Source organism: Moschus berezovskii, chromosome 2, assembly GCF_049115385.1.
Source record: "Moschus berezovskii isolate FMDL1 chromosome 2, NW_MosBer_1.0, whole genome shotgun sequence".
Lineage (NCBI taxonomy): Eukaryota > Metazoa > Chordata > Mammalia > Artiodactyla > Moschidae > Moschus > Moschus berezovskii.
Window position 1 is genome coordinate 1,522,920 of NC_142461.1, and position 243,793 is coordinate 1,766,712.

General features: G+C 52.6%; 1 protein-coding gene and 1 long non-coding RNA gene across 2 annotated transcripts; both read left to right on the top strand.

The window, feature by feature from the left end:
- The first annotated feature begins 10,071 nt into the window (after window positions 1–10,071).
- Window positions 10,072–13,524, top strand: ACTL8 (actin like 8). Its single transcript, XM_055396889.2, has 2 exons — window positions 10,072–10,419; window positions 12,775–13,524. The coding sequence occupies exons 1-2, from the start codon at window positions 10,072–10,074 to the stop codon at window positions 13,522–13,524; spliced, it is 1,098 nt and encodes a 365-aa protein (XP_055252864.1).
- A 36,950-nt stretch (window positions 13,525–50,474) lies between these two features.
- LOC148778440 (uncharacterized) lies at window positions 50,475–242,283 on the top strand. The gene is made up of 4 exons (XR_016038626.1): window positions 50,475–50,626; window positions 232,194–232,307; window positions 241,538–241,627; window positions 242,149–242,283. It is a non-coding gene; the product is annotated as an uncharacterized LOC148778440 (long non-coding RNA).
- The last annotated feature ends 1,510 nt before the right edge of the window (window positions 242,284–243,793 follow it).

Sequence of the window (243,793 nt, forward strand, 5' to 3'; positions counted from 1 at the left end):
CATTTTATAGTTTTTGATGTTTTTGTAAAAAATTTTGATTTCCAGCTGTTCATTGCATTTATAAAATACAGTTGATTTTTAAAATATTGAACTTATGTCCTGGGAGTTGTCCAAGTCCAGTTATTACTACTAGGATATTTTTTTTGTAAGTTCTTTGGGATTTTCTCTATAGACAGTTGTGTCTTCTGCAAACAGGAACAGTTTTATTTATTCTTTTCCAGTTTATATGCTCTTTATTTCATAATTTCCTTGCCTTATAGTACTGGTTAGAACTTCCAGTTAATTGAGTGGTGAGAATTGATCTCCTCGTCTTACTCCTGATCTTGGGAAGAAAACTTAAGTGTATTATTTGTAGGGGGTTTTTTTGAGATGCCTTTTTTTGGGTTAAGAAGATTCTCTTTTATCCCTAGTAGTTGAGAGTTTTTATTATAAGTTTATGTTGAATTTTGTCCAATTTTTTTGCATCTACTGAGATGGTCATGTGGTTTTTCTTCTTTCTTCTGTCAGTAGGTTGAATTATATTAATTAAAAAACCTTAAACCAGATTTACATTTCTGGGAAAAGCCCCATTTAGTTGATGAGTATTGGGAAGATCCTCTGGAGAAGGAAATCACAACCCACTGTAGTGTTCTTGCCTGGGAAATCCCATGGACAGAGGAGCCTGGCAGGCCACAGCCCACGGGGTTGCAGAGGGTTGGACATGGACACAGCTTAGCGACCAAAGAACAAAAATCAACAAATTATTCTTTTTATATATTGCTGAGTTTGCTGATGTTTTATTCAGAATTTTGTTCATCAGAGACTTTGGTTTGTGTTTTTCTTTTTTTGTAGTATCTTTGATTTGGTCATCACGGTCACACTGCCCTCATGAGATATGGTACCTCATCTTCGGCTTTCTGGAAGACGTTGTATACAATTAGAGTCATTTTTTCCCTTACATTTTTGGTAGCATTTACCAGTGCAACTGTTTGGTCTGGAGTTCTCTCCATTGGGAGGTTTTAAACTCGCAGACTCTTGAATGTCACGGTGCCGTGCAGGCCATGCACTCCTTCTTGAGTGAGCTTGACTAGGCTGTGTCTTGGAAGGAGTTTCTGCTTTTCGCCCGTGTTGTCAGACTGATGGTCACAGGATTGGTCACGACCGTTCCTTGTTGCTCTTTGCATGTGTGTCGTGCCAGAGTGACGTCACCTCGTTCCTGCCAGCAGCCCTTTGAGTCTCACTTTTTTCCCCTCAATCTGACTAGAGGTCTATCAGTTTATTAATCATTTCAAAGAACCAGCTTATGTTTTATTGACTTTCCTCTATTGGTTTCCTATTGATTTTGTTCTTTATTTCCATCCACTGCTTGCTTTAAGAATTTAATGCATTCTTTTTCTGGCTTTTGAAGGTGGAAGCTTACTTGAAACATGTTTTTCTTTTTCAAATATAAACATTTAATGCTATAAATGGTGCTGGAGAAGACTCTTGAGAGTCCTGTGGACTGCAGGGAGATCAAAACAGTCAATCCTAAAGGAAACTAATCCTGAATATTCTTTCGAAGGACTGATGTTGAAGCTGAAACTCTTAATACTTTGGCCACCTGATGTGAAGATCCGGTTTATTAGAAAAGACCCTGATGCTGGGAAAGATTAAAGGTGGGAGGAGAAGGGGACGACAGATGGTTGGATGGCATCACCGACTTGATGGACATGAGTTTGAGCAAGCGCCAGGAAATGGTGACGGACAGGGGAACCTGGTGTGCTGTCCATGGGGGTCACAAGGCGTCGGACACGACTGGGTGACTGGACAGCGACAGTGCTGTAAACACCCCGAGTGCTGTTGTAGCTAGCTGCATCTCCCAGTTCTTTAGGTTCTACTTCAATTTTCAGTTTAAACATTTTCTAATTTTTTCTTTGACCCAGGTACCATTTTAACTTAATTTCCACATATTTGGAGATTTTCCAGATGTCATTCTGATTTCAACTTCTTCTACTTCCTTCATGGTCAGAGGACATGTGTTATATGCCTCAAGTCTGAGGGAGAAGAGGACCCAGACGAGCAGCAGCCTCACCCTCGCAGGGCTGCGTCTCTGAGCGTGGCCTTCCTCCTCAACCTGCTGCTGCGCTTTCTTTTGCTTTTCAGAGTCTCCAGGGAGTTGCTCTTGTGTGTAGTCAAGCTTGTTGGTCATCTTTCACGGCAGAGAGGGCCATAGCGCACTGGCCGCATCCTCACTGGGGCCAGAAATGTTCCTGATGCTCCTGACGGGAGTCCGCGCCTCCGTGATCCGGGCTCAGAGAGCGTGCGTTGTGCTGGTGGCATGGCCTTTGGTTCTCAGCGCTCCCTGGGCACTGCTTCCTGTTCTGTAGAGTGCTGCTGTTCCTGCAGAGCAGGCTCAGTTCTGTAGAGTCTCTCCCGCGCCTCAGACTTTTCTCCTCCCCTTTGCAGTGAGACTCTCTTGCCTGATGGCTTCTGTGTGGCTTCATCCAGTCGGTATTTCTCTGTCTTCATCGTGATTTCTCAGCACATGCAGTTCTTCTCTTCTTGAAACATTTTTTCTGCTTGGCCTTCGAGATGGTCCCTCTGGGTTCCCGCTCACCTCCATGCCTCTGCTTCTCATCCTCCTTACTGGTTCCTCTCGAGGCCCGGCCTCCAGACCTTGGAGCCCCTCAGACATCGGTCCTCCTCTTCACCGCGTCCCTGCATGCTCTCATCCGTTCACCAGGGCTCCCCGGGTGGCGCCAGTGGTAAAGCGTCCACCTGCCAACGCAGGAGACGCAAGAGACACGGGTTGGTTCGCTCCCTGGGTGGGGAAGGTCCCCTGGAGGAGGGCGTGGCACCCACTCCAGTATCTCTGCCTGGAGAGTCCATGGACAGAGGAGCCTGGCGGCTGCGGTCCACAGGGTCACACAGCATCAGACATGACTGAGCGACTGAGCATGCGTGCACCCGTCCGCTGATTCTCAGTTACGGCTCCAGCTCAGGTAACTGTGAACCCTGCCGTGAGGCATTCTCACGTGTGGCTAGCAGGCATCTCAGACTTTCGTCATGTCCAAAGTCAAATCCCCAGGTTCCTCCCTGTCGGAAACCTGTTCCTTCTGTAGTCTTCATCTTAGTGAGTACATGCGTCATTCTTCCGGCTTTTGGGGTAAAGATCTTGGCATCGCACTTTATTCCTAACCTTGTCTCACACTCCGTCGCACCCGTCTTTCTTAAACACGTCCAGAATCTGAGTGCGTCTCTCCTTCTCGGTGGCTCCCAGCTTAGTGCAGGCCGCCATCATCTTTCGCATCTTTTCTCGCTCCTGCTTCTCCTCTTGCCCTCACATCAGCCCAGCGGTCCTTTTCATCACTCAAATCAGATAACATTCATTCCCCAATTCAGACCCTTAGGGGCTTCTCTCAGCTCACAGCACAATGCAGCACCACCCGAAAGCCCCATCCGAGACCGTCAGCTCCTTCCCCTTGCCCACCGTGTCCCCCACGCTGGCTTCTGGGCTGCTCTTAGATCACAGCTGGCAGTTTTTGCCTCAGGGCCTTTGCACTTGCTGCTTCTTTAGCGTGGAATGACTTCCCAGGTGATCGCATGCCTTGCTTTCTCACTGAATTCAGCTCTCTGCTCAGCTGTCACTCTGTGAAGAGGCCCTGTTCAGGGTAATGCCCAGCCTCCGTGCCCCTTGTCCTCCGTGTCGCTTTTCCCATGTTTTCTTTTTCTTCATTGTGCTAACCCCACTGGCATGATACATGTGATCAGGTGCTTGCTGGCAGGCTTTCTCAGCAGAGTGTAAGCTCTAGGAGGGTAGGAATGATTCGGATCCATAGTGCTCAGTAGGGGTTTGTTTTATACAATAGGTGACTCAGTAAAGTGCTTTTGAACATGTGCATTTTAATCTCTGTCCTGGGAATGGGCTCCTTGGAGCCATCCAGACTTTCTTCCTGCAGTCATGGTCCAGGGGACGAATGGCCCCTTGCTCCACATCCTCAAGTTCCCAGGCCAGGGCAGCTGGGCCACCCACTTGGAGGCTCCTAAGTGAGCAACTCGATCAACCATCACAGTGGACATTAACCTGCCCACATCTCCTGATTCCAGATGCCAGGGGTGAGGAAGCGGTTACCAGCTGCCCTGCTCTTGAGGTGCAGAGAGGTCAGTGGTACCGCCTGTGTCCTGGCAGTCATCTGGATGCCTGTTTCTCCGTCACTCTGGGTCCCAGCAGGCAAGGGAGGAGACTGGTGCCTTGATTGCGTCTTGCTCCTTCTCTTCTCTCTCCCCGTCTGCTGTCAGAGCTAATTCGAGGAAGCCTAACCACTGCGCCAAGGCTGGTGACAGCGGGCGGCTGCTGGCCAGGGCGGGGCGGTGGCTGCCATGCTCTGTCGCGCCAGGTAGACACAGCTGCTGCTCAGAAACTGAGTCAGGTGCACCGCTGGTGGAGTGGCCGCTCTGGAGTGTGGCCTTGGGCTGAACTGCTCCCGGGCTGTCTCTCAGCGAGACACCCACGTGTGTCCTTGGTACCAAGTCTGCTGAGTGTGTGACGGTTTGCATTCTGCAGGGGATTTCATGTATCTTTCGTTTGTCTCCACATCCACTGCGTTTGCGCCTTAATTCTTACTTAGAGTGACAGCCACTCTTTCTACTGTGTGGATGTGAGAGTTTTGACAGATGCATGCAGTTGTGTACCCACCACCACAGTCAGAATAGAGCGTCAGCCCCCAGTGCCCCCACGTGCCTTGGGGTCAGCCCTTCTCCACCTCTGGCTGCTGAGAGCCACTGATTTGTTTTGTCTGTGGTTTTGCCTTTTCCAAACTGTCGTATGCGTGGGAACTCCTGCAGCACGCGTCCTCTGAGTCTGGCCTCTTTCATTCAGCGCAGTGCATTTGAGGATTCCTGTTACTGTGTGTGTCACTTATTCCTGTTCATTGCTGAGTGTTCCTCCATTGAATGGAGGTTTGTCTGCGCCTCTCCAGTTGGTCTTTAGGTTGTTTCTACACGTGAGTGGTTATGAGTGAAACTTCTCAAAACATGTCCATGCGTTTTTTGTACAAACAGAAGCTTTTGTTTCCCTTGGGTAAATCCCTGGAGTAGAAACACTAGGCTGTATGGTAGATCGGTATTTAACTTTCTGAGAAGCTGCTGAACTGTTTTCTAAGGTGGTAACACAGTCCTCTTGACAAAAACTCTATTAGCCTTTGCCCTGCTTCATTCCGTGCTCCAAGGCCAAATTTGCCTGTTACTCTAGGTGTTTCTTGACTTCCTACTTTTGCATTCCAGTCCCCTATAATGAAAAGGACATCTTTTTTGGGTGTTAGCTCTATAAAGTCTTGTAGGTCTTCATAGAACTGTTCAACTTCGGCTTCTTCAGCGTTACTGGTTGGGGCATAGGCCTGGATTACTGTAATAATGAATGGTTTACCCTGGAAACGAACAGAAATCATTCTGTCGTTTTTAAGATTGCATCCAAGTACTGCATTTCAGACTCTTTTGTTGACCATGATGGCTACTCCATTTCTTCTAAGGGATTCCTGCCCACAGTAGTAGATATAATGGTCATCCGAGTTAAATTCACCCATTCCAGTCCATTTTAGTTCACTGATTCCTAGAATGTCGACGTTCACTCTTGCCATCTCCTGTTTGACCACTTCCAATTTGCCTTGATTCATGGACCTAACATTCCAGGTTCCTATGCAATATTGCTCTTTGCAGCACCAGACCTTGCTTCTATCACTGCTCACATCCACAACTGGGTATTGGTTTTGCTTTTGCTCCATCCCTTCCTTCCTTCTAGAGTTATTTCTCCACTGAGTTCCAGTAGCATCCTGGGCACCTACCGACCTGGGGACTTCCTCATTCAGTATCCTATCATTTTGCCCTTTGATACTGTTCATGGGGTTCTCAAGGCAAGTATACTGAAGTGGTTTGCCATTCCCTTCTCCAGTGGACCACATTCGGCTGTGGTCCATGTGATCAGATTGACTAGCAAACACCCTCTTCCAACAACACAAGAGAAGACTCTACACATGGACATCACCAGATGGTCAACACCGAAATCAGATTGATTATATTCTTTGCAGCCAAAGATGGAGAAACTGTATACAGTTAGCGAAAACAAGACCAGGAGCTGACTGTGGCTCAGATCATGAACTCCTTATTGCGAAATTCAGACTTAAATTGAAGAAAGTAGGGAAAACCACTAGACCATTCAGGTATGACCTAAATCACATCCCTTATGATTATACAGTGGAAGTGAGAAATAGATTTAAGGGACTAGATCTGATAGATAGAGTGCCTGATGAACTCTGGACGGAGGTTCGTGACATTGTACAGGAGACAGGGACCAAGACAATCCCCATGGAAAAGAAATGCAAAAAAGCAAAATGGCTGTCTGAGGAGGCCTTACAAATAGCTGTGAAAAGAAGAGAAGCGAAAAGCAAAGGAGAAAAGGAAAGATATAAGCATCTGAATGCAGAGTTCCAAAGAATAGCAAGGAGAGATAAGAAAGCCTTCCTCATCGATCAATGCAAAGAAATAGAGGAAAACAACAGAATAGGAAAAACAAGAGACCTCGTCAAGAAAATTAGAGATTCCAAGGGAACATTTCATGCAAAGATGGGCTCGATAAAGGACAGAAATGGTAGGGACCTAACAGAAGCAGAAGATATTAAGAAGAGGTGGCAAGAATACACAGAAGAACTGTACAAAAAAGATCTTCACGACCAAGATAATCACGATAATGTGATCACTGACCTAGAGCCAGACATCTTGGAATGTGAAGTCAAGTAGGCCTTAGAAAGCATCACTACGAACAAAGCTAGTGGAGGTGATGGAATTCCAGTTGAGCTATTTCAAATCTTGAAAGATGATGCTGTGAAAGTGCTGCACTCAATATGCCAGCAAATTTGGAAAACTCAGCAGTGGCCACAGGACTGGAAAAGGTCAGTCTTCATTCCAATCCCAAAGAAAGGCAATGCCAAAGAATGCTCAAACTAACGCACAGTTGCACTCATCTCACATGCTAGTAAAGTCATGCTCAAAATTCTCCAAGCCAGGCTTCAGCGTTGTGTGAACCGTGAACTCCCAGATGTTCAAGCAGGTTTTAAGGCAGAGGCACCAGAGATCAAATTGCCAACATCCGCTGGATCATGGAGAAAGCAAGAGAGTTCCAGAAAAACATCTATTTCTGCTTCATTGACTATGCCAAAGCCTTTGACTGTGTGGATCACAATAAACTGTGGAAAATTCTGAAAGAGATGGGAATCCCAGACCACCTGACCTGCCTCTTGAGAAACCTGTATGCAGGTCAGGAAGCAACAGTCAGAACTGGACATGGAACAACAGACTGGTTCCAAATAGGAAAAGGAGTACATCAGGGCTGTATATTGTCACCTTCCTTATTTAACTTGTATGCAGAGTACATCATGAGGAACACTGGGCTGGAAGAAGCACAAGCTGGAATCAAGATTGCCGGGAGAAATATCAATAACCTCAGATATGCAGATGACACTACCCTTATGGCAGAAAGTGAAGAGGAACTCAAAAGCCTCTTGATGAAAGTGAAAGAGGAGAGTGAAAAGGTTGGCGTGAAGCTCAGCATTCAGAAAACTAAGATCATGGCATCTGGTCCCATCACTTCATGGGAAATAGATGGAAGAACAGTGGAAACAGTGTCAGACTTTATTTTTGGGGGCTCCAAAATCACTGCAGATGCTGATTGCAGCCAGGAAATTAAAAGACACTTACTCCTTGGAAGGAAAGTTATGACCAACCTTGATAGCATATTAAAAAGCAGAGACATCGCTTTGCCAACAAAGGTCCGTCTAGTCAAGGCTATGGTTTTTCCCGTGGTCATGTATGGATGTGAGAGTTGGACTGTGAAGAAAGCTGATCGCCGAAGAATTCATGCTTTTGAACTGTGGTGCTGGAGAAGACTCTTGAGAGTCCCTTGTACCGCAAGGAGATCCAACCAGTCCATTCTAAGGGAGATCAATCCTGGGTGTTCATTGGAAGGACTGATGCTAAAGCTGAAACTTCAGTACTTTGGCCACCTCATGCGACGAGCTGACTCACTGGAAAAGACTCTGATGCTGGGAAAGGTTGGGGGCGGGAGGAGACAGGGACGACCGAGAATGAGATGGCTGGATGGCATCACCGGCTCTGTGGACATGAGTTTGAGTGAACTCCGGGAGTTGGTGATAGACAGGGAGGCCTGGCGTGCTGTGATTCATGGGGTCGCGGAGAGTCGGACACGACTGAGCGACTGAACTGAACTGAGCACAGTCCTGGATTCCCGCTGGCAGCGTGTGTGAGGGTTCTGGCTCCTCCTGCTCCGTGTCGGCTCTTGTGTAGTCACCCTTGGACTTCAGTGGTTCCTGTAGGTGTACAGTGGTGTCATCCTGGTTTTAGTTTTCGTTTTCCTAATGACATTGAGCATCTTTTCATGTGTATATTTGCCATTCCTGTATTGTCTTTTGTGAAGTGTTTAATTGTTTACCCATTTAGATAATTGGTTTATTTTCATATTGTTGCGTTTTGTGAGTCTTTTTATGTTTCTTGGATAAAAGTTCTTTATCAGGTATGTGGTTTGTAACTATTTTATCCCAGTCTGTATCTTGTATGGGTTATTGTCTTAACAGTTTCTTTTGAAGAGCAAAAGTTCTTAAGTTTGATGAAGCCCAACCTCTTTTGCTCTTTTATGACTCAAGCTATTAATGTCAGATACGACTGAGTGACTGAACTGAACTGATTAATGTTGTATCTTAGAAAACTTTGAGATCACAATGATTTTTCTGCTATGTTTTCTTTCAAAAGTTGTATAGTTTTAGGTTTGATACTTAGGTGGTTTATGATCTGTTTTGAGTTAATTTTGAACAAAGTATGAGGTGTGGATTGAAGATTTTTTTTTGCATGTGGATCTGCAGTTGTTCCCTACCGTTTATCATAAAGACTCTTTTTCCTTTTGTCACTGTTTTTGCACCTTGTCAAAGGTCAGTTGACAAGTTTTGCATGGCTTTATTTCTGGACTCCACCGTGTCCTGTAGATCTATGTGATTATCCTTTTACCAATACCACATAGTCTCGGCTAGTATAGTTTTTATAGTTAAGTCTGAAAATCAGGTGGTGCCCACCTTCTCAGCTGTGTGTGTTTTTAATTGCCCTCGCTTTGCAGATGAGGAGCCTGACCACACTCACGCGTAGCCGTCTCACTCACAGCCTCTTGTGTGTGGTCTGTTCGGTGCTCAGCACACACTCACAAGCTGCGTCTTCTCTCAGCCCAGCCTGCTGCTCGGTGTGTGCTTTGGATTCGGTTTGGGTTTAAGCCTCAGCCCTGGTTTTATTAGTTGTGTGGCCCTGGGAAAGTAGTTTTAATCTCTGTATGCCTCAGCTTCCCTCCCTGTCAGTGAGTGTCACGATGGTCCCTGCCAAATAGACGTGGAGGAAGTGAAATGGGACCGTCTGTTGGGTCACACCCTCAGGAATTGTTGACACTTGCTCATTTTTGATGGACACACATGACCATTTTGCCTCTCAGCCTGAAATTCACGCTCACAGCACTGGATAGGCCAGAGTGTCTGCTGCGGGGGTGGTTGCCATGGCTGCCATCGTCATCATTATCCCTGTTGCTGGTCCTGTTGTCTCACTGTTATTATCAAGGGCGGTGGCCCCGCAGCCGAAGCTTCGTCTTCCACGTGTCCTCAACCAGGCAGCCAAAGTCCACCAAGTCCGTGCTGTGTGACAAGCTTCTTAGGAGTCTGCAGAATGGGAGGGCCTCTGGGAGCAGAAATGCCCACTTGGTGAGGACACGTGCGCCCAGTGCAGGAGGAGAAGCTTGGTGGGAAGTGGGGGCCTGACTGGATGCCCCAGTTGGGGCCTGTTAGGTGGACTTTATAGAATGGGAGCTTGGGACGAACCTTCCAGGTGCAGGTTGCAGCTTGTTCAAAGGCCCAGAAAGGTGAGCAGATGAATTCAGGGGAGCCTGAGGTTTGACTGTGGGGTGGAGAAGCCAGTGGCGGCCTAGAGTGGGTTCATAATCGCTCGGTCCTCTCCCTCCACAGGTGGCCAAACTCGCCTGCGGAGCCCGTGAGCAGACCTCCCCCTGCCTCTGCCATGCCTGCAAGAACCATCATCATCGACCATGGCTCTGCCTTTCTGAAGGCTGGCTTGTCGGGCTGGAACGAGCCGCAGCTGGTCTTGCCCAGTGTCGTGAACTACATCCCCTGCCGGGAGAACCCGGGCCCCAGCTACGCCCGGCGGCGCGTCAGTCTCGGCATCGACATTTGCCGACCCGACACCTTCAGCTACCCTGTGCAGCGGGGCCGCATCATCAACTGGGAGGGTGTGGAGCACATCTGGTCGTTTATCCTGGAGAAGCATCGGCTGGAGCATGGGGACTTCCCTGTGATCGTCACAGAGAGCCCCCTGAAGGAGCCCGCGGACCGTCAGAAGACCCTGGAGGTAAGGTCTTCTCTGGGCTGCCCCTCCAGGGAGCGGGCCTGACACTGTGTTCAGACCCGCGTGGGCACGGGAGCTCCGCCTTCTGAAGCGTTCACGCCGTGATTACCGACTGTGCCCCGAGTGTGTGCCCAGCACTCGTATTAGGCGAGAGGGGCTCACAGAGGCCGTCTTGGGGCAGGAGGCACAGCAGGTCAGCACTCTGTGAACAGGGTGCTATGTGGGGGCTCTGGGTGCTCACGGGCTCCATAAATGTTCACAGAGCATCTTCCGGTCCTCAGAGAGCTTATGTTCTGCGGGAAGACCTGACTGTGAACAGATTAACAAGCATTCCAGGTAGTGATCAGTTCCGCAACCAGAATGCAGTGGGGTGGAGGCTGACTGCGGGAAGAGGGGCGCCGCTTTGAAGACGGGTCAGGGAGGCCGGCTAGCTAGGGAGGGCGCTAACAGGGGGAGGGCCAGGCCTCACAGCTCTGGTGGGCTGTGGGGTATGGTTGGATTTTACTCCAAATCAAGGGTTGGCAAACTGTAGCCTGTTGGTCAAGTGTGGCTCGCCATCTGTCTTTATAAATAAAGATTTATTGAAACATAGCCATGCTGGCTCATTTACATATCCCCTATGGCTGCTTTCACCCTGCAGCAGCAGAACTGAGTAGTTGGAAAGAGACCCTAGCTCAGAGAGCCTAAAGCCTACTCACCTTGTAGGTCTGCTAGATAAAATACATGGTAGATTGGAATTTCCCATCAACATCAAATAATGTTTCAGTGTATCAAATATTGCATAGGATATAAAGTGAAGTGAAAGTGCAGTCGCTCAGTCGTGTCCAACTCTTTGCGACCCCATGAACTGTACCCTACCAGACTCCTCCATCTATGGGATTCTCCAGGCCAGAGTACTGGAGTGGGCTGCCATTTCCCTCTCCAGAGGATCTTCCTGACCCAGGGATGGAATCCAGGTCTCCTGTGTTGTACGCCGACGCTTTACCGTCTGAGCCCCTAGAGAAGCCTTAGGATATAGTGAAACATTATTTGCTCTCCATCTGAAAGTCAGATTTAATTGGGCATCTTGTATTTTTATTTGCTACATCTGACACCCTGAACCATTTATAGGAAATGTTTGCCACCTTTTGCTCTGAGTGAATATGGAGCTTCTGGACGGCTTTAAATTGGGTGAGGGGGTCGCATTTGATTTTTACATGAAAAAGAGGACCTTGGCTTCTGTATGGGGAATGGATGGTAAGGGGACAATAGTATGAGCATTAGTATGAGCATAGGAATGGACGGAGCTCCCTGCCACTGAGGGGAGAAGGTGGGCCTGCGGGCCTGCAAAGGTGGCTAGGTGGCCAGAGGCTCCAGGGGCTCCAAAGCTGGGCCGTTAGAGCCTTTCTGCGTCTGTGGTGTCAGAGCCCTGGGGACGCGGCCTGGACTGGGCAGTTGGGAGGAGGGGGCGGGGTGCTCTGTAAAGACTGGGGGGTGACAGACTGGGGACAAATCAGCCTGGACACTTGCCAAGCTCTAATGATCAGAATTCCAGCTTTGTCGTGGTGTTTGGAACGTGTTTATCTTAAAACACAGGCTTCATGTGTTGGGCGGTGAGCGTGTCTCCCTCCCCTCCTCCCCACCCGTCCTGCTGCCCGCCTTGCAGGAGGCAGTGGTCTGTGTGCAGCACGTGTTTCTTCTCTCACCACTTCTGTCTTATTAAAAAAATGGTTCAGGGGCTTCCCTGCTGGCTCAGAATCCACCTGCCAATGCAGGAGACACGGGTTCGATTTCTGGTCCAGGAAGTTCCCACGTGCCGCGGAGCAGCCAAGCCCATGACCCGCAGCTACTGAGCCTGTGCTCTGGAGCCTGGGAGCCGCAACCACTTGCCCGAGCCCCTGAGCGCCCGTGCTCCACAAGCAGAGAGGCCACCACGGTGGGAGGCCTGAGCTCTGCACCTGGAGGGGCAGCCCCGGTTACCGGCAACTAGAGAAAAGCCCGTGCAGCAGAGACCCAGCCCAGCCAAAATTAAAAAACAAAAATTAAAAAACCTGAAACAGTTCAGGCTGCAGCTTCCGCCCTTGACGTGGTCCCGGCTTTGCTGTGCTGCTCACACAACTAGTCGTCTCAACGCCTGGGCTCACACGCTGAGGCTCTCCCCACCCCTCCACCAGAACGGTCTTCTGAAAGGCCGTTGTCAGGCATGCTCCCGAGGGCCAGCCTGGCTCTTTCTCATCCTCCAGGACCCTTATCGAGTCCCCCCAGGGTGAGCCGCAAGGGGCTGGCCAGTCCCTGGAGGACACGAGTCTGTGCCGCCTTCGCTTTGCCTGGCACGGTCCTGGGGGAGCACACTGAGTGTCTGTCTGCTCCCCACTGCAGGTCATGTTCGAGTTGCTGGATGTGCCGTCTGTCCTCCTCGCCGACCAGCTGGAGATGTCTCTGTACTCATCCGGCCTGCTGACGGGCGTGGTGGTGGACTCGGGCTGTGGCCTGACCCGTGTGCAGCCCTTTCACCTGGGCCGCCCGCTGTGGCCCGGGGCGAAGACGCTGGAGTTCGCGGGCCAGGACCTCTCGGCCTATCTTTTCAAGAGCCTCTTCAAGGAAGATTACAATCGCCACAACCTGTTCCAGCTGGACACCGTGGCCAGCACCCAGATGAGCAAGTGTTACGTGCCGCATAATCTGGGAGAGGAGCTGGACTTTTATCAGAACCTGCCGAACGGTGCCGACGCGAGCAACAGCTACCATCTCCCGGACGGCACCGCGGTGGAGCTGACACCCATGCAGCGGCTGGCCCCCGAGATGTTCTTCAGCCCCCAGGTGTTTGACCTGCAGGGGCCCAGCCTCTCCCAGGCCGTCATGGAGTCCATTGAGGCCTGCGAGGCCAGCCTGCGCCCGCTGCTCACCTCACACGTGGTGCCCTGTGGGGGCAACACCCTCTACCCTGGCTTCACCACGCGTCTCTACCAGCTGCTCGCCAGCCACTTCTTCCCCACTAAGGCTTCTGTGTTTGCGGGCTCCAACAGGCATTTCAGCGTCTGGCTGGGGGCATCCGTGGTTGCTCACCTGTCGACGTACAAGTCCGAGTGGCTGACCAAGGAGGAGTACGAAGAGCGCGTCAGGATGTGACCAGCTGGCCCGCTCCTGTAGCCCAGCTCCCCTCATAGGGGCGTGGGTGGGTCCATCCCAGCCAGAGGCTGGGCCGGGGTGGGCTTAGCTGGCTTTGGAATTCAAAGGTCATGGGAGATACTATAGGTTCTAGGGTTTTACCTTGTTTCAAGAGTGGGATCCACCCGTGGGAGGACAGGGTGTCACCCTGGAAACCCTTTGGGGGGGTATTCTGTCACTGGGAGTGGCCAGCTGTCATCTCCATGCTTAACAGTTGCTTGTTTTTTCCTGGCGTTTCTCTTGGGTGGTCCATTCTTTTGATTGAGTAGGTTTTAATGGGGGGCAAGGGAGAATCATTTTTGAGCAGGGGATAGGGTGGGTGTTTATGGGAGAGTTGAAGTCTGTAGACCTGGGTGGGGGTTGGTGCAGGAAGCCTGGCCTGCCCTTGGGCCCCTGGCCGAGGTCTTGTTTTCCATATGCAAATAAATAACTTGTTTGGAAGTGCTGGCTTCTGTGGTCATGGATGGGGCAGGGTGGGCAGTCCGTTTAGGGGGACCCAGGGAGTGTGAGCGCGTGAGTGTTGGGTGGGGCCCGGGCCGCCCGTGGGGGCTTCAGGGACCTGAGAGCAGTGGTTCCCCCGACCCAGTGGGTGAGGGCCTGGAGCCCCCTTCTCTGACGGCCACGTCCACCCCACTCATTCCGGATGTCCCGGTGCTCTGCAGAAGATGGCGTTCCTGTTAGTTTAATGTTTATTCAGTCAGTACTGGGGAACCTACCACGTGCCTGGTATTCTGCTGGGCACTGCGGACTTCACGGTGGAAAGATGCATGAGGTTTCTGGTTCCAGGAGGCTGTCGTCTTCTGCAGGGGCACACGTGACAGGTACAGGCAGGCCTGGGGGTGCTGAGGGCTTGCTTCCAGCTCCCTCTGAGAAAGCGAATGTCATGATACATCCCTCTGAATGTTTTGGTTTCCCACTGCATATGAAAGGCTTCCCCTGGTGGCTCAAAAGGTAAAGAATCTGCCGGCAATACAGGAGACCTGAGTTCAATCCCTGGGTCGGGAAGGTCCCCTGGAGAAGGTCTTGGCAACCCACTCCAGCATTCTTGCCTGGAGAATCCCATGGCCAGAGGAGCCTGGTGGGCTGCAGTCTATGAGGTTGCAAAGAGTCGGCCATGGCTGAGCATGGGAAAGTTACATTTATGCTGTAGGCTGTTCAGTGTGTCATATCATTCTATCCAAACGTATACCTGACTTAATTTAAAAATGCCTTATTGCTGGGACTTCCCTGGTGGCCCAGGGGTTACGAGTCCACCTTACAGTGCAGGGGCTGTGGGTTCGCTCCCCGGTCAGGAAAGTACGATCCCATGTTCCTCGGGGCTGCTGAGCCCACCCGCCACAACTGGAGAGCCCACGCGGCACGCCTCCTGAACCTGCAGACTGCAGCAGAAGTTCCCGCCCGACACTCAAGGCGCCACGTGCCACAGCTGAGAACTGACACAGCCAACAAACCGCGTCATTGCTGGGAGGTGCTCCTGCCTGAGCCCTCAACACACTGTAGTCGTGACATCAGAGGTCACTGACCACACATCAGCATGACACACATAACGATGATGGTGATGATGAGAAAGTCTGGAAGGCTGTGAGTACCACCAGACGGTGGCCCACAGTGAGGAGACTGTGCTGGGAACATGGCTGCCTACAGACTCGCTCAAGGCAGGGTTGCCGCAAGCCTTCAGTTTGTTTAAAAAAAAATGCAGTTATTTGTGAAGCATTCCGAAGTGAAACACAGGAAAATGAGGTGTGTCTGTCGGGAAATCTATTTCAGGAGCTGATGAGTGAGGCGAGTTAAATATTCTGAGGTCACGTGACTGGCGTGTGGCAGGAGGCCTGTTTTCCGTGGGTGGACTGAGCTGGAGGTTTCCGGGCCTGTGGGGACTGTGCCCCTCCCTCCTCAGCACGCTGTGAGGCCGCAGCACCAGGCACGCTTGCAGTCAGGACCGTGTGACCACACCTCGCTCCTGGCCAGTTCTGTGTGTGCCTGGTCCTTAAAACTGCTCTTTGAGCCCTCGGGATACAGTGGCTCTGATGGGCGAGGGGAAGAGCTGCAGGGGGCAGAGGCTAAACCAGCGGAGGAGAGTCTTCACCCCGAGCCGACCAACCCGCATGGCGCTGGGGCACGAGGAAGAACCCGCCACGTTCAGCCACTGAGGTCTGGGGATGGTTACAGCGGCTTTTTGCTTATTCTAATAGTACAGAGAAAGGAGTCCTAGCTTACTGTTTATTTAAGATTGAAGGCAGGGGGAGAAGGGGACGACAGAGGACGAGATGGTTGGATGGCATCACCGACCCAATGGACATGAGCAAGCTCTGGGAGGCAGTGAAGGACAGGGAGGCCTGGCGCGCTGCAGACCACGGGGTGGCAGAGCTGGACACGACTGAGTGAGCGGAAGTGGTTCCAGTCCGATCTGGGCTCTCGGCCACTCTGCTGCGTGGCTGCTTCTGGAGGGAGCCTTCGTTCCCATCTGCCCCTTAACATTAGGGGACCAAACGCATGGTGGGTGGGGGGCTGACACCCAGGGAAGCCTGGTGTTCCAGGAATCTGGTGCTCAGTCGCTCAGTCACGTTCAACTCTCAGTGGCCCCACGGACTGCAGCACGCCAGGCCTCCCTGTCCTTCACTGTCTCCAGAAGCTTGCTCACACTCGGGTCCATCGAGTCGGTAATGCTGTCCAGCCATCTCATCCTCTGTCGTCCCCTTCTCCTCCTGCCCTCAGTCTTTCCCAGCATCAGGGTCTTTTCCAATGAATTCAGTGCATCAGGCTGCCAAAGCATTGGAGCTTCAGCTTCAACATTAGTCCTTCCAATGGGTATTCAGGGTTGATTTCCTTTAGGATTGACTGGTTTGATCTCTTCGCTGTCCAAGGGACTCTTCAAGAGTTCCAGGAATAGGAGGAGGAATTTGGAGACCAGAGTCAAACTCACCTCATCTTTGACACATGAACTGCTTTCTCTCATCCACATCCTTAGCCCTGAACCTTAGCCGTCAGTGGTTTGCAGAGGCAGAAGTGGGGCCTCAAATGCCCCATGGACTTGGACTCAGACTTGAGTAACAGACTGGCCCTGCTAGTAATGAGGCTACCTTGGGCTTCTGTATCTTCTCCGAGTTAACCAGGTGAACAGTAGGAGTAAAACGGCCTCCTCTGCAAGGTTTGAGGTTGAGGATGAACCGAAACAAAGGCTGAGAAGTCACATTGAAAATGAGCAAGTGCATTGAGATATATTACTTTCAATTTTATAAGTTGATATTTCTCTCCTATTAATCAGGAGTATTAATAGCAACAGCAGCCTCTTGCCTTGTCAGGCATTGTGGTGAGTGCTTTACAAAGGGAATTGCATTTAATCCTTGCATACACACTGTGAAATAAGTGATATTTGACCCCACTGAACTTCAGAGATACTAAGAACCTGCTCAAGTTCACACACATGCTCAAGCTAATAATGAATTGCCAGTTAGGAATGGATTCAGCATTTCTGAAGGAAAATTAGACTAAAAGTGGCTGAAACTTATTGGGATTTTTTTGTTTTTTTTTTGTCTCAGGCAGCAAGTAGGCAGTCCAGTGGAACAGTGGTATATCTATATAGTCAAGGACTCTTCCACTTTCAGTTTGTTGCCTTGTGGTCACAAAATAGCTGCAGCAGCTCCTGGTATCACACCCACAGTTCCTACAGGAAAAGGTAGGTTGAAAAGAGTGTGCCATTTATCTCTATAGGAAAGTGTCATCCAGCCAATTTCACCAACTTCAGCATGTGTCCCTTGGCAGAAGAGGGATTTGAATCTATGTCTATCCACACTAGGGCCCACATTGTTACCCACAGTTTCAGACTACCTTCCCAATTTTCTGGGCTTTATTGGATCCCTTGAACTGAGAGATGAAGATGTGTGATATTTCCAGGCTTGAGTTAAAGCTGCTTTTGCATTGAAATCAAGGTGTTGACATATCAAGCAGTAATCTTTGTGCTCCAGACCGGTTTATTTGCGTACTCTTGGCAGAAGAGGGAAAACGCAGAAATGAGTATGAGAGAAAAGAGGTTGCTGGAGAAGAGCTGGGCAAGGGGTGTTTTTTATTCCTTGTGTAGCTCTGGGCAACTGGCATCAGAACTCTTTTTCTCTTTTTATTGTGAATGTAACATTTAACCTTTCTGTTCAAGCATCAAATCTGGCTGTCTGGTGTATAATTACGAACTTTGCTTTGCTTTCTCTCCCTTCCCCCTACCCCGAAAGCTTTTAAAATTCCCTTGCTGGGTACCATCTCTCTCCTCCGACTCTCCAATTAAATTAAAAATAGCACCTCCACGGGGCTGTTCAGGGCCATTCAACCTAACATGGAACTGCTGGCACGCCAGGCCTGGTAGGGCAGTGAGTGGTGCCCAGGAGATGCCTGCCGGCTCGGGCACGGCCCGGCAGCTGCTCAGAGCTGGGGGAAGCTTATCCTCCATGAGGGGTCTGGGGCTGCCTGCCAGGGCAGCCAGGTGCAGGGGAGTGGGAGGCAGGGTCTTGGCAACTGGGGAAGGGGCTGGGTGGGGCTGGCAGAGGGGACAAAGGGAAGAGCCCCCAGGGGGGCTGTTCACAGCTGTGAGGGTTCAGTTGTGCTAGTTCATATTGCCAGTTTCTGTTGGGGCTTGGCACCCTTGTACTTGGGTTTGGGTGGGATTTGGATGCCCAAGTTTCCTGAGATAACCCCAATAGAAGCTTTAGGTTCTGTTGATACAGAAAACAAAGTCAGTGTTAACACTGAGTACCTCCCTGGTGGCTCAGATGGTGAAGAGTCTGCCTACAATGCAGGAGACCCGAGTTCAATCCTTGGGTGGGGAAGATCCCCTGGAGAAGGGAAATGGCAACCCACTCCAGTGTTCTTGCCTGGAGAACCCCGTGCACAGAGGAGCCTGATGGGTTATAGTCCACGGGGTTGAGAAGAGTCAGACATGACTGAAGTGACTTAGCACGGATGCACGCACACCCTCCTGGCCCTAGAAGAGACGTTCAGTGTCTCCCCCACCTCTCGGCCCCCTTTCCCTAGAGAGGTAGAGGATGAAATGGATAAGGGGCCAGACTCTGAAGCCGGACTGTCTGGATGAACGTCGTTGCTGTGTTGCTTTCCAGCTCTGTTGCCTTGAAGGAAGTTGCTTAACCTCCTGTGCCTCAGTTTTCCCGTCTGAAACATTGACCCTATAAAGACTTCTGCCTCAGCGTGGTTTTGCTGATTACCAGATGGTTTTGATGAGTTAACGTGTAAAACACTTAGAGAGTGCCAGACACAAAAGGTTAGCTACTATTACATCTGCGTTCGCCAGCCCGGACTGAACAAGTCCTCAGGCAAAGAGCCCCTGGCTTTTCTGTTCACTGTTACTTGGTCACATGCAGGTGGGAGATGCCAACATCAAACAGCGCTGCTTTCCTCTCCAGGGAGGCATGAAAGGGTGACTGAGTGCAGGAGCAGACTCGCGTTCTGCACACAAAGGCGGCACGCGGGCAGAGAAGCCGGTTCCGGGGAGTGCCAGGAGCAGTGCTTGAGATGGCTCTCGGCAGAGGAGGAGTGCTTAGCACAGCGCTCCCTTCTGTTTGGAGCCTGTCCCTGCTCCCAATAGCATAGCTGCTTTTGACCTAGGGGAGAACGCTGGCTTAAAACTCAACTTTCAGAAAGTGAAGATCATGGCATCCGGTCCCATCACTTCATGGCAACAGATGGGGAAAATGTGGAAACAGTGTCAGATTTCATTTTCTTGGGCTCTGCAATCAATGTGGATGGTGACTGCAGCCGTGAAATTAAAACATGCTTGCTCCTTGGAAGAAAAGCTATGACAGACCTAGACAGTGTATTAAAAAGCAGAGACATCACTTTGCTGACAAGGTCCGTCTAGTCAAAGCTATGGTTTCTCCAGTGGTCATGTATGGCTGTGAGAGTTGGACCATAAAGAAAGCTGAGCACCAAAGAAGTGATACCTTTGAACTGTGGTGTTGGAGAAGACTCTTGAGAGTCCCTTGGACTGCAAGGGGTTCCAACCAGTCCATCCTATAGAAAATCAATCCTGATTATTCATTGGAAGGACTGACACTGAAGCTGAAACTCCAATTCTTTGGCCACCTGATGCGAAGAGCTGACTCACTGGAAAAAACCCTGATGCTGGGAAAGATGGAAGGCAGGCGGAGAAGGGGACGACAGGATGAGATGGTTGGATGGCATCACTGACTCAATGGACATGAGTTTGAGCAAGCTGTGGGAGATGGTGGAGGACAGGGAGGCCTGGCGTGCTGCAGTTTATGGGGTCACAGAGTCGGACATGACTTGGTGACCGAGCAGTGAACATCAGTGATAAGTGTGGGATTACACAGATGGAGTACTTAGAGTGGCTGGAGAAGGAGAGCAGTAGGGAGCAGGGTGAGATGGAGGTGGTCGGTAGGGCCAGCTCTTGACGGACGTTGAGTGTCACACCAAGGCGTGAAGACTATCCTGCGGGTGATGGGGAGGCCTGTCCGACTTGGAAGCAGAGTCATGACATCTCCTGAAGAGCTGGAGCTCTGGGAACAGCCCGGAGAATGGCCCAGAGAGGGATCTGAGCAGAGCGATGCTACAGATGATGAAAGCATGCATTCCGTCAGACTCTAGGGTGAACTGTGTTTGTCCAGGACGCCTTAGAGTGGGAATTCGGTGTTGACAATACCTGGGCTTGTGGGTTTAGGGGACCAAGAAGCATCTTCCTGACTAGCTGAGGTCTTGTAGTGGTCAGTTATAGAGCAACCTCTCCTGGATGATGACTGGAGAGGCAGCTCCCACTGTGGGGCGTGGGGAGAGTCATCTCCAAGGCGAGTGGAGGAGATGAATTCAGGCTGAGAACAGGACGTGCCCTGTACCACCTGAGCCGCCGGGGCATGGCTCCAGGGACTTTTTCAGCACTGCGAGTGCCGGACAGCTCCCTGGCCTCTCGCTTCCCGCCTCATTCATGGTCTCCTTCTGAGAACCAGTCCCTGCTGAGAAGGAAGGCGCCATGGCTGTCTTTTCCTTAGCGCTGTGGTCAGAGTCAGGCAGACTCGGGCTTGAGTCTCTGTTCCCCACTTGGCTGCTATGTCCCCTGGGACAAAGGACAGCCCCTCTTTGGTTCTGTGGCCCCCACTGTAGGGAGGGGATGATAGTACCCAGCTCACCGGCTGATGTGGACTTTAAGTTACTTATTCATTCAGGGAATATTTATTAGCCATGGACTTTGTGCTGAGCCCTTTTCTAGGCTCTGTTAGATTGAAGAATGTTTCTGAAGTGGCTTAACACAGTGCTTGGCACATGGTAGGTGCTCATTAAGGTTAATTTTCTGCCCAAGTTATTCATCTGTAACAAAAAGCCAGGATAAAAGACTCTTGAGAGCAGGCGTCACCAAGCATACCCCAAAAGCTCTGCTGCAGGCAAAATTTTTTTTCTTCATCCTGTCCTTTTGATGAACTTTTCCAGTAAGGTGTTATGATCTTGATATACAACCACTCTCGGGGATCTTTGGAGTTTTAAAGCGGCCCTAAAATCAGAGTGTGAGAGGTGGGTCCAAACTCTTCTTAAATAAGGTACAATTCATTGGAATCCTTTGCCTAAATTCAGGGCACTTTTTTGGACCTCCAGTTTTGTGGCCAACCTCTCGACTTTCACCTCCCTCCAGGAAGAAAACGATGCTTAACACAAGCGCACTGGTGGGGCTGAAGACACAGATTCATTCAATTCGTTCACTGAACCCCAGTGGGGTGCGTGGTGCTGCCGAGGACACGGAGGACAGACCTGGTCCCCGTTGCCCAGGATTCCATAAGGGGCGGACGGGGAAGCCAGAAGCATCTCCTCTGTGACCCTGACTGTGGCAGTCGCTGCTTGGCCAGCAAACCAGGCTCCTGGAGGGGGAGTGGGGGAGCCCAGCAGCACCCTCCCTGCTGGAGACATTCGGCTGGGGGAAGGAGTTGGCTGTAATCCGTGTTTAATTTCTCTGGGGCCTCCATTATAAATTCCATAACTCCACCAGTCAAAACATGACTAATTCCTGGGCCTGCAGCCCCCACCAGGGAGTAGAAAGCCCTGCGCTGTTTTGCTGCCTTTTATCACCACTAATAAAGGCTTGGCAGTCAGAATTTAGCGGCTGTGGGTGGTTTTCTTATGCATGTGAGTTTCTCCCCCTCCCCTCCCCACAAGATCGCTCTAGAATAAATGCTTGCTTGCTGGGCTGGTTTTCTACCAGCTTTGTAATATTCCCAGCCTGAAAAGCTGTGGGTCTGGGGGAAGTTTGCAAAGAAGGGGCCACAGTGCTCAGGGTTAATTGGGTCTTTGATGATTCTGACAAGGGCGGTTCGCTGTGTGATTTACAGAGAAAGGAATGTGTTTGTTGAAAGGAAACAGGACAGAATTGCAGGTGTGATGTTTTCCCTGCTGGCGCGCTACCTCGCCCAGCCAGCTTAGCCGCCCCTGTGAGAGTGCCCCCTGATTGCGCTGCGCTGGGCAGGCAGCGTTGCCTTCCTGAGCTTCAAGCTCCTGGTCTATAAACTGCTGCAGACAGGCCGTCAGCCCTGTCTGTCCTGTGCGGCTTCTGTGAGTGTGCACACGGTGAAGCGCCTGGCCCATCGGAAGAAAGCCAGCTAAGCAAGGTGGGGGGACAAAACCCCCCACGGCCATGCCATTTTATCTAACACCTCAATCGTTATATATTCATTAAAAATGTTCCCCGAGGGCCTTGCTAAGGTATTAGTTTGTTGTCTTTGCAGTAAGCAACCAACTTGGCTTTCATCTCTAAATATAGAGCCGTTTCCAACCTGCTCGGCCCCCGACCTGGAGTTAAGGTGGTCTCACTGTAGGTAGGAAGTGATTGATGACTGGAGCTTTGCTGGGGGGAGTCGGGGCGCATGGATGGAGGGGGTGTGTGTTGAGAGCTGGCCCTGCCTCAGAGGAGAAGGGTGAGACAGTGGTGGTTGTCCAGTCGCTCAGTCGTGTCCAACTCTCCGCGAGCCCATGAATCACAGCACGCCAGGCCTCCCTGTCCATCACCAACTCCCGGAGTTCATCCAAACTCATGTCCACAGAGTCGGTGATGCCATCCAGCCATCTCATTCTCTGTCGTCCCTGTCTCCTCCGCCTCCAATCCCTCCCAGCATCAGAGTCTTTTCCAGTGAGTCAACTCTTCACATGAGGTGGCCAAAGTATTGGAGTTTCAGCTTCAGCATCAGTCCTTCCAATGAATATTCAGGGTGAATTTTCTTAAGGATGCACTAGTTGGATCTCCTTGCAGTCCAAGGGACTCTCAAGAGTCTTCTCCAGGGGCCAGGGGCTAATGATGATGTGACGACGAGAAGTGGGCCTGGGTGGTGAGCTTTGGGAGGGGCCTTCCGGGGACTGAGAGCCAGTCGGGGAGGAACTGTCAGGGCCAAGAGAGCAGTTAGAGAGAGCTGACTTCCGGCTCCGCTGCTGTCATTTTCTAGCAGTACTGAAATCGCACCCCAGCGTGGATGGAGCTCGAACCCAGCCACAACTCAGATTGGGCCTTGAGCCCCCAGCCCTGCCTCAGGCAGGGAGTCGAATCCACTGTCCTTTGATTGCAACTGCTTACCTGGTGCCAGAACTTACTGAAGCTCAGGCTCGTCTCACTGCAGAAAGAATTCAGCATGGGCCCAAGAGGTAAAGAGTGAGTTTATCACCGTAGGAAGTTTGTGAGAGATGCAAGTGGGCAGGCAAGGGAGCGCAGCCCCGAGAACAGAGCGCTGCGTTTTCATAAAGAAGAAGTGAGAAGACCACCTTCTCCCTCAGCCTAAGGCAGACGTCAGGTCCCTCCTTTGACCCTGCAAGGCCAGCCCGGGACTGCCACGGTGCTGTTTAAGTCGTATGTCTATTAGCAAAGGGGCGGTAACGTTTAATAAAATGCTGTGATTAATCTCAGGCTGCGGCATCAACTCCCCTTCCCCTAGTTCTCTCCCCTCCCCTGTGTTTCCATCTTGGCTACATACAGAAAGGCTCCTTTTCAAGGACCATTAACTCCCTGACTTCTTGTAACAAGATCCAGGCGCCATGTCTGCTGTCTTGTGCTTCAGCTATCAGGCTTTGTGGCTTGAGTGTGCCTGGACCTTGGATGCGACTGGTCTTCCTTCGAGGTGGTGTAGATTGTTGCTAGGTGACTGGCTTCTTTTCTTCAGTAGTTACTGGCTTACAACAGTCTCCCAAACTCCCTTAAAATTCCCTCTCTGTCTTCAGTCCCCTGGTGGGACTCCTAGACTATTTAATTATCCCATTCTATCCCTCTCAGTGTGACCTTAGGCTGATTCTCAGTATCTCTGAGCTTCACCCCCCTTATCTGTGAAATGGGGATTGTAATATTACCTACCTTATGGCAGACAGAGTTGTGTGAGCTACTGCAAGCAAAGCGCTCAGCACAGTGCCTGGCTCATAGTGAGCGTGCAGTGAATGTTGGTTGCTCTTATTGTTGTGATTGTGATGGTGGTAAATTATTACACTTCTTTGCAGCTGGTCTGATGGGGGCAGTCACTGGCAAGAAGAGCCAGTGGTCCTGGGGCTTTTGGCCACGCCAAGGGCAGTGAGTTCACTCTCCAGGTGTGGTTGGACCCCCTGCGAAGGCTCACTCCCCCAAGCTTTGCCCAGCACATCTTAGACCAGCCTCAGCAGAGCTGGTCTTGCATCCGCCCTGAGGTGGTTAATAGTTTTAACGTGAAAAGCCTCTTTTCTTCTAGCTTCTGGGGGATTAGGGTGAAGAAGGAGGATGTCAGTGTCAGCCACGGGCGCCTCTGAGCAAAACTGTTGACCTGGTGGCCAAGACCTTGAAATCCAGATTCACCTTGGATAAGCCAGAGTAGCAATAAATAATCTTCCTGTTGTCTTTGCTTTCAAAACACATCCAGAAACAGTCACGTCTCACCCGCTCTGTAGCTACCGCGGCGGGCCTTCCTCTCTCCCCTGGGTTCCGGCGTGGGACCCCCGCCTGCCTGAGCATTTCCAGCTTTGCGCCCCACGCAGGCAGTTCTCTATGCACGCGGTGGCCAAGGCCTGTTAAACGCAATGCCACATTGCGCTCTGCTTGGAGAGGCCTCCCTGCTGAAAGCTGGCCGTCGGCTTGCTTCTCGCTCAGAGTAAAAGCCTCAGTACCTGCCGTCTCTGTGAGCCCTGCTGGGGGATGCGTGGACCCCTCACTCCTCCCGCCCTGCCCCCTGGTGTAGCCCCCGGTGGTCCTCGACTTTGCCAGGTGTGGTCTGGCCCAGGCCTTTGCACCCTGCTGTTCCCTCTGCCTAGAGCGTCTTCCCCAGACATCTGCTAGCTCGTTCCCTTGCTTCTTCAACTTACTAGAGAGGCTTCCCTGACCCCCACACTTCACCTGAAAAACTAGCAGCCCCCACACCCCTTTCTTTGCTCTCGCTGCTTTGTCTTTAACGTTTAAGTCTGTCTCCCCTCCGGAATGTAAGCTGCTCGAACGCGGGACTCCTGTTGTGCTCCCTGCTGACGCCCCAGCGCCTAGAGCAGCGCCCGCACACCCTCGGAGCTCAGCGTGAATGAGCGAGCACATCGTGCTTCCTCGAGAGCAGTTGTGTGGCCTGCAGGGAATGGGCAGTTCAGTGGGTCCAGCTCAGTCGCTCAGTCGTGTCTGACTCTCTGCGACCCCACGGACCGCAGCACGCCAGGCCTCCCTGTCCGTCACCACCCCCGGAGCCTGCTCAAACTCAAGGCCGTTGAGTCGGGGCTGCCACCCAACCATCTCATCCACTCTTCTCCAGTAGCGCATTGGGCACCTACCCACCTGGGGAGTTCCTCTTTCGGTGTCCTATCTTTTTGCCTTTTCATACTGTTCATGGGGTTCTCAAGGCAAGAACACTGAAGTGGTTTGCCATTCCCGTCTCCAGTGGACCACGTTTTGTCAGACCTCTCCACCGTGACCTGTCCATTTTGGGTGGCCCTACACGGCATGGCTCATAGTTTCATTGAGTTAGACAAGGCTGTGGTCCATGTGATCAGATTGGTTAGTTTTCTGTCGAGAATGGGCAGCCAGTACCTTCTTCTCCCCTGAACCAAGCAAAAGTGTGTGACTCCAAATACCAGCAGGATGTTCAGAGGAGCTGATCACAGAATTTCCTGGCATTGAGTTAAACACTGGCATGGTCTTGTGGGTACATTTATTGAATTGACTTTTGAAGAGGTTTGAAAGCCTCTCACCAGCAGGATTATGTATTTAGGTAGCTGCCTGATAGACCTTTCTGTGGGAGATATGGGTCTGATTATAGAGATAAAGAAGAAATCCAAAGAAGTGACAGGATACCTTCAAGATTATCTACTTATTAGTGAGTAGCACACATGCATGCTAAGTCACTTCAGTCGTGTCTGACTCTTGGCGACTAAGGACTGTATCCTGCCAGAACAAGGTCTAAATCAGGTCATCTCATTTAACCACCCTCATATCCACTTGGGCTTCCCAGATGGCTCTAGTGGTAAAGAACCCACCTGCCAATGCAGGAGGCATAAGAGACTCGGGTTCGATCCCTGGGTAGGGATGATCCCTTGAGGAGGGCATGGAAACCCACTGCAGTGTTCTTGCCTAGAGGATCCCATGGATGGAGGAGCCTGGCGGGCTACAGTCCACGGGGTCACAGAGAGTCGGACACGCCTGAAGCACTTGGCACGCATGCATATCCGTTTACTGAACACCCACTGAGCCTTCAGCTCTGAAGACTCAGATGGACGGCTCCTGTCCACGAAGGGCTCACTGTCTCGACCCTCAGTCTTACCACCTAAACCTCCCATCCCAAATCACGTCATTTAAAGCTCTGTCAATGTTCCTCCCAAACGCTGGACTATTTCAAGCTCACCCTCCATCTAGATGTTTCTACCACCTTCCCCACCTCACTGCCCAGCGACTCCTGCTGGTTTTCCATTTCCCTTCCAATTCAGTCTGGCTCAAAACACCATCCCTGGACTTGCCTGGTGGTCCGCAGTTAAGGATTCTCCTTTCAATGTAGGGTTTGATCTCTGGTCAGGGAACTAACATCCCACATTCTTTGGGGCCACTGAGCCCACCTGCCCACGCGCTCTGGAGCCTGGGTACCACAACTAGAGAGGAGCCCACGGGCCACAAAGAAGGACCTCGCGTGCCTCAGCAAGGATCCTGCATGCTGCAGTTAAGACCCAACCCGGCCAGAAATAAACAAAACACTATTCCTGGCTCAGCTCAGTCTGCGCCCTGCTCTTGCAGGCGATGAGTTGGAGGCAATGCCTCTCTTTCTCGGGTGTTCGTGGGAGGCTGAGTGTTATATCCCTCAACTTGACCGTGGCTACTGGAGCCCAGAAAATGTGTCTCCCAATCGAGGTGCAACAGAACAGTTACGTGGAGAGACCTGAGGCTGTGTCATTACGTGGGAAACCCAGCTTCCAAGTCTGGGCTCGCTGTGAGCCTCAGGGTTCCTGTCTATAAATGAGGATGAGAAAACGCTTCGTCATTACTGGGGAGGTCGGAGAAGGCAATGGCAAGCCACTCCAGTACTCTTGCCTAGAAAATCCCATGGATGGAGGAGCCTGGTAGGCTGCAGTCCATGGGGTCGCTAAGGGTCGGACACGACTGAGCGACTTCACTTTCACTTTTCACTTTCACACATTGGAGAAGGAAATGGCAACCCACTCCAGTGTTCTTGCCTGGAGAATCCCAGGGACGGGGGAGCCTGGTGGGCTTCCGTCTATGGGGTCACACAGAGTCGGACACGACTAAAGTGACTTAGCAGCAGCAGCAGGAGGAGTCAGAGTTTGTGAGGAGTCCATCACGGCTCCTGGCCTGCTGAAAATGGGCAGTGCAAAGCCTGTGGGGTTGTGGTTAAAGGCGTGTTTCCTGGAGCCCCAACCCCTGGGTTCGAATCCGGCCTTTGTGGCTCTCCAGCACTTTGACCTTGGAGAAGTCACTCAGCCTTTCTCTGCCTCATTTGCAGGCTGGAGTGGACGTCTGCCTGAGGGCTGGTGGGAGTCCCTGAGAGTCTGTGAGTGTCTTGTAATAAGCTTAGAGAAAAGACTGGAATCTTCTAGAAGAAAGGAGCAGCTCCCTGATTTACAAATGGGGAAACTGAGGCCCAGGGAGGCACAACAGAGGCCCTGCCCTCTCTCAGTCCTGAGTTGCCGTGTCTGCTGCGCCCCGGGGACCCTGTGACACCTCTGAGGGCGCGTCCCTGGGGTGGGGTTGGAGCTGACACACCGGGAGTCAGCCTCTGGTTCCACGGCTTCGTTCCCCCTAAATGAGAAAAAATGCCTTGGATACGCTTTGTGTCACAACCACCCCTCATCTGCAAACCCTGTAATTCTCTGAGAGAAAGGAGAGAAAAAAAAAAACCTTCCGACGTAGTCTGCCCGACTCCTGGGCCAAGATTTAGTGACGGGAACTGTAGCGAGGTCTCGCATTACTGAGCCTTCATTACTTTTACAAAATATGTTCCGGTGGGTTCACCCGCAGCTCTAAAGCGCTGTCGTAAATAATTAAACTCCGCTTGTCAAGGGGGCTGAGAAGGGGCTGGAGAAACCGCGACTCAGCAGGGAGCAGGGGGCCGGGAGACGGGAAGTCCGGGACCTGTGGGGCTGTCTGCTTCTTGTGACCTTGAACAACGGGTCCCTCCATCCGGCCCCGGCTCCCCAGGTGCTGACGCGGAGGTCGAAGCAGGTGGTCTCCAAAGCCCCTGCCGGCTCTGACAGTCAGCGATGCTATGTCCCACCGAGCATGCATCCTGGGGAGGGCAGTTCTATGTGTCCTTCCATTAATCCAAGTTCCAGGCGCGCTGTCAGACCCTTGGAGAGCAAGTGGGCATGGCACGCACAGTCTCAGCGCATGGTTCAGTGGAGAAAGCCATGCAGGAAACTGAGCACAACACTAGCATAAGCTCAGGGCAGGGGAGAGCCCAGGAAGGCTTCCTGGAGGAGGTGCTGTTGGACTTGCCCTGAGACAATGGGTTGGAGTTAGGCAAAGGAGGGCGTTTGAGGAAGGGATCGTCCCGTGCAGGGGTGCAGAGGAAGACCTAAGAGCTAGAGGCTGGTGGCCAGTTCTGTCAAGGATGAAGCTGGCTCAGGAGCGTTGGTGGGTGATAGGAGCTGATCTGGTGGTCTTGAATGTCAGGCTGAAGAATGTGCTTTATTGCAAAGGCAGTGGAGCTTCCACAGGTCTGTGCCTCCACCTCGGCAGAGCAGAGATAGGGTTAGGTACCTTATCCCCCCCTGTTTACTCCGTCCTTGGGTTTGGTGGCGTATAGTCACTTTTTCTGCAGGAGGGCATGGCAACCCACTCCAGTATTCTTGCCTGGAGAGTCCCGTGGACAGAGGAGCCTGGTGGGGTCACAGAATCAGACACGACTGAGCGCGCACACACACACACATTCGCTTTTTCGGGCTGCTTGACAAAATTTCACAGCCTGGGGGCTTAAACAACAGGAGTCTCTTGGCTCAGGGGTCCTGGAGGCTGGGCGCCCCAGGCCGGGGGCGGGCAGGGCCGGTGTCCACGGCCGCCCGACTTGCAGGCGGCGCCGCCTCCGTGCCTCAGGCGGTCTCTGCCCTGCACGCCCCCGGCGTCTGTCTGTGTCCCGGTCTGCTCTTCTGACAAGGACACCCAGTCACACTGGACCGAGGACCAAATGGCCTCATTTAACGGTCACTCCCGCCTGCAGCTGGTCCTTGGGACCCCCGCCAGCCTCCACCTTCTTTGTAGTCCCCAGCTGCTTTGTGCGGGGATGCCCTTGCTCCTCCGGGGACCTTTCTGACCCGCCTCGGCCCTGCGCCCCCGCGACGCCCACAGCGGCCCCTGAGCGACGCCAGGCTGCAGGTGGCCCTCCGCTCCCCTCCGCGCCGTCTTGATGTTTTCCGAATCTCTCATCACTGTTGTGCTCCTACCGTCCAAGCACCTGGGGTCTCACGTCAAACCCTCTTGTGAAGACCCGCCCCCCGAGGCTTGAGTAAAGGCGGGCACCCCACCTTCTCTCGATAGTGGGGGGCTCTCAGGACTCCCGCAGCGCTTCCCCACCCCCTCACCTCCAGGCCCTCCAGCTGGGGGCGGGAGCGCAGGGTGGCAGGGCCAGTTCTTACCTGCTTTGTAAACCCTGCTTGGGTGGCTCATGCCTTGTCTCAGAATGCAGGTGTGCTTGGCATCTATTATCTATTGTTTTTCGACCTGATCCCAGATGGAGACCCAAATAGTTCCATTTTAACATCCAGTTACCCTCAAACAAATCGTGAGTGTTCCCACCCCAGGACCTTTGCACGTGCTGTGCTGTTTCCTCTTCCTCTGCCTAAACATCCTGTCCCCAGACCCCTGCATGGCTGAGGCCTCATGTAACAGCCTCAAATGTTTCCCCTTGTCATCCACGTCCCCCTCCCCAGCTGGTCACGCTGTCAGATCACCCTGCCCTTTTTCCTCTAGCGAAGGCACATCAAGCCCTGAAGCGATCCATGGGCTTGTTTATTGCCTGTGTTCATGCCACACCCTCTTCCTCCACTGACCTCAGCACACTCGCTCCGTGAGACTTGGTCGATCTTGTTCACTCTGGCCCCAGAGGTGGCAGCGGTGCCTGGCACAAAGCTCACACTCGGGGAGAGTGTGTCTGGGTGGTCTTTCCCCTTCCTCTGATCGGTCAGTGCAGGGGGTCTGCAGTCTGGCCTGCAGGGTCTGATCAAGACTTGGGGACATCTCAGAGGGTCCGGGTAACAGGGACTGTGGAGCGCTGTCCATCCGTCAGGCGCAGATGGCAAAGGTGAGCCACTGCTCAGAGTGGCAGGAGCCAGCCTGCCCAGCTCGCGCTGGGTCCTCGTCCACGCTGGGTGTGTCAGGAGCTGGCCCACAGAGGCTCAGGCTCCAGGCGGGGCTCTCTGGCCCGGGGAGGTGGCTGCGAACATTGAAACAGGAAGAAGCAGGGGAGTGAGGGGTCGGTGCGACCCCGACCCCTGCCCTGCCCAGATGGAGGTCACGCAGGCCCCGCGCCACTGGGAGCGGAGGGGCCCAGCCGGGAGCCGGTTCGCCTCGGGGCGGGGAAAGTGGAGCTTCCCCCAGGGAGAACCAGCCTTCACAGCAGGCGGAGAGGGCTGATCAGACTAGGGACGGGAGGGCAGGAGACGGGTGTAGACAGATCCCCGGGGCAGGTGGCAGTGGGGCAGAGAAACCCAGGCTAGCCAAGGGAGGAGAAGTTGGAGATTCGCTTCCTCAGGGGCTGTGACCCTGGTCTCAGCTTTCCATGGCTCCAACCCATGTGGGGAGAGTGGCCTAGTGGCCTGGGACGCAGTACCCGGCCTAAAGCTCACAGGCATTGCCGTTTGTCCTGACCTTAATGAGATCAGAATTGTAAACAAGGCTGTTTGCTTGGTGGGCAGCGGGGCAGCTGAGCAGCTGTTCATGGAGCATCCGCTGTGCACTCACTGCTGTGCTAGCCACGTAGGGAGGTGAGTAGGCTGTGCCTCCCTAGGGTGCGGGCAGACACCCCCAGGCACACTGCCAGCCCTCACCCGGGAGTCAGTGTTCCAGGAGGGGCGGACGCTGGTGGACCCGCCCAGCTTCCTCGCCCATCCATGCAGGGTGGCAATCCTGAACTGTGCCCCGTGCAGCCTCTCAGAGGGCCCCAGTGGGATGGGGTCCGTTTCTCCAGGCGAAAGTGCTCAGTGTTCACCTTCATGGCCTCCCTTCTGCCTTCCTCTCCCTTCTGACTCCCGTGCTGGGCACGTGGTGTCCTGGGATCACCTCCTTCATAACTGACCTGCACCCAAATCCCTGTCTGCTTTGGAGGGAACCCCAAGAAAGGAAGGTGGTTGGGAGAATAGAAGAAGATGGAGTGTTTCGTTTTTCTTCTGGAGGAATCGCAAGCTCAGAGAGGCTAACAGCTTTCCCTGTGTCACCAGCCAGGGAGGGAGGGGCCTGGCTCAGAACCCAGGCCTGTTTGCTCCACAAGGTCCAGATGGTAACCTGGAGAGCAGAAAGTGCAGCTGGGTCTCTGGAGCCTCGCGAGCCTCTTGCTTATGGGGCAGCAAAAGGTTCCTGGGCTCGGCTTCCAGAAGATTCTGCGAGGGGCAGAGTTTAAGAGCTAGTGACAGTGAAAGTGAAGTGGCTCCGTCGAGTCCGACTCTGCGACCCCCGGACTGCAGCCCGCCAGGCCCCTCTGTCCATGGGCTTCCCAGGCCAGAGCGCTGGAGCGGGTTGCCATTGCCTTCTCTGGGAGATCTTCCCAACCCAGGGGTTGAACTGGGTCTCCTGCACTGCAGGCAGATTCTTTAAACCGTCTGAGCCACCACAGGAGACCCTGCGGACCCCAAATTCAGGGGCTGAGAGGCCAACACTGTGTATGTTAAAATGAGGAGAGTCAAGGGCCCAGGCGTCTAGCCAAGTCCAGGGCCGTGGCCCCGGCAGCTGTGGGGTCAGAGAGGGAGGGCCGCGCAGCAAGAGCCCTGCAGGTGGGGATGTGGAATTAAGAGGCTACGAGGCGGAGGGAGAGCGGAGGAGGCCCAGCCCTCTCCCGCACAGATGGCACAATTAGAAGCTTGGACAGATTCTCCGCTGCAGACGCCGCTGGGGGAAAGGAAACAGTTCTGCGGGGGGTCTTTTCTCTATTTTAAAAGCAGCCGGCAGTGTGTAATTCCTTCAAGTAAATTGTATATTTAAGTGCTCAGGGTGGAGATGCAGCCGCGGTCCTGGCTTCTCTGTGGAAATTAGAAGGATGCCGGGCCCTTGTCTCGGGCGCTCCCACTGGGGCCGGTGATGGCAGATGGCTCCCCTTGTATTGTCTCCGAAGGCAGCGGGGGGTCCCCCCTGTGCCCCCTTCTGAGATGACTGTGCCTGACCCCCGCCCACCTCCCCCAGCAGAGGACACTCTCCCAGGGACGCCTCCGGGCTCAGACCGCCCCGCTGCCCCTGTGCCCGCACAAAACATCAGGATCGCCCAGAGTTTGTGGAAGTCCAGGAGGGTGGGGGCCCCATAGATGGAAGAAGGCCTACCCAGGGGATTTTAAGGAGATTCTCGGAGAGGGCAACCCATTCTGGTACTCTTGCCTGGAAAATCCCATGGACAGAGGAGCCTGGTAGGCTGCAGTCCATGGGGTCACAGAGTCGGACTCGACTGAGCGACTTCACTTCAGTTCTTCGGAGATGGTGCCTTGGAGCAGAGTCAGGCACACAGTAGGTGTTTAGGAGGCGCCAGGCCTGATGTCCCCCGACTCTCTCTGCCCTGCTTCCACCCGGTGACCTCTGGGGCAGGGTGGGGGTGGGCTACACTCGGGACCTGGGGGCCATGGGGCGTCATTCCTTTCCCCCTGAGCCAGCCGCTGCCCGGCATGCCCCCAGCTCCCTCTCCGCGGCACGGACACCACCAGTAGGTGGAGGGGGCAGGCCGCCGGGAGCCCGCCCTTCAAGCCCGTCTCCGCTGAAAGGAGCGGGATCTGGGTTTACTTCAAGGGCAGGGACGCGGTGAAGAGCCCCGGGGACCCCCCACCCTGGTCCCTCTCAAGAGGGCAAATCTGCTGTTCCCCTCCGGAGCCTGGGATGGACGGATGCAGGTAGGATTCCAGGGAGCTTGAGTTCCTGTGTGGGTGTGTGTGCACGCGCGCGCGCGTGTGCGCATGTGTGTGCGTGTGTGCGCGTGCTGCCGCGCCCTTCTCTGCGTCTCTGTCTCTGAGCCTGGCGCCCCGCCTCTGTGTGTGTGTGTGTGTGTGTGTGTGTGCGCATGTGTGTATGTGCGCGCGTGCGCGTGCTGCTGCGCCCTTCTCTGCGTCTCTGTCTCTGAGCCTGGCGCCCCGCCTCTGTGTGTGTGTGTGTGTGTGCGCGCGTGTGTGTGTGTGTGTGCGCGTGTGTGTGTGCGCGCGCGCATGTGTGTGCGTGTGCCCGCGTGCTGCCGCGCCCTTCTCTGCGTCTCTGTCTCTGAGCCTGGCGCCCTGCCTCTGTGTGTGTGCGTGTGTGTGCGCGTGTGTGTATGCGCGTGCGTGCTGCCGCGCCCTTCTCTGCGTCTCTGCGTCTGGCGCCCCGCCTCTCCGGCCGTCTGAGGACACTGTCCCTCCCCGCCTGTGTGCCCCAGCCCCCTCACCTGGATGTGGCAAGTGCACACACAGGGACGACTGACTGTCCGGGAGACGGGCCCCGGACCAGCCCTCAGCTTCTTCTCTCTGCAAGCTCCCGCCAGACCAGACCCCTGGAGGCAGGGCTCTGCTGGCCTCCCCAGAGCATCAGCCCTGAGCTGAGTGCACCCAGGTCACCCTGCTGCCCCTTCACCGAATCCCCTCCTCAGTTCTCTCCTGCTCCCCGGATACCCTGGGCAGGCTCTGTTGGGGCGGTGGAGTAGAGTATTCCGTCTGGGGGTGGGGGACACAGGAGGCCTGAGCACCAGCTTTCCTGGGGGCTCTTTAGGCCACTGTGGGCTCCAATGCCAAGCAGTCTCCCCAAGGGCCTGGAAAATGTGGAGCGACTTCCACCCCAGCCAGGGCCCTGGAAGATGAGACAGACGTCTGTGGATAGATGGTGGGCTGCCTTTGACCACTGAGGCAGCCGTCCTGGCTGGGTGGGCAGGTTTGGGGTGGGGTGCGACTTCGCCTCCTTTTGGAACGTTGGAAACTCACAGACTCCCTTCTACCAGGGACTCCTGGACTCTCAGATGAGATGCTGGCTGCCCCAGACTGAGGAAGTGTGGGGTTAATGACCCCGGGAGACCCAGGTTCAAGTTCTGCTCTTTGCCCCTGTGAGCCTGATAAAGTGCCTGCTGGGGTCTGGCCTCGGTCTCTCAGCCTGTATACTGGGGCCAAATGTCTGCAAAGGGTCTTCAGCGCAGGTAAGAGGGACCATGAGACCCCCTGGGCCATGTTCTATCTCTCAGGCATTACATGGGGGATCTTGATAAAGGGCAGTGGTTTTCTGTGAGCATGGGAGCTCCATGCAGTGGGGTTTATTTTGTGCACTGCTGTAGCACCCACCTCCTGGAACATAATAGGTGTTCCAAGTATTTTTGTGGAATTTAACGTTCTGCGAGGGCAGGGATTTTTGTCTGTTGTATTCACTGCTATATCCATGGGAGAGTTTCAACAGGTGCTCCAGAGTGAATGAAGGCGCTCCCCGAGTATCTCTGGACCTGAGAGGTCTGGCTGGGGCTCCGACACTCACCTCTACTCTTTACTCCAAGGAACTGTGCTGAGCCCCTGGCCCTAGTCTGCAGCTCTCCCTATTCCTGCCGTGCCTCCCCGCCCCGGCCTGGCTAGGTCAGCCTGGTCCTCTGAGGTCAGCTCTGGCCCGGCCGCCCCACCCGCCCAGTCTGCTCCGTGGCAGGCAGGAGGCAGTGGGAGGCAAGGTTGGACCAAGGGTTGGAATGACTGCTCTGGACTCAGCTTCCCAGGTGGACCAAGGCATTCAGGAAGGTCAAGTTGAACGGGCCCCTGGAGATCTGGGCCAATCTCCCCACTGTCAGCAAGGGGACGCCAAGCCCCAGATTGGGGAAGTGTCAAAGATCAGCCCCTCATGAGGCAGCTTCAGGATAGGCACTGATGGGTTTCAGTCCCTCAAGAAGCTTGTCAGCTGAAGCTTCTGAAGACCTGCCAGCTCAGACCCTTTCTCCGTGGCCCCAGCCCTTCTAGCAGTTCCTGTCGCCTCTCCAGCAAGGCCGGGGACGCCTTTCTAGCGGCCTCCTGCCCGCCGCCCTCCAGGCTTCTCTCCACCCAGCCGCCAGAGCCAAGGCTTAAAATGCAAATTAGGCCCTGGCAGTCCCCGCTTAGGGCCCTCGGGGCTCCCCTGCAGTTAGAGTAAAATCCCTTCAACAGGAGTCGACAACCTTTTCTGTAAGAACCAGATAGTAAATATTTTTGGTTCTGTGGACCATATGGTCTCTGTTGCAACCATGCCAAAAAGAAAAAAAAAAAAGCACAAAAGGAGCCACAGTTCACAGGTGAATAGGTAGACGTGGCAGTGTTTCAATAAAACTTTATTTACAAGAAAGGCAGTGGGCTGGATTTGCCCCGGGACTGGAGTTTGCTGACCTGTGACCTACAAGGTCTTGCGCAGTTGCGTCCCCAGCTTCCTCTCCTGCCTCATCACCCACCGTCCTCCTCCCGTCTCTGCCCACGCCACTTCATCCACCCTAATATCTCTCAAAAACTGCAGGCTTACCCCCATCCCAGGGTCTTTGCATTTGCTCTTCCCTCTGCCTAGAATCATTTCCCACAGATCTTTGTAAGACGGACTCTGTGTCAAAATGCAGATCTCAGGACAAAAGTCACCTCCTCAGAAAGCCTTTTGGGCCTGTCTGGCTAATAAGCATTCCTCCCTGCTAATCCTTGCTGTGTCTGCCCGGTTACATTTTCTTCAGAGCGCTCTCTCAGCGCCGTCTGAGGCGCTGCCTCCCGGGCTGCAGTCCTCATTTGGCCTCAAATTAAACCTACGTCGCAGCTCTCAAGTTACGCATCTTCAGAGCGCAGAATGTGCTTAATCCTTTATTTGTTAATCCACCCGTCCGCCCATCCATCCATCCGTCTACTTGTCCATCCATCCACGCATCCCTATATCATCCATCCATCCATAGTCTAACCCTCGCTTCCGGAATGTAAGCATCATTTTGCCTGCTCATGAATGTGTGCTAATTGCCTAACTGAACTGCTCATCCAAGGTCACAGAGACGCTGTGTGACCAGATCAGGACAGGCCTGCCCTGGCTTAGAGGAAGACTCAGGGAACCTCTTCAGGTTTCCCCAGCCCCCACCCCAAGGCAGCAGCTCTCCACCTGCTGCAAAGTTCTTTGCCAGCTTCTGGGCCACCCCGTCCTTCTCCAGGGTAAAATGAATCTAAAGGATGAAGAAGTCACCACCTTTGGGAGCCTCCACGTGAACACAGTTTTGATTGAGTCAGGGAAGCTGTGCTCCGGAGGCTGAAATGATGTTGAAGCCCTTGAAAATGAAGTGTCTCCCATACGAGTGTTTAATTATCCTTTTATAGGACAGCAACTGGGCATTAGGATTTTTTAATAATTATTAATAGGGTATTAAACAATGAATTATCATGAACAATTAAAATTAATTGCATTTCTTGGAGTTAATTAAATTATTTCTTTAATAGAACGAGTGCCTGAGCAGACATAAAAATGAAGAACCAGTCCTATGAAAGTCTGCAGGGGCGCATGTGACGAGGCAGGGTGCTTTCCCCCTCCCACCAGGAGAGGGGATCAGAGAACAGGCTGGGGCCTTGGGGATCCCACAATCTCCCAGGAGGAGGGTGAGCTGGACCCGAGTGGACCCAGGCCGCCTGCCCAGCCTCCTGATTTGAGTCCTCACCCATCAGACCCAGCTCAGAGCCTCGTGCCTCCTTCCCGTCGTTTCCTTTCGTTGTCCCTCTTTCTTAAGCCCTTTCTTCTCTGTCATGGTCCAGGAAACGTCCTAGGCCCTGGACACACAGACAAATCAGTCAAGATTGCATCCCTCCTGGAGTTTACGGTCAAGCAGAGAGAGCCAGCACTGTGTTAGGAACGGTAAAAGACAGCTGGGGTTCAGCTTTGGACTCTACCAGCTGCATGGCCTTGGGCAAGGTATTCTCTGAGCCTGAGTCCCACCATCTGTAATTTAGCACCTACACTGGGGCTGTCGGGACCGGATGAGTTACTGCACGTGAAGCATTCAGTCCACTGCTTAGAAGACAGTGGACTGGGAGTGTTAGCTGCTTAGAAGACAGTGGACTGGAAGTGTTAGCTGCTTAGAAGACGGTGGACTGGGAGTGTTAGCTGCTTAGAAGACAGTGGACTGGGAGTGTTAGCTGCTTAGAAGACAGTGGACTGGGAGTGTTAGCTGCTCAGAAGACAGCGGACTGGGAGTGTTAGCTGCTTAGAAGACAGTGGACTGGGAGTGTTAGCTGCTCAGAAGACAGTGGACTGGGAGTGTTAGCTGCTTAGAAGACAGTGGACTGGAGGTGTTAGCTGCTTAGAAGACGGTGGACTGGGAGTGTTAGCTGCTTAGAAGACGGTGGACTGGGAGTGTTAGCTGCTTAGAAGACAGTGGACTGGGAGTGTTAGCTGCTTAGAAGACAGTGGACTGGGAGTGTTAGCTGCTCAGAAGACAGCGGACTGGGAGTGTTAGCTGCTTAGAAGACAGTGGACTGGGAGTGTTAGCTGCTCAGAAGACAGTGGACTGGGAGTGTTAGCTGCTCAGAAGACAGTGGACTGGGAGTGTTAGCTGCTTAGAAGACAGTGGACTGGGAGTGTTAGCTGCTCAGAAGACAGTGGACTGGGAGTGTTAGCTGCTCAGAAGACAGTGGACTGGGAGTGTTAGCTGCTTAGAAGACAGTGGACTGGGAGTGTTAGCTGCTTAGAAGACAGTGGACTGGAGGTGTTAGCTGCTTAGAAGACAGTGGACTGGGAGTGTTAGCTGCTTAGAAGACAGTGGACTGGGAGTGTTAGCTGCTTAGAAGACAGTGGACTGGAGGTGTTAGCTGCTTAGAAGACAGTGGACTGGGAGTGTTAGCTGCTTAGAAGACAGTGGACTGGGAGTGTTAGCTGCTTAGAAGACGGTGGACTGGGAGTGTTAGCTGCTTAGAAGACGGTGGACTGGAAGTGTTAGCTGCTCAGAAGACGGTGGACTGGGAGTGTTAGCTGCTTAGAAGACGGTGGACTGGGAGTGTTAGCTGCTTAGAAGACAGTGGACTGGGAGTGTTAGCTGCTTAGAAGACAGTGGACTGGGAGTGTTAGCTGCTTAGAAGACAGTGGACTGGGAGTGTTAGCTGCTCAGAAGACAGTGGACTGGGAGTGTTAGCTGCTTAGAAGACAGTGGACTGGAAGTGTTAGCTGCTTAGAAGACAGTGGACTGGGAGTGTTAGCTGCTTAGAAGACAGTGGACTGGGAGTGTTAGCTGCTCAGAAGACAGTGGACTGGGAGTGTTAGCTGCTTAGAAGACAGTGGACTGGGAGTGTTAGCTGCTCAGTTGTGTCCAACTCTGTGCGACCCCATGACTGCAGCCCGCCAGGCTCCTCTGTCCTTGGAATTCTCCAGGCAAGAATACTGGAGTGGGTAGCCATTCCCTTCTCCAGGGGATCTTCCCGACCCAGGGATTGAACCCAGGTCTCCCACATTGCAGGCAGATTCTTTAAGAAGAATCTTTTAAGAGAATTAAGAGAGATTTTCTAGAAAGAAAGTTCTTATTTGAATCTTGAAGCATGAGTAGACCTTGGCTAGGTTGAGATGTGAAGGAAAAGGTTTCCAGGCGGAGGGAACAGCGTGTGTGAAAACGCAGAGACTTTGCAAGGGCAATGCCAGGAAGTGCAGTAGTTCCCGTTCCAGCAGCACTGCCTGAGAGCTGCGGGCCGGGGAAGGCCGTGGCTTGGGAGCCAGCCTGCAAAACGGCACCCTGCCCTGTGCAGTCCTCTCTCACAGCGTCCTGGGGTCGGTGTGTACTCCTGAAGGACAGGGCAGAGTGGTGGCAGGTCACTCCTGGGACTAGGCCCTGAAAGGCACGGTGGCTTCTCCTTCGCTCTGGGGTCGCTTGCCTGGGGGAAGCCTGCTGCCATCTCAGGCAGCCCTTTGGGGAGGACCCTGTGGTGAGCAGCTGAGGCCTCCGGCCAACAGCCCTGTGAGTGAGCCGTCTGAGAAGTGGATCCTTCAGGCCCACGCAAACATGCCAGTGGCCACCGCCCCAGTCGACACCGTGACTGCAGCTTCAAGAGAGACCTAGAGTTGGAAGGACCCAGCTGAGCTGATCTGGATGTCTGAACCCCCGACCCTGAGTGAGATCATCGATGTTTCTCATTGCTTTAAGCCTTACCTTCTGGGATAATTCGTTACCCAGCAGTTGATGCCTAATGCGAGTGCTTAGTGGAATCCCGGTTGTGAAGGGTCTAGTGGGAAGCACTTTCCATGGGAGACGAAGGCAGGTTTGCAGATTAGGAAGATCACTCCAGCTGCGTCAGACAGGATGGAGTGAGGAGAGGCACCGGTTGCCAGTTATTGCTCGTTTATTATGTGTTGGGCACAGTTATGAATTCTTCATCTATATTAACTCAATCCTCTGAACAACCCTATAATGTGGGTACTATTACTATGCTAATTTAATTTTAATTTTTAATTGAAGTATAGTTGACTTACAATGTTGTGTTAGCTTCTGATGTGCAGCAAAATGATTTAAAAGAACTAAAGTGAAAAAGAACTAGAGAGCCTCTTGATGAAGGTGAAAGAGGAGAGTGAAAAATTTGGCTTAAAACTCAACATTCAGAAAACTAAGATCATGGCATCTGGTCCCATCACTTCATAGCAAACAGATAGGGAAACAGTGGAAACAGTGACAGACTTTATTTTGGGGGGCTCCAAAATCACTGCAGATGGTGACTGCAACCATGAAATTAAAAGACACTTGCTCCTTGGAAGAAAAGCTATGACCAACATAGACAGCATATTAAAAAGCAGAGACATTACTTTGCCAACAAAGGTCTGTCTAGTCAAGGCTATGGCTTTTCCAGTTGTCATGTATGGATGTGAGAGTTGGACTTGAAAGGAAGCCAAGCACCAAAAAACTGTTGCTTTTGAACTGTGGTGTTGGAGAAGACTCTTGAGAGTCCCTTGGACTGCAAGGAGATCCAACCAGTCCATCCTAAAGGAGATCAGTCCTGGGTGTTCATTGGAAGGACTGATGCTGAAGCTGAAATTCCAATACTTTGGCCACCTCATGCGAAGAGCTGACTCATTTGAAAAGACCCTGATGCTGGGAGAGATTGAGGGCAGGAGGAGAAGAGAGTGGCAGAGGATGAGATGGCTGGATGGCATCACCGACTCGATGGACATGAGTTCAGGTGAACTCTGGGAGTTGGTGATGGACAGGGAGGCCTGGCGTGCTGCGCTTCATGGGGTCACAAAGAGTCAGTCAAGACTGAGCGCCTGAGCTGAGCTGATCCATATACACTGCAGCGTCCCTGTTCATGCATCTGTGGGTGGGCCTTTCAGTTGTCTTCATGTCCTGGCTGTTGTAAACCGTGCTGTTGTGAGCATAGGGCTGCGTGTCTCCTTATAAATTACAGTTTTGTCCAGATACATGCCTAGGAGTGGGACTGTTGAATCACATGTGCGTGTTTGTGTGAGCTCAGTCGCTCAGTCGTGTCCGACTCTTTGTGGCCCCGTGGGCTGCAGCCCACCAGGCTCCTCTGTCCATGGGATTCTCCAGGCAAGAGCACTGGAGTGGGCTGCCATGCCCTCCTCCGGTGATCATCCCCACCCAGGGATCGAACCCAGGTCTCCCACATTGCAGGCGGATTCTGTACCTACTGAGCCACCAGGAAAGCCCAGATCATGTGACAGCTCTATTTTTAGTTTTTGAGGAACCTCCATATGATTTTCCATAGTGGCTGCACCGGTTTGCATTCCCACCAACAGTGTAGGAGCGTTCCCTTTCTCCACACCCCCTCCAGCGTTTGTTATCTGTATACTATTTAATGCTGGCCATTCTGACCATTGTGTGAAGTAGAACCTCACTGTAGTTTTGATTTGTGTTTCTCTAATAGTTATATACAAATTTTAAAGACAAGTAAATTGAGAAAGGTTGGAAAACTTGTTCTATATCCCACAATGAATAGCTTATGGTGAAGCTAGGTTTTGAACCCAGGCAATTTCTCAACTCTATGTTATGCATCCTTCCTGGAGGCTGGGAAGACTGCCAGTGCCAGACGCGTAAGCCCAGGAACTCAGGTGTGTACTGGGTGTGGGAGAGGCGGGCGGAGTCAGAGTTGAGAGATGTGTGAGAACTGGAGTTGGCAGGACTTGGTACCCAACCAGACAGAAGAGTGCTGGGGAAGGGGGTGCCCACAGGCTCCGCTGCTGCTCTCACCTGGGGTCCAAGGTTGAGGTGGTTCCACCCTGCAATGGTGGAACCGGAGGAGGGGCAGGTTTGAGGGCAGAGTGCGCGCGTCCTCGGGGATGTGATGAGTTAGCGATCCTGAAGGGCATCCAGGTAGCTCAAGGGACATGTCGGTCTGAGGTCAGGTGTTCCCTGTATCCCACGGTTCCCCCTTCTTAGTTCTTATCAGACCTATAAGTGACCCACACGCCTTTCTCCCTGATATTCCCCCGGAGCCCAAGCCTTGGATCTGGGTCATCTTGGGTCCCCCATGCCGATCATGCAGCTGGGCTGCCGGGGGTGCCTGTGGAAGGCGTGGCTGAGCCCGGCGCTCAGCTCTTGTGCCATGTGCTGCTCCTGGCCGGCTGCAGTGGGCAGCGCGGCGGGCAGGCGGGAGCCTGGAGCCACACAGCGGGTCCTAACGGCCAGCTCAGAAGTGTGGCCGCCCCGTGTCTCTGCCCCATCGGCTGGCCTCTCCCCAACTCAGCTCATCCAAATCAGGCTTCCTGTAGCCTGTGGGGTTGCATCACCATCCCTTCTGTCACACTGGGTGGCCTGCCAGGGCCAGGGTCCCCTGCTCACAGCACCAGTGCCTGGTTCCTGACTGATGCTGAGGGACAGCATCTCCTGGGCCTGGGGAGGGGCTGGGAAGGCTCCCTTCAGACACATCAGGAGCCTTTCCTTCCATCAGCCCTCCCCTGCAGGGCCAGAGTGCCGGCCTTGGCATTTATCTCTTGTGCATCCCTGGAATGGCTTCTGCTGTTTTAGGCCCCATGCTGGCTCTGATAGCACATTGTTCCATGTAGGAATTTCCTGGGACAGATGGCCAGGTCCACGTGGGCAGTTTCCCCTCACATAATCACATGGTCTGGCTAAGACCCAGACGTTCCCACCTGTCTGAAGGATTCCATCAAGTGACTGGGTACCAGCTTTTTGAGGGGCTTAGGTGAGCAACCCTGACCTGGAGAACCTTCTAGAAAACCTTCAGGAAACCAGAGGGACTGTTTAGAGCAGGGATGCTCAGCACAGGGGAGGTGGGACAGAGAGGACTTGGTTCCCCGGGGTCATCTGGCGATGTGTGGTTATCATTGGAGGCTGGGCGATGCTATGGGCCTAGGGGGAGAGGCCAGAGGGGCTGATGACCGCCTCCTACGATGCACAGGAAAGCAGAACAGTCAGTCCCAAGTTCAATAGCGCCAAGGCGGGGAAATCCAGCCCTGGGCACCCACAGCATCCGGGGAGGGTGGAGTTGCTGTAGGAGCCCTTGCACGTCCTCCCCAGCAGGACGCTTGCCAAGTCCTGCTCCTGGGACAGTCCCCGGGCCCGCCGTCTGCTCTGATCTGCGGTGACAGTTCAAATGTGTGGAAAGAGGGGCTCCCCAAGAGCAAGGGTGGGCGGCCCACAGCCATCCTCTGCTCCACACCCCATCCCCTGGGCGGGGGGAGAAGTTTTCAAACTACGTTTCCGGAACCTCCCTGTGGGACGCAGGGGAAGTTGAGAGGGTGGGGGTCTGGGGTGCCTCCTCGCCCCGGCACCTCTGTCTATTGTCTTCAAATCTAGGGGCTGTGTGCAGATGAGGAGGAATTTCTAAGCCACCTAGTGTGGTGTGCCAAACACTGTAACTTTATTTTTCTCTCACTGAACAGAATTTCTGTCCCAAGCTCCCTTTCTGCCTGAGGGCAGAAAATGTAATCTCAGACAATTCCAGGTAAATTCAGTCCTTTCGAGTTCACGCTTAGTTTGACTCAGGGCTGCGGTCCCTCTCGGCTCCTCAAGGTGCTAGGCTCCGGAGGCATTGTGGCATCCCCTGCCCGCGGTCAGCATTGGTCCACGCGGGGCCCCTCCGTGGGGTCAGCGTCCAGCGGGCGCTCGGCAGGCTCGCTCCTCCTCAGGGACGCCCACACGCCCTGGGTCTCCAGGAATTCGATCCGCGCGCCTCTCTGCTCCTCTCCTCTTCCTCCCGTCCCCCTCCCCGGCCTGCCTCCTTCCCCTCCCTGCTGAAAGTGAGAGTCGTGTCCAACTCTGCCATCCCACTGACCCTAGCCCGCCCGGCTCCTCTGTCCAGGGGGTTCTCCAGGCCAGAATACTGGAGTGGGTCGCCATTCCTTCTCCAGGGCATCTTCCCAACCCAGGGATCGATCCCAGGTGTCCTGCATTGCAGGCAGATTCTTTACTGTCTGAGCTGCCAGGGAAGGCCTCTCCCTGGTGGAATCCAACAAATCTCTGTGCTCCTCCAGGCAGAAGCCCAGAAGTTACCCCCAGTTCCCCAAGGGCAGCAGCCTGCATGAGCTGTGTTTGCAAAGCACTTTTGGAATCTCTGGCTGGTCTCGGACATCTCAGGAGAGCTTAGCAGGGCAGAGCTACAAGCTTCAGTGTAACAAGCGGTGTTTGCCTAAGAGCCCCGTCCTCCCCCTCACTCAGGTACTAGCCAGGCCCGCTGCAGAGCCTGCCCATCCCTGACGTCACTCCGGGCCTCTCGGGGAGGCTAGGCATGGGGGGGGGGGTGCACGCCCGGGACCCAGTGGGAGATACCTGTCTTTTCCCAGGGGGGTGCCCACTGGGTCTCAGAGCAGGATGGGCATTTGTCTGGGTCATGCTGCTGCAAAATGGTGGAGGCTGGCTCAGACTTTCCAACAGCCGGGGACGGGTGGCAGGGGGATGGAGGCAGAGTCTACTCCACCTCAGTCACAGAGATTGCCCCGTGGGAGCTGGACCACTGGGTGCAGAGGTACGACCTTCCCTTTCTCCCCTCCCACTTCCCACAGAGGGGAAATGGACCTACTCTGTGCTGTGATCTCTTCGATCCACCCAGTGAATCTACAAGGCACACGTTAGCTTATAAAATTATTTCCATTTTGCAGATGAAGAAACTGAGGCTTGTCAGAGTGGTATGCCCAAGTCCCACTGTAAATCAGTGACAGAGAGGGGAGTTTTAAAAATTGCCGTTGCTTTGTTTTTTAAACATATCCTCATTAAGACAGTTTAGACAAACGCTGATGTGTGTGGAATGTGATTAGATTGCCTCGCCTTGCTTCCTCTTTCTGTCCCTCGCATTGGCTTCCCATCTGAGGCTTCAGTGATGCTTGGAGACCCATAAATACATACAAATGCACACATACGCACAGAGAGACGCTGGGAAAGTGTGGGATGCAGCTACGCTATTCCAGAACTTTTTCTTTAATGTGTTTTTTCCTTAATGGTATCCTTTTGCTTGAAAATGTATTCTGAGCACCTCAGGTCAGTGCGATGGATATAGGCTACGACTTTTATGGTTTTTGAGTGGCTGACAGCATGATCTCCAGTGTTCAATCTGTCCTTTGAATGCTCCTCCCCGCTGTTTCAAGGTTTCTGCTCTTACAGTCCTGTGATAGCTGCCCTGCAAGGGACGCCCCTCGTTAATGGTGCTTTGATGTCTGAGGATCGATTCTAGAAGCGGGACTGCAGGTCAAGGGTTATAAACATTTTATGTTTTCACAGATATCAGAGGCAGGATTTGAATTCGAGAGTATCTGACTCCGGTGCGTGAGAAAGACCCAGGATACAAGATGGTGGCCCGACCCCTGGGCGCCATCCTGACAGCCAAGCTTCTCCCTCACCTGCGCAGAGCATCTGCCTGGGGTGCAGGGAGGCTGGCCTCCCAGCCTGGGAGGAGCCGCTGCCCACCGACCACGGCTTGGCCCATCCTCTGAGGCAGCCCATGAGGGGGAGGGTGAATGGGGTGTCATTTCTGCTCTGCAGACGGGGCTCCCACACTGGCGAGCAGTGGGGGCCGGGCCAAGGTGGGGACGGAGGTTTGGGGGCTGAGCGGAGGGGAGGCTCACCAAACACCACACGGCTGGTCAGTTAAGCCTGGGCATGGAACTCCGACGTGGGGGTCTGAAGCAGTGTCAGTGGGGCAACGAGGGCTCCTCTCTGTTCCCTCGGGGTGGAGCCGGGTGCAGGCAAGCCTCCCGACCCTCTGCCTGTGGCCTGCTCCAGGCGTGGGCTCTGGGCCGCTTCGGAGGGAGGACTTGGCTGGGGCGCGGGCTGTGCTGCCCGGAACAAGGGGGTGGATTCCCTTCTGCTCCAGCTGTTGGAGACTGGGGATGGCCATGGATGGTACCTGTCGTGAGATGATGGATGTCCTGCTTATCTTGAAGAGAGAAGCCCCAGGAGGGGGCCCCAGGGAAGAGACAGCACCGCGGCCAGATGCCGCGAGGCGGAGGGAGGGGGAGGTGGGTCCACCCCCTCCGTCGTAAAGCGACTGACAGGTGGGGGGCTGCGGAAGGCAGCCGAGCAGGGCAGGGCCGGGCGGGGAGGGAGAGCTGGAGCTCCAGTTTGGTGAAGGAGGCACAGCTCCCCTCTGCAAGGAGCTGAGCTGATGGGGAGGCATAGCTTCCACCCTCGAGGAGCTCCTGGTCTGGTGAGGCCAGGGATCCTGGCCCATGGAGGCCTCCCAGCCTCATGGAGATGATAGAATAATGGTAGAAAACTTTGACAGTTTTCCGTCACTGAGAAACCGGCTTCAAACACGGAGACACCTCCGTCAAGGAGCGACGTGGCCTGTGGGGAGAGCACAGGCTTCGGAGTCTGCTGGGACTCCCTCCCCCGCCCCCCACAAGCTGTGTGACCTTGAGTACATTACCTTGCCTCTCTGAGCCTGTTTTCTCACCACATACAGGGAGATTACTAAGTGAGTTAATACTCAGGTAGCCCCAAGTACAATGATTGGCTGTGAGTGCCCAAATCATGGTAGCTACTCCAATCTTATTTGGGCAGGTTTAAATCATGGAGGGCTTCCTGTAGGAGGAGAACCCTGAGGCTAGACTTTGATGACTTGGGCTTCTTTCTAAGTTCTTTCTGAGGTCCTGGAGGATCTCAGCCTTTTCGGGCCTCACTGCTTCTCCTCGCACCTCTTCTGGGAGGCTGAGCCAGGCAGTTCAGGAGTGATGGTTTCTTCACAGTAAGAGGACACGTTTAACTGGAAGGGTGTAATGAAGGTAATTAAAGGTGATGGAAGTAGCCCACGGGGGTGTAGCTTATAATGGAGAAGCCACTGGGTTTGGGAGCCCCCTGTGCTCCCCGTCAGGAACACTCCATGCGTTGCCACATCACTCGTCTCTGTTCATCGATGTGGTCACGGTCGATGCAGACAAATTGGAAACTGGAGTCAGGCCAGGCTGCCAGAAGCTGGAGTGTTAGGAAGCAGTCCAGACAGGTGATGAGGCCACAAGCAGGAACTGCAGAGGGCAGGAGGGGCTTGGACGCTCCGAGAGTCTCGGGAGGTGGACTGTGAGCCAAGCAAGCTGCTGGGAGCCCCTTCTTTGTAGCTGGTCAGCCAGTTTAAGGGATGGACAGTGCCTGATGCACCTCCCTCAGTGGCTCTCTGGCCGTGACCTCCAGGCTGCCTGACCCGAAGCACTCATGATTCAGGTCCTTTTTGTCTGTTTAAACTCCAGTTCAGTTGCTCAGTCATGTCCTACCCTCTGTGACCCCCATGGACTGCAGTATAGCAGGCCTCCCTGTCTATCGCCAACTCCCAGAGTTCACTCAGACTCACGTCCATCACGTCGGTGATGCCGTCCAACCATCTCATCCTCTGTCATCCGCTTCTCCCGCCTTCATTCCTCAGGAGGCAGGTCAGGTGGTCTGGTGTTCCCATCTCTTGAAGCATTTTCCAGTCTGTTGTGATCCACACAGTCAAAGGCTTTGGCGTAGTCAATAAAGCAGAAGTAGATGTTTTTCTGGAACTCTCTCGCTTTTTCGATGATCTGACGGAAACTCCAGACCCCACCATATGTGGCTTGGGTCCCAAGGTGGAGCTGATGAGCACTGTTTTGGTGACAGGCTGAGCCAGATGGAAGCCTGTGTGAAGGTAGAGGGCCAGGACCCAGCGTCCGGTGTGGCAGGAGATTAGGCTTTAGGCGAGCAGGGCTGGGACGTGGGAGGGTCACCGCGTGTCCTGTTCCGCATGTTTTCATTCATTGAGCAATTCCTCTACCTTGGATGCTGTGCCAATTATCTGCATTATCACATCGGATCCTCTCACCCACCCTGTGAGTGGGCGCGATTTTTATCCCACTTTGCAGATAAGGAAACAGGTTCAGAGTCAGTCACACAGCTACCTGGTGGTTGGGCCAGGATTCAGGTGTAAGCCTGGGAAATTCCAAAGGCGGTGTTCCAAGCAGGCTGGTCCTAGAGAGCTCCTGGGAGCATTGCTGATGGGTAGGAAACCATGGAAGTGGAATTGGGAAGCTGTGGGCTTCTCCTCGGGTGGGGCTTGTCCGTATCTTCACCCCTTCAGCAGACTTGACATAGGTCTCTATGACGGGGCTCTCCTGGCTTAAAGGTGAGGTTCTTCAGGCCCCAAGGAAGGGCCTCTTTCTCGGCAGAGTCGTTTGGGTCTCCCGACCGTGGCCCCGTGCCTTGGAGCGCTCCGCACGTTCCCCGCCCTGCAGCTCACAAGGGGGAACCGGGATGCTTGTGACACTAACCCTCCTTCCAAGGACCGAGCCGCTCAGGGTCAGTCCCCACCTTGAACTTGCCGCCCGGGCCTCTCGTGGCCCTGCTTTAGGCTCTTCCCTTTGCCTGCACAGCTCTTGGTTTCGGCTGTGGGTGTCGTCTCTCACCTCTCCTTGCTCCCCCCCTTGGAACGTTTCTCCAGCCCAGCATGGTACCCGAACCCACACCTGAGCCCCCGGCTTCTAGTGCCTCCAGAGGTATCCGTCTGCCTGATTTCCTGAGCTCCATGTTGACCAGATCAGAGACGGGAAGCGTTAAGGCAAGCCTGGTGCCTGGGAGGAGAGAGAGAAACAAACACCCCCGAGGCTCTTCCGTTGCAGTCCCTGCTCTCCGGGACAGGGCTGCTCTCAGACAAATGGGCCAGATAGCACAGAGGTGTGTGATGACAGCGTTATTTCAAAGCGATTGTCTGGGATAACAGCAATCGTGTCCAAGAACAGAGGAGGTCAGATGGGCTGGCCCCGCCGCTCGACTCCAGGGAACCTCTTGCCAAGGAAAGGCTGTGTGTGCGGGGGTGCAGGCAGGCGCGGGAAGTGGGAAGAGGGGTGTGGGCAGGGGGCTGAATCCCTCTCGACCAGGGTCTCAGGTGGAGCTGCCCCGGGGCTGAGCCTCCGAGACAGCTCGGCTGTCCGTCTCTCGTGTCAACCCGTCTCCGGCTGGTCCCTGGTCCGCGTCCGGGTGCGACTCTCTCCATAAGGACCTCAACAGGTGCGTCTGCAAACAGGCCTTTCCTGGCGCCCGCGGCTGGCCCAGCCGCCCCTTCTCTTGGCCTTCGTGTCTGCTGTCCCTCCCTTCTCTCGTTGTCGTCTCGATGCTGTCCGCACGCTCTCGTGTCTGCTCACCCGTCCCGTCACTTACCGCCTCTCAACCCAAAGGCCTGGAAGGCCGTCCGTGCTCCTCCCCGCCATCGCCTGCTGGCTCATTCACGCCCCGTCCGGTTGCTTTTCTCTGTCCACCTGCCCACGCGTTCAACGCTCCACTGGCTCAGGTCCACGCTTGGCCCTTCCACGTGCTCTTGTTGACACCTGTCTGGCAGCCGTTCAGCCTGTCCTCCCACCTGCCTGCCCTTCACGAACCACCCTTCCACCTGCCTACCCGCTCTTCCGGACCCATCTCCCACCTCGTGCCTCCCTTCCCTTCTTTCTTCCCGCCCGTTCATTCGTTCCTTCCCATATCCATCCACCGTTCACTGTCCATCCTCCCATCCAGCGTTCCGCCCCCCATCTGCTGCTGAGTCTGCCCTTGCATCCCTCCGCCCCCCACACTTCACGGTCACCTCACGCCTGTCCACCTGCCCACTCGGCCTTTCTCAGCACGCCTCTGTGGCCACGCGCTCCCCCGTCCCCATGAATCCATCCGTCTCCCGTGTGAGCCTCCGGCTGTTCAGTGTTCTCTGCTGCTCCTCGTCATTTCCTGCCTCTCTGAGCTCATGCTCGTCTGCATCATGCCACGGCAGCCTCCTCCTCGTCCCTGATTGCTGAAATCACCCTCACCCTCGAGGTTTATTCTAGGGTGACTATTTCAGGCAAGGGCAGCGTACACGCATCTGCAGCCAGACAGAGTGCTGTAATTTTGGCTTTAGCTTTTCACTGACTGCTTGACCTTGGGAAGGACACTCAGCCTCCCCAAGCCTCCAATGCCACGTAAATTAAGGCATTTGATGATACCTACCGTGTAAAGTGCTTCCCTGGTGGCTCAGATGGTAAAGTATCTGCCTGCACCGTGGAAGACCCAGATTCGATCCCTGGGTTGGGAAGATCCCCTGGAGAAGGGAATGGCACCCCACTCCAGTATTCTTGCTGCACAAACCCCACGGACAGAGGAGCCTGGTGGGCCTCGGTCTATGGCGTCACAAAGAGTCTTAAACTACTGAAGCGACTGAGCATGCATGCATGTATCTGGCACCCTGAGACTCTCCACAAATGTTCAACTCCACCGAGGAAGAAACGCAAGACTAATCCAAGATCCTCCTAGACTCTCAGGGGCACAGATGAGGTGGCTGGCTGGGATAGGCATGCTCCCCAAATCTGACTTCTTTGACTTTTCTTCTCTGCTTTCCATCGTGTCCACTCGAATTATTGATACACCCACCAGAGACCCTGAAAGCAGAGGCAAAGAGTCTGCAGTGTGGACAGGAGGCTATGGCTAAATCAGCTTCGTCTCAGCAGGGGACCCAGGATGAAGCCGTGGGCATCATGCCAAGTGCTCATTAGGACCTGCTCCAACACGGGTGGCAATGACTACAGGGGGCTGGGCGTTGATATTTCCCGAGGGAGCTGGACATCTGTGGGAAAGCTCTTTACCTGGATCCTGTGGTCATGGAGGCCCCCTGGTCAAGATGAGCAAGGCAGCTGGACCCCAAAAGGAAACTGCACTGAACTTTCTACCTCCCACAGGGAGGCTCAAAAATTCCAAAGTTGGTGCTGTTTCCTGCAGTGAAATGTCCTTTCTGAGTGAAGATGGCTCTCTCTTAGTCATCCTGGTGTGTAGTAGAGAATCGTAAAGGCATCCTTTGGTTTGTGACCACATCCAAGGCTGTGATATGCTGATAACTGTGTGGAAACCATCTCTCTGGGACACTAATAAAAGCAGGAACAGGTTTGCAGCAGCTGCCAGTTTCCGTGGTATAAACACTCCCACTATGCCTGGCTGCGAGCGCCCAGCTTCACAGAGACGTGACATCTTTGAAGGTGGAGTTGGAAGAGAGGAGCAGTAAGATGTCACCAGAAAGCAGTTTCATCACACAAATGCAATGGGCTTAGGAACCTTCAGAGCAGAGATAGCAAACTACAGTAAGTAATTATGACGTGGTTAATTTGGAGAATGTGTTATCTTTGCTTTTCATGCAGTTTATTTCATGGTAAGTTTGTAGTGTTTGATTTTAAAATAATGACTACGTTAAAGCACCTGGCTCACAAAATTCCTGAAAATTTGACAATTGGCTCTCATGAGCTCTGCTTATTTTAGTTCAAATGAATTTGTTTTCCCCCTGAAGATGAGAGCATCATGCAGAAATCTGAGCTGGAGAAATGGAGAAAACCACCTTGGTTTTGAACTCCTGCTGTTACTCTCCGGCATGAGTAATCCACAGGGCTGACCCGGTGCCATGTTCATGAAGAACAGATGGGAAAGTGTGATTTTCCTGCATCATTCGGTTAAGAGGCAAGTGGTGGGATGGACTTTGACCTCCGTAAATCCTGGGTTATAGTTCGGGTTTTACCATTTGGTAGCAGTGTGACTTTGGGCAAGTTACTCAACCTCTCTGAACCCCTTGAGTCAATTAGACAATTTATTAATTCAACAAATATTTAGCGAGGGTCTACTATGCGCCAGGTACTAGAAACAGAGCGGCCAGAGCTGTCAGAGCTAAATAGAACATTTCTGTACGTATAGCCCCTACTCCTAGTGAGGGGTCCTGCTGTCTGCCATGTGGTAGATACGTTGCCTGTTATTAATGTATGATTGATACGACTTAGGTCTGTTATATGGTTGTTATATTTATTCTGTTATACGCTTGTTATATTTGTTAATTTGTTGTGTTATCACTTTCTCCACCTGCAGAAGTTGGATGAAGTGACAGTGGATTGGGTTCTGGTCTTTTTAAAAGCAAAGACATAGTGGTAGCAAAAGCACTGTGTGCGCCTTTGTAGGGTTTGGCGTGCGTGGCTTTTCTGTTTTAAAACTGCATCTTATTGGGGCACAGTTGATTTATAATGTTGTGTTAGTTTCTGCTATACAGCAAAGTGATTCGGTTATATATACTGCGTGTGTGTGTGTGTGTGGATAAATTCTTTTTTATATTCTTTTCCATTGTGGTTTAACACAGGATATTGAATACAGTTCCCTGTGCCAAATAAAGAGGAGGCCCTGCTGTTTATCCTTTCCATATGCAGCAATTTCTATCTGCTAACCCCAAACTCCCATCCACCCCTTCCCTGCCACCCTCCCTCTTGGCAGCCACAAGTCTGTTCTCAATGTCTGTGGGTCTGTTTCTGTCTCACTGATAAGTTCATTTGTGTCATATTTTAGATTCTACATATGAGTGACATCATACAGTGTTTGACATCTGTAACTTTTAAAACCAGAAGTCGACTACCTGCTCTGGTGTGTCATATCCCACCCTGATTTCACACCATCAGTTTGTTAATCATCCATCAGTCCATCCATTCATCTATTCATCCATGTGTCAATTCAAGAGGCGTGCACCTCCAATTCCAATACTTCCTCTCATGAAAGTAGCTTAATTAATGTGCATTTTGGGTTGGTGGCTCAGACGGTAAAGAATCTGCCTGCAATGCAGGAGACCTGAGTTCAATTCCTGGGTTGGAAAGATCCCCTGAAGAAGGGAATGGCAACCCACTCCAGCACCCGGGCCTGGAGCATTCCACAGACAGAGGAGCCTGGCGGGCTGCAGTCCATAGTGTCTCAAAGAGTTGGATGTGGCTAAAGTGAATTAGCGCACGTGCGTTGACCTTTCCCCAGTCTGTCCCTGGACAGGTGGAGTTGTTCATCTGATGGGTGAATTTGGCTCAGGTAGTCTCTTCCTTCCCCTCTTTTTCCTGCTTGAGTCTTGGGAGCAGGCATAATTCCTTAATCCTCCGAGACTTTTACTGTCCAATATGACAACAGACTGGTTCCAAATAGGAAAAGGAGTACGTCAAGGCTGTATATTGTCACCCTGCTTATTTAACTTATATGCAGAGTACATCATGAGGAACGCTGGGCTGGAAGAAGCACAAGCTGGAATCAAGATTGCTGGGAGAAATATCAATAACCTCAGATATGCAGATGACACCACCCTTATGGCAGAAAGTGAAGAGGAACTCAAAAGCCTCTTGATGAAAGTGAAAGAGGAGAGTGAAAAGTTTGGCTTGAAGCTCAACATTCAGAAAACGAAGATCATGGCATCTGGTCCCATCACTTCATGGGAAATAGATGGGGAAACAGTGGAAACAGTGTCAGACTTTATTTTTGGGGGCTCCAAAATCACTGCAGATGCTGATTGCAGCCATGAAATTAAAAGACGCTTACTCCTTGGAAGGAAAGTTATGACCAACCTAGACAGCATATTAAAAAGCAGAGACATTACTTTGCCAACCAAGGTCCGTCTAGTCAAGGCTATGGTTTTTCCCGTGGTCATGTATGGATGTGAGAGTTGGACTGTGAAGAAAGCTGATCGCTGAAGATTTGATGCTTTTGAACTGTGATGCTGGAGAAGACTCTTGAGAGTCCCTTGGACTCCAAGGAGATCCAACCAGGCCATCCTAAAGGAGATCAGTCCTGGGTGTTCATTGGAAGGACTGATGCTGAAGCTGAAACTCCAATACTTCAGCCACCTCATGCGAAGAGTTGACTCACTGGAAAAGACTCTGATGCTGGAAGGGATTGGGGGCGGGAGGAGAAGGGGACGACAGAGAATGAGCTGGCTGGATGGCATCACTGAGTCGATGGACATGAGTTTGAGTGAACTCCAGGATTTGGTGATGGACAGGGAGGCCTGGCGTGCTGTAGTTCAGGGGGTCGCAGAGAGTCGGACACGACTGAGGGACTGAACTGAACTGATGGCAGCCTTCGCCACAAGAGGTTGTTAGCGTTTGACACGTCGCTGTCCAAACGGAGATGTGCTGTTAGTGTAAGGCGCACTCTGGAATTTGAATACTTGGTATGAAAACAGACTGTAAAAGATCTCGTGAATATTTTTTATGTTGCTTATGTATTAAAGTGTTCACATTTTGGAGCTATTGGGTTAAACAAAAAGTCTTGAAATGAAATATGCTTCTTTTTGTGTTTTTACCATGGCTACTAAAAATTTAGAGCCATTTGTGGCTTCTGTTATGTGTCTGTTGTACAGCGCTAGTTTAGATGTCGGCTTTGTTCCTGCGACGGGGCTTGGAGGTGGGCGGCTTGTCCTCACTGAGTTGTCTGTGACAAGGTGGGTCGGTCTGCTTAATTCTGGGCTTCATTGAGCGGGCCCATTTGGCTCTCACAGAAAGCTGTGTTCTGCTCTCCAAATAAGCCTTTAGTGGTACCAGACGTGACGTGTTGGCCTCCCTCTGCTGCTCCTTTGTCTTATTTTCCAATGTGTTCAGCACTTGGGTAGAGAAGAGGAAAACTATTTCTGGGTCTCGTTAAGGACCCCCTGCCATTCATCCAAACAGTATGTGCCAACCATTTACTGTGTGCCTGCCCTGTGCTGGGAACCACGCATAAAGCAGTCAAGCTGTCCAGCACCCTGCCTGGACTCCAAACTGGCCTGAGACTTTTGGACAATGATGATCACGTGGGGAAAATTCACACATATACGTAGATCTTAAGTTTTGCTAATGATTTCAGGGAGCTGCTTAGATCTCTGGAAGGCGTCTGTGGGCCTGTTGTGGGCCTAGAAGTCCTGGCTGAAATCTCTTTCTTTAGGGCACGGCTTGGCAGTCTCGGTGCTGCTGGCTTTTGGGGCTGGGTAATTCTTTTTTAATGTTTGCTTTTGTTTGTTTGTTTGTTTGGCTGCACCAGCGCTAAGTTGGGGCACACGGTATCTGCTGTTGGGGTGTATGGGATCCAGTCCCCCGACAAGGGGTCAGACCGACGCCCCCTGCATGGGAGAGTGGAGTTCTAGGCCCTGGACCACCAGGGACGTCCTGACTGCGCGACTCCTCACTGCAGAGCCCTCCAGCGCCTTGTAGGGTGTGTAGAGGCACCCTTAATCTCACTCGGTGCCAGGAGCATGCCCCCGACAAGTTAACGAAAATCAAAAAATGTCACCAGACATTGCCAAATGCCCCCGAGGTGTTTTTAGCCTGGTCTGACTCGTCCTGGCCCCACCCCTACCCCCAGTTCCTGGTCTGGCCTCCCCTGGCCCCGCCCGGTGCTGAGTGCACAGCAGTCTGGTTGAATGGAGACAGAAGGAAGGGATAGAGGCCCTTTAATGTTCCCCTCTCATGATACGCAGCGCTCCCTAGGACCCAGTCCCAAATCTCCTGTCAGGTCCTAGGGACGTGCCATCTCTTAACTGTTTGTAACTCAGACAGGCTGAACCATCTCCCTCACCTCCCATCTAGAAATCACTGCTTCTGAACAAGTGAGATGAGCATGTCCCTGAACAGCCTCCAGCCAGATGTGGCTGGACCTCCCCTGGCCTCTGCCTGCCTCTCCCGCCTCCGGCAGCCGTGAGTCCCACAGACACATGGGCGGTGCACAGACGTCCTGCCTGGGGGCCCGCAGACCCCTCCCCTAGCTCTGTGAGCGGCGCTGCTGCCTGCTGTGCAGACCCGGGTTGGGAATTTTCACGGTCTCCAGAGAGCTGGCCACCCTGGGGTCCAGGGAACCTGGCTGAGTCCAGAGCTGGGTGAGAACTGGCTGTCTGTTGAATGAATGTAACAGAAACCAAGCAACAAAGAGAACAAGGTCACACAGAGCTCACCCGGTTCTCAGATCCCAGTTTTGACTCTCTCATCTCGTGTGTGATCGCCAGGAATTGCCTCCCCGCCGAACCCCTGTTTCTCCTTTGGAAACGGGAATGTGGGTTGCTTATCTCTAGTTACTTTTAGTCCGTGTGGCTGGCACTGGCTCTCGCTTTGCTTTGTCCAGGCGAATTTACTCTCCTTTGTGCGGAGAACAGAGCAAAATGATTCCGCGTCAGCTCCTCTGCTGTGTTTGCAGGGTTTTGCCCCCAGGCCTCTTCTACCTTCTGCGCCCTTTCAGTTTTGATTTCGAGGCTCAGCAGCTGTCCGATCAGAGGCAGTTATCTCACCTCACCCACCCTCAGTGTCCCCATCTGCACAGTGGACACGATAAGTAGTCCCCGTCTAACAAACGATTGTGGTATTAGCTCCTCTTTGTCGGGAAAGAGACTGGTGAGATTTCTTGCCCCAGGTTACAGAACAGCAGGTGGTGGAGCTGGGATTAAACCCGGGGAGGCTGAGGCCCAGAGCCCAGGTTCTGACCCATCTGGGGACATGGGCTTCCACGTCAGAGAATATTCTTTCCAAAACCCCTGGGAGAAACTTACTGTGAGACTGCACAGAAGGCGCATCGTATGCAGGATGCAGGCGGGCCCACAGGTGGGAGTATGCTAGGGGCTCACCTGTTACCCAGAAACCTGGGGGTCTGCGTATGTGAATGGGTATTCACCCCCCAGAAGTGTCTGTGGAGCACTCAGCCTGTGTCTGGCACCCTATGGGAACAAAATCTCTGCCTCGGCGGTGCTGCAGATCTGACGATAGGAGACAGATGATGATGGTGATGATGCACACATCTGAGAAGGAGCCAGCGAGGTGCAGCGGTGGCTGAAGATCAGAGCCAAGAAGGTCTCGAGGGAGGGAGGGGGCGGGCAGTGCTCACGGGGGGTCTGCTGTGACGTCACTCAGACGTCGCCAGCTCTGCCACCCCACGGACTGTGGCCCTCTGACCGTGGGACTCTCCAGGCACGAATACTGGAGGGGCTTGCTGTGCCCTCCTCCAGGGGATCTTCCCACCCCAGGGATCTAACATGAGTCTCTTACATCTCCTGCACGGGTAGGGTTCACCAGCTGAGCCCCGGGGAAGCCTGTCAATAGTTCAGCAAAATTCTGCGGGAGGTGAGGGAGTTGGCCGTGTGTTAGTGCAAAGGCTCTGTGGCGGGCCTCTGCTTGGCATGTCGAGGGAACCTCCCAGAAGATCAGTGGGGCTGGAGTGGAAGGAGCAAGTGTTGCAGCGGTCAGAGAAGGTGAGGGGGGTGGCGGAGTGAGACCGTATAGGGCTGTGAGGGGCAGAACAGGGACGCGGGCCTTGATTCCGAGTGAGATGGGAGCCACGGAGGGTTCTGAGTAGGGGGAACTTGGATGTGTGAGAGTCAGAATGGCTCATCTGGGGGCTCTGCCTCAGATGGAAGGTGCTCTAGGACCCTTCCCGGTGGTTTCCAGCCCAGAGGTCCAACGCAGGAGTAGCCACCTGTCCAGGAAGCCCCGGAAGCATCTGAAATGCTGCACTCAAGGCCAGGGTGCTTGCTTCGGGCTCAACTGCCCGGCTCCTCAGACAAGCCAGCTCCTCGAGACTGAGCTTCCCCTCCCTCAGCCATCCGTAGCCCTGGGCTTTTCATCTCAAGCTTTGTCCCCTTGGGCAATTATTTATTATTTCCTTCTCCACAGTGTCTCTGAGACATGGCTCTTATGAAAGATGCTGCACTGAATAAAGTGGGACGGCATCATAATTCACCCTGGATCCTGCTGAAGTAGCTGAACGACAACACACCACTGTCCGATTCTGCTGCTCTCCGCTTCGAGAGAGAGGCAGGAGAGCCCCGCTCAGGTGTTCTGAGCTCTTTGCAGCTTTAGCAGCTGCGGTGCTGAACGGAGTCACAGGACGGGGGCCTGTGACTGAACAGGCTAAGAGGGCCTTTGGCTCTGCTGCCCTGCCTCCTCCTTCAGACGGGAAGGTCCTGCAGGAAGGGAACTTGACTCTTCTCTTTGCTGATGTCTCCCCGGTGCCTGGTCCAGGACGCTGAATGAGAGGTTGTGTCTGAATGTAGCCCTGGAGTCAGGCTGGCTTGGTTTAAATCCCAGCCTGACCTCTTGGTAACGGGGACACCTTGGACCAGACACTGAGGATTCAGTCTAGGACCCAGATGTTGTTCAGTCACTCAGTCATGGCCGACTCTTTGCGACCCCGTGGACCGCAGCACGCCAGGCCTCCCTGTCCTCCACCAACTCCCGGAGTTCACTCAAACTCATGTCCATTGAGTCGGTGATGCCATCCAACCATCTCATCCTCTGTCGTCCCCTTCTCCTCCTGCCTTCAGTCTTTCCCAGCATCAGGGTATTTTCCAATGAGTCAGCTCTTCACATCAGGTGGCCGAAGTTTTGGAGCTTCAGCTTCAGCATCAGTCCTTCCAATGAACACCCAGGACTGATCTCCTTTAGGATGGACTGGTTGGACCTCCTTGCAGTCCAAGGGACTCTCAAGAGTCTTCTCCAACACCACAGTTCAAAAGCATCGATTCTTCGGCGCTCAGTTTTCTTTATAGTCCAACTCTCACATCCATACATGACCACTGGAAAAACCATAGTGAAGAAGTGAAGTCGCTCAGTCGTGTCTGACTCTTTGCGACCCCGTGGACTGTAGCCCACCAGGCTCCTCCGTCCATGGGATTCTCCAGGCAAGAATACTGGAGTGGGTTGCCAATAGCCTTCACTAAATGGACCTTTGTAGGCAAACTAATGTCTCTGCTTTTTAATATGCTATCTAGGTTGGTCATAGCTTTTCTTCCAAGGAGCAAGTGTCTTTTAATTTCATGGCTACAATCAGCATCCACAGTGATTTTAGAGCCAAAAAAATAAAGTCTGTCCCTGTTTCCATCGTTTCCCCATCTATTTGCCATGAAGTGATGGGACCGGATGCCATGATCTTAGTTTTTTGAATTTGAGTTTTAAGCCAACCTTTTCACTCTCCTCTTTCACTTTCATCAAGAGGCTCTTTAGTTCCTCTTCACTTTCTGCCATAAGGGTGGTGTCATCTGCCTATCTGAGATTATTGGTATTTCTCCCGGCAGTCTTGACTCCAGCCTGTGCTTCCTCCAGCCCAGCGTTCCTCATGATGTGCTCTGCATGGAAGTCAAATAAGCAGGATGACAGGATGCAGATGACTAAGTACCACGAACTAGACTAGCTCACTAACACTCTCACATGGCTCATTATGTGACAATGTGTATTAGTGAGCTCTGGCCGAATAACAAGTGAACCCCAAATTCAGTAGCTTAAAGTTCCAAGCAATTATTCTTCCATACAGTTTCTGAGGGCGGGGTATCTGTTGATAGTTGCAGCTCAGCCGGATAGTTCAGAGCCTCTCATGAGGTTTATTTTGTTTCCAAGATGCCAGCTGGGTCTGTAGTCATCTGAAGGCTTGCCTGTGTCTGAAGGACTTGCTTCCACAGTGGCACCCTCAAGTGCGTTCCATGGGGCCTCCTTTGTCACGACATGGACCTGTCCATAGGCTCATGACGTGGCCGTGGAGCACAGATGATCAAGAGAGCCACCAAGATGGAAGCCTCGTGCCTTTTCCCCGCAGTGGTTATAATACGTTCACGAAACAATCACCACCACAATGCAATTTGAGAACATTGCTAGCTTCCCCTGTGGTTAGACGGTAAAGAGTCTGTCTGCAGTGCAGGGGACCTGCGTTTGATCCCTGGGTCAGGAAGATCCCCTGGAGAAGGGAACGACTACCCGCTCTAGTGCCCTTGCCTGGAGAATCCCACGGATAGAGGAGTCTGGCGGAGTACAGAACACGGGGTCACAAAGAGTCAGACGTGACTGGGTGGGTTTCACTTTTCATCATCTCTACAAGTTACCTTGTGCCCCTTTACAGTTAATCCCTGCCCCACCGCTCTCAGCCCTAGGAAGCCACTATTCTGCCTTCTATCTGCATGCTAGTCATTTCACATAAGTGGAATCATGGAATATAGTGTTTTCTGTCTGGATTCTTTCACCTGGCGAAATGTTTTTATTGTTATATTTACCACCAATTTGTTGGAAAACTATTTCATTGGGGATTTATATAACAGAATGTAAAATTGAGCATCTTCCTTCTCTTCCATTTCACAGAGTGTATGGTCTATCAGATATAAACTTCAGTGTGAAAATAAATGCCATATGATGATTTATTTTAAACCAAAGAGCTCTACGGTTCTTTACTCATTTTTTTTGTTGTTATTGAAGTATAGTTGGTTTACAATGTTGTGTTAGTTTTAGTGTGTAGCAAAGTGATTCCCTTGTGTGTGTGTGTGTGTGTGTGTGTCTGCTTAGTCACTCGGTCATGTCTGACTCTTTGTGCCCCTTGCACTGTAGCCCGCCAGGCTCCTCTGTCCATGGGAATTCTCTGGGCAAGAATTCTGGAGTGGGTTGCCATTTCCTCCTCCAGGAAATGAATAGACTATGTGTGTGTATATATATATATATATATAGTCCAAAAAAATGTTCTGAGATTCATCCTTGTTGCTGCATAATCAAGAGTTCACTCCTTTTCTTGCCACAGAACGTCCCATTGTATGGATGTGCCACATTTTGCTCGTCCATCCATCTGTGGATCGACATTTGCATTGTCTTCGCTTTTTCCCTGCGATGAGTAACTCACGTACAGGTCTCTGTGTGGACATATGTTTTCGTTTCTCCCTGTGGGCGGGAACTGCTGGGTCATGATACATTTACGTTTATCTTTTCACAGAAACTGCCAAGCTCTCTTCCACAGTGGCTATGCCATTTCAGTTCCCACCAGTCACAGGCCAGGGCTCTGGTTTCTCCGTATCACATCCACGCTTGGCATGATCTGTCTTCTTGATGAAAGTCATTCTAGTGGGTGTGTAGCAGTGTCTCGTTGCATTTCATTTGCATTTCCCGGATGATTAATTGTGTTGAGCATCTTCTCATGGGCTTGTTAGCTATTCGTATATCTTCTTTGATGAAATGTCTATTCTTATCTTTTGCCTATTGGGCTTGTTGTCTCATTGTTAAGTTATAAAAATTCTTTACATGTTCTGAATGCAAGTCCATTATCAGATGTATGATTACAAACATTGTCTGCTGGTCTGTGGTTTGTCTTCTTACACTCTTGCTAGTCTCTTCAAAAGTGTGGAAGCTTTTAATTGTGGTGAAGTCCAGCTTAACAAGTTCTTTTCTTTTATTGATCATGCGGTTTGGGGATGATCTGTTATGTGATATTGTACTGTCATATTAAGAACTCTGTCCAACTCAAGGTCATGAAGATTTTCTTCTATATTTTCTTCTGCAAGTTTTATAGTTTTAGTTCTTATATTTAGAGCCACGATACATTTTGAATTAATGTTGGGATATGGTGTAAGGTCAATGTCTAAATTGATTTCGTTGAAAAGGTTATCATTTCTCCATTGGTGTCTTGGGATCTCTGTTGGAAATCAGTTCACTGTAAATGTAAAGATTCATTCCTTGACTTTTAGTTGTGCTCCATTGATTTTTATGTTTATCTTTGTGCCAGTACCACGTGGTCCTATTTGCTGGGTCTGTCTAGTGAGTTTTGAAATCTTGCAGTGTAAATCCTTCAACTTTGTGTTTTTTAGAATGGTTTTGGCTGTTCTAGCTCCTTTGCACGTCCATATAAATTTGAGGATAAGCTCGTCTATTTCTCCGAAAGGCCTGCTAGGATCTAGGCAGCATCTTTATAACCTACTCTTGGAAGCGTCATGTCATCAGTGTGCCATGTTCTTTCAGCCTTGGCGCGGTGTGGGACGGGACCAGCATCCCAGAGGTGAAATCACTGGGGCCTGTTTGAAACCTGACGGCCACCTAATGGATGTGAACGTTCATGTTCACAGCAAAGAGTGAAGACTTGGATTGGGGGAAGGACTTTACCACTGACCCTCCAGGCTACCCACCAACTTCCTCAAGTTCTTCTCCCATCCTTCTGACGATATGAACGTGGAAGTCGAGGTGTAGGGTTCAGGGTGGCAGTATGCCAGAACCGGGAGATGACAGGAAGCTAGGCTGTCATTTAAGTTCAAGTTTGCTTGGTGGATATCTGATCCTTGGGTATTTGAAAGGGGTCTTTGTCCTTTCCCATCAGACCTGGAATCCCTATGAGCAATTACTCAGCAGCTCTAAAGACTGTCAGGCGAAGGCTTGGTTTCAGCAGTGGTAGTAGATTGTCTCAATGAGTTGGGATTACCACAGGTAACTTGCTACTGATAAACAATAAGGTGCCAGGTATTGCCACCTTAGGGCCACAAAGCAGATCATCCCCAAACTCAGGCATATTGCAACTATAAGCATTTATTCCCAAGTTCACAAGGCTGTGCTTCAGCTGATGAGACAGCAGGTCCAATGTCTCTATTTCTGCTTGCAGGTCAGGTGGGCTGAGCTCCAGGCTGCAAGCTGGGTCCAGGTCTGTCCTGTGTGTGCTCCAACTGGAGCTCAGGCTGAAGGACAGCAGTTGTCAGGATATAAGGAAGGAGTAAAACATGTAGTGCCTTTGAGGGTTCATCCTGGAATTGCCACACATAGCTCCTGACCACAGCGCATCAGTTAAGCCAAGTCACATGACCAAGGCCAAATCCACAGGGGAGGAAAGGCACTCCACTCTTCCCAGTGGGTGTTTCTGCAGAAACATATGACTGTGAGTATGGAAGTGCAATCTTAATAGGGGGTGGGCGTGAAGGGCTGTGAATGTACAATCCATCATAGGTACCAAAGTGTGAGAATGGTTTGCCTTCAAAAGAAGAAGCTGGACTGGATGCCGGCCCAGCCACAGGGGGAGTGTGCTCAGCTGTCGCTTGTGCTGATGGGCTTTCTGGGGGTGACAGAGCCGAGTTACAGCTAAGGGACTCGTGGGGATTCATCTGGGACCCCTTGCCATCCTCCATGAGCTGCAGGTCAGGGCTGTGCACCACTCGTGTGGACACTGTGTGCTCTGGGCGCCAGTGTGGGAGAAAGGTGCCGGCCCGCCGGCCCCGCTGTGGATGATGTCATCAGGCCGCCTGCCCTTGACCGAAGCTGTGCTAAGCGACGAGCTCAGTCAGTGCTCACAGACACTGAGAGCCGGGCTAAGCAGCATTCCACTTCACACACCAGAGACCAAGCCTCAGCGGGACGGAGCCCCTTCTCAGCCTGCAGCGGGGCCTGGGACACAGTCTGCGTGGCTGAGAACACGCGGAAGCGCGCCGCGGCGAGGGAGCCGGGCCTCCTCCGGCAGCGGTGTGAGCTCCCGCCTGAAGACAGGCACAGCGACCGTGCAGCTGTCCCTCCGGCGATAAGATGGGCGTCCTCCTCCTGAACAAGGGGAGTGAGCTTCCCCGCTCTGGTGGGTTTGACCCAGAAGCAAGATGGCCACCCTCTGGGATGCCAGAGAGAAACTGAGAGGAGCTGGAGGCTGAACCTGTTCATACAGGAAAGTCCTTCCGGCACTGAGCTTCCATGGTCGTTAGGTCAGTTGAGGCCGTGGCCACAGCTCAAAGCCAGGTCTCCCAACTCCCAGATTTTGTAACTGTGGACCGTCACTTCGCAAAGGTTGCCCTCGGAGGCCAGGCCGCCAAGCTCCCCGTTTTGCAGAGGTGAGGAGTAGCCGCGGACCAGAGAGGGGGCTGCAGGAGGACTTAATGACGAGGCCGGACGTGAGTTCAGGGGCCGAGCGGCTGCAGCCTCTCCTGGCCGGGCCGGGAGGGAGTGAACAGGATAGCTAACTGACAGGCCTGCTCAGCCACAGCTCTTCTTGTTTAGAAATGCAAATACCCTGCAGGGCCACATTTTTACATGGTACAAATCACTCTTTTTCTCCCTTCCCTCTAAGACTTGTCTGGGATTGTTTGTACTGCAAAAACCAGAGGGAATTGAGCCATTTGCTTGAGCAATCTTGCTAAATCTGGCCTCTGGGATGCAGCCTGCCTCAGCAATGAGGACCCTGCCCACCCCTGTCCTCCTGTCTTCCGCTGGATGGCAGCAGGGCAAGGCTGGGCCAACAGGGGTACCCTGCAGGGCTCACTGCCCTTATACAGGTGGGAAGGCAGAGGCAGGAGTCTTCAAGTTCCAACTCTCTTTCATATTAGGAAACCAAGGGCAGATGTCACATCTCCAACAGCTGGCAGCTTCTTACTTACATTCTCTGAGTCCCACGACCTCTATTTCTATGCCATTAGCAAGGCCCTCAGCGACCCCCCCCAGGGATCACAGGCCATCCTGTGTGCTCTGAGGCAGCCCACTTATGGTGTGCAAAGTCGTTTTACTAGCAACGAGGGGCCTTACCTTTATTTCACAGAAAAGGAAACTGAGGTTTAAGGACTTGAAGGACCATGTAGAATGATATGAGGTTGCTATTTATTAAAAGTGAAAGTGAAAGTCGCTCAGTCGTGTCCGACTCTTTGCGACCCCATGGAATTCTCCAGGCCAAACTACTGGAGGGGGTAGCTTTTCCCTTCTCCAGGGGATCTTCCCAACCCAGGGATTGAACCCAGGTCTCCCACATTGCAGGTAGATTCTTCAGCAGCTGAGCCACCGGGGAAGCCCAGGAATACTAGAGTGGGTAGCCTATCCCTTCTCCAGCTGATCTTTGCGACCCAGGAATCGAACTGGGGTCTCCTGCGTTGCAGGCAGATTCTTCACCAGCTGAGCCATCAGGGAGGCCCTATTTATTCAAAAGTGGCTGCGTGTTGGCTATTTCACATGGTTCAACTTAATAGCTTTCCCTGGGTCATATGACGACCCTTTGTCTAGTGACCACAAAACCATCTACCATGTTTTAGCTTGACCCTCTTATTGGTGATTTCTTTTCATCGGAGTCATTGGCTCCTGTTTTGATGAGGAGTGTGACTATATATGGGGCTTCCCTGGTAGCTCAGCTGATAAAGAATCTGCCTACAAAGCAAGAGGCCCCGGTTCAATTCCTGGGTTGGAAAGATCTCCTAGAGAAGGGATAGGCTACCCGCTCCAGTATTCTTGGGCTTCTCTGGTGGCTCAGGCAGGCCTGTATTCCCATAAGTCTTATACTTCATTGCAGTTACCTAGGCCCAGCCAACATATGTCCTTGGGCTCTTCCATAGCCTCAAGGCATAAACCTTACTTCAGCTGTTCCCTCGTGCAGCTGGGCTAGTTACCTGTTGCTGTGTAACAAATGACCCCAGACTTAGTGACATAAACTACAGATGCTCATTATCTCACAGTTTCTATGGAGCAGGAAGTCAGGAACAGCTTGGCTGGGTGTTTCTGGCTCGAGGTCTCTCGTGAAGTTGCCCTCAAGATGTTGGACAGGGCTGTAGTCATCTGGTACTTGACCTGGTTTGGGGGATCTGCTTCTAAGAAGGTTCACTCGCATGGCTGTTGTCAGGAAGCCCCAGGTTCTCACCAATGGCTCTTTTCATAGTCCTGCTCATGTTTGCTTCCAGCGTGGCACACGGCTTCCCCCAGAGCAAGTGGTCCAAGCGAGAGGAAGGTGGAAACCACAGGGCCTGTGATAGCCTCCCCTTGGAAGGCATTTCCTCCATATTCTGTATGTTAGAAGCAAGTCATTAAGTGCAGCCTGCCCACCAGGGAAGAATGTTAGATTCTGTAAAGGCGGGAATGTCGCAGAACTTGTGGCACTTTCAGAAAGCATATGCAGCCCTGATCTAGATGCTGACAGTACGCAAGGGTGGGAGAAATTTCCTGATGCTTGTTTCAGAGCTTTGTCCTTAAGCCGACCACCGCAGACCTTTCTCTTTGAGCAACTGTTCCTTCACTAAAGAAGTGAGTCTGCAGACTCTTCTCCTGTGCAGCCTCACAGATGAGAGCATGATATGGGCAGTCTCTGGTCCCGGCTTTCTAGGCGGGCCAACCCAGTTCTCTCCTGGGAGGACTGCATTACTAACTGACTCGGCAGGGGATGGGCTGGGCCGCGGAGCTTGGCTGATGGGAAGCTGTAGGGTATTGTGGGACGGTTACTGGACTGGGGAAAGGAGCGACTGGGTTTCCTTCTGATCTGCGCAAATGGACTTCAGGACTCTGTTCCACGTCAAGACTCGCTTGGCACTCACAGCAGAAAACCTGGCCCAAACTGGCTTAAGTAGAAATAGGAAATGTAATAGCTTATATAAACAAAGAAGATCAGGCTTCAGGAGCCACTTGAGGGAAGCACTTGATGATATGGAGGTGGAGGTGGCTAGCTGGTCACCTAAGGTCCAGACTGCTTCTTTCTTAGAGCAGACTGGTTGCCACGAAGCAGATATTGGCCAGGAACTACATTTCCCAGGTCCCTTTGCATTCAGGTGTGGTCATGTGACTGGTCCTCACCAATGGAATAGAGTGGAACTGGTAGGAATCACTTCCAGACTGAGGAGCTTAAGAAGAAAATATGCATCCTCTACTGCAATGTCCCCCACGGGCTGAATGCAGAGGATTCCAAGGCTTTAGGGGAAGGTGTGGCATAGACAGCAGGATTATGGGCCCCTGGACACCAGAAAGACCTGCGTCGGACTGTTAAGTGAACAAGGAATACGTTTTTATTGGGCTAAGCCACTGAGGTTTTGAAATGTGTTTTCTTGGTGGCTCAGTTGGTAAAGAATCCACCTGCAATGCAGGAGACCTGAGTTCCATCCCTGGTCAGGGAAGATCTCCCCTGGAGAAGGAAATGGGAACCCACTCCAGTATTCTTACCTGGGAAATCCCACGGACAGAGGAGACTGGTGGGTTACACTCCAAGGGATTGCAAGAGTCGGACACAGTGACTAAACCACCACCAAGCCACTGAGATTTGGAGTTTCATTTGTTATGAAAGCTCAAGTCACTAAGTCAAGTCAGACTCTTTGCGACCCCACAGACTATACGGTCCATGGAATTCTCCAGGCCAGAATACTGGAGTGCCGTAGCCTTTCCCTTCTCCAGAGGATCTTCCCAACCCAGGGATCGAACCCAGGTCTCCTGTATTGCAGGCAGCTTCTTCACCAGCTGAGCCTCAAGAGAAGCCCAAGAATACTGGAGTGGGTAGCCTATCCCTTCTCCAGTGGACCTTCCTGACCCAGGAATAGAACCAGGGTCTCCAGCATTGCAGGTGGATTCTTTACCAACTGAGCCATCACGGAAGCCCATAGCAGTTAGCATTACCCTAACTAATACAGACATCATCAGAATCTCCTCTTTCTCCAGCTGTTCATTTTTAGGCTCTGTAGGATGGCAGTATGGCTATCAGCAACTCTAAACATCTGTTTCCCAAGTTCAAGGCCAGCAAGAAAGATTGTATCCTGCACTCTTCATAGTATGAACGGTGTCTCAGATCTTGTATCTTGTTGCTTAAGCTTGTGAGTTCATCCCAGAATGCATGACTGTGTCCAGGGGTCTGCAGGGCTTGGGTTGCTCAGTCCAGCTGCATGTCTGTTCCTGGAGTCAGTGCATATGGGCTGAGGTTGGAGGCAGGGGCTGGATGCCTGGCATTTGTCCGTCACACTGTGCTTGGGGAGCGCTCATAAACTCGCTGGGCCCCCGTGCTCATTTTCATGCGTGCTCACCCCTCAGTCGTGTCTGACTCTTTGTGACCCTGTGGACTGTAGCCCGCCAGGCTCCTCTGTCCATGGGATTTTCCCAGCAAGAATACTGAGTTGCCATTTCCTCTTCCGGGGACCTTCCCAACCCAGGGGTTGAACCTGTGTCTCCTGCATCTCCTACATTGAAGGCAGATTCTTTGCTGCTGAGCCATGAGGGAAGCCCCTGGGCCCCAGCGGCCATTCCTAACTGATGAGCGGGCTGGACGCAAGGGTGCTCCCGAGGGATTTTCAGGATGGAATGACTTTGGAGCATTGCTCAGCCTTGACGTTCACCGGGGAGGGGGGATGCTCAAGTCTCCTTCTAGCTGGGACGCCGTGGCGTTGGCTCGTCCAGCTCTGGGTTGTCTCTCCCAGCTGAGCATTTTCTGTATCTTCCATCCTTTTGTTCTTCTTCACAGCCACGCGGGGCACTTTCTGGAAGGACATCAGTGTCTGGGCCCAAAGCGGTTTTGAACATCACTCGCTCGGCCTCGCCTGCTGCCAGCACTCTGGTTGGTTCCGCTGCCATTCCCAGCCCTTTGATCGGAGGGGATTGATCAGAGCCTGCTTTTCCCCCTCACAGGCAGCAGCTTTCAAACCTCGAGGCAGCATTTTCTGTTCTCACCCACATTGCCGGTCCAACTTCGCCTAATGGGAACACCGTCTGTGAGGCTCTTTCACATGGCAGATAATGAGGTGGATGGTTCTTTTCAGCACCTCCTCCCGGAGGCCCTCCAGACTGCCCCTGTCCAGTCTGAGCTCTCTGAAAACCTAGATGCCTTCTGCTTCGACACCTAATTGTAGCTTGTCCTTTAAGCGGACAGTTTCCTGCTTTTTTGCCCTGTGTAAAGTTCCTTCAGGACAAGAATACATTTTTCTCCTTCTCTTGTGTTCCCCATGGGTCCTTGGGCAGAACTGAGCACGGCCAAGGAAATGAAATAAAATCAAGATGACATTTGTTTAACATGGACGAACTGTCAGATACCCTGCTGGGCGTGTTTGCATTTGGTTCTCACCAGCAGCCCTGCGAATTGGATATTCAGATCCATACTTTTACACAAAGAAATGGACACTCCATACAGTCTGCGTCACAGGCCCAAGGTCACATAAAGAGCAAGAGAAGGGATGATGGTTCAGATGGTAGACTCAGCGTTTATGTCTCCTAAGGGCCACGCTCCGGGCCAGACTCTGGGGAGAAACAGTGAGTGGGAGGGGGTCTCTAAGACGTGGTGGTTAAGGATGGGGTCAGATTGCTGTCATGTTGCCTTGACAACTCCTGAGCTGTACCACCCTGGACGAGTCATTTCCTCTTTCCGGTCCCAGCTGTCTGTATGCAGGGGTGCTGGAAGATGGCCAGGGCCTCTGTTTACCCCACTGCTTCATTTACCAGTCCCCTAGACAGCCCTTAGTTGGCACTTACTGTATGCCTGAAAAGATTTTAGGTGCTTAAGAAGTACTAATACATTTCGTGTGCATATAGCCCTATGGGGTAGGTGCCATTACAATCCCTATTTTACAGATGGGAAAACTGAGTCCCAAGAGAGGCCAAGTGACTGGTCTAAGCACTAGAGCTGGGCTTCAAGCCCAGTTCATCTGGCTCTGGAGTCCCTTAGCCTCTATGCTCAGCTGTCTGTTTATTTAATAAATAGTGGCTTGAACTGGATTGAATTAAATCACCTGAATGATTTTTGCCAGGCCTGCTAGGGGGTGAGTTTTCATGAGTCTCTGCGGGGCTGAGCTGACTACATCCATCTTTTCCTTGGACTCTGACTCGGGGAATGAAGTCAGGCTCCCAGGAGGGAGGCCCTGCCAAGACTCCAAGCAGACTGGGTAGCATGGATGAGGGATGCTCCCAGCCTGCCCTGGTCCAGAGGCTCCAAAGCACAGCACTCTCCTCAGATTTGGGTTAGTGGTGCCAGGTGCTACCAGGCCCTTTCTGCATTTGGAACCCTCCAGCACCCCAGCACCCATATTCCCTCCATCCTCCCATAATCTTCAAGCAAAATGCTCCCACTTCAAGGCAGCCTTCAGGCTGTCACACTGGTGCCTGCACTCTAAGGCTTTCCCCACACAGAGTCGTTTTCCAAGGAGTCTTGTTTGATCTTGTGGGTCTCTTTTCCCCTCTACTTGACTGCTGGAGATCAGACGCTGCCTCTGACAAATCTCGGGATTACTGCACAGTCTCTGGCATGGCTGCTGCTTGCAGCCGAGGCAGGAGGAACCAAAATTGGCCAGCTGGCGACGACTTGGCTTGGGGACGGATCCAAACACGGCTTGTTCCTGGGGGCTTTTTCTTTCCGTTGTGGCTCTGGCTATTTGCAATTCAAGATGCCCTTTGAGGATGATTCTGCTCCCAAAAGAAATGGTGGTGTTTGAGGAGAACACGAATCCAGTGTAGCACCTCCCTGCCTGCCATCCTCCCCCGCTATGCCCCTTTGCTTTTTTGAATTTAGTTGAAATATTTCTGCATGCAGAAAGGTCTAAAGGATACTATTTACCAAGCCCTGTTTGCCTCCCATTTCAAAAGTGCGATTATGACTTTGTAAAGTGTTTCTAGATCCGTTGTTTGAAAGAGGCAGGTTGGCCCAAGTACCTCCATCTTGCAGGAGTTCAGGTTCGGAGAGGCGGGCTGTGACCTGCCACTGGCCACACAGCCCAGAAGCGATGGCGCCAGGCCTTGTCTGTGCAGCCCCTCCCCCTTCCCTCCCTCCAGAAGCCGAAGCCGCTAGGACAGGGGGCGACTTCGCTGTCACTGAGTGTGAGTCCTCGGCCGAGGGCTGTGTCTTCTCTGTGTCCCCCGTGCCTGGCACCTGCTGTGGTGGGTTAGTTGCTCAGTCGTGTCTGACTCTTGCAACCCCATGGACTGTAGCCTGCCGTGGGATTTCCTGAGCAAGATTGCTGCAGGGGGTCACCATTTCCTTCCCCAGGGGATCTTCCTGATCCAGTCATTGAACCCGGGTCTCTTGCAGATGGTGTTCAGCATTGCAGGTGTATTCTTTACCTACTGAACCACCAGGACACCTGCTGACTCTCGGTAGAAGCTTGTGTGACCCTGATTATGGTCAGGATTACGGGGGTTAGTTTGGGAGAGGCATCAGAATAGCCACTCTCAGAGTCTGTACTGTATAGGTTCCCGTGCCTGCTGTAACAAAGGACCGCAAACAGGTGGCTTAAAGCAGCAGAAATTTATACCCTCCCAGGTCTGGAGTCTAAAATCGAGGGGTTTGTGGGGCTGAGCTTCCTCTGGAGGTTCTAGAGGACGATCCTTCCCTGTCTAGAAGATGGTTGTCTTCTCTGTCTGGGATTCTTTGGCTTCTAGCTGCTTTGCACTGACCTGTTCCCACATCATCACCTGGGCACACACCTTCCCTCCCCCACCCAGTAACTCCTCTGTGTCTCTGCAAGTCTCTGTAGCCTCATAAGAATTGGATTTAGGGCCCACCACAACCCAGTATGATGTTACATTAATTAATCTGCAAAGACCCTGTTTATCAGCAAGGTCATCTTCTAAAGTTCTAGAGGGACCTGAAATTGAGAGAGACGCTAATGAATCCTGTACAGATTCTAATCCAGCTCTTACCAGCTGTGTGTCCTTTTTTCATGAGCAGAAATGAGGCTGATGGAGTCTACTTGGGGTGGGATTGTGAAATTAAGCGTAATAATTAATGGTGCCTTTGCACCTGGCATACTGCAGACGCCAAACAGCGATTTTTTCTTATTACTATTATTTCTATTATTAAACAAAATGTGATGTGGAAGAATGGTAATATTTATGCTTAGAAGGGGGTATATTTAGATGGTGATGAGTTCCAATGGGGTGAACACTATTGATTTATTTACGTATTTATAATTACTGGGGTTTAAGGGAGGACAGCAAAGAACCCCTCACTGTGCTCCAGTCTTGGAACTGATTGACAAGCAGATGCCTGAGGCAGACAGAAGGAGGTCAGACGTCAGCGGGACTGTTGGTGAAGGGGTCTGGGGGGTGCTGGGCTTGGTCCAGGGGGCTTCCTACTGGGTCTGGAAGTCGCTCTTTGCTGGCAGAGCCGGGGAGGAGGCGGGCAGAGTCAGTCAAAGCGAGTGCAATGCCTGTTCCCCCCTCACCAATGCAGGGTGGTGGGTGGGAGGGCCTTGCTGGGGAGGGGAGATGCAGTCTTCTCAGGGATGGGACACCAGGGAAGGCCATCCCCCTCCCTCCCCAAGAACGTACAAGTGAGTCTGGAGCTACCACTTTTTCGCTGGGAAACGTAGCACATGGCTTCGCTTCTCTGAGCCTCACTTTTCCCATCTGTAAAATGGAAATTATGGGCGATCTTTGTTCTTTGGTCTGTGTGTGAATGAGATGACTGAATACTTGGAAAGTACTTGGAACAATACCCAGAGCTTAATTGATATTGGCTTCTACTTTTAATTACCCGCCTCATCAATACAGGACGCGGCTCAGGATCAGCGGAAGGGCCCGGCACTGAAACTGTATCCTGCAGCTTCCATAATACCGTCTGATTCTGGGAGGACGCAGGACATAGTGACCCTGACCCTCGAGTTTCTGGAGAAAAGGCACCTTGGGGTGAGCTCCAGGCTGGAGAGCACAGTCTGCAGTGAAGAGATGCCTGATGTTACTGTGACGTGTGAGAGTTGTGGGCAGGGCCTGGCTCTGCGGCTCGGAAAATGCCCGGCTCAGGAAGCCCGCCTTGTGAACACAGAGAGGACCGTGCCAGGGGGTGTTGGGGAGATGGGCAGGAGGATGACATCACCTGGGGAAGACTCTCCCCGTCCCTCTGCAGCCCAGAGGGTGTGGGAGAGGCGGAAAGGAGGAGGCAGTGCTGGCTTGCTGTCCGGAGGGGTTCCCTCTCTGTGAGAATCCAGTGCTGTAGAAACCAGTACTCGAGAAACCAAGCCCCACGCTCAGAGAGTTGGAGAACTCAGGTCTATTATGCCGGCAGGCCCAGAGGAAGTAACACTCCAAGCTCTGAGCCCCGAACAAAGGGGTTACAGGGTTTTTATAGACAGACTGTAGTGGGTAACACTAGCTGCCGGTTTAAACTAAGGGGTTTCACGCACACGGGAACAGCAGTCAGGATGGGGAGGGGCATGCCTGACCTTCACACAGACGGGCCTGATGTAGCAGGTTTTCAGGGGCCAGGCGATTGCGGAGAGCAGGACAAGGGTGGGTGAGATGAGCCCCAGGTCCCAGTACTGCAAGGCCCCACTTCTGGGACTGCGTGGCCTGCGTGACCCAGACTGCAAGGAGCAAGGCGAGTTACAGGGGTGGAAGGAGCAGGAGGTTGTGTGAAGGTTCAACTTTTCCTCTTCCCCATCACGTCGTCCGAGCCGCTGGCTGCTGCCTGGAAATGACCCTTCCAGGGCCGAGAGGCTCGCGGCACAGCTGTGCGGGCCGAACCCTGGGCAGAGTCTGTAGGCTGAGTGGCTGGGCGCGGACCCTGCGCTCAGGGGAGCAGACGGCAGCAGAGAGAGTGCAGGCTCAGAGGCTCACATCCAGGGTGGGGGGTCCATGGCTGTGCGGGGTCCACAGAAATAAGTGGCCCTCGGAGTGCTTGACCTCTCAAGACATTCCAAAGTCAAGCAGAAGTAATGTCGACTGAGGAGGAATTTTGAATTATCCAGACTTTTTCCCTATCTGAGGGCTTCCCTGGTGGCTCAGATGGTAAAGTATCCACCTGCAATGCAGGAGACCTGGGTTCAATCCCTGGATCGGGAAGACCCCCTGGAGAAGGGAATGGCAACCCACGCCAGTATTCTTGCCTGGAGAATTGCATGGGCAGAAGAGCCTGGCGGACTACAGTCCTTGGGGTGGCAAAGAGTCAGACATGACTGAACGACTGACAGTTCCCTGTCTGGATGAGGGAGAAACTGCTGGAAGTTGAATCCTCGGGCGTTGCTGAATCTCGCTGAGCGTCAGTCTCTTTCTTCATCCGTACAGCGGAGAGGAGTATGCAGTGCCTCCCTCTTCAGTGGGGATGTGAATGAAAGATATTGCCTGCCCTATCAGTAAGCAAAGGATGCTGTATCCATCACCCTATCCCTTATAGACTCCCAGAAGGTGAGCCCGAGGGAAGGGAGGGTGGAAACGGGGGGCCCAGCGTCTGGGTCAGCTGTGGCAGCCAGCCGCGGCATACCCAGACAGACCCAGCGTGAGGGCACAGGATGCCGGCCCCAGAGAGCTGAGTGCCTGTCGAAGGAGTGCTTTCTGTGAGCCCAGCTCTTGCCTCTTCCCGTACATAGAAAGGTGCTGAGCTCCTTACCTTGAGATGTCTGTTTTCTTTCATTGATGGTCACCTTTCGGCCTCCAATCACTTCGTCTTTGTTGCAAAAACTCCTAACAGCTTGGCTTCCCACCCCCGCCTGCCTCGCCCTCGGAGCCTCTGAGACTCGTCTCCTGGGCTTGAAGTCCTTAGAAAGTCTGCCAAATAAAATGTCATTCTGAACTTCTAGGTTGCGCGTTATTTTCTTTTTTCAGTCAGCAGGAATGTTACGAAGATTAGCGGAGAAAATGATGTGACGACCTTGGTATACTGCCTGGCGCACAGTGAGTGCTTAACGAGTGTTAGTTTGGCCAGTGATGGCGGGAGGGCAGTGATGCTGGTGGCGGTGGGGATGGTGGTGGCGGTGACTGGTGGTGAGGATGGTCGTGGCGGTGGTGATGAAGTTCTGGGCCTCAGATTGGATCCTGGTGATGCAAATTCATAAATGGCAGGAAAGATAAGCATATACTTGGTAGTTACCACACTTGGTGTGACAAGGGCAATTGCAAAGGAACATTGAACGAAGTGGTCAACTTATCAAAAAGATACTTGTTTTAAAAAAAATCAGTTATTTGCCATATTTGTAAGGAAGTAAAAGGCATTGCATGGAAGGGAATTTACATGTGCCATGACTTGGAAATTCATCAGAACACAGGGTGCTCATGCTTGCTGGAGCATGAAGCCTGGGCTGGGGCTGGAGTGGAGAGGTGTGGCTGGAGAGATAGCCAGGGCATTGAGAGCCGCACCAAGCGGCTCGGCCTTGTTATTACAGTGATGGGGAGGCACTGAACCGTGGTGCTGGAGAAGGCTCTGGAGAGTCCCCTGGATGGCAAGGAGATCCAACCGTCCATCCTAGAGGAGACCAGTCCTGCACATTCATTGGAAGGATTGATGCTGAAGCTGAAACTGAAATACTTTGGCGACCTGATGCGAAGAACTGACTCATCTGAAAAGACCCTGATGCTGGGAAAGATTGAAGGTGGGAGGAGAAGGGGACGATGGAGGACGAGATGGTTGGTGGCATCACCGACTCAATGGACATGAGTTTGTGTGAGCCCCGGGAGTTGGTGATGGACAGGGAGGCCTGGCATGCTGCAGTCCATGGGGTCGCAGAGTTGGACACGACTGAGCCACTGAACTGAACTGAACTGAACTGATAGCACGGTACGATCAGATGAGCTGGGACTAGAGGTCCAGAGCTTCCTGATGGTATCAACTCTCGTCTGTGGGGGGAGGTGATGGTGGTGGTGGTGGGAGGCTTAGATGGGCCAGAGACCCACGAAGAATGGATATTATCCTGTAGTCGGTCTTCAGTGCCTGGAGGTGCGGTGAGTCTAGGAGCTGGTAAAGGACCTTGGAGAAACCACGATGCTGGTTTGACCACCGAGTGGGTCCCCCAGTTTCTGATCAGCGCCCTGGCCTCAGTGCTGCTCCAGAAGGCTCAGGTCTCTTTCCACACTGACTTGTCTCTGAACACAGGCTGACCCTGAGCCAGGGCCCCAGCTACACGATGAAACTTGACTAACATCCTCCACTCCTTCCTTCGTTCATCCCACGTGTCTGTGCTGAGCACCAGGCCTTGTTCTGTGCCCTGGAGATCACTGTTTGGGACACTGTTTGGGCCCGCGTGGCGCCTCTATTCCAGGGGCCATGCCCCCTTTGGCCGCAACCCTGGCCACAGGTGGATCCCCAGTGTTGGTCACAGCCTCGGCCTGCAGCCTGGTGCTCAGTGGAGGCCTGTCGAGGGCACGTCATTCACGGCTCTGCCTTCCGCAGGCTCCACGGGCACCGCTGCTGTCGTCAGCAGGGGGACGTGGTTGAGGGCGTCTGGACGCCGTGACATGACCCACACACAGGGCTGGAGGATCCAGCCCGTGTCTTTTCAAGCAAGACTTGGGTCCGGTGGTTTTGCCCTCTGACCACACAGAGTGCTGAGGAGCGGCCCCCGGGTGCATGTAGCCGTGCGCTTGTCTTAATGGTTGGCGGAGGGAACCTTCCCCGGGGTCAGCAGGGACCACACTTCCCAGGCTGAGCATCTCCTTCCAGAGACTGCACCCTCCTGGAGGGCAGGGGTTGAGTCTAACCGCCATGTGCCCAGCCCAGGACATGGAACCTTCTAGAGGCTCTGCCACTGCTGTGAATCGAGCGAGTGAACAAATGTGCTGGATTGAGGCTCTGGGCAGACGGGCTGATCCAGTCCATTCTTGCTCCTTGCTTGGAGCCAGCGTCTCGCCCTCCTTGCTGCTCTCCTGACGATCCGCGCAGCAAACCGGTGGAAATATAGAGCGTTATCTAAATGCTAAATAGCAGCAGTATCAGCGGTAATGGGCCCCATGAACAACGTGCAGGCTTATTGGCCATTTCCCGCCGCCCCGCCGCCCCGTTCCGGGTGCTGCTCCAGAAGGCCTGCCGGCCCTGTGAGCGCTCACGCTTCGTCAGGGCCAGTGGGGCGCTCCGAGGGCTGTGGTGGCAGAGACGCTGGGGCTGCCCACGCCTTGGAGGGGCGGCGGGGCGCTAGGTTGCTGCGGTCCAGCCTGGCGTGGGGTGGCGGGTGGGGTGCGGGTGCCAGCCCTTCTGTGGCTGCGCAGACACCCAACACCCAAGCGCGCGCTCAGCTTCCTCATGTGCAACTGAAAAGAATTTAGCTCACCAGGCAACCTCCTTACATGTTTCAGATTCTCAGAGCAAACCTGACACGGTCTCCATTTTATAGACAGAGAAACTGGGGCTCAGAGAAGGGGAGAGACTCGCCCTCCACCCCCAGTGCCCAGCTAGAAAGTGTTATAAATAGGATTTGGCTCCAGGCCACCGGCTGTGAACCTCTGCTGACTGCCAAACACGGGGGGCAGGGCTGGATCAGAGGTTTGCAAAATGTTTGTAGTGGAGGGAAGCTTTGTTCAAACAAAATCTTACAGGGAAATTCTCTACAGAAAATAGATAAAAGCAAAGTGGCTCTGACTGAAGCTGGAGGCAGGTGGGTGGGCAGGAAGGGGGTCAGGGAGCCTTTCCTGCTTCCATTGCCCTGGATGCCCCTTGCGGCAGGCAGGGCCCCACCAGGACTAAACTGGGGTCAAGGCTTCCTCGGGGTGAGCTGGGTCACTTGGAGGGTCGTGCTGGCCTGAAAGTTCGGGAGTCCACCCTTCCCAGATGGCGGGGACCCCGGCCCTACAGGGTTTCCAGGCAGGACATGAGAGTTACCACCTGTTTCTCCATAACCCAGGGACTGTGGGTTATCCCGGCTGGACCCCCTCCAGCCGCGTCCTCCCACAGGGGCAGCTTGGAGTGGCTGCCTGGCTTTCACTCTCTGATGGCAGAAACAGGGGTATTGTGGAAGGATCTTTGTTCTCCATTCTCCCCTGGGTTTGTCGCCCAGCATCTGTACAGGGCTCACTGGGAGCTGGGATGCGCTCAGAGGACGCCCTGGGCCTGGCCTGGGGGTATCAGGCCAGAGCTGGGCAGAAGTGAGGTTGGAGATCGGATGAGGCGAGAGATCTGGCCTGGTGGTGGTGGTTTAGTCGCCAACTCGTGTCTGACTCTTGTGACCCCATGGACTATAGCCCGCCAGGCTCCTCTGCCCGTGGGATTTCCCAGGCAAGAATATTGGAGTGGGTTGCCATTTCCTCCTCCAGGGGAATCTTCCTGACCCAGGGATCAAACATGTGTCTCCTGCATTGCAGCCTAATTCTTTATTGCGGAGCCAGCAGGGAAGCCACAGGGATCAGACCTAGGGAGGTGCAGACAGCTCCAGGCTTGGGGGCTTCAGAATGTGAGCGAGGGTTTTCCCGGGGCTGTCACTGGAGTCCGTGTCGCTTGTCCTGGAGATGCGGGACAAGCTCCGAAAGGGAGCTCAGGGCCTCGGTGAAGGGGACGTGGCCCCTGACGAACGGAAGGTCAGTGGTGGGGGGCAGGGCCTCTCAGGCTGCCAGCCCCTCCAGGGGCTCGGGCTCTGCTGGCAAGGGTCGTTTTGGAGGACGACTCAAATCCCCCTAAAGTGAGGCTAACCGTTCTCCTTTTGGGGCTGGGTTTGTGGTGGATCTCCGCTCCCAGCGCCCTTGGGCCCCGTTTTCCATTCCACACCATCACCCTTCTTTCCAGCCCGTTTCCCTGCCCAGGGCTCCCAGACTCGTCAAAACCTGCTGCCTGCCTCAGACCCCGGTTCCGGCCCACACCAAGGGCAGGACCCCGTGAGACTAGACGCTGCTCCCGGCAATGCCCCTGCCTCCGTTTCCTTAGCTGTACACTGAGGGCCTCAGAAGAGATGGCCTCTGGGGGTGCCTGGGGCTGGGAAAGCCCAGAAGACTGTGCCCCGAACCCCCACCTGCCTCAGGCTCTGTAGGAAGGAGGCTGCAGAGCTGCCAGGATTTCATTTTGCCTCCGCCATCAGACACTGTGGTGGATTCTGAAAAGTCCATTTGGTTTATTAACACAAACACTCTGGGCGTGAGCCCAGGAACAGTAAATTGGATGGGAGTTCACGGAAGTCAGGGGACATGTTTATCGCTTCCTGCTCCATCACCTGTCGTTGCTGCTGGCAACTGGGGGCCGGCCCGGGGGAGGTGCACAGGGGCCGAATGAAATCACCTCTGGAAACCACTGGGGTGGCTGCAGGCTGCGGTCGGCCCAGCGGACAGGGGCCTGGTCTCGGGCCTCTGTTCTGCAGCAGCTGACCGGTTCATGGCCTGGGGTGAGGGCTTCTCCTGCACCTGGTCCTCCGTGCGTCCATCCCATAAGTGGAGCACAGAGAAGTGCAGAAGCCGCCTGGACTTCGGGGTTGGATTCTGCCCTGCTGGCAGCTGGCTGAGTGATCCTGAACAGGCCCCCCCTCCCTCCCCACTGCTTAGTCCCAGTTTTCTCAACTGTGCAGTGGGGCTAAGGATTCATGTCTTTTATTAACCGTGGGGATTCCACAACAACAATGATAGCAGCTGAGTGGGTGCCAGCACTTGGTGTGTGAAGTAACTCAGCCCTCACAACGCCCCAGGGAGAGGGGTACCACCCGTAGCCCCATTTCCCAGATGTGGACGCTGAGGCACACCGAGGTTTCTGGGTTCTTCTGAGGATGGCAGCACAGGTGATTCTTGCCCTCACCCCCACATGCCTCTTGGACAGGCAGCTCGTGGGGACCGTGGGCTGCAAAGGAGTGAGAGGTCAGTGCCATCTGACAAAGTCAGAGACAGCCCAAGGAGAAGGTGCTGGTGGCATCTTTGTCCCGAGAGAGGCAGTCAGCACTGAGAGCGGGGCCTTCCAGGCAGAGGGAGTAGCGTGTGAGCACGTCGGGCTGACTCGGCCCAGTGCGTCCAGGAGCTGCAGGTGGTTTGACAGGAAGGGGTTTTGAGAGGGACCTGGGCCTGTTTGTGATCATACTGTCTTAATCACAGAACACCACAGGCTGGGGTGGAGGGGGACTTAAATGACAGATGCTTATTTCTCCCAGGTCTGGGAGCTGGATGTCCAAGCAGGGTACTCGGCGATTTGGTTCCTGGTGAAGACCCTCCTCCTGGCTTGCTGACGGCTGTCTTCTCCCTGTGTCCTCCCACGACCTAGAGAGCTTGAGTGAGCTCACTGGTGCCTCTTACAAGGGCACTAACCCATCACAAGGGCCCCACCATCATGACCGCATTTAACCCTAATCACCTTCCAAACGTCCCGTCTCCAAATCCATCACAGTGGGGAGGGTGGGGGCCAGGGCTCCAACAGATGGATTTGGCGGCACACAGTTCAGCCACAGAACACCAACCTTGGAGAATTTCTACAAAAACTTTCAAGGAGACAGTGCCGGGATTGGGGCTCAAAGCCCTTTCTTGTCTCAGCTCCCAGGACCGTGGGACAATCAAAGCAGCACACTGAGGAAGGGACAGGTGCTTTGAGCTCTTTGGGAGGGTCGCTAGGCGGCGGGGGTCGGGGGAGGCGGGGTCTTCCAGAGCATTCTTGGGCAGACAGGAGTTGGGCAGGCCTCTTCACCTGGAAGCGCTGGGCCCATTAAGCCAGGAGCTGCTGGCCGTTAAGAGCGCCTTCTCTTCGGTCCTGAGTCTCGGCAGCAGCGCGTGCCTGCCCCCACCTGCTTGGTGCTGAGAGGCGGGGTGTGGCCTCACCGCCCCCCACGAGGCTAGCCTCCTCTCAGGGCTGGGTCTTGAGGGAAGGGAGAGGGTGCCTGGAGGCTGTGGCTTTGAAACCAGGTGGGCTCCTATGCTCTGGCCATTTTCTGATGAGGAAACTGAGGCTCAGCTCAGTTCAGTTCAGTTCAGTTGCTCAGTCGTGTCCGACTCTTTGCGACCCCATGAATCACAGCACACCAGGCCTCCCTGTCCATCACCAACTCCCGGAGTTCACTCAAACTCATGTCCATAGAGTCGGTGATGCCATCCAGCCATCTCATCCTCTGTCGTCCCCTTCTCCTCCCGCCTTCAATCTTTCCCAGCATCAGGGTCTTTTCCAATGAGTCAGTTCTTCGCATCAGGAGGCCAAAGTATTGGAGTTTCAGCTTCAGCAACAGTCCTTCCAATGAACACTCAGGACTGATTTCCTTCAGGATGGAGGCTCCGCTGGAGCGTTCTTAAAGTGATTCTGCAAGGTCATGCAGCAAGAGGGGTGGGGCAGGCTCTCTGAGACCCCAGGTCTGTTCCCCGGCAGCAGGAATTCCTACAATCCTGAGGCTCGGGACCCCTCTCTTTGCTGGCTGCCCCTGGCATATCTGTTTCCCTACCCTGCTCATCACCGACCCCTCCCCAGGCCCCTGGCTAGGGAGTAGCCGTGCACTGAGGGCCTCATCCACCCAGCGTTTGTCCGCAAGGACCAGCAGGCAGGGACTGTAGGTCAGGGAGATGGATCGGGTGTGGGATGAGCCAGCGAACAGTGAAGGAGCTCTGGCGCCTAAACAGGAGGGCTGCACCTTCAAGGACACTCAAGGGCAGAGCTGGGGACTGGTCTCACCCATGCTGGAGTGGGTGCTCTTCCTTCTGGAACTGCTGAGGCTCCATGCCCACCCACCCCTAGAGCAGCGCCAGCACCTGTCTCCTTCCTCCCCTCAGCTTCTCAACAGCTTGGCTCGGAGCTTTGAGATCAAGCATGGGACCCATGAACACCTTCTCCTCATGCCTCAACTCTGCTCTTTAGTGAAACCAGGGTGATCTCTCCAAATCTGACCCTGCCTGACCCCTGCTCCCACCCTCTCCATCACGCTCCATTGTCTGTAGGGCGTGAACTTGAGGGTCCTGCCCTCGGGACACATAGCCTCCCCCTGGGATGTGGACTCCACTCATCTCAGGCCTCACCTCTCACCCCTGCCCTCACCCACGCTTTAGACTCGCTGTCCCTGGGCCTGGCCAGGCCCTCGTCCCATGGAGCGTGAGCTCTGGAGCCAGGCTACCTGGCTTCAAACCTCATATCCTCTACTTAGAAGCAGGATGATGGGCTATCACTGAGCCCCGTGGGCCCCTGTGTATGAATTCATAAACTGGGAAGTTTAATAGGACCCCCTCACGTGTAAAGGGCTTACACAGGGCCTGCTATGAAGGAGGTGCGATCTAAAGGCTCTGCAGCATTGTTACTATTTATCTCTGGGAAGCATGACACTCATTTTCATCTTTCATTCTGCCCAGCACTTGGCTCAGTGTTGGAAGCAGAGTAGATTTTCAGTACACAGTGATTAAACAAATTTGTGCTCTGAGGAGGGTTTGCTCTCTGGGACCCCAAATTTGACAGGTGAGGACATGGCCCCAGGCAGACTTCAGGATCTCCTGGTCAGACAAGGAGAGCAGCTCCACTGATGTGTAAATACTGCAGCATCTCCATAGGGCCCATGTTTAGACCATTTTGGTACCCACCAGTCAATGCTGAAACACAGCAGCCCATGTCGCTACATTGGGGCAAGAAATAAAAGAGGATTTCCTGGAGGGGGGGTTGTCCCTTGCATAGCACAAGCTCCCAGGCAGCACTAGTGGTAAAGAACCCACCTGCTAATGCAGGAGACATAAGAGATGTAGGCTCGATCCCCAGGTCAGGAAGATCCCCTGGAGGAGGGCATGGCAACCCACTCCAGTATTCTTGCCTGGAGAATCCCATGGACAGAGGAGCCTGGCGGGCTACAGTCCACGGGGTCACCAAGAGTCAGACACGACTGAAGTGACTTAGCACGCAGGCCCCTCCTCTCTACCCAGTCTGCTGACTGACTCTGTAAGGAGTACCCCCCAGCTGCCTGCCATGACTCCTTTACCCTTGGGTGGTCCCCTCTGGGGAGCAGAGACAAAGAAGAGAAGTAATGTTCCCTAAGAACCTCCAAACCAGGGAGCCAAAATGGGCTGCCATTTGAAGTTCCTGAGGTGCTCACCGCCAGACTTCCGGAAGCCTCTGTCCCCAGCCCCCCGAACCCCACCCAACTGGTCTCCCCAGCCCATCAGTGCCACCGCCCTTGGAATCCACACCCACACCTCCTGAGCACCGGCCATCATCCGGGACCTGCACTCCTGTCTCTTCCTTGAACGCGCCCGACCGCCTCCCCAGGGTGCTAGCAGGGGCTCTGAGATCCAGATGCCGCGACTTGCCCGAGGTCACACAGCCAGCCAGCGGTACCCTGCGGCTGGAGCCAAGAGAAGCCCGTGCCCGTGCCACCTCACCCTCCTGTGCCCCATCTCTGCAGGTTTCCACGCCTCAGTCTCTCTGTCAGCTCACTGCTCTGCTCTTGGGGCTCTGCAGGGTTCGTCCGGGCCAGCTCCAGGAGCTCTGCGGCAGAGGTGTTACAACTGCAGTGCAGTGTGGCACTGTGCCAGCAGCCGCCCTTGAGCTCCAGGGCACAGTCCTGCTGCCCGCTGTTCCAGCTTGGTCCAGGGTGACTGCAGGCAGCTCAGCCTCCTCGAAGTTTGCTTGTCTGGGGCATTTCTCTGAAGAGTCTCTGACCCATGCCATCCTCTCCCGTCTCACAGTGGAAGTCTGATTCCTTATTCTCCTTTCAGAGTCCTTTCCCCCAGAGAATGATGCTGACTGCGACCCGGGGCTGGCTTCCCTGGCGGCTCCGGTAGTAAAGAATCTGCCCACAGTGCAGGAGACCTGGGCTTGGTCCTCGGGTCAGGAAGATCCCCTGGAGGAGGGAATGGCTACCCACTACAGCAGAATGACAGACCTCGACAGCATATTAAAAAGCAGAGACGTCACTTTGCCGAGAAAGGTCTGTATAGTCAAAGCCGTGGTTTTTCCAGCAGTCGTGTACAGATGGGAGAGTTGGACCATAAAGAACACTGAGCACCGAAGAACTGATGCTTTCAAATCGTGGTGCTGGAGAAGACTCTTCAGAATCCTTGGACAGCAAAGACATCGAACCAGTCCATCCTAAAGAAAATCCACCCTGAATATTCATTGGAAGGACTGAGGCTGAAGTTGAAGCTTCAGTACTTTGGCCACCCGATGTGAAGAGCTGACTCATTGGAAAAGACCCTGATGCTGGGAAAGATTGAAGGCAGGAAGAGAAGGGGACGACAGAGGATGAGATGGTTGGGTGGCATCACCGACTCAATGGATGTGAGTTTGAGCAAACTGGGAGACAGTGAAGGACAGGGAAGCCTGGCGTGCTGCAGTCCACAGGGTCGAAAAGAGTCAGACATGACTTAGCGACTGAACAGCAAGAAAATGACCCGGGGCAGAGTCTCTGACTCTTCAGGGCCTCAGTTTTCACAGCTGGAAAATGAAACTCGACTCCCTGTAACAGGCTGAGCAATGGCCCCCAGAGATAGCAGGCCTTAATTCAGGAAACTGGAAATGTGGCCTTATTTGGAAAAGAGCTCTTAGTGGATGTGATTAAGTTAAGGATCGTGAATTAAAAATAGAACTACCATATGATCCAGCAGTTGCACTTCTGGGTACTTGTCCAATGGATGTAAAAGCAGTAACTGGAGAAGATATGTAGCCGCAGATCATTACAGTGTGTTTACGGGAACCAGGGCCTGGCAGCGACCTGAGTGCTCGTGGCCGAAAGAGTGGATGAGGAACGCGCGGCTTATGTACGCGGTAGAATGTCACTCAGCCACAGAAAAGGAGACCGTGCCATTTGCGACAGCATGGGTGGGCCTTGAAGGCCTTATGCTGAGTGAAAGAAGTCAGAGAAAAACAGACAGCATATGATCTCACTTGTTTGTGAAATCTGAAAAAAAAAGAACCAGTCAAAAGAAAAGTAGCATAGTTCTGGGAGTCACTCTGAAGCCAGGGGAAGCAGACCTGGGGCTCTGGAAAATGGAGGAGGCAGGCGTTGGTTTGTGGGGACACCGTCTATGTGATGCAAAGGCAATGGAAGGAACAGTTTTCATCAAATGCCTGTATCACAGGTTGTGGTGAAAGTCCCAGATATTTATACGGAGACGAGGTGAGCCCTCACTCCTTGTAACCTGTCTAGAGGCTAAATTCCATCTGCAGCCAGTGACTCTGCCCCAGTGAAAGCTCTTTTAGGGCGTCAAGTTGGCCAAAAGCAGACCAGCTGAAATTCACAAGGCACAGAAGTCACTGCCACCCTCGCTAGGTTCTGAGGGTGACCCTCGTGATCTGGAGGAAAGACGGACAAACGTGCTTTTGTGTCTGAGGCAGATGTCATTCTAGTTGGAATTGATGTTATGAACTGTGTCGCCTTCGCTCAGCCCCTCAAACTCTTTCAGCCACCCGTCCTTCCATGCCCATTTCTGAGCCAGTCACTGAGGCCAGGGACTGAGCACAGAGGATGCTGCTTGGCCAGACGTGGGTCACGGAGCCCACTTTCTGAGGGCGGAGAAGGGCTTTAGCCCAGCCACCCCTACGGACCCATGGAAAGGAAGAGCGTGGCGATGTCTCCCGAAGGAAGAGAAATGGGTGGCAGGTAGGTGAAGCCACCAGCATCCACTGCACAGCACCCTGCAGGGAGTGAGGACGGCATGAGACGTCGTGTGAGCCTGTGTGTGTGTGTGTGAACCCCTGTGTGTGTATGTGTGTGTGTGAACCCCTGTGTGTGTATGTGTGTGTGTATGTATATGTGTGTGTATGTGTATGTGTGTGTGTGTGAACTCCTGTGTGTGTGTGAACCCCTGTATGTGTGTGTATGTGTGTGTGTATGTGTGTGTGTGTGTGTGTGAACCCCGTGTGTGTGTGAACCCCTGTGTGTGTGTATGTGTGTGTGTGTGAACCCCTGTATGTGTGTGTATATGTGTGTGTATGTGTGTGTGTGTGAACCCCTGTGCGTGTGAACCCGTATGTGTGTGAACCCGTGTGTGTGTGAACCCCTGTGTGTATGTGTGTGTGTATGTGTGTGTGTGTGTGAACCCCTGTGTGTGTATGTGTGTGTGTGTGTGAACCCCTGTGTGTGTATGTGAACCTGTGTGTGTGTGAACCCCTGTGTGTGTGTGAACCCCTGTGTGTGTGTATGTGTGTGTGTGTGAACCCCTGTATGTGTGTGTATATGTGTGTGTATGTGTGTGTGTGTGAACCCCTGTGCGTGTGAACCCGTATGTGTGTGAACCCGTGTGTGTGTGAACCCCTGTGTGTATGTGTGTGTGTATGTGTGTGTGTGTGTGAACCCCTGTGTGTGTATGTGTGTGTGTGTGTGAACCCCTGTGTGTGTATGTGAACCTGTGTGTGTGTGAACCCCTGTGTGTGTGTGAACCCCTGTGTGTGTGTATGTGTGTGTGTGTATGTGTGTGTGTGTGTGTGAACCCCGTGTGTATGTGTGTGTGTATGTGTGTGTGTGTGTGTGTGTGAACCCCGTGTGTATGTGTGTATGTATGTGTGTGTATGTGTGTGTGTGTGAACCCCGTGTGTGTGTATGTGTGTATATGTGAGTGTATGTGTGTGTGTGTATGTGTTTGTGTGTGAACCCCTGTGTGTGTGAACCCGTGTATGTGAACCTGTGTGTGTGTGTGTGTGAACCCCTGTGTGTGTGAACCCGTGTATGTGAACCTGTGTGTGTGTGTATGTTTGTGTGTGTGTTTGTGTGTGAACCCCTGTGTGTGTGAACCCGTGTATGTGAACCCATGTGTGTGTGTGTGTGTGTGTGTGTGAATGCCTGGCACGCGGCAACAGCTCAGGATGTGCTGCTTGACCCGGGTGCTGCTGACACAGAAGGTGATGGGCTGGGAGGAGTCAGGTGCTGGCTGGTTCCTCTGAGGACAGTCTGAGTGCTCAGTACACATGCATTCACTCGCAGCCCCAAGGCCCAGCTGGCAGACAGCCCGCCCCGAGAAGGGGGCTCTCAGTGCCTGCCCGCTTCCCCTCCAGCCTGGCCCCCGCAGGTCGGCACCGCTGCCAGGTGTCGGCAAGGCTGTGGCTGGTCCAACAGGCTCGGTGCCCTCGGACCCCACACTCAACCAGGCCCCAGGGGACTCTGCCTTCAGCTCAGTCAGGACGTCCTCCGTCAGCTCCGGCCTCCCAGGAGGCCCTGACCTCTGTGTACACGCTCGCCAGGTGCCAGATGGCTGGGTTAGTGTTTTCAGTTGTTTTTGGTGACCTGCTCCACTTCTCTGTCCCCACTGCTGGCCGCCGTGCCCCTCCACATTGAGAAATCGGTATGCCACGGGCTGTGAGCAGGGACTGACCCCTCAGCTCTTGCTTTGAATGGATCCCTTGTTTTTCCGCTGCCCTCGCAGACTGTGCGGGCCTCCCCACACTGCCAGATGGGGGCCCGGAAACTCCTGGCTGTTCCTTCCCTGTAGAGGGAGAGAAATATACCAACATATCCTGGGTACTCAGCATCTCCCCCCCCTGAGCAGGAGGCTCCCCAGTTTTAGGGCCTGCAGGTCACCCCCAAACTCTGCCTCCCTATTGTGGATATTCTCCAGGTCGTGAACACAGGCCATGGAGTCAGAAAGTTATGGGTTCAGCTCCCAGACACTCACTGGCTGAGCAGCTTGGAGGCAAGTGGCTGGACATCACTAAGCTTCGCTTTCTCCTTTGTATAAAGGGATGATAGCATTTCTTTCTCCATTGCTATGTCAGGATGAGTGGGGACGTGGGACACGCGCTTGGCCTGTGCGCCATCGTCCGTGTCTGGCACCCACCCCCAAGGTCCCTTTTAAGCTCTTAAATCATGTTTTGCAATTTTGCCTTGAGGCTGGACCATCCAAGATCGTCGAAATCTTTCCCTGGGTTTAGATTCTCCTTCACCCTTCAGAGAAGAATTTTCTAGAGCATCCCAGAAGTTGATACCAGAAATTTATTTAATGAAACAGAAATGCACTTGTTTTGCTTACGAAAGAAATGCATCCTGCTAGCTTCTGTTTTTCTGCCTCAAGCTGAAGATGGACCCAGAGGTGGAGTCTGCAGATGTATTTCCCTTCCCACCTTCAGGAATCTGTCTCCCAGCTACACTGGAGATGCTGTGCTGGGATCCAGGATCCCCAGACAGCCTCCAGGAGCTCCCATCCCTCAGCCCTCACCCCCAATTCCACATCACTGGCCTGAGCCCCAGGGCCTACCTGGCCAGGGCCAGGGCCTGAGTGGAAATACATTAACAGTCAGTGTGGGACCTAACTGCTCACTGTTTCCCTCCCCGCAGGTAACAAAGCAGCAGCCTGAACAGGACAAGACATGGTTGCTGGGGACACTGCTTTCTAGGCTGCTCCTTCCTAAAGCCAAGGTCCCAGTTCATCTGGACTCCTGGGGGTGCCTGGCTGGAATATTCCCCCGCCACCGCATCCTGCAGATGAATAAGCTGAGGCCTGGGGAAGTTAGATGAAGGCCTTGCCCAGACCATAGAGATAGCTGGGATGCTGGGACAAGTACCCTAGTTTCCTGACTCCTTGTGTGGGCTGTCTACTCAGAGGCCAGCAGGCAGACGGAAGCCACGGCCAGGAGGTTTGAGCTCTTTCTCCGCTTCTTCCCAGCTGTCCTTTGGACAATGATTTAATCTCTCTGGGCTTTCACTTGGAGATGGCAGGGAACTGGCTTCTGATTTCCCGCCTCAAGCTGAAGATGGACCCAGAGGAGGAATCCCCTACTCCAACTCTGACCAAGGATGCTGGAGTTGGGGGGCCCCCAGGGCCAGTGAGTGCGGGGTCTGTGTGTGTGTGTCTGTGTGCGTGTGTGTGTGTGTAGGGGGCAGAGAGATCCAACGCCTTTCCTTTAAGGTGGGACAAACTCTGCAGTGCCATTTGCATTTCTAAACTCCCTATGGGTTCAAGCTGAAGCTGTGTTTGATCTGAATCGCATATTTGCTTAGCTTCTTGCCCTTCTCATCCCTTTAAGGGGGTGTGTGCTCAATTGCTTCAGTCGTGTCTGACTCTTTGTGACTCTGTCTTTCCTTGGGATTCTCCAGGCAAGAAAACTGGAATGGGTTGCCATGCCCTCCTCCAGGGGATTTCCCCACCCAGGGATCAAACCCTTGTCTCTAACGTCTCCTGCATTAGCAGGCCAGTTCCTTACCACATGTTTCTTTAAAGAGCTCCCCTTACATAGTCAACGAGGACCTACCGTATAGCACAGGGAACTGTGCTCAATATTCTGTAATGGCCCATAAGGGAGAAGAATCTGGAAAGAATATACATGCATAGCTGAATATAAGATATAACTGCTGTATTCCTGAAACCAACACAGCTTTGTAAATCAAGTATACTTCAATAAAAAAGTTGTTTTAAAGAGTTTCTCCCTTAAAAAATACTTTGTCTGCAAATCTCATCCCAGGTTCTGCTTCTTGAAAACCTGATCTAAGATACGGGCGACCATTTCAGTGAGCGTGTATCTCTGCCAGCGTGATTCACAGCGCCCTACTCTGTGATATCGTCAACCCTGTCACACCCTGTGGAGGAGGCCCCCCGAAGCACGGTTCCTGGCACAGAGTAAACAGTCAATAAAAACGAGCTCTTATTACAGTCATCGCTCCTGCAGGTGTTGGCTGGTCCACCTGCACTGAAAAGGGAGCCTAGTGACAGGGAAAAGGAGAAGGGGAGCTGTAAGAACCATAGTGGTGTTAGGAGGGGACTGTACCACAGAGAGACCAACAGCCCCACCTGTTTTCCAATCAGGAAGATGCGGCTGCAAGACAGCCCTTTGTACATGATCTTGGGCAAAGCAATCTCTCTCCAGGTCTGCTTCCCCATCCATCAAACGTTGGTGCAGGTAAAGGAACGGGTGCAGGCTTCGTCCCAGGAGTCAGCTGTGATCAATCAGCAGGGGCTCCCTGGAGTGCTGTGGTGGAAGAGTTTCTGGATCTGCGTCTCGGCCGAGGGAGAAGCTGTGATCTATTAGTGATGTCTGCCTAGGGGGTGGGCAAGGAGAGTGACGACAAGTGTGCCGTGTCTTCGCCGTTTCTGAACTGCTTGCATTTGAAGGCCCCCTCTGGCTCTGATGGCTTATGATTCAGTGATCCTAAGCAATTGGCGGGGCGCACCAGGGTGTTTGGATTGAACAAGGGCCATAGCCAAGGGGAGAGGTGAAGGACAGTGAGGACGTCAAGGCCCGCTGGCTTCTGATTGGTGTGTCCATTTTCCTGGGGATGGACACCGCCCCGCTCCTGCCTGCCCTCCCAGTTCACTCAGGTGGGAGTAATCTCTGGTTCTAGAGGTGGGCATGTGACTCGCTTTGACCGGTAAGATCATTGGATTCGCTTGGTGTGCGTACGTGATGAAATGGTATGAAATGAAGCTTTTGCTAGAACCACTGTTAGAGAGAGAGGCAGCATTCTTTTCCATTGAATCTGAACCTGGGAGGTTGCAGCTTGGAGCTTTCTGCCTCCATGGGCTGCCTGAGAATGAGGCCAATGTGAAGGAACATAAAGTCAAGATGACAAGAGATTGGGTGATAGAGACGTCTTCGTAGCCCCTGGATCCAGCCCTGCCTGATGTGGATTCTGGGATTTTTTTTTGCTTACATGAGCCAGTAATATCTTATTCGCTTAAGTCAGTTTGAGACTTAAAGGACGCACCTAGAATTATTATCAGTGAAAGCAGCAAATCCTGTTTTGTCCGTCTGTTGCGAAAGGAGCGCTGCACTGGGCTGACTGGCGCGTGCCGTGTGCCAGGGCCCCGCTGCCACCCCTTCCTCTCTAAGATCGCACAGCGGAGGGGGCTGCTTCTGGAAGCCCTGGAGAATTCGGCCCCCCTCCAGCCTCCAGAGGTTAGCAGTCCCTGAGCTGGATTCCCAACACGAGGGACGCCTTTCCTGAGAGCTCCCCGGTGGATACGGAGACAGAGCAAACTGGAGAGACCTAGGCCTGCTCTGATGGACCTGACTTCTGAGTGCAGGGAGGCGCCCCAGCCAATAATGTGAGTTTACTATTAGTTCGTCAGATCTGCACAAAGGAAATGGAGGTTCAGAGGAGTGAATGGGCGCTTTCTAATTCACCCAGCTTCTTGGGAGTGGGCTTTCACCTCCTGGCCCCAGGTTCCCGTCCCCTCCTCTTCCATTGGCTCCCCTGCCAGTAACACCCCGAGTCTTGATTCCTTATATATTCAACAGGAGAAAGGTTCTGAGTTTTACTGTTTGGGGGCTGGGGAAGATTTTGGCAGTAGCTGTCACACACTGGATACATGCTAATTTGCTTCCGTTGTGTCCAACTCTGCGACCCTATGGACTGTAGCCCACCAGGCTCCTCTGTTTATGGGATTCTCCAGGCAAAAATACTGGAGTGGGTTGCCAGGCTCTCCAGGAGATCTTCCTGACTCAGGGATCAAGCCAGCGTCTCTTATGTCTCCTGGCAGGCGGGTTCTTTACTACTAGCACCACTTGGGAAGTCCTAGCTGCTCAATAATTGTTGAATGTGTGTGTCGTTGGCTGAGAGGGTGCCTTTTGGTTTTCTTTTAGTTGTGTTCTAGTCTATCTTTCTCCAAAAGCAGAGCCTGAAACAAAGTCTCTAGGGCAGATGGTTCATTGAGAGTGTTGTCCCAGGGTAGAGGTGAAGGGCAGGGGAGTGAGACAGGCAGCGAAGGCCTGGTGGCCAGTCTTCCGGATGGCCCCCAAGGAGCCTCGCCTCCTGGAATTCAGAATTCTCTCCCACACCAAACAGGACTGATCTTAGTAGTGATAAGATACTAGAGACTTGAGAGTGTCTGGCTTCTGAGACTTCATAAGTGACACTGAGGCTCCCCACGTGCTCTCTTGGATCACTTTTTTTGGGAAAGCCAGGTGCCACATCATGAGGATGCTCAAGAAATCCTCTAGGGAGGCCCGAGAGGAACGCAGTCCTCCCAGCTCTAGAGGTGGGCATATGACTCAGTTTGACCGGTAAGATCATTGGATTCGCTTGGTGTGCGTATGTGATGAAATGATATGAAATGAGGCTTTTGCTGGAACCGCTGTTAAAGAGAGAGGCAGCATTCTTTTCCACTGAATCTGAACGTGCCACATGTGAGTGTGCCATATTGGAATCGGATTCTGCAGCCACAGTGAAGCCTCCAGATGAGCACAGCACCAGCCAACAAACTAAGAGACCTCAAGCCAGAACAGCCTAGCTTCAGCTGCTCCCAAATCTCAGGCTTCCAGATGCTGAGATGCTAAATGTTTGTTGTTGTTTTAAGCCACTAAACCTTTGGATAACATAAAGTTTCCTTACTGAATTGGTCATTGCTCTGGGCAACTGATTGCTTGATTCCAAAGGACCTCCGAGAAGCTTGTAGAATGTGTCTCAAGACTGTCTGCCCAGGGGGAACATTTGCCCAGTGGCTTCCGTGTTCCACTGTCCGAAGGTGCCTCCCGGGCGCTGATGAGCCTGCCCTTGTTGGTTGCACAGGTGTGTGTGCCGTGTGGGTCCTTGTGGGATCCCACATCACGGAGAAAGGAGAGCTCTGGGCAGGAAGCAGGAGGCCCGAGGTGAGGCACCTCCAGGGGGCACCCTCACCAAGCTGAAATCTGTGCAGAGCGCTCGTCACTGTGGTGGCTGCAGTAAGAGTGGGGCTTATGAAAGGGTGTGCACTGGGGGCCCAAGGGGTGCCCAGTGTGCTGTGAATCAGTGAGGGAGTGAAGGTGCAAATGCGTGGCTGGGGATGGCGGGCAGCGAGCGAGCGGGTGAGCGGTTGAGGGAGCCCACGGTGCGGCTGGCCGTCCGCCGCAGACAGAGCGAGGAAACCCACCCTCCTCGTCCACGGGGGCGGCCCTGGCGGCCCTGGCACCGTCAGCGGCTGGAGGCGCACGGCGGGCCTTGCTGCCGAGTCCTGGCAGCATCCTTTTGGGGGAGGACGACCTTTTGATTTGCTCATCTTCACAGAAGGGGGCAGGCACGGAGTGCTGTGCCAAGCACTGGCTGAGCGGAGCCATAAGAACGAGTCAGTGGCGTCAGCAGAGCCTCTGGCTGGCTGCTGGCACGCACAGAGCTGGGCCAGAGGGAGAGCCTGCAGTGCCTTTTCTTCCCGGCTGTGTCTTGCTAGAGAAGTGACTCGGTCTTCTAGAGGCAGACAGGAAAATCATGGACCTTGAAGGTGTTTTCCACCCTGGACGCTGGGCAGGCAGGACCCACCTGTCGCTGGGCTGGAAATGCCAGGCACTTGGGGGGTTCTGGGGATGAGTGACTCATCTCTGTGGCCACGTGACCCAGCCTCTCCTCCTCCCACTCCTTGCAGAAGAAAACAGGTAGTGACCGACCACACCCATCCAGTCCTTGTGTCCTGTTCGTGGTCGTGATTGGCCCCATTCTGCAGATGGAGGAGATGAGGCCTGGGGAGGACGCGACTTGCTGGGGGTCATGGCGCTGCACGCCTGTTCCTGTTTATAGCTGGAGAAAGGCTCTATCGCCAGTGACTCTGAGAGGGAAGCGAGACGCAGGACGATTCTAAAGTGCTAGCCAGAGCCCCAGACCAGAGCCTGGAGACCTGGTCTGAACGCAGGCTTGCCCCTCACTATGAGAGCCTGGACACGTGATTCTTCCTCTGACCCTCAGCCTCCGCTCTGGAGGAGGTGGGGGGTGGGCTGCACACGCGATGTTGTCCTTTGACAGGATCCCTGGCCAGGGATTGCGGTGGAGCGGCTACCTTGTATTTATTAAGCACTTAAATGGCAGGATGAGCCATCACACCAGCTTCCTTATCCTAACAGTTCTGGAAGGCTGGCATGACTCAGCTCATTTTACAGATGGAGAAGCAGAGACTCGGAGGGGTTAGACATTGGCTAACTTGCCCCAAAGAGCCAAAGCTGCTAAAGTATGGAAACAAGATTTGATCTCGATCCCTCTTCTAGCCACCAAGCTGCAGCATCCTAATAAAAACCTTTCATTTTCTGCTGTTAATGGTGATAAACATCAACAGCTCCCACTTACTGGCATCTCCTCTTTGTCAGGTATTATTCTGGGAGATTTTAGGTGTGATGAACATCTCTGTATCGGTTTAGACCTTTTCATTTGCAAGTGAAGAAATCCAGCTCAAACTGGCTCCAGCAAAATGATCTTTCTCGGCTCACGTGACTGGCAGATCCCGGGTGGACCCCTGGACAGCCGCGTCTGGGGGCTAAATGCTGCCTTGTGTTTCCTCCATTCCGTTCTGCTCCACTCCGCTCCCCTTCTCTCCCGCTGGAGCGGGGCTTTCCCCACGTGGCTGCCCCCAGAGTCCCATCCTCCTGGCTTAATCACCAGCGTGGAACAGAGGCTGTCTCTCACCCAGTGTGGATGGAAGAGCTCTGACTGGCTTTCCCTGGAGCATCCGCCCACCCCAGGTGGATCAGCATTTCCAGGACTGGCCGGTGTTTCCAGGGCAATGGGGTCACATGCCCACCCCTGCAGAGGTGGGGGGCAGCCCCGCTTGAATCATTAATGCACAGAAAAGACAGTCCCACTGACCCTCACAGACCCCGTGACATTCTGCATTTTATAGGGGAGGACTCGAAAGGTCAGAAAGAAAGAATTGACCATCCTGGTCACACGGCCAACAGGTGACCGTGGTCGCCTCATCCAGACTCACTGATGAGAGTTGAGAGGACGGTGCTCAGTGGGATGGGACAGATTCGGTTATTGAGCACCCACTGTGTGCAGGGCTGTGAGGAGGAGCAGGACACCCAGCCTGGCCGGCTGGGCATCTGCAGCCCACCCGGGGAAGTGAGCTAGAAAACAGCACGGATCTGAGCAGGGGGTAGAGCCGCCATAGAGGGGCTGTCAGGAGGCTGGAGGTGACTACCTGCTAATGAGTGGCACAGACAGTAATTGCTTGAGGATTTCAGAGGACGGGGAGAGCTGTGGGCTCCAGTCAGGGAAGCATTTCTGAAAGAGACAGACCCTGCACTTGGGCTTGAAGGGTGGACAGGGAGTCGCAGAGGCAGTGACAAAGGCCCTGAGCCTCCCACGTGGGTCAAAGGGGGTGCTCCCCAGGAACTTCTGGCTGGGAAATCTGTGGTTTAGAAAAACATCCCTAGGCCCTGTTCATAAGCCTCACAAGTCTTCTCACCTTTGCCCGTGATCTCGTTCAAACCCCAGCTCTGCCGCCAATGAGCTGTGTGACCTTGGGCAGGGTGCTTCTCCTCCTTGAGCCTCAGTGTTCTCCTTCACAAATTGGGAGAGAGGGTTCCTGCTCGGCCTACCTCACTAAATCGTTGTGAGGATGGGGTGAGATTAGGTGCATGAAAGTGCCTCGGGGAACCATGAAATGCTTATAAATAGGACTGATGATTAGAGCTGGACAGGTCCAATGCATTCATTTTTAGCTGGGGGGCCCCCAACAACGTGTCAAGGACGGGTTGTTGTTTTCCACTCCCCTGCCTGGAGCCTTAATCTTTATTTTGTCATGGCATAGGGTGTAAAAAAGGTTTGAATCACCTGCGTCCACAATCTGACACTGCCACTTACTATTTGTCTTACCTCTGGGGGACTTCCACATCTAAGTCCCAGTGTGAGGGTTTAAAGAGATAACACATGTGAAGTGCCCAACACAGTGCCTGGCTTAGAGTAGGTTGATTTACTTCCAATGCTCTTTCCCTTTGGGGGTGCCATTCTCAAAGCACTTACTTTATGCTCGCAAGAAATCTAGCGCCAGGAAAATGGAGTGCACTGATCGGTCGGATCCAGGTCACAGGGCCGACCCTGAGCCTGGAGGAAGGAGCGGGCTCTGCTCAAGGCCGGGGTGTTTCCTCACAGCTACTGCAGGGGGTCAGCAAGCGCTGCTCACGGCTTGTTTCTCTGCTCCCCACAAGCTGAGAACAGTTTTTTTTTTTTTTTGCGTTTTAAAGGGCTTAATAAAAAGAGTAAGCTACAGAGACTATGTGGCCTGTGAGGCCAAAAACAGCTAGCTCTTCCCCTGCTGACCCGTGAGCCATTTAGTTGTGAACACAACCAGCCGGCTTATTCTTCCGAAATCTAGCATTTGATGACTCTAACGAGAGGGCTCTTCACCGGGTCAGGTTGGTTCTGACTAAATGAAGGTTTGGAGACGTGTCAGCCAGGCCTCAACCAGGAAAACAGAAACTGCTCTAAGAATTTAAACCGGGGTGGGAGGGCTGCCTTAATGCAAGGACCTGGCATTCACCGATGATGGAAGGGCTGAAAATCAAACGAGGGAGGGAGGGTGCCTCCACGCCCTGGCTGGAGAGATCAGGGGGAGGGGGTATTCCTGGGTCCAGGGTCCAGGGGAGCTGGAAGCCCAGCATCCTGTCCAGTGGGCGCTAGCGCCCTGGGGAAGGCAGCCGCTTCCCCCGGAGCTGCCTGCATAGAAAGTGAGGGGAGAAGAGCCTTGGTTGCTCCCTGCCTCCATTTTTTCATTTCCCAGCACCGTCTCCTTTCGGCTGGACCCTGCCAGGAGCAGTTCCCACAGAGTCTCTGAAACTCAGCCTGCAGCGCTTGGCGCTCCTCTGCTTTCTGGATCTGAACCTGGGGGCTCTGAGCAAATGAGCAAAGGGAGACAGGCCCGGGATCAGTCAGGGGCTGTACGCAGGTTCTGCCAGCTCAGTCCCTCTGAAGGCTATTGACGAGCTCAATGCCTGAGGCCGTAAGAATACGTCTGCAGAGGCATAGACATACAGTTCTCCGGTGTGCGAATCTGCTCAGTGTTCGGGTCCATTGCTGGGTCCACCTTGGTGGCGTGTATTCTGTGAGTTACGTGTCCTCACGCATGGCTGCTACTTTGGAGTCTGCATTCAGCCTCTATTTAATTACTCCGACGTGGTCTTGCCCGGGTTCTCAATATTCCTGTCATTCTTTCCCTCTTCTTTGTGGAGAAGAAGCAGTTTTCCAACTTCGCACATTCCCTGAGCCATCTTCTCGATGTCTGCACACCCAGGCACCCCTCCAAGCCACCTTCTTGACTTTTGTCTGCAGACCGCTCGTGCCATTATTTTCCTTTTCCCAGCTCTATTTTTGAGCACCTTAATAAATCTCAGCACAAATACAACTTTATATCACTGCTGTAAATAGAAACTCGGGATCATATGCCATCAATATAAATAAATACCATGAAACTAAATCACTGTTAATTAAATTCTGCCTGCAGCTTTGGCAAAGGCCGTGAGTAGGAGGCTCTCGGTGAAAAAGGGAAAATGTTAAAAATAAAAAGGAGAGGTGTGGAAGAGCAGCATCAAGAGGCCTCCTCCTTGGTGTCATCAGAAGGGCCGAAACAGAGCCAGAAACGGTTAGGTTCCTCCTCCCGTGACTTGAAGTTACTGATGCCACTGATGTCATTTTGCTTTCCACCTGTAGTCACGCTGAAATCACACTAAGCCTCTCACACCAGAGAGATACATCCCACACCCTGGGGAGTCCAGCGTAAGAGCTTACTTTTCCCCACACGCTCTGTTAATCTTGCCTCTAAAGTTTCATGATCCCCCGGCATGTTTATCAGAGGCCTTCTGTACAACTCCTCCATTTTTGACACTTAAAGCTTTGAAATCTCCGATGAGGTCAATGGACGGTCAAAGACACTCCGCATTCCTTTATTAATTAACCAACATCCAGAAACAAGTGAAATTCCTATAAATACTTTATTCACCAAATAAGGGCAGAGACAGCTCATGTTTACTCTTCCACCTTGTGAAAATTCAGTTTGTTTTTTAAAAACACCATTTTAATGATTAAGTTATGAACGGTTACTTATAAATAGTTGCAACTTGCCTGTCATCTGTGTCAGCATTTATGACTTAATGACACGGTTTTTATGCTATTACTGGTGTTTGTGGATGTTTGTCTACCTGGTGGCATGCTTTGAGAAATGTATCTAAGTTAATTAAATATGTGTGCCTATACATATTTATATAATATCGTGTTACATAATATATTATAATTGTATACATAATATTCTTGAAGTATTTACAAGTGTCAGCTTCTAAGGGAAGGACTTTACATGGCCTTATTTCTCACAGCAGCTCCGTGGGGACAGATATACTATCATCACCCTCATCGTTCCAGAAAGAAACTGAGGGTCAGAGAGGTCCAGTCACTTGCCCAAGGTCACAGGCTACCAAGCCTCAAAACTCAGGTTGAACTCAGACTTGTCTGATCCCAGAGCTGAAGGTCAGACCCACGGCATGTCATTGCTGCTGTCACAGGGTTGCACTTTCTCCTATGGGAAAGCTGAGGCCAGAGCAGGTACCAGCCTTGCTGTGGTCTCACTTCTGCTGCCCGTGTCTATGGAGAAGCCAACTCTCCACTCCCCACTGCCCTTTCCTGAGTGCCTCTGACTCCTGCAGCTCCCAGTATGGAACAGTGCCTGGGCTGTCCATCTGGTCAACCACACCAGCAGGACTCATGCTGATCAACTGAAAATATTACTGCTATTTCTTCTAATTCCCCTGTCTTTTCTTCTGAAGAGAGTGCAGAGCTTCCCCCTCCACCACCACCCTTTGCAGGTCCTAATGTGATTATTTGTGTAGCAGACAAACATACAAATGTATGTGACTTTGAATTATGGGGTTGCCAGGATAAGCTGTATTTAAAACAACAACTCCATTCGTCATAGCTGGAGACTGGAATAGCATCATCAGGCCTTCTGCTGAAGTTTTTGGTGGGATTCCATTCCCTGATGTTTTAGGTTGATTGTACCTTCATTTAGAGTCAACTGATACTTAGCGTTTGGCCTGCTAAGTGCAAATCCCAGGGCCAGGCCTGGCTGGGGTCGGCACACAGAGAAGTAAAGCTCCCTGGTCACGAGAGCCCACGGCCCGCCTCCTTCCTTGCTCTCTCCCTCCTTCCTACCTTCCCTCCTGCCTTCTCTTCCCTTCTTTCTTCCCCCTCTTCTCTCTTTTCTTCCTCCCTCCTCTGCTGGCTGCCTCCCTTATTCCAGCAGTTTTTGGATCCCAGTATGTTCTGGACACCTTGCTAAGTCCCTCACACAAAGGTAAATCACGATCCCTTTCATGAAAGAGCTAACAGTTTAATAGAGTTGAAGGTGCAGATCTAGAGGGGTTATTTTACAGTCCTGCCAACATCTTGTTCTAAAGTTGGACGAGCAGAGTAACCAGAGAGGCGAGGTGACCTCCCCAGGGTCACATAGACGGAGGGCAGCGGCTCTGGGGTTCATGCTCAGATTTCCAGAATCTTCAGACATTGTTCTTTTTACCACAATAGGGAAAATGCTTTCAGGAACTATTGTGATATCGGGAACTAAAGTGATATCATGTTACTTGAAAGACCGGCCATGGCAAATAGGAGATAAAAGATCACCAGGGAGCTAGCAACTGAAACTCATGTGTTCAGTCATTAGGTGTTATGGTGCCGTGGGAGAGGGCATTCCATCCTTCTGTTGGCGGTTCTGGAGGACTCTGTTTCTCCCTTCATCACAGTGGCCGCTCTGGCTCTAAATAAGGGCCCAGCTGGACCTTTGGGCGCTCCCCACTGCAGGGTCTGAAAACCCCGAGTCGCCCCAAGAAGGGCTCTCTGCTGTGACACTTCTGTGTGTCCCCCTGCTCTCAGATCGTGGCTCCTTCATGGCCTGTGAACTTGGCACAGAGCCTGCCCCATGGTCCACACTGCTCTTCATCAGGAGTCAAGCCCCTAATGCCAGGTGCCTTCTAGCCTCTTCCTTTCAGAGTACCTGGTCTTGGCAGCTGGGACATGTGGGCACCTGGCAGAGCCTCAGCATCCAGCTGAGGCCTCCGTTGTGATACCTTGTCCAGCCAACCAAGGTCAGCTGTTGGCAGAATGATCCTGGGATGCATCCTAAACAGGCAATTCCTGTGTGAACCCTGCTCACTCACTCCCACCTGCTGGTCCTGCTGGCCACTGACACTGTCCCCTAAGGGCTTCAATAGCACCCCTCCAAACCCTCAGGTCTGCAGCCTCCTTCATGCCTGCCCCAGTGTTCCAGTTACACCCAAGTTTAAGCAACGGAAATCTGCTAACAGTTTCACTGTAGCAAGTGAGATGCAGGCCCAGTGAACGGAGAGGAGGTGGCTTGGGAGCTGGCGCAACCTCGAGCAGCTGACATGCCCACTGTGTGCCTCAGTTTCCTCTCCTGTAAAATGGGATGATCACTGGGCCCACACCACACAGCTGTTGGGAGAACTAAATGTTGGTTCGCGGGAAGTCCTTGGAACAACAGCGGGCAGTGACTGCCAAGCACTCGTGGCTTTGGTTTCAAGGTTATGTTCGCCGCTCTGTCCTGTCCTGGGGGTAGCTCAGTCCCTCCCTCTTGGCGGCTTAGGTCTGATTCTGAAACCCAGATCCAAACACCTTGTTGCTAGGCCCATCAGTGACCACGCGTGATAATTCTCTGATCCCCAGATTTACAGAAGATGCAGCCGCTCCTGAACTCCCCTTCGTCACCAGCCCCGGTGAGGCCGCCACGAAGACTTCGGGCAGCTTAGTTAACATTTCTGTGCCTCCCTTTCTCGGGCGGACAGCAGGCCCACACACAGTCCTTGCCTTCAGAGCTGTTGTCAGGGATTAGTGGGTTAGTTCTACAGGCACACAGTAAGCCTGCAGGGAGGGAGGCAAGCACGGAGGACGGCTGTGTGCAATCCCACGGGCGTTCAGAGGAGTATTAGCTGTGGTCCCTGAGGAAGTAAGTAAGGGAAGTTGCTCAGTCGTGTCTGACTCTTTGCAGCCCCATGGACTGTAGCCCACTAGGCTCCTCCGTCTGCAGGATTTTCCAGGCAAGAATACTGGAGTGGGTTGCCATTTCCTTCTCCAGGGGATCCTCCCAACCCAGGGATCGAACCCAGGTCTCCCACGTTGTAGGCAGACGCTTTACCGTCTGAGCCCCAGGGAAGCCTTATGGCCCTTGTCTTGGGTTCAGATCTGTCCCGTCTCGCAGTCTATCTGGTCTAACTCTGCCTGCTTTCCTGAGTCCAAATCAGGCCCCACAGCCTGCTGTGTTCTCATTCCTAGACTGGTGGCTGGCCTGTCCCTCCTGTGTTTCCACCATTTAAGTTGCCGGAGGGTTTCTCTACTCTCATGGCTGGGTTGTGCTCAGGACCTCCGGAATTGTGATCATTCCCCTAACAGCTCCTTTTTATGGAGAGTTTGTCACGTTCCAGAAATTGGGCTGAGTAGTTTACAGAGATTATCTCGTTTAATCTTCACAGTGAGCCTAGGAAGTAGATCATATGATTCCTATTCTATAGACGAGGAAACTGAACCTCAGAGCAGTTATGACGTTCGCCTGAGGTACCTGGGTCCTGAGCGCCGGAGCTGGGATTCAGACGATCAAGGCCTGAGGCCTCACTCTTCAGGCCATTCTTTCTCGTTTCTAAGGGAAGCATTTCTCATCTAGTACCCTTCCTCCTGCAGACCTCCTTGCCTGGCTCTGGGGAGGGCAGTCTGCCTCCATCGAGTACATCCCTGTGCTGGGGAGGAAGACCTCTCCCCAGGACCTGCAGACTCGCCTTCCCTCAGGCTGAAGAGCTTTCTGAATGCGCCTCTGCTCCGACCTTCTGCGGCCCTGCCCTGCCCCCTCCCTGCCCCCGGCCCTGGCCCCTCCTCTCACCTCTTGAGGGCTCTTGCGCTAGGATGCAGTCACGTTCCTCCGTGACTTTCTCGTCCTGCTTCCCTTTCTCCACACACGCTGCTCTCACGGCTGATGCTATATGCCTTGTGAAGTGCACGCTTTACCTGTCTGGCTCTGAGACCAGGGGTCCCCAGAACACAGACGAACGGCGAGGGCTTCGTCATCTCGTGAGAGTTTGTCGGCTTGTGTTCCAGTAACCTGCACTCTGTAAGCTGGTCCCTGGAAAGGAGTTCCTTGGTCAAAGGCCTCAGGGAAATTCCACATCAACTCCTTCTTGAGAAACCTCAGGGTAAGCAAACTGGTGTGATTTTGTTGAATTTAACTTTTCCCAAGTGTATTTGACTATTGGACTCTGCTTTCTTCCTTTGTGACTTTTGGTTAACATCCCGAAGAATCTCTAGGGCAAACCTTGATGTGAAATAGCCACACCTGTTTAAACCACCTCACCTTTGCCTGAGAACTGACTCAGCTTCGGGGCCCACGGGACTCCCAGCCCTCCCAGGAAGTTGTCTTGATTCCTTCGGCTAGAAACAATCTTTCCTTTCTAGGAATCTCCATGCCAGGGACTTTCGTGAGTGACTCTGGGGCGGGTGCTGGGTGGCGTGCTGCTGAGGTGACCTTGACTCAGACGCATGTTCGAGTCCTGCCTGATGCCCCTGCTATGGGCTGGGTGACCCTGAGCAAATCTCCGCAGCATCCCTGAGCTCTCTGTGTGAGCGTGTCCTCATCTACAGCTCAGGATGAGAATGTGATCCATCTGCCGTGTTCTCCCGTGGGCAGCTCGGCAGATCGGTGCAGAATGAGCGTTTGATGAGCGCCAGTCGCTACTGTTACCATTATTACCACCGTTCTGCGCGCTGAGCTCAGTCGTGTCAGATACTTGGTGACCCCCATTCGGAGTGTCCATATCTAGTCAGTGAATTGAGTTGCAGTCCGTGCCAGGACCCCAGAGGGCCACTTGGAGCGTGTCCTCAGCCACAGAGATTACCCTGTAGGTCAGCAGCACTGACCTCTCTTAAATCCCCCTCTGAACCCTCATTTTGGGCGGAAGGCTAGGAGATGCTCTGACTCATGAGTAGAGAATGGAGCATCTCATGCCTTGATCCAAAGATGAGGCTGGGTTTTCAGGCTGGGTTCCCTGCGTAGGGCTCCACGCCCTGTCCCTGTCCACGGAGGCTGGTGTGGGTTAATGCGTCTCTCTCCTGTAATAATCTGATCAATCGCTCCTCCCTGCGCTGCTCCTCGAGGGAACCTCTAGGTCCTTTCTTGGCTGGTTCCAGCCCCGTGGAGACCTCTGCATTGACCGTTATCGCTTAATTACTGGCTAAATGGTCTCATTTGTTCTCCGTTTGTCAGCGGTGAGTCCCGCCAGGGCAGCCAAGAGGATTTTGAAACTCCTCGTGGAGCTCTGGCTTTAGGAAGGGAAGACACCAGTCTGCTTCCTCTCTGCTGGCGTCTGGCAGCGCTGGGCCCGGACTTGGGGGCGCAGCTCCTGAAGCTGGTGTCGGCCCCTCTTCCCACGCCGTCCACAGCTCTCTCTGCTCTCCTTGCTTTCTGCTTTCTTGTTTTTCTTCCCCCCATTTTTGCCTTGGCCTCTCCACTCTTTCAGCCCAGCATGGCAGAACGAACTTGAACCCCGCAACCATGAAACCTGAGTGTGAAGTCCGCTGGCCAACTGTGTGGCTGAAAGGCCACATTTTCATGTGCCGCACAGACTGCACAGAGGCGCTGAGTGTGCTCGGGAGGGCACTCCCATCGTTGGCCACGATTGTGTGTGTCGCACACTTGCCGGCTTTAATTGCATTCTTGTAGCACGCGTGCTACTTCTGACGCTTCCGTGTCACTGTCACAGGTGCTCCTCAAAGGTGGGGGTCTGGCTCACATCACCCTTGTCGCCTGCTTCTTCCCCACCCACTCATCTCTCTCCTGCCCAGTGTTCCAGCTCTGGGTCCAGAGCGGGAGGGTTTTGGTTTTCAATAATGCTGTTAAAAATCTTCTCTGTGCTCTTTTCTCTATGTGAAAAAATCAACTTGCTGATAAATAGTTAATCTGAAGTGCAGGTGTGTACATGGCCTGGGGATGGGCTGGCTGGTCACCCCCATTATGTAAAGCTGGGCATTAAAGGCTGTTGACAGCTTGGTTTCCATAGGAGGCCGACTCCACGATTAGGCTTGGTGTGCAGAATGTGTGTTAGGAAGTGCTCTTGGGAACAGTGCCCATGGAGAGGAGGGAAGCAGGGCTGGGCACAGGGAGACTTTGAGCTGGGACACACTCCCCAGGTGACCTTGGCCAGCCAAACCTGGAGCGATGTTTGCTTCAGAGTCTGCCCAAGTTGGGGGTGTGGTCTCTATGCCAGTGGGCCACTCTGGGGAGGGGGCGACCATTAGGAGAGTGACTCAGCTGGGGACACCCCTGAAGGGCCTGGGGCTCAAGGACTGCGAGTGAGTGGCCTTCCCAGGAGCTTGAGACCAGCGGTCCGTTTCTCCCTGAAGGACTTTCTGGGTGTTGCCTTACACAGTCTGCCGCCGAGGCCCCCAGAGTGTCTCCTGTAACCTCGGGCTGCCCTGGCCTTCCTCTAACCTGGCCCTGCTTCTCCTGACCAGACTTCCAGGCCCCACCCCCTGGGGACTGCATCTTTTGGCTTCAGGGTCCTGATTGCTCTCCCTCAGACCCAACCCAGCAATCAGATGTGGCTTCTCAGTGTCTGAGGATTTCCTACCCTTATCTCTGGGCTTCTCTCTGACTCCAGGGCACCCTTTTCTAGAGGAAGAACGTAAGTCCCTTTCTTCATCAGCCGGTGCCTGGATTTTTGCACTTGTGGAAGGGAGCTGTGTCACCAATCATGCAAAGCAGCAGATAATGCAAAATCGTTCACATCTGTCCTTCAGCTGCATTGTGTGATTACAAGGGGATGGGAAAAGTGTGATGGAATTAAGTGTGTGAGCTCTGGACTCAGCCTGCCTGCCTGTGTGTCTTGGCTGTACCATTTACTACACAACCCTGGGGAAGATACTCAACCTGGCTGTGCCTCGGTTTCCTAAGCTGTAGCAAAGAAGGTTTGATAACGGTACCTATCTCATGAAACTGTTGTCAGTGCTATGTAAACCATTAGACGTCATGCCTTCAGAGCAATGCCTGATACACAGTAACAGCTCAAGAAATCAGCTTTGATGTCTGCCCTGACTGTCACGTTTGAAAGAGAGTTTTGCTAAGATGTATTTGTTACTTGGTGTCATCCTCACTTAATTGAGGTTGGTCCGGAAAAGTTTCCATGGCAGAAGAAATTGTCCTGACATTAAAGAATTGCCACGGATGTCCCACCGAGTAGATCAGCTCCAGACAGGACTCCCGGTAGGCAGGGCAGCTAAGAGGGGAATTCAGCACCACGGACAAGTCCCATACCGTTCCCTATTCAGCACCACGGACAAGTCCCATACCGTTCCCTCGAGGCTGCTTTCTTCCTCCGGAGGACCAGGAAACGGACCGACTCAGTCAGCTGCTGTTCCCCAGGCTTCCTGGTTGGTAAGGGCCCAGGATGCTTTGGGTCCAGCGATTCTGAGGTTGCCTGTCTTGATTCCCACAGGAGCAATAGAGAAAGAACTGAAAGGGCCAGCGAGAGGGAATCCCATAGCCACATGTGCTTGGGGCTGGGGACACTGAGAGTGGGTCTTCTCCCCTGCTCTGGGATACCCTTTCTTCATCTTCAAAGACTCCTCAGAGCCCGGCAGGCCTTGGGGGCGTGGTGGGCCTCTGGGGATGGAGGTCATGGATCCCCCGGGGCCAGCAGAGGGCAGCCTTTGTCCTGTGTCCACCCTCAGGGCAAGGTTTTCTACCTGGCCCCTCCCGGGACACTGCAGAGGACCTCTGAGAGCAGTGGAGCGAGTGCAGTCTTTGCATCCTGAACACCCTGCCCCAGACCTCACTCCTCCCTGACTCACCTCTCCAGGCCCTGCGCCCTCCGGCTCTCATTACAGCAGGTGGGCTGATGCTGTGCCTTTGAGATAGAGGTTGTCCTGCTTTTCTCTCTGACCTTGAGCTACTGCCTGGTTCTGTGGTATTTCTACAGGCACCTTCCTTCTTCCCCTCAAGGTCTGCGCTGCAGGGCTTCGGGAGCAAGCACAAGGCCTTTCCTCCTTTCCACCACCCCTCTAGTTTCCCACTTCAGAATACTCTGAGCTGGCACCCAGAATAAGCAAGGCAGTGGAGTAGGATGGAAGGTGATGCCGTGGCTTGGTTCTTATCCTGTGGTTCTAGTGTCTCCTGGAGGAGCCTGTGCTTGCTGGGGGCAGGAGATAATATTCTTCGAGTCACAGGACATGAAGAAGTAGAAGAGAGTCCCAGGACACGAGGAAGCTGGGCAACTGCATAATTACTGCTGAGCACCTGCCCTGTACCAGGCACACGTCTAACCTACACCCCGTGATGCCAGTATTGTACTATTATTATGAGAAAGCCAATGGAGGCTGAAGCATTTCCTGAAGGTCACATAGCTAAAAAGTAGCAAAACCAAGCTTCACTGTCTGGTTGACCCCATAGGTGACTTAGACAGAGTGATGTCTAAGTGGGGAGGAGCCTTGGGCAGGAGTCAGCCAATCGGGGCTCCGATTTCAGTTCTGCCCCTGAACTGCAGTTGTGTGACCTTGGACAAGAAATTTTGACTCCCTGGACCTCAGTTTCCCCATTTGAGAATGGAAGGATTGGACTAGGATGCTCTCTAAGGATCCTCCAGCTTTAAGGATCTATGAATAGACTCTCCCTGGGACTAATGCTTCTTTAAAACTATTGGCAAGAACTCACACATGCACAAGCCCAGCCTTATGTGTAAATGGCGTAGGCGGCAGCCGGAGTGGTGTGAATGGCAGCTGCTGGGAAGGGTCCCTGCTTGAGACATCTCAGCCGCTCATCCCGCTGCCAAAGTGCCTGGAGTCTCAGCGCTCTGCAGTCGTGCCTTCCGCGAGTCCCTATTTCAGAATGCCAGTACGTCGGGAGGCCTAGCAGATTATGTTCTTTCTTTCTAGGAGGAACGGAACTTTTGATGGATATTGAAATTAGCTTACATTTCCTGAGTTCAAAATAATTTTCCTTTGGGTGAGAGCAGGCTTCCTGTGGCAGACTGGGATAGTCTAGAGCCTTCCTTCAATTAAACGGGGTGGCGGGGGGAGTAGGGAATTAAGAAGGGCAGCAGAAAGATGCTGGCTGCTTCGTGAAGCATCTCAGGTTTTGGCTCCAGATGGATCTAGGTTTGAGTCCTGGCAGTGGTGTGACCTTTTGGTCCATGAGCTGACTTCCTTCCTCCCCAAACCAAATCCCGCAGTCCTCTGGGACTCAGCAGGCACAGACTGTTGGAGTGTCTTCTTCCAGAGGAAGTGGTATCTGGCCCAGCAGCAGCCCCACCAAACGGACATGCTCCCAGGAGAGGTCCGGAAGCTGGTGCCCAGGAAATGCCCCCGCCTCTCCTTGCTCCCCTGGCGAGCTCAGCTCAGCACCGCTCCCTTTCCTTTCAGCAGCCTCAGTGGCTGATGGATTCGAAGCCGCCATCCTCTTTCCCCACCCAGCATCACCAACACGGCCACACCACGCCCCCGCCTGTCTCCAGGGGGCTGGAGGCAGTTTCTGAGAGGCGATGCTCTGGACCTCTGCAGACTGAGAATAACAGTAGTCCCTGCCCTGCACGGCCCTGCAGGACAGGCAGGACGCTGTGTGCTGGCACGTGATGGGTGTTTGATGCGTGTTGGTGATACGCCAACCCTTTCTGTCCTCAAAGCTCCTGTGCTAAGAACTGAAGATGAAGGAAGAGCCGTGTGGTGAGCGTGAACCTGAGCCGTGGTTCTTTACTGTAGCCTTCTGGTCCGCTCAGCCCTGGGAATGGCAAGTCTATAGGGGCACCGCTTGTGATCGGCACACAGCGAGTGCCCAGCTGACTGTGCGACACTCAGAATCGCACCCGCCGTCCTTCCCGTGGCCCCTTCGGCCCGGGTGCGCCCTGTCTGCCCTGCCCAGGTCTCTGACCGCGTCTCTTGCTCCTTCGCTCTGGCTCACCCACCTTCACTAACCTGGACCTTCCTGCTCTTCCTGGAGCAAACCAGGCGCGCCCCTGACTCGGGCTTCCAGCGGCTCTGGCTCCTCTCTCTGACACGCCCTTCCCAGGGCGCTCTGTGCTTCCTTCTCTTGCTCTGTTCGCGTCTCTTTTGAGTGTCCTCTCAGGCAAGAAAGCTTCCCTGACCACCCTGGCAGAAAACGGCACCCGCCTCACCCCTGCTTCACAGGATTTCCCTCGCCCCTACATTCCCTTGTGTATGTCTTTGCTGATTTGCTAACTGTGAGTCTAACTGCATCAGTAACAATTTTCACAACACAGACTTGTTTGCTGCTGCGCCCTTTGGACCTAGAGTGGCTCATCATAGGTACACAGTACACATTTACTGCTTGAACTGATCAGAGTGAATACACGTGTGTGAGACAGTTTGTTCAGATTCCCTGTTTCCTAACACACCTGCTGCAGATCTCTTGAGGGTGCCACAGGCTGTGCAGGGCTTCTAGAACTATCCTTGGCTGTTCAAAGAGAGTAATGGCGGTCAAGCATTTCGATGTGGATTAAAACCACGTTGGTTATAGCCTAATAAATGGAGGTTATTCTGCAATAGCTTATTCAGTAAGCATTTAACTGAGCACTTATTTAACTGAGCTTATTCAGTAAGCATTTAACTGCCAGACACAACGCTGACCATTAGGCTTATGCTGCTGAGACAGAGAAACGTGTTCATGTTGTTTGAGACCCGTGATGACGTTGCAGAGCCAACAATATTCAGAGTGGGGCCGGGGGGTGCCTGCTCTGGTGGGATTTCTGAGTCATCCTCAGGTGGTACTGACGTGGCCCGCTCTGCTCGGTCTGAGAACAAGTCTGCCTCTCGAGACTTCACCCTTCATCCGTGTTCTGTCCAAGTCTCCATCTTCCGTCCTGGGAGGCATTTATACAAGACGACCCCTAAGAGCGTCTTCGTCTTTCTGGGAAGAAGGCAGGGAGACAGAGGCTTCGAGCGACCCTGACTGTGGGAGAGGCTGGGACACCAAGGGCAGCCCAGCGCTCGAGCCCAGGTGAGTGCAGGTGGGCCCCGTGCTGGTGCTGGGGAGACTGACCCTCCCTGACGTCCGTGTGGGGTAATGGTTCTTCCCCTTCATCAGCATACTGGCACCACAGGCAAGGGGCTGCTTTCCCTCCAGGGAGAGCCAGGCTGAGTGCCAGCTCATCAGGAACAGCTTCACAGCTTCCTGGAGCCTGGAGCGGGTGCGGTGGGGGTGGGCGTGCTGGCGACGCTGGGCGGGGGAAGAGCATGAGAGCTCCCGTCCTTCGGTCGCTGACAGGCCGCTGAAAGGGGAGGAAGGGTGCTGAGCTGCATTTGCCAAGAGGAGTCAGGGGAGAGGCGGTGGCACTTCCTGGGCAGCAGCCTCTGGGCCTCTCCTGGGAGCTCGCCAGCCCAGTGGGGCTGCTGCCAGGCTGGGTCCCACCTCCCACGTTCCACAGCTGGTGCCTGCGGAGTCCTGGAGAGGGGGACTTGACTTGTGGAGGGAAGAAGTCAGAGCAAAGCACAAAAGGGAGATCTTGATGAGAAGGATGTGACTCTATAAAACCCCCCGCTCTTCCCGAAGCAGGAAACATTTAAGCCAGATACTGAGAAGAACATCTAGGCACGGCCAGTTGTCAGGTGGGGAATTGTCCTATTAAAGATACCTGCATGGAGGTTGTCGTTTCTGATTTCTGAATTCTCTGCATGAACTGATCCATTCATTCAAAAGATAAAAGAGACAAAGTCCCTGCCCTTAGGAGTCTCGGACCGAGAGGATCAGATAACGCTAGTAAGCAGAGGTGGGCGCTGTCATCACAGAGGGACCAGTGAGGCAGGAGAGAGGGGGTGACCCCTGGGACCAGGAGGAGCTCACAAACCTTCCTCTGTGAGTCAGGATCTGAACTGGGCCTCGTGGTATCTCCAGACGCCCAGGAGGAGGGGACAGTGGGGATGAGGACACAGAGGTGGCTGAGTGTAAGGCATGGCCCGCTCTTTGACTGGGGTCGCGGTTCGGGCAGGGGTGCTGAGGCATGTGTCTAGTTGTCAAGCAGGGCTGGGTCACCTGACCCACGTCTGACCAATCAGTGTAGTTCATCCTCCTGGTTCCCGCGATTCATTCCAGGCTGACATGCGATGCAAGATGGTCCAGTGAGAATCAGCCACGGGACTTGTGCTGAAGTCACCCCCAGAGCTTACGTTATTTATAACCAAGGGAGTTGTCTTAGTTCGCTCAGGCTGGTCTAACCCTAGACTGGAAGGCTTACACAACAGAGATGTATTTCTCACACTTCTAGAGGCTGAGATGCGAAGTCCTAGATCAGCTGTCCAGCATGGTTGGGTTCCGGTGAGAACCCCCCCCGATTTGCAGACAGCTGTCTTCTTGCTGTGTCCTCTCATGGTGGGGAGCAGAGAGAGCTCTGGTCCCTTCGTCTCCTTGTAAGGGCAGCAGTTCCATCATGGTGGGGGGTGGTGGCACCGCTATAACCTTATCCAAACCCAGTTACCTCCCAAAGGCCCCACCTCTGAACACTGTCATATTAGAACCTAGAACTGAAACCTATGAATTTGAGGAGGACACAAAATTGGGTCCATAGCAGAGTTATTTTGGGGCTTCCCTGGTGGCTCAGTGGTAAAGAATCTGCCTGCCAATGCAGGGGATGTGGGTTCAATCCCTGGGTTGGAAACATCCCCTGGAGAAGGAAATGGCAACCCACTCCAGTATTCCTGCCTGGGAAATCCCATGGACAGAGGAGCCTGGTGGGCTACAGTCCATAGGGTCACAAAAGAGTCAGACACAATTTAATGACTGAACACCAGCAACAGCGTTATTTTATGCACATCTGTTAAGGCAGAGGTTGGGAGACCAGGAGCTGAGGGCTGTAGATTTTGCGCTCCAGGTGTGTTCCGTTCTCAACAGGAATAGTGTTGGACAAGTTACTGCCTCCCGCTGGGCCTCAGTTTCCATGTTTATAGAATACGGGATCAAACCAGAAGAAATTCGAGGTCTTGCTGGCTCTTCCACTCTGAAACTGTGCGTCTCTTACGTCCGTCTTCATCCTTGAGAGAAGGGCCTCTTTTTCGCGTGAGCATGTGCTTGTGCAGGGGTGAGGTTCTGAGCACGTGGGCGCGATACCGTCACTGTTATCGGCCACTTCTTGGCTGGTCCTTGCTGAAGCTCTGCTTCCCTCCGTTAGTAAGATGGGGGCGGGGTTTGATGAGGTTTTGTATCTTGAAAGGAACCGAAACCCTGCCTGACTCTCAGGTTTCGAGCGGTCCGGCGGTCTGTTTATCATCCAGCACAGTCCGATTTGAGCCCAGACGGGGAGGCTTGGGGGGGGGGGTTCTGCCTCGTCTGGCAGCTCCGCTTCTCTGTTCTCCGTGAGAGACTGGGAAGTTCATTATTTCCCTGACTGGCTTTTCTGGTGAGACTCAAATTAATTTTCCATCTCTCCCACTCTCCCAAGACTTGCAATCATTAAATGCCAGGGAAAGTTAAATAAACAGCTGATTTACAGAAGCGTTTTCTTTCTTTTCCCCTCTTTTTTTTCCCCCAAAGCCGGAGCCTGTATTAATCAGTTGTGCTGAGAGCGGTCTGATTAAGCAGTTGGTGCATCCTTCAGACGAGTGAACGCAGGGTCAGAGCGCCTAGAGACCAGCAAGAGGCTCCTAATCAGGGACTGAAAATCCTACAGGCTCCAGCTCCCGGCTCCTCTCCCCTCTGAAGTCCAGGGCAGGGCTTTCCTGTACAGAGGGATGAAGAGATGTACCCAACCCTGACCCCCTGGGTTTCTCCACCATTCTGAGCTGGAAGGGTTTGTGCAAATAATTTCACTCAACTCCACCACTGTGTGGGCTTCCCTGGTGGCTCAGGAGGTAAAGAATCTGCCTGCAATGCAAGAGACTGCCTGCAATACCCCAGACCTGGGTTCAACCCCTGGGTTGAGAAGATCCTCTGGAGGAGAGAATGGCAGCCCACTCCAGTGTTCCTGCCTGGGAGATCCCAAGGACAAGGGGGACTGGCGGGCTGCAGCTCTTTGGGTTGCAAAGGGTCAGAGGCTGCTTAGGGGCCCTGCTGTGTGGAGGCTGAGAGGGCGGGGACTTGCCCAGGCTCACACAGCAAGGTGGGGGTGGTGCTGGGTTAGAGCTCCCAGTTTGGGGCTAAGGGAGAAAGAGGTTTCCAGACTTGAATGCCTTGAATAACTTGACATAGAAGGAAAGCGTGTTGCGTCTGCTGGTCCCATCAGCAGGCCACCAGCAGAGCACACACAATACACTCTCTGCTCACACACATTTCCACCCTGGCACGTGGAGCTAGTGCCTGACTGAGCAGAGTGGCTTTGACATCTGTCTAGACCAAGTGCCCACACCTCTGCCTGGATCGTCGTGGCTGGATGGAGGACCCAGCCTGCCTGCCTCCTGTCCTATTCAATCTGGTGTCCCCAACCCCTGGAGCCTGGTTGCACAGTGGGAACATCAGTGGGCAGGCAGTGAAAACCCTGGCTTCCCGGCCCTCCTCTCCCCTGGATGGCTGGGGTCTCTGGGTCCCTGAGACTCACCAAGTACCGTGAGCCTCCCTTCTGAAGAAGGAGACAGAAATTCTCCCTGCCCAAGGCTGGGGTGGGGTTAAATCTGAGGGTTTATGCGGCTCCTGCTCTTGGATTTGCTCAGCAAACATGCACGAGGGGCCCAGATTCCGAGGGCTGTTTCTTGACGATTCCTCCTGCCTCGGCACACGTTGAAGATCCGTGAGTGGAAGTGGCTGCTGCTACCCTTTGGCTGTTGGGCACCTCCTGAGCGGATGCCTTGTGCCAGGTGCTGTGCCCCATTTGGGGGCAAATAGCTCACCTGTGGGTGACAAGTGTCTCCTGACAGTGGTGCCAGGGTGGCGGATAAGACAGACACGCAAGAAGGTTATCCCAGACCACATGAGAAATGCTCTAAAGATGAAACAACGGTCATGAAAAAATTAGGGTTCACGTAACTGGGCACTAATGACGTGCCAGGGACTGTGTTAAGCGCTTTGTTTCTTTGCCTTAATAAATTCGCAGAACAACTGTAGGAGTTGGATTCTGTTGTTACTTGCAGAAAGAAAACTGAGGCGCGGAGAAAGGTAATAACTTGTCCGAGGTCACACAGCTGCTGGGCACGAAGGGCAGGGGAAGCTCAGAGGAAAGGCCACTGACTCCACAGGTGGGGTCAGGCAGGGGACGCTCTGAAGGGGAGGGCTTTGAGGGGCCTTGAATCCTGAGAGTCCAATCCCCTTCTTTCCTGCTGCCCCCACGCCCTAGAGCATGTGACCTGCTTGACCCTGAAAGGCAGTCATGTGACCCATCGCTTAGCCCTGGCTGATTGCACCAGGATGAGCAACTGACCAATGAGCTGGGCCAATCGGAACACTTGCACTCAAGTATTCACTGCATCGGGAGAGTGGATGTCCGCTTCTGAAGACCTGAAGACTGGAAGGGCAGAGGAAAGAACAGATCCAGAAAGAAGCGGGTCTAAGGAGGTTCGGTAGTGGCTGGGCGTGGCCAGGACAAAGGGGCTTGGATCGGATTCCTTCCCATTTCTGAGTTCTAGAGGCCCAGCTCTTCTTCCAGCTTCTGGGGCTCATGGGGACATCCTGTGGCCTGATAATTAAGCCTTCTTTACTTAAGTGATGCTTTTGAAACTGTGGTGTTGGAGAAGACTCTTGAGAGTCCCTTGGACTGCAAAGAGAGCCAACCAGTCCATCCTAAAGGAGATCAGTCCTGAATATTCACTGGAAGGACTGATGCTGAAGCTGAAACTCCAATACTTTGGCCACGTGATGCGAAGAACTGACTCATTTGAAAAGAACCTGATGCTGGGAAAGATTGAGGGCAGGAAGAGAAGGGGACGACAGAGGATGAGATGGTTGGATGGCATTACTGACTCAGTGGACATGAGTTTGAGCAAGCTCCGGGAGCTGGTGATGGACAGGGAGGCCTGGAGTGCTGCAGTTCATGGGGTTGCAAAGAGTCGGACATGACTGAGCAACTGGACTGAACTGAACTGACTCAAGTGAAGCTAAGGTAGGCTTCAGTTTCTTGGGACCAAACACCGCCCGGCCTAAGACAGGTGAGCAGCTGCTTCCTTCTGCCAGTTAGGACAGGGAAAGGCCAAGGCAGGGAAGGCGGTGGGGAGAGATACTCAAGCAAAGGCCCGGGAACCTGTAGGCAGGTAGGAAGCTGGGAGGGGTACTGAGCGCCGACAGCACGGACCCCGTGGGCCTCTGTGCCTCCTAGTTCCTGCCCAGATGTCGCCGGGGCTGGTCCCTTTGTGAGGCTGCAGGGCCCTCTGCCTTGTAACAGAGGCCCGGTAGCTCATTTTCAATCAGGCCCTGTCCCCAGCATACAGCAGAGTTAATTAAACACAGCGTTCCCTTCAGCACGGAAATGGAAAGCAGCCTCCTGATAAAACAATTAGTGTTTACAGCCCCGCCTCCTCCCTGCCTCCCTCCCACCCTGTCTTAATTCCTCGCCTTCATCATCTCAGACTCTGCCTGCTGTCCATAAATTAGCGCAAAGAAGCCAAGAAAGAAGGAGAGGAGAAGGGGCAGATGGCCCATCCATGCTTCCCTGGGACAGGGGGACCTTCCCCGTTAGCACGGGTGGGGGCCAGCTGCGGTGCCGGGGAGCGCGTGTGCTCAGGGTGCAGGGTCAGGACACGGCTGCTGAAAGCCAGCGTCTTAGCCTCTGTTTCCCCTCCCCTTAACCTCCCTGCCTTCTCCTCCATATCACAGGGACCGCACGGCCTTCCTCCTAGACTGCTGTCAGGATCAGATGAGACCTGTGGAAGGAGAGTGGCAAGCACAGTGCCTGGCGTGGACGCATCCTACCTAGTTCCCTCCTACGCCCACGGTGGCTGGGACTAGGGGCCTGTGCTGTGTGACATCAGGCTGGTTACTTGACTTCTCTGGGCTTCTGCGGAAAGGAAAGCTGTGGCTCCTCTGCATTAAATCGTGTCCTATAGTGAGTAGGAGGCAGACAGATGGCGCAGGGGTAAAAGGGCGTGTGGTTTGACATACGGCTGCTCGCCTCCTGCCCTCCCTGGCTCTGTTGTTCTCTGGCAGGACCAACTCAAGCAACCGGTGCCTCAATTTCCTCGGCTGTAAAGTGGGGGTGATAGCTCCCCTCCTTGAGGGATCAAATGACTTAGCATGAAGTGTTCAGAACAACGCTTAACACGTGATCAGCACTTGATGGGTGTCAGCTATTCATCTTCCTGGTTTTGATCTGGTCCAGTTCCTGCCTTCAGACGAGACCAAAGCCTGAAGCCTGTTCTTTAAGGAGGGGTCTGGAGTTTCCATCAAAAGTGACTCCAGAAAGAAGAGTGCACCCCGCTGTGGCCAGCTGTCTTCATGCCTAAGATTGGGAAGGGGTTGGTGGAGTTATTTAGTGCCTCAGTTTCGACTCCTGAGACAGAGTTTAATTAAACCTCCCGCGCAGGGCTGTCAGGAGGCTTAAGTGGGATTACAGTGTGAAGTTCTTGGTGTGTGGCTCTCATCCATCCATCCATGCCACCCTGTACTGACTGATGGGTCCTGCAGCCCTGAGCATCTCCGACAGACCAGAGCACCTGTTGAGCCCTTGCTGCATGCGGCATCACGCCAGGTGTTGGGGGTGGAGGCGGACTCAGACCTGGAGCTGCCTGCTCTCGGAGCAGAGGCGCAAACCGGACACACATTAAACCAAATGGTGGCCTCGGGCTCTGGGATATGATGAATCCTTCCCAGGGAACAATAAATCTCGAGCAGAGTGGTGAGGTACAGATACAAGTGCCAGAGGAGGTAGGAAATAAGAAAGGAATTTTCTGAGACTGACATGGCCTGGCCTCGCTCAGGGGTTGGCCGTGGCCCAGCCATTTTGTTTGGGACGTGCACTCTGGGATCTAACCTGAATCCTTCTTGCTGCAGAAGGATCCTGTTTCCCCCAGTCCGATTACCCCAATAGCAGATCTTATGACCTTGACACTGGTTTTGGAAATATTAGGTCAGACAAGCAGATTGTGAGATGGATTTCCTTGTGGATCTCAGGAATGGCTCAGAAGGCAATCCTCAAAGCAGATCCAGCCATGTGCGGGCAGCCCCGAGCTCTCCATGATGACGACTTTGAAGGGACAACGGGGATGGTGGTTAGTTAGCACCATCTGGACTGGACCACTGGACTTTTGGCACTAAGATCAATCTTTGCTTTACATCTTGGAGACAGGCTATCATTTAAAAAATCATTAAAACATTTTTGGATTTTGCTAGACGTGAAGTCTGGTGACAATGAATGGACAAAATTGTCTCTAGTCTTAGATCCTGTGCCTCTTCTCCAAGCCGTTAATTAATTGCTGTTGTTGCTTAGCTGCTCAGTTCTGTCTGACGCTTTGCGACCCCATGGACTGTCGCCCACCAGGCTCCTCTGTGCATGGGATTCTCCAGGCAAGAATACTGGAGTGGGTTGCCATTTCTCTCTCCAGGGGAACTTTCCAACCCAAGGATCGAACAGAGTTCTCCTGCATTGCAGGCTGATTCTTTCCTGTCTGAGCCACCAGGAAGCCCAAGAATACTGGAGTGGATAGCCTGTCCCTTCTCCAGGGGATCTTCCTTGACCAGGAATCGAATCAGGAGCTAATGATCCATGAACTTGGCTGGGCTGTCCAAAGATGGGGCAGCTGGGTGATCGACGCTGAAGCTCAGTTTCAAAATCAGCCCCAGTTTTGGGGAAAGGTCTTTTTGGTCTTAAGAAGGCTGGATAGCAGGATGCCCCTGTTGGGAAGGCCATGCTGAAATGCTCTTTCTGGGGCTCTCCCTTTGGGTTAATCAAGACCTCCCCTCCCCTCCTGTCCTGGCCCCACCCCCAACAAGCTTGCTCTTAGTGGCAAGAGGACAATTCTCCACTTGATAGTCCCCCAGCACGTGCGGCTCAGGAAGGTCCCTTTCTCCCACCCTCTGCTGGCACTGCCCTCTGTTCTGCCTCAAATTCCTGCCTTCCCTTCGGAGTCTGTCCCCCAGCTTGATCCAACAAGACGTGTGAGATCCCGGCTCCCGGAAGCTTACATCCTAGTAGAGAGAGGAACGCAGCTAGCACACAGGCCCTCGAGCCCTGGCCACTGGTGGGCCGCCACCGCCTGCATCGCCATCTGCCTCCCTGCAGTCTTGTTTGTCTTGTGCGTTGTCTCTGCCCCTGCACTTTGGGGAGGGGCTTGGTCTTGCTCACTGCTGTATCCCAGTGCCCAGCATTGACCCTGGCACGTGACACGGGGTCACTAGGTACTTGCTGAGTGAATGGATGAGTGAGGAGCAGGGTGGCTTTGGCGGGTCTTTCCCGAAAAGATCGGGGTGCCTGCAGTGGTCGCTCGGGGCTTCCACTCTGACCCCACCTCCTCCTGGCCCTGGGATGCTCTGTCTCTCTGGCTGTAACCTGGCACAGCCGAACTGTCCAGGCTGCTCTTCGCCCGACTGCTGACAGCTGGGGGCTCGCTCTGACCCCCTGGCCTGGTCCTCATTGCTTCCGCTGCCACCCAGCCTGCCTGCTTCCCTGGCCCTGCCCAGTCTGACGTGCAGCTCCATGGCCTGTGCCCCCTCGCCCGTCCAGGAGCCCCGAATAGCGGTTCCCCACCCTCTCTGCCTGTGCCCCACCCTGCTGGCAAATGCTCTGCCTGTCATTCTATGTGCAAGTGTATGAAGGGCTGCAGTATGTCCCCTGCCTGCTAACGAGTTCGATTCCAAAAGCACGTTCCTACGTCCAGTTTGTTCTGAAGTCCTACAAACTTAACTTAGGTACCCAAGTAACACAGTTTGCTATATAGTATCGCACTATAACATGTAATATATAATTTATATAATTTATAATTCTTCTCACACAATGCATGAAAAACAAAGAAAAAATAAAGGAAACGTTTTTTAATCTTACAGTACACTGCCTTGAAAAGTATGCTAAATAGTGCAGTACCGCAGCTGCCCCCGGGGGCGGGCATCAGGTGGAGAGGCAGGAAGTTCCTGATTGGAGGAGGAGGTGCCGCGGGGACGGTGAAACTGCAGGAGGGTCAGCGGCGGGAGGTGCAGGGCGAGCTGCAGTGTCGCTCGTGGCTGATGCTGACGGCTGGGGTCCCGTTCCTTGCTGGCTTCAATTCTATCTGCTTGCTTGAAAAACGATGCAGCGAGGTCTGGGTAGTGGCTCCTTTTTTCTCGTCACACATGACACGGTTAACACTGGATTGCGTTCTGAACGGCTGTGCAACCTTCAGCTTCCTTTCTCTGTTTGGATCCTGTGACTCGACATCGAACGGTGCCTCCCAAGATAAAGAAAGTCCCCTGGCCACTTCCCGAATCGAGAAGCTCCTCAGTCCCTCGGTTACTCCTTGTCTCGCTTTGCCCTTTCTCTGGGCCTCCAATTCCGTCAGCTGTCCATTCGTAAGCTCCTCACGTCGCACGTCTTTTTGGCCTTTTATACTGTTTGTGAGGTTCTCACGGCAAGTATCCTGCCATTCCCTCCTCCAAGAAGGCAAAGTGATTATCTGAGGCAGCTTCACAAACAGCGGAAGAATGAGGAGAAGCGAAAAGCCGGGGAGAGAGGGAAAGGCACACCCAGTTACACGGAGAGTTCCAAAAAGCATCGAGAAGAGACAAGAAGGCCTTCTTCACGGAACCACGCTTGATAATAGAGGGAAACAGCAGAAGGGGAGGGCGGGAGAGCTCTTCAGGAAAACTGGAGACATCAGGGGGCATCCACCCAAAGACGGGCACCATACAGGGTAAAAATGGCAGGGACCTAGACGCTGACGAGACGGAAAGAACACACGGAAGAGCGGTACAAAAAGACCCTACTGAACCGGACTACTCCGATGGTGCGGTCAGTCACCCAGAGCCAGACATTCTGGAGCGCAAGGTCAGGTGGGCCTCAAGAAGCACTGCTGTTAATAAAGCTCGTGGGTGTGATGAAACTCCAGCAGAACTGTTCAAATCCTTAAAGGAGGATGCCATCAGGGTGTTGCATTCTCTATGTCAGCAAATCTGGAAGACCCAGCAGTGGCCACAGGATTGGAAAAGGTCAGTCCTCATCCCAGTTCCCAAGAAGGGGTATCAAAGACTGTGCTAACCACTGGGCAGTTACACTCATTTCCCGTGCTAGTGAGGCCATGCTTAAAATCTTGCCTGCTAGGCTTCACCATTATGGGAACCAAGAACTTCCAGATGTCCAAGCTGGGTTTAGAAAAGGAAGAGGAACCAGAGATCAAATTGCCATCATTCACTGGATTATTTTTTTGGGCTCCAAAATCACTGAAGATGCTGATTGCAGCCATGAAATTAAAAGACGCTTACTCCTTGGAAGGAAAGCTATGACCAACCTTGATAGTATATTAAAAAACAGAGACATTACTTTGCCAACAAAGGTCCGTCTAGTCAAGGCTATGGTTTTTCCCGTTGTCATGTATGGATGTGAGAGTTGGACTGTGAAGAAAGCTGATCGCCGAAGAATTGATGCTTTTGAACTGTGGTGCTGGCGAAGACTCTTGAGAGTCCCTTATACTGCAAGGAGGTCCAACCAGTCCATTCTAGAGGAGATCGATCCTGGGTGTTCATTGGAAGGACTGATGCTAAAGCTGAAACTCCAATACTTGGCCACCTCATGCGACGAGTTGACTCACTGGAAAAGACTCTGATGCTGGGAAAGGTTGGGGGCGGGAGGAGAAGGGGACGACAGAGAATGAGATGGCTGGATGGCATCACCGGCTCTGTGGACATGAGTTTGAGTGAACTCCGGGTGTTGGTGATGGACAGGGAGGCCTGGCGTGCTGTGATTCATGGGGTCGCGGAGAGTCGGACACGACTGAGTGACTGAACTGAACTGAACTGGATTATAGAGAAAACAAGAGAATTTCAGAAAAACATCTATCTCTGTTTTGTCAACTATGTTAAAGCCTTTGACTGTGTGGATCATGACAAACTGTGGAAAGCTCTTAGAGAGATGGGAATTCCAGACCATCTCACCTGTCTCCTGAGAAACCTGTTTATGGGTCAAGAAGCAACAGAGAGAACCCTGTATGGAACAGCTGATTGGTTCAAGATCGAGACAGGAGTAAGACAGGGCTGTCTGCTGTCACCCTGTTTGTATAATCTGTACGCTGAGCGCATCGTGAGAAATGCCAGGCTGGATGAGTTACAAGCTGGAATCAAGATAGGTGGGAGAAATGTCAGCAACCTCAGATATGTGGATGGTGCCACTCTAACAGCAGAAAGCAAAGAGGAACTAAGGAGCCTCTTGATGAGGGTGAAGGAGGAGAGTGAAAGAGCCGGCTTAAGACTAAATATTAAAAAGCTAAGATCATGGCATCTGCCCCATTACTTCATGGCAAACAGAAGGGGAGAGGTGGAAGAAGTGACTGATTTCCTCGTGGGCTCCAAAATCACTGCAGATGGTGACTGCAGCCATGAAATCAGAAGAGGGTTGCTTCTTGGCAGGAAAGTGATGACAAACCTAGACAGTGTGTTGAAAGCAGAGACACTACTCTGCTGACAAAGGTCCGTGCAGTCAAGGCTGTGGTCTTCCCAGTGATCACGCACGGTTGTGAGAGCCGGACTGTAAAGAAGGCAGAGTGCCAAAGAACTGATGCCTTTGAACTGTGGTGCTGGAGAGGACTCCTGCAAGTCCCTTGGACAGCAAGGAGATTGAACCAGTCAATTTTAAGGGAGATTAGGAGGAGCCTGGTAGGCTGCAGTCCGTGGGGTCGCTAAGGGTCGGACATGACTGAGCGACTTCGCTTGCACTTTTCACTTTCACACATTGGAGAAGGAGATGGCAACCCACTCCAGTGTTCTTGCCTGGAGAATCCCAGGGACGGGGGAGCCTGGTGGGCTTCCGTCTATGGGGTCACACAGAGTCAGACATGACTGAAGTGACTTAGCAGCAGCAGCAGCAAACCCTGAATATTCATTGGAAGAACTGAAGCTGAAGCTCCAGTATTTTGGTCATCTGATGCAAACAGACGACTCGTTGGAAAAGTCCCAGATTCTGGGAAAGATTGAGGGCAGAAGGAGAAGAGGGCATCAGAGGATGAGATGGCTGGATGGCAGCACCGATGCAATGGACATGAACTTGGGCAAACTCTGGGAGATGGTGAGGGGCAGGGAGGCCTGGTACGCTGCAGTCCATGGGGTCGCAAAGAGTTGGCCTGGGCAACTGGACAACAACAACATGTAGCATAGCAACAGCCCTACACAGTAACACACACAAAAGCACAACCACTTGTAGGGACGCACACACACGGCCACGCACACCAGACACAAAGCTAACTGATGTGACTGAACGTGTGAACACACGCTCACACCTTTGAAGGTTCACAACTTGAGGGTTTCCACGGAGGGGGCTTCCTGTGTCCCCAAAGACAGACTTGGCTTCAGTCCACCATTTACCAAAAGGAAACCTTGGGAAAGTGCTTTTACCTCTTGAGCCTCCGTTTCCTTAATCTGGATAATGGGCAGTAGTCATTTCAGTTGCAAAGGGTGATGTGAGGATTGCATCTTAGGACAGTTAAGAGCCTGGTATCACAGGAGGGGTTCAAATCCATGTGTGGACACTTCCTACCTGTGACTTTGACTGAGTGACTATATACTAATGGAGCATCAATTTAGTTAGCTATAGAATGGAAATAATAGGGAAAGTAATCAGTTCAGTTCAATTCAGTCGCTCAGTAGTGTCCGACTCTTCGTGACCCCATGGACCACAGCGCACCAGACCTCCCTGTCCATCACCAACTCCCGGGGTTTTCTCAAACTCATGTCCACTGAGTGGGTGATGCCATCCAACCGTCTCATCCTCTGTCATCCCCTTCTCCTTCTCCCCTCAATCTTTCCCAGCATCAGAGTCTTTTCCAGTGAGTCAGCTCTTCGCATGAGGTGGCCAGAGTATTGGAGTTTCAGCTTCAGCATCAGTCCTTCCAATGAACACTCAGGACTGATCTCCTCTAGGATGGACTGGTTGGATTTCCTTGCAGTCCAAGGGACTCTCAAGAGTCTTCTCCAACACCACAGTTCAAAAGCATCAATTCTTCAGCACTCAGCTTTCTTTATAGTCCAACTCTCACATTCATACAGGACTACTGGAAAAACAATAGCCTTGACTAGATGGACCTTTGTTGGCAAAGTAATGTCTCTGCTTTTTAATATGCTATCTAGGTTGGTCATAACTTTCCTTCCAAGGAGTAAGTGTCTTTTAATTTCATGGCAGCAGTCACCATCTACAGTGATTTTGGAGCCCCCCAAAATAAAGTCAGCCACTGTTTCCCCATCTATTTGCCATGAAATGATGGAACCGGATGCCATGATCTTAGTTTTCTGAATGTTGAGCTTTAAGCCAACTTTTTCACTCTCCTCTTTCACTTTCATCAAGAAGCTCTTTAGTTCTTCTTCACTTTTTGCCATAAGGGTGGTGTCATCTGCATATCTGAGGTTATTGATATTTCTCCCAGCAATCTTGATTCCAGCTTGTGCTTCTTCCAGCCCGGCGTATCTCATGATGTACTCTGCATATAAGTTAAATAAGCAGGGTGACAATATACAACCTTGATGTACTCATTTTCCTATTTGGAACCAGTCTGTTGTTCCATGTCCAGTTCTAGCTGTTGCTTCCTGACCTGCACACAGATTTCTCAACAGGCAGGTCAGGGGGTCTGGTATTCCCATCTCTTTCAGAATTTCCCACAGTTTATTGTGACCCACACAGTTAAAGGCTTTGGCATAGTCAATAAAGCAGAAGTAGATGTTTTTCTGGAACGCTCTTGCTTTTTCGATGATCCAGCAGATGTTGGCAATTTGATCTCTGGTTCCTCTGCCAGATAATGACTACTACCCATTATCCAGATTAAGAAAACAGAGGCTCAGAGAAGTAAAAGCACTTTCCCAAGGTTTTCTTTTGGTAAATGGTGGACTGAAGCCAAGTCTGTCTTTGGGAATACAGTAAGTCTCCTATGTAGAAGCCTTTAAGTTGTGAAAAGTAATAATTGAATCCTGTTATTTTGCTGCAAGGATTAAATGAGATAATGCATGGAAAGTCCTTGGTCTCAGGCTTGGCACATGAGTAATTTATACTTATCGGCTCTTGCTGTTATAATCTCCACCTGCTTGTGTGCTGGGGACTTGGCAGGTGCCAACGAATCAGTAAGTAGTATTCTCTTGTTCTCTTCAAAAGTCAGGGCTTCTATTTTGTTGTTATTAGGGTGGACGCAGTGAGGATTTGAAGTCACATATTTCTGCTCATCTGGAGTTTTCTTCTCCTGGGTACCACTCTCCCTCCAGTAATTGTTGGAGAGCTCTTCTTGTCAAATAGATGTTGACTGGAGCAAAAGCCCCGTCAAACGGGCCTTCAGAGTCCTTCTGCTCCTCTTATCTCAGCGTGGCCTTCACTGTTCGCATGTGACAGGGTGGAACATCAGAGCCTGGAGAGGTTCGCTGAGTCGTGGCGGGTCACACAGCCTGCTGACCCCACCAGCACTTTCAGCCTCTTGTGAAGGGCTCAGAGTGCCGGGTGACTGTCAGCCACCACCCCACCATCGCTGTCATCATCTCTATGGGAACGGGGTGTTGAGGTCTTCCAGGCATTTCCACAAACATCATCTCTTTTGATCCTCTCAGCAGCTCCGTGAGCTGGGCAGGACCAGGTCAATCAGATATTATTACCATTTTTCAAAGGGGGAAACCTCAGGCTTGGAGGAGGCTCAGACTAGCCTAAGGTTGCCCAGAGCCAGTGGCCTGCTGACACTCAGTCTGGTGCTCCAATCTGCAGGGCAGGGCAGCTGTCACGTGGCATCTTTGTGATGCCCGTCCCCAACCTGTCCACCCACCCTCCCTGCCCAGCTCTGAGAATTCTCAGTTGAGAGCGATCCAGAGGGCTGGGCCCCTCTCGGGAGACCTCAGAAACCTCTGGGTGGGCCTGAGGGCCCTGCACACCAACTTGCAATGCTTTTACTTCTCTTGAAGAGCAGAAGAGATGAACAGCTTCAACCACTGACTCTGTTTTTAACCACCTTGCATGCAAGCAACAGACGTCTCTCTCCAGGTAGATAGATGATGTCTTTGCAACAGGAGGAGGAACCCCAAAAGGCTCATGACTTCCCTGCTAAAAGTTTCTTCCAGTTTAGAAATCACCTCAGAGGCTTTAAAACTGGATCCATGGGAGAAGGTGGTGAAACGCATCACTGGGAGTTTCTGAAGAGTTAAAGGAGCTGGGATTTCCTATCTTTCTGGTCTCACCATTTCTCCCTTGAGGAGAGCAATATACAAGGTCAGACAAGCTCTCCACACTTGGAATGTGTACTTGAGGCTCTGGGACCCGGAACATACCAGATTCTTACCGGGATTTAACGAGTTGGTGCAGGTAAAGTGCTTGGTACCTAGCATCTAGCAGACTGAAAGTCAACATAAGCCACAGTTTTCTTCATAATATTCATAACACCAGGCGGGGAACAGGAGTTGTGTAAGTCAGGCAGTAACTCTTCAGTGTGATAGAGGGAATAAGAGGAGAAGAAACCTCTTTTGCGCTCTGGGTCTCTCAGTGTCCTGAAACTCGGATCTCATTGCATTTTGTCATTCCCTCCCCCAGGGGATCTTCCCCACCCAGGGACTGAAGCAGGTCTCCTGAATTTCAGGCAGATTCTGTACCATCTGAGCCACCAGGGAAGCCCCCAAAGCCCAGCAGTAATAATAGAATGAAGCAAGGCCCTCCCGCCCCAAGAAAGAGGCCTCCCTGACCTGGGCAGGTTCTAAAACAGCGGCCCAGGGAGAAGACAGCCCAGAGCGGGGTTGTGGCACCAACCCGTCCCTGCCCAAATCAGCTGTTTCACGGGCCGTGAAATGTCATGGGTCCCTGGGCTCCAGGTGTGGAGCCATTGTCGGGGCCCGCAGTGCTGGGAGCAGTGATGGCCTGTGTTTGAACCTCATGGGACGTGATGGGCGCAGGGAGTGGAGGGCTTGGACTCATTCAGGAAATGTCATTGCTAAGCCTGCGGCACCTGCTCAGGTGTCCGGAGAGGCCTGCGCTCATGAGCCTTTCCTGGGGCCTCCATCAGCTTCTCCTCTGGCTTGGGGGACGTGGCGCACCTCCCTGTTGGGATCAGAGCCGTGGCCCTCTCTCGGCTCTTGCCTTTGTCTGCTCTTGGCTCCTCCAGAAGGAGCCCCGCCTCCTCGGGCTGCAGGGTCTACTTCAGGCTTTGGTGTTACCCTGCCTTCCTCCTCACGCCGGCACCCAGCACTCCACGCGCGATTGTGCAACACGCACCAGCCTGGGCAGCCTTGTTCCGGACCACAGGGCCACAGGCAGGCGGCTGGACTGCAGGACTGCAGTCATCAGAGCCGCACGCATACAGCATTCAGTGTGTCCCAGGCACCAAGGTGGACTCTTTTTTGATGCACCCAGGAATCCTGTGAGGGCTTCCCAGGTGGCGCAGAAGAAGCCAGAGACTCAGGTTCGATCCCTGTCGGAAAGATCTCCTGGAGAAGGAAATGGCACCCCACTCCAGTATTCTGGCCTGGAGAGTTCCACGGACAGAGGAGACGGGCGGGCCACAGTCCGTGAGGGTATAAAGAGTCAGACAGGACTGAGCTCAGAGCACACACACTCCTATGGGGGAGGGGCAGCAACCTCATTTTACAGTCAAGAAAGTTAAGGCTTCAGAGAGGAAACAGTTTGTCCCAAATCATCGTATTGGGTTGGCCAAAAGGTTCATTTGGGTTTGTCTGTGACATCTTGTGGAAAAATGCAAGTAAACTTTTTGGCTAACCCAACAGTTTGGCTTCCTTGGTGGCTGACTGTAAAGAATCTGCCTGCAATTCAGGAGACCTGGGTTCGATCCCTGGGTTGGGAAGATTCCCCTGGAAAAGGGAATGGCAACCCACTCCAGTATTCTGGCCTGGAGAATTCCATGGACAGAGGACCCTGGCAAGCTAGTCAATGGGGTTTCTGAGAGTCAGATACAAATGAACAAATTTTACTTTGCTTCAAGAGTTTGAAAGATGCAAAAGTAGAATTTGAATCCAGCTATCTGTGATCCCATCCTTGACCACTGCATTGCCCCAGGCTTTATAAAATGGGAACTATTTAGTGTTCTTTTCAATTAATGGAACCACTCCTGCATTTTTTTTTAACAGATTCCAAAGTTTCTCCACCCAATAATTTTTTACTCAGTCCTATGAGAAAGGTTGAGAAATTGCCTTCCCATTTTAGTGATGAGGAGCTGAAGCCCAGAAAAGCAAAATGACTCACCCTGAGAGGCAGCCAGGAACCTGGGCTCCTGCCTCCCCCCGAGAAGGCTGGGTTAGAGGAGGCTGCGTGTCTGGGAGAAGCCATCAGGGCGCTGCCAACAGAAGGAATGATTGTCACAGGCTCATTTCCCGAAGTATCATCCCCTCTTCTCGGAGACTGCAGTTTGGTCATTAATAAGGGCTGTGTTCCCCAGTTTGGTCATTAATAAGGGCTGTGTTCCCCAGCCTTCCACTCCCACCTCCGGTTTTGGAGCTTCCTCCCTCTGCTGCAATTTAACCAGTTATTTATTAGCTAGTATGTGCCCAGAAGGTGTTTATATCAACTGTGCATTTGGAAACTCAGCTGCACCTGAAGCGTGGGCAACAAGCTGCTGACCCTCTTGGAGATCAGGTTGCATCTGCAACACCTGATCCGGCAGGACTCACCTTTCCTCGACCCTGAATGTGAAGGACTGCAGCCTGCTGCCTCGAGAGTGGGAGCCTCTTGGAGGCAGGGGATTGACAGATGTGAGTACTGTCGTTCTCATTCTTAAAACCTTTCAGAGGTTCCCTTCCATCTACTCAGACTTCTCCTTCCTTCTGTCTACCCGTCCATCCGTCCATCTGTCCATCCATCCGTCCATCCTTCCATCCATCCGTCCATCCTTCCATCCTTCCATCCATCCGTCCATCCTTCCATCCATCCGTCCATCCGTCCATCTGTCCATCCTTCCATCCGTCCGTCCGTCCTTCCGTCCGTCCGTCCATCCGTCCGTCCGTCCATCCGTCTTAATTCACTCATTGCTTCGTTTAATGACAGCTGAACTTTGGCTCAGATGTAGAGCATCTGCCTGCAATGCGGGAGACCTAGGTTCGATCCCCTGGAGAAGGAAATGGCACCCCACTCCAGTACTCTTGCCTGGAAAACTCCACGGACAGAGGACCCTGGTAGGCTACAATCCATGGGGTCGCAGAGAGTCAGACACGACTGAGCAACTTCACTAACTTTTCATGATCTAATTTCTTATTCTCCAAAGCACTTACGTTTTAATATATGCAGTTTCTGTCTCTGATATAGTCTATCTATATCTGGCATCTACTGTCATTATTATTCATTGCCTTTCAATAAATCAATATTCCCCTCCACCCCCCTCCCAGTCCCACTAGAATAAAAGACCCACGGAAGAAGAATCTAGGCTTTAATTACTGGTATTCTAGGTGCCACCCAGCAGGCACTTAACAAGCAATTGTTAAATGAGTGAATGAACACAGATATAACATGAAGAAGGTGCGGATTTATAGGAGTCAGACAAGACTGGAGACTTCAGTGCATATTAAGAAATATGGTCTAGACCCCTACTCACGATAGTCCTTCCATCTGCCTTTAGTGCTTCTTATGAGGAAAAGTTTGAGGTCACAGGCCAGTTGAGAGGGACTCAGGCACCTTGCCCGGCATTCTGAGCGCTCCAGCCTCTGACCCCTGCCCTCATCTCCTGTCTCTGTTCAACAGACCATCCAGTTAGTCCCCGTCTCGCACGCTTTGCAGACACACTCTGAGCCATCTTTCCTTGCCTCGGAGCCTTTGCACACACTCTTTGCCTTACAGGGATATCATTCGTCCCCTCGTCCATTTGGAGAACAGTCTGCACGCTATGTGGGACTTGGTTCAGATCACACCTCCTTTTGAATGTCTTCCCGTCTGGGGCAGAATTAGACTCACCTCTGCCTCTCTGATTCCCACTGTGGAAGAATATTTCGCATGATGAATTTGCTTGTTTTCCCTCTGTCTCCTTCATGATATGAGAGCTCCTTGGGCCAGGAACTAATTTCTCAGTACTTAAGACAGAGTGCTATTTGTGGAATTGTTATAATGAAGATGACTATTAATTATTTGGTAGCTATCAGGTACTTTTCTAACTGCTTCAGCTTTCAATCTTCATAATAACCCGATAAGGTAGGAACTATGATTTCCCCCATTTATAGATGAGAAAACAGATGCAGAGACATTGTGGTAATTTACCCAGGATGACATTTTAATAACTGGTGGAGCTAGAGCTAGAACCTGGGCAAGCTGACCCTGGAGTCGCTGGGCTGAATGTCTTCGTGACACCGAGAAGACTGCTCATGTCTGGGTCTCAGTTCTCCCATCTGTAAAATGGATTGTGTGGGTGAGATAATACTTAAAACTCTTTCATTGAGGACTCTATCTAGAGATGATGCTCCATGCAGCAAGTTCCTCCTTGTAGAAATCTAACTGGAGCCAATAGGACTAGGGGAGGAGGGTCCCAGCAAGCTCTTGTTTCTAGGACAGTTTTGGTCTGAAAGGATGAGCAGGGAGATGAGAGATCACTTGAACATATCAAAGACTCTTTCTGGACTGTGTTATATTGTACTGTTTTTCCTCAATTCTTTTCTTCTTACCCTTCCCATGGCTTCCCTGTAGGGGGACTAAACTTTTACTTTGTCTTTGGACTTAGCCATGTGAATTACGAAGACTCTTGAGAGTCCCTTGGACTGCAAGGAGATCCAACAAGTCCATTCTAAAGGAGATCAATCCTGGGTGTTCATTGGAAGGACTGATGCTGAAGCTGAAACTCCAATACTCTGGCCACCTCATGCGAAGAGCTGACTCACTGGAAAAGACTCTGATGCTGGGAGGGATTGGGGGCGGGAGAAGACGGGGACGACAGAGAATGAGATGGCTGGATGGCATCACCAACTCTGTGGACATGAGTTTGAGTGAACTCTGAGAGTTGGTGATGGACAGGGAGGCCTGGCATGCTGTGATTTATGGGGTCGCAAAGAGTCAGACACGACTGAGCGACTGAACTGAACTGAACTGAATGGACTGTTCAATTCAGTCTCTCAGTCGTGTCCAACTCTTTGCGACCCCATGGACTACAGCACGCCAGGCTTTCCTATCCCTCTCCAACTCCCGGAGCTTGCTCAAACTCATGTCCATCAAGTCGGTGATGCCTTCCAGCCATCTCATTCTCTGTCGTCCCCTTCTCCTCCCACCTTCAGTCTTTCCCAGCATCAGGTTCTTTTCAAAAGAGTCAGATCTTCCCATCAGGTGGCCAAAGTATTGGAGTTTCAGCTTCAACATCAGTCCTTCCAATGAATATTCAGTACTGATTTCCTTTAGGATGGACTGGTTGGATCTCCTTGCAGCCCAAAGGACTCTCAAGATTCTTCTCTAACACCACAATTCAAAAGCATCAATTCTTTGGTGCTCAGCTTTCTTTTTAGTTCAACTCTCACATCCATACGTGACTAATGGAAAAACCATAGCTTTGACTAGATAGACCTTTGTCGGCAAAGTAATATGTCTGCTTTTTAATATGCTGTCTAGGTTGGTCATAGATTTTCTTCCAAGGAGCAAGTGACTTTTAATTTCATGGCTGCAGTCACCATCTGCAGTGATTTTGACCCCCAAAATGTAGTCTGACACTGTTTCCCCATCTATTTGCCGTGAAGTGATCGGACCAGATGCCATGATCTTAGTTTTCTGAATGCTGAGCTTTAAGCCAACTTTTTCACTCTCCTCTTTCACTTTCATCAAGAGGCTCTTTAGTTCTTCTTCACGTTCTGCCATAAGGGTGGTGTCATCTGCATATCTGAGGTTATTGATATTTCTCCGGGCAATCTTGATTCCAGCCCAGCATTTCGCATGATGTACTCTGCATGTAAGTTAAATAAACAGGGTGACATATACAGTCTTGATGTACTCCTTTCCCTACTTGGAACCAGGCTGTTGTTCCACGTCCAGTTCTAATTGTTGCTTCTTGACCTGCATACAGATTTCTCAGGAGGCAGGTCAGGTGGCCTGGTATTACCATCTCTTTCAGAATTTTCCACAGTTTGTGGTGATCCACACAATCAAAGGCTTTGGCATAGTCAATGAAGCAGAAATAGATGTTTTTCTGGAACTCTCTTGCTTTTTTGATCCAATGGATGTTGACAATTTGATCTCTGGTTCCTCTTAGGCCTTTTCTAAATCCAGCTTGAACATCTGGAAGTTCACGGTTCACGTACTGTTGAAGCCTGGCTTGGAGAATTTTGAGCATTACTTTTCTAGCATGTGAGATGAGTGCAATTGTGTGGTAGTTTGAACAGCCTTTGGTATTGGGTTTCTTTGGGATTGAAATGAAAACTGACCTTTTCCAGTCCTGTGGCCACTGCTGAGTTTTCCAAATTTGCTGGCATATTGAGTGCAGCACTTTCACAGCAGGATTTGAAATCTTTGATTTGAATCTGTCAGGATTTGAAATAACTCAACTGGAATTCCATCACCTCCACTAGCTTTGTTCGTAGTGATGCTTTTTCTAAGGCCCATTTGACTTCACATTCCAGGATGTCTGGCTCTAGGTGAGTGATCACACCATCGTGATTATCTGGGTCGTGAAGATCTTTTTTGAACAGTTTTTCTGTGTATTGTTGCCACCTCTTCTTAATATCTTCTGCTTCTGTTAGGTCCATACCATTTCTGTCCTTTATTGAGCCCATCTTTGCATGAAGTTTTCCCTTGGTATCTCTAATAGACTGTAGGTGGAAATTGTGGGCTAGTTCCAAGATAAGACTTTTAGAGCCATGGCCAGTTCCTGTTAGCATTCTTGAACTTCTGTTCTACATGAGAGAACCTGAGACCTCAGGCCCTAGAATAAGACATGTGGGATAGACTCAATGCCCACTAAAGCTTGGAGCCCAGCTGCACCTGACTTTAGGTCAGTTCAGTCACTCAGTCGTGTCCAACTCTGTGACACCATGGACTGCAGCACACCAGGCCTCCCTGCCCATCAGCAGCTCCTGGAGCTTGCTCAAACTCTTGTCCATTGAGTCGGTGATGCCATCCAACCATCTCATCCTCTGTCATCCGGGTCTCCTCCTGCCTTCAATCTTTCCCAGCATCAGGGTCTTTTCTAATGAGTCAGTTTTTTGCATCAGGTGCCCAACTTAACTCAGCCAAAATCAGCTGAACTGTAGCAGACCTATGCATCTGTTAGTATGAGTCACATACATCATGCTGTGAATCACTGGGAACTTGGGGATGTTTGTTACACAGCCTTAGTGGAGTGGAAACGTGACCAGTATAGGGACTATGCAGCAGGCCAGGGGTGAGTACAGCATCCTTGTTGAATTATATTGTCCTTAATCGCATGGGGGACTAACACTGAAGTCAAACTAGTAACGACTCTTAAGCCAAGAGATGACACTCAGACTTTCCAAATTCCCGAATCCTTGCTGGGCAGCGTCTTTGGGAGGCAGTCTGAGGGACTGGATGCCTGTATAGTGGCCCTCCTTGGGCCTAGCAGTCATATGTTGTTCAGTTGCTCAGTCGTGTCTGACTCTTTGCTAGACCATGGACAGCTTCCCTGTCCTTCACTGTCTCCCAGAGTCTGTAGATCCAACCAGTCTGTCATAAAGGAAATCAACCTTGAATATTCACTGGAAGGACTGATGCTGAAGCTGAAGCTCCAATACTTTGGCCACCTGATGTGAAGAGCTGACTCACTAAAAAGACCCTGATGCTGGGAAAGTTTGAAGGCGGGAGGAGAAGGGGACGACAGAGGATGAGACGGTTGGATGGCATCACCGACTTGATGGATGTGAGTTTGAGCAAACCCTGGGAGAAAGCTATCATATAGCTAGTGAAGTTTCATTTCCTCTGTTAGTCAAATAAAGTGCTTGGTCATAGCCTTCTAGAAGAAATGATCTGAATTGGTGAGACCTGGCATTCCCTTTGTGGCTTTTGGCGTATTTAATCTAGAACTAGGATCTTTCTGGTTTGACAAAGAGCCAAAAGAGTCTGGCTTGAATTATCTGAAATATCTGTGAGGGCAGATGTCTCAGAGGAAAGGTTGATATGTCTTCCCTTTCCAGCTCCGTGAGTCTGTCATATGGCTGTGGGTGGTTTCAGTGGTGTGCTGAGGGAGATGGAGATGGTATGAAGGAACTTGGAAAGTGTCTGCAATTTCGAAGCCTACACAATCTCTGTGAAAGTCTGTTTCTGACTCAGGCTTGGTTTGGGCATTACCTAACTCCTATATTCGGCACAAGCCCATAAAATCTTCTAAGATCTTGTTAGCCTGTTTTTTTCATTCTCATGGCCCAGTCCAAGAACCCCAGGGCCACGAGTGCGGTGTTGAATGGGTCCTGAGGTTAGGATGCTCAGACGCGCTGTCTCATTGGACCCTGCCTTACCCTCCATTTGTTGCTGTAATGAATGTCCACAAACACGGAAACTAAAAACAACACAGTTATTCTCCCACAGTTCTGGAGACCTGAAGCCTGAAATCAGTTTCTTTGGGCTGAAGCCAAGGAGTCAGTGGGGCTGGCTCTTTCTGGAGAAGCTGAGGGAGACGGCTCCTTGCCTCCTTTTGCTCGAGGGGCCACTTGCTTTCCTTTTCTCGTGACCCCTTCCTCTCATCAGTCCAGCCTCCTGCTCTCGTCCCCACGGCTCTTCCTACTGCTCGGATCCTTCTGCCTCTTGTGATTGTGCTGGGGCTGCCTGGATGTCCAGGGCAATCGTCCCATCTCGAGATCTGCAAGATCTCTTCTGTCATACAAAGTTAATAGTCACAGGTTCCAGAGATTAGGACAGGGGCCTCTTGGAAGGTTCGTTATTCTGTTTCCCTGATGTTTCCTCCATGGAAGGGAAATGAGGCGTCATTACCCGACTATTCCCATTTTGCATTTGAGGAAACTGAGGGCAGTAGGTTACAGAGCTGGGACCAGAACCCAGGCTTCCGGCTCGCGTCTAAGCTGCTCTTCCCCACCTCCTCCTCCTCCGCTTTCATCTTCTTCCCTCCTCTTTCCTGTTTCTTCTGGTGTGGCGCTGATATTCATCCAGTGTTCACCATGTGCCCGGTGCGGCTTTAAGCACTTGTAGATAGGTCACGTGCTGTTACTACTCCCAGTCCATCCTGAAGGAAATCAACCCTGAGTGTCCATTGGAAGGACTGACGCTGAAGCTGAAGCTCCAATACTTTGACCACCTGATGCGAAGAACTGACTCACTGGAAAAGACCCTGATGCTGAGAGAGATTGAGGGCAGGAGGAGAAGGGGACGACAGAGGATGAGATGGTTGGATGGCATCGCTGACTCGATGGACATAAGTTTGAGCAGGCTCCGGAAGTTGTTGATGGACAGGGAGGCCTGGCGTGCTGGGGTCACAAAGAGTCGGACACGACTGAGTGACTGAACTGAACCCCACCCTGACCTTGAGCATATAAACATGGCTGCTGCTTCACTCCACTTCCAAATCCCAAGCAAATTTCTCTACTGCCAACCAAACTCAGAACCGGAAAGGGACTCGGAAAGACACAGTCCCAGCTTAGTTAGACTGGCCTAGTAAACCCACCATGGATTACAGGGACTCTGAAAGACACAGTCCCAGCTTAGTTAGACTGGCCTAGTAAACCCACCATGGATTACAGGGACTCTGAAAGACACAGTCCCAGCTTAGTTAGACTGGCCTAGAAAACCCACCATGGATTACAGGGACTCTGAAAGACACAGTCCCAGCTTAGTTAGACTGGCCTAGTAAACCCACCATGGATTACAGGGACTCTGAAAGACACAGTCCCAGCTTAGTTAGACTGGCCTAGAAAACCCACCATGGATTACAGGGACTCTGAAAGACACAGTCCCAGCTTAGTTAGACTGGTCTAGAAAACCCACCATGGATTACAGGGACTCTGAAAGACACAGTCCCAGCTTAGTTAGACTGGCCTAGAAAACCCACCATGGATTACCCATAACAGCCTGGCACATGCACCCACTTCTTTTAACCATATTTAACTTCCAAATTAATATCCTAGCAAAATCCTGTTTCCACCTCACGTAATCCCGGGTACAACTGAAAATACTTTAACCTTCTTTCCCAGAGTAGATACAAAGTTTGTTTATCCATCTTGAGTGATGTTCATACCTTCTCTAGCTCAAACTCTTACTATACATAAAATAGATAACTAATAAGGGCTGCTGTCTAGCACAGGGAACCCTACTCCATACTCTGTAACGGCCTGGATGGGAGTAGACTCTGAAAAAGGGTGGGTATTTGCATAACTGACTCGCTCGCCATACACCTGAGCCTGACACAGCATTGTAAATCAGCCAGACTCTAATGAAGTAAACAAACAAAACCGCCTTACTAGACATCCCACGATTCAAGTGCTGAATGATCAGGCAGCTGTATTAACAACTCTTCTGTCAGATCATGGAGGAATGAGTGAGGGGAAAAGGCTTTGACTAACAGGTGCATAAACATTTTCATACAAAATAAGGAGATACGCAGATCTATTATCTGCTTCATTTCTTCCGCTGATCATGTATGTGATTGCAGCTGATGTTTATAGTTTTGTTCATCCACTACCCTTTTCATCATCCATTTGCCTTCTGCAATAAACTGGCCTTGGGGTAACACAGAGTTTCATTCTTTAAGGGTCTGGGTCACTAACGGTTCTACCTATAAAGGGTGGTTGTATTTCTTTTTATTGGATTTCATTGCAGAATATGGGGATATTAAGGAGTGCCTCAGGGCATCTCTTGGATTCAAAGCATCTTCCTGTTTATTCCCCACCGTATAGCAGCAACTCTTGTTATTCATGATTAATCACTGGAGCCAGTCTGGAGACTCCTCTCCACAGCCATTGGCTCACTGCCATGGGGAGCCCAAAGCGTGCAGATCGCAATGGCCCATTAATGGTAAATGGGCCATTGTTGTGTCTCCGGGAGTTCCTCTTTTAGGAACTCAGGTCTCCAGACTGAAAGAACCTAGACTCTTGGGGATGGAAAGCAAACAGTTGCTAGCGAATTACACAGGGTAATAGCCAGAGGAGTCACGCCCATTGGTACCCCTTAACACCTGGGAACCTGGAAATCTTGGCTAAAGGGTGAATCACATTGTATATCGGTTGCTGGTTTTGGAACATAGGTTGCTTCCTGGAGGACATTGCCCCAGGCCTGCAAGGTGTGGTCACAAGGCTGACACCATAACTGAGCCTTCAAAAGGCCACTCTGCCGTTTAGTCAGACCAGCTGATTCAGGGTGATGGAGATCTCGGTGAGACTAGTGGATTAGCTAAATTCACCACATTTGCTTGCCGTAAATGATCTGAAGCAAAGCTGTGTGGAATGCTGTGAAGGTGCTCACGGCATTCTGTAAATCCACAAACGGTGGTTTTGGCAGAAGCACTGTGGGCTGGGAAACAAATCCATATTTAAGATACGGGTCTGGACAAGTAAATTGAGAACACACATGGTGTTGTACTGGGAGTTCAGCACTGGACTCTGTGAGTACTTGGGACTTTGCAGTGACTGTGGCTGGGTCAGCCTCGAGTGAAAGTCCAGTTCTCTGAATCCACACCGAGCCGCCATCCCTTCCTCTGTTGCCCATTGGGTACTGTAGGGAGGGCTTAAGAAAGAGTTTGATTGACATCCACAAAAGGAATCAGTGTGCCCATCCAGTTGCTAAAGTCCTGCTTTATTGAGGTCACTCTTTGATGGGTGTGTTTGTAAGACACAGATACATTCACCTAATCTGCCAACTTGGAAAGTTTCAGCATATACCTCCTCTCAAGACCTTCACCAATTTTCCAATTGTGTTTCTTCTAAGTGCCTGACTTGCTGTCTCTCCTTCCAGGCTAAGTAAACAATCAGGCTTCCTTCTTAAAGCTCTGCACTGGAAGGATTTCCCTTCATCACTGTCCCAGGGAGTGAGGCTACATGGCTACAGCTGCCCCCTTCAGAAACACTGTGTAAAACCTGGACAGTGTATTAAAAATACATCACTTTGCCAACAAAGGTCCATCTAGTCAAAGCTATGGTTTTTCTAGGAGTCATGTACAGATGTAGGAGTTGGTCCATAAAGAAGGCTAAGTGCTGAAGAATTGATGCTTTCAAATTGGAGTGCTGGAGAAGACTCTTGAAAGTCCTTTGGATAGCAAGGAGATCAAACCAGTCAATCCTAAAGGAAATCAACCCAGAATACTCATTGGAAAGACTGATGCTGAAGCTCCAATACTTTGGCCACCTGATGCGCAGAGCCCACTCTTTAGAAAAGACCCTGATGCTGGGAAAGATTGAGGGCGGGAGGAAAGGAGGACGACAGAGGATGAGATGGTTGGGTGGCATCACTGACTCACTGGACATGAGTTTGAGTAAGCTCTGGGAGATGGTGAAGGACAGAGAAGCCTTGCGTGCTGCAGTCCACAGGGTCACAAAGAGTCAGACATGACTTAGCGACTGAACAAGAGGCCTATCCTGCAGAGCCATCTACAAACCAGAACCAAATCTTTCTCCCTCAGTTAACTTGTCAGGGAAGGCCACAGAAAGCCACAGGTGTGAGCTGAGAGGAAGTCGTGTAGCGTGAGAGGGGAGATGGGCATCAGAAGCGTTTGCTCGGGTGACTTACTGTGTCTTCTCGACCTGCGTGAGTGGGTACTGCATATGCGACTTCCATCTCACGATGAAACGGCTTGCCCAAATGCCCAATATTACGCTTTGGTTGCCCAGACAACACCCGGTTCGCGATGGGCAGCTCAGAAGGCACAGGGACGGTGGCCCAGAATCAAGCTTTCAGTCCCGACGAGGTCCTGCAGCGACACGGAAGCCGGTTCTCAGAAGTAGAATCACTGTATCCAGCAGTGGTACAGCGGTTCTCCAGTGCTAGGTCTGTGCTGTGGTTCACCAGGGAGCCTGCCCCGATCTCCATTCTGCCTCCCTGTCTACCGCACACCCTTCAGGCATCATCAGATCTCTGGGCCCCACAGCCCAACTGGCAGTGCAGTTTGCATGGCAGCCGGCACCTGCTGGGGGTGGATGAGCAGGTCGGCATGATAAAGCCACTCCAGCATTCCAATGTCCCTAAGCTTTTGGACACCTCCCGCTGCAATCTGCTGGGGAAATGCTGGCGTAAGAACATCGTTTGGTGTGGACCTTGGCTTCCAGGCCTTAGTCACACAGTCAGGCCCAGCTGCTTGAGCAAATGCACTGAATCCAGAATCTCTGCTTAATTCACCCAGGTCAACGAATGTAGCCTGATCCAACACTACACAATTTTTCTCTCTGATCCAGTATCCTTAGGGTCCACCCCCAGAACTACAGAAAGTGGGACGCTGGGACATGTAGTTCCAGCTTAACTAAGTTGACATGGTACAAAGCATTACAGATACTTTGCCTTACTGTATCGTGTTGCCTCTTTTTAATCTTTAAAAAAAAAAATTCTTCCTGTTTCTCTTGAAGTGGAATATGTGTCTCCTTAGAGGTACAAAGGTAAAAACAGAAGCGTAGTGTTATTCACGCCTCAGGTTGAAACCCAAGGTCACTGGTATTGCGTTTTAAGCCTCAGAATCACAGCCATGCTCTGCTGAGGGCCCCTGTCTCTGTAACGGTAGCTGCCCGCCTCCAGGCTGCTGGCAGCACTTAAGTCACATGATCTCACCTATTTCTGGTGATGAATTGTTACCCCATTTTACAGATGTGGAAACTGATGCCAACGGAGCAAAGTTGTAAAACCGGCAAGGGAGAGGACTGGAATTCAGACTCAAGTTTCCTGCCTCTATCGCCAGGTCATACTGAGGGAAAGTTCATCCCTGATTCGTTTTCCTGCTTGGGTCAATAGTTGTACCAGTTTCCTGGTGATGGATGAGACATGGAATCCCAGAACCACAGACTCTCCTCATTGGATGGGGTCCTAAAGATCACTTCAGAGTTGAGGAGATCAAAGCCCAAAAAGATGAGGCAATTTGCCCAAGGCAACCCAGTCGGCCATCAACAGGACTTGGGCAGAGAGCGATGGCCAGGGCTATGGCTACGCAGGCCAGAATGAAGTGGTGAGTGTTTGCCGTGAAACATGCCTGATCCTCGCCGGGCTTTGACTAAAGCGGCGCCTTTTCAGGGAGTCGCACACTCTTTCCTGTTGCCCCCCGCCGTCCTAGGAGCCAGGCCCGGTTGGCCAGCTTGGCCCCACCCAACCTTTATCAGCCGCCCACCGCACTGGCCTCAAGTCCTCAGACAGAATCCCTGTTTCCTGGTCCCCAGACGTCTCTCGGATTTCTTCAGACTCTTTTGTTGCAAAGGCAGCTGGGATCCTCCTTGATTTGTTTGTTTGAGGAGCAGAGCAAGGGATCTCATGGAGGCAGACGGCCTGTTCCTTGAGTACTGGCCTGATTTGTGTGCTCAAATAAGAAGACCCAAGCAACAGGGTTTTATTTTGAGCTCATCCAGGCCCAGCTAGTGTGAAAACTTCTGTTCAGGGGCTGGCATCTACAACACAGTGGCCACACTCTCTAGAGAAACCAGCAAAAGTGTCATTTCCTTGACATGAGGTCCCTTTAGCTCTCTATCCGCACTCAGAGCCTGAGGAAATAGCAGACGCTGGATGAGGAAGGTTTAGGCAGAATTCATGTGTCCATTCAACAAATGTCACTGAGCACCCTCCGTGGGCCCGGACTGCTGGAAGGGCTGGGGTACATCAGCGACAAAACATGATTCCTTGGAGTCACAGTCTAGTGCAGAAAGACGGGCAATTAAGTAAAAATAATAAAGAGCCAAGTTATGCAGTGTAGTAAAGGTAGTAGGTGACACAGGAAGGGGAAATGTGGAGCAGGAGGGGACAGGAGTGGGAGGTAAGAGGGCTGCAGGAGGGCGGCAAGAGGGCGCTCTGCAGAGCTACAGGGGGGGAGGCAAGATCTGAACCCAGATGTCAGAGGCAGGGGAGTGTGCCCTGCGGATGTCTGGGGAAAGCATCCCAGGCAGAGGCAACGGCCAGGCGAAGGCCCTGGGGCAGGGGCTGCTGGTGTACCCCAGGAGCAACCAGGAAGCCAGGGTGGCTGGGCCAGAGGGGAAAGGGGAGAGACAGAGGAGGGGAGGTCGGAGACGGGAGAGCGGCCGGAGGAGCCTCAGAGTGACTGCAGTGTGCAATGTGGTGGCACGTTTCTGAAGGCGGGCTGGGAGGCGGCTGTCGCGGTAACTGGCTGAGAGACGACGCAGCTCAGACCAGGACGGACGTGGGCTGAGCAGCCACCGCCTTCGTGAGGATGCCTTGGAGGTGGAGCCCGTAGCATCTGCTCGAGGTTAGATGTGGTGTGCGAGAGGAGGAGACAGGCAGAGAGGACGCCCGGCTTTTGAGCCGCCGCCGGAAGCGTGTGAAGCAGAGCTTCCCGACGGGCTCTGCCACTTCGGTGGGGCAAGTGGGGCACCTAAACTCTCTGTGCTGCAGCCCCCTCGGCTGCAGACTTGCGGGAGTAACAGTTCCCCCCCAGGTATCAGGAGGTCTGACCTGGTGCAGAGGAAGTGCTCAGCAAGTGTGTGTGTGTGTGAGCCGCTCAGGCGTGTCCAGCTCTGAGACCCATGGCCTGTAGCCCGCCAGGCTCCTCTGTCCATGGGATTCTCGCGGCAAAAGCACTGGAGTGGGTTGCCATTTCCTTCTCCAGTAAATATTAGCTCTCCTAATTACTATGATTGCTGTTACTGATATAGACTCTAGACTAGCAGTCAGCAGAGTACAGCCTGAGAGGCCTGTTTTGGTAAATCAGGAATCCTTGGGGCACAGCCACTTTCGTGTTATCTGTGGCTGCTTTCCTGCCCCAGGGCAGAGTTGAACAGCTGCAACATCATGTGATTGCAAAACTGGAAATATTCATACCCTGACTCCCTGCAGAAAGTTTGCTCATGTCCGTTGTAAACCAAATGGCTCTTTTTCAGAGTAGGTTTGAGTCAAGGTTTCTTACGCTCTTCTTGATGTTCCAGGACAGGGGTGGCGGGTGCAGCCGATGACCTTTCTGCCCTCCTCCATCCCTGACGCTCTGCAACTCTGGCTCCATCAGATGCTGGCTCTAGGAGAGATGTGGGAGGCTCGCACCCCTTCCTTCTCGAGGGTGGTGCTTCTGCTAATTGCCTGCCCGTCACAGGGCTTGGGCGACATGATGCTGTAGGATCTCACGGCTGAGTGGAGGGATTAATAGCTGATGGTGTGCCTGGCCCCGGAGAGCCAGACCCTGATCTGCCAGCAGCCGAGGCTTGCACCTCCCCTCATCCCTGCCTCCCTGCCATGCTCTGCAGGACCTCTCCAGGCAAAGCCACCCCCTGGCAACCAGCTTGGAGAGAAGACAGAGCAGCCTGGGAGGCATCTGCCTGAGGTCTGACGCAGCTGCAGCTCTCAACGGCTGTGTGACCTGGGGCAAGATACCTAGCCTGTCTGAGCCTGGCTTTTCTCAAGTGTAAAAGATGGATGGTTTTCTTCTGGCCCCCAGCGCAAACTCATTTTCTCGGGGACCTTGGCTGCATTGTCTGACTTGGCAGGTGCTCTGAAAGTGTTTGTTGAGGGAGAAAGTGGAGCAGAACTTGTACCGTGTAGGTGTCCAAGTGAAAGCAAATGTGTTAGTCGCTCAGTCGTGTCCGACTCTTTGCAACCCCATGGACTGCAGCCCACTAGGCTCCTCTGTCCATGGGATTCTCCAGGCAAGAATACTGGAGTGATTTCCTTCTCCAAGGGATCTTCCCCACCTAGGGATCTAACCCAGGTTTCCCGCATTGCAGACAGATTCTTTACCCTCTGAGCCACCAGGGAAGCCTGTCGGTGTCCAAACCATGGCCATTTACGATAAGAATAATGTTGCTATAGACTGTAGGGTTCTCTGAAGCCTGGCATCTCTACCTGCCAGGCCAGGTGCAAGTTCCAGGGTAGAGGTAGGGCTTCACCAGCTGCAGGGGAAAGGGAGGGGGCTTGGGAGGCCCAGATGTGTCTGGATTTCCTCTTGAAGAGGGTGGGAAAGTGAGGCCGTGGGCAGCTCTGATGCATAAGACAGGTGAGAGATGACAAGACAGACGGAAAGCTAGATTGACAGATAGACAGACAGAAGACAGGCGAGCAGGCAGACGGGGTGCCAGGTGGGTGGATAAATAGGCAGTAAGTGACGGCGGGGGTCCTGTGCCCCCAGCCCTCCTCCGCGCCCCCCGCTGTCACACGCTCCTGGTAAGACAGACAGATTGTGTGGACTCAGCGCCAGAGGGGTGCTGGAACCTCAGGGAAGTTTCTGAGGTGGCAGGGCTGGATTGCCCGTGTCTGTCTTTACGGGCAGGCTCTGATCAGAGCGGGCGTCGGGACGGAGTGGGCAGAGTGTCTGCAGAGCCTGGCCCAGAGGTGGGGAGCGGGGGTTTGAGCCGCAGCTCTCTGTTTCCCTGACCTTGCGACTTGACCAGGCCTGTGCTTCTCCCCCAGGCCTGAGAGCCTGCGGGGGACCGAGTCGTGGCAAGAGGAGGCAGCAGGGACGTGTCTGAGGCCGGGGGGTGCACGCAGCTGTGAGTGGCAGTGACCACGCTTAGGCACCCGGGCGCCCGTCTGACTGGCTGGTTGAGCTGAGTGACAGGATGTGGAGCCGTGACGAAGTGAGGACAGTTGGCATCTGCTCGCCCGAGTGTGGATCTGTCAGTTGGCGCGGAGTAGGCGCTTAACAGTGAAACTGGTGGGGGAGGACGGATCGAAGTCACAATTGCTGGCTTGTCAGCCAGACGGCTCGCCTCCGGGGGTGCCCGTGGGGCTCGGTTCCCTTGCTGCATAGCAACAGGGCCGGCCACTGGGCGCAGAGCCCGTGTCGCTGTCTCCCAATCTCACAGCCCCCCCCACAGGGTTGACTTGACATCAGAGGCAGAATTTGATACGTGATTTGCAGAACCCAGTGCAAAATGAAAATGTGGGGGCCCCTTGTCCAAAAATTGTAAAGAATTTCAAGGCAGTGAGAGACAAACTTGAACCAAGCCCCGCGTATCTGCACAGACCGCATCTGCGCAGCTGAGCCTGATGGAGCACTCGGTCCATGACTAGTGTGAAGGTTGGGACAGGGTGGGTTTGCAGCCCTCTGGGATTCCTTATACCCAAGATGCCGCCCTCGAGATACCAGCCTTTGATCGGACTTCATATGTGAGGTTTAGATGCCTCAGATGACCCTAGACTGACATACTTTCCCCACAAGTGACCAAAGGAAAAACCCAAGCAGATAATCCATGTGTGGACATAACAGGCAGAGCAGCCTCGTGTGGGAGGTTATGCAGGAAGTGTGGGGAGTTGGGCTGATCCTGGCGGGCTTCCTGGAGGAGCTGCTGCTTTGACAGGCAGTGCAGGGCTGGCGGCTGTCTTCTCATGCAGTCTCCCCCCATCACAGGGGAGCGTGTGGCCATGGCAGGCCCTGAGCCTCGGTACAAGAAGGGTCTGGACACCCTCTAGTCCTTTGCATCTGGGGCCCAGGTTTCAGCAGGCCTGCCCCTGGGTGGGGGACCCCAGGAGGAGGGCAGGGTGGGACCAGGTGGAGGGAGGCGGAGGTTGGCAGATGGCTCATTAGGGCATCACGGACCAGGGGCTTGTGTCTGGTATTTATTCTAAGCCACGGGAGATCTTTGCAGAATTTTAAGCACAGAAATGATTTCATTTGATTTAAGCTTTTAAAAGATCAGTCCCTCCAGTTGTTGGGTGGAGAATGGACAGAAGGGAGCTCAGAGTGGCGAGGGGAAGACCAGTGAGAGGTTTGCATCGTTGTCCAGGCAGGTGATGGTGGCCTGGGCCAGGCTGGCAGGGGCTGGGGAGAAGTCGGCATGTTGGAGATTTATTTCAGAGGTGGAATTCCCAAGACATGTCACTGAGGAGGGGAAGAAGGGAAGCAAAGGATCAAGCCTGACTCCTTGGGAGGATTAGGGATAGAGATGCGGAGGGGAAAGGAGGATTCCCGTTCAGGTCTTTCGGAGTCTGAGCTTCCAGCAAGGTCTCCTGGGGCACTGGTGGGAGATCCCAGGGCTCAGAAGTGAAGGTGACCCCTCCCCTCACTGAGTTCATGTTCAAGGGTCGCCCAGGGGACCCGTCCCAGCCAAAGGAGTGATTCTTCTTTCCACACAACCTTCTGGAGAGATTCTAAAGGTAAACCCAAGCAGGAGGTGTGGGGAGAGGTGAAGGGCTCATTCGTGAGGGCTTTCTTTAGGGGCTGTGGGTCCTCACAGAAAGCCCCCCTGTGCTATCCTGGCGGCTGGCGGCTCCTCCCGCTGAGATGAAGGATTTTGTGTAGTCTGGGGAGAGGAAAGGAAGGAAGAAGGGGACACCGGGAGAATGAGGCAGAAACATGGAAGCAGAAGTGGGAGGGCTGGAGTCTGGCAGATGGGGCGAGACTGATGAGGCCGAAGGACGGGGAGAGGGAGGCGGTGTGAGGGCAGAGCTGCAGACTCAGGTGGAAAGAGAGACGGGGATGAGGAGGACCCGCGTTACCGTTAGGTTCTGGGGCGGGGACAGTGGGAAATTCAGAGCACGCTTGACAGTTTAATGGGGGACCATTCATAGAGAAAAAACCCTGGGAAAGATTGAGGGCGGGAGGGGAAGGGGACGCCGGGGGTAAGATGGTTGGATGGTGTCACCAAGTCAATGCACAGGAGTTTCAGCAAACTCTGGGAGGTGGTGATGGACAGGGAGGCCGTGGGTGCTGCAGTCCATGGGGTCACAAGGAGTCAGACACGACTGAGCAACTGGACAACCGCAGCGTTCACACAGAGGTGGTGAGCTTAGAGGGAGCCAGTGAAGGGCGGCAGGGGACGAGGGAGGGCAGCGGGGAGGAGCCTAAAGCCAAGGTCAGGGAGTGGGTGCCAGAACCCTGCCAATGACGGCGGGGCGGTGGGCAGGAGCTGCAGCAGGAAAGAGCGGGCCCGGGGCTGAGGGGGCATCCCCCACAGCGTCCCCTCTGGCCTCGAGCCTCCTACCAGCGCCTCCTGGGTCAGCAGGGTCCAGGGCCAAGGGGTCCCGGGGAGGCACGTGAGAGGTCAGCCTCTTGGGCACAGAGCCCTGTAGGCAGGAGCAGGGCAGACAGAGAGACCCGCACACGGAAGGTGGGACAGAGAGGGCGGTGGGGCCATGGAAAGGAGGGGCTGGAAGGGCAGAGGTGGTCAGGAGGTAGAGGCCCGGGGAGAGGGAGTCAGAGACTTGGCAAAGTGGGGGCACCAGCTGGTGACGGCCCCTGTGGGCATTGCCTTTGTTTCTCTTAGAGCCACGGGGCTGGGCCAGATAGAGCTCTGAACACTCTCCACAGAGGCATACGCTCCCACTTTATGTTGACACAGGAGGATAATTAAAGGAAAAAGGCTCTTGATGTCCTGGTTCTGGGTTTGGGTTTTAGCCTAATGAATTCCAGGCTTCTCTGCCTCACCTTGCCATTCATCCTGGAAGTCACAGATGCTCTGGGCACGAAGAGGCAGCTGACTTGAGCGTTCCAGTGCCTGCTGGTGGCCAGCCCTCCTGCCACTCCGCCAAGACTCGGTTAAACCCATGGCTGGGAGTGGGCCCTTACAGGATGCTGGGGTCCCAACAGAGGCCTGGATGATGCCCTGGAAGGTATCAGCTCTTAGAGGCGTTTGACGTAGACAGTGTCCCCCCAGCTCCACCCCGTAGTAAGGTCAGGGTGAAAAGCTTCTGTATTCTGATGTGCTTGAAAAAAACACTTCCCCCTGAGTTGTGGAGCTTTGACCTCTCTGTGGGAGGCCCTTGAGAAGACCCAGGCAGGGTCATTTCAGGGGCTCGTCAGGTCAGTCCAGGCAAGACCTGGCAACTCAAGGAGTCTTTGGGTTTCTGCTGGCATTTCTTTGATACCACTGAAGCCCAGTGTGGGAGGTGGCCTTCCAGAAGCATCTCTGCTCCTTCAGTGTCCTGTGCTGGGGACCACAGCCTCCTTCTGGGAGCAGTCCTGCCCTCGCATCCATGAGGGGAGGCCAGAGGGGAGTTCATGTTAGTCAAGCTCCTGCAGAGCCTGTGCTGGAAACCCTCACTCCAGAGATGGGGTTAAGAGCAGAATCTGGAGCCAGACTGGTTAGGTTTGAGTGCTGGTTCTGACTGGGCTTCCCTGGTGAGTCAGGGAAGAATCCGCCTGCAATGTGGGAGACCTGGGTTTGATCCCTGGGTTGGGAAGATTCCCCTGGAGAAGGGATTGCTGCCCACTCCAGTATCCTGGCCTGGAGAAGTCCATGGACTGTGCAGTCCTTGGGGTCGCAGAGACTCGGACACGACCGAATGACTTTCACGCACACTTTCTGTTCTGACTAGTTGTGTTCCCCGAGCGAATCACCTGTCCTCTCGACGTCAGCAGCAGAGCGGTGCCGTGCAGACCGCGTACGGCACACGCGCAAAGCGTTGAGAGCCGCCCGACACTGTGAGCGCTGTGTGGGCACCACTTGTGACTGTGGCCTTATTTGGACTTCCTCCAAACTCTGATGTCTTTGCTCATTCACTAAGCCGTGTCCGACTCTCTGCAGCGCCGTGGACTGCAGCACACCAGGCTTCCATTCTTTCACCATCTCCCGGAGTCTGCTCAAACTCATGTCCATCGAGTCGGTGATGCCATCCCACCATCTCGGCCTCTGTCGCCCCCTTCTCCTCCCGCCTTCAATCGTTCCCAGCCTTTCTCAGTGAGTTGGCGCTTCACATCAGGTGGCCAAACCCCATTGGCATGCTCATTTTATAGATGGAGGAAACAAGGCTCTGAGAGGGGCATGAATTATTCAAAGCCGTGTAGCTGCGGAAGGGGCACTGTGGGCATGTACCTATACCGTCTCATGCTCAGACTGCACCTTTCCTGCTGCCTGCCTCTGTGACTGGGCATTGCTAGGTAAGCACAGAGAGGAGGGGGAAGTGAACATTGTTCTGAAGCCCCCTGGTAGGTCCCTTTACGCTCCCAAATCATCTTACTGATGCAAGCTAGTGGTGCTTCCCACACTCACGCTAAGAGCCCTGTTCCTTGTTCTCCTGCGGGGCTAGCTGGGGAGGGGAGTTCTTCTCCTCCCTGTCCCCCTCCCCCAGACTGTCAGATCCACTCCAGCTGGGACAAGGAAAACAGCTGGCACAGGGCTGCCCCGTCCATCACTCGAGGGGGCATCTGCCCTGCTTCTCTGGAAGGCTGCCCTCTGTCTTCAGGCTCGGGGGCCAGGTCCTGCCATGTGGATGGCAGGACCAAGGGGAGGTTGAAGCTCAGGTAGCAGCCAGCCCAGGGACACACAGGCAAGCTTTCTGCATTGACAGCTGGGTTGGCTCTGATGGCCCAGCTTGGCTGTCTCGGCTCTGAGATGCTTTAGAGAACCCTTCAGAATGGGCCAGAGGGCATGGAGCAGGGTGTAAAGAAAGAACTTATACCTGCACTGGGGCTTGGCCGAGGAAAGTAAAGCGGGACCTTTGAGCTGAATTCCCTTCACTGCACCGGGAGTGATAACCGCTGGCTCCCATGGTCTTAGAGCTGAGAACGCAGGTGAGAGATTTCTTGGTATAATTGCTTCATTCTCCAGATGGGGAAACTGAGGCTCAGAGGCAGAAGGGTAACTTCCCTAGGGCCCTGCAGCAAACCTTCCATGACTGAGCTGGACCTAGAATCTAAATTTCTAGAGTCACAGACCAGTATGCCTTCAGAGAGTCTTCCAGTCCTAGGCAGAGCTAGCCTCCCCCAACCACACCCCCATCTCTGGCTGTTGTCAGCTGATTATGTGTGTGCTTGGCTTCAGCCAGACTCTTTCCCACCCCATGAACTGTAGCCGCCCCTCCCCCACAGGCTCCTCTGTCCATGGGATTTTTCCAGCAAGAATACTGGAGTGGGTTGCCATTTTCCCCTCCAGGGGCTCTTCCCTGCATGCATCTTGCGTCTCCTGCATTGCAGGCAGAGTCTTTACTGCTGAGCCACCTGGGAAGCCCAGCTGATTGCAATAACTCATGTTTAGTGAGCACGTCCTCCATGCAGGCACTCTTCCCAGTACTTTGTAGGTATTAACTTACTTTATCTCACCTATTTGAAAGTAGTCAATAGCATTATCCTCCTTTCCCACAGCGGGAAACTGAGTCTTGGAGAATAATTTGCACGAAGTCATTCTGCTAGGATATGGCAGAGTCGTGTTTGGAACTCAGATCACTGAGTCCAGAGTGTGAAATGTCTTAAAGCTCAGAAAATAAAGCTTCAAGGGAGCTAGAGCCCATTGCCCTCAAGTAGTCATCCACTTATGGTCTAATTGCTTTTGTGTGCCATGGAATTCCTTTCATGAAACCCCACTTTACCGTGTCTTCGTGGAGGGCCCCAGGGTCAGAAGTAGACTAGATTTGAAGCGGTTTCAAGAAATGTGATTTAGGAAAATGATGTTAGTCTCTGGGAAAACCGACAGCTAAGGGGGAAAGATCAGAGCAAGGGGGGCGTAGAAAGGAGCACGTCTGGTGGCCGGGGTCAGGTGGCAAGACAAGCGAGCTCCCACACAGGCTCCGTCTCTCCTCGACGTGCCGCCCTGGTCGCTTCCAGCGCCACCCTGGACCCCAGAACCCTCGTCTCAAAGAGGGGGACGTGGACCTGAGAAACGTTCTCTCCAAAAGACCTTTCCAGACCTGACATTTGGGGGTTGGGTGAACTGCTCCTGATAACTCTATTTCCCCACAGGTTTATGTTAGAATGGCCCCTTAAGAATTCCTTGCCCTTTTCACAGGTATCTGCTTTCAAGTGAGTTTTTCTCACCCCTCCTGGAGTTGGATAACTTCTGCTGTTGGGAAGACCTTCCTGAGGTGTAATTGAACAGCCTTCACTGTCGTTCTTTCTTCCTTCCTCAAGGATCCTTCGTGTCTTTTCTTAATGCCAGACTAAGTCAGAACAGGCCCAGATTTCCCATCACGTGTCGGGGGCCTGTCCAGGCCTGTCGGCGATGCCATTCACGGCTTTATTATGCTGCTGCTGAGCAAACCGAGCCACGGAGGGGGAGAGAAGGTGCTGCCTCCTCCCCGTGACTGAGCCTCTCAGTCCCTCAACTCAGGCTGAGCCCTGCGGGGCAAGACGGGAGGGGCGACCAAGCGCACGAACCCCTCAAATCGGCTCACCCCGTGACTGGGTGAGGCAGCCAGCCTCCTCAGGGAGGGGGCAGTCAGGCTCACCTGACTTCCTCTGCAGTCCAGCATCTGAATGCAGCGTGAGGTGCGTCTTCTCCCAGTTTGCACACTCACCGAATCATTCATTCATTCAAGAACTCAGCATCTGCTGAGCCCCCGCAGAGTGTCATGTTCTAGGAAGGCACAGAAGGGCATGGAGTGTGGACTCCAATGGACCTGGCTCTGGCACTAACAAGCTGTAAATCTGGGGGGGCCTGCTGGCTCTTTTGACCCTCTGTGACCTGACCTATGAAGCAAGCATAATAACATTGGCCTTCTGTAGTGTGTGCTCTGAGGCTCTGGACTATCTGTGCCTGGCACGGCGCGGCAGTGTCTCTTGCTGCACGTGACTATGGGCTGGGAGTGTGCTCCTCTCTCTGACCCCATCCTCTGACCCCCAAAGCAGGATCCAAGTGTCCGTCTCACGCTGGGAGCTCACTGGGAGCGGACTTCTTCCTTCCGACCGTCACCTGACCCCCACAGGTGTCCCAGGCTAAGCCCAGCAGCAAAAAGGGCAGGAGCTGACCGTGGTGCTGGCTCGTTCTCCCTTCAGTTCAGTTCAGTTCAGTCCCTCAGTCGTGTCCGACTCTCTGCGACCCCATGAATCACAGCACGCCAGGCCTCCCTGTCCATCACCAACCCCGGAGTTCACTCAAACTCACGTCAATCGAGTTGGTGATGCCATCCAGCCATCTCATTCTCTGTTGTCCCCTTCTCCTCCCGCCCTCAATCCCTCCCAGCATCAGGGTCTTTTCCAGTGAGTCAACTTGTCGCATGAGGTGGCCAAAATATTGCAGTTTCAGCTTTAGCATCAGTCCTTCCAATGAACACCCAGGATTGATCTCCTTCAGAATGGACTGGTTGGATCTCCTTGCAATCCAAGGGACTCTCAAAAGTCTTCTCCAACACCACAGTTCAAAAGCATCAATTCTTCGACGATCAGCTTTCTTCACGGACCAACTCTCACATCCATACATGACCACGGGAAAAACCATAGCCTTGACTAGACGGACCTTCGTTGGCAAAGTAATGTCTCTGCTTTTTAATATGCTATATAGGCTGGTCATAACTTTCCTTCCAAGGACTAAGCGTCTTTTAATTTCATGGCTGCAATCAGTATCCGCAGTGATTTTGGAGCCCCCAAAAATAAAGTCTGACACTGTTTCCACTGTTTCCCATCTATTTCCCATGAAGTGATGGGACCAGATGCCATGATCTTTGTTTTCTGAATGTTGAGCTTCAAGCCAACCTTTTTTTTCACTCTCCTCTTTCACTTTCATCAAGAGGCTCTTTAGTTCCTCTTCACTTTCTGCCATAAGGGTGGTGTCATCTGCATTTCTGAGATTATTGATATTTCTCCCGGCAATCTTGATTCCAGCTTGTGCTTCTTCCAGCCCAGTGTTCCTCATGATGTACTCTGCATAGAAGTTAAATAAGCAGGGTGACAATATACAGCCTTGACGTCCTCCTTTTCCTATTTGGAACCAGTCTGTTGTTCCATGTCCAGTTCTGACTGTTGCTTCCTGACCTGCATACAGGTTCCTCAAGAGGCAGGTCAGGTGGTCTGGTATTCCCATCTCTTTCAGAATGTTCCACAGTTTATTGTGATCCACACAGTCAAAGGCTTTGGCATAGTCAATGAAGCAGAAATAGATGTTTTTCTGGAACTCTCTTGCTTTCTCCATGATCCAGTGAATGTTGGCAATTTGATCTCTGGTGCCTCTGCCTTTTCTAAAATCTGCTTGAACATCTGGGAGTTCACGGTTCACATATTGCTGAAGCCTGGCTTGGAGAATTTTGAGCATGACTTTACTAGCGTGTGAGATGAGTGCAATTGTGCGGTAGTTTAAGCATTCTTTAGCATTGCCTTTCTTTGGGATTGGAATGAAGACTGACCTTTTCCAGTCCTGTGGCCACTGCTGAGTTTTCCAAATTTGCTGGCATATTGAGTGCAGCACTTTCACAGCATCATCTTAGCTCTCACTAAAGAGGACGGGAACTGTACTCCATGGATGTCTTCATCCTCTGGATCCTCCCATCACAATAATTTCTCTGAATGTGAAAAGCTGTTTCAGATTCAGTTTGTAGGAACAGGCCTAGCAGAAGCACTCTAGAGTGATGAACACGTTAGGGTGACTGATCAAACCGAGGCGGCCAACTCCTCCTGCCCCTGTTCCTCTGATGAAGGTGGGAGGGTGGGGATAACAAGGGTGAGGAACTTGAGAAAGTACCAAAACAGCCTTGAGACAGCCTCCTGCCTCTCTCCTTGCTCTCTTCCAAACCACCCTGCAGAGCAGCCAGATTAATCTGGAAATCTTGCTCTTCTCTGAGAAAGAATCGCAGAGCATTAAGAACTAGAAGGAAGGATCTGAATCTACGCTAGCCTTAGTCACTTGCTTGACCAACAGAATGCTGTGGAAGTGACATTCTGGGACTTCCAAGTCCAGGTCGTAAAAAGCTTAGCAACTTCTCCATGGGTTTCTTTTGAGCGTTTATCCAGGGGAACCAGCCAGCGTGTAAAGACTCTCACCACTCTGAGACCACCAAGGTGTGAGGAATGTCACCTTGGCCTCTTGGGAGGAGGCAGGTACCTGGCCGGCCGCCCCCCACCCTAGGGAGGTGCAGACGTGTGAATGAAGAGACATGTGGACACACAGTAGCCTTGTGGCTGCAACCGCATTAGCGGCTGGAGTGCACACTGCCCGGCTGAGCCTGGCCGCCCACAGGACGTCTGGAGACGATGCATTTGTGTTTTAATCTACTCGGCTGTGGGGGTGCTTTGTTATGGAGTAACCGTCATTTATTCACGTCCCCTGAGTGAACGGGGGCCTGTTTAACAGGAAGCAGAGCCCCTGGCCGTGGGCACCCGCAGGGCCGTGAGCTGCTCCTGTGACGCGTTCATCGTGGATTATGAGTTAGTCCCCTACTTGTATTGGCAGAAATGTGCGCCAGTCACCCACAACTCTTCTCCACTTCGCAGGGCAGTGACATTGTTAGGAAGTGGTGTCCCAGCCAGACAACATTTCCCAGCTCCCTGTGCAGCTTGGTAGGTCAGGTGGCTGATTTCTGACCGGCGGTTTATGGATAAAAGTGGCGCACGCCATCGTCACTGGTCTGTGAAAACGTCCCGGTGGCCTTCCTCCACCGGTCTGTGCGATGTGGCCGTTGGAGCCATCCATCGAGGAAGGGTGGGTTCTGAGACGAACGCCACCCTCCTGCACTGCCGGGACTTTGTGCAGGAGAGAAGGAGCCTTACTGTAAGCCGCTGAGATGGAGAAACAGTGGTTCTCACGCGTGGTCGCTCCGCTGCCTGTCGCCTTAACACGCCCCGAGCACATTGTGCGTTCTTGCTGTTGTGACTGCAAACACCACAAGGGCAGGGTCACTGTCTAAGCCGCTCATCGTTGTACCCTCAGCCCGAACCCAAGGCCTGGCACTGGCAAACGGCGGACATTTGAGGAACGCGGGTGAGGGAATGAGTGCTGGGCTGTTTATTTTTCTGCTAATTACCTGACTCACACTTTACCCTTAGGCTAAACTTTGAAGACTTGGCTGTCAGACTCAGCGGGTGGGTGTTATGGACAGCATGCAGATTCATATGTTGAAACCCTACCACACCTGTGTCGGCATTAGGGTATGGGGCCTTTGGGAGGTGATTAGGATTAGATGAGGTCATGAGGGTGGAAATCTTCCCTGGTGGCTCAGATGGTAAAAAATCTGCCTGCACTGCGGTATCCGTTCCGTTCCGTTCCGTCGCTCAGTCGTGTCCGACTCTATGCGACTCCGTGGACTCTAGCCTACCAGGCTTCTCCGTCCATGGGATTCTCCAGGCAAGAATACTGGAGTGGGTTACCGTTTTATAGCCAGGTTTAATCCCTGGGTCAGGAAGATTCTCTGGAGAAGGAAATGGCTACTTACTCCTGTATCCTTGCCTGGAGAATCCCATGGACAGAGGAGCCTGGCGGGCTATAGTCCATGGGGTGGCAAAGAGTCAGACACCACTGAGAGACCATCAGTCACTGTTCTATGAGGGTGGAGTCTCCGTGAACGGGATTATTTCCCTTGTAAGAGTTACGGGAGAACTTACGTCCACTCTTGGCCAGTTGAGGGTAAAAGAAGTCAGCACTCTGCAAGCCAGAGCAGAGTGCTCACAGGACCCAACCAGGCTGGCACTCGACCTCAGACCTCCAGCCTCCAGAGCTGTGAGGAGTAAAGCCCTGTTGTTTCTAAACCCCCAGTCTCTGGCATTTTGTTAGAGAAGCCTGAACAGAATAGGCTAGTGATTACCCTGACATGTAAAAATCCCTCCCTCCCAGAGCCTCCCTGGGGAGGCTAGGAGCTGGGGAGTCTCGTTTCCAATGCCTCCCTTTGCTTTAGCCTTATTTTAATGTCTGATGTTTTTCAGGCCCTTTTTTCCCCTTTCTTTAGGTAGAAGAAGGTTAGGCGGGTGGCAGCTTCACTCTCGTCAGAAGCTAAAAGGCTCGTTGGTTTTTCTGATTTCCTGTGAATGGGCCCCTTCTCCACAGACAGCTCCTCACAGCTGTTAGGACTTCAAATTCCTCGTGCATTGAGGGGGGCAGAGAAAAGACATGAAAGGCTTTTCGGCTGACACAAAAGAGGGGAAAAAGAGGAATAAAAACGACAATGTGGTTAATACATAAAACGGAGAACTTCCTGGCATTCGCTGTATCATTACTCTGTCTAAAGTGGCTTTGATCTCTTCTGCTTTAATTAACTTGTAATTATAACATGATGGTTTTTACAGTGGGCAGAATCTGGGAGCTGGGCCCTGAAAGCGCCTTCAGCCTCTGAGTAACATCATAAAGCAGGGTCTGCAGCATCTGCCTTTCAGAGACGCGCTTCCCACATCTGTGCTCTCACACGTGTGCACTCATACACGCACGCGCACACACACACACACACACACACACACACACACCAGGCCTCCTCACTGCACACTGTCATGCGATAGTAGCGGTGTGCTCATATCAGGCCGTAATAAAGCTTGCTTTGGTTGATGACATGTTGGCCAAAGTGACAAAAAATGTCGAGTCTCACCTTCTGGCCCCAGGGGCAGTGGGAGATGCAGGCAGAGTGGTCACCCCAGTGGAGGTCAGCCTAGATCAGCCGACACCCAGCGGACCTGTAAGTGCATGAGTATGATAAATAATTAGCATTGTCAGTCCCTGAGTTTTGCAGCTGAGGAAGCCAGAGTTAACTGGTGTATTGGTGGGACTGGGGTTCAAACTCAGGCCTGTAGGTCCATCCGTGGGTAAGGCCAGTGTGCATTCCTCAATGCCCTGTGGTCCCAGAGCTGAGGCCCTCAGTGTCTCAGACCAGGGGCATGGGGGAGGCGCAGGACTGGGTACCAGAGCCCTGCCCCCATCACCCCTGCATCAGCTACCGCTGTTCACAGCCAGCATTCTCATATTGGCCTGCTCAGTAATACCTCACTGAAAGGGTGGGTTCTTTCGCTTAAACAACGTTTTGAAAAACTCATATCTACTCCGGTCTCCTCGTATTACAAAATAAACAGAGGCTCAGAGGGGGATGGTGGCCTGGCCAAGACCACCCAGCTGGTTAGGGATGGAGCAGAGATGTTTAGTTCAAATTCTCCAGGCCCCTTGGTCAGAAATTCACATCACAGGAGCCATCCTGAGTCTTTGAGACAGAAGGACTGGGTAGGGATAATGATTAGGTTGCAAAAAGGGGCTCCGAGAAGGGATGCCCTGGGTGACGCTCGCCTCTGCCTCCTGCTGCCCTGGTTGGCTCTCATCTCCTCCCCCTTAGGGCTCCCAGAGGACACTGCCTGGCCACTGCCTCCCATGGCTGGACTCAGAGCCTGGAGGAGGGCTTTTGTGGCTCTGACTCCATTTATCCAACTCGAGACCAACCCTTGAGAGTCCCTTGACTGCAAGGAAATCAGTCCTGGGTGTTCATTGGAAGGACTGATGCTGAAAGTGAAGCTCCACTCTTTGGCTGCCTGATGAGAAGAGCTGACTCACTGGAAAAGACCCTGATGCCGAGAAAGATTGAGGGCAGGAGGAGAAGGGGACGACAGAGGATGAGATGGCTGGATGGCATCACTGACTCGATGGACATGAGTTTGAGTAAGCTCCAGGAGATGGTGAAGGACAGGGAGACCTGCAGGGAAGCTGCAGTCCACGGGGTCACAGAGAGTCGGACATAACTGAGCAACTGAACAACAAACCCAGCTTTTGGGCTTCCCAGGTGGCACTAGTGGTAAAGAGCCCATCTGCCAAAGCAGGGGACTTAAGAGATGAGGGTTCAATCCCTGGGCCAGGAAGATCCCTTGGAGGAGGGGATAGCAAGCCACTCTAGCATTCTTGCCTGGAGACTCTGATGGACAGAGGAGCCTGGTGGGTTACAGATCATAGCATCGCAAAGAGTTGAACATGACTGAGGCAACTTAGCATGCATGCTTCCAACTTTTAGAAACAAATGTTGGGAGACTCACCCTTCTTCATATTCTTCCCTTGGGATCGTGTATCTTCCCTGCCACATCCTTCCACCCCTGATCTCAAAGGAAGAGCTCATGGCACCTCCTTCCTGGACACTGACTGGCTCAGAAGGGGCATGTGAGGTGGTCAGATGGGAGATTAGTGGCGCTTTCTCTGAACTCCAAGTAAGCTGAGCTCAATGGCAAGAGAGACAAGGAGATAGTCTTCCTGAGAAGGAGTCAACACAAGAGAAATCAAGGGAAAGAAACGAGAGGAACCCAGCTTTGTAGACACAGTCTGAGCCCCTGGATCAAGCTGTGCCTGAAGTCCACCTTGTCCTAGATTTAGGAGTTGGTTGAGCCAATAAAGTCCTTTGGCCTAGGCCAGTTTGGGCTGGGTCTTCCATCATGGAGCCTCATGCTGCTTAGATCCCTGACAAATAAATGTGTATTTTTCCAGAAAAGACTAAAATTAAATGAGACTAATCCAAATAGAGATGAAAAAAGAGTAATTTCTTATTAGGGCTTCCCTGGTGGCTCAGAGTAGAGACTCTGCCTGCAGTGTGGGAGACCCGGGTTTAATCTCAAGATTGGGAAGATCCCCTGCAGAGGGGTGGGAAAGGGCAACCCTTTCCAGTATTCCTGTCTGGAGAACGGCATGGCAGAGGAGCCTGGCAGGCGACAATCCATGGGGTTGCACAGAGTCTGACACAATTGAATGACTAATATATTCACTTTCAACCTCTTACTGGGGGCACATTTGATCTCAAGTTTCAGACAGGTGGATTCCAGGCTGAGAAGGGCCTCCTGGCTGTATTTTTCACCCACGCTCATGCACACTGACTTCTTTGACACTCTCTGAGCTCTGAGGATTCCAATCCCAGTTCTGCTGCTGAAACGCTGTGCGATCTGGAGTCACTCACGCTCTCTGGAGTTTGGTCTTCTTACCTCTAATTTGTTTTGGTTGCCTTGAAAGCGGTCTCAGGGCCCTCCCAGCTCCCAGACTTAATCATCGCCAAGCCCGCTGTCTTCCATCTTACCTCCCAGGCTCTGCAGGTGGCTCTCTGCTTGGAGCATCTTTTCTCCACCACTGGCTCCAAACACCTTTCAAAATTCAGCACAGCTCACTTTCCCTGGGAAGCTCTTCTGACTTTGTTCCAGCCCTGCTGGATTTGGATGTCCCACCTCTGGGCTCCTGCGGCTCCTTTGGTTGCCGTTGAGCTGGAGGGAGCTTCCTCTGTGATGCTCGCCGGACCAGTCAGAGACACAGCTGGAGACCAGTCCCTTTACCCTGTGCCGCTCCACGCAGTAAGTGCTTTACGCTGAGGAGACAGGCTGCCGTTGAGAGAGCACGCTCTCAGGGTAGCAGAGTCTTGAGCCAGAGGTGGAGTGGCCCCTAACCAGGTGCGCGAGTCACAGGCGCCCCCTTTTCCCAGTGCCGCCTCCCCTCCCCTGCCCGTCTATCCTCCTGTGAGTTCCCACCTTCCCTCCTTTGGCCTTGCTCCCGCTGGCCCTCCTTTCCCTGTCATCCCACACAGTCACACAGATGGAGGACCAAGGCAAGCCGTTTTCTCTAAGAGACCTCCTGGGGGAGCCCCGGCTTATGGAGGCCAGGCTCCCCGGGGTTACAGCCTGTGGGACTCTAGCCCCCTGTGTTTCTCTTTAATTATTTCAGAGAGGTGGCGTTATTTTCCCAACTGACTGTGAAGACCCCAGAGGCAAGACTTCTAGTTTCATGTCTGGCTCCCAAGCAACTGGCTCAGGACTTGGCACAGAGCTGGTCCCTGACTCACTGTTGGATGACACATGGTTGGGCTCCCAGTTGTGTTCAGTGCAGGGCCGGGAACACATGCCTCCCAGTGATGCCCTGTGGACCAATCGCGGACGTGTCTGGTGATCACTGGAAGCTGGATGGGTCAGCTGAACTCACAGTGAGTGACTGGTAAGTTACAGACTACACTGCATGTCTTGTAGGCAGCATCCCATTTAATCTTCCCAACAGCTGGATGCGCAGGGAGTCATTCATTCGCCCAGCAGATCTTCCCTGAATGCCTCCTGTGAGTCAGGCGCTGCCCGAGGCACTGGGATAGCAGGGCCCGTGTTTTCATCTGACAGTCAGAGACACACAGCATGAGAGGCCAGCCCAGGGCCACCCACCTGCTTGATGTCTCCAGACTTCAGACCCAGACCTGTCTGCCTCCAAGGGCTGAGCTCAGAACTGCTGAGCAGATTGCTTCTGCAGGGCTGGCTCGCCTGAGGTCCCTCTGCTCCAAAGCCCGCCAGCTCCTGCCCCTGCCCGCGCCCTGCCCCTCACCCACCCGCCCTCGTGGCCTCTCTTATTAGCTCAGTGCCTCGCGCTCCCAGTCGTGCCTGTGCTCATTCATGCGGGCTCTTCTCAGCTTCCTGGCACGCCCAGATCCCATGCTGGGCATTGGGCACAGCAGGGAGCAGTTCAGCCAACATCAGCCTGGAGGCTGGGTGGGGGATTCCAGGGGCAGGCTCCTGGCTGCACTGTGGGAGGAAGAGGGAGCTGGGTCTGTCCCTGGCAGGCCTGGCCCCGCCGGGCGTTTCTCCAGGTGTGGTGGGCCCAAGGTGAGAGGGCAGCGGCACAGAAATTCAGCGTTGGGAGCCCTGGAGCCCCAGAAGCAAGCTGTGAGCAAATGTCAGTATTTTTGGACAAGAAATAAGCACTATGCAAATGAGATGCAAAAAGATGCAAATCATGGCCATTCAATTTCAGTCCAAAGCTACTTTGGGTAATTAGTCTATAGCAGGGCTGGTAATGGGGGAGAGGGTGCATCAGCTGGGCCAGCATCACCTCTCCCCCCGCCCCCCCAACTCTCAGACGTGCCTGCGACGGGAGGGCAGAGTTCTGCTGGAGCACTTAGGCTGGGATAGCATTCTGTATTCTGGGACAGCTGTGAAAATGGGGCTTCACCACAGGGCTTGGCAGCGTGGGGTACAAGAGAAGGCAAGAGCAGTCCTGACTGGGGTGAGGTTGGGAAGGCTTCTGGGTGGAGGTAAGGTTTGAGAGGAAGCTGTGAGTCTGAGCACCTCCCACTGAGTTTGGAGCGGGCGCAGCGTGGGCAAAGGCATGAGGGTAGGAACACAGTGAGTGGCCCTGGGCGGGGCGGGGTGTCTGGGAATTAGGGTTCAAGAGAATGGGGGGAGGGGAGAGGAGAGTGCAAAGGCAAGTAGGGCCAGAGTCTGTAAGAGTTTGGTCTGCAACCGGAGTAGAAACTCCAGAAGCCTTCAGGGGCCAGTATTAATGAGAGGAACCGGCTGTTGTTTGCATTTAAAGTACATGAAAATATCCATCACTTTCACAAAGAAACATGCTCTCTTTATTTTCCTTGAATCGTGAGGCCCTCAAGGTCTATCTTTTGTTTGCCAACTTTTGACAGCGACTCTATGAAAGAATTTCTCTACAATAAGGAAGCTAAGAGCATCAGCTAGAGGATGACTGGTGCTCAGGCTTGGCACTGGGAAACCAGAAGTCAGAGGTGAGAACTGTTGTCAGAGTGGGCGCCTTGCACATGTCTGTGTCTAATGGGGCAGCTGCTTCTGAGGCCCAGATGGTCAGTTGGTGCCACGCAGCAAGGCGAGGTCCTGCATCTTCCGATTTTTAAAAGACAGATTTCTGAAAGAAGCCTTGCAATGTTTAAATGTTGGCTCAGAGTCCTTTTTTGGTAAACACACTGTAAGTGAAAAGAATAGAAGTAAGAACAAAGAAAAGAAAGGGAAGAATTAAACTCTTGAGGCCACGAGTCATCAGCGGAGGCTTCCATGGTGGAGGAGGGAGTGAGGAAGGGGGGTGGCTGGAGGGGGCGGCTGGGGGAGGTGAGCTGCGACTGTGGCGGTGACAGCACCCTGGCGCTCCAGGAGGGGCTGGGTGCCCACCACTCTAGTGATGCTTCAGAACAGACAGCCGTAGAACCTCAGGGGCATACGGGTGATTGCAAACACGTATGTTTGCTCATGAGTCTCTGGGTCATCTTGGTTCTGCTAAGATGAGTGGGCCTGGGCACTCAACTGCCTGGTCAATTGCAGTTCGGCTAGGCAGCTTTGCTGACCCTGGCTGGACCCTCCGTGTCTGGGCCTGGCTGGGGCAGCTGAGTTGATTGGACTGTGCTCATCTTCCCTCAGGCTAGCCCAGCACTATTTTTTATCAAAGGAAGGAAAGCAGGGGAGAGACCCCAAAGGAGAAGAACGTCTTATACATAGGCTGGAAACTGATATATAAGCATTTCTCCACTGTTTGTCAAACAGGTCTTTTGGCCAAGTCCAGGTTCAAGTGCGGTGCTGGGAGGGGAGACCTAGGCTCCTTCTTGCAGTGGGTAGGGCTGCACATCACCCTGCAAAGGGCGTGGGTACAGAATGGGTGGAGGACAGGGGCAGTTGCAATTAATTTGTAAGAGCGGAGCTTTGGGTAAGTCACCTGCTTTTGTCTGGACCTGCACTGTCATCTCTAAAAGGAGGAGGTGGCCTGGATGACCCTTCCGGCTCAGTGACCCTGAGCAGGCACCTCATCTCGGGCCTCCAGGGCCCAGCTGGATTCTAGCTGCTAAGAGTGAGTACAGGGTCTTACCTCTGTCCCTCCTCCACGGGGCCCAGGAATTGCCTGACCCCAAATCCCAGGCATCTTTCATCAGGGATCAATAGCTCTTTCCTCCCCTAATGGGCTCCCTGATGGCTGGTGGCTGCAGCAGAGCCATGGGGAGAGACGCATTAGCCCCCCCTTGACCCCCGAAGGGAGTTCATCTTTAATGGATGGAGGGACGTGGCTGATCTGGGCTCTCCATTGTTGAGATATTAATGAGGTTTTTATGGATTACACTTCACTGAGGAGGGTGACACAAAGCATCGGACTATCTTGCGGCCCCAATTCCCGTGTGTTGAAACCTGTAGAATTCATCTCATCCATCCAGGCATCCATCCATCCATCTAACCGTTTTCTTAAGACCTCCTGTGTGTCAGGCTAGGTAGAGACAATACAAAGATGAATACAACACAACCCCAGCGTTCACCAGTGAAGGGCCCACAAGAAAGCAGTCAGCGGCTCACTGTGGGTGTTGGGGGAAGCCAAGCGTAGAGAAAAGAGCCCAGCAGAGGTCAGCTCTGCCCCAGGCCTAGGAGAGAGTCGCATCTGGGCTGGCCACAAGGGAAAGCATGTGGCTGGCCCTCTGCAGGCTCACACCACCTGATGGAGGGCCTGAAACTGCTTTCCAGTGTTTAGAGGATGAAGCTTCCCTGAGAGCTCAGCTGGTAAGGAATCTGCCTGCAATGCAGGAGACCCTGGTTTGATCCTTGGGTCAGAAAGATGCCCTGGAGAAAGGAAAGGCTACCCACTCCAGTATTCTGGCCTGGAGAACTCCACGGATTGTATAGGCCATGGGGTCACAAAGAGTCAGACACGATGGAGTGACTTTCACTTTCACTTTCAAAGGATGAAGGGTAACCCCAAGCCCGAGTATGGTGATCAGAGCCCTGACCTTCGTGGGCTCACATTTAAGAAGCAGACCACAGGAGTCTGAATTGGAGAGCACCGTGGTAATGGGCATCTCTATGCAGGACCCCTGTGGCCGAATCCACGCCCTCTGTCCTGTGAGCTGGGCCCCAGGAGTGGTCGTGCCGTCCTTCCCCTGGAGCTCCTGATCACGTACAAATGAGAAGCCTGAGCAGTCTTGCTTCGTGGCCATTGTGGGAAGGATTGCTGAGCAGCCGGTGAGGTGAGTTCACCCACAGCAGCACTCCAGAGGGCTTTTCCCTGAGATTAAACTGGTGCAGTCTGGAATATCTAGGTAAGAGTTCGGATAGAGGCAATTTTGGTAGTTGGGCTCCGTCTACCACCCAAATCTCCTTGCCAGAGTGAGTGGAGGCGGGGCCGGGGTGGACCAGATAAAGGAGAGACCTTCTTCCTTAACAGGACAGAGCCCACCCCAGACTCCCAGATAGAGCTTAACCTTCTTGTGCAGCCACAGAAGGATGCATCAGTGCTCACAATTAGGTGTCTGATTTTATAAAGTCTCGTAAAGCCCCAGGATGAGAACTCTAGGACTTAGGTTAGTTCCATGTAATTAGACTTCAAACTCAGACCAGTAAAACGTTCTTCTATCATTAGAGAAAATTGGTGCCCAGCCCCTGCCAAGAACGGAAGGGAAGGGGTTTTGAGACATTGCCTCAAACTTGACAAAGGCAGCTCCCTGCCCTGGAGAGAGAGAACTGCCCAAGAAGAGGCGGGAAGGCAGTGGCCTTTCCCCTCTGCAGCCAGGACCAGGAGATGCCAGGCAGATAGAAAATTCCACACCCACCCGAGTCCCTTCGGCTTGTAAACCCCAATATCGATTCATCACTGACTGCCTCTCCAGCTCCAAAGACGGATCGTGTAGATATGTAAAATAGGTGGAACAAGTATAGGAAATGCTTTTAATATGTACAAGAATTGGCCAGTTTTGCAATATTTCACCTCAATTTTATATGCTGTCAAATATACTTGAGATACATGTGCGCCAAGCGTGACGAATATATAGAAACTAAAGTTCTATTATTTTGCTATAATGGGCCAGGGGAATAGCTCTGAAATAATATTCTTCTGCCTGCAATAAAGGCTTTTCTTTGAAGCTGTCTTAATGCCGTGAACAGAACCTAGAGCCCTCTCTAGGGCTTCTTCCCTTGAATTACTACTCGTCTGCATGGCCTTCCGCCCTGACGAGTTCAGTGGCCATTTGCTAGGTGGCCGGGGATCCGGCCCAGGCTGCAGTGGGTAAGGGAGCATGGAGCCCCCGGCCCAGGTGGTAAGTCTGGAGCGGGGGGCTGAGCATGGAGCACACACCCAGCCCCCAGTGTGTGGACTAGGACCTCCCTGATGGCTTAGATGGGGACGCAGGAGAGCCGGGTTCCCTCCCTGGGTCAGGAAGGTCCCCTGGAGGAGGAAATGGCAACCCCTTCCAGAATTCTTGCCTGGAGAATCCCGTGGACAGAAGGGCCTGGAGGGCTGAAGCCTGCGGGTTAGCAGAGTCGGACCCGGCTGAGTGAGTAACCTCCCCTGGCGTCTGTGTGGCAGCCACACCGCACCCAGCACCCGCTTCCTGAGACACCGCTTGCCTATCATCCCCTCAACTCGGGCAACAGTCCTCAGGGAAACCGAACACACACGCAGCCTGAGCGTTTGGCTGAAGTGACTGTGTGGCACGGCAGCCACAGGCCGGGTAGGAGTCCGGTGGCCTCGGAGTCAGACTCTGCCTTTCCTTGGCTTGTGCTTCTGGAAGGTCGCATAACCTCTGAGACTCACTTTTCTCAACTGTAAAAATGGACTGGAAACTTCAGCCTTGGCGATGGTCGACATCCCATTGCACAGGGGGTTGCCGCTCACGTTGTACTTGAGGCAGGTGGCACTTGCTGAAGTTGCCCAGGACACGACCTGTGCCGCTTTACATGGCAGCTCTGCGTGGCCCAAAGGCCCTGGCACATAGTAGGTATGCAGTGGGTGGAAACTATTATCATCACTGCGGTTCTCGGTCCTAGGCACAACCAGTTCCAGACTGTCGGGTTTGGCCCGGAGCAGGCTGCTGTGGTTAAAAGAGAGGTCACTGGACTCAGACAGCCTAGACTCAGATTTCCATTCTGCATGTCCGAGCTCAGCTATCTTGGGAAAGTTGCCTAACCGCTGCCTCAGTTTCCTTAACAGAGCTGCCTGCAGAGCTTGCTGTGAGGATAGTCTGATAATTCAAGTCTGAGACTTTCTTGGCCGATGTCTGGCAAATGACAGATGTTCAAAATGCCAGTTTCCACAGGGCAACTGGATAGACAGAATGATAGCATGGCCACCGTGAGGCTGAGAGCAGTTGGAAGCAACACACCAGATGCACCCACAGCAATGTGGACGGATTGCGAGACCCAGGGCTGGGACGGCAATTCCATTAAGTGCCCTGAAAATGTGCATATACAAAACAGCAATATGCACTTTACAAAGGCGTGCCGACAGAAGGAGGCACATAAAACGCATCAGGAATGCGTCTGTAGCGGGAAGCGGTGGGGGGGACTGTGCAGGGAGAAATGGGGTGTGATCAAACCACAGTTTGTTATTGTAAGTTTCTGGACTGCATTCTTCCAGAGCCAACAAGTAAAGGATTATCTCGGACCAAGTCCAATAGAATTTCAGAGCTGGGAGGTATCCCAGAAACCCTTCAGCTTACTCACCTCCCGGACAATGGGAGGGGAGAGAAAAATAGTCGTCTGGGCAACATAGCCTGCGGAGCGTGTGGCCATGGAGAAGGGCGCCTTCTTTAATAAGAAGAATGTTGGAAGGTCCCCTCTAAGTTTGCCTTGCAGAGCAGTGCCTTCCACAGCGCTGGACAGATGGAGTCATGGCTGCTACAAGTGATGCTTCATCCAGTGAGTCTGGGGAGAATCAGAAAAGCAGAATGGATTCCTGCAGCTGTAGGGAGCAGGTGTGAGAGACGGAGAGGTCAACAGGAAGAGGAACTCTGACCCGGAAGTGATGTCAAGACCCTGCTCCCCTCGGAGAGCTCAGAAAACTTGGGGGGCACACCCGGCTTGCCACAGGCTGTCAGATCAGGGATGTGACTTGAGCCAATGTGTTTCAGCTTTAAAGGCCAGAGGTTCTTGTCTTATGCTGGGTCACAAGAGGAAGCTAGAAGCAGAACCAACCAATTTGCCCCTGGGTGGGATTTTCCCAACATTTTGGGGGGATGTTATTAATGGGGAGCAGAGCGAAAAATGCAGGACTGGGCTGGGAGTAAGGTGCAAGGTGTCAGACATAGAGACATTACAGTATTTTGGTTGAAAATGGACCAATGAATTCATTGGATGGATGTAATATGCAACACCTGTGACCTAAAATTTGGTATAATTTTTAACTTTTCAACTGGTCGGTTTGGGGACACGTTGCTCAGAGCCGTTCTTTTCCGGCCGCTTCCCTTTCCGTCCACCTGCCCCTCTTTCTTCTGCCTCTCCTCCTGCTCCCCTGGGGTTTCCCTCCTTCCTTTTCTCCCCTCCTCCGTGTAAAGATGCTGCCCGCTGGACCAGCCTTGAACGCAGTCCTCCCAGGCGCTCCCTAAGTAGGAAAGAGAGGTGTCTTGCTCAGACTTCCTGTGTCTCCCTGTCCACCTAGGCGCAGGCCTCCCCAAGCGACGGGGTCCCTTCAAGCTACCAAGGAGAGAGGCAGCGTCCCCGCACCCCAGGAGGGAAGGACTGGGCACCGAGGTGTGGACGCACGCACACGTTCTTGCATTTGGATAGAGCAGAGGCAAGAGTGCACACAGGAGCACACACACGAGGGCACACGCAGGCACGCCTCAGGACCACCCTGTGCACACGTGAGCGCGGCCCCACACGTTTGCCTCAAACACAGATGCACACCAGATGTGCAGGCGTGCAGAGACCCCCCGCCAATACGCACAGATGTGTGCATCTGCATGGAAGCATTCGCGTGCAAAGAAACGGGCTCCGCTGCACAGCCAGGCACGCGCGGGTGAACCGGAAGTGCAGGAAGAAGCCCACCTCTGCCCCGCCTCAAACACGGGCTCAGCCCAGTGGGCCGGCGGGTGCTCAGCCTCCAGCCCTCGCCCCCATACCCCACTCCTTCCCTCCTGGAATGCGGGCGCAGGGCAGGTCCGCAGGGTGTCAGGGCTGCAAAAAGCCAAAGACCCAGGATGGCACACTCATGGAAGCCGTACTAGCTCACGTGTGCCTCCTGGGAGCGGGTCTGTAGCACCTCAGAGTGACTGCAAGAGAGCGTCTGCTCACTCCCCCGGCTCGCGGAGCCAGAGGAATCCGTGGAGATGACTTCCCCACCTGAGATGGGGATGGGGAAGCGCTGCTATCCTCCCTTCCCCGAACACACAGCCCAGCCCGGGTTCCCACCAGAGGCCAAGCTTCAGAGAAAGGCTTGCAGGTTTCCAAGGGGCTGGGCAGACTCGCCTCCTTTCAACAGGAGCCTGTGAGAGTCTCCCTCCTCTCTATGAAGCTGTGGGGGGTGGGTAGGATGAACCCCTGGGAGCTAGAGAGGGACCCAGTGCTGAGCACCAGCATCTCTTCTCACCTTTCCTGCTTCTCTGTCTCCCCCAGACAACAGCTTCCTGCTTCCCTGCTTGCCTCTTTGGAAACATTCTCTCCATATTGGTCAGAAGGATTCTGTTCCCATGAAAGACCAGTCACATCACTGCTTTGCACAGAAACTCCCAGCAGCTTCCGTTTTGTCAGCCAGCATCATCAGGCCCCGCGTCACCGCCCCTCTCCAGTTCTGCCCGCCGGCCACGCCGGCCCCCCTTGCTGCGGCTCAAACACACCCCACCCGGCCTGATCCTGCCTTGCAGCCATGCTGATCCCTCCCCTGGGAATGTCTCTGCCCCTGAATATCTGCCTGGCTCACTCACATGTCCCCTTCTCTGCGAAGCCTTCCTCCCTTGGACATCTGACCTGAGTGTGCCTCCCGCCAGTGTCTGTGGCCTTTCTCTGCGTCGTTTTCCTCGGGGGCGCTTCCCACCATCTGACACACTGCACATTCCATGCATCTTTCCTGTCTGCTTTCTCTCTCCAGAAGCTCAATGAGTGCAGGGGTTTGACTTGTTCTGTTTAATGCCTCCAACAGTACTTGATGCAAGGTGGGCACTCAACACGTTTGCTGGCTAGGTGAACATCCTGTGAGGCAGGCAATTTCGCTCCCATTGTACAGATGAGGAAACTGAGGACACTAAAAGTGTAGTGATTCCTCCAAACTCACAAGGCCAGTAAGTAGTAGAACTTGAGTCTGGACTCAGGCTGATCTGGCTCATAAGTTCAGTTCAGTTCAGTCGCTCAGTCGTGTCCGACTCTTTGCAACCCCATGGGCTGCAGCACACAAGGCCTCCCTGTCCATCACCAACTCCCGGAGTTCACTCAGACTCATGTCCATTGAGTCGGTGATGCCATCCAGCCATCTCGTCCTCCGTCGTCCCCTTCTCCTCCCACCTTCAATCTTCCCCAGCAGGCCCATAAGTTAGAAGCTGTATTTACCCTGCTTGGCTGTCTCTTGCAGTCATGCCATAAATAACCATGTACCAGGCACCTTGTTTAAACATCAACCTACAGCTGTCAAACTTTGGTACACAGATCCCTGGACTCCACGTGATTCTAATTAAATGCGTGCTTTGTGGAGCACACTTTGAGAAACACAACTTTATACTATTTCTCCAAGATACCCAGAGACCCATGAGATCACTTGGCTATTGTGTTCCAGAAATAATTTTTTCTGCAGTTCCTTTTTAAAACCTAATGTGGCTTGGTGGTGCTGGTGGCAACTTTTTTTTTTTTTAAAGGACCTGGATATCTAGGGTCAGGGCAAAATAAAAATAGCCTTTACCGAACTCCTATTACATTTGCTTAAGGAACATTGCATATGGTTTTTAGAAAGTTTTGAAGTGTAGTTGATTCACAGTGCCATGTTAGTTTCTAGTGTACACCAAAGAGATCCAGCCACACACACACACACACACACACACACACACTCTTCTCCTTATTCTTTTCCATTTTGGTTTATTGCAAGATACTGGATGTAGTTCCCTGTGCTCTACAGCTGGACACAGCTGGACCTTGCTGTCTGTCTATTTCGTGTCCTATAGTTTGTGTCCGCTGGCCTCTAGCTCCTAATCTGTCCGTCTCCTGCTCCCTCCCCGCTTTGGTAACTGCAAGTCTGCTTTTCTGCGTCTGTGGAACAGTGCATGTGCTGGTGAGGCAGAAAGTGGAGCAGCTTTGTGCGTGGGCTCTGGACTCAGACTGCTGGGTGAGGCTTGGCTCTGCCACCGTTGCTAGCTGTGCCGTGGGCTCTGGACTCAGACTGCTGGGTGAGGCTTGGCTCTGCCACCGTTGCTAGCTGTGCCGTGGGCTCTGGACTCAGACTGCTGGGTGAGGCTTGGCTCTGCCACCGTTGCTAGCTGTGCCGTGGGCTCTGGACTCAGACTGCTGGGTGAGACTTGGCTCTACCACCGTTGCTAGCTGTGCTGTGGGCTCTGGACTCAGACTGCTGGGTGAGGCTTGGCTCTACCACCGTTGCTAGCTGTGCAAGGCTGGGTGACTTTTGACTTCTCTGAGCTTCCATCCCCCCCCTCTGTGGAATGCTGATTTTGCTGCAGACGACCGTCTCCAATATGAGTTTCTTTCTCTTTAGTAGCAGAACTGGTGAATTTTAGCAAGGCACATGGTCACCAGATGGAAACTACATTTCCCATAGTGCCGAGTTGCTAGATATGTCCCCAGGAGTATGTTCTGACCAATAAGATTCAAGAGGAAGTTATGGGATCAACTTCCCAGTCATGCTCCTAAAAGAAAAAGGGGCCTCTCACCCTTCCTTCCCCCCACAGCCTGCTGGGAACGATGCCGACCACGCGGACGAGAACAGAGCAGCAGATTCGAGGGAGGCCTTGACTCTGACGTTGGGAGGCCGGCTTAGCAGCCTTGGATTGACTGTTACCCGTGAAACTGCCATCTCGTTTAAAGCACTGTTCCTTTGACTTCTTTAGAGTAGCTTTTAGTGTCTTAACTAAAACTGAGTTTGGTAGCAGTGTTGTGCTTCCATAGCCACGTGTAAACCGTGACGCTTTGGCTTAGATGTCAAGGGGCAGGTGGTGAAGACGGATGGGTCTCGGGAGAGGAGGGTGGCGGCCCTCGTCATGACAAGCTGGTGGCTTTTGAAAGCAGGTCAAGTGAGAGCAGTGTTCAGGGCTCTGACTGGTCAGTTGTAACTCAGAGTGTGATGTATGTTGGCTGATTCTGTCATGTTCGGCAGATCCTAGGAGGAGATGATCTCAGGCTACCTATAATACAAGATCTGGAGGATGAAGCCCTCATGGGCAGGAGAAGGGACTGAAGCCCTCAAGCCAGAATATGGCGGGAAAGGTCGGGTCAGAGTGTTGCCCTCTTGGGACTTCATGGGCTGTCCCGTGGTTAAGACACTGCGCTTCCGCTGCAGGGGGCACAGGTTCAACCCCTGGCTGGGGAACGAAGATCCTGCCCGCCATGCAGCGTGGCCAGGAAAATAGAAACAACAAAGCAGAAATCAGTGTTGCCTCCTTACCCGAACCTACTGTCCCAGGTGGCTCCCCTTGGTTGGGACCAGATGCCAGGAAATGGAAGATGAGCTTTTACTTTTATTTGGTTTCATTTTTAGACATTTTATTGAAGTTTAGTTGATTTACTGCTGCTGCTGCTAAGTCGCTTCAGTCGTGTCCGACTCTGTGCGACCCCAGAGACGGCAGCCCACCAGGCTCCCCCGTTCCTGGGATTCTCTAGGCAAGAACACTGGAGTGGGCTGCCATTGCCTTCTCCCATAGTTGATTTACAATGCTGCATTAATTTCTGCTGTACAGCCCAGTGACCCAGTTCTACATATATATATATATATTCTTTTTAATGTTTTTTCCATTATGGTTTATCACAGGATACTGAATAGAGCCCCCTGTGCTGTACAGTAAGACCTCGCTGTTTCTCCATTCTGTATGGAATAGCTTGCCCCTGATAATCACGGAGTCCCAGCCCTTCCCTCCCCAGCCCTCGCCTCCTTGGGATGCTCAAGTCTGTTTGCTACGTCTGTGGGTGTTTTTGTCTCATAGCACTGTTCCTTTGTGTCGTATTTTAGATTTCACGTGGAACCGATATCTTACAGTATTTTCAAAGATGAGTCTTTAAGCTAGGGTTATAGTTACTTGCATATGGTGTTGACTGGAAGCAAGTAGAAGGCAATCCTGCCCAATTTTTGAGGGAATTATTTTGCCAAAGAGACTGCAGTTTTCTCGGAGACAAGCTGATCTGTCCAGGAAGGAGCCTGCTTCACCATGGGCCCAGGCACCTCTGCCCAAGCCCTGTGGTTCTTGGAAATGCACCTTTCTGCCCTGGCATGCTGAGCTGGGCCCTGGAGCTAACCTGGTTCCCCTCCGGATCGTCCTGCGTGCGGGGATCGGAGGACGGGAGGGGGCGGTGCTCGGCCAGAGACCACCCAGCCCGGGGGGACGGACTTGGGCGCAGTCCTCCTGTCCAGGGCTGACCGCTGCATTCCCCTGCAGCCAGCTCCGCAGCGCACAGCCTCTGGGGCCAGCCTGACGGAAAGAAGGCACGTTTGTGAAAGAGCGCGCAGAGGGTTCACGAACCCGATGCCGGCCCCCGATTCCCTCTCAGTCTGCATCCTTCCAGGGGGACAGGGGAGGTTCTGACAAGACAGCGGGGAAGCAGCTTTGGTTGTGAGCAGCACATGACCGGCGTGAATGCTGAGCAGGCCACCTACTCCCCGTGTGGCCGCAAAGTTCCTCCTGGGGGCGGCGGTCTCCTTGTCTGTCCCAGTGACGCCCACTGCCTGGGGTGGCTGCGGAGTGAGACGAGGCGCTAATCGAAACCGTTTCCTGCGGTGCCGGCGCGCGTCAGCGTCCATTCTTTTCTCAGGGTGACCTGTGCGAACTGCTCATCTTAGTGGTTTGATGCAATTGTTCATCTCTGATTTGTGTTGCCCTGCCCCGTCTTCCAGCCACACAGTCGACAGTCTCCAGGCAGGGAAGAGAGGCATGGAGGATATTTCTAAAGGCCAGGCTGGAAGGAACGGACGTCAGTTCTGCCCAGTTCCGTCGCTGGAAGCTGTCAACGGCACAGCCGCACTGCAGGAAGACAGCTGGGCAACAACCCTCGCCTTATGCCCGAAGGAGGCAGCGGCCTCTCGGCCACAGCAGGCGAGGACACAGGACGGGCCCTTGGTCTCCGGTGTGATCCTCTGCACGTGGTCCAGCCTCTCCAAGCCTCCCCGTCCTCATTGTAGACAGAGCTGGCAGCACCAATCTTACTATTGTGACGCTGACGTAAGGCCGTTGGGAATGCCCACAGCGGGAGGGTGTCTGGGGAATGCTATTTTCCTTCAGTTTCCACCCAGTAGTCCCCCTCCGCCAGCTCCTTCTTGCCTCCCTTCTCAGCCCCTTTGTCCTGCTGTCTCCTTGCTGTCCCTGCAGTGAGCTCCTGGGCTGCAGTCCCTGGGCCCGCCCATTTTAAAGCAGAGGGTCCAGGTTACCAGAGCAAGCCTGGAGGGCGGAGGTGCGGATGCGGAGAGGGCGGCTGGGGCCGCGCGCCTGCTCCCCAACATAAATCCTGGGAGAAACCGATAGCGGACCGTGCAGCGCTCAGACAAATCAGGAGGCGGGGGATCGGTGTTATTCTTTCCACATGCTGAATTCACAACCGTTTATGGCAAAATCGATGCAAATCTTCGTGAATAAAGTGATGGCAGGTGTGCGTTAGAGCATTAGCGGCGTGAGCAGGGAGAGCAGCTGCAGCCGGTGGCGGGGAGGCGGGGTCCCAGGAGGGAGCCACCTGGGGTTCGGTCCCCCTGCAGGGGCAGTGAGCACCCCCGGGAGGGGAGGGGCCCGCGGCAGGACAGGCGATGACACTTTCTTGAGGACTTACTCTGAGCTTCATGCTTGACGTTCTGACTGGATCCTCGATTCTGCTCTCGGAGCTTGATGCCGTCAAAGTGCCCATTTCACAGCTTAGGAAACTGAGGCTCAGCGAAGTGGCGCACAGTGCCTGTCGTGGCTGATAACTAGCCGTGCCCGATTCAAACCCGCGTCTCTCCTCCCTGTTCAGAGGCTCGGAGTCACGCTGTCCTGTGCTCCCCTCCCCCGCCCCTCTGGGCATGCGTGCCCTGTCTGGAATGCCTTGCTTCTCTTTCCTCCACTCAAGAAAGAAGCTTCCTTCTCGCCCCCGCCATACATGCCCGCAGTGTTGCTCTGAAGGCTCGAGGCGTCTGTGGTGTCTCCAGCTGCGTCGTCACGCCCTCCCTGTGGGCTTTTGTGAGCTCGTGGGTGAACCCCGCGATGTTGTCCAGGGACTGAACCCCACCTCACCATCACTTTCTCCATCCACCCACCAGCCCTGACGTTCATCCTCCCACCTGTACAGTCATCTGTGCAACCATCCATTTGTCTTCCCATAAACCACACCTGCTTGTATCCTTCCCCAGACAAGAGGCTTCCTTATTTCCCCGAGACCTTCAGTTCAGTCCAGTTCAGGTGCTCAGTCGTATCCGACTATTTGCAACCCTATGAACCACAGCACGCCAGCCTCCCTGTCCATCACCAACTCCCGGAGTTCACTCAAACTCATGTCCATTGAGTCAGTGATGCCATTCAACCATCTCATCCTCTGTCGTCCCCTTCTCCTCCCGCCTCCAATCCTTCCCAGCATCAGGGTCTTTTCAAATGAGTCAGCTCTTCGCATCAGGTGGCCAAAGTATTGGAGTTTCAGCTTCAACATCAGTCCTTCCAATGAACACTCAGGACTGATCTTCTTGAGGATGGACTGGTTGGATCTTCTTGCAGTCCAAGGGACTCTCAAGAGTCTTCTCCAACACCACAGTTCAAAAGTATCAATTCTTCGGCGATCAGCTTTCTTCACAGTCCAACTCTCACATCCATACATGACCACTGGAAAAACCATAGCCTTGACTACACGGACCTTTGTTGGAAAAGTAATGTCTCTGCTTTTTAATATGCTGTCTAGGTTGGTCATAACTTTCCTTCCAAGGAGCAATGGGCACCCTAGTGATGAAACTCATCACTGCCCACTCCTGACCCAGTGTGGACACAAAGGAAAGAATCTGCAGTTCTGGGTGGGGCTCCACTGAGGGGAGGCCACGAGGGCAAAATTGAAGGGGGTTCCCAAAGTCTCAGTAATTAAGGTAAAGATATTTTAATGTCATATGTATTTTAAACTTTTACCAAAGTCAAAGTTTCTTTGGTAACTTTGCCTCTCTGGTTTATCCAACCATGCATGAATCCATCCATCTGTCCATCTGCCTAACTAGCATCTGTCCATCCATTCACCCACCCACCCACCCATCTGTCCTTCCATCTGTCCGTCCTTTCTTCCTTCTGCGCCTCCATCTATCCGTCCATCCGTTTCCAGGTAGTTTCCAGGACTTGCAAAATTGTCAGATTTTATGCTGTCAGACGCTTCAAAATGGACGAACCTTGAGGATGTTATGCTAAGTGAAACCAGACAGTCACAAAAGGACAAATACTGTACAATTACACTCACACAAAGCACTGAGAGTGATTGAATTCATAGAGGCAGAAAGCAGGATCACGACTGCCAAGGGCTGGGGAGTTAAGATTGGAGAGTTTGGTGTTCAGCGGGCATGTGGTTTCAGATTTGCAAGATGAAAAAAGGTCTGGAGATGGATGGTGGGGATGGCTGCATGGCAGCGTGAGGGTGTGAACGCCACTGAATTGTACCCTTAGAAATGACTAACAGGGTACATTTGACGTGTTTATCTTACCGCCATTAAAAATAAATGAATTAATATAGAAACTCATCTGATTTCCCGAGGAAGCCTGTACAGAGTGCCCCTCACCCACCTGTTCAGGCTCGGCCTCTAGTCTGGCCCCCGGCACCGCCGGCTGGCTTCTCCGGTCCGTCTCCTGCTCTCTGACCTCCCAGGTCCCCGGGTGCTCATGGTTTGCGCAGAGGCGTCATGGCTGCTTTTATCATTACACCTGACCCTGTGTGTGGGGTCTGTTCTGTGCGTGAATTGTCGCACGCCCATCTGAGGAGCTAGGTACTGCCACTGAGCCTAACGGTGAGGAAACTGAGGCCAGGGGAAGTCGGGTAACTTGTCCATGCTGCCCCGGCCACTGAGCCACAGCGGCAGGGCTCGACCCAGCACAGTGGTCACCTCATCTGCCTCAGCATCTGTGGTTTGCCCACAGACCACACCTGCCTGGACCCTTCCCCAGACAGAAGGCTTCCTTGTTTCCCCAAGACCTTGTGGGCACCATATGATGAAGCTCATCCCTGCCCACTCCTGGCCCAGTGTGGACACAAAGGAAGGAATCTGCAGTGCTGGCTGGTGCTCCAGTGAGGGGAGGCCATGAGGGCAAAATTGAAGAGGGCTCCCAGAATCTCAGTAATCAAGGTAAAAACACTTTAATCTCCTATGTATTTTAAACTATTAAAATTTAATGCAAAAAACCCACGTTGCTGCTGTTCAATCGCTCAGTCGTGTCCGACTCTTTGCGACCCCATGACTGCAGCACGCCAGGCCTCCCTGTCCTTCACCCTCTCCCAGAGTTCACTCAAACTCATGTCCATTGGGTCAGCAATGCCATCCAACCATCTCATCCTCTGTCATCCCCTTCTCCTGCCTTTAATCTTTCCCAGCATCAGGGTCTTTTCCAATGAGTCAGCTCTTAGCATCAGGGGGCCAAAGTATTGTAGTTTCAGCATCAACATCAGTCCTTCCAATGAACACCCAGGGTCGATCTCCTTTAGAATGGACTGATTGGATCTCCTTGCAGTCCAAGGGACTCTCAAGAGTCTTCTCCAACACCACAGTTCAAAAGCATCAATTCTTCGGCTCTCAGCCTTCTTTATGGTCCAACCTCCACATCTGTATTTGACTGCTGGAAAAACCATAGCCTTGACTAGACGGACAAAGCTTTGTTTGGATTTGCCAGCATGGATTTGTTGGCAAAAAAATCCATGGTGAACAAAATATCAAAATTTGAAGAACAGACGAGGTCTGATCCTACACTATGCTGTCTCACCTTCTTTAATCCTGCCTTAACTTTTCCTGTGGGGCTTGTTAAAGAGGGGCCTTCCTCTGGCATGTTTGGGGGCATCACTGATCCCATTTGCTTGTATAAGTAGCTGTTCTCTGCACTGACCCATTTGGCAGAGACGGTGTGCTCTGGGGCGGGAACACACAGACCTGGAGTCTGTCTTGGCCTCCATAGGCTGCTGTGTGACCCTTGGCCAGTTGCCTAACCTCCCTGTGCCTCAATTTCCTCTCCCATCAGTTCAGTTCAGTTCAGTTCAGTTCAGTCGCTCAGTCGTGTCCGACTCTCCGCGACCCCATGAATCACAGCACACCAGGCCTCCCTGTCCATCACCAACTCCCGGAGTACACTCAAACTCATGTCCACAGAGTCGGTGATGCCATCCAGCCATCTCATTCTCCGTCGTCCCCTTCTCCTCCCGCCCCCAACCTTTCCCAGCATCAGAGTCTTTTCCAGTGAGTCAACTCGTCTCATGAGGTGGCCAAAGTATTGGAGTTTCAGCTTTAGCATCAGTCCCTCCAATGAACATCCAGGATTGATCTCCTTTAGAATGGACTGGTTGGATCTCCTTGCAGTATAAGGGACTCTCAAGAGTCTTCTCCAACACCACAGTTCAAAAGCATCGATTCTTCGGCGATCAGCTTTCTTCACAGTCCAACTCTCACATCCATACATGACCACGGGAAAAACCATTGCCTTGACTAGACGGACCTTGGTCGGCAAAGTAATGTCTCTGCTTTTTAATATACTATCAAGGTGCCCTAATAGAACCAACATCGTGGTGCAGCCTTGAGGATTAAACTAAATAAAGCATGTACAGCACCCAGCACTTGGCTAACTAAAAAGGGCAAGCTCTAGTAAAAAAAAAAATGATTCAAGTGATGCTTCCATCCAGGAAAAGAAAAACAAGCGTAACGTGTGAATTTATGTTAGTGGGCATCACAAGCCGCCAGCTTTTGTGTTTCCCTTTCTTGTTTTCCCTTTGACATTTCTCAACCACCCCTGGCACATGGGAGTTGGCACTTGAAGCGAGTACAGAGAAGCAGGGGAGAGGGGCTGGAAGGATCAGGGTGGGTGGGAGGTGGCTCACAGCTCATCAGAGCAAGGCGGCTGGCGGCTGCCATCTTCCACCCTCCAGAGCTTGCACATTTGCTTGTCGACTTCAGCAGGAGATGCTCCTGGTCCTCCAGAAGCATGCTCTGTGGAGACGGCTACACGTCTGGAGGACAAAATGCTAGGGAAAGTGAGCTTTCATCCCCCTGTGCTGCTCAGGAGTGTTCTGAGCAGCCAGATGTCCAGGGGTGGATGGTCAGCACGTCTGCAAGACCTGCTGAATCTTTTCGTTTTTAAATTTTATTTTACGGAGTTATTTACTGATTTATTTGGCCGCATCAGGTCTCAGCTGCGGCAAACAGGATGTTGGCTGCACGCCATGCGGGACCTTCCGTTGAGGCACATGGAGTCTCCAGCTGTGGCACGGAGGCCCAGTAGTTGCTCCACAGCTCGCAGGATTGTAGTTTCTTGTCCAGGGATTTGAGGGCTTCCCCGGTGGCTCAGCAGTGAAATAATGTCTGCAATTCAGGAGCCACAGGAGATGTGAGTTCAATCCCTGAGTTGGGAAGATCCCCTGGAGGAGGGCCTGGCAACCCACTCCAGTATTCTTGCCTGGACCATCCCATGGACAGAGGAGCCTGCTGGGTTACAGTCTATGGGGTCGCAAAGACTCGGACACGACTGAAGCGACTTAACACGCACGCACACCAGGGACCAAACGCACATCTGCTGCACTGCAAGGTGGATTCTTAACCACTGGACCACCAGGGAAGCCCTCCGGCTGAACCCTTTGATCTCGACGTGTCAGGTATTGCAATGACTGGGGGATGCTCAAGGCTCCTGGTCCTGAGGACCACAGAGATGTGGTCGATCCGGTTCCCCTCTCCAAACCGAGTTTAGCTGCCCCCTCCACCTCTCTCCAGGGTAGCCGTCAAGTGAGAATGAATGCCAGCCTCCTGAAGATGAAGGCTCTGGCAGACTATTCTGTCCAAGAAGCCGCTGGTGGGCTGTCTCTTGAAGCAATCACGGGGACGGAGCCCAGCTCGTGGTGCCAGAAGGAAGGGGCAGACTTCTGGTTGCCTAGGAACCCACTCCACTGTTCTTGCTTGGAGAATCCCAGGGACGGGGGAGCCTGGTGGGCTTCCGTCTGTGGGGTCGCACAGAGTCGGACACGACTGAAGCGACTTAGCAGCAGCAGCAGCAGGGTCGTGTTGGCCACTTGGACACCCCATTCATAGGCCAGTTCTCAAAAGAATCTTGGGCGGGCGAGAACTCACAATGACTTTTCTTATATGAAGCTGGGGAAACTTAGGCTTGGGGATATTAAGGGCTTATATCCTGGGCCATCCAGGAAGACTGGGCAGTGTGAGGATGGGCACCGTGGTTTATGGAGGCTGGTTTTCTTTCAATATTCCACGCTAAGAATCTGGCTGCGATGGTGTGACTTTTTCTTCCAGAGATTCTTCTTTAGGCCAGCACCCCCTCAGTACTACCGTCTCAGTGAAATGCCACCTCCTCCAGGAAGTGCGCTCTGATGACCTGTGCCCCACCTTCGTGACCCCACACAGCATGTGCTTCCTGGCAGAGCACTGGTCACAGAATGTGCTCACTGGCCGTCTCAATGGCTGCATCCCATGCTAGACCTCGAGACCTGAGCGTGTAGGCATCTTGTTCTCTGTAGCATCTCAGTGCACGTCAGGGGATCTGATACAGAGTATGCACATGATATATATCTGTTGAGCTTCACCAGTGAAGAATCTGAGAGAATAGAGACGGAAAAACTGCAAACTACAAGCGACCCTTTCACAAAAGGTGTGAGGTGTTGTAATTCCACATCGTACCTGCAGAGGGCGATGCTGAACCCAAGGTGGCTCCAGAGGTGGTGGCATTTTAGACTAAAGCAGGGTGGGTCAGGGTCTGGTGTTGTTTGGAGGAAAGGACGTCTATGGCCTCTGCATCACAACACATGGCAATGATACAGAGCCTGTTCCAGTGATTTCTGAAACCGCACAGATTAATTCCAGCAACGGAACAGTTTCCTGGGGGTTTCAGCTCCTGGCCAGGGAGCTCTGCCCAGCTTGTGGTCAAGGGGTGATCAATCACAGTTAAACCCAATTTATTATTTTGGCTGCATTTTCTTCCCCTCTCCTTTTCTGTCCCTCCGTTGGATTTAATTGGATATTGATAACAGATGCAGGTGGAGTGAAACTCCGTGGTCCTGAGCTGGATGGCGTGGGGCAGTTGTAGAAAGAGGATGCCGGAAGCAGGGCACGGACAAGCTTCTGTGTCAGGACTTGTGGGGTCCAAGCCCTGGGGCTCCGAGTGCCACTGCCGGCCCGTGCATTTTCACCCCCACCACTTTCTGCTCCTACCGCCTCCGCCTCTGTTTTCCTTCAGGGTCCCTCCCACGCCAGGACCTGCTGGTCCTTAAGGCCAGGCGAATCATTTTATTTCTCTAAGCCTCAGGCATTTTGGGCTTCCCTGGTGGCTCAGACAGAAGAATCTGCCTGCAGTGCAGCAGACCTGGGTTTGATCCCTGGGTTCGGAAGATCCCCTGGAGAAGGAAATGACAACCCACTCCAGTATTCTTGCCTGGAGAATCCCATGGACAGAGGAGCCTGGTGGGCTACAGTCCATGGGGTCGCACAGAGTCAGACATGACCGAGTGAATTTCACATCCATTCATTCAGGCATTTTAATGCAGGTCCTGCCTGGAGGGAGGTGGGACACTTGGGGTTACTGTTCAGCAGACATTCAGAATCTGTACACCTCCCACCATGGCAGAGCGTCCCCATCCACTGATGAGCAGCTCTGACGAACGCAAAGTCGGCGGGCACAATCCAGGCAGGAGCCTTAAGTATGTATGTGTCAGCTGGCTTAATCTCTTGTGCTGTTCTGACTAAGCAGAAGACACGCGAGGCCCCAGAATGACCACCCCGAGGTCATTTAAACCCAACCTGCATCTGGGGTACAGCAGCCACCTTAGTCCAGCCCAGAGCTGCTGAACCACAGCCAAGCTGAGCCCCGTAAGCATGAAGGCAAATGCTTACAGTTAGGGCTTACTGAGAGTTTATGCTGTTTGTTACACATTATGGCTATAAAAGCCTGGCTGATGCAGAGGGTAGGGTGGGACCCCAGTGAATGATAAAACAAAGCAGATTATTCTAGTCTGTGAGACAGGAGGCCTGGACTCTCTTCCAAAAATTTCTGCTAACTCCTACTTGCCTCTGGAGGAGAAGGAAAGAAGCCAGATCCCCTCCAGAGGACCAGGCACTGTGCGCTCCACACGCCCTTTTATTTTGTCATCGCTGTTTCTGTCTTATCTTGACCTTTCTCTGTGCCAGGCATGGCACTAAGTACTTATAAGGCTAATCAGGATTATGCTAAAGATGACAGGGATGCTTAAATGATTAATAGCTTAAGAGGCATTTGTCGCATACATACTATGGGACAGGTTTGCATCAGGTTATTTCAATGTCTTGTTTCAATGTACCCTTAGCACAATCCACTAGACTGCAACTTGCGAAGCAGACATCACGTCTGTTTAGCTCACTCACTGCTGTGGCCCCGGGGTCTTGTGCGTGCCTGGCACATGGGTACTCAAGCAGCTGTTGTTGAAGAGAAAGTCCTACGAGACAGAGGCTTGCGTCAGTGTTACCCACCCTCACCCCCGGCCACCAGCTTCCTTTCTACAGCTGATGAAATTGAGGCAGGTGAGCTGGCCTAAGCAGCGGATCTATCGTCTCAGTTGGGGGTGATGTTGCTCCCCCAGGGGACATTTGGCAGCACCTGGGGATGGTTTTGGTTGTCAGTGGAGGGCATAAGGTAGCTATTGGTTCATTGGGGGCAGAGGCCAGAGACACTGCTCACATCCTACAGGGCAGTCCCGCAGAGAAGAATAATCTGACCTAAAACCTCAGTGGTGCTGAATGTGGGGGACTCCAGCTTGGCTGTTAGGGGAGTCTGGCTATGAGGGCCCCTTGGGGCCTCCCAGGTGGCACCATGGTAAAGAACCTGCCTGCCAAGGCAGGAGACACCAGAGCCAATCCCTGGGTCAGGAAGAGCCCCTGGAGGAGGAAATGGCAACCCACTCCAGTACTCTTGCCTGGAAAGTTTCATGGACAGAGGAGCCTGGCAGACTGCAGTCCAGGGGGGTCACAAAGAGTTGGACACGACCGAGCGACTGAGCAGCACCACCGCTAAAGCACCCCCATTGATTTCCCACGGCTGCCATAACAAATGAACAATCTGGGTGACTTAAAACAATGGAAATTAATTTTCTCACTGGTCTGCAGGGTGGAGTCCAACCTCAAGGCGGCTGCACGACTACACTCCCCTGGAGGCACTGGAGAGCCTCTTCCTTGGCTCTTCCGGTGTCTTGTGTTTGCAGCGCCCCTTGGCTCCAGTCTGCATCCCTCCAGCCTCTGTCTCCATCTCCACCCCACCTCCCCGCCTCTGTCTCAAATCCTTCTGTTTTTTCTCTTAAAAGATGGTGGCTCAGATGGTAAAGAATCCCCCTGCAACGAAGGAGACCCAGGTTCGATCCCTGGGTTGGGAAGATTCCCCTGAAGGAGGACATGACAACCCACTCCAGTATTCTCGCCTGGAGAATCTCACGGACAGAGGAATCTGGTGGGCTACAGTCCATGGGGTCGCAAAGAGTCTGGACGTGACTGACTGACTGAGAGGATACTCTTGGATCATCTCACAATCCCTTAACATAATCTCACCAGCAAGGCCATTTTTCCAAATAAGGTAACATCACAGGTTTGGGGGATTTGATGCGGATATCTTTTGTGTGAAGGGATATTTTTCCTCTGCCTACTGGACTCCTTGAATGTGGACTTCGCCTGCTCTTCCACAGGTGTTACTTATATTTTATCTTCATTCCAAGGAGTGCATTTTACTCGGTGTTGCTTGTGGAGCACTGAGGCTGTCCTAGAAGAATTATCAGTGGGTCGGAATTTGCTCTCTGGCTTTAAAGCTCCTGCTCTCGTTTTTAAACTTGTTTCTGGAACCCTACCTGCCCGACTGGGCTCCGAGGGGCTCCTACTCTGAGGAGTGCCTGGAGATGCCCCCTGGACCAACCCTGCAGATGGTGATCTGGGGACACCCTAGCTGGGTGACACGAGCCACCAGCAGCCTTTTCAGGTGAATCCATCTTTCACGTATCTGGGAACGCTGGGTGGAGAGAGACGCAGGACCAGCCTCCTCTGGAGACAGGGGGCAGATGGCCTCACCCTGGGGTGCATTCAGTCACTGCTGCTCCAAGAACTCCTGGTCTCCCTGTCCCTGGCCGTCTTCCCTCTTCCTAGCCCTCTGTTCAACGAACCGGGCCGGCGGCCTGTGGGGGCTCCTGCTTGGGGGCAGAGTAGTAAAGGGAGAGACTCGTCTGGCCCTGCGGGTGAAGTCAGTACCGGACAGCGGTGTGAGACCTGTCCCTCCACCCGCCTCCGCCCTTGGAGGAGTCCCGTCAGCACCACGGAGCCCAGTGGCGGCGCAGTGCATATTACATCAGTCCACGACCTCAGGAAACTTCTGTTCTTCCCCCTTCGGTAACAGCTTTATCGAATCGTAGTTCACCCACAAGGAACTGTGAGTCTTTAAAGTGATGCATCGGCTATATTTTGACACACGCACACCTGTAAAACCATCACCGCAATGAAACGATGAAAACACACGTCTCTCTTCAAAAGCTTCCTTGTGAACCTCGGTCATTGCCCTCGCTTCCCTCCGCCCCGGGCGAGCCACGGATCCGCTGTCACCGTGAACTGGTTTGTGCCCTCTGGCCGTTGTATAGGAATGAAGCCGCGCAGCACAGGCTAATTTTGGGTGTGGCTTCTTTCACTCAGTGTAAGCGTTTGAGCTTCAACCACGTTGCATCGCCGATCGGCAGTTTGTTCTTTTTATTGGCGGCTCATATTACATCTTATGGTCGTTCCACTGTCTGTGTATCCGTTCCCCGGCGGATAGATCTGGGATCTTCCCGATTTTTCATGCCTGTGAATAAAGATGTTGTGAAAGTCTCGGGATGAACACTGCTGTTGCGTGGCTCAGTCGTGTCCGACTCTTTGAGACCCCGTGGGCCCTCCAGGCCCCTCCGTCCATGGGATTCTCCAGGCAAGAATGCTGGAGCGGGTTGCCATTTCCTCCTTCAGGGCATCTTCCCGACCCGGGGATGGACCCTGCGTCTCCAGCTTGGCAGGCGGCTTCTTTGCCACTGAGCCACCGGGGAAACCCAGGGAGAGCAAAGCAACGCCGGCTTCCCTGACTCCCGGCTTATACCCCGGGGAGGGGCTGGGCCCTGTGGTGGGGCCGTGGCGAACCGAAGGGCCCCAGGCTGCTCTCGGAGGCGTGCGTCCCAGCCCACGCCCCGGCAGCGCACGGCATTTCCCGTTGCCCACGTCCTCACCAGCTCAGGATGCTCACTCTTCCGTGGCTAGCCATTCTGGAGCGGACACTGCCTTTAACTGGCGTCTACCTAACGCCTAACAGTGCTGAGCGTGCGTGTGTGTGCGCGCGCGTGTGTGCGCGCCTGCGTGAGTGTTTGCGCGTGTGTGTATGTGCGTGCGTGCATGTGCGCGCGCGTCCATGTGTATGCGTGCATGTGCGTGCGTGCGCCCGCTTCTGTGCGCGCGTGCGTGTGTGTGCGCGTGTGCGTGTGCGTGTGCGCGCGCGCGTGCATGTGTATGTTTGCCGTCCAGATAGCTTCTTTGGTGAAGTGTTCTGTTTAATCATTTGCCCATTTTTAACTGGCTTGTTGCTTTTCTATTGCGTTTTGAGAATTCTTTATTCCAGACATATCTTTCGGTAATAAATGACTTGCGGATGTTTTTCCTGTCTCGGACTTGTCTTTACGTAACAGTCTTTTTCAAAGAGCATGCGTTTCCACGTTGATGAAGCCGTTTTTCGGTTGGCTCTTTGATGGATCATGTTACTGATTTGTAGCTAGTGAAATCTTTGCCTCACCCACAGTCTGGAAGGTCTTCCATGGCAGTGAGCCTGGTTGGTGAAGGACCTGCCTCACGCGTTTCTTGTTTCTTGGGGATTAAGCTCAGTGTTTTGAAAACCATCGTTCGTTATATTTTGTCTGCTTTTTGTTGTCGTTACTGCTGTTTTGGGGAGGAGGGTAAATCCAGTCCCCACGACTCCATTCTGGTCTGAAGCCCTCAGTCCATTTTTAAGGTAAGCATCGTTTTCCTCACAGTGTCACCCATCTTGCAGTTGAGGAAATAGAGTTCAGAGAGATTAAGGGACTTGTCCTGGGCCCCACAGCACAGAGATGGTAACATCGGGACAGAAGCCCAGGACTACCCGGGTGACTCAAGTCTCACTTGCTCCTGGAAATTTTTGAGTCCAGCATGCATCTAGGATCTGGGATTGGCCAGACAGGAGACGCTCACCCGTCTTGCTGGCTGGGCGCTGGCACTCTAGATCGAAAGCAACCTTTGTGAGCTTTAGATGTCTGATTGTAGCACGTGTGCTTACTGCATGTTGTGGGCACAGTGAGTGCGTGTCCCTGCTCCAGCACGTGGAGTCGTGTCCGACGCTGCAACCCCGTGGACTGCAGCGCGCCAGGCTACTCTGTCTATGGGATTGTCCAGGCAAGAACACTGGAGTGAGTTGCCATTTCCTCCTCCAGGGGGTCTTCCTGACCCAGGGATCAAACCCGTGTCCCCAGTGCCTCCTCTATTGCAGGTGGATTATTTGCCGCTGAGCCGCCGGGGAAGCCCCTTATTTAATCTGCCTACCAAAAATGTTAATTCTGACTCGACTTGCTCTGCAATGGGTACAAAAAAATGCAATCACAAAGTCATAGGCTTTCTAAGACCTGTCAGATCTGGAGTCCAGCCTTCCAATCCATGCCACTTCTACAGCAGGATTAAAAGTCTAATCCTGTGTCTGGCAGACATCACCATCTTTGATGGAACTCTTCCTGCTGAGCTAGACTTCATTTCAAAATCCACTTTTGAAAACATCTAATACTCAGAGAGCCCACCACCAACTGATCGGATCGGCATATGAAACAAAGTCCATTTGCATTTTAGTTCTAAAGCATTCTGGTCACGTGGCCATCCAGCCTTGTGGACACACCTTATTTGACCAACCAAGCCTTGGCCACCTCCTAAGGCAAGGTGTTTCATTACCATCCAGCTGAGATGTGAGGGATGAATTTGCTGGACAGGCCTCTCTTCCTAACTCCAGGCTTGTATGTTTCATACCTGGGCAAGGATCCTCAAAGGGAAAGATAGGAGGAGATGGCCAGCTGGTGAATCTCACCTTCTAGTTGGTCAGTTTCTCTGCTGAAGTTCTGTGTATACCCCAGGGGCAAGCAGGTGACGGTGATAAAAACCCAAGGGTAGCTTTACACACAGCTTAGCCTGCCAGTCCAGACGCCCAGAGGGTCAGAGCCCTGGCCTTGGATTCATGACTCAGAGCTGCCTCCTGGAGGGTGCTCTGCGGCTCCCTCTGAGAGGGGGCGTCACGGGATGGAGGCCGCCCTCCCCCCCCGGGCTGTGGGGAAGCCGGGTCTCCCACGTCGCGAGTCCTTGGCCCGGCACTTGCATGGACACATGACCTAAGCCGAGCCGGTCAATACACCTCATCTGTCTGCTCACGTGTTAGATCAGCTTCAGGGGCACGACCCAGCCGGGCCGTGGAGAGGAAGGCCTGGGATTTGGATAGGAGTTGCTCTTTTGTACAGACTTGAACCCAGGAGTAGAACCTTGAGCCTTCATGGGAAGAAGCTGCCTGTCTGTAGAAAATGCGAGAGGGAGACCCCGGGTGGAGAGGCCTTGTTAAGCCCGGAAGCCAGCCATGCTGGACCTCTCAGCTGTCAAGCCTAGATGCCCCCTGGGCTTCTGAAGCTGGGTGAGCTGGTTTTTAGACAACAAACGGGCTCTGACAGGGACTGACTGTGACTCCAGGCCCTGTTGGGCCCTCTCTGGCTGCTGTGTGCCAACCCAGGGCCAGGGGCCATTAGGGGATTTGCTACCACCGGCATGAAATGCAAGCCTTGACAACTTGTCAAAATATTGGGGTACAGAGATAAATCCAACCGAGCCTGTCCCTGGAGAATTCACAGCCAGTAAACTCTGAATCACCATATATAGCAAGTCATGTCCACAGCGTGATGTGTATTGTGGAAATGTACCCAAGATGCTGGGAACTCAGAGGAGGGAAGTAAAAACAAGGAAGTTGAAGCACATGCCCAGAGAAAGCGTTTAAGACAACACTTGAAGGAACGTTGGGATTAATGGCTCAGGTCCTGCAGCAGTCCTGGGCTTAACTCCTGTGCAGCCCCTTGCTAGCTCTGTACCACTGGGCAAGTTCGTTAATGTCCATGAGCCTCAGTTTCCTCATCTGTAAAATGGGCATCTCAAGGATTTATTGAGAGGATTAAATATGATAATCTAGGCATAGTGATTTAGTGATTAGTACAGTGACTAGAGCAAATGTTTAGAAAAGATAAATCTATTATATTATTATTATCTCACTGAGGGCAGGTGCAGGCACAGGAAAAAGAGCACACTAAGAACTACACATTCATAAAGGGGTTAGGTTGTTGGATTCAGGTTTGTGGAAAAGAAGGAAGGGTCCTGGGTAGTGGGACTGGGGTGGGTGATGGTGCAGAGCGAGGGGTCCACCCAGTAGAGCTCCCTGCCGCCACCGCCAGCTGCAGGGAAGCGGGCAAGAGGACAGGCATTAGCCATCAGGGTGGGGGTCGGATTGCAGACACCTAGCTTGTTACTGTAAACAACAACACTGTGTCTTTTCTTTAGAAGAAGAACCTGCAGCCAGCTAACCCAGAAGTCGATTTGCTTGACCCAGCTAAGTTACTGGGCAATTCAGCAAGGGAGAAACACTACAAGAAACCTAGTCGGGCCAACTGTCTGGCGGAAGCAGGCAGGCACCTGGCATAGAACGTGCATGTCAGGAGATGCTATTATGTAAACACCGAAGCAGGTCTACCTGGGCACAGAGGTGCCCTCGGAGCCCAGCCTGCAGGGGAGACAAGAGAAAAATCACAGGAGACAATGTCACGGTTATTTTTGCTTCTGATCACGGGGAGAAGAATGATGTTTGCTCCTGCGAGCCCCTGGAGCAGCGGAAGAGGGAGTCCTCGGGAGGCCAGCGCCCTCCCGCCCTGCACGCGACCCCTCTTCCGCATCTAACCTTGAAGACTGCAGTTCCCTGGAGGACAGGGTGTTGACTCAGGAACTCCATCCGAATCCTTTGCACCCCGACTTCCTGGGTCATCTGAGGTCACCTTGGTCGGTTTGGGCAAAGGTACCACTGGCTCCTCGGGAGAAAGGGCGTCTCCCTACCTTCCTCCCCGCCCCCAGTTGCTGACCTCTCTGCCCTCGCTGACTGCCATCCTCACTCACTCCTTGGTTCCCGAATCCAGCCTCAAGATCACTATTTTTTTCCCACTCACACACCCTCATTTACGCCTTCGTGAAAGCTTTCTTGTCACTTGGGTACCAGGCATTGTAACTGGGTGTGGGTGGCAGTGGTGGCCACGGCTGAGGTCACTGTGAGCTGATGGGGCTGCCTGCCCAGAGCGCTGTGACCACGGCGATGACCCGAGGCTCGCTGGGGCTGTCCCTGCAGGCAGCTGGGCCAGGAAGAGTCAGAGAGCAGGCCCAGCCAGTGCGGCCAGTGGGCGCTGTGTGGGCAACCTGAAGCAGCATTGGGGAGACTTCCGGGCTCCCGACTCCTAAGCATCAGTGGCCTTGGATTCTGGCTCCAGATTAAACTCCCTCTTACCAGGTCTGGATATTTGCCATCTCTGAGTATTTTAAGGCTTTATCATTTCCTTCAGGATATGCAGGAGGTTAGGGCCATGGAGAACCAGGAGAGGATGCAGGAGGGAAGAGGCAGTCTGACACAGAGAAGATGGGAAAGGCGGTCCTGGGAGAAAGGCTCCTCAGAGCTGCATACCTGTTGGTCAAAAGCACATGCTTTGGGGACCTCCCTGGTGGTCCAGTGGTTAAGGCTTCACCTTGTAACACAGAGGACTTGGGTTTGATCCCTGGCCAGGGAATTAAGATCTCCCATGCTGTGGAGCTCCAACACTTTGGCCAGCTGATATGAAGAGCTGACTCCTTGGAAAAGACTCTGATGCTGGGAAAGATTGAGGGCAGGAGGAGAAGGGGCGACAGAGGATGAGATGTTTGGATGGCGTCACCGACTGGATGGACATGAGTTTGAACAAACTCAGGGAGAGAGCGAAGAACAGGGAAGCCTGGCGGGCTGCAGTCCATGGGGTCGTAAAGAGTCAGATTCGACTGAGCCCCTGAACAGCAACAACACAAAATGCCGTGGAACCACGGAGCCCTTGAGCCAGAGAGTCTGTGCGCCCCAACGAGACCCCACGGGACGCGCCTGAGACCCCGCGCGGCCAGAAGAGAAGACAGATGTCCTTCAGCAAACAGAATAAAAATCCACAGTCTCTGACAGAGGCTTGCTGTCTCCTTCCCTGGCGTCTCACGGGAATACAAACATCTCCTGGGTTCCTGCAAACCAGGTCCACTTTGAGCTTCATTTAAGTTACTCCAAACCCTGAAGGACCGCAGCCGTGGGAAGGGTCCTCGCAAGCACAGGTTAGGCTTCTTGACGGAATCTCCGCTCCTCACACCCAGTGCAGGGGCTGAGAGGAAAGACTTTCTCATCACTCATCGTCAAGTGCGTGTCCCTACTCTGTCGGTGTGTCTTGGGACCACCGTCGCAAAGTACCGTAAACTGAGCTGCTTAAAATAACGGAACATGTATTCTCTCGGTTCTGGAGGCCGGAAGCCCTGGATCAAGGTGTCCAGTCGCGCTCTGTCTGGCGCCCCGGGAAGGGTCTTTCCTGGCTGTCCCCAGCGTCTGGGGGGACTGGTGGCCCTTGGCTCACAGCTGCGTCACTCCACTCTGCCGTCAAGGGCGTTTCCCTGGGTGTCTGTGTCCACGCCGCCCTCTTCCAGTAAGGACACCCGAGTGCTGGATGAGGGCCTGCCCTAACGCTCGCATCTTAACTTCACTACAAAGAAAAGACCCTCTTTCCAACTAAGTTCACATGCACAGGTACCTTCACATTCACTGGAAAAGACCAATTCATTGGGAAGACCCTGATGCTGGGAACGATTGAGGGCAGGAGGAGAAGGGGCGACAGAGGATGCGATGGCTGGATGGCATCAGCGACTCGATGGACGTGAGTCTGAGCAGGCTCAGGGAGAGAGTGAAGGACAGGGAGCTTCATTCGCCTTCACTGTTTGAAGGGGGCACAGGTTTACCCACCACACCGACTAGGTGTCAGGCCAGGTGATGCTCATTGGAGGAAGATACTCATTGGACGGAGTATTGGGGAGCTGCTTTCCTAGGACTGATGACTCAGCGAAGCTGAAAAATTCCTGGGCCCCACGCTGGCTGGGGCCTCCCAGCCGACCTCCAGCCTCACCTGTCTGGTTGCAGCTTCTGGCGGGGCCTCAGCCGCTCATCAGTAACCATAAAAGGAACAGCAGGCAGGATAAATCTCACTCTGAAATTAATGTAGCTCAGGGAAAAAAAAAGTACATTTACTCATTTCAACTTCTTGTTGCAAGACTCGTAAGTGAATAAATCCAAAATAAATGTAACCAGGACGAAGGGAGAAGCCACAATAAATGCAATCCCATTGCCTGAAATGAAGACAAAGGCTCCAAGACAATATTAAATTCCATCCCTGAAGGCTCATTTCATTTCAGACCCAGATTTCTACAAAATCGAGTTTTCTGGCGAGCCAGGCCCGGCTTCTGCTCCAGCCTGCTCTGCTCCTGCCTACTCCCTCCATAAGCGCGTTTCCTCCTTGTCCGCGCAGACTCTGGGTGCGCTGGTCCCTGCAGGTTGCCGCCTCTGGCTCTCACTCAGCAGCTGGCGCCCCAAACTCCCCAGACGTGGCGACTTGCTCAGCTCTGGGTGAGGCTTCCACCGTGTTCCGGGGACCCGAGACAGCTGCTCGGGCTTCTAAGGTTTGCATACTGCTGTTCACATCTTCCTGCAGCCCAGGTGGGGCCTGAGCAGCCATCCACTCACCTGTGTGTCTCCAGGACACTTTGGACCTGGGAGCTGGGAGAGCAAGAAGTGGGATGTTCAGTACTGAGCGTCCTGCTAGCCAAAACGCGTCAGCTAGATCTGCTGGGGGTGGAGGCAGGTCTTTTTAAAATATGTCTGTTTAAATTTTTGTTTGTTTTTGGTGGTCCTGGGTCTCTGCTGCTGTGCACAGGCATTCTCGAGTTGCAGCCAGAAGGGGCTGCTCTCTGGTTGTGGAACGTGGGCTTCTCACTGCGATGACCTCTCTTGCTGTGGGCTCTAGGGGTGTCGGCTTCACTGGTTGCAGCAGGTTCAGTAGTTATGGCCCAGGGGCTTAGTCGCCCCTTGGCTTGTGGTACCTTCTCAGACCAGGGATCCAACCCGTGCTCCCTGCGTGGGCAGGGCAGCCAAGTTCCAAACCACTGGACCACCGGGAAGTCCAGAGGCAGATCTTAACCCTCGTCACTCAGCCTGACAATGATGGATCCCACCCTCACCCTCTATTCTACGGACCCGGAGGCTCGACGTCCTCCGGGCAGGGGAGGTTGGGCGTGTGGAAGGCAGAGAAAGGAGCAGCTGGGGACGAGGTCCCCAGCCTGCATGGGGCCCTCCTGTATGTACTGGTCCCTCGGGGAAAGTTGATCCAGCCTTTATTCGTGGATGGAGGGTAAAGTCAACCAAGCCAGGGGCTGCATCTGCCGGTACACACCTGGCACAGAGCCTGCCACACGCAGGGCCTCAAACACACCTGCCAGATGGGTTTAAATCACGCTCACTGACCGGCTCCCCCCTTCAGTGGTGTCACCTGCCAGGCGATCTTGGGTGGACTGTCCCTGACCCTCACCATGGATCAGATGGGCTGAGTGTTTCTCATCTTCATGACTGAGAAGCTGGTGGAAGACTTTCAGGGAACCCAGTGAGCCCCCCAACGGAGCCGAGGGATGACTGTCCCAGTGCCAACAGCCATGTCTGAGCCAGGATGCTGCCCATGGCGGGAGTTGCTTCGCCTGCGCCCAGCCCTTCCCAGGGAGGCTGTGGTGTGGGCCTTGCTGCTGGCGGTGGTGGGGATAGGTTTACTTTCTTTTTTTTTTTTTCCAATTTTATTTATTTTTTTCAAGTTGAACAGACTAAATTTCTTTAAACAAACTTACTTATACTCCAGAGTCCTTTAAAAACTTAATAGCATTTATACATTGAAGGTATTTGATTTTCTTGTAACTAGCACTTCAAATGCAACAAGCATTTGAAGCAACCAGCATTTGACCCAACAAGTAAAACTTTCTACAGTTCATAACTTTTATAAATAAAATAAATTAAATGTACAGTGAATAAGTTCTCTGAAATATTTCAATATTTCTGCAGGTTTAGTAACATCGTAAAATACATTTCAACTAAAATTCACAAATCTAAAAACCTGTTAGGCATTTTTAGGCGTTTTAAGATGGAAATGAAGACCAATGTTACATCGTAATATGCCAATTACAAATAGTACTTCAAATAGCAAATACTACAGTTTGTCCCAAACTTTAAAAACTATTCATGAACTCAACACTGAACTATTGATGGCTATGAGAATTGTTTCCTAGCCTTTTTGAAAATTTCAACCCATTTACGTTTAAGGTAATTATTGATAAGTATGATCCCGTAGCCATTTTCTTTATTGCTTTGGGTTCAAGTTTATACACTCTTTCTGTGTATCCTGTCTATAGAAGATCCTTTAGCATTTGTTGGAGAGCTGGTTTGGTGATGCTGAATTCCCTCAGCTTTTGCTTGTCTGTAAAGCTTTTGATTTCTCCTTCATATTTGAATGAGATCCTTGCTGGGTATAGTAATCTGGGCTGTAGGGTATTTTCTTTCATCACTTTAAGTATGTCTTGCCACTCCCTTCTGGCCTGAAGAGTTTCTGTTGAAAGATCAGCTGTTATCCTTATGGGAATCCCCTTATGTGTTATTTGCTGCTTTTCCCTTGCTGCTTTTAATATTTGTTCTTTGTGTTTGATCTTTGTTAATTTTCCTCTCTGTTTCATTTATTTCTACAATTCTATCTTCTAGTTCGCTTATCCTGTCTTCTGCCTCTGTTATTCTACTGTTTGTTCCCTCCAGAGTGTTTCTGATCTCATCTATTGCATTATTCATTGTATATTGACTCTTTTTTATTTCTTCTAAGTCCTTATTAAATCTTTCTTCCATCTTCTCAATCCTTTTCTCCAGGTTATTTATCTGTAACTCCATTTTGCTTTCAAGATTTTGAATCATTTTCACCATCAAAATTTGAAATTCTTTATCAGGTAAATTCCCTATATCTTCTTCTTTTGTTTGTGTTGGTGGGCAATTATCTTGTTCCTTTACTTGCTGGGTATTTCTCTGCCTCTTCATCTTGCTTATATTGCTTTGCTTGGGGTGGCCTTTCCCTCTTCTTGCAGTTTGTGGAGTTCTCTTTATTACGTAGTTTCTTCGCTGTGTGTGGGGTTGGACGGGTGACTTGTCCGGGTTCCCTGGTTAGGGAAGCATGTGTCGGTGTTCTGGTGGGTGGAGCTGGATTTCTTCTCTCTCCTTTCGAAGACAATGGGCTGCTTTTCTGGGAGCCTGATGTCCTCTGCCAGTATTCAGAAGTTGTTTTGTGGACTTTACTCCACATTCAAATGTTCTTTTGATGAATTTGTGGGGGAGAAAGTGGTCTTGCCATCTTATCCCTCCTACTTTCAACAGTGGTAAAAGCTGCCATGGGTGAGTGCCTACTGTGTGCCAACCCTTTCCCCAGGCTTCCCCACTATTCCTTCAGAACATCTCACTCGAAGTCCTACTATTTGCTAGGTTTAGGGTTAGTAGCGGCGGCTCAGACGGTAAAGCGTCTGCCTGCAATGCAGCAGACCCAGGTCCAATCGCTGGGTTGGGAAGATCCTCTGCAGAAGGAAATGGCACCCCACTCCAGTATCCTTGCCTGGAAAATTCCATGGATGGAGGAGCCTGGTAGGCTACAGTCAGTCCATGGGGTCGCAAAGAGTCGGACACGACTGAGTGACTTCACTTCAGGTTAGTAGTGCTGGGGATCAACCTGGTGTACCCCCTCTTACATTCTAAGAGGGGGTAGTATATTCTATTTTATTCTATTATGTTCTAGAGGAAAGTGAAAGTGAAAGTCACTCAGTTGTGTCCAACTCACTGCAAACTCATCGACTATACAGTCCATGGAGTTCTCCAGGCCAGAATACTGGAGTGGGTAGCTTTTCCCTTCTCCAGGGGATCTTCCCAACCCAGGCATTGAACCCAGGTCTCCTTCAGTGTGGGCAGATTCTTTACCAGCTGAGCCACAAGGGAAGCCCAAGAATACTGGAATTGAATCGGGGTCTGCTGCATGGCAGGTGGATTCTTTACCAACTGAGCTATCTGGCTGAGGGGAGTTATAAATATTGTCTCATATATTTATCATATAAATTTAATTTTATTAAAATGTATTATATAAAATTTATGTTATGTAAAAGTTATGTTCTGTTTCATATCACATCATGCTCTTCCCATTTAACCCTCAAAACGATCCTGCCAGGGAGATATTATCTTCATTTCGTAGCTGAGAAGACAGGTTCAGAGAGATGAGCAATGGGTTAAGAGCTGGAAGCTGGTGAGCAGGCAGGCTGTGCTGTGCGGGGGCCTGGCGGGGGACGATGGCCCCAGGAGTGGAACAGACCTGGATCTGAATCCGAGAAGGAGACCCCATCCTCTGCAGACCTCAGTTTTTGGAGCTGTGGTTTCCCTGCTGTTGGACAGCTGAAGACATACCTGGGGTAGCTTGTGCGCTCAGCTCCTGGCTCATCACGGGCGCCAGGTCAGAGCCACCTTCTTCACGGGCATGGTTGCAATCTCTGTGAAGTCAGGGTCACCGGGCTGCTCCGGGCGGGACCCAGGCTGCCTGTGATGTCACCTCAGGGTGCGAGGACCAAATGAGAGTCAAAAAGCCTGCACTCTCCGTCTTGCACTGGGCCTCCCTAATGGCTCAGACAGTAAAGAGTCTGTCTGCAATGCGGGAGACCTGGGTTTGATCCCTGGGGTGGGAAGATCCCCTGGAGGAGGAAATGGCTACCCACTCCAGTATTCTGGCCTGGAAAATCCCATGGACAGAGGAACCTGGGGGGCTACAGTCCATGGGGTCGCAGAGTCGGCCACGACTGAGCACAGCACGGCACAGCGCACCCCCTCTCGCACCAGATCCCCCAGCGGCGGGGGAGGGGTCCTCAGCCCATCCAGTCTCTCGGGCCTCCCTGTCACTGGAGGGACAGCAGGTATCAGGGTTAGGAGGACAGACTCTGGACCTGGGCTGCTGGGTTCCGGTCCTGGTTCTGCCAGCACCATGGACTGGGGCAAATTCCTTACCTGTTAAATGAGGTTTGACCTCTTAGGGCTGGAGGGAAGGTCGCGCCTATGCAAAGAACTCAGGACAGAGCTCATCCCTTGGATCGTTAGCATGTGGCTGCAGGCCATGATGCAGGGCGCCTCCCCTCCTGATGGGAACGTGGGTTGACCCCAGCCCCCTACAAGGAGCTGCAAATGAGTCTTGAAATGAAATGCCAGGGAGACAGCGACCTTCCTCCAGAAGGAGCCGGGCAAACGCCGCTGCCTCGTCTTCAGCTTGATCCTCTGGGAGCAGAGCCCAGGAAGCCCACCCTTGACCCTGACCCTCCTCTGCCCTCCAAAGGGTCCCGGTGGCTCACATAGATGATACAGGTGGCTGCCTCAGGATACAGTTCCCAGGACCATGTCTTAATCATTCATTCCCTGTTGCCTGAGAAATACTTAAGTCAGACTTATTTTTTTCCCTGCTTTTTGTTTTTAACAACTCAGTGGGCTTTTGTGTATTCACAAGGTTGTAAAACCATCACCACAATCAATTGCAGAACACTTTATCACTCTAGAAAGAAATTCCATACCATTTAACCATTACCCTCCCACCTAACCTCCATTCCCTCCAGGCACTGGCAACCATGAATCTGCTTTCTGTCTTTATAGATTTGCCTGTCCTAGACATTGCTTATAAATGAAATCCTACGCTATGCGCTCTTTTGTGACTGGCTTCTCCAGATTTATTTATAGACTCCTGCACAGACAGAGTTAGGAGGGATCTCCCGGATCACCCATCAGATTTCAGGCCACCCTTCATCCTTCAGGGGGGCCGCAGATCACCCGTCAGATTTCAGGCCACCCTTCATCCTTCAGGGGGGCCGCAGATCATCCATCAGATTCCAGGCCACCCTTCCCCCTTCAGGGGGGCCGCAGTTAAGACTCCTGCACAGACAGAGTTAGGAGGGATCTCCCGGATCACCCGTCAGATTCCAGGCCACCCTTCCTCCTTCAGGGGGGCCGCAGTTAAGACTCCTGCACAGACAGAGTTAGGAGGGATCTCCCGGATCACCCGTCAGATTCCAGGCCACCCTTCCCCCTTCAGGGGGGCCGCAGTTAAGACTCCTGCACAGACAGAGTTAGGAGGGATCTCCCGGATCACCCGTCAGATTCCAGGCCACCCTTCCCCCTTCAGGGGGGCCGCAGTTAAGACTCCTGCACAGACAGAGTTAGGAGGGATCTCCCGGATCACCCGTCAGATTCCCGGCCACCCTTCCTCCTTCAGGGGGGCCGCAGTTAAGACTCCTGCACAGACAGAGTTAGGAGGGATCTCCCGGATCACCCGTCAGATTCCAGGCCACCCTTCCCCCTTCAGGGGGGCCGCAGTTAAGACTCCTGCACAGACAGAGTTAGGAGGGATCTCCCGGATCACCCGTCAGATTCCAGGCCACCCTTCCCCCTTCAGGGGGGCCGCAGTTAAGACTCCTGCACAGACAGAGTTAGGAGGGATCTCCCGGATCACCCGTCAGATTCCAGGGGGGCCGCAGTTAAGCGGTTGCCCCCTTTCATTCATCCATTTATCCATCCATCCAGCAGAAAACATTTGTTGGACGCCAATGATACGCCGGCTCTGGTCCAGGAAACACAGAGATGCAGGCAGACAAGACAGAAGACTGTGCGTGAGGCCACGGTCAGTAAACACAAACCACAAACAAAACGGGAGCTGTCAGGTTGCACCCAGTGCCGCAAACCCAGTGAAAGAAGGGAGTGCGGGAGACCGATTGGCCTCAGGGAGGAATGCTGCTTCGCTCGGTGGTCAGAGGAGGCTCTGGTAGGCGGGGTATTTGGAGCAAGGGCGGCCCTGAAGGGGAAGTTTAGAGGAAGAACATTCTAGGAAGATGGACTGAGTTTAAGGACTGAGTCTGGAGTGGCCCAGGCTGCAGAGAAGGCCAGAGTGGTTACAGCTTCGACGCAGGGGACAGCGGCAGGAGGTGAGGTTCGCTTTCTCCGTGATCTTCCCAGGCCGTTTATTCATTGCAGTGCACTTGTTTGTTCATGGTGGCCGTTTCCTTCCTGGTCAGGATGGCAAGGTTCAAACGCTAGAGAGCCTGGTACCCAGCCTGAGGCATGGTTCCCACCGTGATTTGGGTCAGCACTGTTTGAAGTGATGTCCTAACAGGAATCCCCATTACAGGCCTTTCTGAGAGCAGGTTTACATAAGTGAAGGTGTGGTGAGGGGCGGCTGCAGAACTCAGCGGGGAGTCAGGCGAGCGGACCCCCGGGGATGGAGCAGAACCGGGCCTCCAAAGACACGCTCTCCCCACCTCCTGCCTCCTGCACAGTGTGGGTTTCTTTTCCCCACATGCCCTTGTTTCTTCTGTCTTTTCTCCTTGAGAATCAAGTTGTTTGGGAAAAAGAAAACCAGTTGCATAACCGTGTCCGTTGGCAGGCGTGTTCTAATTTTAAAAAATGTGTCACTCTCCGTGCTGCCTGTCCCTTAATCAGGCAATTACTTTATGATGTAGTATAGTTAAGGAGAGGGAGGAAAAAAAAAAAAACCACCAACCCTTGAAATCTCAAACAGTTTCTTGTGGGGAATTAACTCGGTAAATGTTTGACTTGAGCTCAAGAATGTCTTTTGTTTCCATTTCTAAATGACAAAAGGGACACCAAAGGAAGGTAACAATTTGGTATTAATCAATCTCCTTCATTAAAATTAGCTCCCCAAGCTGAGTGTCATGGAAACAGCGAATATGGGAGAAAGTCTTGTGGCGGGCGGGGGGGGGGGGGTGGTGCTGTGAAGAGCGGGGTGTGAGGATGTCTGTGGGAAGGGCAGGGTTGTTGCGTGGGCACAGCTCCGGGGGGGCAGAGCACGAGACAGCATGGGTGGCGCTGGTGCTGAAAATAGTAACATCACGCATCGCATCCTGCCCACGTTCCTTGTTTCAAGCCTTTTCAAACACCCTATCCTTTTCTACCCAGAGCAACCTTCTGATGTAAATCTTGCTATGCCCATTATACAGTTGAAAACACCGAGCCTTGGGAAGCTAAGAGAATTTACCTGACGCTTACAGCTGTGTGGGACAGAGCTGGAACTTGCACCCCGGTCTCCTGACCCCAAAGACCATGCTCTATCCTGTTCAGTCCCTTCATTTCTCAATGCCCTTTGCCTCTTGCCAAGACTTGGGGCAGATCCTGGCAGATTCCAATGCCAGAAGGGCTGTCATGATGCCCCCTAAGTTTATCAAGAACTTAAACCATTTCTGCCAGATTTTCTGCCAAGGGTGTTTCTGCCAAAGATGCCCTGAGTGGAAAGGCAAGTTTGAGATACCTAAGAAGCTTCTCTCCAGCACTCAAGACTTCCACGGAACTCCATTCCTCCCTTTCCAAGGGACCCTGACCCTTGCTTTCTCCTGTGAGATCTGCTTCCCAAATCTTACTGAGCCCCTGCCTTCATCAAAACACCCAGGTTTTGCGTCTTTTCTGTGGCTTCCTGGCTCACGTCAACTCAGTAAGCCGGGGAGGTCAGCCTCTGTGCAGACTCACGGAGGAAGCATGTGTGACTGGAAGGCAAGGGGCAGGGTGGGGTGGGTGGGCAGTGAGGTCACTGTTCTCGCCTTGCTGGATTCACCTGCAACCCTAACTCTCTCTCTCTGAGCCCAAGCCCCGAGACTCTTCCTGCTCCTCCAGAACTCTTCATTATGTAAAACAGCCTAGATAGCATTCTGGCTAATTCTTTCCCCAGTTGCTCCTCACATCTTTATCAAGTATCTGGCCTATAAACACAGGGCTGGCTATCACTGGAGGTGGAGGTTGGGGACAGGATCTTTTTGCAAAGACAATGTTTTCACCGATGAAACTCGAGGGTGGTAAGGAATCTTACTGTTAACACATCCTGTGTCTGTCCCAAGGTCACACATGTTATAATAAGTCTGCCACCTGGAATTTGAACAGTTCCCTTTACTGGCTAAAACATAGCTGTGTCTTGAGACAGCAGGAACTCCAGAGAACCCGTGAACACATCCCCAGCAAAGGATGGTGGGCTGTTGGTCCCCTGAAAGGCTCATGTGTCAGGGCAAGGGGGCACCTTAGCCTAGACAGCCCCAGGAAGACCCTAAGACCTCTGATAAGTTGAAATGGGAACCCCTAGGAAGTTATTGACTCACATCAGGCTTTGCAACAAAAGCAAACAATTATTAAGCACCTACTGTGTACAATTGATGTTTTTGAACTGTGGTATTGGAGAAGACTCTTGAGAGTCCCTTGGACTGCAAGGAGATCCAACCAGTACATCCTAAAGGAGATAAGTCCTGGGTGTTCATTGGGAGGACTGATGTTGAGGCTGAAACTCCAATACTTTGGCCACCTGATGCAAAGAACTGACTCATTGGAAAAGACCCTGATGCTGGGAAAGATTGAGGGCAGGACGAGAAGGGGATGACAGAGGATGAGATGGTTGGATGGCATCACCGATTCAATGGACATGGGTTTGGGTAAACTCCGGGAGTTGGTGATGGACAGGGAGGCCTGGTGTGCTGCGGTTCATGGGGTTGCAAAGAGTTGGACACGACTGAGCGACTGAACTGAACTGAACTGAACTGTGTACAAAGAACCTACTTCTCTACAAGACAGGGATAATCCCCTCTATCCATTTTACAGAGCTTCCAAGGTGGTGCTAGTGGTAAAAGAGCCCATCTGTCAATGGGTTCTACATAAGAGATGCAGGCTTGATCCCTGGGTCAGGAAGATTCCCTGGAGGTGGGCATGGTAACCCAGTCCAGTATTCTTGCCTAGAGAATCCCATGGACAGAGGAGCCTGGTGGTCGAGGGTTCATAGGCTCACAAACAGTCGGAAGCAATGGAAGCAACTTAGCAGCAGCAGCATCTATTTTACAGATGAGAAAACTGAGTCTTAGAGAGGTTACTTCACTTGTTCACACAGCTTGTAAGCAGCCAAGCGAGGCCTTGAACCTAACTCTGCCTGATATCAAAACCCATTCCCTGACCATTTCCTCCTCCTGCTTCCCAACAGTGAGCAGGGCTCTCCCTATCTGCTGAAAGAGGCACACCCTCGTTATACTTCCATGGATGTAGCATCGGAAGCAGAAGTCTGTGGTGCCCTTTTCCAGGAATCCGGGTGAGGGTGGGCTCTGGGGCCCCTCACTGGGCTGCCATTTCAAGATCTGCAGCGCATTTGGTTGCCGTGGCAAGAAGCTGCTGTAGACAGTTCACGGACTCGTGCTCTCAGTCCCTCAGAGCAGTATTTATCGTGCCCACGGTGTGCCAGGCTGTGTGATCAATGTTGCCATTGTGAGCACAACTCGTTTGGTTTCTGCTGGCATGAAGTTTGCTGTTCTGTTGGGAAAATGGCATTTGACCAAGTAATTAAAACATCATATCTGTCAGAGAGCAGTGCTGTATTTTAAGAAGAAAGGGATTTAATACAGGGGATTATGTGTTTATAAAACCACTAGAAGCTCTGAAGAAGCAGGGCCTAGGCACGAGTCTCAGAACAATGTAGACCTCACCAGGAGGCAGGGCTGGGACCCTGAGGCCACACTGGACGCCCTGCCATTCTGGGTTTGGAGCCACCACCACTGATGGCACAGCCCCCACACCAGGAGGGGGTGAAGGGCCACCTGATGCTGTGATCCGGTGATTGGGGAATCGGCTCGAGAAGCTCTCGTGGTCATCACTCTTTCATGACACCCAGGATGCTTGCTGCAAGGAAAACCTAGGAACTTGCTGCAAGAAAAAGTAACCAGTGGAGAGGGTCAGAAAGCACAGAGCGGGGCACTCACTCCACGCTCGCCTTGCAGGTGGAAACCTCATCCTGAATCCTGGATGCAGAGGAGTCTGTGGGATTGGGCCTTTAGCCATCTGGACCATGAAGTGTGGGGAGAATAGGTATCAAGTATCGATGGGCAATACCCAGAGAAGTCATGTTGGGGGTTGGGGAGGAAGACCCACAGGACGCTATGGGTGTATAATGATGGTATGCATCCAGACTGGGGGTCAAAGGCAGCTTATCTCATGAAGTGATTTCCAAGCTGAGGTCTTAACAGTAGAGCCTGTGCAAAGGCCCTGAGACTGGGGGTGGAGAGTAGGCAGAACATATCTGTGATAGTTTGGGTGATTGTTCCATAAGTATCCACTCCTCCCCGACAGTCTAAGTGGTTGCTAGGCACTTCTCTGCCCAACAGCATTAGCTTTGCCATGTGATTTGGTTTGGCCAGATATGACATGCACGGAGGCCCCGTTTGGTTTGGATTGTTGTGTTCGGGTGATCCACTATGAGAGGCACCCCTCTGGATTCCAGAAAGAAAATAAATGAAGCTTAAATGAACCATTCACCTGAGCCCAGCCCCTATCAGCCAAATCCCAGACAACCTGCAGACCCGTGGACCTGGGAATGAATGCTTGTCGCTGTGAGTTGCTGAGGGTCTGGGTGGTTTGTTACACAGCGCTGGTGTGGCTGCCACTGACTGATACACAGTCTGTGCTCCGGAGAGAAAGCAGTTCAGTGTGACTGGAACGGAGGAGACTGGGCACCGCAATGCAAGAGGCAGGGGCAGAGCTGGCAGGGGCTCTGCAGGCCCTGCTACAGAGGACGGGGATGTCTGCATTTCACACGAGGTCAGCCAAGGTCAAGAGAGGTGAGGTGCCAGTGGCCCATGGCAGGTCTGGGGCAGAGCGGAGGTGGAGCCCAGGCTGCCTTCATCTTGTCTAAACGACTGCAGCAACCATCCCGCGCTGCCTGTGTTCCCTGTGACCGGTTATCAGCTGCTGCATCCAGTGCTGCCGACTTAACCCTGTCAGTATCTCCACTTGCAGCTGGGGCAGCAGAGAGGGTCCGCTTTCTGCTCAAGGTCCAGCGCCCATGATCCCAGCCGCTGGGCAGCCTGGCTTCTCATCCCAGCTGTGCTGAACTGGACTGCCAGTGCCCTGGGCCCGTTTCTGACTCTGGGGCTCTGTGCACCCCTGCTGGCTCAGGTCAGCTGCGTTTACACCCCAGGCGGGAGCGATGGGGGCCGCTTGATGTCAGTGGTGGACAGGGTCAGTCCCCATTGCGCATTCCTGGCAATCACAGGCTTCTTTGTCAGTGGGCAGTCATTCCTGTGGGGAAATTCCTTCTCAGAAGGCGGCTCACAAAGAGGGCTTAGCCTGTGACAAGGGAAGTGACAAGGGCAGGGGACAACGAGGGGAGAACAGAGGAAGGAACACACAGGACATTCTACTCTCGGGCCACTGGAAGGAGCAGGGAGAGGAGAGCTTCAGAAATCCAGGGAGAGGCTGCCTCTGGCCCGGCCGGGGCACTGCACCTGGCTTCGCCTTCCCGAATTGGACTGTTCCAAGCACGGGGCTTCCCAGGTGGCGCTACTGGTGAAGAACCTGCCTGCCAATGCAGGAGAGATAAGAGATGCTGATTTGATCCCTGGGTCAGGAAGGTCCCCCGGAGGAGGGCATGGCAACCCACTCCAGTATTCTCACCTGGAGAATCCCATGGACAGAGGAGCCTGGGGGGTACAGTGCATAGGGTCACAAAGAGTTGGACACGACTGAGCGACTCAGCTTCACGCCGGCACAGGAACCTGCGGGATGCTGGCAGACGGTCTGCAGACTGGAGGACCCCAGTGCGGCCCTCTCCCACAGTTCCTAGCCCTGCGCTTCCCGGGTACACGGCAGTGGTGCACTTCCCGGACCCCCTGCTCTTCTGTGAGGTCACATGACTCTCCCTGGCCAATGAGCTGTGAGTGAAAGTGGCACGCGTCACTCCTGGACCGGAACATTTAAATGCCAGTGCAGATCCTTCCGGGCCCCTGGCTGGGAAGCGCCTCTTGAGAATGAAAAGCAGGAGCCAACACCCCGTCAACCTGCAGTGGACACACGGAACAGGTGAGACATACACCTGTCTTGTCACAAGCCAGGAATATTGTGGAGGTTTTTGTTACCGCACCATAGCTGACTCTAGCCCCACGGGTAAAAACGATTCAACGAGAAAGGGCCACACTTGCAAACCTGATCTGTTTCTTAGAGAGTCACAGGGCGCGTTATCTGCGAAGGGTCTGAGAAGGCCTGAAGAGCAGAAGAGAAAACTTGTCTACGTTGGTTTACTTCAAGCTTTCCCAAATGTATAGATCAGCATCCTTCCCACCTGTGGGACACCTTTCCTGGGACAGCGGGATGACATGCAGAATCTTCCACGGTGCTCTCACAGACTCAAGAAGCACCTCTGAAGACATCTCATTTCAGACATCCTCCCACGAATGCTGGCAGGGGAGGAAGTGGGGAAGGATCTGGATACTCAGATCTGAGCGAGACAGTCGGCTCATTGACCTCGCCCTGCACCAGCTCTGTCTCCAGTGTGGAAAGTCGTCTCATCTCTCCCAACCCCGGCACCCTTCCTCTGCCTCCAGACTGATGATGAGATGACACTGCAACGTGCTTGGCACGGCAGAGGTGCTAAGTTGGCGGCTGCAGCTGTCCCCAGATGTGCCAACAGCTGTCTGAAGGGTGGACTGCAGCCATGCAGGGAGCAGAGCCAGGATGTGTTAAACCTGCCAGGGGAGAGATAGCCAGATTTGGAAAGCAGCCTGGCAGTCTGTAAGGGGATCAGCAACACAAAAGACCTCATGCATCGCCCCTGGGATACCCCATATCTCCCCTGACATGGGGTTGAGTTCTGCGTGAGTCTCCCAGCTGAGCTTCCCACACCACTGCCGGAGCCCACCCTGTCCCTGCAGCCCCAAGGATGTGGCATCCTGCCACCAAGATCCTCTGCTGGGACTTGCGTTGGCAGGGACCCACGGAAATGGGTTCTGATCTTTCAATTCCAGACAGACTGCTGTGGTCCTCGGGGCTCAGCTTTCCCTGTTGCAGCCACTGCCATCTTCCTGTGGGATCCCCCGGGATCCCATTTCCACCTTTGCCAAGGCCCTCCCTCAGCAAGTTTTCAAGTTTAGATATCTGCTCCTGCTTTCCGCTGGGGACTAAACAACTGACTCCGAAGAATGTTGCTCTTTCCTCTGGGCCTCCGATGACAGCAGTGGGGAGGGGGGACTATGTCATTTGTGTCTTGAGCTGTGGACTCTGCCCTTCAGATGACACCTTCGATGGAGCCCCCAGACACACAACACAGGTGAGAGCCCTGCCCCTCCACGCCTCCCGGCTCACAGAGTGGGCTCAAAGCCACTTGAAGAGCCTCCCAGCTCACGAGCGGCGTACACCTCGATGAGACACGCCCCACCGTCTCTCCCACCTTCTCTCCAGGGACCTGCACCCTCTGCTCCCTGGCGTCCCCTCCTCCACGAATCCGCCTCTTGGCTCCTCTGCTGAGGTCAGAGGCTGCCTCCTGGCCTCTGTTTTAGAGGAGGGTTCCCCAGACGCTGCCTCTGCTGCTCAGGGATTCTAGGAGCTCAGGATGGCGGCAGAGCCCCTCCCACACTGTGTCCTTGCCCCCCGCCAGCAGGCCCTGCTGCAGTTAGATGCTGGAGGTGGGGGCACAGCAAGATCATCTTTTAGCTTAGCTGGGGATCCCTGTTTTTTCACGGTGCCCCTAAGACAGGCCTTGAGCTGTGCCTCGTCCCAAACCTTCTCGGAGTAGGAGTTGCCCCAGGAACAAGCACAGCAGGCCTCTGAAAACCCTTCTGGTACCAACCCCCTCCTGACCTGCTAGCTGAAGAGGGGACAGAGCTCGTTAGCCGCACATTAGCATTATTATTCAACTCGAGTGCTCTGTCAGGGCTTACACAAGGGAGCCGTCAGGCCCCCAGTCTTCGGGTCTACTTGTCCTTGCTTGAGACTTTAATCATCTCTGGAGGTGGCTTAAAAAAAAAGTTATAATAATGATGATGGTGGTGGGTGGGGACAAGTGCATTCCCTCCCCAACCTGAGTCATGGTGCCCAGTGGGATGGCCTGAGGGGGGCAGGGTAGCAAAATATATCCCCTAAAACAGCCACAAACTGGTAATAACAGACCTTGTGGGTCCATTCTAATATGCTCCCTACTTCTAGACCTGGAGAAGGACATGGCAACCCACTCCAGTACACTTGCCTGGGAAATCTCATGGACAGAGGAGATTTGCATGTTACCAGCCATGTGGTGCTGGAGAAGACTCTTGAGAGTCCCTTGTACCGCAAGGAGATCCAATCAGTCCATTCTAAAGGAGATCAATCCTGGGTGTTCATTGGAAGGATTGATGCTAAAGCTGAAGCTGCAATACTTTGGCCACCTCATGCGACGAGTTGACTCACTGGAAAAGACTGATGCTGGGAAAGGTTGGGGGCGGGAGGAGAAGGGAATGACAGAGAATGAGATGGCTGGATGGCATCACCGACTCGATGGACATGAGTTTGAGTGAACTCCGGGAGTTGGTGATGGACAGGGAGGCCTGGCGTGCTGTGATTCATGGGGTCGTGGAGAGTCGGACACGACTGAGCGACTGAACTGAACTGACTGAGCCATGGGGTCACAGGGAGTTGGACACGACTGAGCAACTAAACAGCAACTTCTAGAATCATGCCAGCGTGGTGAAAGGACCCCTTACCCAGTTTCACGTTTCTTCAGGAGCGAGGATGGACTCCAGAATTTCACACCAGTCCCTTTGGGGAGCTCTCCGAGGTGCAGACAGATCCTCTCCTGTTCCTTTTGAAATGGTTCACTCCCATCAGGTTATCTGAGATTGGCCAGGAGCGAGAATAACCACATTATACTTTATAGAATCTTCCGCATCAGAGAAAACTCTTTTGGGAGCAAGTGACAGAAAAGATTAAGTCTAAGGGGCCCAAGAAACAACGACTACAGACGATGTTTTAGGCCACAGAAAACATACGTTGGGGAGAAAGCTTCAGGTCTAGTTGGATCCAGGTGGCTCTTAAAAATACTGGCTTAATAATATAAAGATATAAATATGTTTATTTACATAAAATAACAAGTCCCAACATAAAAATGCTGACATTCTCCTTTGCCGTCACTTGGTCCTGCTTCCCTGTGAGTTGACTGCATGCTCAGCTAGTCCCCTGATGGTGCCAAGCCGGCTGCCAGCGTCGCCAAGCTTCCATTCCACCCCCGTAACGGAGCTTCTTCCTCTTTTTACACCAGTCCCTACAGAAGCCCAGCGTTGACTCGGTGGCCTCCCATTGGCCCAGCTTAGGTCACATGCCCATCCCTGAGCCAATCACTGTGGCCAGGAGGAGGAGACGCTCTGATTGGACAGCCGTGGATCACATGTCCAAGCAAGCGGCAAAAAGCAGGATGGGCCCGTTGGACTCACAGTGGACCGAGCGGGGCGCGGGGCTGCGTTTCCCCGGAGTGAGGGGCGCGTGCCCCGGCGCGGCAGAGCCGTGGTGGACGGCCGCACACACCGATACTGCAGACGGGGTCGCGGCCGCCGCCTGCACGGCTTCCGGAGGCGGAGTTGGCTGTATCTCAGCCTCCACCCCAAACGAGGGAGAGCTCTCTCTGTTAGGCCGGCTGCCTCTACCAGGCGGGCGGAGATCCTGGAGCGTCAACTGAAACGCCAGTTCAGCCTTCACCTGAGGCTTCCTCCCTTTGCAGCCCAAGAGGCTGACCAGTTTCTACGTCCGGGGAGTTACACGTTTACACTGTGCGTGTCCACTCGACAGCGACCTCCTTCAGGGTAGGATTTTGTTTGGTTTACTTCTTTAATCCCAGGACTGAAGGACAGTGCCTGGCCACATAGGTATTGTTGCATAAATCAATAAATTTCACGACTGCTTGGTTCTGACTTAAAAGAAAATTCTCCTTATGAATGTATTTGTTGTTGTTTAGCCACGAAGTTGTGTCCAACACTTGTATATTTAAACAAAATTTAGCTTTTGAGGATTTTTACCCTCTGATTAGGACCACTCAGAAAAGCAACTTCAGGGGACTGACTACATGTCGGACATTTGATGCTCCCAAGACTCCATCACCTCCAGTCAGTCTCTCCTCAGGGTGCTCAGTGTTGGTTCTTTTAACTCCTTCCACAGGGTTTGATCTGGAGCCCCTCTCCCCATGCTCTCTCTGCTCAATCCCCTTGGCCACTCAGTTCAGTTCAGTTCAGTCGCTCAGTCGTGTCCAACCCTTTGTGACCCCATGAACCGCAGCACACCAGGCCTCCCTGTCCATCACCAACTCCCGGAATTTACTCAAACCCATGTCCATTGAGTCGGTGATGCCATCCAACCATCTCATCCTCTGTCGTCCCCTTCTTCTCCCGCCTTCAGTCTTTCCCAGGATCAGGGTTTTTTCCATTGAGTCAGTTCTTTGCATCGGTGGCCAAAGTATTGGAGTTTCAGCTTTAGCATCAGTCCTTCCAATGAATATTCAGGACTGATCTTCTTTAGGATGGACTGGTTGGATCTCCTTGCAGTCCAAGGGACTCTCAAGAGTCTTCTCCAACACCACAGTTCAAAAGCATCAATTCTTCAGTGCTCAGCTTCCTTTATAGTCCAACTCTCACATCCATACATGACCACTGGAAAAACCACAGCCTTGACTAGATGGACCTTTGTCAGCAAAGTAATGTCTCTGCTTTTTAATATGCTGTCTAGGTTGGCCATAACTTTTCTTCCGTGGAATAAGCATCTTTTTATTTCACGGCTACAGTCACAGTCTGCAGTGATTTTGGAGTTCCCCAAAATAAAGTCTCTCACTGTTTCCCCATCTATTTGTCATGAAGTGATGCGACCAGATGCCATGATCTTAGTTTTCTAAATGATGAGCTTTAAGCCAACTTTTTACTCTCCTCTTTCACTTTCATCAGGGCTCTTTAGTTCTTCATGTTCTGCCATAAGGGTGGTGTCATCTGCATATCTGAGGTTATTGATATTTCTCCCGGCAACCTTGATTCCAGCTTGTGCTTCATCCAGCCCACCATTTCGCATGATGTACTCTGCATATAAGTTAAATAAGCAAGGTGACAATATACAACCTTGACGTACTCCATTCCGGATTTGGAACCAGTCTGTTTTTCCATGTCCAGTTCTAACTGTTGCTCCTGACCTTCATACAGATTTCTCAAGAGGCAGGTCAGGTGGTCTGGTATTCCCATCTCTTTCAGAATTTTCAAGTTTATTGTGATCCACACAGTCCAAGGCTTTGGCATAGTCAATAAGGCAGAAATAGATGTTTTTCTGGAACTCTCTTGCTGAATGTAGAAGCTGAGGGTGGGGAAAATTGATCTTCTGGAGCACTTTCTCTGTCCCAAGTACTCACTTGTAAATCCGTTCAGCTGTTGACTGCTGACAATATGAAGTAGGCACCTGTGTGTGCTAAGCTGCTTCAGTCGAGTCTGACTCCTTGTGACACTATGGACTGTAGCCCCCCAGTCACCTCTGTCCATGGGACTTTCCAGGCAGGGATACTAGAGAGAGTGGGTGGCCATGCCCTCCCACAGGGGGCCTTCCCGACTGAGGGGTCTAACACACATCTGTCGCATTGCAGGCAGATTCTTTACCCAGATCCATGAAGCCCATGACGTGGGTATAATTGTCCCCAATTTACAGATTGTGAACCTGGAGGCTCAGAGAAATTCCTCATTTGCAAAAGTCACACATCTGAAAAGGGGTCAGACTCAGGATTCAAACCCAGAATAGCCTGGCCCCCAAACCCAAACTCTTCTGGCAACACCATGAGTTCCTCCTAAAGACAGGGGTCTGAATTGAAGGTGTGCGAGCCAAAGCACCCCAGGGAGGATCTTGCTGTGCACTGTGGAAGCTCTGGGTAAGCCCTGCCCAAACCAGTCCCATCGCGCCCCCTGTGCCTACCCCTCTAGATATTGCTTCCAGCATCCTCTAAGAGCTTTCACGCCCGGAAAGTTCTCTGTGTCCATCTGCCTGCTTGGCACAGCTGTATCTGCAGGGCCCCGCAGGCAGCAGATGGGGGTCAGCAAGTCCAGGGCTAACGAGCCATCTTGGAAAAGGTATGCAGACGAGAAAAGGCCAGTACAGTCCACTGCATGCCTACCTTCTATTCACCAGCTGTCAAGGGGTCTCACCAATTAAATGGCTGTCTAGGGTTTTCAAAACCACTAATCAAACCTGCCAAAATCGTTAAAAAATGCTTTTTACCAAGTTTCTCTTCGTTTAATTTTAAGTGTCTTAAAAGGTTCATTAAAGATCTGCAAAGGATGAAGAAGCCCTTCTCCAGCTACCCTCCTCCGTTGCTCAGTAATTAGGAAAGCAGCTTCCCCCAACAGTAGCTTCTGTGCCTCCCGCGTTGGCAGCAGAAGATGTGGACTGGAGTTCAGAAGCGTCTTGTTAGCGCGTCTGCCTTGCAAGAATCGCTTGCTGATGGGAGATGCTGGGAGTTGGTAATTTGGTAAAAATGTGCTGTTATTGTCAACAGACGGCTTCTGCAGCTCCTAGCCCAGGCCCCGCCTGCTCTATCTCTTGTACTGGGGACTCGGCTGGGAAACAATCAGAGAAGAGATGGCCCTCTGGGAGTCTGAGCGGAAGGTGTTCCCTTAAGGAACGCTCCCGAATAAGTGGCATTTGGGAAGATGCAGCTCACATCCCCCCAAGAGAGAACGGCCTTCCTGCTACCGTGAGAGCTGGGGCATTGTGGGAAGGGTGTGGGTCCCGGAGCCAGAAAAACCTAATGTGGAGACCCCCTCTCCGCCTCCGAGTTGCCCGGGGCAGCCGGTTTCTTCTTTCGACTCCAGTGTCCACACCTTGTCGTGGCGATAGCGGTCTCCCCCTCACAGGACCACCTCCGCTGCCCACAGTGGTCGTTAGCGTTGCTGACACTGGTGGAGCGCTGGCCAAGAGGGAGATGCTCTTGCCAAGGTTCCCAAACACCCATTTCTCAGACAGGGAAGTTGAGGCTCAGAGAGGCTGAGTGACTTGGCAGTGGCCACACAGCAGGAAGCGGAACAGAATTTGAAGCCTTGGACGTGGTGGCCTTGTTTCTGATTCCAGGTGCAGTTGTAGCTGTAACCACAGCACGCGCAGAGGAGGCCCCGCACTTGCCTGAGGTTGCGGAAACTGGGAGCTGCCCGGCTCCAGAAATGGGGGAGCAGAAGGGGCCATCGCTGATTTTCGGGGGTGGTGGGTAAAAGGGGGAGGCGGGTGAGGGAGAAGGGTTGAGGAGGCTGGTTGGAAGCCCCAAAGCACATCAATCAACCTGTGCACCTCCCACTTGGACTGGATCGCAGAGGCTCTGATGAATAGAGAGCCCTGGCCCTTCCCGAGCTCCAACATTCCCATTCTGATAGGCTAGCAAAGCTGACATGGACTGAGGGGAAAGGTACAAATAGCCAACAAAGCCTGGTCCTCATTTATTCACCAGATGTTCCTGAGAGCCTGCTGTGAGCTCTGGGGGATGGCGGGGCGCTGTTTGAGGTCTCTGCCCAGAGTCCTCCCACGGCTCCTGGGGCGGCTCCTCCCTCATCTGCCTGCCACCACGACTCCCAGGACGCCCCCTCCTCATCCTCCCCCAGGCTGCAGACCACTGCCCGGAGTCACCGCCCCCAGCCCCTCCGCCAGTGTTTCCACAGTAAGCTTCTCGTTGTCCTTAGGGTTTCAGATCCAGCATGCTGCCTTCTAGACGTCCTCCCGAACATCTGCCCACCCCGGGGCCCTCCCCTCCCTTTGTAGACTCTGTGCTTACCTTCTTTCTGTCTTCTGTATACCTGTGGGCATCATTCAGTTATTTCTTATCCGCGTGCTTCCTTCAAACTCCTTGAGGAGAGGAACAGCGTCTGTCTTGTTTACCGTCACATCTCCAGAGCCCGAAACCCAGTAGGTTCCAAAAAGCACTGACGTAGGAGCCACACACAAGACAGTTGAACCTGCTGCTGGGGGCCTTCGAGGGGAATCACAGGCGGCATTGGCGGCTGGTAGGAAGGAAGCGCTCCTCCCCGTGGGCTGGGGAACCATGCCTCCGGGGTAGGGATCCTGGAGCACAGATGTCAGGTGGGGAGCTTGTGAAAATCAATGCACACAGTAGCCGTGGTCTCTGGGCCTGAGGGCAGAGGGCCTGGCCCCACTCACGAGGCACCAGCGGAAGGACTGCAGAGGATCGTGGCTGTAACAGTTAGCCATGTCGCGGGCAGAGCTGGGCAAGCCCAGGGAAGCTGGCAGCTCCAAGGTTAGCCTGCCCACAAACCCCGATTCCGGTTTTTCGCCTGCTGTTAGCACAGCTGCAACTGGGCCCCTTAGCCAGACACAGAGAGGGGAGTGAAAAAAAGGAGGAAGGAAAAAACCCCTGCACTGATTCCCTGGGAAACACATTTGAAAACAACATCTCATGGAACAAGGAACGCTTGCGAGGCTCCAGGCAGTGTGGTGAGCGACCTCACCTCCTCCCCCAACACAAGGCCCTCCCTCTGCCTGGCAGGCCTCCCCAGGTGGGAGCTTCCGCCAGGCAAGATGTTTCTCTTGGAAAAAAGCACCGAAGCCCAGCCGGACCGGCAGGGGTCTGATGAGCAAATGCTCTCTCCTGTTTCAACTTCCTGGGTCAGTAGATGTTCCCTGACGACCGCTGGGCTCCAGGCTCTGAGCCTTATGCTGAGAAAGCAGATGCAAGAGAGAGCCTGGCCCTTGAGAGGCTGGTAGTCAGGAAGGGGAGAGGAATATGGAAATCAGACAGTAGGATCAGTGCGGAGGTGATGAGAGGGACAAACAAGGGCCATCGAGAAAGACAGGCCCTTAGACCCCACCCCTCTTTGGCTGAAGGGGGCTAACGGTCAAGGATCATGGGGATGGCATGCTAGATGAAGGCGAAGGCACCAGTTACCTGGGAGCACCACCATCCTGGGAGCATCATGGCCCTGGGAGCACCACTGTCCTGGGAGCACCAGCGCCCTGGAAACATCATGGCTCTGGGAGCACCATGTCCCTGGGAGCACCACTGTCCTGGGAGCACCAGCGCCCTGGGAACATCATGGCCCTGGGAGCACCATGGCCCTGGGAGCACCACTGTCCTGGGAGCACCGGCGCCCTGGGAACACCGGCGCCCTGGGAACACCATGGCCCTGGGAGCACCATGGCCCTGGGAGCACCATTGTCCTGGGAGCACCAGCGCCCTGGGAGCACCACGACCCTGGGAGCACCACGGCCCTGGGAGCACCACGGCCCTGGGAGCACCACTGCCCTGGGAGCACCACGGCCCTGGGAGCACCAGCGCCCTGGGAGCACCATGGCCCTGGGAGCACCAGCGCCCTGGGAGCACCATGGCCCTGGGAGCACCACTGTCCTGGGAGCACCAGCGCCCTGGGAGCACCATGGCCCTGGGAGCACCATTGTCCTGGGAGCACCAGCGCCCTGGGAGCATCATGGCCCTGGGAGCACCATGGCCCTGGGAGCATCACTGTCCTGGGAGCACCAGCGCCCTGGGAGCATCATGGCCCTGGGAGCACCACTGTCCTGGGAGCACCAGCGCCCTGGGAGCACCATAGCCCTGGGAGCACCAGCGCCCTGGGAGCACCATGGCCCTGGGAGCACCATGGCCCTGTGATGACATGCAGCTTACCCAGCTCCTCCGAGACCCGAGGCTGGATCAGTGTACCTTTCTGGTACCAGTGACTGGTTTTGTGGAAGTCAGTTTCCCCACAGACTGGGAGGGGATGGTTTCGGGATAATCCAAGAGCACTACGTTTATTGTGCACTTTATCCCTATTGGTGTTCCATCAGCTCCACCTCAGTCCACCAGGCGTTAGATCCCGGAGGTTGGGGGCCCCTGCCATCTGTGACAGCGTGAACACAGAGGCTCTCCAGGGCTCCCTGTCCCCAGAGGTGAGGAAGAAAGAGAAGAAACCTGGAAGGTCCCGCCTGTGGTTGGCACAGGCTGTTAAACTGCGGTGTTACAGGCAGGTGACGGAGTGATGGCCGTGAGTCGTGGTCGGGGTTTGCGGTGCTGCGCAGGGCCTGCTACAGTGGCTGAGGCTCTGATGCCCCAGGACAGGGGGGAGGTGTTGATGACGGCGATTGCCATGGAGGTCACAGTAGCCTGAGCCCCGCATTCTCTCACCCTCCTGCATCTCGGCTTGCTCATCTGTAGAACGGGAGTGATGGCTGCTCATCAGGGCTGCTATGAGGATTTTTAAAAGGAAGCTCAAGATCCACAAAAGGAGTATGGAGGGGGCAGATTTCAAGGTGGGAGGGGTGTTTTACAGCTATGGTGACCGTGAGAGTCTATCTTGAGGAGCTGAGTTTCCAACGAAAGCTTGGCAATGGCCGATAATCCAAGTGGGATGCTGGGAAGGAGGGCGGCTGGCCAGAACACCTGGTAATGAACACACAGCTCACAAAGGTCAACATAAAAAGGGCAGCCACGCTCCACTGCACCAGCCTGCTGGTGTTCTTACGATCTGCATCTCTATTTGAAATTGTCGTGTTTGTACGCCACCTTGTTTATCGTCCGTTTCCTCTACCTAGGTCTTAAGTGCCAGGAGGGCCGCTTCTGGGTGCCGCTGCTTAAAGTGTTCTGGTCCAGAATGGACATTCGGTTACTACCGGTTGGACACGTGAATGAAGCTGTAAATGATGCTATTGTGTGAATCCAGCAAGGGCAGCCTTGTGATGAGGTCATTGATCTACTAGCTCGTGACCTTCCACAAATTGAGTTGCTGACTTTTGGGGACACCTGACCCCGTTGATACTAATGCATGTTGAGCGAGTGATGTTCCAGAGGAGGAGCCGCCCCCACCTGCTTCCTTTGAGGTACTTGACGCCAGGATGCTCCCTGCTATTATATCAGCACTATTATCTCATCTGTCATAGCCAGCAGGGCAAGACTAGTGACCCCGTTTTCCAGCCCAGGAAACAGAGGTTTGGGAGGGCAGAGTGCATCTCAAGTTCACACAGTTGGGAACAAGCAGCACCAGTCCCCAAGCCCAGGGCTCTGTCGCCAAGCCCAGAGCTCCTTCTGGAAGCCCCACTCACCTCCGAGGTCATAGACACGGATCGGTTATGCTCTCAGAGGAGCAGCTTCATTTTCAAGCTTTCTCTTCTGCCAAGTGTGATTTGTGTGTTTCACAAGGGGGTGCAAGTCCTTTTCCTCTCTGAGCCTCACTTTTCCCACCTGTGCTGCATGCACGAATGTCTACACTTTACCTGCTTTGTCCAAGGATAACCTCACAGTCGTAAACCCTGACTCAGTGCTGTGCAAATGCCAGATGCTCACCTGTGGTTTGACTCGCCCCCTTTCCTGCCTGGGCTGCTATCCTCTCAGTCCCAAGGAAGAGAGGTTGCCAGGAAGCTGCTCTACAGATGAGGGTGTGGAGAGCAGACAGGTAGATAGGGCTGGAGAGAGGGACACAGGTGTTGGGCGGCAGGGAGGGGAGCCCCAGGGCAAGGGCTGAGAGTAAAAGAGTGATCATGGAAACTCAGAGCCCAGCAGGACCAATCTTCAGCAGGAAGGAGAAGGGCACATGCTTGCCTTGTCATATAAATGATAAACAATAATAATAACATTGGTTTGCATGTAATGAGAAAGTCTACAGGGACCGAATCACCTTGGTAATGGATCGCAGATGTCGGCGAGTCATTTGTTTCTTGAGGGAAGAGCTGAGGGCTGTATTCTCTCTCTCTAACACACACACGCACAGACACACACACCCAGGGTGTCTCTCCAGTGGGGAGAAGGGGATCGTGGTGGAGTGTGAAGCAGCTGGGGCTGGGGGCTCAGAAGAGGGTGCGGTGATGGCTGTTGTTGCTCGTCAGATATGTCTGTTCTCATCTCACAGGCACAGGCAGGTTTGCATTTCCTGGCTCCCATGTAGTTGCTGGGGAAGTGACGTGGGTCTCCTCTGGGAGGCAGCCCTGGATGGCTGGTGGCAGACCCTTCAGAATTGCCTTTCCTCTGCGGCAGTGCTTACGGAAGTGTATGTCCACAGGAAACTGCGTCGGCCGGGGTCCCGGGGTGAAGAGGAGGCAGCGTCGAGCTCCCATTGCAGTGGGCACGCAGCAGGAGAGAGAACCCACCCTTTGTCAGCGTGAGCCATCGAGTCTGAGGGTCCCTGTTGCTGCGTCATTACCCGCCCCACCCTGACCGACACACGAGGCTGCTTTGGGACCAGAGTCTAGGAGCCTCAGCCCCAGTGCCCAGGGTCGTGCAGCTGTCCGGAATCCTAGCCCCTCACACACGGTCCCCGGGCCAGATGGACACTGGTGCCGAACCTCGAAGACAAGCGATGGGTCAGCTTGAGTCATCTGATGGTCTGGTCTCCTCATCACGCTGTTCTGCTGGTTGTGCCATCGATCCAGAACTTACAAGACCCTGTCCAGTTCAGGATATCTGATGGGATGTCCAGTGTCATGGAGAGAAAAGGTGACCTGTTGACTGAAGTTTGCTTTGTCAATTACTTTAAGGTCATGAGGTGTCGGAGCATTGTGGTTTGGGGTGAGAGCCTGCGTAACGCATAAGTGGTGGTTATCACAAACCGTGTGTTCCTCCCGTCCCCTTATTACGAGGTGGGACATTTTGGCTCCCTGTGTTCAAGGTCGTGCCCAGTACAATGTGTTGTTCTAAACTCTCCCTGAAGTTTCTCTTTACGTTTCTCCCAGACAAGCGGGCTCAGAGAACCTGATCACTACCTGCATGTCATATTTTGGGAGGACTAAGGAGTGAAGGGAACTTTGAGAGAGAAAACCTCACACCTGCGTTTAAATCTTACAGGAAAGATAATGATGGACACTCTTCTGCCAGGTGGGTGAGAATTCAACCAGCTCTCTGCTTCCCATGTAATTATCTGGAAGCTCAGCTGGGGTCTCACCCCCAGAGTTTCTCACTGTACGGGAAGAGCTGGTGCCTGGGAATTCTTCCCTGTAACCTCTCCACCTCTGGTCTTGTAAATAATCCACTCTTCGCCTCTCTTGCCGGGAGGTGTTGTTCTTCAGACCTTTAATCATGTCTGAGCGCGTTTCTGAATCCTTTCCAGTCGCCACACCGGCCGGCATCCACACAGATTGTGCTTTTACTGCTTCCTCTTCCATATATCATACACTCACGTAGTCAGCCTAATAGCCCTCACAGCCTGGAAGCATAAATCACATTTAAAAATGGAGCAAAGTGGTTTAGCCTCTTCAGCTGGAATAATAATAACAGGAGGTAACACTGAGGGATCGTGCCAGGGATCATGCCCGGGACCGTGCCAGGGGCCGTGCCAGGGATCGTGCCCGGGGCCGTGCCAGGGGCCGTACCAGGGACCGCTCCAAACACTCCAGACAAGTTAGCTTATTTCTTCCTCACTGCGACCCAGAGAGGTGGTATGGGCATTTTTCTACCGAGGAAACTGAGGCACAGGTCATTTCAGTAACTTGCCCAAGGTCATGCATTGGAGACAGTATCCGAGCTCTATGTACTAAACCCTGGAGTCTTCCCTCTTCAGCGCTGCAGAAATTCTGTGCTTCTCCAAAGGAACTTTGGGGGTCTTCAGATCCAGCCCTTCTGGACGAAAAGGCGCCAGGAGCAAAGTGGCCTTCTCTGACTCCTGTGGGAAGCTAGTGGCGGACCCACTCCCATCAGTTCTGCTCCAGGCTTCCTACCTCACTCCGGTGGGGAAGCCTTTGATTTGTGCAAGGCTGCCTGGCTCTCTTTTCTTTCCTGCTCCACCCACAAGCCAGGCTTCCTTGTTCTTTCTAGAGACCCAGGCCCTGGGGAAGAGAGGAGCCCACACGATCTGCCCTGCTGCTGGCACATCTGGAAGTGAATCTCAGGTGGGACACAGCCGCAGGAGAGAGGCACTCTGAAGCAAGATTGTTAAGAAATGCTAACAGAGGGCGGGGATTCCCTCTGGGCCCTCAGGGCCTGGTGGAGCTGGTTAAAATTCTTTGAAGGAAAAAAGGACCACACACAGCTTGGTTCCATCCGGCTTCTTGTCCAAGCTAAGCCCAGACTCTGGTGAACTCCTCTCCAAGCCCCTCTGCTTGACAAGAGACAAAACAGATCCTTAGAAATCTCAACTTGCCAAGGAGTCCTGGAGGAGAAAAGGTAAAATCAATTTTCAGCCAGGACTAGGAGAGTCTTAGGGGTCTTTGGGTCAACAGGTGAGAACCAGATTTAAGAAGAAAGCTCCCTGAGCTCTGAATTTACTTCCTCAATGACATATCGTGGAGCATTAAAACTAATCAGCTATGCAATGATTTTATTACATAAGCCAATAAAATGGAAAAATTAAATTTTCACTGTTCGCTGTTAGGCTGAGGTTCTTGAACCTTACATTTTATAGCCTCATAGTTCTCGAAGAAGATTCTTTAAACATACATTCTCCCATTCTGAACAGAGCTGCTCTTAAATATTTCATGTGCGTGCGTCTGGGAGATAGAACTCTTGCTCCTAGCTCCTCAGTGGCCCACATCCCCCTTTGCCACGTGACTTTAAAGCAGAATGGCATTGCAGACATCCCTGCAGCGCTGACTTTGGTATGGCCATGTGACTTGCTTGGACCAGCGAAACGTGAGAGGAAGTGATAGCGCGGTCAGGGGTTTCTAAGTGTCCTCGGCAAACGTCTTGCCCCCCATCATGAGTGGGGCATGCCCCACTCTGTGTGATCTTGGAACGAGAAAGCTGTGAAACAGACCTGAATCCAACCCACAGCTGTAGCCTTCACGAAGCCTGGAGCCCAGCCCCGCTGAGTTGTCACTGGCCCACAGACCCACGAGCACAAAGTCAATGCTTGTTTCTGTAAGCCGTTTCAATTTGGGGTTGTTATGGGCTTCCCTGGTGGCTCAAATGGTAAAGAATCCACCTGCAATGCAAGAGACGTGGTTTTGATCCCTGGGTTGGGAAGACCTCCTAGAGAATGGAATGGTACCCCATTCCTGTATTCTTGCCTGGAGAATTCCATGGACAGAGGAGCCTGGTGGGCTGCAATACATGGGGCCTCAAAGAGTCGGACACAACTGGGCACCACAATGCAGCTTTATTGTTACAAAAACCTATCACAACACAAATACTTACAGAGATAGATAATCTCGGAATCTCTAATTCAGAAGACACGTTTTCTTAATTAACAACACGACCATCACTTATCAAGGACTTATTAAATGCCAGGCACCTGTACTAGATAATTTATATGCAGCATCATTTTCAATTGAGAAAACAGAAGCTCAGAGAGGTCAGGTAACTTAACCAAGATTACTTAGCTAATTAGTGGTAGAACTGGGGTGTCATCTTTAGATCTTGCTGACTACAAAAGACTCACTCATCCACGCTGCCCTCACGTCCTCAAGTTGGTCAACCTCAGCCTTCCGTGGTCTAGACCTCTGTGACATTGACTCATCCTCCAAGATCTTTGCCAAGGTTTCTCTCAGTGTGACTTCAAGTCCTTTAATTAAAAGAAATTTATCTCCCCGGCAAGGTGCATTCCATCTTTGAATGTTTAGGGTTACTGGAAAGTCTTCCTTATCTTGAGCCAAAACCTGTCTGTCCCTGGTCCTGATGGCTTCCTCCTTTGGGACTGTGTGAAAAGAAAGCTGAGGCTCTCCCGTCTGCACCCTGACCTTCTAAACGTCATTAGACAGGCTTTGCACTCATTGCATGTCTTCTCTTCTCTGAACTAACACCCCTACCTCTTTAGCTGTCCTGAAGAAAACATACTTTTCAGTGAAATATTGCATACCGAAAAGTGCATGAAACATAAATGTACAGTTTAATAAATAACTCTGAAGTGGGCCTCATAAAACTCTTTCCAGACCAGGAGCTGGAGTTTTGCCGTCTCCTGGAGACCCTGCGTGCCCCTCTGTTTATTTTTGCTCCTCACCTGGCTGGAACCACCATCCTGACGTTTATGGTAATGATTTCCAGGCTTTCCTTTATTGTCTCATTAGCTGTGTATGCATCCCTAAACAACATAGCTTAGTTTTGCCTGTCTGTGGACTTCGTGTAAATGAACATGGAAGTATTCTTTTGTGCGTTGTTCTGTTAATTCACATTTTGTTTATAGGATTCGTTTGTTGTTGCTTGCAGCTGGACTTCATTTCTTTTCCTTGTGGGTATAGTATTCTGCTCTATGAATACACTGCGATTTGCTTATCAGTTCTATTGTAGGTGGTCATTTAGAATGTGTGTAGGCTTCAGTTGCGGTACACAGCACTGCTGTAAAGGCTCTGACGCATGTGCTTTGGTCATATACCTGAGCTTCTTTTGAATCATGGGATACAGGTATCTTCAACCTAAATAATTCCCAGCTGGTTTCCAAAGTGTTGGAACGTAATTCATATACCTACTAATAGTTTTTGTGGATGTCTGCTGCTCTTCTGTTCTTTACATGGCTTGGCTTCAAGCAGCCTTTATCCTGGTGGTTTGGTCTCCGTGTGTACATTCACAGCGCATTCCTGTTCAGAAGGGGTATGCGCTTATAACTATACACACGTGCTTACCCAACAGAACGTGATTATGTGCAGAGACAAGCACTCACTCACTGCTCACTGTAGCAGGCGGGGTTCCAGGTCTGCCTCTGCAGCCTCTGGCCGGTAGTAGGCTCATCCGCACTCTCGAGCCGGCACCTAGGCATGGGTTCACGTCTCTGTCTCTCGAGCGGGGCTGAGCTGCAGGCCGGCGGGAATACGATGCAGGGCGGATACGATGCAGGGCCCGTGTGCGCCTCAGCTAGCGCTCTTCCTTTAGACTCTGCTGTTTCCATGGACCCAGGAAAAGTATGGCTCTCCCTGGAGTCTCAGCAGGAAAGAATCTGCTTGCACTGCAGGAGACGTGGGTTCAGTCACTGGGTTGCAAAGATCCCCTGGAGAAGAAAATGGCAACCCACTCCAGTATTCTTGCCTGGGAAATCCCACGGACAGACAAGCCTGGCAGGTTCAGTCCGTGGGGTCACAAGAATTGGACACGGCTGAGTGAATAAACCACCACAGGAGGAGAGCTCTGACAGCGACACGAGGTCCGGCAGCCCCAGCCGGACCCAGGTCTATCAGCCAAGTCCCAGTCAACTAATTAATGAACTAACTAAACGCTGTTGCTTTATGGCACTGAGGTTTTGTGGTTATTTGATATGGAGCAATGGTTAACAATCATCCCCTTAATAATAGCTGCCATTGAGCACTTATTATGTGCCAGGCACTGTGCCAAGAACTTTAGATACATCACCTTGTGGAGTCCCCACACCACCCCTCTGTAGAAAATACCATATTCTCTCCATTTTGCAGTGGGAATCTGAGGCTCATGGAGGTTAAGGGACTGGCCCAAAGTCACAGAATTAGGAAGAGGAGGCACCAAAATTTATATTGAGTTCTCTCTGGTTCAAGAGTTTGTTACCAGCTAGGAAAGCGGCAGGTGGAGGTCTTACTAAGGCATCAGAAGACCTAGGGCTCACACATACTCAAATGACGAGACTGAAATAGACAGAGAAGCAGCCGGAGAGTAGTCCCTTTTGATGAGCTCTCTTCTCATTGGCTGGCTCAGGCTGACCCTTGGACCGTCTCCCTGATGCTAGAGTCTAGCCACAAGGCCACTGCGCTGTCCATGTAGTGGTGAGAGGGAAACAGACTGGAAACAGGTCTGGGCTGGGTGGGAGTCCTGGGCTGACCAGTGGTGTCTCCTCGAGCGTGTGGCTCAGTCACTCAAAGCTCCATCCCCTCATCTATAAATAAGGAGATCGTTTTTTCCCCCTGGAAACTTTGACCCAATTTACTGTCAGGGACATTGCTACCAGGGATGGGCAGAATTTGTAAATGGCCAAGCCCTCTGCCACATTTGTGGTTGTCATTTTTTATTGTTATGCTTACAGCATGGGTCTCCATTGTGACCGAGCAAAGACGCTGATGTTGCTGAGCAGCGACAGGGTTCTTCTACGTAAGAGGGAGAACTGGGAATGTTAAAAACAGTGAGAAGGGCAAAGAGCACTCAGGTCTCAGGACAGCCTTTGGATTGACTGATGGTTGTCCTCTGCCTTCTCACCCAAGCTGAAAAGACTTGAGTTTGGGAGGGAACCATCCTCATTTCATCACCCAGAGAAAAAATCATGAAGAGCAGAGACCACAGGGGTGGCTGGTGAACTGCTGAGGCTCAAGGGAGGACCGCCCTTGGCTGGTCGGATTCCTCCCCAGGTGGCCCGCGCATCCCGCAGCCCGGGGAGTGGTGTCGTCTGGTGGGCTGGCCGTCTTCAAGGTCCTGCATGCTGCAAGACAGCTGGAGGGGGGCTCTGTCTTGACCTTCAACTTTTATGTGCTTTAGTTTCTGCCAAAGCCTCTTTCGTTTCTCCCCAGAACAGCATCTGACAGCTCTCCTCACTCCTCTGTGTGCGATGGTTTCTTTGTTTGCTTGAATAAAGAAGCTTGTTACCGGGAAAAACGCCTTGGCAAGTGTCAGTGGAGATATCTGTTTCCTTGAACAAACTCCCATAAAACCTTTCAAACTGCAGCTTTGGAGTCCCAGAGCCCTCTGGATCCAAAGGCCTCTCTGTATTCCCTTACCTTCTTCAGCCCTTGTTGGGTGATTTTCCAAGACCCTCCTTTGCAGCAGGAAGGCTGAGCCCGACTCCTAGAGCCTCCGGGGCACCCGGCAAACTCACCTCCATCACTGTGCTTTGCTTCTGATTGACCCCAGGCCAAGGCTTCCATGCTGGGCAGGAGAAGGGCGGGGATTTGTCCCAGGAGGGGTCGTTAAGGGACATTTGCCTGTCATTACCCCCCTCGGAAGATGTCTCAAGCCTCCCCGGGTGTTCATTAAGTTTTGAGAACCTGGCAGTTGCCTGAGCTCAACAGAGGGTGATGCACAGCAGGCGTCTCTGACTGTGGGCTGCAGGCCTCGACCCTCAGCAAAGACATTGAGAGACAGCCTCATCTTTTGCTCTGCTTTCCTCGCCCGCTGTTCCTCCCCTGGTCTCAGGCTTCATCCATCACACGCCCCTCTGCCTTCACACACGGGGGTTCCTGCCCCAGGTTGCTCTCCTTCCTCACGTGAACCCAGTTCGAACATCACCTTCTCAGGCATCCTTTTCTGACCACCTGGGAGGCCAGCCCCCTGCCTCATGCCTGCTAAATTGCTTCAGTTGTGTCCGACTCTTTGCGACCCTATGGACTGTAGGCCACCAGGCTCCTCTGTCCATGGGTTTCTCCAGGCAAGAATACTGGGGTGCATTGCCAAGCCCTCCTCCAGGGGATCTTCCTGACCCAGGAATTGAACCCACGTCTCTTAGCCTCCTGCATTGGCAGGCAGAGTTCTTTACCACTAGCTCCACCTGGGAAGCCCAAAGCTCCCTCTCTGCGCCTGCTTTTACTTTAGGACTTCTCACATGCTCTTTTAATGATCTGCCTGGATGTTCCCTCATTGCTCAGTTGGTAAAGAATCTGCCTGCAGTGCAGGAGACCTGGTTCAGTCCCTGGGTCAGAAAGATCCCCTGGAGAAGGGAATGGGAAACCATTGCAGTATTCTTGCCTGGAGAATCCTATGGACAGAGGAGCCTGGTGGGCTACAGTCCACGGGGTCAGACACGACTGAGCGACTAAACCACTACTGGATGTCCACTTCCCACCAGGCAAGAGCTCCTTGGTGGCCAGGAGCTGGCCTCACACACAGTGCCTGGCCCTTCACAGACACTGAATCAGTTTGACTTTCAAAGGCTTCGGGTATGAGCCCTATCCTGGTTGGGGCTTCTTCCGTGATGGCTCAGACAGTGAAATATCTGCCTGCAGTGCAGGAGACTGGATTAGATCCCTGGGTTGGAAAGACCCCCTAGAGGAGGGCGCGGTAACCCGCTCCGGTGCTCTTGCCTGGAGAATCCCATGCACAGGGGAGCCTGGTGGGCTACAGTCCATGGGGTCAGACACGACTGAGCGGCTGACACTTTCACTTTGCCCTTCCCGTCCAGGCTGCCTTTGGCGCTGTGGGGACAGCGGGTACTGCACAGACGGGAAGGGCAGTGGGGCCAGCATGGGCACACCATCACACTGGCTTCTGGAGCTTTGCAGCTCCAGAAAAACAGAAACAAATGTTCCTCAGTAGTCCCCAAATGCCTGGAATGACCCACCTTCTGTGGGGCCCCTGCGTCTAGAGCCCTAGAAGAGAGAATCAGATGGTCCTGTTTATTTCCACTTGGAATAAAGCATCATTCCTGGCTGCCCTTCCCTCCCTCCCGAGTCTCTGCAGAGGACCTAGGCTTCTGTTGCAGGCTTGGGCACTGATCTTGACTGCACCTGAGATGACTGGGGTTAGCAGGGCCTCCATGCTCAGGGTCACAGCCACTCTTCAGAAAGACTGTCTCAGGGCCTCTTTCCTCAAGGGGACAGCAGGCACAGTGACTCCTGGGCCCTTCTCCAGGGCCATACACCATTCACCGTGAGCACCAGAAAAGATCTCACAAGGGGTCTCGCTTTGTGATGGGTAGACACGTGGCCTCACTAGAGGAGCTGAGAAAAATACACTTCAAGTCCACACGGCACCTCAGACCCTCAGGTAGTCAACAGAAGGTGACTTTCTGTCCCGGGTCAGTGTTCCTGAAGATGAGATCTTAGCATCCAGAGTGCCTTGGTCCCCTAGCAACAAAAGCAGCTAAGAATACACTAAGCACTTCACTGGTATCAGGCAAGTATTATTCCATCCCTCCCTGCTTCCAGTCTGGTGCAGTCAGGCCCTAGGACTGTCCCGCTTGACAGATATCAAAACGGGACTCAGGTTGGTGGCATGAGCCGACTGAGTTCACGGAGGGATCAGGTCTTGAGGCCAGTTAGACTCTGGACCTCTGTTCTCTGTGGCCCAACTGGCAGGCCCCAGCAGCCCTGGTCTCCAGGCCTCACCCCTCGCCAGGGTCGGCTCAGCCTCCGTCACCTCCTGAGAGCTGCACCTTGCCCCCATGCAGGGAGGGGAACATCCGATCCCGTCCGCCTGCTGCTGTCCAGAGGTGAGCCCCAATCCCAGCAGCAGGGACTACTGCTCTTCAGTGCTTCGCTGCCTGGGAGGCCTGGGGCTGCCCTGGCCATCCCCACACTCCCTCCAAGCCTCAGTGTGCCCCCATGCCAGGCTCGCGACCCGTGGATGTTCGCTCATCTCAGCTGTCTTCCTGGAGGTAACTTCACTCTCTCTCTAGATCTGAATCCCGCTCACCACTGGCTTCACCGGTTATTGCCTGTACAGAGGGAACCTGGCCACCATCAGCCCCGGACACTGGTGGGGGCATGTCTACCCTCCATGGCAGTGCTTGTCCTCACTCTGGAGAACCCCCCTGACCCCTGAACACTGAATGCATGAACTTCCGGGCTCTGCCCTTTGGCCACGTACTGCTGTGAGCAGTGGTAACACTAATAATCCAAGTCGTTTGTCATTGAGTCAGGCATACGTGCCAAGCAAAGGCGGGGTCTTTATGGTTGATCTCTTCTAATCCTCACTGAGTTTCATGGTGCCCTTGTACAGATGAGGAAACTGAGGCTCAGTGGGAATGGATGACTCTCCTAAGGTGGCAGGGCTGACACTGTAGGTTCTCTTGGAGCCCAGCCTCTCTCTCCAACCCCTGGACACATTGAGTGGACCATCTCCTTAATGATGTCTCAGATCAAGGCATGGAAGCAACCTAGATGTCCGTCGGCAGAGAGATGGACAAGGAAGTTGTGGTGCATATACACAATGCAATATTCAGTTCGGTCCAGTTGCTGTCATGTCTGACTCTTTGAAACCCCATGGACTGCAACACACCAGGCCTCCCTGCCCATCACCATCTCCTGGAGCTTGATCAAACTCATGTCCATAGAGCTGGTGATGCCTTCCAACCATCTCACCCTCTGTCGTCCCCTTCTCCTCCTGCCCTCAATCTTTCCCAGCATCAGAGTCTTTTCCATTGAGTCAGTTCTTCACATCAGGTGACCAAAGTATTGCAGTTTCAGCTTCAACATCAGTCCTTCCAATGAACACCCAGGACTGATCTTCTTTAGAATGGACTGGTTGGATCTCCTTGCAGTCCAAGGGACTCTCAAGAGTCTTCTCCAATACCACAGTTCAAAAGCATCAATTCTTCAGCGCTCAGCTTTCTTCACAGTCCAACTCTCACGTCCATACATGACCACTGGAAAAACCACAGCCTGATGTGAGAGTTGGACTGTGAAGAAAGCTGATCACCGAAGAATTGATGCTTTTGAACTGTGGTGCTGGAGAAGACTCTTGAGAGTGCCTTGGACTGCAAGGAGATCCAACCAGTCCATTCTAAAGGAGATCAATCCTGGGTGTTCATTGGAAGGACTGATGCTCAAGCTGAAACTGTAATACTTTGGCCACCTCATGCGATGAGTTGACTCACTGGAAAAGACTCTGATGGTGGGAAAGGTTGGGGGCGGGAGGAGAAGGGGACGATGGAGAGTGAGATGGCTGGATGGCATCACCGACTCTGTGGACATGAGTTTGAGTGAACTCCGGGAGTTGGTGAGGGACAGGAAGGCCTGGCGTGCTGTGATTCATGGGGTTGCGGAGAGTCGGACACGACTGAGCAACTGAACTGAACTGAACTGACTAGATGGACCTTTGTCGGCAAAGTAATGTCTCTGCTTTTTAATGTGCTATCTAGGTTGGTCATAGCTTTTCTTCCACGGAGCAAGAGTCTTTTGATTTCATGGCTGCAATCAGCATCTGCAGTGATTTTGGAGCCCAAGAAAATAAAGTATGCCAATTACTTGGCTATAAAAAGGAACACATCTGAGTCAGTTCTAATGAGGTGGATGAAACTGGAGCCTTTTATACAGAGTGAAGTAAGTCAGAAAGAGAAATACCAATGCTGTATATTAACACATATATACGGTATTAAGAGAGATGGCAATGACGATCCTACATACAGGGCAGCAGAAGAGACACAGACGCAAAGAACAGACTCCGTGGAAGAAGGCGAGGAGGGATGGTCTGAGAGAATAGCACCGAAGCACGTGCATTGCCATGTGTGAAATAGATGACCAGGCAAGTTCGGTGCGTGAAGCAGGGCACCCAAAGCCGGTGCTCTGGGACAGCCCAGGGGGATGGAGCAGGGAGGGATATGGGAGGGGCGTTCAGGATGCGGGGGACACATTTGCACCCATGGCTGATTCACTCCAATGTATGGCAAAAATCATCACAATATTGTAAAGTAATTATCCTCCAATTAAAATAAATCAATTAAAAAATAAAAGATATCTCGGCTGTCTCTGAGGCCAGGTGGCCTCTGGCTTCAGTGCTCCAGGAAGGGACTAGACTGCTCTCCAGCCTAGATGTCTCAGTACTTGCCCTGCTTTGAGAAAAGCTCAGAATAAAGCCACCAGGGGTTCCAGCAACGGAGTGAGCGTTTTATCTGTAAATTGCTGCACTCTTGTGGGACCCTAGGCTCCTTCCTACTATAGACCAGCTGATGGCCGCATGCAGCGCAGCAAAAATGGCGGTGACAGCTCAGGGCAGTGTGTCATGAGTGTCTCCTGGGCGCCTGTGCCTGGCTCTGTGCTGCTGTTCACAGGCTCCAGAGGGAGTGGTCCCTGAATGACGTGGACGTCACACCGGCTTCAAGGATCCAAGGGACAAGCAGTCTCTCTGTTCTTCTTAGAAGCCTCAACATCCAGTCTGGCAGCAGGTCAACCCCCCCCATCCAGCGCGCTTCTCCTGTCCTTTACCAAGTGACATAAGGAGATTTTTGCTTTGTTGCAAAAACGGGGGAGAGGAAAAAGAAAAAAAAAACCACACACTCTCAACAACCAACAAGAAATAATTAGTGCACATTGTGTCATTAAACACTAGACTTTAATTAAATCGCATGGAGATAAATACCTCTAACGACTGGAAATCTGGAGACCGTAGACAGCCAAGCACTCAGCATAATGGAGTAATAGACTCCGCAAATAGCGTCAAGTCAGGGATTCCGACTTGATTAAGAATCTGACTAAATTGGGTTGTCACCTCAGAGGCTGCACCTACTACCTGAAAATTGCTCATTATCTTCCCCATTTGATCTTCTTGGAGCTAACAAGTCTTTGCGGAAATCGGTCCAATGATCAAAGGACCCATTTATTTGGAATTCTTTCCCGCGTCGGGGTACTCATCATTGCTGTCTCCTTCCCCTCTTTTTTATTTGCAATGAATCATCACCTGGCAGCAGCCAGTGGGGAGGCCAGGCTGGAGGTGACCTCTGCGATTTCTGAGATGAGCGGCCGTTTTGTCACCCTACTGCGGGGACTGAGGCGCCTGGCTCCGGGAGGCAGCGTGGCTGTCAATCTCCTCTGTCCCTGCTGGCAGCCAGCCCCCAAGTCCAGTCCCGACCTCTCCCTGGTATCTGCTCTCTCCTTCTGCCTCCTGCTGCGGTCCTAGGTCAGCACGAGGTCATCCTCACCCAAAGATGAGGCTCTCCAGCCCCTTTCTCACTCCCAACCTGCCCAGGCCAAAATGACACTTGTGAAGCCTGGGTGCTCACTCGCTCAGTCGTGTCCGACTCTCTGCAGCCCTGTGGACTGCAACCTGCTAGGCTCCTCTGTCCAAGAAATGTTCCAGGCAAAAATAGTGGAGTGGGTTGCCATTTCCTTCTCCAGGGGATCTTCCTAACCCAGGGATCGAACCTGGGTCTCCTGCATTGCAGGCAGATTCTTCACCATCTGAATCACTAGGGAAGCCCGTATATAACCAAATAAGTAAGTTTATAGTCTCTTAGAAAGTCATAAGAGCTATGGTAAAAAGGGGAAAAAAATCACGGCAGGGCAAGGATGATGGGAGTTCAACACAGCGATTGTTTAAAGGGGGACCACTCATTTGACCCCTCACAACAGTCTTGTGAAGGAATTCGATTATTCTACCCAATTCACACTTGAGACAAGTGAGACCTAAAGAGGACACGAAACTTACAAGGTGTCGGACTGCCGAGTGAGAGGGAGGCCTGGGATTCAACTAACTCACGGACACGAAGAATAGAAAGCTTCCTATTATAAAGGAAGCTTTTGGTACTTTCTGGTGATGGTGATTTTACATATAGATAGTTAATTATTTCAGTCGCTCAGTCGTGTCCGACTCTCTGTGACCCCATGAACCACAGCACGCCAGGCCTCCCTGTCCATCACCAACTCCCAGAGTTCACTCAAACTCATGTCCATCGAGTCGGTGATGCCATCCAGCCATCTCATCCTCTGTCATCCCCTTCTTCTCCCGCCCCCAATCCTTCCCTGCATCAGAGTGTTTTCCAGTGAGTCAGCTCTTTGCATCAGGTGGCCAAAGTACTGGGGCTTCAGCTTCAGCATCAGTCCTTGCAATGAACACCCAGGACTGATTTCCTTTAGGATGGGCTTGCTGGATCTGCTTGAGTGTAGGGGACGGCCATGAAGTGTTTCTGGGGTTGAAATCAACTGCAACTAGCGAGCATGCAGCCAGAACACCTCCTCCAGCCCCTGAGAAATCTGAGACCTTGGAGCCCCTTGTGGTTCACAGATGAAACCCCAACCCCGTGGGTGGATCCCTCTCCTTGTCTGGATGCCCCGCTTCTTCTTTTAAATTGACTTATTTACTGGCTACACTGGGCCTCTGCCGCCGTGCGCGGGCGTTCTCTAGTTGTGGCGAGCAGGGGCTACTCCTCGTCGTGATGCCAGAGTCTCAGTGCGGCGGCTCCTGGCGTGGAGGCGCACAGGCTCACGCCCCGCCGTCGCAGGGCGCGGCTCACTGCTCCGCCCTGCAGTCCTGAGTGCGCAGGCTTCGGTGGCTCTGGTCACCCGCCTTACAGCACAGGCTCAGCAGCTGAGGCACACGGGCTGAGCTGCTACGCGGCAAGTGGAATCTTCCCTTACCGGGGATTGACCCTGTGGCCCCTGCGTTGGCCGGGAGGTTCTTATCCACTGTACCACCAGGGACGTCCTGGATACCCCATTTCCAGGGTCTGGCCTCTGGGAGGGAAGGTGAGAAAGGTGGATGCTGGGACTCAGGGATACGGGAAAGCTGGGGCAGGACAGTGAAGGGGAGCGGCCAGAGCTGAGGGGAGGCGGTAACTCACTTGGCCCCTGTGAATATTCAGCTTTCTGGCTCCTTAATGTGGAGAGCAGCATCTTTGAATGCACTTTTTTTTGTAGTTTGTTTACGGAAACTTGGACACGCGAGACAGAATGATGGGACTGGAGGGCGAGGCGGGCTCTAGGACCCTGGGGACAGACAAACCTTTCTGTGCAGGAGGGGAGTGCTGTGACACTGCCGTCCTAACGCTCGCCCTCACACGTGTGCCTGCTAGTCGCTTTAGTCTGTCCAACTCTTGGCAACCCCATGGACTGTAGCCCGTCAGGGTCCTCTGTCCATGGGCTTCTCCAGGCAAGAACACCGGAGTGGGCTGCTATGCCCTCCTCCAGGGGGTCTTCTGGACCCAGGGATCGAACCCTTGTCTCGTGCACTGGCAGGCATTCCTTTACCACTAGTGCCGCCTGGGAAGCCCCAGTTACCACCATGTGTCAAGTGCTTACTGTGTGCTGAGTGTTGTGCTGAGTGCTTTAGCTACTAACTCACTCGTTTGTTCACCCATCCAGCCTCTGGGCTCTGCAGCTGAACAGCTCAAGTTTAAATTCTGGCTCTATTCCCAGGGCCTGACTCTGTGACCCTGGGCATGCTGCTAAACCTTCCTGATGCTTCAGTGTCTTCTGTGAAACACGGTGATGGGGAGAAGAAAATAAGTGAATACATGCGACAGTGCCAGGAACAGTGCCTGGCATGTTCTTCAGTTCAGTTCAGTCCAGTCACTCAGTCGTGTCCGACTCTGTGCGACCCCATGGACTGCAGCACGCCAGGTCTCCCTGTCCATCACCAACTCCCGGAGTCCATCTAAACTCATGTGCATCGAGTCGGTGATGCCATCCAACCATCTCATCCTCTGTCTTCCCCGTCTCCTCCTGCCCTCAATCTTTCCCAGCATCAGGGTCTTTTCAAATGAGTCAGCCCTTTGCATGAGGTGGCCAAAGTATTGGAGTTTCAGCTTCAACATCAGTCCTTCCAGTGAACTCCCAGGACTGATCTTTAGGAAGGACTGGTTGGATCTCCTTGCAGTCCAAGGGACTCTCAAGAGTCTTCTCCAACACCACAGTTCAAAAGCATCAATTCTTCAGCGATCAGCTTTCTTCACAGTCTAAATCTCACATCCATACATGACTACTGGAAAAACCATAGACTTGACTAGATGGACCTTTGTTGGCAAAGTAATGTCTCTGCTTTTTAATATGCTGTCTAGGTTGGTCATAACTTTCCTTCCAAGGAGTAAGCGTCTTTTAATTTCATGGCTGCAATCACCATCTGCAGTGATTTTGGAGCCCCCCAAAATAAAGTCTGACACTGTTTCCACTGTTTCCCCATTTATTTGCCATGAAGTGATGGGACCAGATGCCATGATCTTTGTTTTCTGAATGTTGAGCTTTAAGCCAACCTTTTCACTCTCCTCTTTCACTTTCATTAAGAGGCTCTTTAGTTCTTCTTCACTTTCTGCCATAAGGGTGGTATCATCTGGGTATCTGAGGTTATTGATATTTCTCCCAGAAATCTTGATTCCAGCTTGTGCTTCTTCTAGCCCAGCGTTCCTCATGATGTACTCTGCATATAAGTTATATAAGCAAGGTGACAATATACAGCCTTGACATACTCCTTTTCCTATTTGGAACCAGTCTGTTGTTCCATGTCCAGTTCTAACTGTTGCTTCCTGACCTGCATACAGGTTTCTCAAGAGGCAGGTCAGGTGACCTGGTATTCCCACATCTTTCAGAACTTTCTGAAGTTTATTGTGATCCACACAGTCAAAGGCTTGGCATAGTCAATAAAGCATGTTCTTAGAGCTCAATAAATATTATTACTATTGTCATCATCATCAGGCATCCGTCTTGAGAAATATTTGCTGAGTGTCCCAGCTGGCACTAGTGGTAAAGAACCCGCCTGCCAATTCAGGAGACATAGAGATGCAGGTTCAATCCTCGGGTCGGGAAGATCTGCTGGAGGAGGTCATGACAACCCACTGCAGTAGTCTTGCCTGGAGAAGCCCATGGACAGAGGAGCCTGGTGGGGTACAGTCCATATGGCTGCAGAGAGTTTACTGAAGTGACTTAGCATGCATGCATTATGGGGCAGGTACTGTGGAACACAACAACGAAACTCAAAAAGGGCTCTGCCTTCAAGGAACCTCCCCTGGCTCACAGACAAGAAGCTGATTTGAACAAATCAACGAGCAAACCAGATCAGATTGTGGTGAAGGGGGGGAAGATGCTGAAAGGCTGATGGGTTAGAGGGGAACGCCATGACTTAGGTGGTCATGTCGGGGAAGGTTTACTTGAGGAGGCGACCTTTAAGCTGAAATATAAAACATGAAAAGGAGTGCAGGAAAGAACCCCAGGCAGTGGAAACGGCAAGTGCAAAGGCCGTGAAGTGGGAGGCAGTTTGACGTGTTTGAGGAAGAGAAAGAAGATCCCTGTGTCTTGAGAGTGGCGTGGAAAGTGATCGTGTTAGTCCCTCAGTCGCGTCTGACTCTCTGTGACCCCGTGGACTGTAGCCCACCAGGCCCCTCTGTCCACGGGATTCTCCAGGCAAGAGTACTGGAGTGGGTTGCCATTCCCTTCTCCAGGGATCTTCCTGACCCAGGGAGCAAACCTGGGTCTCCTGCATTGCAGGCGGCTTCTTTACCAACTGAACTCTCAGGGAAGTCCTTCATAGTAACAGAGTTGTGCAAAGGACCACCCTTACCGTAAGAACGCGGGGCTTGTCGATATCGGGTAGCTCACTGGTGGTCACCCAAGCAGGAGGCAGGGTGCTAGGGTAGAGTTCAGGCCCCAAAGCCCCACCCCCACCCCAGATCTATCACTGGGTCCAGGTGATGCTGAGCTCAGGCTACGAAGCTTGATGCAGCCCCAGGCTACCCGTGTTTGCCACAGTTACTAATTGGCCAGGTTCTTTCATGCCGGAACCTTCCGAGATACGGTCACATTCATTCACAACCAAAGTAGCTGTGGGTCTGGGAATCGTAAACTTCTTAATGCAATTCCAAGGCATTCCAGGGACTGCTGGGTAACAGCTCCGGGAGGATATGTGCCACCTTTGTGGAGTGTGGAGTGTGACCAAATGCGATCTGGGCGGCACTCCCTGGAGAGGGAGCATCTGTGGCTGCACACGGCCGAGCCGGCTCGTAGGAGATGCCATCTGACCGGGGCTGTGTTTCTAGGAGGGCAGAGTCAGGGTCTGTTTCACCAGCGAGCCTCCAGGACCGTGGGTCTAGCAAAGGGCCTGGAGCATAGTCGGGGATACCGACAAACAGGTGCTCTGTGATGACAGTAGCTTGCGCTCACTAGGTCTTTACTAGAACTGGACACTCTGCTAAGCATTTCACATGGATGCAGCCTCAGATTGAACGTCCGAGTCCCATTCCCCACAGAGCCCACTTTCGTTGGGTTAATTGGACACGGGCATTTTTAAAAGCTCTTGTGTCTGGCCAAGGCAGGGAGCGTTGCTTTTAATCCTCACCTCTTCTCACCCTTCCAGTGACTTCAGCAGGTGGTTGGTATTCAGTTCAGTTCAGTTCAGTTCAGTCGCTCAGTCGTGTCCGACTCTCCGCGACCCCATGAATCACAGTACGCCAGGCCTCCCTGTCCATCACCAACTCCCAGAGTTCACTCAAACTCATGTCCACAGAGTTGGTGATGCCATCCAGCCATCTCATTCTCTGTTGTCCCCTTCTCCTCCCACCCCCAACCTTTCCCAGCATCAGACTCTTTTCCAGTGAGTCAACTCGTCGCATGAGGTGGCCAAAGTATTGGAGTTTCAGCTTTAGCATCAGTCCTTCCAATGAACACCCAGGATTGATCTCCCTTAGAATGGACTGGTAGGATCTCCTTGCAGTACAAGGGACTCTCAAGAGTCTTCTCCAACACCACAGTTCAAAAGCATCAATTCTTCGGCGATCAGCTTTCTTCACAGTCCAACTCTCACATCCATACATGACCACGGGAAAAACCATAGCCTTGACTAGATGGACCTTTGTTGGCAAAGTAATGTCTCTGCTTTTTAATATACTATCAAGGTTGGTCATAACTTTCCTTCCAAGGAGTAAGCGTCTTTTAATTTCATGGCTGCAATCAGCATCTGCAGTGATTTTGGAGCCCAAAAAAATAAAGTCTGACACTGTTTCCACTGTTTTTCCATCTATTTCCCACGAAGTGATGGGACCAGATGCCATGATCTTTGTTTTCTGAATGTTGAGCTTCAAGCCAACCTTTTCGCTTTCCTCTTTCACTTTCATCAAGAGGCTTTTGAGTTCCTCTTCACTTTCTGCCATAAGAGTGGTGTCATCTGCATATCTGAGGTTATTGATATTTCTCCCGGCAATCTTGATTCCAGCTTGTGCTTCTTCCAGCCCAGAGTTCCTCATGATGTACTCTGCATATAAGTTAAATAAACAAGGTGACAATATGCAGCCCTGACGCGCTCCCTTTCCTATTTGGAACCAGTCTGTTGTTCCACGTCCAGTTCTGACTGGTTGGTATTAGCATGCCCACTTTCAGATGAGGAAGCAGGTGTTCAGAAAAGTTAAACAGCCCGTCTGAGGCCGCACAGCACGGAAGACGCACAGTCAGCATCTGACCTGAGGTGGCCTGACCCCGGTACCTGGGCTGGACCCCAAAGCGCAGAATGAGCAGAGGGGACGGGGCGCCCTGGGAAGAGAAGCAGGAGGAGGCACCTGCAGAGGCTCTAAGGCAGTTGCCGTCATCACAAACTCCTCCTGAAAGAAGAGACTCCACTCGCGGAGAGATCCCATCCTGGGCCGTTTCTAGAGCAAGAGGGACACCTTTCTGTCCCCGTAGCCCAGCCCTTGGATGAGAAATGTTGGACTCGGGGCAAGTGTTCAACTCAAGGACAAACAGCTCACAGAGTGGGTAGCAGCCCATCGGGGGGCCTGATATAAAACAAAAGACAACTTTCTTTTGTGACATAAGCCCAGTTTACACAAGTTAAATAAGCATTTATGAAATTAATGGCTTGATGTTGCATTTCACAAGCCAGTGAGTAGATCAGTGTGCTGTGCACACTCTCCTCTTTAATCCCGAAAGTCCGCTGTCCTCACTGAATCCTCTAATCAGCTTGTGCTCGACCGCTGACTGTGGCGATCAGCGCCCTGGGGCAAAGCATTCATTCATTCATTAGTTCAGTCCGCATCTCTTCTGTGCCAGGATGGTTTTTAGAGGCCGCAGCCTTTCTTGTGGGTGACCACGCATCAAACCGTGAGGAGACAGGGGACCGGGGTTCGTGCTGATTTTCGCTTGCCTTAATATAAAACAGGATTGCCTGCATTTCGGAATTCTCTAGTTTATCTTGCACGGCCAAAGCCCCAGTTATCTCTGCTTCACTAAGTCTTGAGATTGGTTTGGAACTTGAACATATATTCTTCGAAACCATTAAAAGTGGTTTAATTGGCTGTTCAGGGATGTCCTCCACTCTACTGTCTGCATGGATCATCCCCCTCCGTCTCTCCCAAGAACTGGGAGGCTGGAAGCCCTCGCCTGGATGATCCACTCCCCTGGATTTATTAATCTTGCTCCTGGCCCTAGAAACATCAGGCTTCAAATTACAGATCCAGCCTCTGTTCACAGCTGCTCATCTAAATCCTACCAGAAACCAGAAATCCACTGGTGCCCACTAAGCCTCACGCAATGGGGCAAAGCCAGTTTGTGTCTTCCAGAGTCTTTAACAAGTCACGCCTCGCCTTGATGAGCATGGAGAGGGGGTAGTCCAAAGGGGGACCTCAGGAAGGAGGACTGATTGCCACCTGGGACTGAGGAGCACAGCAGACAGGCCGCGACCTCGGGAGCCAGATTGGATCTGCTGGTCAGCCACCAAGCATCTGTACAGATCCAGGGCTGGTCCACATGCAGGCTTTCCCGTCTCTTAGCTGGATGACCTTGAACAAGCCACACAGTCCCCTTGAGTCAGTCTGATTCTTGGTATCTCTGAAAATTAAGCAAAGTTTTATATATATATATATATATGCATGCATGTGGCAAACTGCAAGAGATTGGAAGGTGTTGGTGCAATGGCTGGTTTTTTTTTTAAGTAATTAATTTATTTTTTATCGGAGGCAAATTATTTTACAATATTATATTGGTTGGTTTTGCCATATATTGACATGAATTCGCCCCGGGTTTCCACATGCAACAAATGCTGGAGAGGGTGTGGAGAGAAAGGAACCCTCTTACACTGTTGGTGGGAATGCAAACTAGTACAGCCACTATGGAGAACAGTGTGGAGATTCCTCAAAAAACTGGAAATAGAACTGCCATATGATCCAGCAATCGCACTCCTGGGCATACACACCGAGGAAACCAGAATTGAAAGAGACACATGTACTCCAATGTTCATTGCAGCACTGTTTATAATAGCCAGGACATGGAAGCAACCTAGATGTCCATCTGCAGACGAATGGATAAGAAAGCTTTGGTACATATACACAATGGAGTATTATTCAGCCATTAAAAAGAATACATTTGAATCAGTTCTAATGAGGTGGATGAAACTGGAGCCTATTATACAGAGTGAAGTAAGCCAGAAAGAAAAACACCAATACAGTATACTAACGCATATATATGGAATTTAGAAAGATGCAAATCATAACCCTGTATACGAGACAGCAAAAGAGACACCGATGTATAGAACAGTCTTTGGGACTCTGTGGGAGAGGGTGAGGGTGGGATGATTTGGGAGAATGGCACTGAAACACGTATGTTGTCATACGTGAAACCAATCACTAGTTCAGGGTCGATGCATGGCTGGTTTATTTTTATTATTTTTAAAAAGTTATTTACTTTTATTTGGAGGACAATCACTTTACAATATAGTGTTGATTTCTGCTGTGTATCAACACGAATCAGCCATGGATATACACAGGTCCCTCCCTCTTGAACCCCCTCCCACCTCCCACCCCTCTGGGTTGTCCCAGCACACCGGATTTGAGCTCCCTGTGCCACACAGCGCATCCCCGCTGGCTGGCTGTCCTGCAGATGGTGCTGTGTGTGTTTCCACGCTGTTCTCTCCATTCATCCCACCCTCTCCTTCCCCTCCTGCGTCCACAAGGCTGTTCTCCATGGCTACGTCCCCACTGTAGTTTTATTCTTATTATTTTTTTAGGTCAAGATTAAATTGTCCAAATAGCATAACCTAATTGCATCCTAAACCATTTTCAAGTCCATATTTAAGCTACTCAGAAAAGCAGGTTATTATTTTTAAAAGTCACTTAACATTGAACAGATAGGACCTCTTAAAAGACGATGTCACTATCATGGCCAGTACAACAGTTTTCCCATCCTTCCTAGAACCGTTCTGCTTATGCTGATCTTGCCACTTTAGCACTTGCTTGCACGCAGACCAGATAACACCCACACTTCTCATAGGATACATGTGGGAGAATGATATCACGCTCATTTCAAAGTCAAAAAATTGCAATAATAATAGAAGAGGTCCAGGACAAAAAGCTGTAGGTGAGAGAGAGGCCTGATACGCAGTGCTAGGGTGATGCACGTAATGGGAAAGAGCCCGACAGTCTGAAGATCTGCTGGGGATTCAGAGCGGCAGTGGCTGGCTTAGAATACAGTGCCCCGTCACTGGGGACTGGACGCCTGGTTTCTATTTGCTGTTTCTTCTCAGAGTGTGTGGTCTCATCCAACCCAAAAAAGCTACACGATGCCCACGTGTGTATGTTTGTGTGCAGACTCAGTATAAACACACGTGCATAATAAATGTGTGTGTCTTTTCCAAAGACGGAGAGATGAGAGTCAACTGGAGGTCTAGAGATGCAGACAGCGTATTTCTACATGCTTCCTTGAAGTCACTTCTAGACTCTGCATGCGTGCTTAGTTGCTCAGTCATGACCTTTGCAACACTTTGGACTGTAGCCCGCCAGGTCCCTCTGTCCATGGGATTTTCAGGCAAGAATACTGGAGTGGGCTGCCATTTTCCTCCTCCAGGGGCTCTTCCTGACCCAGGGATTGAAATTGCATCTCCTGTGTCTCCTGCATTTGCAGGCAGATTCTTCACCTGCTGAGCCATCGGGGATGCCTGGCAAAGCCTTTGTTATATAACAGAAACTTACTGCATAGTTGATGAATGAATACATTTAGGAATCCATGATTCGTGTTTGTGTATGTGAGAGAGAGGATGTGAATGTGTTTCTATGTAGTTATAACAGTAACTCAAGGGACAATACCACATTTAATATAAGTTCCCAGCAAATAAAATTGCTAGAAAAAATATTGAATAAAATACTAGAACACATAGATATGAATTTTTAATCTCCCCCCTTTTTTTTCTTTCTCTTCCTTTCCAATTAGGGTTGCCAGGTAAACAACAGGATATACATTTAAAACTGGATTTCAGACTTGAAAAATAAATAATTGTCTATTCCATTCCATTCCGTCGCTCAGTCGTGTCCGACTCTTTGCAACCCCGTGGACTGTAGCCTACCAGGCTTCTCCGTCCATGGGATTCTCCAGGCAAGAATACTGGAGTGGGTTACCGTTTCCTTCTCCAGGGGATCTTCCTGACCCAGGGATCGAACCCGGGTCTCCCGCATTGGAGGCAGACGCTTTAACCTCTGAGCCACCAGAGGTCTCAAATGTTGTATGGTGAAATATTACATGGGATTTTTGGATGCTAAAAAATTATTCATCCTGTAATTTTCATTTGTTAAATCTGATGACCCTACCTGACCATTCCAGACAACAAGTCTAAATTCTAACTCTTTTTTTTTTTTTTTTTTAATGTCATTTCAGTATTCAGAGGCTTTCAGTGAGTTTTCATCGCCTATGAGATCAGGAAAAACAAACCGCTGGCATCTGACCCTGGCCCTTGCGCCCCGCCCGGGGTGGATGCCTGACCACTGCTGGGTAAGCCCTCCCCTGCTCAGACCTGGCTTGGCCGCTTAAATGCCTGCAGGCAGCCGGGGGCAGAGACGGAGTATGTTTTGGTTTGTAATTCACGTTAGTTGATTCTCCCAGATAAAGTCACAAATCACCGGTCCCGGTCCCGGGGTCCTGCTGTTTCATGCATACAGTAGTATCCTGCTCAGATTCAAGCCGCATGCCCACACAGATGGAAGCCCACAGAACCCTTTTCTCTACCTTTCAAGACACTAAAACTGCAATTAGCTTTTCTCTAGTCATGGAGGGGCTTATAAAGAGCCTTATCGGAGATAAAGCCTCTGCAGTGGGTCATCGGCTATAACTCCTGACCTGGTGCGGGGCTGGAGCGTGTCACCCTGGCTCCAGGGATGGTGTGCAGGCTCTTTGGAGAGCCTTCTCTCCCTACCAGACACCCCCAGGCTGCCTTAGGGGGTTTGGAAAACACAGGGCTGAGAGTACTTGAAGGAAAGGTAGGACTTGAAGAAGGCAGAGAAAGGGAGACCTTTAGGAAAGAGGGAGAGGCAAGGGTGGCAGTTTGGTGGGACGGATGCAAGGTCCCCCTGAGGGACCAACACCCTGGGTGTCAGCTCATCTGGAAAAATGGAATCCCAACCTGCTTCTCAGGGTGGTGGAGGGACATGGCGACGGGCTGTGGGAAGTGTCCCTGGCAGTCTACCCTCAATACATGGCCACGACCTTTCCTTAATGCACAGCCTACAGGGGGCACCTCAGCTGCCTCCCTCTGAGGATGGCTTTCATCAGGATGGCATGAAGCTGAAGCCACGCTGAGCAGGTGCTCAGCCGCTCTCTGAAGCTCAGCTGATGCCAAGATACGAGACCCCGCTTCCAATGCCCTTGCCTGTGACGCGTCCTGGAGACTCCTGAAGGCCTGACACCTCTGCTGGGCAGTCCACTCTGCCCCAGCCAGTCTCAGCAATGCCACAAAACCTAGGCTCAGCTTCCGTCCTCCGAAAACGGCCTGTCACTCACCAGATTCTTTCCAGCTGCTGAATTTTCAGAAGAGCACAAAGGCTGGCAGCGTGGCTGTGGCCTCATTTTACAGAAGAGGGGATCAAAGCTCACAAATCTGATGTCACCAGAGCCGCCGGTCACCATGGTCACCAGGCTGAGCCGTTTGATTCCAGAGCTGGGATCTTCACCCCGGGTCTGTGAAGAGGCTGGAGGTGGATTGTGGCTCCTAAAGCACAGGTTTCAAACTGCCATTTTTTGTCTCCCTTTCAGCCTGGGAATAGACTGCAGTCCCTAGCACCCACACACCCCTGGGCCCCCAGAGGCACCCAGATTTGCTTCGAAAGCAGCCCACGGCTGCTCTCAAAAGGAAGTCTCCCCACTCCCTCCCTCACAGCTACAGTTTTGTTTCTTTATTTTCCTGGGTGGGTTTTTCCTTTATTTCTCTCTGTAGCTCTGGTCATCTTTCCCTGAAAATACAGTTAGCCGATATTAAAAAGAAACACACAATTGCTAAACACATTTTATATCGTCTTTGAAGTCTAATGGCCTCCGGCTTCCAGATTGATAAGTATGCAGTTGGAGTGCAGACCCAGATGAGCTGGGAAGAGGGACCTGCTGTAGCACCGCTCCCTGCAGCCCAGGGCAGGGGGAGGGCCTGCCAGGGGAAGCCTGGGCCCCTCGGAGTGGGGCTGAGTCCCAACAGGAAGGGGTGATGGTGGGGGAGATGTGCACAGGACGGAGGTGGTCCCCACAAGGCCGTCTGAAAGAGGATTTGATCTCTCAGAGGCTGGTAACTGGGGCTTCTTTCTCCAGACAGTCAGGCAGTTCAGTCAGTCGTGTCCGACTCTTTGTGACCCCATGGACTGCAGCACGCCAGGCCTCCCTGTCCATCACCAACTCCCGGACCTTACTCAAACTCATGTCCATCGAGGCGGTGATGCCATCCAACCATCTCATCCTCAGTCTTCCCCTTCTCCTCCTGCCCTCAATCTTTCCCAGCATCAGGGTCTTTTCCAGTGAATCAGCTCTTCACATCAGGTGGCCGAAGTATTGCACCTTCAGCTTCAGCATCAGTCCTTCCAATGAATATTCAGGACTGATCTCCTTTAGAATGGACTGGTTGGATCTCCTTGCAGTCCAAGGGACTCTCAAGAGTCTTCTCCAACACCATAGTTCAGAAGCATCAATTCTTCAGCAATCAGCTTTCTTCACAGTCCAACTCTCACATCCATACATGACCACAGGAAAAACCATAGCTTTGACTAGATGGACTTTTGTCAGCAAAGTAATGTCTCTGCTTTTTAATGTGCTGTCTAGGTTGGTTATAGCTTTTCTTCCAAGGAGCAAAAGTATTTTAATTTCATGGCTGCAGTCACCTTCTGCAATGATTGTGGGGCCAAAAAAAATAAAGTCTCTCACTGTTTCCACTGTTTCCCCATCTATTTGTCATGAACTGATGGGACCAGATACCATGATCTTAGTTTTCGGAATGTTGAGCTTCAAGCCAACCTTTTCACTCTCCTCTTTCACTTTCATCAAGAGACTTTTTAGTTCCTCTTCACTTTCTGCCACAAGGGTGGTGTCATCTGCATATCTGAGGTTATTGATATTTCTCCCGGCAATCTTGATTCCAGCTTGTGCTTCTTCCAGCCCAGCGTTCCTCATGATGTACTCTGCATATAAGTTAAACAAGCAGGGTGACAATATACAGCCTTGACGTACTCCTTTTCCTATTTGGAACCAGTCTGTTGTTCCATGTCCAGTTCTAACTGTTGCTTCCTGACCTGCATACAGGTTTCTCAAGAGGCAGGTCAGGTGGTCTGGGATTCCCATCTCTTGAAGAATTTTCCACAGTTTGTTGTGATCCACACAGTCAAAGGCTTTGGCATAGTCAATAAAGCAGAAGTTTTTCTGGAACTCTCTTGCTTTTTCTACAATCCAACAGATGTTGGCAATTTTATCTCTGATTCCTCTGCCTTTTCTAAATCCAGTTTGAACATCTGGAAGTTCACGGTTCATGTACTGTTGAAGCCTGGCTTGGAGAATTTTGAGCATTACTTTGCTAGTGTGTGTGATGAGTGCAATTCTGCGGTAATTTGAACATTCCTTGGCATTGCTTTTCTTTGTGACTGGAATGAAAACTGACCTTTTCCAGTCCTGTGGCCACTGCTGAGTTTTCCAAATTTATCAAGACAGGAGGGGGAGAAAGCCAGTTTTGTGCCCCCAAGGCCTCCGAGTGGCGCAGGGGTAAAGAACCCACCTGCTAATGTAGGAGATGCAAGGGGTGCGGGTTTGACCCCTGGTCGGGAAGACCCCCTGGAGCAGGAAGTGGCAGCCGCTCCAGTGTTTCTGCCAGGAGAGTCCCATGGACAGAGGAGCCTGGCGGGCTACGGTCCAGGGCGTCGCCAAGGATCGGGCCCATCCTAGCGACAGAGCAGGCACGCACACATGCAAATCCTTCCTTGATTCTCTGGCTGCCCCTGTCCCTCTGACCCCATCTCATTCCCACTTTAACCGCCCCCATCTTCCCATCCATCTCCAATTCCTCCCGCCCCATCAGCCCATAAGGTCTTTACCTTGCTCCTGGCTTCCTGCAACAGAAACCCCACATGAATGTCCATGCCCGGCCCAGGGCAGGGCTCCTGATTTCTGATCTTCCTACTAGCACTTCACACAGTGCTAGGCAGGAAGTTCATCCCTGTTGCTGCACATGTGCTTTGTGCCGGGCCCATGCGTGCCGTTTCGTCCACAGGTGGGAAACGGGCTCTGAGAAGCCTGGGAGCTTGCTGCCCCATTGTCTGGGTAATTGCTGTGTCTCCCGGGCTCCAGTCTAAACGGCTCTTCCTCAGGGCAGTTCTTTGTGACTCCCCCATCCACCCCCACCCACAGTGTTCTGGGGGCGCTAATCACAGGGCACTGAATCATTTCTTTGCTGGTTCCCTCTCCCTGCTCTCTGTGGAGGGGGCGTAACTACATTGCTGACCTCTTTGTCCTGAATGCTCAGCATGGACGCCAGTTCCGAGAAGACCCCAGGGGATGTCTGCTGTTTGAGGAGTGAATGGCTTCCTGATTTTGTGCACCTCCAGCTCTCTGGACTCTCAAATGCCTCACGGGTAGGTAGGTGGGAAATAGGTCCCAAGCATTAGCTTGGTGCAAAGGTAGCTTTCTATTCCTAGGCCCTAGAAAATACTTTTAAAGAATCCACTTTCCTTCCTCCAATTAAAATGACAATATTCATCTAGAAAGCTACAAATAACAAAAGCTAGAGAGGGTGTGAATGGCACCCCACTCCAGTACTCTTGCCTGGAGAATCCCGTGGACGGAGGAGCCTGGTGGGCTGCAGTCCATGGGGTCTGCAGAGTGGGACTTGACTGACGCGACTCAGCAGCAGTAGCAGCAGCAGCAGAGAGGGTGTGAAGGAGAGGGAACCCTCCTCCACTGCTGGTGGGGACCTAAGTCGGTGCAGCTACTGTGGAGAACAGCATGGAGGCCCCTCAGGAAACTCAGAGGAGAGTTACCATGTGATCTAGCGATCCTACTCCTACACGGATTACTGGACAAAACTAAGAGTTCAGAAATAGTTAGCACTGGTCAAAATAGACAAGAAACAACCCCGACGTCCATCGACAGATGAGCGGGTGACGACGTGGGACATGTATGCAACAGATGCTACGCGGGCATAAGGGAGAACGCAACAACGCCATTTGCAGCAACACGGATGCAAGCAGAGACTGTCAGACTAAGTCAGAAGGAGAAAGACAAATGCCATACGAGAGCATTTGATGTGGGGCCCAAAACGTGACAGCAACGCACACATCTCTGAGGCAGAGACAGACTCGCAGAGAAAGCAGACTGGGGGCTGCCAAGGGGGAGAGGCTGGGGGAGGAGTAAAGTGCGTGGTTGGGGTTAGCAGACGCAAGCCTTCATATATAGAGGGGGTGAACAACAAGGTCCCGCTGTACAGCGTCAGTTCAGTTCAGTTCAGTCGCTCAGTCGTGTCCGACTCTGCAACCCCATGAATCACAGCACGCCAGGCCTCCCTGTCCATCACCAACTCCCGGAGTCCACTCAGACTCATGTCCATCGAGTCAGTGATGCCATCCAGCCATCTCATTCTCTGTCGTTCCCTTCTCCTCCCACTCCCACTACCTCCCAGCATCAGAGTCTTTTCCAGTGAGTCAGCTCTTCGCATGAGGTGGCCAAAGTATTGGAGTTTCAGCTTCAGCATCAATCCTTCCAATGAACACTCTGGACTGGTCTCCTTTAGAATGGACTGGTTGGATCTCCTTGCAGTGTAGAGAACTATATTCAGTATCCTGCGATGAACCATCATGGAAAGGAATATAAAAAAGAATGCACTCATATGTACAACTGTGCTGCACAGAAGTAAATAGCACAACATTGTAAATCAACTCCACAACAACAACAACAGTGTCATTCCACTTCATGGCAATCGGATTGGAGAAAAGTTTAGAACTGGTAATGTTGTGTACTGACAACAGTGTGGAGCACCGCATTCTGGAAGAAGCCTGGTTGTCTGAAGGGAAACGAAGTGTCGCATCCCTGGGCTCCCTTCCTCCCACGCCCAGGGTACTCCAGGGAAACCCTCTCACAAGTCCCTGGGGGAATCCGGGTATCTGCTCTTTGGGGAGCAGTTGTCTCTCTGGAAAGCTCTGCAGCAGTCAGAGGCATTGAACAAGGTTTACACATAGAAGCACAGATAGATCTTAAAAACACAGCATTAAGAGGAAAAAGTAAGCAACAGAATGAAATCTGTAGTCGAAAACCATTCATGTAGATGAAAGCCCATTCACCCAATCGACAACACCATGTTTCACGGGAAGGCTCCAAGTGTAAGGACATACATTAGAGGGCTTAGAGTGGGGTTCTGCGGTGGGGAGAGGAAAGAGTGGGGCCGGGGGAAAACCCAGCCAAGCAAAGCAAGAAGGGGTGGGGCTGTGAGAGCACGGGGCACTGGGTGAGTGAGGGTGCGGAGGGCTTGATGTACTCTCCTTTCAAGGAGGAGGCGACCACTGACTCACCAGCCTTCCACCTCCTCTTCCTCCTGTGGATCCCAGTGGGCTTAGAGCAGGTTTGGACAGGGTTTCTCAACTCCAGCACTATTGACATTTTGCCGGGGGAACCACCCTGCCCCTTGTGGGATGTTTGGCAGCAACCAACTCTCCCCACCAGCTGCCAACAGCACCCACTGAGTTGCGACAACCGAAGTGTCTTTAGACTTCACCAGACGTCCCTGGGGGAGCCGCTCCTGGGTGGGACCCACTGGGGGAGAATTAAAGCCTGGACACCTGTTCCAAATCTTCTAAGTAAGTGGGCCACACTTGCTTTACACACACACACACACACACACACACACGCGTGCGCGCGCAGAAGCTCAGGGTCTGGAGCTCCATCTTGAAAGCTGCCAGCTTTGCTTGCACATCTGAATCACGGCTCTGGAGATTCCAGTTACAGCCCATAACCGCGTCTGCCTTGGGCTTCCTCCTAATTTTAACCAGCAGCTGGATTTGCATAGGATATTTGCATCTGAGATTACCCATGGTTCTCTGGGAGACACAGTTGATAGCAGACGATGGCAAGAAATATATATAATTTCATTTCAGCTTGCAGGGGAGGAGAGGGAAAGGAGGCGTGTTTCAGGAAGGGAGGGGACGCGTAGGAAATTGCAATGCCTTGTGTGCTTGAAGAGGGGACGCAAAGTGGGTGTTGCGCTGGTTACTGGGCAGGAAGGGCTGTCTGCACCCGGCTTGGGTATTTGGTGGCAAGTGAGTGAGTCACACAGCAAACGAGCAGGGCCCCCTGAGACTCCTCAGGAGGGGCTGCTGGTCCCGGTGGAGGCAGACAGAGGGGAGGAAAGGGTGGCGTAGACAGTCTCCAGACCAGCACAGAGGCCCAGGCCCTGCCCCCAGGAGCTCAGCCGCCCGCCAGCACTGCCTGACAGCCTACTGTGTGCTCCCCAGGCACTGTCCCCACGCGGGGCCGTTCCATCCCATAGTCGCCCCTCAAGGCGAACGTTGCCTTCCTCCTGTACTTTATCTTTTACTGGAGGGTAATTGCTTTACTGTTGGGCTCGTTTCTGCCAGACAACCGCGTGTCAGTCGTAGCTATGTATATAGGGGGGAGACAGAGGCTCCCGGGTCTCACTGTTAGAACAGAACAGAGCGTGAACGGGAACAAAAGCCAGACTTGAAAACCAGTCCTCTTCCTGACCCCTTGGCAGCTGTCGCTGACTTGCAAAGTGCACGTGCCACGTGGGCCAAGGCCTAACCGGTGAGTCCCTGTTCCCCGCAGGCCCACCTCCGGGCACCCGTTGGTCACAGTCTCCGTGTCGCTGACCCCGTGCCTTGCGATCCTCTGCCCTCGTGCGTATTTTACTTTTCCTCTGTCTCTCTCCCCTGCTCTTGACCGGGAATGTCTTAGGAGCAGAGAACATAATTGGCTCATCTCTCTCTCTAGTGCTCAAGAAATAAACATGGTAAAATCTGGGCTAATTTTTGACTGGGAATAGGAGAGGAACCAATCCCCATCATTGCAGTGGAATACTACCTCGTTCGGGAAGCGTCCTGATTTTCCCAGAAGGCAGAGACCTTCAGATGCGATCTTTGTTCTAAGTCTCGTGTGGCAAGAGGCATCCGGTAGCCCTGCTCACATTTCACCCGCACGGTGGATCCCCGTGAAGCTGCTGATGACCCCTCAAACCCAGCTGCTTCTGCAGTCTCCGCCCAGAACAGGGCCTTGCATGCAGGAAACTGACCACAGAAGAGCGGGCGGATGAACGGATGGGCGCATGGGAGGCGCGCTTGAGGGATGAAAGGACAGATGAGTGCGTGGACGCGTGGGTGATGGACGGGAAGAAGGCGACAGACATTATAAGATGGGCGTATGTTTGGATGCTGGTTTAAGAGTTAAGTGAGTGGATACACGGATGGTGGGTTTACGGATGGTGGCTGGACAGATGGAGGAGGAGCAGATGGTGGGGTGCTGGGATGTGGGAGAGGGAGCAGGTCAGTGAACGGGCGGATGGGTGAAGATTTGGGTGAGTGGAATAATGGCGTGGAGGCTGAGTAACCGGGTGGTGAAGGCTGGGTGGGCCTGTGGCACGGGAGGCGGCTGGCTTGTGGCGTGATGGCTGCAGAGATGGAAGAGGCGTCTTCTCGTCTCCCAGGAGCACACTCAGCTGCCTTAAGTAAAACAGCCTGCCACGCTCCTTTCCCCCCAGGTCCCCCGTTAGTCTCCCTGCCACTCCTGCTCCCTTCCACTCTCTGAGCGGGGGCTCCGAGGTGCCAGATGGACATCTTCCCAGGCAGTTCGGCTCCAGTCTCTGCCTCTGTGCTGAGAGCCATTCTCGCTGCGTAGAGATTTAATGCTTAACTCCAGCTTCTTCCCGCTCCTCACCTGCCTGAGGAGGTAGAGGCAGCGATTTGCATATTTATTAAATATCTCTTAGCAGGATACACAAGCTGCATAGCTACAGCCCGCTCCCAGAGTCGTCCTGCTGGCAGACAAGACCGAGTGTGATCAGCGCGGCCTCAGCACCCACTAAAGAGCTGTTTCAGGGCCCAGAGGGCTACGAGGGGAGCCAGGGGCCGCGGGGCGGGGAGAGCAGACAAGGCCCTGGAGCCGGGCGCTACATTGTCTCCCAGCTGTTGGGCACTGGGGGGTTTCCTGTTCTCTACCCAGGAGGAAGGGCTCTGAGGGACTCTCCTCCAGTCCCCTGCCTCCACGTGGCACCCCTGAAATTCAGCGTTTCCCAGAAATTTCCCAGAGGAGCGCGTTTAGAAGCATCTCTGTGTTTCTTTTGCTGCTCAGTTTATGCAGAAGTCCTTCCTAAGGTCTAAACCAAAGTAAGCCTGTCTTTGCATAAGTGCTTTGGTGCATTGTTGCCTTTGGCTAAAACAGGACAGACATCACCACGGGTTGGGATGTCCCCTCCCAAGCAAAGCCACCCCATGAGGTCCAGCCTTGGAGCTGAAGTGTCTGGGGCCTGGGACACCAGCCCTCTGTTATCTGGAAAGGAGTCCTTGGGGTGGGGACTGGGTGTCCGACTGGGGACCGGATGTGCCTTGCTATAAACTGGGATGAACCTCCCCCTACAGACAGGGCACCGCGTCTCTTCCTCCCCTTTCTTGTCACAATTCTGAGTTTGGGGTTCAGATCTGAGGATGTGGTGTCTGCAGTCAGACCTCCCAGGTGCTGACTGACCCCTGTCTCACCTCTTACAGCTGCGTGACCTCGGGCAAGTGGCAGACCCTCTCTGAGCCTGTTTGCTCATCTGAACGTGAGGATGATGACGAGGATGCCCACCTCATGAGGTGATCACAGGGAGTTCTGCACCCCAGGACATGAGCTCAATAAGGAAGTACCCCTGTCCTGTGCACCCCACCCCCAGGACGTGAGCTCAACACGGAAGCTCCACTGCCCTGAGCACTTGTCCAGATGCCTTCCCCCAGGACAGCAGGAAAGGAACAGGCCCTGTACTTCTGGATCTCCCACCCAGTGTCCCCCAAGTGCAATGAAGGACGTTCAGGGCTTAGCACAGAGTCTGACTTTGGGCTGAACACCAGTTGGTCGTTCCTGGTATGGAATCATGGGACGTTAGAAGTTCCAAGCGAGGCTGGCTGCCTGCCTGCATTTCCCAGGGATACGGGAAGAGCTCGGGGACTGGGATATGTCCTGTGTCCTGTGTGGAGCGTGACTCCTCCCAACCACCCTCAGGTCGGTGCTCCAAACACAGCGATTGACAGACAGGAAAACTGAGCACTGGAGGGAGGAGGAGACACACAGGACGGTGGTGAGCTGGGGACCCACGTCTCTCTTTGTGTTCTCTTCCCAGACAAGTCACGAGGGATCCTTGACTCAGAAAGAGCCCAGCACTCCAGGAAGAGGAGGTGGAAACCTACCAACAGCTTCCCCCACCTCCCACTCCCCTGGACTGGTCCAGGCTACAGCCTCATAAACCTTCCTGAAAGCGCTCATAAACACAGAGCCTGGCTGGCTCCAAGTCCGCTGCTGCAAAAAAGCAAAATCTCTGGTCGTAAAGTAATCCCCATAAAAAAAAAAAAAAAGAAAGGAAAAACCCCAAAGTAAAAACAGTAGTGAAAACAGTAACAGTCTCTAGGAGACAAGGAAGAGGCTGAGCCTCCATGCCTGGGTGGTGAGGGGAGCAGGGGGCCTGGCCCCAGAGGCCCCGACTAAAAGGCCCCAAGCGCGCGGAGCCTCGTGGACCATGGTCCAAGCTGGTAGACGGGGTGGGGTGGCTGGGGACGGGAGATGGAGGTGTTGAAGACTGGTCCGGCTTCTGTGAGAAGGACTTCGCATCCACCCCCTCCCTGGGGCCGCCAACAGTATCAAGGTTTCCAGGGTTGGGATACCCATTGCACAGATGCAGAAACTGAGGTCAAGGAGAAGTAAGGACTCAGCCAGGGCTCTGGCCTGCAGCCCCGTGCAGGACCCCACGCGGCTGCTCTTGAGGGCCCACGTCCCTGGAATAGATGGGGCCTGACTCCACACGGCTGCTCTTGAGAGCCCAAGTCCCTGGAATAGATGGGGCCTGACCCCACACGGCTGCTCTTGAGAGCCCAAGTCCCTGGAATAGATGGGGCCTGACCCCACGCGGCTGCTCTTGAGAGCCCAAGTCCCTGGAATAGATGGGGCCTGACCCCACACGGCTGCTCTTGAGAGCCCAAGTCCCTGGAATAGATGGGGCCTGACCCCACGCGGCTGCTCTTGAGGGCCCACGTCCCTGGAATAGATGGGGCTTGACTCCACACGGCTGCTCTTGAGAGCCCAAGTCCCTGGAATAGATGGGGCCTGGAATAGATGGGGCCTGACTCCACGTGGCTGCTCTTGAGGGCCCAAGTCCCTGGAAAGATGGGGCCTGACTCCACACGGCTGCTCTTGAGGGCCCAAGTCCCTGGAATAGATGGGGCCTGACTCCACCCCCAAAAGGCATGCCAAGGCTTGGGAGGTAAACACAGCTCTGGGATCCCAGGTGGGTGCTTCTGTTTGTCACCATTACTCATGGGAAATGATCGCTCTTACCTCACCTGGGGATGAAGTGATGTAAGAGAGGCACACACAGGCTCTGGTGCCTGCTCAGGGGTGCGTGGGGGCTCTGGGAACCCGGCTGGGCCAACTTAGCATCCTGGCAAAGTGACGCTTCCAGGCCCAGGGGCCAACATGACGCTTAGGGGTGGGGACAGATGGGCTTCCCAGGTGGTGCAGGGGTAAAGAGTCTGCCTGCCAGTGCGGGAGATGTAAGAGATGCGGGTTTGATACATGGGTCTGGAAGATCCTCTTGAGGACAAAATGGCAACCCACTCCAGTGTTCTTGCCTGGAGAATCACGTGGACAGAGGAGCCTGGCGGGCTACAGTCCATGGGGACCAGAGTTGGACATGAATGAGCGTGCATGAGCATGCACACGCACACACACACGCACACACACACAGACACAGACACACACACACATACACGCAC

Excerpts from the sequence above, each read along its gene's own strand:
- ACTL8 (XM_055396889.2), top strand. The coding sequence starts at position 10,072 with ATGCCTGCAAGAACCATCATCATCGACCATGGCTCTGCCTTTCTGAAG. Across the intron at positions 10,420-12,774 it reads ACCGTCAGAAGACCCTGGAG|GTCATGTTCGAGTTGCTGGA; the intron begins GTAAGGTCTTCT and ends TCCCCACTGCAG.